Source organism: Oryctolagus cuniculus, chromosome 13, assembly GCF_051225735.1.
Source record: "Oryctolagus cuniculus isolate XC-2025 breed Fujian yellow rabbit chromosome 13, ASM5122573v1, whole genome shotgun sequence".
Taxonomy (NCBI): domain Eukaryota; kingdom Metazoa; phylum Chordata; class Mammalia; order Lagomorpha; family Leporidae; genus Oryctolagus; species Oryctolagus cuniculus.
The window spans coordinates 8,794,732-9,083,089 of record NC_142879.1 but is presented as its reverse complement, the minus strand read 5'-3'; the positions used below and the strand labels follow the sequence as shown (position 1 = coordinate 9,083,089).

General features: G+C 38.8%; 2 protein-coding genes, 1 long non-coding RNA gene and 1 pseudogene across 5 annotated transcripts; 2 read left to right on the top strand and 2 right to left on the bottom strand.

Annotated features, from left to right (window-relative positions):
* Positions 1-33,202: 33,202 nt before the first annotated feature.
* On the bottom strand, positions 33,203-52,191 carry RGS21 (regulator of G protein signaling 21). The gene is made up of 3 exons (XM_070056203.2): positions 52,136-52,191; positions 48,045-48,211; positions 33,203-35,482 (listed from the first exon to the last, which is right to left on the bottom strand). The coding sequence occupies exons 1-3, from the start codon at positions 52,185-52,187 to the stop codon at positions 35,279-35,281; spliced, it is 423 nt and encodes a 140-aa protein (XP_069912304.2). The 5' UTR covers positions 52,188-52,191; the 3' UTR covers positions 33,203-35,278.
* Positions 52,192-124,746: 72,555 nt separating this feature from the next.
* On the top strand, positions 124,747-246,390 carry LOC149122472 (uncharacterized). Its single transcript, XR_016219472.1, has 4 exons — positions 124,747-125,091; positions 129,081-129,156; positions 152,799-153,002; positions 246,005-246,390. It is a non-coding gene; the product is annotated as an uncharacterized LOC149122472 (long non-coding RNA).
* Positions 153,102-153,893, top strand: LOC127483484 (5-azacytidine-induced protein 2 pseudogene; annotated as a pseudogene).
* Positions 245,600-270,626, bottom strand: RGS18 (regulator of G protein signaling 18). Of its 3 annotated transcripts, XM_002717695.6 has the most exons (5): positions 270,277-270,607; positions 269,526-269,627; positions 268,511-268,572; positions 249,135-249,301; positions 245,600-247,436 (listed from the first exon to the last, which is right to left on the bottom strand). In XM_002717695.6, the coding sequence occupies exons 1-5, from the start codon at positions 270,393-270,395 to the stop codon at positions 247,179-247,181; spliced, it is 708 nt and encodes a 235-aa protein (XP_002717741.3). In that variant the 5' UTR covers positions 270,396-270,607; the 3' UTR covers positions 245,600-247,178. The 3 variants fall into 3 exon arrangements, with proteins under 3 accessions (XP_002717741.3, XP_008266955.3, XP_089168141.1); XM_008268733.5 differs by lacking the exon at positions 269,526-269,627 and having other exon boundaries at positions 270,277-270,605; XM_089312015.1 differs by lacking the exons at positions 268,511-268,572; positions 269,526-269,627 and having other exon boundaries at positions 270,277-270,626.
* Positions 270,627-288,358: the final 17,732 nt, after the last annotated feature.

Below are 288,358 nucleotides of genomic sequence, written 5' to 3'. Positions count from 1 at the left end.
AGCACCTAGACAGTGTCGGAAACACAGACACACAAATACATGTGTATCGGCTCTCCTAGACTGTACGCTCCGTGAAGGCAGCAGTCAGTGCCTGTTTCCGTCAGTGCTGATTCCTGTGACTCAGCGAAACCCAGAGAAACCTCAGTCATCACTAATGGAAAGATCCTTTCAGTTTCTCTGACACAGCACTTTTGCAAAGTTCTTTTATAGCTTTTACTTTCAGTAAAGAGACTGAATCTATCTTTTGTGAAATCTTGGCCATTTAAATTCTGAAATAGGTCAGGAACATATTAACTGTATTCTGTTGATTGATTTATAAGTTTGGCAGGGCAGTAATTTTTCCAAAGAAGTTAAGAGTTGGAAACTTCTGTTTGATGACAAAGCATTGCTGAAATTTCAAATAATTTAGGGGTTATATAGGCAGATTAATCTTTTGATCAAAGAAAGCAAGAAAAAATGACTTAATTCCTGGAAAACTAAGTGAATTTTCAATTTAAAATCAATTAAACTGTAGGACAGCACAATTAAAATCAGGGAAAACCTGGTGAATTACCTTCAGATAAAATCTACTATATGTTTGTTAATAAGCCAAAACATCCTCAACATAAATGAAAAAAGTAATAGGAAAATAGGCACACTGATAGATAGCTAAATATATAAATAAACACTTTTTAAAATGGATAAATGAAGGGCCAGGGTGTGTCCCAGTGGGTTAAGCCACTATCCGCAACTCTGCATCCCAAATGGGCTCCATTTTGAGTCCTGGCTGTTCCACTTCCAGTCCGGCTCCCTGATAATGCACCTGGGAAAGCAGCAGAACATGGTCCCAGTGCTTGGGCCACCCATGTGGGAGACCTGAAGGAAGCTCCTGACTCCTGGGTTTGGCCTGGCCAGCCCTGGCCATTGTGGCCATTTGGGAAGTGAATCAATTGGATGAAAGATATCTCTTTCTCTCTCTCTCCCTCTCTCTCTGTAACCCTGCCTTTCAAATAAATAATAAGTCTTTGTAAAACTGAATTCAGAATTTCCTTTGCTTTCCAGTCTAACCCTCAGGAGGTTACAAATGTAACTGAACTGAAACTAAACAATAGTTTTTTGATTTATTAAATATTGTGATATTAAGGCTGGTTATTTTTAGTTCTTAAACATTTAATTCATTCTGATTTAGTAGCTGTTATTACAAAGGCATTTAATATTGGCAGCTGTGCAGTTGTATGGTTGCCAACCTCCTGGTTGATGGCAACACTGTCACAGCCAGAGAAGGTGGCTCAGCCAGGTCTCACTGCCATCCAAGCCTTCTTAGCATTGAGCCTCCTGCTTTTACTAACTGAGGAAGGTAGAGAGCTGAAGGCTTTTCAGAGCAATCTGTTGCGAGGCAACCAGGCCTTCCCTCTTCAGAAACAGGTCAGGGAGAAAGACGAGATGAGGGGCAGTTAAATGTTTGCCATCTCTGATAAAGCAGAAACCCTCGGAATGGGAATCGTTCTGGACAGATATCTCCAACCCACAAGGAAGCAAATTAATCTCATTAGGCGAGGGGTTAGTGTGTGTTGGCTGGAAATACTGTTTGCCCATCACCTGGGGCAAAGTTTTGGTGGTTTTCAGCAGCATCTAAGGCCAGAGCATTATGTTTGGTAAGGTTAGATGTTTTCATATGGATTGGCCATCATCTCAAGGACAAGGACCCATTCTTGAATGGCAAGCAGATCTGTTATCTGTTTTATTTTATGTTGTACACCTACTGTTGAGGTATTCGGGGACACTTTAAATGTTATAACAAAATCTAGGTTTTTTTTTTTTTTTTTTTTTTTTTGACAGGCAGAGTGGACAGAGAGAGAGAGAAAGGTCTTCTTTTATCGTTAGTTCATCCTCCAATGGCCACTGCCGCTGGCATGCCACGGCCAGCGCACCATGCTGATCCGAAGCCAGGAGCCAGGTGCTTCTCCTGGTCTCCCATGTGGGCGCAGGGCCCAAGGACCTGGGCCATCCTCCACCGCACTTCCGGGCCACAGCAGAGAGCTGGACTGGAAGAGGAACAATCGGGACCGGCGCTGCAGGCGGAGGATTAGCCTAATGAGCCACGGCGCCGGGCCAAAATCTAGTTTTTAAAAATGGCATAAAAATTCACTGAACTGTCTTTTTATAGTGTTACTTGGGAATGCTGATTAATATTGTTTGTCAAGAAATATTCTCAATTAAAACTGCATTGCAGTATCTATTTCTAACTGAAAAAGTTTGAAATAGAAAAATGATTTTTGAACAAAATTTCCTTTCATGTATTAAATGATGTGAACTTGTGATAACTATATATCATTTTATGGATTGATGATTTAAAAATTTAAAACTTAGGACAACAAGCACATGGGGAAATAGAATCTATTTAGAAATAAGAAGCCATAATCCTTTAAAAATCTGCTCCTACATTCCTCTCAATTCAGATTTTCTTCATATATATATATATACACACACATCTTATCTGTTAGTATAATTAGCACAAAAAGTCAACATTTGACTCATTTTACTTGGTGTTCTATTTAAAAGGGACAAAATGCTGCATTGATTGTCTTTCAGTCAAGATCTTTTCTGTATTAGAAAAGTAGAGCTTTTCAATTTTAAAATGAACATGAAGTTTCGCTTAAGCTCTAGAGAGCTGATGTTTAATATTCTACCTATTGTCAACAATAATGTGTATACACTTAAACATACAGGAGGGTAGATCTTATGTTAAGTGCGAATGAATTAAGAAAAGGCAGAGTTACCTGAGGGGGAGACAGCCAAGTGTCTACCTGGGACATTGTGTATGCTTATGGATATGAGTTGGGCCCTTATGGATATGAGTTGGGCCCTCTGCCCGAGACCAGATCCGTGTGAACACCTCTGCGTGTGCCTGCTCACAGTTCAGGCATTCACTTATTTACTGTTCAGCTTTACAAGGCTATGGGAAATACAAGTAAAGTAACTTGACAGCGATTCTCTGACTTTATGTTTGCTTTCTCGGTAGACGGTCTATTGGCTTTGAGATTTGAAGACAACTGAACTTTTTCATACCCATAGGAAAAGTTGGAGAGAGTCAGTCATTTTATGAATTAATTGTATTACAGATCCCAAAGTCGGTGTCTACTTTGTCATCTATAAAATGTGGTTACATCTGTATTAAGGCTGGAATACTGTATGAGATTTTATGTTTTAAAGTATTTTTTAAAAGTTTTTTTATTTGTTTCTTGAAGTTCAGATTTACAGAGAGGCAGAGGCAGAGAGAGAGAGAGAGAGAGAGAGAGAGAGGTCTTCCATCCACTGGTTCACTCCCCAGATGGCTGCAATGGCCAGAGGTTGTGCCGATCTGAAGCCAGGAACCAGCAGCTTCTTCTGGGTCTCCCATGTGGGTGCAGGGGCCCAAGGACTTGGGTCATCTTACACTGCTTTTCCAGTCCATAGCAGAGAGCTGGATCAGAAGTGGAGCAGCCAGAACTAGAACTGGCTCCCATATGGGATGCTGGCACTGCAGGTGGTGGCTTTACCTGCTACATCACAGTGCTGGCCCCTTAAAGTATTTTAAATCATAGTGATAGCTAATTATGTTAAATTATGACTATTACTGTAGTAAAACCTGTAATAAATATTTTAATATCTATCCAGATATGATATACTCGTATTTTAATTTATATTTTTCTTATCTTTACATAGTTTTGAATTTGGTTCAACTAGTTGTGATTTTTGATTTTACATAATGGAAATTTTTTTATGAAAACACACTTACATATGTCTATATCACCATAGGCCTGTAGATCTAGCTCAACCATTTTTAACTTGGGTTAATATCTCAATCTCTGGATCTACTTTTACAACTGGAACATTTTCTTTTCTTTTTTTTAATTTATTTGACAGAGTTAGTGTGAGAGAGAGATAGACAGAGAGAAAGGTCTTCCTTCCTTTGGTTCACTCCCCAAATGGCCGCTACAGCCGGCATTGCGCTGATCCGAAGCCAGGAGCCAGGTGCTTCTTCCTGGTCTCCCATGGGGTGCAGGGCCCAAGCACTTGGGCCATCCTCCACTGCACTCCCTGGCCACAGCAGAGAGCTGGACTGGAAGAGGAGCGACCGGGACTAGAACCCAGCACCCATATGGGATGCCGGCGCCACAGGCGGAGGATTAACCAAGTGAGCTATGGCGCCGGCCCCACAACGGGAACATTTTCACTTCCATCATTCTCATTTCTACTTTTCAGCTCTCACACAGCCAGTAAAACCCCTGAAAATCAGTCTCCAAGAATCAGAGAGTGGAGGTGTTCCCCACTTCCAGAACCATTTTGCAGTTCTTTGTATTATTGCTCAGCTCCTGTCACTAAAATAGAGGGTGGGTACATTCTAGAATAGAGATTGCATGCCTCGAAAACTCACAAACCTTCAAACTAATTTCCCATAGATACCTACGTCTTGACATGACCTGGTTGAGCTTAGCTGGGGGAAAGAGTTGCAAAAAAATATTTGAGTATATGGACTTTTTTTTTCTTTAGTAGGAAAATATAACCAGCTCAGCTGATCTGCAGCTGTACCTGACCTGCGGAATCTCTTGCTTTATAAGATCCTCTTACATGTAAAAGACAAGCAGTGCATTGTACGGTTTGCATTGAAACGTGATCATCAGGAAAAAGAGATTCTTTAAAATATAAAGCTCAGATCAGGAATACATTGTATATGCAAATAAGCTGATTTAGATGCAGAGGATGAATTCTAACAGTGGGACAACTAAAGAAATTAAGGCTTATGCTTTTCCTGAGTGCCCAGTAATTCTGAATTACAATTGAGTACCTATAGAAAGAAGTGTGACATCCAAATGGGTACAAATGGATAGATTACGCTCCGTGATGCTTCACTGCACTCTAAATGAGTTCAGCAGGATGACACACCGAGAGATGCTGAAGTGCCTCAGAGACACGCAGTCAGAGGCGTGTGCTTAAATAAAACTCCCTGCAATCTTCTGCACATAAAGTGGGTTTTTCCTATTCAGTAGGAAAGTAGAGCAATGTGTTTTGTCCTTATATAGTCTCATTGCAAAATAAGAGTTTATTAAACTTGCTTTGGTTTTTAGAGAAACTCTTGCAATTTGAAAGTTACCTTGTAATGCTTTTGGACTCTACTTCGCCAAGCTTGCCATCTTGGTGAGCCCTAGAGCATTTCTCTGTTTACTATGAGAAGCAGTAGTGACCTATACGAGGAACTCAGGGTGCCATACTCTGGGCTAGCAATGGGCTTTCCAGGAAACTGGAGATTTGGTGTGTTCTGATTAGCATCTAATTTATTCCTAACATCTAATCAGATATTCTGGCTGATATTTTCCTCTCCGTATTTATATAAGAAATATTGAATGTTATATAGTTATACTACAATAAAATACACTCATGTTCAAAGATCCCACTCCTTTTGGACAAGTCTGAGTTCAAATTATGAGCAAATTAAAGAATAAACTGAAAAAATAGGCCCTCTGAGGATAATTTCCCTAGGGTAGAAGTTACTGTCTTCTCACTGTAGCTTGAAAGAGCAGACGCCTGAGCCAAGGGCTCCTGGTGAGTCACAACCCGACCTCTGCAGCTATAAAAGATGTGATAGAGCAGAGAGGCCTGGAAAGGGAGCTGATTCCTGAGGTCGGGTAATGGGCTCTCGAGGCACGTTCATGTCTGTATTTTCATTAAGGAATCAAATCCAATACATTCATAAAACACTAATTACGATTGTGGAAATCATTTGCTACGAAGCTTTGATGAAGTCACAACCTCTCTAAACCTCAGTTGTTGAGCTCTAAGATGGGTTTAGGGCAATTGAAGATTTAGTAAAACACTTAACAAAGTAGGTGGTACAAAAGTTACTTCGCCAGTTAATGGTTGTTGTTATTCGTCACCTGGGATTCCCGAGGGCCCAGCGCTCCCAGACCCAGCTCTCTAGACTTACTCCACATCAGATGCCTTAAATTGTGGCTCCTCCATGCTTCCCTACCACTCGCTTATCCTATATCCTCAACACATCAGCCTGCTGCTGTCCCCCTTCCTTCCATGATCAAATCCTCTGCCCCAGGATCTCTCTGCTCACTGCTCTCTTTTTCTCTGTTATTTGAGAGACATAGAGAGGGAGAGAGAGAAATGAACAGAGCTCCCATAACTCTGCAAATGCTTGCAAGGGCCAGGGCTGAGCCAGGTGAAAACCTGGCGCCAGGAACTCTAAATCTAATCTACCTACCATGTGGGTGGTAGAGACCCAGTCCACTTGAGCCTTGACCATTTCTGCCTCCCAAAGTCTTCCTTAGTCGGAAGCTAGGGTTGGGAGTGGAGCCAGGAGTGAGACCTGGCTACTCCAGTATGGGATACAGGCATCTTAACTGCATGACAAACACCTGAGCCTCACTTGTTCTTGATCTTCAAGTGGGTGACCATTTATACACTTTGCTCTTAAATACCTCCTCCTTTTACGCCTTTCCTAACTGATTATGAAATTACATGAACATTTTCTATCAAATCTCCCTATTTTAATTGTCTTTTAACTGCTATCATATCTCATATTTTCTTATTTGTTGTATTGATTGATTTTCTTCACCACTAGAGTGTAAACTCCATGACAGCAGGCCTTGGTCAGTCTTTTTCACTTCTGTGTTTTTTCTGCCTGCTCTGGTGACTGGACATGCTAGATGTGCAGTAAATATTTATTGGATGAATAGATTTGTGATGTAAGCTGGCCGTGGGTTACATGTACATTGTCTAATTGTGAGAAAGTCCCCTCTGTGCAGGCATCAATCCCTTACCCATTTATATTGTGGATTTCAGATTTCCAGGATTTTATGCGGATCTTATTCTCACAGTTGAAAGTTTACTTCCAAAATTCTCTTTTCCTCCTCCTCTTCCTTCTTTTTCTTCTTTTTGCTTAGTGACTATGACCAGATTGACTTTAGAATGTCAAGAGACCCAATTTAAGTTTTCCCACTTAGTGTTACTATAGAATATAGGCAGCTTGGGATTCTAGTCAACAAGGAATAAATTTAAAATACGACATTTGTGACTTCAGGTTTCTGTGCAAGGATCTTAACAAAAGTGTTCAACTATAAATTGCTTCAAGTCCACTGAAACAGGCAGCACCATTTAATATACAGAGAAAAACCATTTCAGCAGACCTCTGATGACGACTACTCAGAGAAACTAGGCTCCTTACCAACTCACTGACTACAATCTCTGACCGTGGTAGTAGGAATCTGGTGAAATTCCAAAACCAAATAAGGATTTACTTGCCTAGTGTTTTATTTTCTACATGTCAACTCTCGGCTTCTGAGAACTTCCAATTTAGATAAAGTCACATTGAATATAAATTAAGAAATATCCCATGTTTGTCAGTGAGGAAAAGCAATTTCTTTCCTACTCTTACCCTTGAGTAAAGTTGGGTCGTCTGCCCTGACATGCCCTCTGTTTTCAGCCTCTCTATAATCCCTGAGGAGTTGACCTTCAGGGTTGACCTTCAGGGTCAAAGACTGTTCCTTTCCTCTTCTATCCTCTTTCATCGCTCTTGACATTTAAATCCTTCTGCCTTTGATTGCGCTTCTACTGTGCAGTGTGGAGACACGGTAACTTTCAGAACTTTTATGGAGCTGGAACGTTTCAGTGACGTCTTCCCTGATGCCCCCCGCCCCCCCCCTTTTTTTTGTTCTGATGTGAAACTGCTGAAATCCAAGAGCAGAGAAGTTCCACTCTTTCCCAGAAGCGCTGTTTTGGGGCCCCTAATTCTCCAGCCCCATCAATACAGGGCAGAGATGCCGCTTTGCATTCCTCAAACTTCACCTGCTGAAGGAAAAAATTCTCACCAACTAGAGGAGCAGGTGAAAGCTGATTTTATTTGAATACCCTTGCCAGCAACAGGGGAGAGATCATGGACTAGTCAGGGTACCTGGGTTGTGGGTGGGCAGCCTCTGGGGAAGCCAGGGCTAGGAGGCACACAGGCTAATTTGTAACTAATTTGTGTTTGCTAATTGACCTCACCCCAGGAAAGTTACCCTTTATCCTGAAGGGAGATAGTTTTACAGGGGAAGCCAGGGGGACACCTAGAACAAGAGGTTACACTGGATGTTATAGTTTCTTGAAATTTAGAGAGTGAGATGACACAGCAATCGCCTCCCAAGGCAGAATGTTACATAGGCATTGCCTTGTTTTCTATCCCTTCCTGGAGAGAAGGTGCAGGTTGGGCTGTCCGCGCCTGTCACAAACTGTGCTAGGGGCTAGGCTGATATTGTCAGGAGCGTAGCCTTTCGCACCCATCTCCATGTGATTGGCGCTGGGTTTGCTATTGCCTGGGTATTGTGACTTGTTAAGCGGGTGTTTCTTTAGGACAGCAAGGTCTGAGGATTCCCATTCTACCATGTTTCTGAGGTTGCCTCCTCATACATGTTTTTTGTGTTTAAGATCAAATTGGTTCCAGTTAATAGGGTCTATAATCACGTCTCTGAAATCCTTGAGGCCAGATGTTTTTCATGATGTTAGATTTGAGAAAGGTAATATAGGGAATATGCGCAACATTATATGATTTCCCTCAGGAGGGTGAGGCAGAACCCTGAAATCAACTCAAATCAACTGAAATCAAATCAAATTTCTACAGGGATACATATGCATATTCAAGTAAATGGAAGGTATCAACTATAAATGTCCTCCTCATGTCAGACTTTTGTATTATATATTTTTCTTAGTGACAATCTGTCAGTTTGTGGAAAACTGAGTATAAAGAGTTGTGAGCAAGTTGTACTTTATTTTTGTTGGCAAATGACACAATAGAGTGTCTTTAATATATGAATGATGTGTACACCAAAGTGATGAAAATGATGTGGGGCTGGTGCTTTGGCGTAGCAGGTAAAGCTGCCACCTGCAGTGCCAGCATCCCATATGGGCATTGATTCGAGGCCCGGCTGCTCCACTTCCAGTTCAGCTCTCTTCTATGGCCTGGGAAAGCAGTAGAAGATGGCCCAAGTGCTTAGGCCCCTGCACCCACGTGGGAGATCTGGGAGAAGCTCCTGGCTCCTGGCTCCTGGCTCCTGGCTCCTGGCTCCTGGCTTCCGATCGGCACAGCTACAGGCGTTGCAGCCAACTGGGGAGTGAACCAACAGATTGAAGACCTCTCACTCTATGCCTCTCCTTCTCTCTCTATTTGACTTTCAAATAAATAGTAATTTTTTTTAAGAAAATAATGTGCATTATTTATTCTTCTACACTTAAAACTCACACTGTTTGACTTGTGAAAATGGACTTGAGCCGTTTACATATTTTTGTGTGGCTACTGCTCTCTAAAGATTTGCCGGTAGGGAGGTCCACAGCTTCCCTGGTACCAGCTCATTCAGTGGTAACAAGCAGATTCCCCTTGGTACAATGTTGGGCAACTTCACAGCATTGTTTCTGGTGAGACATTCCCCATGAATTGCTTTACCTTGCACTCCAAAAAACACTTTTCTAGCAAGTTCTATGGTTGCAGCAGTCTAGTAATGCCTTTAGCACAAAACGAGCCACAACTGTGGGCTCTGTAGGTCAGCCCCATGGGATCTTTTCCCTGCGTGCTATTTCAACCTAGAAGTCATGGCTGCTCTTCACATCTGCTAATTTGGGGATTTTTAAGTTCTTATGATCCCTAGCCAATATTTCATTATTCCAGTCCCTTGCAGTAGCTAATAATTCTCAGTGTGAAATACTTTCTGTACAAACTGCTTTCTGTCTCCTGATTGGACTCAGACTGATAGTGGATGCTCTCCATACAAAGGTTTAGCCGTACTTCAACTAGAGAAAGCTAGTGGAAAGACAGATACATCTGTGACACACACTGACATTAAAAAAAAATAACCTTGAGGCTGTCCAAGGTACCTATCCAAAGCACTTCACGTTCTGAACTGTGATTTGGCTGCAGTAAAATGACATTTTTCTATTACGATAAATTAGTGGTATTAATGGAAATGTATCTTGCTTGTATGTGATTTGGAATTTTGTGTTAGTATGATGTGAATTATGTAGCACCAAAATAAAAACTACCCCTCAGTGCTGCTTTCTCTTTAATATTTTTATTAAATATTTTAATATAGAATTAATTTAATCATTAATTAATTATTAAATATTTTTCTCTTTAATAGAGATACATTTCTGTCATGGGGTGAATTTTATCCCACCCAAAATTCACAGGTTGAAGTCAGAGCCCAGTATCTTGTACTTGACCTTATTTTGACACAGAATTGTTGCAGATGTAATCAGTTGAGATAAGGTGAGATTGGAGAAAGGGTAGGGGGAGTGAGGTGCTAATCCTGTATGGCTATGCCCTTTTAGAAGAGGGAAATTTGGACATGGGCATGCGTATCAGGAGAATATTATATGCATGTAAGGATGACCATCTAGTAGAGAGTGGCCCAGAACAGATCTTTTCTAGGTCCCCAGGAGTGTTATTAGAAGGGACTGAGGCCAGCATTGCAGATGGTAAAAAACATTTGCCAAAGCAGTCACAGGGAGAGAGTTAGATTCATTGAACGTGCTGTGAAAGAACAGTGGGCAGACAGGACAGTAGAAACTGCTTACTGCTGCCACACTGAGTATAATCCGAAGCGTATACTTGTAGTGGCAGTTTCTTCTTAGAATGGGTTTTCTTACAGTCCAACAGCTTTTCCTTGGTAGGTGATTTGCATTTTTGTGTGGAGCCATGGAGTTTGCACTGCCCTTAACTCAGGAACTTCCCAAGTTGGCCAAGTGCCCTGGGGTAACCCTCCACAAGAAGAAACCAACCCCAGCAACTGAATTCGGACTTCTGGCCTCGAGAACAGTGAGACAACACATTTCTGCTGTGGAAGTTACTCAGTTTGTGCTATGTCGTTCGAGCAGCCCTCGAGAACTAGCACAGGATCTGACGAGTTATGAAAGATATTTAGCTTTATTCTTTGTAAATTTGCTCAATATTCTTGAAGTTTTCTAACAGAGTTAACGCTGAGTAGAATACTTTATAATGCATCTGTTTTTCAACTTTTATTTCCTATCCAAATTGTTCCATTAGTTTACTCAGAATATGAATATCTATCAACTAGAGCTTGGAAAGATCTACTTTAAAACAGTCTATGATGTGACTTCTTTTTCTGCTCACAGTTCTTTTAGAATATTTGTGTAATTTTAGAAAATCGAAAATCTTATAACTACACAGACTATCGTGGAGAAACTTGTCAGGATATAGTATGTAAGAAAATGATATTAACAAGCTTGTAATGACACTATCAAAAACTGCAAATATACATTGCATTCTTTAAAATCATAATTGGTATAGTATTTAGATAATATGCCTTTCTCTTTCTTGTGATCTTGCTTTTTTCATCTTCCTGTCTAGAAATTGATGATGCTTTTTTGTTTTTTTTTCTGTATTTTTCTCATATACATATATTCTCCCTGTTGCAATTTACAAAAAACTCTTTCTTGAAAGATGATAATTATTAAATTACATGTTAGCAAATCTCTTCATTTGTGACTTAGTACTAAAGGAAAAAAGAAGGAAATGAAGAAACCAATGATACCAAAGGAAAAAAATAGCCTCTGGATTCAGTCATTTTCTATAAATCTTACTTGCTTGTTTCTATGATTAGTAAGTATAGTATGAAAATTATTCACACTCCAGCAGCAACCTGGATACAAACCCATAATCAGAAGCCCTTGAATGGGAATAAAATTCAGTATTAGTTCATCTTAAATGCAAATAGTGGAATCTGAGTAGGACAAGAGCATCCAGAGTGGAAGGACGTGTTTTCAGGTGTTCCAGGAAGCTCTTGTGTCTAGGAGGCGTAGCAACTTACTTACTCATGAAAATAAATCTGCGAGTGAGTCTGGTGCAGGTTTGGGTTTTTAACTCCTGTCCATTTTGATGGATAATACAACCTGAAATCCTGAATGTTAAAAAAAAAAAACATGAGAAGAATAGGGAAAGAGAAAAACTAATCTTTACAAAGGTAGAGGCATAAATAGATGCATCTGCAGATTACTTGATATTTCTGTATTTGAAGATTTCTTGAATTTTTCTAAATGAGAGGCAAGGAGTATTTTTTAGGTGTGAAATTAAATAAAATATTGGTGGTGTGTTCTGATTTTCATTAAAGTGTGCATCTTTGGTTTTATCATAACTGCACGCTCATCTTTCTCCTACAGATGTATTTTTCTCCACCACTTTTTGTGATTATCAGAAACTTAAATTTAAGTGGCAAGGTTGAGGTAAAATGCTGAAATTCAGAGAAGAACATAATTTGGAAATCAGTCCTAAAGAATATGGCATCATTCTAAAGAGAGAACATGCCTTCTCTCAGCTTGCGTGTATTAAAGTATCACTGAAATTAGTTTGAGAAGCAAGAGGTTGAAACCCTGCTCTAGGGGAAGAAGTCCCTGAAGCTACTGCTGTGAGTTCTGTTGGGGCCGGATCCCAAGGCCTTCAGCACAGCAATGAGGCTTAACTGGCCAGCCAGACCGCCTTGGGGATTGTGGAGGCGCCTAACTAGCAAGCAATTAATTTTCCACCAGGGCGTTCTTCCAGGTTCACCCATAATTTTACTTTGAACTGGATGAAAGTTTATAGGTGAATTACCCCGCCCTCCAAAATGGTTCAAGTTTTGAAATGGAAGGGTCAGGTGGAAGGCTACTCATTCCACCATGGAAGCGTTTTCTAACCTTCTAAAATACATACGTGGATCCCCCTGGGAATCTCCTCTGGAGCTTAGCTGGAGAGATTCATGTAAGTTTAGTCTGTGAAAGGATTTTTTTTGCTAGTTATTTCTCCACCCATGATTCCATTCTCTTATTGTATATTGGACCAAAGAAATAGGTGACAGGATAGTTAATAGTTGTAAGCAGTTGGTTACAGAACATTACTCAAACTTTGGCATACTTTTTTTTTAAAGATTTATTTATTTATTTGAAAGTCAGAGTTATACAGAGAGAGAAGAGGCATAGAGAGAGAGGGAGAGAGAGAGAGAGAGGTCCTCTATCTGCTGGTTCACTCCCCAATTGGCTGCAATGACCGGAGCTGTGCCGATCTGAAGCCAGGAGACAGGAGTTCTTCGGGGTCTCCCACGTGTGTGCATGGGACCAAGGACTTGGACCATCTCCTATAGCTTTCCCAGGCCATATCAGAGAGCTGGATTGGAAGTGGAGCAGCTGGAACTCAAACCAGTGCCCATGTGGGATGCTGGCACTGCAGCCAGTGGCTTTACCCGCTACGCCACAGCATAGGACCCAACATACATTTTAAAAATCAATGTCATATGGGGTATGAAAACCTTACAAAACCAAGCATGTTTGCAGCTACCTTTAGGTTTGTGAGCCACTTATGTATACTTTAAATAAGATAGACAATTCCAGCTTCAGTTTGTTATGTTTTCTGGTTGTGGATTAGCTATTAGAAGCTTATTTGAAATGTGTTTGCTGTGTATGAAGCACTACTCACTGCTCTGTGAAAGGGGAGTTTCCTGCTCTAAAGAGCATAAGCTTGTATATAGAAAGGAGGTGGAAGAAACAGAATATTTTGGTGGACATTCTTATATTTGTAAGACAACATATCAGAATTTCATGTGACATCTGGAAGCCGAGGTTTTGTTCATTCCTGAAGTATTTCAGTGCTACAGACATTTGTCTCCCAAAAAGACAAATTTGATCTTGTTACTCCACTGCTTCAAAACCTTTAGTGGGTTGTATCTTGCCCCAGCCTCACAGTCTTGGATGCTTTTTGGAAAGCTTTATCTGCACTCTCTGTCTCTGCTCTACCTCTCCTGATACAGTTTTTTTTTTTTTTTTTTTCTTGAACTTAGCCCTTTAATTTAGCAGAAACTATCTTTCTGGCTTATTTAATTTTGCAAAGAGGCAGGTATGCTGTCAACTCTGTTCATTTTGTATCCCTAAAAATTAGCTCACTGCATGACTAATAACAGTATTCAGTAAGTATTTCTATGATGTGTGAATATTAACACTCCTAACTGTTGCATATTAGCAGGCAGCAAAGCCAAGACAAAAAATGAAATTCAAATTCTCTTTTTTTTTTGTGGACTCCTATAACCTTAGCTTCCTGTGTGTTGTGGGGAGAGGAGTGATAGAATTTCTAGAGCTATCATATGCTGCACTTTTTTTAAAAAAAGTTTTTATTTAATAAATATAAATTTAATAGTTACAGTTTTCGGAATATAGTGGTTATTCCCCCCATACCCGCGCTCCCACCCCCACATGTGTCCCACCTCCTACTCCCTCTCGCATCCCATTCTTCATTAAGATTTGTTTTTAATCATCTTTATATACAGAAGTTCAACTCTATACTAAGTAAAGATTTCAACAGTTTGCAACCACACAGATACACAAAGTATAAAGTACTGTTTGAGGACAAGTATTACCATTAATTCTCATAGTACTACTCATTAAGGACAGAGGTTCTATATGTGGAGCAGGTGTACATTGACTTTTGCTTTGATTCAACAATTAACAAGCTTATTTATAGCATCAGTGTCATGAGCTGTCAAGGCTATGGAAGACTTTCGAGTCTACAAAATCTGACAAGGCCATAATCAAAGTGGAAGTTATCTCCTGCCTTCAGAGATGGTACCTCCTTCTTTGATGGCCCCTTCGTTCCACTGGGATCTCATTCAGAGATCTTTCATGTTGGCCATTTTTGTCACAGTGTCTTGGCTTTCCATGCCTGAAATGCTCTCATGGGCTTTTTAGCCAGTTCCTAATGCCTTACGGGCTGATTCTGAGGCCAGGGTGCTGTTTAGAGCATTTGTCATTCTATGAGTCTGCTGTGTGGTGTGCTTCAAATGTGGGATCATTCTCTCCTTTTTGATTCTAACTATTGCTATTAGCAGCACTTGGTCTTATTTATATGACTCCTTTGACACTTAATCCTATCTTTCTGATCAGTTATGCACTTCAGATAATCACTTTAACTAATACTATGGCATTAGTACCTGCCAACTTAATAGGATTTGGAGTCCCATGGCAAGTTTTTAGCTTTACCTTTAGGTGTAAGTCTGTGGGAATGTGTGCTGAACTGTACATCTCCTCCCTCTCTGATTCCCACTCTTATTTTTTACAGGGATCAATTTTCAATTGGATTTAAACACCTAAGAATAATTCTGTGTTAAGAGTTCAGCCAATGGTATTAAGTAGAAAAAAAATACTAAAAATAATAAAATAGTAAGCTGTTCTTTGACAGTCAGGACAAGGGCTGATCAAGTCATTGTTTCTCATACTGTCAGTTTCACTTCTACAGGTTTCCTTTTAGCTACTAAGTTGTCACAGATCAGGGAGAACATATGATATTTGGGACTGGCGTATTTCACTCAGCATGATATTTTCCAGATTCCTCCATTTTGTTGCAAATGACCAGATTGCATTTTTTTACCACTATGTAATATTCCATAGAGTGCATATTCCATAATTTCTTTATCCAGTCTCCTATTGACAGGCATTTAGGTTGATTCCATGTCTTAACTATTGTGAATTGAGTTGCAATAAACATGGAGGTGCAGATAGCTCTTTTATTTTCCAATTTAATTTCTCTTGGCTAAATTCTGAAGAATGGGATGGCTGGGTAGGGCTATATTCAGATTTCTGAGGTATCTCCAAGCTATCTTTTATAGTGGTTTTACCAGTTTGCATTCCCACCAACAGTGGATTAGTGTGCCTTTTTCTCCACATCCTCACCAGCATTTGTTGTTTGTTGGTTTCTGTATGAAAGCCATTCTAACTGGGGTGAAGTTTAATCTCATTGTGGTTTTGCTTTGCATTTCCCTGATGGCTGGTGATCCTGAATCTTTTTTCATGTGTCTGTTTGCCATTTGGATTTCCTCTTTTGAAAGTTCTTGACCCATCTCTTAAGTGGGTTATTTGTTTTGTTGTGGTGGAGTTTCTTGATCTTTTTGTATATTCTTGTTATTAATCCTTTATAATTTGCATAGTTTGCAATAATTTCTCCCATTCTGTCAGTTGCCTCTTCACTTTCATGACTTTTTCTTTCACTATACAGGAACTTCTCAATTTGATGTAATCCCTTTGGTTAATTTTGCTTTGGATGCCTGTGCCTCTGGGGTCTTTTCTAAGAAGTCTCTGCCTGTGCTAATATCTTGCAGGGTTTCTCTGATGTTCTCTCATAATTTGATGGTGACAGGTCATAGATTTAGATCTTTAATCCATGTTGAGTTGATTTTTGTGTAAGGTGTAGGGAAGTGGTCTTGCTTCATAATTCTGCATCTGGAAATCCAGTTTTCCCATCATTTGTTGAATAGACTTCCTTGCTCCAGGAATTGGTGTTAGTTCCTTGATTAAATATAAGTTGGCTATAGATGTTTGGATTGATTTCTGGTATTTCTATTCTGTTCCATTAGTTTATTCACCTGTTTTTGGACCAGTACCAGGCTGTTTTGATTATAACTGCCCTCTAGTATGTCTTGTAATTGGTATTGTGATGTCTCTGGCTTTGTTTTTGTTGTAAAAGATTGCTTTAGCTATTCAAAGTCTCTTGTGCTTTCATATGAATTTCAGCATCATTTTTTCTAGATCTGAGAAGAATGTCTTTGGTATTTTGATTGGTATTGCATTGAATCTGTGAATTGCTTTCAGAAGAATCAACATTTTGTTGATATTGATTCTTTCCATCCATGAATACAGAAGATTTTCCCATTTTTCATATCTTCTTCTATTTCTTTCTTTAAAGTTTTTTAATTCTCATTGCAGAGATCTTTGACATCCTTGGTTAAGTTTATTCCAAGGTATTTGATTATTTTTGGAGATACTGTGAATGGGATTGATCTTAGAAGTTCTTTCTCAGCCGTGGCATTGTCTGAGTGTACAAAGGCTGTTGATATTAGTGTATTGATTTTATATCCTGCTACTTTATCAAACTCTTCTATAAGAGTTCCAATTGTCTCTGAGTGGAGTTCTTTGGATCTCCTATATAAAGAATCATATCATCTGCAAATAGGGGTAATTTGAATTCCTCTTGCCCAATTTGTATCCCTTTGATTTCTTTTTCTTGCCTAATGGCTCTGGCTAAAACTTCCAGGACTATATTGAATAGCAATGGTAAGAGTGGGCATCCCTGTGTGGTACTGTATCTCAGTGGGAATGTTTCCAACTTTTCCCATTCAATATGATGCTGGCTGTGAGTTTGTCATGAATTGCCTTGAATGTGTTGAGGAATGTTCCTTCTATACCCAATTTGCTTGGAGTTTTCATGATGAAAGGGTGTTGTATTTTATCAAATGCTTTCTCTAAATCTATAGAGATAATCATATGGTTTTTGTTTAGCAGTTTGTTAATGTGTTGTACCACATTAATTAATTTGAAAATATTGAGCCGTCCCTGCATACAAGGGAGAAATCCCCCTTGGTCTGGGTGAAAGATCTTTCTTATGTGTTGTTGGATTCTATTGGCTAGAATTTTGTTGAGGATTTTTGCATCTATGTTCATCAGGGAAACTGGTCTGTAATTCTCTTTCTATGTTGCATCTTTTTCAGGTTTACGAATTAAGATGATGCTGGTATCATAGAAAGAATTAAGGAGGATGCCCTCTCTTTCAATTGTTTTGAATAACTTGAGAAAAATTGGAGTTAGTTCTTTAAATGTCTGGTAGAATACAGCAGTGAATACATCTGGTCCTGGGCTTTTTTTTGTTGGGAGGGGCTTTATTAGTGATTCAATTTCTATCTTGGTTATGTGTTTGTTTAGATTTTCTATGTCTTATTGGCTCAATTTAGGTAGATTGTATGTGTCCAGGAATCTATCCATTTCTGCTAGGTTTTGAAGGTTGTTGGCATACAACTCTTCATAGTCATTTCTGATGATTCCTTTTATTTCTGTGATGTCTGTTGTTACATTTACTTTTTCAAATCTAATTTTATTGATTTGGGTCTTTTAATTCCCTTTTTTTTAATTAGTTGGGCCAATGTTGTGTCAATTTTATTTATTTTTTTAAAAAACCAGCTCTTCATTGTTTTTCTAGGTCCTTAAGATGCATCGTTAGATCGTTTATTTGGTGACTTTCCAATTTCTTTCTTTTTTTAAATCCTTTATGGGTGTTCTTAGGGTCTGTGAAGAGTGTGTCCACATTTTCTTTTAAATTTATTTGACAGGTAGAATTATAGACAGTGTGAGAGAGAGACAGAGAGAAAGGTCTTCCTTCCGTTGGTTTACCCCTCAAATGGCTGCCACAGCTGGAGCTATGCCGCTCCGAAGCCAGGAGCCAGGTGCTTCCTCCTGGTCTCCCTTGCGGGTGCAGGGCCCAAGCACTTGGGCCATCCTCCACTGCCTTCCTGGGCCACAGCAGAGAGCTGGACTGGAAGAGGAGCAGCCAGGACTGGAACCCAGTGCCCATATGGGATGCCAGCACCGCAGGCGGAGGATTAACCAAGTGAGTCACGGCACTGGCCCCTCCAGTTTCTTGATGTGGGCACCTGTTGTTATAAACTTTCATCTTAATATTATTTTTGCTGTATCCCATAAGTTTTGATAGCTTCATTTTTTCTAGAAAATTTTTTATTTCTCTTTTGATTTCTTCTAAGACCCACTGTTCGTACAGGAGTATGTTGTTCAGTCTCCATGTATTTGCCTATGATCTAGAGATTCCTGAGTTGTTGATTTCCAGCTACATTCCATTGTGATCCAAGAAGATGAGTTTGGAAAACCTTAGAGCCTTACCAGCAACATGTTTCAATGGATGATTTAGTCTTAACCTATCTGTGTTAGCATTCATTGGTCTACTTATTACTAAAGCTGAATATGCTACTGCTGCCCACCCATCTGCCCTGAAAAAGATGCTTAAGGATGTGTTGCATACAGAAACACAGAAACATGGTATGATTTTGATTTTTTTAATTGCTGAGACTTGCTTTATGGCCTAATATGTGGTCAGTCTTAGAGAAAGTTCCATGCATTGCTGAGAGGAATGTGTATTGTTCAACTCTAGGATGAAAAGTTCTGTAGATATCTGTTAGATCCATTTGGTTTATAATGTCGATTAAATCTGCTATTATCCTGTTGATCTTCTGTCTGGTTGATCTGTCCATTGCTGAAAGTGGATTATTGAAGTTCCTCAATACTATTGTATTGGATTCTAAGTCTCCCTGAAAATCTTTTAACATTTCTCTTAAATAGCCAGGTGCCCTTTAATTAGGTGTGTATACGTTTATAATAGTTACATCTTCCTGTTGAATTAATCCTTTAATCATTATATAGTGCCCTTCTTTTTCTCTTTTAACAGTTTTTTGTGTTAAAATCTATTTTGTCTGGTAATAGGATGGCGACACCTGCGTTTTTTTTGTTTGTTTGTTTGTTTGTTTTGTTTTTTTTTTTGGCATGGAATATCTTTTTTCATTCTTTCACTTTCAGTCTGTGTGAGTCTTTGTTGGTGAGATGTGTTTCTTGTAGGCAGCAAACAGATTGGTTTAGTTTTTGAATCTATTTAGCTCGTCTGTATTTTTTAACTGGGGAGTTGAGACCATTTACATTCAAGGTGACTATTGATAAGTAATGACTTTACCCTGCCATCTTTCTAAAAATATTCCTAGTTTATACTTTGAACTTCCTTTGATCTTTTACTGAGAGATTTTCTTTTTTTAAAGATTTATTTGAGAGAGTTACACAGAGAGACAGGTGGGGGGGGCGGGGAGAAAGAGAGAGAGAGAGAAGTCTTCCATCTGATGGTTCACTCCCCAGATGGCCACAATGGTCGGAGCTGTGCTGATCCGAAGCCAGGAGCCAGGAGCTTCTTCCAGGTCTCCTACATGGGTGAAGGGGCCCAAGGACTTGGGTCATCTTCTACTGCTTTCCCAGTCCATAGCAGAGAGCTGGACAGGAAGTGGAGCAGCTGGGTCTTGAACTGGCGCCCGTGTGGGATGCCGGCCCTTCAGGCCAGGCGTTAACCCACTGTGCCACAGTGCTGGCCCCTTACTGAAAGATTTTCTTCCTCTACCTTCTTTTGTATTGATGATCATGTTTCTGTGTTTCTATGTGCAACACATCCTTAAGCATCTTTTTCAGGGCAGATGGGTGGGCGGCAGTAGCATATTCAGCTTTAGTAATAAGTAGACCAATGAATGCCAACACATATAGGTTAAGACTAAACCATCCATTGAAACATGTTGTTGGTAAGGCGTTAAGGTTTTCCGAATTCAAGTACTCTTTTCTCTTTTTCCCCTATACCTTTTTTTGCTTATTACCCTGTCTGTTAGATTTTTAGGATCAGGTTAAGCATAACTTTTCCAAGATTTCTTTTAAGGAACTCTGTCTCTGTTTCTCTCCTCACGCTTCTTTACCCATGTGTTAAACATTTTCACAGGGTCTTTTGTAATTCTGTTCTTGTAACAATTTCTCTATAGTATCATCAGTGAAAGTAGCGTTATTTAACCCATTGAAAGAAACTCCTCCTTTCTACTCACTTTTCTATCAGTTTTATGGAGTGACTCAGTAGTTAATTACTTGATGTATTGATAAATTTATGTTTAGAAGGATGAATGGGTCATTTTTGGACTGGAGCAGTAACTGTCTTTTTCTGTGATATTACCAACTTGTATTATTCTTTTGTTGCAGCAATAGAATAAGTAGATGAGAGGAAAAACTCCATAGGAAGGAAATTATAAGCAAAATGAAGTTCATTAAAAAACTATTGCCAGTACTGTAGTGACAATTCTTTAATGTTTATATTATGCAACAGTATCTCAAGTTACTCGAGAGATTCCTCTATTTTCTGGTGACTTTTGTTAGGGTTAGAGTTCAGATAGAATAAATTGTAAAAGTAAGTAAGAATAAAACTAAAAGAAAATTAAATGATTCCATTGTATATTTTGATTATGGTTTTTCTTAAAATGTCTTATAATAATGTATTAGTGCATGTATGAATTATATCTGTACTTTATGAATTAGTGTATTGTTAAGGTGGTGTCTTATGTCAATCCTAGGGGAAAATGTAGTTAATTGTTTTGAAAATTTGGGTCATACCTGAATTTTGTTATTATGCTCAACATACATAAACTTATCTAAGCAGAAATGGAATGATTACTTTGATCTCTCACTGCATGGAGCTCTTAGGAAAGTAGCAACACAGTAAGTGAGGCAGACTCTCAAGTGGGCAACCTTGCCCAGCTGCAAAATTGCATAACTACAATATGGAGCCCTGAGAGGTGTGATGTAACTGAAAGTATTCATGAGAAATTTAGGATTTAAAGTGATGACTTCTTTTTAAAAAAACAACACACAGTGGATTTGGGAGCAGTGAAAATTTAGTTGAGTCATTGCACTTGTAACATTTATCTTAAACGCAGTTTTTTTAACTTGAAAAATTACCATCTTTAGAAAATATATACCTCTTTCCAGGGCATTTTTTTATATCCATTTGTAGGCAGCTTGTTGAAGTGGTTCCAAGGAGAAAAATACCATTTCATACAAAATCATATACCTTGACGTATTTTTATGGAGAATATCTTCTGTAACAGAGGATGATTGTCTTTACTGTGATGACTGTTACATCCTGCTTCAAGGCATGGCTTCCTGCAAGGTAAAATGTAGCCCCATATTCACAGTTCACGGAGCAAATTGTCTGAGTATTATACCCACGTTCCTCGAAATAAAACAAGTGTTCTTCCACTCCTTGGGTGGTTGTTAGAAGACAGTTCTCCATGGATCCTTTACATTTCTGCCCATATTAAAAGCAGAGGTACACTGACTGTTTCGTTCTGTGCAGCTTTTCAAGGATGTTTATAAGGAAGACAGGACTTCTCCCTCCTGAGCAATGGAGAAGATATTTACTGCCTATTAAAAAAATCAGGTTCCCTAAGCTAAGTCTTTCTCTGTTAAGACACAACCATTGAGTATACAGGTATCTCCTGGCATCTACTTATTGCTCTATGGCAATTGGGACTCCAGGGTGCTGATGCTATGGCTAGTGTTATTAGTAAGACTTGTCACTACTGCTATGAGTTATAACATCTGTTGCCTGTCTTCTGCCAGTAACAGTGTACTTGCAATAGATTAACTTGCTATCTTGAAAATGAGGTAACATCCTGTATCTTTCACAGTGCGTGAGAATTGTAAGGTAAAATGCATTATTTTGAGCACTGTTATGTAGAAGTAACTAATCCATGCTTAGGTTTTAACACATACTTGTAACATATGTTACAAGCCATCTTTTGATGTCTGAGTTGTTGTGTGGTAGGTTTGTAACACTACTAAGAAAAAATGCTTCATTATGATGTGGTGTGTGCATTTATTCAGTGTTAGAAGAGGGTAAAATTACATTTGCATAATATATTGCCTCACTGTTGAAAGCTAGTACACTGCATCTTATTGTAAAGAAACTGCTACTTCTCTAATCTTAACATTTTAATCTTGACAGAAAGTAATCTTAAAAGTGTTTTGCATTTAAAAGTTCTCAAAACACTTTCTACAATAAGGTTCCTCAATTATTTTCTTATATTTCATGATCCAATGAGATCATTATTTCTCCCAAGATGTGTATCTGAAATACTCATGCTTACTAACAATCTTTATGTTTGTTCAATTCAAATGTGGTTATATAGTAAAACTTAGATAACTTGTATATACTTAGTTACTACCATATATTATTTTAATGTACGGGTTTTTGTTTATAAGTTTGAAATCATTATCTTAAAGTCATGATATATATATATATATATTTGAGATTTATTTGCTTGTTTTAAAGGCAGAATTAGAGAGGAGAAAGAGGGAAGGAAGGAGGGAAGGAGGGAGGGAGAGAGAGAGAGAAATAGGAGAATGAGAATGTATTCCATCCACTGGTTCGCTACCCAGATGGCCACAATGGCTAGGGCTGGCCAGGCCGAAGCCAGAAGCTTCTCCCAGGTCTCACACATGGGTTCAGGGGCCTAAGCACTTGGTCCATCTTTCAGTGCTTTCCCAAGCACATTAGAAGGGAGCTGGATCAGAAGTGGAGCAGCTGGGACTTGAATTGGTGATCATATGGGATGCCAGTATTGCAGGTGGTGGCTTAATCTGCTGCAGCAAAGTGCTGGCCATTGGATTTTATGTTTTTAGAGTGGTGGAAAAGAAGAAGAAGCAGATGAATATATGATGGAGACTTCATGTGGCCCACAAATACTAAAATATTTACTGTCCTCAGATGATTCCCTAAGGAATCATCCTTACTGAAACATTTCCAACTCCTGTTCTAGGGGAACTAACCACTGGTTGACTTACTGTGTCCTGTGCATCAGGATTCAGGCTCCATGAACAAGGTGATACCCTCTAGACTGAGGCGTTGCACTTGATTTTTGGCTATTGGAGAGACAATAGATTTTTATATGGAAAAAATAATGCTAAATTTTTTGGTTGTATTATTCTAAGACATTGTCTATTTCATGTATTGCTTTGTAATAATATTTTAGAATAATTTTAAGTAGCCATAAATACTTTAGTATCTCATTCACTTATGAAACAATTTTACTATTTTGCTGGTTCTTTGATTAATGAAGAGAATAATTTTGTTGACATGTACTTGACATGAATGAATAGTTACAATTTTTTTTTTTACAGGCAGAGTAGACAGTGAGAGAGAGAAAGACAGAAAGAAAGGTCTTCCTTTACCCTTGGTTCACCCTCCATTGGCAGCTGCGGCCAGCGCACTGCGCTATCCGAAGGCAGGAGCCAGGTGCTTCTCCTGGTCTCCCATTGGGTGCAGGGCCCAAGCACTTGGGCCATCCTCCACTGCCTTCCCGGGGCCACAGCAGAGAGCTGGACAGGAAGAGGAGCAACCGGGACAGAATCCAGCGCCCCAACCAGGACTAGAACCCGGTGTGCTGGCACCGCAGGCAGAGGATTAACCTAGTGAGTTGCAGCGCTGGCCAAATAGTTACAAATATAGTAGATACATTGATGACTCTTATTTGTTCTCAGTTTTTACAAGTTCATGACTTCTGCCTTAGTAGGAAATTTACATTATGATCAACTCTCATGGGACATTTGAGGTATTTTAATGTGTTGTCCTACAGGAATATAGCCTAAAGCCATCGGAGTTCCTTACGGGTATCAGAGTGTTGTCCTTCAAATTAATGGGTTTCGGGCCAGCTCTGTGGCATAGCGGGTAAAGTTGCCACCTGTAGTGCCAGCATCCCATATGGGTGCTGGTTCAAGTCGTGGCTGTTCCACTTCTGATCCAGCTCTCTGCTATGGGCTGGCAAAGCAGTGCTAGATGGCCCAAGTCCTTGGGCCCCTGCACCCTCGTGGGAGACCCAGAAGAAGTTCCTGGCTCCTGGCTTTGGATTGGCCTAGCTCCAGCCGTTGCAGCCATTTGTGGAGTGAACCAGTGGATGGAAAACTTCCCTCCCTAACACCCCCTCCCCTGACTCTCTGCCTCTGCCTCTCTGTAACTCTGCATTTCAAATAAATAAATAAATCTTTAAAAGAATTAATGGGTTCCTAAATATAAACATGGATAGTAATTGTAACACGTGATCCAAAACCCTAATAAAGTTCATTTAATGATTATTTCATCCAAGTTAGAAGGATGAAGAGTACAGATAATAGTCAGAGAAGGCTTTCTAAAATAAGTGCTGAAGAACCAGAGGAATTTAACTGATGAAGTTTCAGTCATAAGGGACCATGGATGTAAATACTTGAAATCGTCTGACCAAACATATGTAATATTTTAAATATTATTGGAATGTGGAAATGCATAGAGATAAGAATAGTTGTGGTTGAATAAGCAGGAGCTATATTAAAAACTGTTTTATGTGCTGGACTAAGAAGTGTGGAAGTTACCTTGAACATAATGGTTGCCTACATGGAGTTTAGGCAAAGGGGTAACTTTTTAGATTGTTGGTAGAGAAGGTTCTCTCTGGCAAAGTACAGAGTGAACCACAGAGCCGTATGACTGGCAGAGAGGGAGCAGGTTATGAAAGTTTGTTGGAAAGCAGAGGAAATGATGAGACTCTGAATTTCAGACACAGCTGTGTTGATGGAAATAAGCTAGATGGTCAGTAGCACCTGGCAGTTAGTTACAGATGAGCTTGAGGAAGAAGTGTTACAGTAACTCCTTAGGCTTATTTTATCTTTTATTTTATTTATGTGTTTATTTGAGAGTCAGGGCTATGGGGGGTGGAGAGAGAGGTAGAGAGAGAATGTTATCTTCTACCATTCGTTCACTCCCCAGATGCCCAGAACAGCTGGGGCTAGACCATGCTGAAGCTGGGAACTAGGAAATCCCACTCGGATGGCACGAACCCAGTCATTGAGCCACTACCATTGTCTCTCAGGGTCTGCATTAGCAGGAAGCCGGGGTCAGGAGCACAGCTGGGACTGAAACTCAGACACTATGATATGTGATGTGGGTGCCCTAATCTGTTTGTTTTTTAAGATTTATTTATGGGAGTGGCTCTGTGGCATAGCAGGTAAAGCCACCCCCTGCAGTGCCGGCATCACTTATGGGCACTGGTTTGAGATCCAGCTGCTCCACTTCCAATCCAATTCTCTGCTATAGCCTGGGAAAACAATAGAAGATGGCCCAAGTCCTTGAGCCCCTGCACCTGTGTGGGAGATCCAGAAGAAGCTCCTGTTTCCTGGCTTTGGATTGGCACAGCTCTGGCTATTGTGGCCAGTTGGGGAGTAAGCCAGTGAATGGAAGACCTCTCTCTCTCTCTCTCTCTGCCTCTCCTTCTCTTCTCTGTGTAACTCTGACTTTCAAATAAATAATAAATACATATTTTAAAAGTTTGGTTTATTTATTTGAAAGAGAGTTACAGGGAGGCAGAGGCAGAGAGAGAGAGAGAGAGAGAGAGAGAGAGAGAGTTCTAGCATCTGCTGGTTCACTCCCCAGATGGCTGCAATGGCTGGAGCTGTGCCGAACTGAAGCCAGGAGCCAGGAGCTTCTTCTGGGTCTCCCATGTGGGTGCAGGGGCCCAAGGACTTGGGCCATCTTCCACTGCTTTCCCAGGCCATAGCAGAGAGCTGGATCAAAAGTGGAGCAGCCAGGACTCAAACCAGTGCCCATAGGGGATGCTGGCACTGCAGGCGGTGGCTTTATCCACTGCACCACAGTGACAGCCCCCTAATCTTAACCTTTAGGCCAACTACCCATCGTTATGTTCATTTTTTTTCTTTTTAAAAAGTTTTATTTTATTTTATTTGAAAGGCAGAGTGCAGACAGAAAGACACACACACACACAGAAAGATAGAGAAACAGGAGAGGAGAGGGGAGGGGAGGGGAAGGTGAAGAAGGAAGAGGAGGGAGAAGGAGAGGAGAGGAATCTTCCATCTAATGGTCCATTCTCCAAGGGGCCACAAAGTTGTAGCTGGGCCATCCTGAAGCTAATGAGCCAGGAACTCCATCAGGGTCTTCCGTGTGAGTGGCAGAATCTCAATTACTGGGGCCATCATCTGTTGCTTCCCAGGCTCATTAGCAGGGAGCCTGGTTGGAGGAGGAGCAGAGGAGCTGGGACTGGAACTGGGACTATGATGTAGGATGCAGGAGTCCCAAGTGGCAGCTAAACCTACCTGAGACACAATGCCAACCCCTGTGTTCATTTTTTTTAAAGCTCATTTTGCATTCAGAATTTTCTTTTTAAAAATTTTATTCTTTTTAATTAAGAGGCAAAGAGGCACACAAAGAGCTCCCATATGCTAGTTTACTTCCCAAATGCTCACGGTGGCTGAAACTGAGAGCTGGGAGTTCAATCCAGGTCTCTCCCACATGGGTGGAAGGGAATCTAAGCCTCCGAAGGTGAGCATTAGCAGGACTCTGGATTTGGGAGAGGAGCCAGGACTTGAACGCAGGCACGCTGATATGGCATGTGGGCACCCTCTTCAATGTCTCAACCACTCTACCACAGCCCACTCATGTTTCTTCTCTTTAAGAACACCCTCCACCTTGCATAAGTTTCAGAATCCATAAGACCTCAATCACTCTAGTAGTCAAAACATACGTAGTGGAGAGACTGGGGTGTGTGGACCTTCAGGAGAGTTTTCTGAGATCCTTGAGAAAGAGAACAAGAATCGAAACCTTGGGAAACTAAGGAGCAGGCAGAGGGAGGGGAGGGAGCCCATGGAGCACATGGAAAAGGGAACGCGAAGTTCACGGAACAAAGGGATTTGCCGTGTTGAGTGCTGCAGACATTGTAATGGGAGACTTGACACTGGCCTCTGGAACTAACCCCAAGTAGCAGTGAAAAACGCAGATCCATGAGGAAAGCCCCACGTGAAGTACGTTAAGTGATGAATTTAAGTGAGCAAGTGGAGACAGTGCAGATGAAATGTGAATGACGCTTGGTTGAGTGCTGCATAAATTAAGAGAATAATAAATAGAACATCAGCTCCATGTGAGGGGTGTTTACGTTCAGAAAGAGGAGACTTGAACATGTTAAACTTCTGATGGACGCTCCAGAGAAGAGATTATATGTGCTTGAGGAGCAGCATGCCCTTCTTTTACATCCCTCAGAACCACAGGCTGAACCAACGCTTGCTGGCTTCCCTTGTTAAATCGTGTACCCTGTGCATGGGTTGAAGTCACAACTTTACAGTTCTAGCAGAGGTTTCTCTTGGTTCTAGCTTTCATTCTTCCCTTTATGCAGGGCAGAAATCTTGGAATCTACTTTGGTTTCTTTTTTTTTTTTTTTTTTGACAGGCAGAGTGGATAGTGAGAGAGAGAGAGAGAGAGAGAGAGAAAGGCCTTCCTTTTTGCCGTTGGTTCACCCTCCAATGGCTGCCGCAGCCGGTGCACCGTGCTGATCCAAAGGCAGGAGCCAGGTGCTTCTCCTGGTCTTCCATGTGGGTGCAGGGCCCAAGCACTTGGGCCATCCTCCACTGCACTCCCTGGCCACAGCAGAGAGCTGGCCTGGAAGAGGGGCAACCGGGACAGAATCCGGCGCCGCGCCCCGACCAGGACTAGAACCCGGGGTGCCGGTGCCACAAGGCGGAGGATTAGCCTATAGAGCCACGGCACCCGCTACTTTGGTTTCACTTGGCCAACTCCAACTCCAAGGTGATCTTTTGCATTGGCTCTTTCTTTCTGTTTTTTTTTTTTTTTTTTTTTTTAGATTTATTTATTTATTTTGAAAGAGAGTTGGGAGAAAAAGAGAAATAGAATCATTCAGAGAAATAGAATCATTCATCTGTTGGTTCACTCCCCAGATGGCCTGTATTGAGCCAAGTGGAAACCAGGAGCCAAGAGCTTCATCCAGGTCTCCATGTGGGTGGCAGGGTCCCAAACCACTGGGCCATCCTCTGTTTCTTTCCTCAGCTCATTAGCTGGGAGTTGGATTGGAAGTGGAGCAGCAGAGACATGAACTGGCACCCATGTAGCATGCCAGCATTGCAGGCAGTGGCTTTACCTGTTACACCACAAATGCCGGCTGCCGCAGTGCTTCTTTCCAAGTCGTAGTTTCCAGATGCGTTGGCATGCTTTGCCTGCGCTTTTCCCTGCTCTCCTCACTAATCTGTGGCCATTGCATTTTCACACTGACTCACAATTTCTCTGTCTCAGCCAGCCCGATTTTAACTAGTTTGTGTCCTTATAATTATATATTGATTTGCAGCAATACAAAATGTCAACTTTTATATGCATGAACATTATTCTCCAATTATTGTTCATGCTATGGTTATTTTGCATGTGTAATTTACACAGATTAAACTTTTCTGTTAAAATAATTTTGAACTATGAGCTACTGTACCAATGTGGTTGTTTGCAGCTTATTGTACATTTTGAAGACTTTAAAATATTTTGTATTTTCTACTCTACTTGCCTTAGAAGTATTAGTTCAGTGGGAAATTCATAAATTCAGCTAATAAGACAATAGTTATAATATTTTCATGAATCTATAGTTACTGCGTTTCAACAATGAAGAAATGGCCATTTATTGTAAGACTGTATTTTAATCATCAAATAAGAAAATAAATATATTTTATTTATATTTAGCCTCTTTTTTCAGTTACTCATCTAGAAATTAGATATTCTGATATGATAAACACTACTTTCATTTTTTGTTTTCCTGAGGCTTTACTCCTGTTTGAAGTGGAGATAGTATGAAAAACAATTCATGTAGACTACAAAATAGCTAGCTAACATAAGAGTTCATACATTTCCAAAAAATAGGAACTGAAATAGAAACAGAGTTCATTCAGTGGATCTATGTGTGTTTTCAGAGACACCTTAGATTTCTTAATAAATTCTATATTAATGTAAAGCTACTATGCAATGATACTGTTAACTCCCCACTGGCTTCTACCATGTAATAAAGAAAATACATTTGGGAAAATGACCTTTATCTAGCTTAGAACACAGAGCTCATGGTGTGTGGTTTCCAATCAATCTTTAAACTTCTAGTGATAGAGTTTATTGTACCTTTTTTTTTTTTTTTTTAAGACTGCTTCTAGCAGAAACAAAAGGCTGCAAAGGAATCTGTGGAATTGTTGGACAAGACATAATACTCTCAAAGCAGAATTTTAGTAGATCAATCATAAATTCACTAATTTATATCTCTTTTAAAGTGCTCTTGGTTTTCAACAATGTATTATGGTAGGTCCCAATAAAAGATTCATAGTTATATATTAAACAAGCACTGCTTTGAATGTTTAATTTTAAAATCATTTTATTCCTAATAAATAATAGACATTTTCCCTGTCTTTTGCATATGAGAAGCAACAAAAATCAGCCTTATGATTTTGAATTTGTGATAATGTCTGAGGCAAATATGACATATAGTGTTTTAAAGATTTATTTATTTGGGGGCTAGCACTGTGGTGCAGTGGGTTAAAAGCCCTGGCCTGGAGTGCCGGCATCCCCTATGGGTGCTGGTTCTAGTCCTGGCTGCTCCTCTTCTAATCCAGCTCTCGGCTGTGGCCTGGGAAGGCAGTAGAAGATAGCCCAAGTACTTGGGCCCCTGCACCCACGTGGGAGACCTGGAAGAAGCTCCTGGCTCCTGGCTTCAGATCAGCACAGCTCCAGCTGTTGCAGCCATCTGGGGAGTGAACCATCGATGGAAGACCTCTCTCTCTGTCTCTACCTCTCTCTGTAATTCTTTCAAATAAATAAAATAAATATTTAAAAAATAGAGATTTATTTATTTGAAAGTCAGAATTACAGAGGGGGAGAGAGAGAGAGAGAGAGAGAGAGAATTTCTATACTCTGGTTCACTCCCTAAATGGCTGCAACAACCAGGGCTGAGCCAGGCCAAAGCCAGGAGCCAGGAACTTTATCCAGGTCTCCTACAGGAGTGCAGGGGCCTGAGTACCTGGGCCATCCTCCACTGCTTTCCCAGGTCTTTGGCAGGGAGCTGGATTGGAAGATGAGCATGTGGGACTGATCCTGTGGAATGGCAGCAGCTTTAGTCTCTGTGCTGCTGTGCTAGCCTCAAATATGGCATATTTGGAAAGTTAAATAAAAATAATAATTCAAAGGTATCACACACAAAAAATATTTACTTTTTAAAGGCCAAAGAGGATAATATAAAACAAAGATATTTTAATTCAAATATAGAATAAATAAATATAAGGATATCCAATATTTCGAAATTATGAAGCATTCAAACTTTTTATTGTAAATTTTAAGGAGAAGCTATTTATTATATTTTCTAAAAGATTTATTTATTTATTTGAAAGTCAGAGTCATACAGAGAGAGAAGGAGAGGCAGAGAAAGAGAGGTCTCCTGTCTGCTGGTTCACTCCCCAATTGGCCGCAACAACTGAAGCTGTGCCAATCTGAAGCCAGGAGCCAGGAGCTTCTTCCAGGTCTCCCAGGTGTTGCAGGGGCCCAAGGACTTGGGCCATCTTCTACTGCTTTCCCGGGCCGTAGCAGAGAGCTGGATCAGAAGTGGAGCTGCCGGGACATGAACTGGCATCCATACAGGATGCCGGCACTGCAGGTGGTGGTTTACCCGCTGTGCCATAGCACCAGCCCCATATTTTGTCTTTTAAGTCATTGTTCACAACATTAATGATCCAAACATTATAACTCATTTTCTTAAATGCACAAAGAAAAAATACGAGAACAAAAGAACCTATACCATATTTATACAAAATTTATTGCTTTAAAATTCTTATGTGAAAAAATAGAAATAAATGAATTTGTTTTATGTGAGACATCCAAGAACAATTAATTAAGCAATTCTCACCCAAGGAAAAATAATTCAGTTGAAGAAGATAGTTTTTGTGTTTTAGAAATACTCGTAGTTGCCCTTAATTTAGATAAAACAGTAAGCTGGTGCTGTGCCATAATGGGTTAAGCCTGTGGCTCTGGCATCCCATATGGGCACCAGTTTGAGTCCCGGCTGCTTCTCTTCTGATTGAGTGGTCTGATGTGGTCTGGGAAAGTAATAGAGGATGGCCTAAGTACCTGGGCCCCTGCGCCTGCATGGGAGACCCAGAAGAAGCTCCTGGCGTGCAGCCATTTTGGGAATGCACCAGCAGATGGAAGACCTGTCTGTCTCTCCCTCTCTGTGACTCTACCTCTCAAATCAATAAAATATTTATTAAAAAAAGAATAACTGTTCAATGACTAAATAGTAACTTGATTGATTTATAACAAAAATTCCTCTAAAATGACAAAGCTAAAGTAAGTAGTTTCCCATTTGTGGGGAGCAACTGGGAGCAACTCGGACTAGACTAAGTTACTGGAATTAAGACTTATTCTATGCATCTGCTCTCCCACAATATGGCGCTGGGAGAGGAGGAAACAGCTTCTACTCAGCTGCCTCCAGTTCAACCAATAAACAGCAGGACCTGCTCCTGATTGGAGGAGAGCAGCGTACTCGGCGTGTGGGTAGCAGAGTTGGGATTGGTGGAAGAGGACTATAAAGGAGGAGAGAGACAACATGCACCAGGAACATCTATCTAAGAGGAACACCTGTGCAGCCCCCGAGAGAGCCGGCCGGCGGTGTGCCGCTCCCCCGCGGAAGTGGGGAAAGTGGCAGGGGGAACCGCCCTTCCACGGAGGTGGAAGGGACAGTAGCCAACCCGGGAAGAACCAGCAGCAAACCCGGGGAGGGCCGAGCAGACGAAAGAACAGCGCAGGGTCCTGTGTCGTTCCTCCACGAAGAAGGGGAGCGACATAATGGGGCCGTGACTTGGATAGGAAGCCTAGGCAGGGTTTAGTGTCGCTCCTCCACGAAGAGGGGGAGCGACACCATTGATTGTCATTCCTAATGGTTCCCCATTACAATGCAATGGTATATGTGAAAAAACCATGCGAGAAATATAGTTTGTGTGACTCTTTACTCATTTAATTATGTATTACTGAGTGACAACAGCCCATGTTTTTCACATGGATGTGAGAGGACTTCACTTTAATTGACGTTGTTATGAAATAAGTTACAGGAGTAAAGCGATCCCACATTAGATATAACCGGGGTGAACTGTTATGTAGGGATTGTGTGGATGAAAGCTAGGGATAGAGTTTTTACATTGGAAAATAAAATGTGTTGAAGACTGATGATGATGAGACCAAATTGTCTTTGTTTTTAGAGCCTCCCTCTAACCCCCCAAGGATTCTTTCTAGTTTTCCCATAATGTTCATTTTGATGGCTCCAGCTAGGCCATAGCCTACTGGATTGTGAAAATTGGCAGATCAGCTTCCATATAGACAAAAAGGAGAAAATTCAACCCAATTTTCAAATCTAGGATACTGGACTAGAACTGTTGTTGAAAGTCCAGGAAAAATACCCAGACTGTCCCTCAGAGTTATTCCCAGAATGCCACTGAGTTTCAAAGGCCAAGACGATGTTAAGCTTCATTAGAAAGGATGTTGAAAAAGAAACAGAAGACAGTGTTCTCTACTTTTATTAACATGTACTCTCAGCAAGAACACGACTGGTTACAAAGTCACTGTGCCATGCAAAAATAGAAAAACTAGAGAAAAGGATCTGAAATTTTAAAGGTAAGTGGAATGAATTGTACATATAGACAGACCAAAACTAAAACTCTAAAAATAAAGACACAAAGAAGTTTAGGAAGGCAAAATTTGAGACTAGATCATGTCTGTAATACCTAAAGATTTTAGATTTTTACAGCATAGTACCAGTATTAGAAAAGTCAGTTGATTATATCATGAGGCTGAAAAAAAAAAGATACTTTCTAGACAAGTACAAGAAACTATATTTCTATAAACTTGGAATGATTGATGAAACTATTACTATTTGAAATACAAGTAAATTCGAAAGGATTTTAGATAAATTCATAGATTATGTTTCCACAATGGATTGTTAAAGAAGCCAAGATTCTTTCAGAAATGTATCATTTAACTTTAGGTCTGACTTAGGAGATGGTAAGCGTAAATTCTATAGGAACTAGAAGCAAGTGGAAAACTCTGTTTGGAAGAACTCTTACCACCTGAGGGTCATTTCTACTTTAATCTTTTGTAATTAATGTTTTACCACTTAAGTATTTTGTAATTCATGTTTTATTGTAAACATCTCTTAAATCTGATGGAAACATTTTTAGAAAAAGACATTACAGAGTCCTTGAATCCTATGTTATCAGGAATTTCAGTGTTGTTATGCACTTTTTGGAAATTAATCTTTTTATTTAAAAATTTCATCCAGAAACACTCATCAGTGATAACCGGTGAAATAAAATAACATATGGAGTGAAAGAGACATAAATAGAATTGCATATGAAAGATATAAATCTGGTATTTTATTGGAGATTCTTACTTCCAAGAATTCCAAAATTGTTTTCTTTTTTGTCCAAGTCAGAAACAAGCATTGTCATTTGGGTGGGGAGGGAATTGAGGAGGCTCTGCTATTGAGGGTATTTTGTTGAGATCCTATTACAGGTCATTTAACATCCAATTTTCAACAAACCGTTTTGACACCTGCTGTACTGTTAGGCACCGTCAGGCACCTGCTGCTTCTGGGTGGTGAAAGTATGATTTGTGCCTTCCTTCACATCATTAGTGAAACTTTCAGAGGCAGTCATTGAACATGACGTCTGCCTCCATGAAAATGAGAGAGAAGCTGCACACTTACTATAAAGGGACAGTTCAACTATCTGAGGATAGGAATTACGCTTTGGTATTTAATTGTAGTAACTGGTTCGTGTATAAGTGTGTACTTGGTTCTGCCATGCACACGTTAAGGCTTACTAAATACTTCACAACCAGTTTGTATCCTGTCTGTGGCATCCCTTAAAGAATTCGCAAATGCACAGGAATATTCTATTTGCATATATTTAAATGTTTATTTTTCATGAGGAAGGGGAGACAAAATTTTGTCTATCAAATGAATAATTTGTGAAAATACAAAATAAAGCATGCCATTTTTTCAATCTTTAGTTGCTAAACTATCTCAAATATAAATATCCATAAAGATATGTGCAAATAAAATATGTGCAAATAAAAGGGAAGCATATATGCTGTGTTGACCATGGCTTATTATATTGACATGAAATTTTTCATACTTTTGACAGAATGTTTATATGAAAAAATAAATATAGGAACATGTAAAAATTAATGTATTTAAAAATTTTGAGTTTTATAAACAAGTCCCAGTGCTGAATCAGGGAGCAGATACCTAACTTCACGACTGAGTAGATCGTGAAGTTACAATATTTGCTGCTTATTTATGGGGCAGATCACTACCCTGTGGTACATTACACAATGACTTATCATGTTTTTCCTTTCCTTTATTTTCCTATTTATACAAGAAGCTCAATATTTACATTTTCAAGACCCTTTTCATACATAAGTCTATGTGATGCCAGTGATTGAACCAAATGATATATTTTGAAAAATTTGGTTTGTATAGCTATAAGACACACATGTAGGTATGCATACATGTCTTGCAATTAAAAAAATAATTTGAGAACCATAGTAGCTTGGAGAAACAAGACATTTTTAGTAATAATTAAAAAGAAACAGTTGAATGCACTAAATGGAAAGTTGTGTTTTGTTTTAAAAGTTCTCTTTTCACAGAAGTGAGCTTTTGAATAATTCCATTGATATTTAAAATCACGTACATGATGCTAAACAGTCTCACACTCTGCAACATGAAGATTTGTAGTTCCTTGAATTTATAAGAATACCCAATTATGGTTCAAGATATTATGTCTCTATAAAGTGTCTCTGTACTCTCAGTAGGAGATTTTTAAGTGCCTGATAAGATGAATAAATACTAAGTAAGATTAAAATTTCAGGCTTGATATTTTAAAAATGTACTCCTGTGTGAGGGTAAAAATATATTTTCTATGCCCTAAAACACCTCATATTTTATTCGTATATTTAAAACATTTTGGGCTTGAAGTTTAGTGATTATTAGTTTATCATTTACCTTCTTCACAAAAAAGGGAACCATTTTTTATGACTTCCAACCTGTTGGCTGTTTACCAGTTTCTTATAAATCTCTGACTTTAGAAATCGAGGAAAAGAATCCTTGGCCATGAGGCTGTAAATTAATTTTTGAGCCTCATCAAAGCATTTGAGAGTTGGTTCAGCAATATTTTTTGAGATGAGATCCCTGGTGCTGAAGTCAATGTTAATCTGTGGAAAATAAAGGTGTATATCATCAGATTAGTGTAATCAAAGGATACACAGTCTATTCAGTTGGCAGATACACATATTATTTGAATTTTTTCTAAGCACAAAAAGCAAATCTGATGCAAAACAACAGAAAGATCATGCACTGATTGTTCTGGGATGTAGAGCACATGCCTGGTTTCATTATTTTTCGTAACACAAGAGGGCTTGCATTGAGGTATAAAGTAATTAAGATGATACCTTACTTAGAGATATAGAAAGCAAAGTGGAATAGCAAGAAAGAGACTTTATGATTTTAAATTTCTTTTCCCACTTACCTTTTTTTTTTTCTGGTAATTTGACATGAATACCTAAAATGTGCTTTCCATAGGCAGAACTATAACCAGAATTTACAAGGTTGGCTTTCACCCATTCCCATTCTTTATAGCTCCTCTTTTTGCTCTCCACAAAATCGCACTTCTTTCTCTTTACCAAAACTTATCAAGTACACTCTCTCATCACTGACCCCCATACCTCCCACAGAATGTCTGTCTATCTGCCTGTCTGTGTGTCGTCTATCTTCTTGACTCCTTTACCACTGTCAAACATAGGTACCCCCGACATGGTATAATGGAGATCTGTTATATTGGCATATAATTTACTTGAAATATGTGAAATTCCCTAAGGCTTCTTATGGAGATATATGCCCAATTTTATATATATTCCAGGATATATTTTAAGAAGCAGAAATTTTCACATCTAAGATATACAACTTCAACTGAAAATATTCATGAAGTTTTTAATCTTAAAAACAAATGCTCACTGAGGGTAGTACTGTCTCTCTGTTACTCTTCATTCTATTGTCCAGCATTTAGTAGAATATCTACCACATAATAAGCAATCCATAAATAATTATTGAATACAAGTAAAATGTCTCTTGGTAAAATGGGAGACATTGTCAAAATGCCACAATTTTGGGATCTGATAGAAGAAAGACTGCAAATGAAAATTTGTGCTGCACAAAATTGAGGTTTTAACTGTGGGCAGATAGAACTATAGGCCATCAAATCCCCCCTCAGCTGCTTGCTGTTTGGATGAATGAACCAAGTTCTATAATTTCAATTTCCATGGAGTGAAAGAAAACAGTAATAACACCTACCTTAAAGTGTCTTAAGGATTAAATGAGATTAGAAATATCAAAATATTTTAATATTATTCTAGAAAGAAGACAACAAGAATTTAATCAGAAAAAAATCACTGGAAAGCCGCTATTTGCTCACAGATGTTTATTTCACTAGGGATTTCAGTTTCCCATTGATCACAGGATGCACCTGTGATTTTATTCCTTTCGTTCAAGATCAGATGCTGAAACTCCTTCAATGCCTCATAGCCTACAATTGATTATCCCTCCATAGGGAGAAAGATGGTGCAGGGCCTTAGAAAAACAATGTTATCATTTTCCAATATGCCTCCTAACACTTCTGACTTTGTAGCTTGAGTGTATTACCCTAACATTTATGAGCTCTGCTTGCTCGTTTTCCATCTCTGGGGAGTTTTTGAGTCATATGATAGAGGAATAAAGGGGACATGGGTCATTGCCTTATTGGTTCCACAAATATTTATGAGTGTCTGTTATGTGCCAAATCCTCTCTTTCTCTGGGGAAAGACGACTAACAACACAATTAGCAGTGTTATTTTAGAGCAAAAGCTGAAGGAAGAGAAACCATTCCTCTAAGAATGTTATGAATTGTTGAAGAAATGTTGGAGAAAATGTTATGGCAGGAAAAACAAAACCCGCCAACAAATGCAGAGTTTTGGTGCAAGAGAGTTTGTTAGCTTCTGAAGAGCCACTTATGTTCAGACGGCTGGAGCGAGGTGTGTGAAAAAGGATGAGGTTGAAAAAGGAGATCCGGGCCAGGTTTTTTTTTTTTTTTTTTTTTTTTTTTTTTTTTGCCAGGCAGAGTGGACAGTGAGAGAGAGAGACAGAGAGAAAGGTCTTCCTTTGCCGTTGGTTCACCCTCCAATGGCCGCCGCGGCCGGCGCGCTGCAGCCGGCGCACCATGCTGATCCGATGGCAGGAGCCAGGTGCTTCTCCTGGTCTCCCATGGGGTGCAGGGCCCAAGCACTTGGGCCATCCTCCACTGCACTCCCGGGCCACAGCAGAGAGCTGGCCTGGAAGAGGGGCAACTGGGACAGAATCCGGCGCCCCGACTGGGACTAGAACCCGGTGTGCCGGCGCCACAGGTGGAGGATTAGCCTAGTGAGTCGCAGCGCCGGCCGGGCCAGGTCTTGAAGAGCTTTGTGCTGCGATAAGGAGCTCTGGTTTTTCTACTAGAAGCCAAGGAAGACACTGAAGGGTTTGGAGCAGGGAACTGGCATCAGAATAACTTGTACAGCATCATGCCTCTTCATAGTGGGAATCAACAGCCATCAGTAATGATTGTTATCAAGCCTGTTTCTTGTGCTGTGGAGAGCATGTTCCTGCATTTGATTATGTTGCTGATTCTTTTTTAAAAAACAGATTTATTTGGGCTGGCACTGTGGCACAGAGGGTTAAGCCACTGCCTGCAGTGCTGGAATCCTTTATGGGTGCCAATTCAAGTCCCGGCTGCTCCACTTACAATCTGGCTCCCTGCTAATGTGCCTAGGAAGGCAGTGGAGGATGACCCAGGGGCTTGGACCTCTTCTATGCACATGGGAGACCCAGATGAAGTTCCTGGCTGCTGGTTTTGGCCTGGCCCAGCCCCAGCTGCTGTGCCATGTAGGGCCATGAGCTTCATCTGGGCCTACCATGTGGGTCCAGGGGCCCAAACACTTGGGCCATCCTCTCTGCTTTCTCAGGCACATTGATAGGGAACTGGATCAGAATTAGAGCAACTGGGGGCCGGCACTGTGGCGTGGTGGGTAAAACTGCTGCCTGCAGTGCCACCATCCCTTATGGATGCCAGTTCGAGTCCTAGCTGCTCCACTTCCGATCCAGCTTTCTGCTATGGTCTGGGAAAGCAGTAGAAGATGGCCCAAGTCCTTGGGCCCCTGAACCCACCTGGAAGACCCAGAAGAAGCTCCTGGCCCCGGCTTCCAATTGGTGCAGCTAAAGCCGTTGTGGTCATCTAAGGAGTGAAATAGCAGATGGAAGACCTCTCTCTCTCTCTCTCTCTCTCTCTCTCTCTCTCTCTCTCCCTCTCCTTTCTCTGTGTAACTCTTTCAAATAAATAAATAAATAAATCTTTAAAATAAAAAAAAAAAGAATTAGAGCAACTGGGACTCGAATCAGAGCCTATATGGGTTGGTGGCGCTGCAGGTGATGGCTTACCCACTACGCCACAGCATCAGCCTTCAGTATTTTTAAAGCACCATCCATTATTTGTTTAATATTACGTCCCCCATAATGGTGAGTATAGCTACTTAACCTGTTCAGGTACTCATCAGGGGCATTTTTACTGACAGTAGGACCAGTGTATGCCTGCCTCATGGTGTTGCCTTATTACTGTTATTAATATAACCAGAATGAATACTTACAGTAACCCTTCATCTTGTATAAAAGTCCATAGCTCTGATTTTGACACTCACAGACCTTACAATGTGTTCTCAACTTACACATTTCTTCTCTTCTTTGTTTTCTGCCAAGTGAGACAATTGCTTTCAACTTCCTTGCTTTTCCCACCTCTGAACATTTTTCATACCATCCTCACTCTAACTTAAGGTCATTTCTTTTCACCTAAGTCTTTCACTGTTCTTTTTGTGCCTAAGGTTAAATCCCAATGCCATCTACCACACAAAGTTATTTGTGAATTTTTTTCTCTTCTGACTTCTCAGAGAACTTTGTGTTACTGAGACAATATTTATATTTTATGCATTCTGCACTGAGTCTTGAACAGTGTAAGGACTTGATAAGTAGATGTTACCTCAGTCAAATGAGCACATGGTTGTATATTTGTTTTAAATCACATTTAAGTTTTAAAGAGATACATTTCACTTCAACATTTTGATAATTAGTTAATACATTTGTATTTTTGAATTATCACTCTTATTTTTCTGACTCCCTGTTTTCCTGCCAAGGAACTGCCAACATCAGCTACTGATAGCGAAGTGATGAGCAGAATTACTGTTCCCAGGAGATCATCAGTAGTCTTATGAAGATGTGTCTTGGCAATTCAGCTTAATGTCAGTGACAAAACATTACACCCACATGTTTATATAAATGTCATTATTTTTCTCCAACTTGTTCAAGCTAGAAACATAGGAATCATCTCTGACACCTCTTTTTTCTGTGTGATTTCTCATCTGGTGTGTGTGTGTGTGTGTGTGTCTGTATATATGTAAAAGTTTGATATTTTTCTGTAATATCACAGTGATCCCTTTTATTGTCACTCTTTTTCCAGGTTAAGCATTTATAACTAATCTTGTCCCTAAACACTTGCATTTTTTTCTTTATACTGGCTCACTTTCTAAAATCCCTTTGTATCCAAAAGTGTATCTTGTGCAAGTTTTCCACCTAATAAGTGATTTAGCTTAAGTTGAACTGCTTCCAATCGACAAATTTGATTTCTTAAACAGATTTTGACAAACAACTTCTGTTAATGTGAAGTATACAGTCTGATTTTCAGGAAGGTATATTTGTTACCACAAAGGGAATCCAGTAATTCTCAACATGGAATCAACCTTTTATTTACTATCTTTTCTATATTTCTTCAATGAATCCCCTGTCCTCCACATATACCTTAACAGGACAGAGCAGATCTGAATTCCATGGTCTGTACCTTGCATTTTCTTTTTCAAAGTAGTGTCTTATTTTCTGCCATGGCAAAATATTTTAAGCAATGGTATAAACTTTATAACTAAATTATTTTTATAAATATTTGTGCTTGGGGCTGGTGTTGTGGCACAGCAGGTTAAGCTGCTGCCTGTAATGTTGGTATCCCATAGTAGTTAGTGCCTGTTCAAGTCCCGTTGCTTCATTCTGATCCAACTCCCTGCGAATGCGTCTGGGAAAACAGTAGAAGATGGTCCTAGTGCTTGGGCACCTGTCACCCACATGGAAGACTTGAGTGGAGTTCTAGCATCCTGGCTTCAACTTGGCACAGACCTGGCCATTGTGACCATTTGGGGAGTGAACCAGTGGATGGAAGAGCACTCCCTTTCTGTCTCCCTCTCTTAGTCCCCCCCCCCCACCCTGTAACTCTGCCTTTCAAATAAATAGATAAAGCTTTTAAAAAAAATTAGTACTGATGATCTAGGTCTTCATTTGGCTGCTGAATGCTTAATGTACCAAAATAGGACTATATGATGGATAATGTATCCCCATTTGTTGGGGTAAGTAAAGGCTAATGTGTATCTGGAAATATCTCTTATTTCTGGAATTTATTCACTTGGAATATTTATTGAGTAGGTGCTTAGGGACTGTGATAAGAGCTGAAGGTAAAAAGATGATTAAAAAAAAAGTCAGCCAGGAAGGCATACTTTGGAAATCAATCCAAATTTTAAAATGCTTTGTGAAAGAAAAGCTATGTGAAGGGATTGAGACTTTAAGTTGATCTTTGAAGTATTATTTTGAGTATGAAGTGTGACAAAAAAGGGAATTGTACATGAGAGAGTAACTAGAAGAAGCCTAATAGGTTTGAGGTCAAGGACAGGGAGAGTTGGGAGGGAGATCCTTGAAGGTATCAAAGGATGTTGAACCTGCTAGGGTCATGTTAAGGAATTATCACTGGCCCCCACATAGTGCAATAGCTAGTTGTGGATAAAGGGAGAAAGTCAGGAAACCATTAGAAGTTAGAAGATCGACTGGATAGTTTTGAGTGGATCAGGTGGGTAGTGTCCCAGGAAATTAAGAAAGTGCATACATTTCAAAGATACTCAGAAAGTGGAATAGATGAGGCTTGCGATTGAGTCGTTACACACTAGGGTAAGGGAGGAAATCTTTACAAATGGCTGCATTCTAGAGATACCTTAAAGAATGACAGAATGTGTTAATGGATTGGATATGGAGTTTGAGAAAGAGAAGAGTCAAGGGATGACTATTGTCTATGTGGGTAGAAGAAAGTTTTGGACAGAAAATCAGGATTCAGATTTGAATTAAGTTTGAGATGCGTTTTTAAAGTTATAAGATTGGAAGAGTAAGTATGAGCAGAAAGTAGGAAAGGCAAAATGGAGTTAAGTTTGTGGCAAAGTGGAGTTAAAAGATAAACTTATTTTCATGCAAGAACAAGTTTGAAATCCGTGCACAGGTTTTTCATAACACACATTTCCATGCATTATTTGAAGAATCGTTGTGATTGAAAACTGTCTTCTCTCATTCTAATGCACGTGGGGTTATGAACACAAAATAGCAAAAGCAGTTTCTAAGGAGCATTCTGTAAGGGAGGAGGGAATCCAGTTCCAGAAGCCAATTGAAGTGATTTCCACTAAGAGGAAGTGATAAATTCTCCCTAGAAGTCAATTCTAGTGACATATGGGGATAGGCCAACACAAGGTCTTGTCTTTTCTTCTCAACTCCCTTGAAGATTCAGTAACACCAGAAAAAGAAAAACATTGGGAAATACATGGAGAGGGTCTTCAGAAAGTTCATGGAAAATGTGCATTGTTTTTGAAGTCCATCTTTCCAAGAATTTTTTGAAGTACCCTCCTGTGTGTGTGTGTGTGTGTGTGTGTGTTCCTTTACCATAGTCACTCCTAGCCAGGGGAAGTGTATGTGAACTGTATCCCAACCTTTGCATTCATCTCCAATGTGAGTTTTGGTTGCGATCTACCAGAGGTTTCTTGGATAAACTTGTACTTCCATAGACAAGACAGATGAGCCAGCGAGCTGCAGGTCTGTTGGAAACAGGCACCTGCTAGGAGGTGACCCTCCAGAACCACGTGATTCAAGGCACTCAGGAACTACTCGGGAGCTCTAAGGCAGCTGAGACCTTCTCAGCATCTGAGACTGTTAGGTTCAGAGTGTGGGCTGAACACTGTATCAGTTAATGAAGTAAACAAGGTTATGGCTATAGTATTTATTGATTTAAATAGGGACTTTGTTTGTATAAATACTCTTTAATTTCAAGAATTTTGAGAAACACAAGATCTTTTTTGATTATTTTTCAAAAAGTCATAAATTATTTTAGATATCTGAAATCATCCTGCTGCCAGTTTCAGAAAACGAGACACAGGGTTGTGATTCTTAGGCAATGGCAGCTGAGACGTCAGCACAACCGCTCAGGGGCTTCTAAGTCCTGTCGTTCTTGAAAAGGCCTTGACAGAGCTGACACTGACACAATCCACCGCCTCCAAAGCACTGCTTTCTGAATGGTGTTCAGGGTAGCTATTTAAAAACAATTCTATTATAAAGATCCAGTATATGTTAACACCCATTTGCTTTTGTTAACTGAAAGTTGTGCCAAAAATTAAAGGGGAAAAAGAAAGGAAGGAAGGAGGGGGGCTGCTGCGATAAGGAACTGTGATTATTTTAGAACTGTAGCTATGAGATACATGCACTCTGTTCTCTCTATATTAATAAAAATTTAAAAAAGCAAAGTCATGCAAGCCGAATTCCTTTGTTTACATCAGCAATTTTAAATTCGTTTGACTTTTGGAAAATTCTTTTAGCAAGGATACATTTTAAAGTGGATCTCTTGGCTCTCTTGTGACCCTGAACTGTGTTTTATATGCTTTTACATAATTTGAATGAAAAGTTTTCAATTGTGCTCTCACATTCAAATTGGATAGGCTTTCCTCATTCAGAATGTATAGTGTAGCAGGAGACTGCCATTATGCAAAGAGTGTGTGCATGGCTAAGTAAAACACCTTACAAAAAATGGGGCAGACATCTTAGACCTTAAAAATTACCATTCAAATTCAAGCCATCTATAATCATGTTTTTTGGTTACCTAATTCAATTTAATCACTTCTGACACCTCTGGTGTGACTTCACTTTTGGCATCATTAAAGGTGAACAAATATAAGGATGGCTATTAAAACTGAGAACACCAGAGTTTGCAACAGTTAGAAGAAATCTATTCATGCCATCCTTTGTTATCTTTGGCTTTGGAGACTGAAATAGATGACACAAGTTGGAAGATAGTACTAACACCTTAAATTGGGCAGGAAAAGTGAAAAAAAGATAGAATTTAAAACCATCTTGATTAATTAGACAAGAAGTCAAAGCAAAGATGGCACTGAACAGAAACCAGATGCCTCTGCAATGTCTGTGGTGCTGAAGGAGCTGACACATGTGAAATCCTAACGTATACAGATCGCTGAAAATAGATGCATACAAGCTACAGCAGTGCTGGCGTGGCTGGAAGGGACTTGGATTGACTGGTCCTTAGCAACCACAGCCTGCTACACCAAGGTTAGTGCAGTGGCACAGGACACGCGGAAGTTGGGAGAACACCTTAGCTTTTCGTCTTCGAGCTGAAGTGCAGAAATTGTTTTTTTTGAAGGCCAGAATGATACCGCAGATTTATAATAGAAATGCTGTTTTTTTGTAGAAGAAATACTCCTGACACTTTTTTTTCCCTTCTAATACCATATTTGAATCTGGGTTTCAAAGTCTAAGAAGTTATACAAATTAGACTATGAAAAGAGAAACTTATTTTAGAAAGAAAGATAGATGCTGTGTGACCAGAGAATTTTTATACTTCTACCTTTAGCATAAACATTAAGGTTCCCACGCTGTGTGACAAATGCCTAAATAATAGATCAAGGGAAATTTGGAAGCTGTTAAGTGTGACCTGAAGACCTTCCTTCCCATGGATCTTAATGATTGCAGGGCCCATCATTGTATCACAAAGACTCAGTTCATTTTTCACCTGTACCTTGTGGATGGCTGTAATGCCTCCCTAGAAAGTGAACATGAGATCAGAGATGATCCATACAAATGCACTGTGGAGGTGTTACTTGCAGTTCCTTTGGCCATGCTTTTCTCTCACTGTCACCTTCCCACTCTGTGTCTCTTTCTTCCTTTCTCAGACATATTTTTATTTTAAGAAAGAATAGATAATAATCCAGAAATCACTGGGATCAAGAAAGTACAGATGTCACCATGCACACTCAAAGCCAGACAGTACTGGTCTTGTTTCCCTCCTGGTGGAACAAGCACTTCTATGTGCTGGCTGGTTCTTTGTTAATCTTCTATCCTTTTCTCTTTCTGTCTTGCCTTGATTCCCTCTATCTATCCTGCAATATTTTCTCCTGAGCCAATCTGGGAACAATTTATGCAATGAGTAACTCTTTTTATTGAAGCCTGCTGATTTGGTAAGGTGCTTTTACAACAAGCATTCACATTTACAGTTTCATCAAGTCCTTTAAAGTGGTTTGTCATCAGATATTCTTGGAAGCTAGCTAACGATTGTTTTCCGATAGATTCGATAGCACTTATTTAAAACTACAAAGAGATTAAAATGTTTTCAAAACTGTCTGCATGATATAAACTTCAGACACGTCTATCACTGTCATCTACCCCATGTAGATGTATTCTACTTTTTCAGGTAAGGAAACCGAGACACAACTAGATGAACTAGCTTACCACAAGATTACCCATGTGACAGGTCAGGATTTGACTCTCCATATGTCTGGAAATCACTCAGCCTTAGGCTTCCAGCTATACCATATTATTCTCTATTGATGTAGGAACCAGAGAGAAAGGAGAGCTATGAATGCAGCTGGCGTTACTATTATCTCATAGATAACTGAAAGTTCACTTTCTATGAACAGTCTTTGCCTATTAGGGCAGGAAATTGACAACCATCATAAAATCAATATACAGAAAGAGATCATTTAGTAAGTTTAGTATAGCCTGTGAATTGTCTAATTGCATCAGTTAGTATTACTGTTTTTTATATATATATATATATATGGAGATATGAAGACATAAGATATGTATATCTTATGATACATATATCATATATATATGTCCATATATATATATATATGGAGATATGAAGACATAGGTATTACTGTTATATATATATATGGAGATATGAAGACATAAGAAATTGAAATTAAGTAAATGGGATTTAATGGATATCTGGTAAACATGACCTTGTCATTGTTTTTTATTTTAAGATTCTCTACCAAGGAAATTGGTGTAATTTGAATTCTTTGAAGAACCAGTTATACAACCACAGCTGAACAGGTAAAATAGTCTTTTATGAATCTCATTATCAAATTAATTTTCTATGTATGAAAATCATATTTTCCAACATACATCTCAGACATACTATCTAGTCTTGTCAAGTGTGCCTTCTAGATAAATCTGGAACATTACCAACCATTTCTTTATCTCTCCTTTGTTGCCTGTTTATTCGACCTCATTCCCTACCCTCTGCTCACATGAACAATATCCAAATACCTGCCATTTCCAGGACATAATGAGTTTTTTCCCTCAGCGCTGAACCAATGTACTCTCACACTGAAATACTTCCTTCATTTGCTCTCTTTACAAATATGACATTTTTTGTGATCTACACATCTTATATGTGAACCCCTTTGCAAATCTATCTCTTTACTGACAAAGTAGATTTAAACATTCGTTTCCACTGTGATAGTAATGAACTTTTAATTGTGGTTTTATTATTATACTTCCTATTGTGCATTTGACTGCTTTTAGTACATATCAGTCTCTACTCTGTGACATCATTGTGGGAACAAGCACTCAAAAAACTGGCTTAATGAATAAGCATACTAACAGCTGTATTAAATTTAACACAACTGACGGACTATAGAGAAATATGTTGAAGGCTACATTTGATATAAAATACAATAGGCAAATGCTCTTCAGTGACTTGGATTGGAAACAACAGTAAAAAATAGGAAAGGGACTTACTATTTCAAATATATATTAGATGTATACTTTATACTACATATTAACATATTTGTCATTAATAAATTTTGTCATATCCTGTGTAATGCTTTTATAAATACTTCAGAGTGATAATACTTGAAGAATAACCATAAATTTAATAATATAATACATAGTCAAAATTAACTAGCTGGGCAAGGTAAAAAAAGCTATAAGAGTTTCATATCCTAAAATAATAACCATACTATTTAGTAAACTTATTTCTATAACATTTATTTGAGAAGAATAGGCTAGGAGAAAAAAAAACTCATTAAAATTGATACTTTGTTATACATTTTAATTCTGCTATAATTAAAATATTATATTTCTTAGTAGGTTTTTCATATGCAACAACCATTATTAGCTAGATGGATTCATAAAGTCTGCCTTTTAGCTCAGTCTCACAATAAACAGAATATCTTTAAGGTTGTTTTCAGAGCCTTATAGGGAGTGGAGCATTAATCAAGTTGACAAATCTTAAATGCTGTATTTTCAAGTTTCCAGAATTATTTATTGATTTTTTTATTGTGACTTGGAAATGAATGTTAAAATAGCTCCATGGGAATTCAAGTTTCTCTCCCTTACTTATGAATTCTAGACCATCCTTCAGTAGTTTCTGTGTTGGCCAGTGTTATACTAGACTAATACCTGCTACTGCAGTTATTGTCCATCTAAAACTTGAACCATTGATATGATAACATTATGTCCTGGGTTTTATGAAAATGTTTTGCATTTCATCTAGTTCTGTTTTGTCTCCGTATGTACCACCACCACCATCTTTCTCCTACCATGAATCCTAATTTAGGATAAAAAAATATAGTAATTGTCACCAATAAGGATGTCAGTATTTCACCTCTGCAGAAAGATGGCTTCTAGTAGTACTTTATGTTTGGTAGTAGTAGTTTAGCAGAGCTTATGCATTAAAACTCCTTGCTAAAATATCCAGCAAGGAACCCAGAGCAGTTTTAAAATATAAATTGCTTAAACTTTACAGTTGAAACTGAAAGAGAATGTGAAGAAGATCATGGTTTTGGTCCTGAGATTTGCACAGATGGAATGCTCTTCAGAGATTCTCATTGTCATTCCTTGCTTCTCTGTAAAGCCCTTTGTGTTCCCCTGAGTTTTAGGAATTACAGGTAGGTCTGGAACACATGACACAGTGCCTCACACCTTTGGCACATTTTTCAGAAATGAAGGTGACCAAAAGAAATGAATAAATCAAAGAAATGAAGGTGGCTAAAACCTCCCTTTGGAAAGTAAAACATGACTATATGCCATAAAGTGGACTCCAAAATACTAAAAATGGATAATTTGTGTGGTTGCTTGGAAGATGCTTTGTCTTCTCACATATTGATTTTTTTTTTTCAAAAAACATTAAGGAATGCTGTCTCACGTTGACTTTGGTTAATTCCATGGTGAGCCAAAAGAAAAAGAAACTGCCCTGGAAATCTGTCAGCATTTTGAAGTAGAATTTCTCTTGGGTTCACTTTAGAGCTGTTTAATTTGTGGCATCACATACAATTTTCCTAGAGCCCACATGTTGTGCCAAGAAGAGAGAAATATTGGTCATATCTTGCCCATGGTATGTGTTGAAAATATTTAGTGAATTAGTGAAAGACAGAATCATCTTAAGGAATGTCTAATGGAGCCTACTGATGTTGTCTAGTGTCAAGCTCAGGGCCTTGTAGGTGGATTTAATGTCTTCCAATTGGGTCAGGTCTGACAGAGGACGGGACTCTGCTCCGCTTGACATGGGTCACTTACCTCTTTAGGTGCGTCAGCTTCAATGAATTCAGAATAAATCATTTGTGCTTTAGAAGCAATTTTTTCTGCACTTTCTGTTTTCTTGAAGTCCTCACAGGCAAGCCAGAACTCAACGTTTTCTTCACTAAATTCTGATTTTAGAAATGTTCGAAAAGCATCTAGACCAGCTATAAAATATATTTGAAAAAGTTTTGTATAATATCACATAGAGTAATAAAGTGTCCCAAAGGAACACACTATATACTGTAAGCATTTATTGAGTATCTAGTGTCAAATATTTATCACCCCCATAAATATAATCTATCTAACTTTATAAAACCTCATTGGGTCAATAATCATAAACACCAAATATTTAGCTATATATTTCTACAATTAGCTCCATTATCTATGGACTTTTTCTTTCTAGATCTGAAAAGTCTTGGCGTTGTGTTTAGGAGAATATTTTCATGATAGTTACTTCTTTGGGAACTTCCTAGACTTTCCTTTTTAGACTCTTTGCCCTGAGCTCAGGTTAGGTTCTTGGTGTTGTTGTGACTTTGGAGTAAAAATGTCTTTGTTGCTATGAATTGGTGAGAAATACAGCTTGACACTCAGTAATTAAACTGCATTGGTTTGAGCTTGGAGAAAAGAGGCAGGGCTGACATTATTGATTTTGGATGAATATAGTGGTCAATGGTAATACTTATACCAAAAAAGCTGCAGCAAAATGTTTCTCTTCTTTATGAAGAGATAGCAGTTTTAATCCCACCAGCAAATAAGTGGGCTTTGTTGCCTTAAGCAAAATGTCAGTGCCTCCCCTCCTTCTCTGTGGAAACTGTGTGTGGTATTTTCCTCCTACTCCTTTGAGTTTTCCAGAAACTTTAGACCAGGGAATGCAAATGAGTCCACTTGCTTACAGGTTCATTTCCTTTGGCCTGACTATGATATTCATTTAAGTAAATTTATTAACTTATTGAATCTGTAAAAATTAATAAAAATGAAACAAAGAAGTTTAGTAACCGCAGGCAGGGCTTGTAATATGGGATTCCCATAGTTATCATATCTGTTTATCTTACTTGAACCATGTTTACAACATTATTCTTTGCTCCTATAGAACTCATGAACAACTGTTTCAACCCTTCCTTCTCTGTTTTCTTCATCAAAATGTGTCCCCAAATATTGTCTTTTGAACACCCCAAGCTCAATTTTTTTAGATCATTCTTGTTAAATATTTCAGGCCTGAGTGTGCCTCTAGTTAGAATGCAAACTAGAAAGATGAGCATCAGATTCCCTCTGTGCCTTGAACTCCTGTCGCTCAGTCACAGCTCTTCCGCAGGCAGTATCTGTTTGCATCTGCGTGAGGAGGGACACAGCACTGTGTTTGGCGATCACAGAGATTTGCCTTCCAAAACATTGGTGGCTTTCTCCTGCAGCTGCCCGATGCATGTGCTTGGAGCAGTTATGCCCTGATTCCAGGCTGAATTTAATCCTTCAAGTTTAAAATTAGAGGAGAAACGAATGTATAGAAAATCACAGGGTAGCAAAGAGACTAGAGAAGAAGAAAATGTAAAAGTTGATGGGACTTAAATCAGTTTATATGTTGATGTGGGTAGGAAGCACAACTAAACGTTAGAGAGAGGATACAGAAAAGGCCTTTTGGAGCCAAGAGTAAAGTGTCTACAAACACTGGATTAAAACTCAATTAACATTCTTTACCATATAAAACAGTTGAAATAACAGATCACTGCAAAAGGTTATCAGGTACCAATTAAAATTATCAGAAATATTGGAGAGTATGGATGCCATTAATATCTGAGCACTGCATAAAATTCAATTCACTGCACATTTCTTGAATTTAAAAATACACTCAAGAAGCTTCCGCTACATAAGTTTAGGTTATAAAAATCCTGTTAGTAAAGTCAATTAAACACTTCCCTGAATGTGGTCCAAACAATGATGCATTTGAGATACCTAAACAGAATCTATGCTAAAATCTATTTCACATGGAGGATAAAGTATGCCTTAATAATACTGGAAGAATATTATAGATCTATACGTGCAATATTTCATGTATGTCATTAGGCATTTGAAACCTTCCCCCTTATTAGGATTGTCTAATTCATTCTAAAGAGACGAGAAGTTAGAGATCAAGAAACAATGGTTGCTTTCTCAGGTGCTCCAGTTCAATGAAGGACTATTCTGATTTACCAGTTAATGACTTCTTTCCTCCTTCCATCACTGGTTTAGGACAGAATGACTCAAAACAGACATCTAAAACTGAGGATGGTTATCTAATCTTGGATCCGATATTTTATTGGACTACTTTTCTGTTGTATACACATAATTTGAGAATGCAAATGCAATCTCATACATTTAAAATCGTTCATTGAGAGCACTCTCCATAGGATGGATTACTACTGGTTAGCTCCAACAGAAGATGTAAATGGAATAAGGCAGTAATAGGGGGTGAAAACTGTACTAATGACTGTGCTCAGTACGTGCAAAATAGTCTCAAGTTGAAAAAACAATTATGTAATTTGGTGAACTATTTAGCAGTATAAAGCATCAAAAAACATGTGTGATATTGCTGTTTCTCTAGTATTATAAAAAGCAAAACCAGAGGGCTATTTAGATAAATCTGTGGCTTTTTTATTTTATGTGGGCATGAAATACAAAATCCCAGGAGGTGTGCAGACGGAAGAATTTGCCTTCATCTCAACAACACCCCTGCCACCTCTGTTCTCCAGTGTTGCTGCACACTTGGAAGCCTGCCAAGTCGCAACCAGCAGAGGTGCTTTGTTAGACTCAGCTGACCTAATGTGTCCCCTTGGTTATACATTTAGGAAAAAATGCCACTCCAAACTTGGGAAAAATGCAGTTACATTTACCTTATGTCTTTAATATTTATCCTTAGATGGATTTTGGGAGTTACAGAATTATTTTATTTTCATGTTCAGGAATTAGTCATCTAGGAATAATAAATCCAGAGGGTCTAAAATTTATCTAATTCAACCGAATTTTATAAATAAATAAACAACTTTGAAGAGTTTTTCCAGCTTAATCATATTTTAAAATTTCCCATTTTTTAACCTTATCAGTTTGGAAGAGAAATTCTGCTGCATTAGTACAAACAATACTACTTTATAAACATATTCAATGTATATTATTTGTAACATAAGTGAAAGTTCTAGATATTCATGTGACTGTATTGGATATAATGCTTTTGTATAAAGACTGAGATTTTTTTTATTTAAAATTGGCAAAATGACATTATTGAGGCATCCCATTAAATATAGTGTTTTTACAAGTATATATATATTATTTATTTATTTATTTGACAGGTAGAGTTATAGACAGTGAGACAGAGACAGAGAGAAAGGTCTTCCTTCTGTTGGTTCACCCCCCAAATGGCCACAACAGCAGGAACTGTGCCGATCCGAGGACAGGAGCTAGGTACTTCCTCCTGGTCTCCCATGCAGATGCAGGGCCCAAGCACCTGGGCCATCCTCCACTGTCTTCCTGGGCCACAGCAGAGAGCTGGACTGGAAGAGGAGCAACTGGGACTAGAACCAGCGCCCATATGGGATGCTGGTGCCGCAGGCGGAGGATTAGCCTAGTGCGCCACGGTGCTGACCCCCACAAATGTATTTTAATATACACACGAGTGCTGTGTATTTAAGTAAGTTTTTGTTTTCACTAAAAGTGAGAATAGCTCAATTGAAATAAGTAGCGTAAAATACTTTTTATTTTAGCCTACAGAACACATAAAACAAGTGATCTACTTAAATTTTCAATTTTTAATAGCTTATAGGTGTCATTCATCTTGTATTAAAGGAAGTCATTATATACATTAAAGGATAGTCTAAGAAAATGGAAAATATCAGACTTACTGTTTGGAATTTTCCTTTGTTTTGCTGTATAGAATTTCTATAGAAGTACCTTATACTCAGGTTAGTTGCATTTAGACTCTGGAATTCTATACATTTATGTGACTGTAGGAATCTTATACTTCACATGTTGTTCAAACTCATACTTTATCATCTGAAACCTTTGGAATTTAACTGATTAGATTTAACTATTATATTTTTAAACCTATTGTAGTTGGCTCTTACCTTGGTTGGCTAAAAGAGTGTCCATATTTTCAGACCAGGCCATTGATTCCATGGTTGGTGACCTGTAGAAACAACATCTACCCTTGACAATAGCATTGTTATCTTTTTCTTTTATAACCTATAGTAATATTTGAATTATGTGTACTTTCTGAATTACATAGCTTAAAACAACTTTATGCCATTAATCAGACAGCAAAAGATCAGCAAAAAATATGTAATGCTTTCACAGAGTACAGCTAAAGCAACATGAAGTGGGATGTAATTTGATATTACCAAATTATTTATTGATTCAACAGCCAACACTGTGGATAATTTTTGCAAATTCTAAAAAAAAAGGCACAAAACGTATTTGTTCTGTGGAGTAAAAGTGAGTTTCTTCTTAACTGTGAATATATTGATAATTTATGTGATAATACCTTGTCTATTTCTGCATAATTATTGTAATAATAATGATTATGAGTGAATGAACTATTTTCTAAGTTTTCACGGTCTACAACATTATTTATTTCATTTGTGTGCATCTCAAAAAAGTTTAAAAAAGTTTTAAGGATTTCTGACAAGTGATGATCTTGAAAACATTTTTCATGGTATTTCAGGAAGTATTTGCCCTGCTCCATGTCAGGCTTAACTTCTTAGACTGGTATACTTTCTGTTCTGAACTGATTTATTTAAATTTAGGAGTCAGGATAGAGTAATATATTTTCCAAAGCAGCCAAAAATTTATAGACTTAAGTCTTCCGAAAAAGGTATACTTTTGGGAATGTGATATAGAAATAGTAAATCAGGTTTAAGATATAAACTTTCTGAGATGCGAATATATCATGTATTATTCCCCTTAATAAACCATATCATGATGAATTAAACCCCATCTATCTAAAGAATTGGCCTCTCTGAGAAAACATGTTGGGTTATGTAGCTGTGATGTGCAAATGACTTAGTTATAGGAAGTGTTGGTCTAATTTAAGATTTATATTAAAATTATTGGTAATAAAATGGAGATAGTCTCATATCTAGTTATTCTTATAAAATTTTGCATTTGCACATCAAAGTGACTAAAATATGCTAGTATGAGTGATCTCTCTGCTTTCACATTCTATTTCTTTTTGTAGTTTGCAGCAATTTTTAAAAATTTAAAAAAAGTTTTGAGAGGATGAGAGAATGAAAGAGACAGAAACAGAGAGAGATCACCATTTGCTGGATGGCAACCAAAATGCCTGCAACACCTGGATCTGGATCTGGCTGAAGCTATGATCCAGGAATGCAGTTTGGGTCACTCACATGGGTGCCAGGGATCCAACCACGTGCATCAGCTGCTGCCTCCCAGGGTGCACATTAGCAGGAAACTGGAACCGGAAGCTGGACTGGGAATCTAACCCAGACTCTGACATGGAATGCAGTTAACCCAAGTGATGTCTTTACTGCTGCAACAAATGCCGGCCACTGCTATGATTTTCACAGGTTTTGTTAGGGTTGATTGCGCTTCCTTCTTTATACAACAGTAGTTACATTTTCGAGTAATAATGGTTGCCCACCCAGGGGCACATACAGGGGTCTCTGTGACTGGGAATTTATTTAGTCATTTTTCATTTCTTTTACTTTCTGTCTTGAATTTCCTTCCCCAGTTCTGGACAACTGACTTTCCTTTCTCCCTTGGCTTACTACATTGTAGAGATACAAGATTGACTATGAAGCCATTTGAAATAGCAGCTGTTCATTCAAATGGACACTTAAAAATGTTTGAGTTGTTCACTTCCACTTTCATCAGTGGAGGATGGGACTCAATCCCAGATTTAATTTTACATTGAATAGTTAGTTTTTATGCTCTTTATAATCCCTTACTTGAATAATCCCATTGCTATTTTATATGACCCAAATATTAGGCCTGTTAGGAATTCCATAAAATTATATCGTTCTTAAAATGCAGGTTTTAAGAATATTTGTAGCCTGAAATTTAGTGGTTTGGATGTTCAAATGAGAAGACACTTAGCACCCATGGAATCCATGCTAATAAATACGGTAGAGAGGATTGTGACTATATAGTACACCTGATTTGAATGAAGAGTTGCCATCCAGAGAAAATACTAAGAAATAGAGTCTAGGCAAATTCATTCAAGGTTGAACATTTATTCTCCCATCTGTAAGTTCCCTGATGGCAGAATGAGAGTTATCATTGTGTAGCACTGAGGAAAGTGTAAGCAGAAATACTTGTTTGATATGTTAACAAATAGCTGATGGATGGCCAAACCTCAAATAATGGAAAGTATTGAAATCTTTGATGGAAAGGGGAGTGGTTTTCAAGATACTGGGAGAGTACAGTTGTGCAAGGCTTACTGAGGTTTTAAATTGCATTAGCTTCAAAGACCTAGGGTGTTCTGGGTAAGGGAAGGGGGAAAGGATGTGAAAGCATTCCTGGGGGGCACCAGACCAGGATGGGCTGCACCCTCAACCCTGGGGTATGTGGGCCTAGAGACAGTGGGCAGCATCCACTCTGGAAGGCATGGGAGCAGTCATGTCCTGCAGCAAGAGCCAGGTTTTAGCGAAGTCCAAGCAAAAGAAACATTCAGTACAAGCGTAGGGGAATAAAGGAATCTTTGTGCAATCAAAGTTTTCAAATAAATTTGTCATTAATATAGTTAAGAAGTGAATAAAGAAAGCAAAGTTGATTATGGAGTAGAACCAAGCAAGGATAAAAGAAAAATTCCTGATCTTTTGTCTTACATAAACATTAAAATGTTATAGATAGCCTATAGGTATATGGAATACCACAGACAATAGAATTGGAGATAGAATATTCTAGTACTGAAGTCACCAAAGTGTTGCATTACCATCAAAGCAAAAGTTGCCAGTCCGCTCTGAAGGAGTCTTCCTGCTGGTGTGGGGTATCTCCTGCACTGCCCTCTGCTCACTGTTCTCTCACCTGTTTCTCACCCAGAAGGTGCATTTTTGACAATTTGATTGCTGAAATGGCCGGAAGCACTGTAGTGTTTACTTTTCAGAAAGTAGGTAAAATGTAACTATTTTAAGGAATGGTGCTGATTCATTGCCATTTAAATTTTTAAAATTGTGATCTTACATATTTGTACTTCTGTGTAAGTGCAAATTATTGATGTTTAACAATAAACTGAGACAGTATTTATAATAACACTAACATGCACAACAATTGAATATTTATAATGCATACCACATCGTGTCAAGCATACTTTACCTTATTTAATCTTGAGAATAACATATCTGATTTTCCCTGTATTACCAATGAATAAAGAGGTTCAGACATGTTAATAATTTGTGCAATGGCCCGGCGCCATGGCTCACTAGGCTAATCCTCCACCTGTGGCGCTGGTACCCCAGGTTCTAGTCCCGGTTGGGGCGCCGGATTCTGTCCTGGTTGCTCCTCTTCCAGTCCAGCTCTCTGCTATGGCCCGGGAGGGCAGTGGAAGATGGCCCAAGTGCTTGGGCCCTGCACCTGCATGGGAGACCAGGAGGAAGCACCTGGTTCCTGGCTTTGGATCAGCGCAGCGCATCAGCCATAGTGGCCATTTGGGGGGTGACCTTTCTCTCCGTCTCTCTCTCTCACTGTCTAACTCTGCCTGTCAAAAAAAAAATTGGTGTAGTGTCCCACAGCCAGTAATGGGCAGAGTTACATTTCACAGATGTGTCTGCATGTGACCCAGACTCTTCTCACATTTCTCTAAATAGATGCATCAGTACCTATATCTAGCACTTTATTTGTGTTTTGGAACATATTTAATAAATACTCTGATTTTTCTCCAATACAGTTTTGCCACATTTCATACAAATATTTGCTTAACTAATAAATTATGGTAGTTGGCTACTCAATAAAAAGTTTACACAAGCCATTCTTGAAATGTATAAATTGTCAAATATGAGTAAAACATTTTTCATGCAAGATGCAAATGAGAAATATGATTTTATATCTTAAAAAATTATATAAATTTCAAGGAAGAAATCTCCTGATTAAAAATTGAGGGGAAAAAAGGTACCCAATTTAAACTGCACTGACTTGGTTGACTTATAGAATGTGCTTTGACTTAAATAAATGGACAGTGTGCCACTCCCTCATTGCTGTGTTTTTTTTTTTTTTTTCTTTTTCTTTGGGTTTTATTTACAACTTTAACATAGGCTTTGTCTGGCCTCTCTCATTTGTGTGTGTGTTTGTTGGCTGTAAAATTTTGGTGCCTAATCAGAGTAACTGTGTATGTATATGATTTGCCATGAAAATTCACTGTGTATCTGGAGCCAAAACTGCACTTAGTATTTCATGGGGGTTGGCTGATTTCCTTTCTATTTTCTTCATTAGGCAAGTGCCATCAAGGCCATCAGTTACCATATTACATGTCCAGAGAAGAGCCAGGCCAGATGGGAACTGCGTGAAAGCGACCAGTTATATTGCTAATTATGCCAGCTAGAACCAGTTGTATTGCATTAAAAAATGTGGGATCCAACAACTTAGCTGTTCACACTCAATTAGCAGCGTGCTGGAGAATGGAAAATTCAAGCAAGGAGCCCATGTGCTGCAGGAAGTGACAGCTGCTTCCTTATCCAGCATTAAGTACCCATACAAAAATTTCTCAATAAGTATTGTGATAATTAATAATTTTTGCAAGAATCATATATGTCTTATTCTGTAGCTTATTTTGTAACTTTGGAAAGCATTACATAAAGAGAGCTCAGTGGCCTTTGTCCAGTTTATAACTTGTTTATCTAGCAAATATCAAGAATTAACTGCAAAATAAGCCACACATTGCTGGCATATGTCAGAAAAGAAGAAGAAATCAATAGAGAAAGAAAAAAATAAATCAGGCAGAAAGACAACAATTAGCATATTTATCATAAATGAAGGAAACAAAACATCTAGAGTAATGAAGACTCAAGTGTTTCATTTGTACATCTTCTGAGATAAAAATAGCTTTAAACAGCAACTCACTTCACTGGCATTTTTCGTTCCACTGTCTGACTGTCACAGATGGTGCCGAATTTCTCTCTCTGACTGCTCTTCAAGCTGAAGGTAATGTGACAGCAGGAACATTACAATTAGTATGCAAATACCTACCCCTCCTTACAGTTGCCATTCTCTAAATCATGCTATCCTCAGCCTTTTTCATTTTGTTGTTAACTTTTCACCGGTCAAAACACTTAAACTTTTAAGTAACAAATAATTCTTTGAATAAATGTGACATTTCTCCAACCTAATGGCCTAATAGAAATAAATCCCATTTGAAACGCTGGTGCCTATAGTTTCTATACATTCATTTACAAGACAGCTATTGTTTACATATATATAGTACAACATATGCTAGATATATGTACATGTCAATATTCAACATTCAGTCTTCAATTTGTCTAAAAGATTGTTTCGTTCCCTTTGTTTGATTTTCAGAAAGTCTCAGAAAGGTTCTATTTTTAATATATTTATCTTAAACAATGATACATATCTAAGTATTTTGGCATTTTTATTTATGGACTAAAATGTTCTAGAATAGGCATCATACTTATCTTTGAAATTTATAGCTCTTATGGCTTAATAGCTTGTATTTATTACTTTTTATTATGAATCTCATGGTAGTTTACATCAATATTTTTATGTAACTTAAGTAATACATAATGTATTTATCAAAGGCCATACAATGGTGTGTTAGTATCATAACTCCAAGGTTTGTCAAGCTTTGATCTCTATATAATAGTTCTTTGGTACCAGAATTCTGCCAGTATATATTTATGACCATTCATGTAAATTAAACCCTCTAGAAAGACTGACAAGTTTGCAACTTCCTGCTTAGTTATGAACTATCCCCTTCAGCTGATCTAGAGCCATGCCTCATAGCAATAGAGGAGATGACATAAAAAGGCAGTTAACTCCGTTCATTTCTCCATTAAGTAATGTTCTTATGCAAAAACTGAATCCTTAAACATACGTTGATTTTGGTATGGCTGAGGGGGTGATAATGATGTAGTAACTTGATAATTGTGCTTGAAAATAGTGATTGGGAAAATAAACTGTGAAAATCTAAGACCCTTTTGGTAAAACCAGTGCAAATAATTTACATAATAAGAGTCAGGAATCAGTTCATTTAACATTGAAACTTAAAATAAAAACTGAAGGATTCTTTCGTATTCGGTGCAATTGCAATCATGCTGCTTCTCACAAGTTCTTCCATGAACCACAATTATCGGTTTAATGTTCACTTTCCATTTTTTTGAAGCTTGTTTTTCATTTTTTAGGAAAAAAGTAAGAGTTGGATTTTATTTATCAAAATGAAAGTTTATAATAAAATGAGCGAGTGAGGAGAAGAATGTTCTTCTTAGGCTGAATGATTCTTTCCAATGTTCAATTCATCTTACTATAAGATGCCATATGTAGATATTTTTAGGGTACTTAATTGTCCAAGGGGCTTCAGGTTGCATTTTCAGAGCCTTTGCCTAGTGTGGTAGACTGAATAATGGCTCTTCCCTATCACATATGGCTATGTCCCAATGCCTAAAATGCATACATAGTGAAAAGCATGTTGATCATCTTAGACTAATTTCATGAACCTGGTGTATTGAGAAGGGTCTTTTAAGAGGGGAGGCAGAGGGTTAAAGTAAGTTGAAGGATATAGGAGAATCAAAGGCAGAGATTGGAGGGTGTGAGGGGCCAAAGGCCAAGAAGTGCAGGTGACCACTAGAGACTGAATGAGGGAAGGAGACAGACTCTTCTCCCAAACTCCTGCAGGCAAACAACCCTGCTGACACCTTGATTCTAGGACAGTGAGCCTGACTTTGGACTTCCAGCCTTACGGACTCTAAGATAATATATTCATGTTGCTGTAAGGCACTAACTATGTGGTAGTTTGTTGCAGCAATGGTAGTGTTAGGGAGGAAAGTAGAAATTAACGTTTGCGTGTGAAAGGGGCCTAAGGAAAATAAAGCACCTGTGAAAAGGAGTGTAGCAGCCTTGGAAGCATCCTCGTAGTTTACGCTGCAAGCCTGTATATACCTCAGTAACTTCGTAGGTGCTCCTAGCCTTCCAACCCCCAGGGAAGCACCCAAGAGAATCCTCTCTGCCCAGTGCCAAGCAGGCTACCTTGTCTGATAACTTTGGGTAATAAAATCTGGGAAGGAATCTCACCTGTTTCACACCCAGCATCCCTTTGTCCAGTAGAAAAGGATGAGGGGAAGGAGAAGTGGCGGGAAGACCTGCCCCCATTACCCTGGTAAGCCCCAGTCTGAATGAAAACCGACCCCTTAGTTCTTGCTGAGATGCCTGCCTCGCCTGTGAGAAGCCCCTGCTTCTCTTTTCCCTTGCTTGTTCTCTCTTTTCCATTGCTTGTTCTCTCTTTTCCCTTGCTTGCTGCAGTTTGAACGACTGGGCACTCTCTCTGGTTCATGTGACGACAGCTCACTGTTTCTGGCGCATGCCCTGCCTCATCACACCTTACTGCCTTGCTTACCACCACTCTCTGTCTCACACCTGTAATTATTGCAGAAGTACAGGAAGCTCTATTGCAGCCATTTCCAATAACAAAGGAAACCAGCGCATCAGGGAATTCCAGTCTGTAACCCTCAGCTTAGAGGCAGTTGTTTGGCCTACCAGTGAATATGCTACTTGGGACTCTGCTCTCCATGTCAGAGCGCCTGGGTCTGAGTCTGGCTCCACTCCTGATTCTAGCTCCCCACTGGGCACACCCTGAGGGCAGCAGGGGCTTCCCACTGGGCACACCCTGAGGGCAGCAGGGGCCTCCCACTGGGCACACCCTGAGGGCAGCAGGGGCTTCCCACTGGGCACACCCTGAGGGCAGCAGGGGCCTCCCACTGGGCACACCCTGAGAGCAGCCTGTGCTTCCCACTGGGCACACCTGAGGGCAGCAGGGGCTTCCCACTGGGCACACCCTGAGGGCAGCCTGTGCCTCCCACTGGGCATACCCTGAAGGCAGCAGGGGCTTCCCACTGGGCACACCCTGAGGGCAGCCTGTGCCTCCCACTGGGCACACCCTGAGTGCAGCAGGGGCTTCTCACTGAACACACCCTGAGGGCAGCAGGGACCTCCCACTGGGCACACCCTATGAGCAGCAGGTGATTGAGTCCCTGCTACCTCCGTGGGAGACCTGGGTTGGATTTCTGGCTCCAGGCTTCAGCCTAGTCCAGCCTTGGTGCTTGGGCATTTGGCAAGTGAAACAGCACTTGGAAGATTTCTGTGTGTTTGTTTCTGCTTTTCAGCAGAATACAATTTTTTAAAAATCTCAGCTTAAAAGAAGATAGCAATGTAAACAATAGGCATAGCATTTGAGACCAGAGCAATGATTTCATGTGCAAGTGTGAACCCTCCATTCTGCCCAGTGGCCTTAGCCTCCCGGAGTTTCTTTGCTGCTGACAGTACCTGCTTCACAAGGTGATTGTGTGAGAGCAAAGAGAGATAGACAAGGCCAACGCACTTTACGTAGTGATTTAAACATCTTCATTTCCTTTCCTTTCCTTTTTTTTTTTTGTTTAAAGATTTATTTTATTTTATTTGAAAGACAGAGTTACATAGCGTGGTAGAGCCAGAGAGAGAGAGAGAGAGAGAGAGAGAGAATCTTCTATCCACTGGTTCACTCCCCAAATGGTCCCAGCGACCAGAGCTGAGCTGATCTGAAGCCAGGAGCCAAGAGCTTCCTCTGGGTCTTCCACGTGGGTGCAGGGGCCCAAGAACTTGGGCCAACTTTTTCCCAGGCCACAGCAGAGAGTGGGATCGGAAGTGGAGCAGCCAGGACTAGAACCAGTGTCCATATGGGATGCCGGCACTGCAGGCTGGGGCTTAACCCACTGGACTGTAGCACTGGGCCTGCTTTCTTTCTTTTCCTCTTAACCATGGTTAAGATAATAGTGTGGGAGATCTTATGGAATGGTAACTTGATGTGATCAGTAAGGGTTTCTGTACTAAAATAGATGTAGTCTACAAATTTTTTAAGTGCTTACATTGTTTAAAATATTATGATAGATGATACAGGAATTTTAGAAAAATAACATGTAAATGTATATGGACCAAATTGGAAGAATATGTTTATAAAGGCATCATGTTGTGCTTCAAACAGCTTTTATTCAGTTTTTATTTGTCAATTAAAATTATTTAATTAATTTAAAAAAGAAATTGGAAGGATTATAAAAGTTTATTTTTGGTCTAAGGATTAAGAAAATAGTATAAAGTATACTTAAGAATCTACTATTAGAGATATCATGCTTTTGGGATCTGAACTCTGTAGTCAGTGTCCTAGTTTAAAATAATACAGTTCTTTGTTCTTGAAATTCTGATACAAAGTTTCTAGAGATAGTTCAGTGGTGTCCCAGTGGTGGAGGTGATTGTAGAGGGGTGAAAATTAGAATCAATGTTGGGATGAGGAGATGGGGGAGGGTCCAAGGAACAGATGTTAAACCTGATACCATGAAAGAGTGGTTTACCTTTGTGGTCAGGGCAATATCAAAATAAAAGTTAAGGCAGAGAAATAAATATGCACACAAAGGCGAAGACATTCAAAATGATCAGACACAGTTTGATAAACTTTCCTGTCAGGGATGACATCATTATAAGAGAATTAAAAGCTTTCGAATTTGTATGACAACTCTCTGTTAACCTAAAAATGACTGCATACATCTCACTATGAAAGGTAGCAGAGCAAAGTTCTAAGAATTTGACTATGGTACTTGCATAATTTAATCTAAGCAAAGACATTTTATTTTGTTGCAAGCACTGGACAATGTTCATATTTTTAAAAATGTGCTGAATTGATGATATGACCTCCAAGTGAGGATTTCATGTAGGACGTGAGCAATAAGAAAAAATTAGTTCAAGTAATTGAGCACTTGAATAATAATAGCTAAAATAACTTGAGCGTTGGTATCAGAAACTTTCCAAGTAGTATCTCCTTGGTCATTTTTCTGTTTTTTATCTCCATTTCACGTACAAGTAAGAAGCTAGCTAAGAATTGGCAGGCATGGAGCGAAGCCGGTGGTGGGGCCTGGTGGGTGCGTGGTGGCTGTAGTCAATCAACCTTGAGGAATGTATCAGAGGACATGGAGCAGAAAAACAGAGCCGAGAACTCTGAGGGCTAAACCGTTGTCTCATGCAATAAAAATTAAACACTCTGGTAGCTGCTGAGTGGAGAGCAACACCTACATTACAGGAATGAAGAGGAGGAATGAACTGGGGAGAAAGACATAGAGAGAGGCAGGGTGCCCAAACACGTGAGTGCCCTATAGAATGCCATTCACATCAGTGTGCGGGAAAAGGGTGTTCAAGAGTCGGATGCCACAGAGGGGTTGAAGAAGGGAAGGAGGAGTGATAAAGTGCTCTAGGGTTTGCCAAGGTGGCCGCTGGGGAAACAAAGGAGACCAATAAGAGTGGGATCAGAGGGCAAGACATTGGCACAGTCAGTCTGCATTATTTTCCTATCAAATTACAAGGGGAAAGGAAGGCTCAATTTTTTTTTTTACAGTTGTCTTTGCAGATTTATATAACAAATACAAAGTTTATTTTGGGGCTAAATAATTTATAATTTATATCACTTTTTATACACAGAAGTGGAGAGAGCCTTGCATTTTCTAGATCCTGCTTCGCCCCAAGTCACTGCTCTAGAGGTGCAGTTTATAAAGCAAAGAGCCTGCGTACTGTGTGGTTCATAAATTATTTCTGAGAGCAAGTCTGAGAAGTTTGAAATAATCTGAGCAATAGAAACACCCCTGAAATGTGTGTGATCTCCTCAAGTGCGTGCTTGGAAATACAGTGTTCATTTGAGTGTGTAATTCTCAGTATGCTTGCTGACAAGTCAGTCGCATTACCCATGAGTCACACCTCAGGATTGGATTTCCTAAACGTACCGTCTTTGTGTTTTCTTAGAATACTAGTCACTGACAAAGAGACAGCTGCCTCAGGAAAGAGAAATACTTAGAAATTTAGTGAGATTTCTGATGTAAGAATGCTTTTTTAAAATAATGTATTAAATGTTAAATAACATTTTGTAATTTGGTGTATTCAGACCTCTCAATTGATCAGAATTAAGTTTGAAGGATTGATAGGAATTAGTAAAGCTAAAAGTGTTACCCAGATCTAACAATGGCGTCTTGGTGAAGGCAGTGGTGGAGGTACAGAATGTTTGCCCCACATTATCATCTCACCTTCTGTAAATATCTGATAGTGATGGAGCCCTTGCATTTCCCTTTACTGCAGCCGAATATTCTAAAGGCACAGATACAAATAACCACTTAATTACCCTCGCCCTGTATTTCAAATTTCTGCATTATCATTTTGTATGCACAGCATCTGTTTAAACTCTTCTGTTGAGCTAAATGACCCTTTCTTTACTATTTGCTAAAGAGTTCAGTATTCAATGAAAAAATATACCAGACAGGGGAGCAGTCATGGGGAATATTAATAAAGCCAAGTAATACAATTTTTTTTTTTTTTTTTTTTTTTTTTTTTTTTTTTTTTTTTTTTTTTTTTTTTTTTGACAGGGAGAGTGGACAGTGAGAGAGAGAGACAGAGAGAGAAAGGTCTTCCTTTGCCGCTGGTTCACCCTCCAATGGCCGCCGCTGCAGCCGGCGCACCGCGCTGATCCTGGCAGGAGCCAGGAGCCAGGTGCTTTTCCTGGTCTCCCATGGGGTGCAGGGCCCAAGCACCTGGGCCATCCTCCACTGCACTCCCTGGCCATAGCAGAGAGCTGGCCTGGAAGAGGGGCAACCGGGACAGAATCCGGCGCCCCAACCGGGACTAGAACCCGGTGTGCCGGCGCCGCAAGGTGGAGGATTAGCCTATTGAGCCACGGCGCCGGCTCCAAGTAATACAATTTTTAAAAGGATAAATCAATTGGAATCTATGCACACCTTTGGACAAATATTTTGTCAACTATTTTTAGCACAATGGAGTACCACAGTCTGGATAATGAACTTTTGACATATTGGCAAGAATGATTCTCTTTAAATTGAAGACATTTAAAAATACATACTAGAAAATGCTAAATTTTCCAAGTTTTTGAGGTCACTGATCCCTAAAATTTAAAGAACAAAAAATATCCAGGCTATTTAAGTCTAAATTGAAATTCTCTATTAAGTCCAAATTCATTTTAAGCATTTCATTATTTTATGTTATAGGGGAATGGTTTTATTTCGTTTATTGTATATTACTAGAATGGTTGACCAAGGCCATGAGATAAAGTTTATTTAATAATTCTATAATTCAAATCATAACTGTGGATAACTTGCTGTTCCTGCTTATTAATTATCCTGAATAGAAAAAGAAAAGGAAGGCCTGGCGCCGTGGCTCACTTGGTTAATCCTCTGCCTGCGGCACCGGCATCCCATATGGGCACCGGGTTCTAGTCCCAGTTGCTCCTCTTACAGTCCAGCTCTCTGCTGTGGTCCAGGAGGGCAGTGGAGGATGGCTCAGGTGCTTGGGCTCCTGCACCCGCATGGGAGACCGGGAGGAAGCGCCTGGCTCCTGGCTTCAGATCGGCACAGTGCGCTGGCCCTGGTGGCCATTTTGGGGGTGAACCAACGGAAGGTAGACCTTTCTCTCTGTCTCTCTCTCTCACTGTCTGTAACTCTACCTGTCAAATAAATAAATAAATAAACCTTAAAAAAAAAAAAAAAAGAAAAGGAAAAGGAAAGTTCTCAGCAAACCAGTCACCTTCTACACTCAAAGCTTAACAAGGTTATTTTCTTCCTAAGCAGGTTTCTCCCATTCCATGAAAATTTTGCTTTCCTATCTTTGTTTTAACTTTTGAACTTGTGAAATTTATTTTTCTACAATGGAGAAGTAAAAAGACAATTAAAAGTGATTTATCCTTTGAAATGAGTATTAGAGAAATATCTGGCTTGATACTTAAGGATATACAGCCGTTTAATTTTTTGACAGGCTGAGTGGATTTCTCTTAATTTGTGGATCAGTGCTGAAAGAAATCTCTTCAACATTATAAAGAAGGGAGGAAGTCATCCAGTAAGTGCACTGCCGGGAATCAGACAGCAGCACTGTCTCCCTTGAATTTATCATTCTTTGACGACGTGAGCCTCTTAATCTTCTGATTAGTGGTGCTTAGGCTTGACTTATAGACTGGCTACAGGAAATTCAGAAATGCCACGCATACATTAATTTTCAATCAACTGATTTTTAGGTAATAGGCTTTCCACAGAAGGATATTACACAAGTTGTTAACCCAGACACCATTATAGTGACTATATGAGGGTACTTTAAAAAGTTTGTGGGAAAATGGAATGAAAAGATGTTTATTTTAATGCAAAAGGATTTTGAAACCTATGCATAGTTTTTTAATAGTATGCATTCCCATGAAATTATGAAGATCCCTTTCTTGGACAACAAACAAAAGAAAAATCATTAGTTCCTTTTGCTTAACTCTTAAGTCCAAAATCCTTAGCAAGCAGTATGTAAACCATGTCTCTAAAATATAAATCTTGTTCTTTCCCCCTCAGACACACTGACTTCCTGGTATTCTCTAGTGGTGCCCTTAAGAGGGTTCTTCAAAAAATTCATGGAAAATGGAATTAAAAGAAGCAGCACCTGAAATCCATGCACAGTTTTTTTCATAAGATACATTTCCACAAATATTCAGGTATCCTGATGTTCTTTTTCATGACTTTCTTCCACTTGGATTTCTCTGCCCATTTTGTTTTCAGAAAATTTTCCAAAGCGCACCTTGAAAGTCACCTCTTCCTAAGAACCTTTAGTGATTCCTATAGGACCATCGTCCCTTACCTTCAGTTGACAGTGCTGGGGCACCACAGATCTCCTGGTTCCTCCCGCTGCACTCTGTGTTCCTGTCTGAGGTGGAGACATGGGCTTGTGCATCTCACAGCATATGGCATAGAGCCTTGTGCCACGAGAATGGAGATTTGTGAAAAGAGTAAATGAAATGGATACGGTAGGAAACCAATATGTGAAACTAAAGGACATAGTGGAAGGATGAAAGTAACACACAGAACAGTTAGTTAGGAGGTTATTTTGTGCCAGACACTGCCTGTAATTCAGTGCACCTTGGGGCTGGTGTTGTGGCATAGCGGGTTGGGCCTCTGCCTGTGATGCTGGCATTCCATGTGAGCGCTGGTTCAAGACCCAGCTGCTCCACTTCCATCTGATCCAGCTCCCTGCTGATTTGCCAGGGAGAGCAGCAGAGGAGGGCCTGGCTGCTTGGGCCCCTGCCACCCACATAGGAGACCCAGAAGGAGCTCCAGGCTCCTGGCTTCCACCTGGCACTACACTAGCCATTGTGGCCATTTGTGGAGTGAACCAGCAGACAGAGATTCTCTCTCTCCCTCTCCCTCTCTCTCTGTTACTCTGCCTTTCAAATTAAACAAAAAATAGTGCTCTTTTTTTTGGTGGAAGTATTTGTCATAGGTTTAAGAGACCATTATTCTGATTGTCCTAGAAATTAATATTTTTTAGGAAAGACTTGTCTCTCTGAGAATGAAACAATGAATAGGTTTATTCAGGGTCATACCTTAATACTGTTGTTTGTAGGTATAGATATCGTCATATATAATTTTTTTAAGGGAAAGTGTTTATTGAGGGAAACCCGACAGACTGGAGGGAAGGGGCGAAGAAGGAAAAGAGAGAGAGGGAGATCATAAGAGAGAGACAGAGAGAGAGAGAGAGAGAGAGAGAGGGGGCCATGTGTTCAGGAGCAGGTCCTTTTAAAACTTTGCGGAGTGGGGTCAGGCAGGGAAGTAGGAGCAGTGAATCCCAGTAGGAAGGGGGGGGGCTAACACCGGTGGTTGGGCCATGTGGCCACCTGGCTTCCAGCAATGGCGGTGGGGGCTTGAATGTAGGATGGTGTCAGGGTGTAGATTGTGCCATAGATAAGACTGCACCATTGCCATTTTCCTAACATTCCCCCCTTTCGTTTTTTAGAAAGCAGGAGTTGTATGGGATCACAATAGTCCCAAAAGTCCAGGAGGGGTAGAGGGACGATGATTTGTCTTTAAAGCTACTTCCTGCTAACAGTCATATATGATTAATTGGAAGAGTATATGAAATACAAGTTAAAAGGGTTCGTGCAAACTAATTAGGCAGGTGTCAACACAGTCTTGGTGGAGCAGGGGGAAAGGAAAGGAAGTGGAAAGAGAAGGGAGGAGTGGTGAATAGGGAGAAAGGGAGAGGGAGGGGGAGGGGGAGGGAGAGAGGGAGAGAGGGAGAGAGGGAGAGAGGGAGAGAGGGAGAGAGGGAGAGAAGGATTGAGAATGTACCCAGCTGGCACCGCAGCTCACTAGGCTAATCCTCTGCCTGCGGCACTGGCACCCAGGGTTCTAATCCCGGTTTTGGATTCTGTCCCGGTTGCCCCTCTTCCAGGCCAGCTCTCTGCTGTGGCCAGGGAGTGCAGTGGAGGATGACTCAAGTGCTTGGGCCCTGCACCCGCATGGGAGACCAGGAGGAAGCACCTGGCTCCTGGCTTCGATCTGCGCAGCGCACTGGCCGTAGCAGCCATTTGGGGGGTGAACCAACGAAAGGAAGACTTTTCTCTCTCTCTCTCTCTCACTGCCTAACTCTGCCTGTGAAATAAAAAAAAAAAAAAAAAGAGAGAGAATGTACCCTATGATTTTAACACCATGCTTTCACATTCTTCATGCCCTTCATTGTATAAAATTGTTCTCTGAATAAGTTAAACATGCCTACATGTAAGTAATTTTTAACTCATTTCATATCTCAACATCTTTTCCTTCTTCAGCATCTGCCTTGTCCTTTTTTTTTTTTTTTGGTTATAAGCCTTCTACATATTTTACAACAAAGATCAGAGGCCTTTGTCTCTGTATTTAATGCAGTTTCTAAATTAGAAATAAGGGAATGTTAGGAGGCCTTTCATAATAAAATCTTTTCTTTTTTTTTCTTTCTTTTTTTTTTTTTTTTTTGACAGGCAGAGTGGACAGTGAGAGGGAGAGACAGAGAGAAAGGTCTTCCTTTTGCTGTTGGTTCACCCTCCAATGGCCGCCGTGGCTGGCGCGCTGCGGCCGGCGCACCGCGCTGATCCGAAGGCAGGAGCCAGGTACTTATCCTGGTCTCCCATGGGGTGCAGGGCCCAAGGACTTGGGCCATCCTCCACTGCCTTCCTGGACCACAGCAGAGAGCAGGCCTGGAAGAGGGGAAACCGGGACAGAATCCGGCACCCCGACCGGGACTAGAACCTAGTGTGCCGGTGCCGCTAGGTGGAGAATTAGCCTATTGAGCCGCGGCGCTGGACATGATAAAATCTTAATACACTCTTTGTCCTATGAAGAGATATGAATTCTTCCCAATACTAACAGATATTATTATGAAACAAAACTGAAAGAATGATGGTAGAAATCACTTTATCAATTATGCTTGATGTTGACCATAATATTTTAAATCAAATTTAAAGGATAAATTGAACCTCAGAAAATACATTAAAGGATTTTTACTAATATATAACTGGTAAACTTCTTAAATGACTAACTACTGAATGTGGCCTTGGTGCTCAGTCCTCTTTAGGTCCAAATATGCTTTCTACTCCATTCTGTTGAGAAGTTCATGCTCTAAAAATGTAATGTGAACTAGCGAAGACATGCAGACACAAAGACAATGCTATATCTTTTGTATACCATGTGTTTAGAGAACTACATTAAAGCTGTTTATTTTTTCTGCAGAATTAATAATATAATTTTGAGTTATATTTTATGTCATATTTTGCACTATCTGTAGAACTGTAGTCACAGGAAGATGCAAAGCAGAGAGGACTCAGGTCCCCTCACTCTGCCTTTCCCGGTGGCTTCTATCTTACATAATTATATACAGTAACCATCTTAGCAAACTTACTCTGATATGTGTGTGTTGGTTCTTTGTCCTTTGTTTGAATGTGTAGGCTTACGTGGCCACCACTGCCTGAGAGGTCGCCTTCTTGTTATGCTTTTACAGTCACCCCTTATCATCATCTCTGAGTCTTCGAAACCACTAACATGTTTTCACCTCTATTTTTTGTAATATCAGGCATGTCAAAGAGTTCATGGAAAATGTATTTTATGACAACACTATGACACATGGATTTCAATTTTTTTGAACCAAAGTAAACCTGTGTTTTAATTCCATTTTTCTATGAACTTTTTGAAGTCCTTGCATTTGAATAGAGTCACATGTCATATGACCTAGCAAATCTCCTTGAGATCATCCATACACAGGTGTCTTAGCCAGCTGCTTAGCTGCAAGGGTAAATGCCCACCCCAGTAGGATCATTTTAATGTTAAAAATATTTATTCACTTTGTACAATGGGGCATAGTTCACATCCACAGTTTACTTGTCAAGGTGAAGTCAACCTTATTCTCCATCTTGATTAGGCAGCATGACTTAAAACTCCCAGAGGATGTGGACAGTATGGAGGAAGGAGAAGATGGGAAAGGTTGTTTAACTGGTACTAAGTTAGATAGCATAGGAGGGTGTATTAATATACACGTTAAATATTGTTATATGTCATTAATATATAGTATTAAGGATATATATTATATTTCTTTTCAAAAATCAGAATAAAGGATCTTGAATGTTTTTAATCTTAAAGAAACATTAAACATTTGAAAAGATACATGTGTTTACCCTGATTGAACTTTATGCAACATCTACATGTATTGAATCATACATGATGCTCCCCAAATATATATAATTTTTATTTGTCAGTTAGAAAATTACTAAAAGCATAAACATCTCATGAGGAATTGTGAATTTCTACTTACTTATGCTGAAGTTGGAGTCTCAGCTTTTTGTGATGAGGAGTTTTTCTTTGTATCACTATTTCAGGCATAGAACAGAGGTGGTAACAGACTTCTTGTATTTTGCAAGTACTCAGGTAATTGTTGATAGGACTTTACTTCCCAAGTGGCAAATCCTTTTGAGGATGATTTCTATTTCCCTTTACAAATGTATTTTTTCAATCATTCATTTTTGGGACTCAGCATTTTTGGGGTTTCTTTTTAAGTTTTAATAGAGTTTTTATTTATTTCTTTTAAAGAAATAAATCTTTTTTTATTTGTTTGAAAGGCAGAGTTAGAAAGAGGAAGAGACAGAGAGATAGAGTGTGAGATATTCCATCTGCTGGTTCATTCCCCAGATGGCCAAAATGGCCAGGGCTGAGCCAGGCCAAAGCCAGAAGTCAGGAGCTTCATCTGGTATCCCAAGTGGGTGGCAGGGGTCCAAGCACCTGGACTATCTTCTAGTGTCTTTCCCAAGCCATTTTCAGGGAGCTGGATTGGAACTGGAGCAGCTAAGACATGACCCAGTGCCCACATGGATGCTGAATCACAGGTGGTGGCTTTATATGTTACTGCACAATCTGGGCCCTAAAAACAGATTTATTTTATTGATATTAGACTATTCAGATTTTTTAAATATTGCTTTAAAAGTTTTAGCACTTTATAAGAGGTTGGTAACTTCATCAGGATGCTGAAATTATGAATGTAGAACTTTTCATGTTAGTTTTCTATATTCAGTGTATACAGTGGTCAACTTTTTATTTTCTTTTATTGTGGTTGATTTTAAATAAACAATGCAAAAATCATGAGGTAATATTACAAATGGTTCCTGTGTGTTTTTCACCTGGTTTCCCCTATGAGTATCTCATATTAGTATGTTGCCACAATTGCAGTCTGTTTTCTGAATTTTCTGCTTTCTGCATTTGCGTGAGTGTGCGTTGTGTATCTTGCTTGTGCTGGAGTGTTTTGTTGCCAGAATTCTCCTTCTAACCTTTTCTAGGAGGCTACTGGCATTTTCTGATCCACTTGTTTTATACTCTTCTTATCTCATTTCACTCACTGCTCTTTGCCACTTGATAACACCCTTCCCTACCTCTTTATAAAACCTGTAAGCTGTTTGGCTTGACTTTTAACAGCTTCTTAGTTCAGCTAATTTAAGAAAGTTTGACAGTTTATCCATTAGTTCATACACATCGAAAGGTTTTATGTATTTCTGTTTTGAAGGGAGTGATTGACTTCTGTGAACTCACTGTAAAGCCATTTCATCTGAAAACAGCTGGCTTTTTGGTGTTCTGAAATATGTCCAAAGGAAACTGCAGCCTGTGCATGCTGGAACATTGCAGTGCCTGGGTTCAATTCCCAGCTCCGTTTTCTACTCCAGCTTCCTATCAGGGTAGACTTTTGGAGGCCGCAGTAATGGTTCAAGTACTTGGGTCCCTGCCACTGTCTTGGAAGACAGGAATCGAGCTCCTGGCTCCTCTGGCCCTCGGCCCTGGCTCGTGTGGGCATTTGGAAATGCAACCAACAGATGAAAGATCTGTCTTCCTTTCTCTGTCTCTCTGACTCTCAAATTACAAAACAAACAACAAAAACAAAAAACTAAAGTAGGAAGATATTTATGGTAGGTCACCGTCATTCTCAGGCATAGTGTAATGACAGAGAAATGAGGCCAAATGTTATCCCTGCCACCACCAGATGATTTATCATAGCTTAAAACATTTCACTTTCTCAGTCTATTTTTAGGCATATTTTCTGAATGATTACCTTGTGGTTAAGACATTGGCTGGCATGGGATGAACTTTATAGGTTCATCTTTGTCAAGATTCAGAATAACATGCTTTTCAATGTTAAAGTTAGAAAAAATAAGTGGTATTAGATATGAATGGAGCTAATATAATTTTTTATGGATTAGAAGTTGTTTGTGTCAAAATTTTACCAAATATATATATGCAATGTATATGTATTCTATATTCCCTTAAGAATACTTTCAGTATTTGATGTGCAGATTTCCAAGTGCAATGCAATCATTATTTCCATTTTTCCAAAGTGAAATTCACATTGAGATGAAATACTATTCCTAAGGGAACAACAAGTCATGTTCTTGACTCTTGTTCAATTTCATAACTAGTACAACACAAAATCTCTGTTAAGTGCATCTATGCATGCCATATTGTTCCATGAAATAGATTTTTTTCATAGAGAAACCTAAGTAAAGAAGAAACTATTGGCAAATGTATACCAGTAGTCCAACTGTAGTCAAAAGTCTCCTACTAGGGCTGGTGCTGTGGCGTAGGCAGGTAAAGCTGCTGCCTGCAGTGCCAGCATCCCAAGTGGATGTCAGTTCGAGTCCTGGCTGCACCACTTCCAATCCAGCTCCCTGCTAGTGTGCCTGGGAAAGCAATGGAAGATGGCCCAAGTGCTTGGGCTGTTGCACACACGTCTGAGATCAGGAAGAAGTTCCTGGCTCCTGGCTCCGGATTGGCACATCCCAGCCCTTGCAGCCCTTTGGGGAGTGAACAGTGGATGGATGGCATCTCTCTCTCTCTCTCTGTAACTCTGCCTCTCAAATAAATAAATAATCCTGTTTGTTTTTTTTAAAAGAGGTCTCCTACTAAAAAAGTGACTGATGGATTTTGTAGAATTTGCCATCATTCTAGAACTTCCCCATAGAAACCAAAATAGAAAAACAAGTTGCATTTATCCCAAGATGACAAAAATATAATATTTTCATGTTAAGGAAAAACTCTCTATGCTAATTTTTGACACTATAACTGAAGTGAAATATGCCTGTGTCTGTGGAAGCAGTCAGTAACTGTTAGTATGTGTGGTTCTATCTGTATTTAGTTTTTCATCTGTTTTTCTTGATCAATTGAGGTATTTATTAGGGATGAATAATGAGGCACTATAAAACATTTCTATAAGGCAAAATTAGTTTTCAGCAGTCAGTTTTTCATTTATAAGCTACTGTTTTTAGATAAATTCCTTAACATAGTGCTGTAAGGATCTCTAATAAGCAAGCTGGTAAAAAGTGAATTCTAGGCTATTCACTGTTGAAAACAGTATGAAGATTTCTTAAAAAAACAAAATAGATTTGTCATATGACTTAGCAATCCCACTGGTGGGTATATAACCAAAAGATAAGAACGTATAAGCACTACCATGCATATGGCATATAGCAGCAGTGTTCATAGCTAAAACATGGGATCAACCAAAGTGTCCATCTTCAGATGAATGGATAAAGAAAATATGGTAAAAATGCATATTTATAAAAAAGTGAAATGCTACCATTTGTATCAAAATTGATGCAACTTTAGGACATGATGTTGTATGAAATAAGCCAGACCTGGGAAGACAAATACTGCATGTTCTCCCTTATATGTTGGAGCTAAAATTAAAAAAAGAAAAAAGAAAGAAACCAAAAAAACCTATGTGTAGCAGTATTGCTGCAAATACAGTTCTCTGGATCTTTGTTTTAGACCTGTGTGACCAATGGCTAAGAATGTCACACCTCTATGGTTTTAATGTCTGTGATTACTTTAAAATCTACTGTATGTGGGTGAAATGTTCATCTTTTCATGTGACTGTGGTTTTTAGTTCTTGCCTATATTCCTGCTAAGCTGTAATCTTTTTGCTGGTTTTTTGATTGTTTGTCTGTTGTTGTTGTTGAACTGTTTATTGGGTAGAGAATTAAGCCCTTGATTGTAATGTGAATTAAAAACATGTTATCTCAAAAACAAAACAAAACAAAAAAACAAAAGAAAGAAAGGAGAGAAGTAAGGGGGAAGGAGGAGGGCAAGGGAGCGTGGGAGGAAGGAAAAATCACTGTATTCTTTGAGTTGTATACATGAACTATATTGAATCTGTTAAAAACAAAAAAAACAAAAACAAATGTTGTTATTAAATTCTATGATAAAATAATTTTGGAGCTATGATTATTTATTTATTTTCGTCTTATTTGAAAGATAGTAAGAGAAACAGAGAGTCTTCTAACCACTGATTCACTTCCCAGATACTCACAACAGCTAGGGCTGGGCTAGACATAAGCCGGGAGTCCGGAACCCAGTCCTTTCTCCCATATGAGTTTCGGTGACAAAAGTGCTTGACCCATAACTTGCTGCCTCCCAGGGTTCTTGTCAGGAAGCTGGATAAGAAGCAGAGTAGCCAGGACTGGAACCAGGCATTCTGGTGTGGAGTGTGGGCAGGCATCCCTGGCACTGATTTAACTGCTATACCCCACACCTGCCCCTTGTCTGTGCATTTTTATGTCTTGGTATTCTATCTGTTTCTCTTCTGAATCTATGCATTCTATCATTTGCATAGTTTCTTTAATTCCATCTATTCCACATAGGTTGATGATTCCCATGTGTGGGTCAAACCCTTCTCTTGAGCAATTCTTACATCAGTCTTTAAAATTTTTACAAGCATCTGAGTATAAACAACGCATGCTCATCATCCTTGCCCTCTATGCAAATGACTCCTCCTTCTGTTACTTCTTTTTCAGTTAATTTTTTCCTGCCATCTTCTCAGGGACTTGAGCAAAACAATCTGAAGTCATTGTTGACTCTACTCTCCCTCCACAGCTTGCCTAGTTGCCTCTCTCCTGATTTGTTCATTTTGTTTTTGCTTTACTTTCACGAGTCTAGTACAGCTCCTGCCTGACATTTCTGCAAGAACCGCTCACTGTTCACCTGGCGTCTCTCTTGCTTTGCTAAGGGCCACACTCCATAATGCAACAAGGTTAGTTTTTCTGAAAAGCAAATCTGGGATTCACTCACTCCCTGACCAGATGTCATGCAAATGAATGCAGTTTCCGTCCCAGTCAACTTTTATGCAAAAGCAGTAAGAGGCAGCTGCCTCTGGGAGGTAAATGAGGAGTGACTCAGTTTCTCAAACTTCTCTTTTTACATCACTGCCATTGTAGTTCAAATTTGCATCTTCTTCCGTCTTTGTGTTCATAAACTGAAATATCTTTTGAATACACAATATATTTTTAAATAGACTTCTGAAATTGTTTTAGTTTGCAGAGAAGTTGCAAAGGTAATACAGAATATACATAGACCCCCTGGTCTCTTTTCCCTTTTACCATTTTATATGATCATGGTACATTTGCGCAAACGAAGCAGCTAACAGAGGTGTATTACTGTTTTTTTAACTCCAAAATTTATTCAAATTTCATCTGGCTGACCAGTGATTTCCCTTTTCTGTCCTAGGATCTATTTGAGAATGCCACAGCGCATTAAAATGATGCTTATTTGGACAGAGAAAGTTGTTTGCAGTTACTGAAATCTCAGTTTAAGATGCCCTTTAGAGGATTGAGCAAATAGGATGAAAAGAGTGAGATTTGGAGAGAGCACATTAGAGTGTCTGAGTGCTGTGTTCTGATGTGGGACCTTGGGCTTGGAGGAGACCCTGGGAATTCAGAGAATTCCCGTAGGACACTTGATTTAGGTGATGTACGGTGTGAGGGCCTTGAGAACATAAAATAGGTTACAGGAAACAAGCATTTTGTTTACAAGTATGATTGAGAATAACGTTTATTGATTACATGGAGACTGAACCTTGGAATGTGAAAATAATTTGAGAGAAACACAGTAAACATATGTGATGTTGTCTAGAACTGTGAGTTTACAACTTCTCTCCTAAGAGAGAAGGCTTGCGTCATGGCACAGTGGGTGAAACCTCCATCAGAAGGCTGGCATCCATATGGGCACCATTTCAGGTCATGGCTGCTCCCTGCTAATGCACCTGGGAGTCACTGGCTGACTGGGCTTCTGGCTTCGGCCTTTTGCAGCCATTTGGAGAGTGAACCAGCGGATGGAAGGACTCTCTCTGTCTTTGTCCTTGTCTCTGTCTCTCTCTCTCCCTCTCTCTGTAACTCTGCCTTTCAAATAAATAAGTAAATCTTAAAAAAAGAGAGAGAAAGAGCGAAAGAGAGTGAGAGAGATCCCTTGTGAGGCATTTGAAAGGCCCATTGGTCTGGGGATGAGGAAAGATTTTGTGAAATTTGGAGCAAATACTTTGATTACTGCCTTGCCATGATAGGGTTTTGTTCTGATGATACAAAAGTTATAATCAACTGTGTGTCTTAGAGTGCTGTGCTTCTACAGAGTCTTCAAATGAAGCCTGTGAGGTTCTAAAGGGGTCAATAAAACTTTCTGGCTAAGTCAACTATTCAGGAAGCTGAAGGGCATGAGTGTAGTTGTTGACTTCCCTGGAAGTGTCAGCTGGTGTCCCCTGCAAGGGGCAGGATATTGGATTAGCTGTTCCACGTTTAATTTCCTAGGGACAGATTGTAGAGTTACAAGAATATTACCAAGAAAACCTGAGTTAAATTCCTCTATATGGGATTTATAAAAGATTTAATTGCTATACTTCTCTGTGTGTGTGTGTGTGTGTGTGTGTGTTCGCATGCTTTTGGGCTTTTTATTCCATAGTCAAATTTCCCATTTTGATATAATGTGCTACACAAAATGAAGAATCTGTTAAATATTGAAAATGGAAAACTTAACACTCAAAAACATCATCTCCAGTTTAAGGCTCTTGCTGTATATCAAAGTATGTGTATATAAGATTCAGAAGAAAGTGGTTTGGTTTATACTAATTGCACATCTAGGTAGTACACATTTTAACATATCATCATGCTCACATTATATGCAAATAATTTATATAAAATCAGCAAACAAGTATAAAAACAAATCATTTAATATTTGCTTTTTTATAAAATGTCAATAACTTTATATATTTTTTAATGTTTAGTTACTTGAAGTTATATTTAGAAAACAGCAAAGATCAGGATCGTTTTATATTAGAGTTACATTTGTCAATATGCCTGGCGATTAGAAAATCCCCAAGTCATAAACCTTGTTATTAGTTCCAATGAAAATTCAGCTCTAATGTCAAATCATTATAAGTTTACTAGGCAGTTGTCATAACACTAATTATATATTAGATTTGTATTTATATTCTTGAGAATGGGGAAAGTAATTAAATTTGTGGTTTTATTAGTTGACAGACACTGTTAAAGAAATTATTTCTTTTGGAAAATCAAGGTGTAATGTTCTCTTCTAAAGAAGTGTTTAGTAGAAAGATGGGATTGAATAGACATCTAAATGTAATAAAGTAATTTTATTATGAATATTGATTTGCTATGAGTAATATACTTTATATATTTTAAAGATGTGAAGGTTTAGCATTAGAGTTTAAATACTAGAATGTTTCTACATTAATATGAGACTTCAACTTTGAAGTAATTAGGTGAATGAAAGACAGAAACATGACAATATTACCTATTGTACAGTTTATTTTTGAAAATATGCTAATTATAGCATTTGTAAATGGCATAGAGATTAAAATTTTATTAATTCTTAAGAATTGTGTTATTATAATTAGCCTTCCTTTGTGATTTTTTTTGCTGGATAGACTTAAAAGCATACAAATGATTAATTTAAAGTCAGTCAAGAGGAAAAAGAATATTTCAGTATTTTTAGTAAATGAGCTAATTCTAAATATGCTTTGTTTCCTATCATGTTATTTCCTATTCTTATTTTTCCCCTGAAACTGCAAATGGAACAGTTGAAAATTAAATTAATAATATATAGAATCATAAAAGTCTGTTTCAATGAGGTTTTAACCCATTGAAAGTGTTTTCTTCCATGAAAGTCTGGTGAACTTTAGAAAAAAATCTCACACATACATTTTCCTTTACACTTTTTATGGTCTGAGCTAGAGAATTAGCAGTTATGGAGTTTATACTGTACTGGTTACTCTGAATTGCACCTTTGGTGCAGTCATTGTAATGTGGACTATCTTATGAAATGTGTATTGCTATTTTGAAAGCATATTTTAATTTAAATAAATGCCATTGTGTTGTAGAGTTCATTCCTGCTTCTTAGTGTCTTCCCCCCTGCAGTGTGCATGTGAAGTGGCTCATCCATGTTGTCCCATGTTCTTTGCTTCTAACAGCTGTAATAGTCTTCATTGTGTGCATCTACCATGTTTCCCTTTGCCCACATGCTTCTTTCTCTCAGCAGCTACAAGCACAGCTCTCAGCTGGACATCCTCCTTTAGTGCCCCTTTATCACTTTTATTTTATGTGAGGAATCTGAGGCATGAAGAGTTGAATAATTCCAACAAGATTGAGCAACAGGGATTAAACCATTGGTGTTCTGCTACCAGATACCACCAGCAGCCATAATTTCTATAGTATGTTGCCCTAGCTGAGTGGATTGCTTACTTATGTTATATTGCAAATGGTTTTATCCATTAGCCTCAACTTTGATATCAATATGTAGTTTAAGCAGAATAATTCAGTGAGGGATACATGAATCTAAACCCTATTAGCATTATAATCTGGCACAGGGTGGTTAATGAAGAGCTGAAACTGCTACTTTATGTAGCGCTGGTCAAAACCGCAGTGGAAAGGAAATGATAGCTCATAGATGTCTGTGATGCACCATGCATTGTTGCAAGTTTTATGTCCAGAAATTGACTTTGCTCAATTAGGTGCCCTATGAAGTGGCTACAATGACTCGCTTCTATCAACTCAGAAAAGTAACTTGAATGGTCATGACTGACAACTGGAACAATCTAAACTTTCTTTAATATTAGTCATCTCTCAAAGCTCATTCTTTTCCTAATAAAATACAGTGTCTCATATTAATGAATCTATTACTTTTAAAAGATAGAGGTAAGGTAGATTGCTCACTTTGGGAAACTGCATGTGTAGCTTTAGGAAAAAGTTCATATGAAAGTCTTCTGAAACACCAGTTTCTATATGATTGTTTTTTTATTTTGGAGTAATCTAGCATGGCAAAAGTAGAAAACACACATGTTTTATATGTTATGTAATCATAGGCTTCATATGTGAACCAAAGGATTGATTTTCATAGGAAACAAGTTTGAAACTAAAATTGGTACAAGATTAAAATGGATTTTCATGTTAAAAAGCTTGTCACACTTGTAAAGTGGTCTGAATTCTGCTCTCCTTTCTGTGTCTTGGTTTTCAAACAGACATCATGATTATTTTAGAACATTATTTCTGTCTTTCATTGGCTTAGTGAAAATGACTGGCACATCTTTCTGGTGATTATAATGTGCGATTACTAAGGATTTGAATAGTTCTTGGAAGGATTTCTTTTCCAAAAAAATTGTTGAATGAAAAAATTCTTTTTTCAATAGATAAATTTTCCCCTAAGCTTAAGTAGTGGTGAGTATGATGAATCATTATCACTTTAGGTACTACACTGGTTCCTAAATTATAAAACCCATCAATAAAGACAGACTGATGTAGTGAAAATTGGGAAGTAATGATGTTTAACCTATATATATAGGATATATATGTATACACACACACACACACACACACACACTGTCTCCCTGTGTTTCTGCTAGCAGATCAATCTTGGAGAGGACAACACCTACAGAGAGGCAAGAAGTGAGAGTTGAACTGTGTGTAAAAGTTCTGACAGATTTGCTGTTTGGGTAAGGTCAAAGTCTGGTTGCAAGGAGAGGGAGTTAGAGGTAAGCCGATGCAGTGAGCTCTGGTGATGTCCCTCGAATCAAACCACACAGGAGACAGCTTTACTTCTTTCCCACTTGCTCAGAGGCAATTAGCAGAAGTAATTAATAGTGTTACTTGGAGAATGCTGTGGATGGTTGATTCATTTTCAAATCAAATGTAAAATTGTAGTGTCCCCTCAATGAACCCATAGGCATACTTGACATTTCTAGGTTTAATGACTAGGTTTCTTAGATAATGCAATATTTTGACATTGTCTGAAAGTAATAATGGATTGATTTCTCTACAAGTCAGCTATATGGTGGTGATGTTAATATTTAAGCTTATGATAAAAATTAGGGAAAAAGTTGTCTGCATTTGGTGTCATAAATGATACAAGCCATTTAGATGTAATTGTAAGCGTATATTTATGTGTATATTTATATACACACTAGTATGATAGTTGTACTGCTGAGTGCACACATAAGATAACTCCGTATCATCTCGAGCTGGGAATCCACATACTGAGTACCGAAACCTTACTAAATTGCATATTAAAAATGCATGAACTATTTTTAAGATAATTCACTATTTTATAGTATCTACAGTTTTATTTAGGGTGGTATGAAGATGCCTTCTTCTAGATCATTTTAAAATAAAATGTGAAAAATAGTGAACATGCTAACTGAAGTATATCTGTAAGACTTAAAGTATTATAGAAATTCAAAGTTATTTGAAGTACTTATAAGTATAGATTTAAAAGATAATTTTACATTAAATACGTTCTATATACTATAGATAACATTTCTCTCACATTTGCTTTACTTCTATAATCCATTACGTCAGGTGCAGTCACTGGCCACCTACTGTGTCCTTGAGTAAGGTCTTATTATTACTTGCTCTAGTTGCTTCTCTAAAAAGATATCAGAAAAGGAAGAGGGAATTTTTTTATATTCTTTCCAGTTCTAAAATTCTATGGGTTCTATGATCCTATGTCTTGTCTTTTTTCCCTCCTTTGCTGCCTGATGTCCTTTGTTCATCGGTTTTACAAATTTCAATCAGACAACTTGGCAGAGTGTCAGTTCTCCAGCAATCTGTGACAATATATTATTTTGTGCAAATGTTACCAAATGAATAGCTAGTAAAAGTTTCTCTTTTTATGATTCTAAACTTGCTGAGTGTGATGAATAGGATCTAATATTTGGCATTTTTATCTTTAAATGTCATCATTTTAATCTTTGTAGCAAGTTCATTTATATAACAAACTTTAAATCTCTTTATACTCACACAGATGCCGTGCAGGGGAAGTCACTCTTCTTGCCCGCCTGCCTCTTCCTTCTTTGTTGACAGGATGGGCTGGAGAATCTGTGCTGTACAGGATTTTTTTTTTTTTTTTCTGAGCAGTAACTTCTATATTAGCATGCTTCCTACCATATATGTTTCTTTTCTACACAATCTTCATATAACTGCATTATTTTTGAGATCAAGTTTAATATCTGAACACCATTGAATCCATTCCATACTAAAAGATACTTAGATTTTAGTTTTAATATGAAGGATTTTGATGGTGTTTCTGTCAAGTGTATAATAAATCAAATTCAACTTTAACTGCTACTGTCTAAGTCTCTTTTTTTAATGATGCTGTACCTGTATGTGTTAGTTTCCTGAATCTTCACTGTGAAGTCACATAATCATGTGATATTAAAATTACTTTTCAGTCAAAAATATGTAAAACCTTGCTTTGCAATTGTACTTTGATGAAAGAACTCAATTTGAGAAAAAAATATCAAGCCATTTTCTTTCTTCTGAAAGCAATATTTGCATGGCTTTCATATGGTATGAATGTTTGCATGGGAAATTTATGTTTTATTTCACATCTGCCTGGCTCATAGTCTTTAGTTTCAATGATTAAAAGCTTATCTGGAGGACACTGAAATGCTACATACTATTACTTATACAATTTTATTTAATCAGTAAACAATTTTTAATACATAAACAGCATCCTTAGCAAGTCAAGTAGACACTGAATGGAAATTATCAACTATGGTGTGTGTGTATGAGATATATATATATATATATATATATCTTTGCATATATATATATATATGCAAAGAATTGAGGCTAAATTTGGAACAATGTATTTGAAATGGTGAAAGAGGAAACATAACCACTTAAACTGCTTGAATTGTTTGAATGGTTCTTTTATTACAAAAACATTAACTGTTGCTCTGAGGTCATCTTTAATGCCTAACCTCTTTAAGAATCTATAAAACAACCAAACCAAATGGGGGCTGGATTTCTCAGGGCTAATGTTGTACTATGTGAATTAACGGTATAACTAGTACTAAAACAGTACTTTATACTTTGTGTTTCTGTGTGGGTGCAAACTGTTGAAATCTTTACTTAGTATATACTAAAGTGATCTTCTGTATATAAAGATAATTGAAAATGAATCTTGATGAAGAATGGGATGGGAGAAGGAGTGGGAGATGGGATGGTTGCGAGTGGGAGGGTGGTTTTGGGGGGAAAAAGGTGCTATAATCCAAAAGTTGTACTTTGGAAATTTGTATTTATTAAATAAAAGTTAAAAAAAAAAGAAAACAAGTGCTCCAAGGGAGGGAAGTATCATTATGCTCTTAGAATTCTATCTATGCAATTCATGAAATCTGTTCTTTATAGTGATAAAAATTTAAAAAAAATCATTACAAAAAAAGAAAATAAATACTCTGTACAATAGCAACTCTGAAGTTCTAATGATTTTAGTTTCATTTTAAAATGTATTTTGAAGATAATAACTCTTATTAAAGATAATGACTTGATGTCTATAAAATAAAGGCCTTTTACATTTGAGTCCTGGTAATCTGGTCAAAGTGGTCAGATTTTAGACTAATTTTCTGAACTGTTAAAATCTGGAATTCAGCCCACCAAAGACAGTGTGGTATTTTTATAGACAATTGAATTTTGAGAAAAAAAAGTAATGTTGCTTTTTTCCTTTCTAAGGTAATTGCTTTGAGAAAGTGTCGAGGATAAATGAGAATGTACTTTGCCTACTTCAGTCTCTGTACTTACTCTGAATGTCTAAGTCCTTGAGTGAGTTACTTAGCCTTTGAATGTTCATTCTTCTACCAGTTCTTTTGAGTTCTTTTGCTTATAGAAAAGACTACATAAGGCAGTGTACCTGAGCAATGATCCAAGTGATTACTGCTTGAGAGATATTAATAAGTGCTAGCGGTTACTGCTTAAGGGAAGATTGTTTTATGACATAAATTTGATATGAACATAAAAAGCAGATAAAATTTAGAATATAATTTTAAAATTATTAATGAGAAGAGAAAAAGCTGCAAGGGATGGACACAAATGTAATTCGGTGCAGACATGTGACGTGGTTGGAAAAAGAATGTTCTCTCAGTATGTTGTCAAGCCAGACATGCACTATTGTGAAGGAGAAAAGTTCCAGAGGGAAGCAGCAACACCTCTCCAGTATGACACCTGCTGTGGAGACAATGGCGAAGCTTTGAAATACAGACGGTGAATTCTGATCACAGGGTTACAAAGAAAGGTCACTGGAGTGATAGAATATGCACATTTTCTACAGATGCAGGATTCTGAAAATGTGATTTGCAGAGTTTATAGGAGAGGCAGTCAAGGAAGGAAGAACTAAAGATACAGATTGGGGTTTCAATGCAGGCCTGGTGTAGCTAGGGCTATGGGTGTTGTGAGAGAAATTTTAAGGATGAATGTGGTAATATATATGAAACACTCTCTGTTCCCTGCGAGAAAGGCTCTATAAAAACATAATGTATTGCTGATTCTTAAAATGAATGGTGAGGGTTGATAGATTCTCAGACGTCGGGGAAGGGCACATTCACAATCCAGTGAGAGGCGAAGGAGATTGAAAATGGAAAGTCAGAAATAAGAAAGGAAAAACAGGAAAACTGTGAAGCTCTTTACAGGACCGTACACACATGCTCCAGTTTTAAATAGAACTGCCCTCATCTGAGTTGCTCTGTGAAATAAAGGCATATTTTTAAAGGGGTTTTATTTCTAAGATAACTGCACTTGAATAGTTTAAGTGCATAATGTTTAACAAAATAGTGTTCAAGAAGAGCAAAGAGTGAATTTGGGATAAATGTCTAAGGAAACAATGGCACAAAAGAAAAGATATAATAGAAACAGTAAAGAAGTAGGTATTCAAATAATAATTTTGCCAAAAAATTAAGGGAAATGTATTAAAGGATAGAATGCTTTTCGAACTGATCTAGAAAGGACTTCAAAAAGCACATAGAATGAGAGCTTGCAAGAAGACTTATGGACAATTTCAGAAATCTGTAGAGTTGGAGGAAAAACAAGGAAATTAGAGTGTGCCACCCAGAGTGTGGCATGTGGAGCTGCTGAGTACATATTTGGATCTCATAATTGACTCGGAGGTGGCTCTCAGGGGCTTTGGCCAACAGAAGGCCTTTGAAACACATCAGGTATCCAAATTACAAACACTGCTGAGATGTATCGCCCCTGAGGGCCTGTACTTTTGTTATGGACAAACCGTGGACATAGTGTTGATGCTCTGACTAATTAGGCAGCCAGAGCGGGATCTTCAAAAAGTTCATGGAAAATACCTATTATGAAAAAATTGTGCATTCTTTTGCACTAAAATAGTCATTCTTTTGCACTAAAATAGCATCCTTAATTCTATTTTGCAGGAACACTTTGAAGCCCCCTTTTATTGTATTTTTACTGTGTATTGTTATCAATTTGAATTTTGTGGTTGAGTGATTGAATGAGGATCTAATAATTTATGTCTTGTGACATGAGGAAGGGCTTTGGAAAGCAGGTTTAATAAATGCTCACAGGGAACGTTTCAATATTGTGGTGTTATGACAAATTGATATCATGTGTTTTGTTATGTGTCTGAAGTATACTTGGAAAGATAATAATAGATCTTTCATTTGTAACTACCATGGCCATGGAAATCCTATGAAAGGGGGAACTCAATGTCCTTGAATTCAGAATGTTATCAGAAAGTTTTATTATAGCAATTTATCACGTTTCTAGGTAAAAAAAAAAAAAAAATGATCTCTAGCTATTCCGTTAGGTTTTCTTCCTGTAGTCGTAGAAAATGAGTAACTTTGACTTTGTTGATAGATTTTCCCCAGCTAGCCCCATGACCTACTACTTCATCGGATTTGCCCATGTCAGGCAAGGCCTTACCTGGCCAGCACACTTAGCAAGGCTAACACACCACAGATGCTCCTACCTTATTGTCTTTGTCCCCCTTCCTAGCTTTATTTTATCAATAACCTAAAGTAGCACATATTATTACCTGGCTGGTTGTACCATTTGTCTCATTTATTTCTTTATTTTCTCTATCTCCACTTGAATGGAAACTCCAGATAAATTATATTGTTGTCTGTGTTGTATCACTGCACCTAGCATGGTATGCAAAGACATTGAAAACATGTTTATCACGTGTATGAAAGAGTAGCATTTAACCAAGAAGCTTGCTGGTGTAATGGTGTCCTGATGATGCAGCTTCGTCTTGAAGGATGACAAGTGGGAGAAGGAAGACTAAGAGAGGAGGTTAGAATGCAGGGTGGAGTGGAGGGTGCAAAGCCCAAGAATGCATATGAAAGCAATGAAGCCCTCTATGATCTAATTTGCTTAACAATTTAAGACTTTTTTTCTTTTCTTAAGAGTTAAAAATAAATATTTACTGACCTAACTTTTTGGTGAATAAAACTTCTTACATTTGAAAGTTATTGTAAAACCAGATGTTTAATCTATTTATAAGAGCAAAATTGGCTTTCTAATTTGCAAAATTCTTATCATAGGAAAAAGATAATTATTTAGGCCACTTCAAACACTTCATTATTTACATTATTTGGGGATCTGTATTTTAAATAGTCAGATCCTTGTGTAAGTTAACCAAAACTGTAACTAAACATTGATTTTTAAATAAACTTGTAATATTTGGACTAAAATCATTTAAAAATTCTGTTTTAACAAATCTTTTCTACTTATTTTTGCCAATAGATGTCAGTGGTTGACCATATTAGTGAAATTATTACAGATGTACTTGTTCTATACCTTTGTTAGAAGGCTGGTCTTTCAAGGAGTGTCGCAGTCCTTAAATGGTCCTTTTTATTATTTTACTTTGAGAAAATATATAATAAAACTTGATAGAGTTGACTACTGGAAATGTCAGTGGATTCCTTAATTTATTGAAACTGTTTAAATATTTAAGAGCTATAGAAAGTCTTAAAAAATCAAATGAGTTAAAAAAGTTTGCATGGTTTATATAGACTTAAATGTATTCATCCAACCATGCAATTTAAAAGTACAAGAGAAACTATTCATATACATTCATATATAATGTTTTATTTACATTTATTTCTGCTACAGAGATTTTTAAGTAACAGACTTAAAAAACAAACTTGGGAACCGACCAAGGTAATGTCAAAAATTTTTAAAAAATATTTCTAAATGGTTGTGTGAAGATTGAGTAGTGATCATTTTTATCCATTAAAGACGATAATGAACAGTGCCTTTAACACAGGCTTTTTTCATTCTAAAGTCTTCAATGCTTCCAATGAGATGCAACTGATTGTTCCCCCATTTTTGTTTTATTATTTAATATTTCTCTCAATGTGCCTTTGCTTAATTGTATTTTCTTGAGCTATAGTTAAATTAAATTTATTTAAAACAGGTCAGGTGTTTAGCGTAGCAGTTAGGACATCAATTAGAATACTCACATCAGAATATTTGGTGCCTAGTTCATGGTTCCAGCTTCCTGCTAACGTAGAACCTGGAGGGCAGCAGGGACTGCTTTAGTGATTAGGTTCCTGCCACCTACTTGGGAGACCCAGATTGAGTTCCTGACTCTTGGCTTCAACCCCAGTCCTCAGGGGCATTTGAGAAGTCAATCAGCAGATGAGAGAGTTCTCTCTCTCTCTCTCTCTATATATATATATATATACACACACACACACACATATACACACATACATTTAAAATTACAAAAGGTTGTATCATAATTGAGAACTAATCATTTTTACTTATCTATTTTTTTTTTTGACAGGCAGAGTAGACAGTGAAAGAGAGAGAGAGACATAGAGAAAGGTCTTCCTTTTGCCGTTGGTTCACCCTCCAATGGCCACCGCAGCCAGTGCGCTGCGCTGATCTGAAGGCAGGAGCCAGGTGCTTCTCCTGGTCTCCCATGGGGTGCAGGGCCCAAGCACTTGGGCCATCCTCCACTGCACTCCCTGGCCACAGCAGAGAGCTGGCCTGGAAGAGGGGCAACCGGGACAGAATCTGGCACCCCGACCGGGGCTAGAACCCAGTGTGCCGGCGCCGCAAGGTGGAGGATTAGCCTAGTGAGCCGCGGCGCCGGCTCATTTTTACTTATTAAAGATGATTATGAACATTGTATTTTACGTGAAATGTTCTCATCCTAAAGACTTTAGTATTTCTTGTGAGATACAATTGTTTTTCCATTTTTTGTTCTATAGAATAGTTCTCTCAATGCTTCTTTTCTACTTGTACTTTCTATGTATCTTCTCTCAAATAAACGTACAAAATAGTAAAACAGTTTTATTTACCTGGATTAATAGTTTCAAGAAATCACAAACTAAGAGGCATTATGGCACGGTGGGTTGAACCATCATTAGGGGTCCTCCCATCTCCCATCAGTGTGCTGGTTCCAGTCCTGGCTGCTCTGCACTTCAGACCCAGCTTTTTGCTAATTTGCCGGGGAGGTCAAGTTCTTGGGTTCCTGTCATCGATGTGGCAGACCCAGATAGAATTTCTGGATCTGGACTTTCACCTGACCCCAACCTGGCTGTTGAGGGCATTTGGGTAGTGAACCAGTGTATAGAAGATATCTTTCTCTCTGTCTCTCTCTGTCACTCTGCCTTTCAAGTAGATAAATAAATCTTAGAAACATTTTACTAAAAAATGCACAAGTAGGCCGGCACCGCGACTCAATAGGCTAATCCTCCGCCTTGCGGCGCCGGCACACCGGGTTCTTGTCCCGGTCGGGGCGCCGCATTCTGTCCCGGTTGCTCCCCTTCCAGGCCAGCTCTCTGCTTGGCCCGGGAGTACAGTGGAAGATGGCCCAAGTGCTTGGGCCCTGCACCCCATGGGAGACCAGGAGAAGTACCTGGTTCCTGCCTTCGGATCAGCGCGGTACACCGGCCGCAGCACGCCAGCCGCAGCGGCCATTGGAGGGTGAACCAACGGCAAAAGGAAGACCTTTCTCTCTGTCTCTCTCTCTCACTGTCCACTCTGTCAAAAAAAAAAAAAAAAAGAAAGAAAGAAAGAAAGAAATAACCTAATTAAATGAAAGAAAACAAGCTAGGGAATGAGGAAAATATTTGCAATATTTAATCTGACAAAAATGTTCATACAGAATATATAAGGCAGTCTTACAAATTAGGAAAATACATATATATTAGCTGAAAAAAACTGACAAAGATTTAAGGAGGCACACTGCTTAATGGAGTACATTAAATGGTCAATTAACATCTGAAAATATACTCCCAATGTTTCCAGGTAAATACAAATTAAAACCACTAAACCCCACCACAAAATCCCGAATTTAAAAATGGCAAATGTAGTTCCAACAGAAACCCTCATGTGATCTTGATAGGTGTGATCAATTTACAGGCATTTTTGAAAACTGCTTGGAAGAATTCTTTAAAGCTGAATGGGCCATCCTATGCTTTAAAGCAAATCCTATGCTTTGGTAATTCTGTTCCTGGGTATATACTTAAAAGAATCCCATACACATAAATACTAAAAGATGCATTTGAATGTCATCAGCCACATTGTGAATACCTCAAATGTCTAGTTACAATAGAAAAGTTAATTGTGGAATGTCTATAAAAATATGGTAACAAAAAAATGTTGCTCCACGCAACAGCGTGGATACAGCTCACATCATTTATATAAAGCACAAAGCAGTCAAAACTAATCATGGAAGCAGGAACAACCACACCTTCAGGAGGGGTAATGAGTGAAAGGGGTCCTGAGGGAAGCTTCTAGAAATTTGGCAGTCTTCTCTTTCTTGATGTGTGAATGGTTTTACACAGGGATGGGCAATTTATAAAATAATTGTGACTGTGTACTTTCCTGTGCATATGCTTTGCTCTAGTGAAACATTTACTTGGAAATAGAACTGATTACTCTTTTAATAAGTATTAACAGAGTGACACTGACACAATTTCTGTCATTTCATGAAAACATTTTACAAGTTCAGATAAAGATTTTTTTGTGACTCCATAAGGGAGGCAGATGTGCTCTATATTACTTCATTTACTTTTATAACAAGTATCTCTACCGTGATAAGTGGGTGAAAGAGGGCTGCAGGGATACAGGGAGAAGTGAAATAATTATATCACAGTTCCTGAACTAAAGAAAGGTTTTTAAAGCACAAAACGTAGTTTTGCAATTCTTTGAAGCTAATGCCATAATGGAAACACAGAGAAAAACAAGATTTTTTTTTGTTTAGTTTAGCTTTTGCCTGACATGGTAAAGTATGTAACAAGAAGCAACAGACTTCTTGCTAGCTCTTAATTCTGAAGGAATGCTATATTTCTTATTTTTCTCTTTTAAGTGTATGTGTCATTAAATGACATAATGTCCGTGATTCATAGCTGTCTTGTATTACACACAAATACAACCAGAAAAATTAAAGTACGAAATCATTTTTCCTTTTTATTTAATGCTTCCTGGCAGCAATTTACTTTTAATTTCCTTTAGGTACCTGAATCCTGCCAGAATCACAACTGAAATAGACAAACTCTCTGGAGAGGAAAATTTATCTAAGGTTTGTGCAAAAGATATCCCAAAGAGCAATCATATCTCTTTTTCATTTGATTGTTTTGCAAAGTTGAATAAATGTAGAACAGTTTCAGTCCCTTCCTGTAGTTCTGTAAGTGGTCAGAAAGCAAGTTAGGCTGTCCCTCCTCACCTATGATCATCGGTGAGGAGCTTGGACGCCAGTGATAAACCTTTCTCAATGCTGTAGGTAACACCATAGCAATATATACATGCAAAATTTATGTATTGTGGGAACTGGAAAGCTAAGGTGATTCTCTCAAATTTTAATATTGTAGTCTGCAAACATTTAGAGGAACATTCTGAGTTGATGAATATATAAAAAGAAAAAGGTGAATTCTGAAAAGGTTATTGCTATTGGGACCAGAGAGTCTGAGCTCACATTCATTTTCTTGGTTTTCTCCACTCAAATGCTGAAAATTCAATTATGTAGGTGTTGGGCTTTGTTCATGATGATATAAAATGTCATAAATGCAATAAAGGGGGTATATGTATGTATCACATATGTAACTTAATTATACACAATGAAATACAGAAATTTTTATATATATATATATCATAAAATGTCCTTGCATGGATATCATTATGTCATCATAAAAACATTAACACCATTATAATTGATGTACATTGTATATACGTTTTTATATAGAGATTTTACATATGCTTTGTACACATATGTGTGTGCTTATGTATACACAGATATAGATATATGTATATATACACAGAACAAAAATAAAAATAGGGAGAATTGTTAGGCAAATTAATAGTTTATTTTTAATATCATTTCCTTGTTCTGTAGGCTTATATGATGTTTATCCTGAGGTTTCTTAAACAGTGAAAGAGAAATAACTGTTTATTAGCATAATTGTTCCAGAATTAGTAATAGCCCTTGTGCAGCATCCTGAAACTTAATAAACCTGAATTTTGTTAGAAGAAAAGCAATTTAATTGTCAAAATCCTGTCATAGATAGTGTTTTTCTTGGAGCTCTATGAAATTTGAGTTGGTGAGCTTGTCAGTGGCAAAAAGCAGTTGAGAAACTAAAGAGAAGAGACACTCTTGAACGAGTGAAGGCAGAAGCTGTAAAACCATGAGCAGGTGAGGAGTACTGCTTTTATCTTAGATCAATGTCTATAGAGAGACTCAACATAGTGGGAAAACGTACTCTGGTTCCACCACCTCTAGCTGAATGATGTTGAAGGGAAATGCCATTTTTGGACCCCAGTTTACCCGTTAGAAAAGCTAAGCATTGAGAAAATGATTAGAAAGTTCCTTAAGATTCCAAAGTACTATTAAATGTTCCAGGAAATTCAAATGTAAGCCATTAAAATGAACAAGTAACTTCTGTCTTCTGTGAGTCTTCTAGTTGCTGAGCCTCCCAACCCTCCCAAAGAGAACACAGGAGAAACAAGTCTCATGCGGAATCACTCCTGTCTGCTCCCAGAGCTCATTGTCTGGAGGAGCAAACTCCCAAGTCTAACAAGAAAGAGAGGGAATTTTAAATGAAACTTCAATTTATATAATTATTTTTTCTGCCTTTTTCCCACTTGCATGGATTTATATCAAAAGTTCAGCCCTATCACTTAATTCTAGGGCAAGCTGAGTTTCTGTTCCCTCAGTTATTAGATAGGAACAACAGTACATGTACTTTGGTAAGATTTAATGGAACAAAAAAGATCAATTACATATGTAAAACACTGTGTCTGCACGCTATTCAAAATCACTAGTTTCCTACCTGATCTGCCAGTACTGTTTTGAACAAATCATGGTCATTTATTAATTTATAATTAACAGGTCAACTATAAGAATACGAGATTACTGGAGAGATGGCACTAATATAGGGTCATTGACTTTGCCAAAAGAAAACTTTTCCTCACTCAGGGATTTTTTTTTTTTTTTTGACAGGCAGAGTGGACAGTGAGAGAGAGAGACAGAGAGAAAGGTCTTCCTTTTGCCGTTGGTTCACCCTCCAATGGCCGCTGCGGCCGGCGCACCATGCCGATCTGATGGCAGGAGCCAGGTGCTTCTCCTGGTCTCCCATGGGGTGCAGGGCCTAAGCACTTGGGCCATCCTCCACTGCACTCCCTGGCCACAGCAGAGAGCTGGCCTGGAAGAGGGGCAACCAGGACAGAATCCGGCGCCCCAACCAGGACTAGAACCCGGTGTGCCGGCGCCGCAAGACAGAGGATTAGCCTATTGAGCCGCGGCGCCGGCCCCAGGGATTTTTTTGTCTCACTATCTCATGGCCATCTGGAAATGCACATCGCTGATCACAAGGCATAGGACATTCCAGAACTTCTCGGAGGAAACGCCTCGATCCCCTGGGTTAATTAAGTTAAGGGTAACAGCGATGGACAGTGAGGCAGGTGTTCTTCATTATTTCTAAACCATAGTGACTTTGTATTGGCCTAGGGAGGTTGAACAGCAATGGAAAATATGACTTCTTGGTAGCAAAACTTCATCCTTGAACTTCACTGGAGAACTTTACCTGAAATATGTAAAAATTAATATTTCATATATTTTCCTTACCACTGAAGTTTAGTTCTTAAAATATCCGTGTAATAATAACTCAGTTTGATTAATATTCTTTAACTCTTACAGAGGTAGTATCTTTCTAACAGAACATTTAGACTAATAAATTAGGTTGAAAATGAAAAAAATAAAATTTTAATTTCTAATTATATTCTTTAGCTTATATCCATTTGTCTGCTAAATACTGATTGCAAAAATATTATTGATATAGGTGTTTACCCAAAGGGACTATGATTTACACATATAATCTTTAGTGATAGCTTTAAAAAGTAAAATTAGATTTTCGGCTCATTAAATCCAACATTTGTCTCTGACATGATTCTAAAGGAATAATTTTGAAAGTTAATAGTGTTTCTGAGCAAGTCACCAATGATATTATCAAAAGCTAGCTATATTTTTTCTAAATATTTTAATGTTCCTTTAATATAGTATGTCACATGCGTATTACCCATTAAAATGTAAAGATAATAGAATCTAATTTCTCAGTTTGGAAATAACACATGCCATCAATTTTTTTCTCTCTCATGTAAGATACTTCTTTTGTTTTTTCCTGTGTTCTCCCTTTAAATATTTTAAGATGTATCTCTATTTATTATACATAATTTTTGGTTTAAGCTGTTTTCTTTTAAGGGTAAAATTAAATTATGTTTCTCATTGCTTATGCTATTAGAAGTCATTTTAGCCAGAGGGCCATTCTGCGTCGATATATTCAGAGTGCATGCTACAGCGACTTCTTGTTCGAGATTGTTTTCCCCTTGAATTTCCAATGCATTAATGTTCACCATCTGAAGAGCTTTGCTCTGTCTTCCTAAAGTTCAGGTTTTTTGAGAAGACTCTGTGTGGTACAGTCTTCAAATTGCCTCCCACTTCCTCTCTTCCCTTTATTAGTGGAGTCCCTGCGCTTTGGCTAAGCAGATTTCCATGTTGTCTTTGCAACGAGGTGCAGCCTTGTGACTGGGACTTGTAAACTGAAGTCAGGGTACAAATTCTAAAGCATCATTTTTATGAGAAGATTGCTTACCCCTCAAATCCTTCCTTTTCTCCTGATCAGTAGATGTGTCAACAGCAAGGAACAGAGGAAAGCTAACAGAATCTTTCCTGGATGTTGCGATGGGTTGCCCATCTCTGGACTGGTGTGTGAAAAACAAGTGAATCTCTGAGTTGTCTGAGCCGTGGACTTTGGGAATATCTTTGTTAGAGTAGCCTTGCTTGACAACTGCTTCATGATTTGTATAAAACTGAAATTTCGTTGCAGACCCTTCCAGATGATTTATGAAATGCCATAGGTACCCATATTCTTGCTGCATCTTCAGATCCATTTCATTTTTAGTCTTTTAAACTTTCTCTAAAGCAGTAAGAACTACTCATTGAAAGACAATGGAGGGTACAGCTATAATATATCTTATGGGAACAATTAATTATTTTGGAAGAAAGAAATTTACACCAATAAATCAAACCACTTGGATGTTCTCAGAAAATTTGCATACCTACATTGCTTGATGCCACTGCTTCTCAAAAGGTAGTACTGAATTTTGTTTATAAAATAGCAATGCTTCTATCTGTGTATATGTCAGAATATTATGATAATTAATCATATTTCTTTTTAAAAATAAATTATTATCTAATCTTTTTTTAAAGATTTATTTTGTTTATTTGAAAGGCAAAGTGACAGAGAAAGAAGATAGACAGAGAGACAAAGAGGTCTTCCATCCACTGGCTCACTCCCCAAATGAGTACAATGTCTGAGGCTAGGTCAAGCTGAAGTCAAGAGTGTAAAACTCCCTCTGGATCTCCAATATGGGTGGAAGAGGCCCAGGTACTTGGCCCATCTTCTCCTGCTTTCCCAGGCACATTAGCAGGGAGCTGGATTAGAAACAGAACAGTCAGGACTCAACTGGCCCTTAGATATGGGATGCTGGCATCTCAGGTGGTGGCTTAACCCACTGTGCCACAATGCCAGCTCCCACTTCTATATCAAAAAGGAGATATCTTGTATGTTTTGATTTAAACTGTATTGTTAGATATTATTTTGTATTTATGAGCATATCTGAGGAGATAAGTGCTTTGATTTCTGAAATAAACTGGTTTTCTTTCATAATTATAAGTGACAACTTACTGGGCTTTCCTTCCTTTTTTTTGTTGTTTTTTTTTTGTTTGTTTGTTTTTCTTTCTAGACTCTTTGAGGCAAGTATCTGTATTGTTTAGTCCTCAGTCCTCAAAACTTGCAAAATCAATGAATGAGTGGAAGAAAATCTACATTTGCTAATCATTGTGATGAGGATTTGCAAGGGGATTGGTTTGGCTGTGTTTACCTAATTATGATGTAACAGGTGTTTATTTAAAGAAGTTTAACCAAGATTTATGTGATTTCTATGTAGTAAGTGGTCCTATTTTGGGTACTATAGAAGATTTAAAAGTGAATTAGCTAAAGTATTTCAGAGAATTTCTAATTCCGTGGGGAATAAGAAATGCATAAACAATTACAGTAAAAGGCTGAAAGCAGTATGTTCCATAAATAAGAGACAGGGAACTCAGAGGTACAAGCCCATGAGACTAGGGGAGCCATCAGTAAGTAGATGTGATTCTCAGTGTGTGTGTGTGTTTTTTTTAAAGATTTATTTATTTATTTGAAACGCAGAGTTACAGAGAGCCAGAGAGAGAGAGCCAGAGACAGAGACAGAGACAGAGACAGAGAAATCTTCCATCCACTGGTTTACTCTTCATATGGCCACAATGGCTGGAGTTGGGTTGATCCGAAGACAGGAGCCTGGAGCTTCTTCTGGGTCTCTCACGTGGGTGCAAGGGCCCAAGGACTTGGGCCGACTTCTGCTGCTTTCCTGGGCCATGGCAGGGAGCTGGATCTAAAGTGGAGCAGTCTCTAAACGGTGCCCACAAGGGATGCTGACACTGCAAGTTGAGGCTGGCCCCCGCAATGTGTCTTAAAATGGGAAAATAATAGACTAGGAGAAGAAGGTCACAAGAGAAACAAGAGTAGCATGAGATAAACAGGTAGCTAGGTTAGAATCTTGGAGCTGGAGGTGTTGGCAAGCCTTAAGCCCCCACCCCATGTGTTTCAACATGCACCTACTAGTTAATCGGAACTGTCACCTCCCAGTGTGTCTCCTTTACCTGGGACTGGGGTGTGGAAGGTGCCCTCTGAATAGCCACTCCCCTCTGACCTCATAAGGACACTGGCAGTTGGGAGGGGCCCTTCTTTCTTCAGAGCCCAGGAGGAGAGGAATCACTTAAGGTGCCTTCCCAACCCTTTTATTCTGTTCAGCTCCACTCCTAAACTATGCCCATTCCTGCATACACTTGTTTTCTCACCTTTTAAATAAACTCTATCATTTTGTACACCAAATGTGTGCCTGTACTTAGATTCTTCTCTTAGTAGAAGGCAAAGACCTGGAGTAATTAAACCCCAATTTCAAGAGAAGTTAATTCTGTGAGAAAATATAAAGCATTTTAAAAATGTGGGTAAAACATCATCATGGTAAATGGGAGAACAGTGAGAAATGTGATGGGAAAGTTAGGCTTTCCAAGTATAAACTTTAAATGCAAACCTGCAATTGCACATCTTGCTCATCTTTTTTTTTTTTTTTTTTGACAATGGAAAATTGCTCAAGGTTTTTGAATATGGACATGACATAATTGTATCCCATAAAGAAAATGAGGCAGCAATTTATAAAATGGATCAGAGGTGAGATAGCCCTAGTGCAAAGCAAGTGAAAATGCTAGACAGTAAGCTGTGAGGGAATATGAATCAGGGTAGTGGCTTTGGGAATAACGAAATATGATGCAGATGATTTAACATACTGTTTGTGGGAAAGAACAAGTGAGAGGCTTAGTTGAGTCTGTTTTAAACTTTTATGGCTGGGGAAAGGTATAATTTATGTAAGAACATGATCCTCCAAGATAAGATTGGATCCAATACAGACCAGGAAGTATTACATTTTGAAAAGAGAAGCAGGAATATGTCATTCTTGAGGATATAAAGGATAGATAAGGACATTTGTAGATACAGAAAGATTTAGAAGAATAAAAATGACACTTTAAGTTAAAGTAGAAAATTTCTTATTTTATTTTTCAGAGTGTGAGAAAGCATCAGTTCTTGACAAAATTACAAAATTAGCTCATGATGCTTGTATTTGCCTGTGGGTTGTGTTTTTTTTTTTTTTTTTCCCTACAACCTTGTCACCTGCTGTCTCTTGGATCAGATACTTGGTCTGGACTCGATCCTGGACAGGCCTAGAAGCTGGCTCTGTCCTCTCGGCATGCTGCTGAAGGTCTCCAGTACCTCCACATCAACCTGCAGGGCTCCTGTCTCAGTATTCCAAGGTATTAGATGACTGCGTGAGCCGGCGTGTGTTGGTGTTGTTAAGGCAGACACGAGCCTGTATGTGTACAAGGTACCAAAGGAAGATGGGAGTTCCTGTACAGCGCAATGAGGAAAAATGTAGAAGCCAGCCAGCAATTCCGTGTCTGGAGTACTGCTCCTTAATGATAACCTTGTGAGCCAATTGCGTGGCTGGAGGAGGGAAGAGACGTGGCATTTAGTTGGCTGGGTGGGTCCCAGATGTCTTTGTGGGGGAAAGTTTAGGGGAAATCTCATCTGCCCTTCACCAAGTGGGTTATTGTGAAGTTCTGGTGTGGGGTGGGGATTCTAGGAATTCTGCACCTGGAAAGCCCTCCACCCAGTGAGACGTCCCTGACCGGGAGGGGCCAGGACCCATATCTAACACCATAAAAACGCCAGTCTGAATGCAGCCTGGCTCTCAGTTCTTTCCTGAGGTGCCCACCTGGTCTATCAGATGTGCTTCTCTCTATTACTCCACTGTTCCCTTGCTCTTCTGGGTCCATCCTTCATACTTCACCATCCACAAGACAACAAACTTGTGCAGCTGGTACAACTGCCTGTTAGGTTTTAGGATTTCTAGCATTTAAAGGAGGTGCGGAGGAGGCATCCAATTCAAGTAGAAAATGCTTTATTTTAGAGGGGAGAGGTGCAGGAGGCCACATGGACACTGATGAAGTGGGCAGGGGGTGTGCAGAAAGGCACTCTGGTACAGTTTGCAAGGGAAGAAGAGCTGGACAAAGAAGAGGCAAGGCACAAACACAGCCAGAACAGTTTTATTTAGAGAATGAATCTGAGAGGTGACTCACTACCAGGGTGCACACAGGGCAAACATGTGACAAAGAGCCCAACCCTCTTACAAGTCGAGGCTTATATTGTCAAGGCAGCTGAGGGTTGTGAGGGGGGAGGGCATCAGGTGTGGCTGAGCAGTTTCCTTTTTTGGGTGCTTTTTGGGGGCTAAATATCTGAGGTGGGCTGGCGCTGGTTTCGGGAAGAATGCAGGAGCTGGAAGTCCCTCCGGGGATTGGATCTGCTTTCAGTCACTGGGCAAGGAATTAACATGGCTCTAAGGCTTAGGCCTGCTCCAGCCAAGTTTATAATGCATCGGCTTAATAGTTTGGAATGTCTGAGATGCGAGTTTTCCAAGCAATGAATATTCCACTAGCCTTTAGATCGTCTGTCTGTGCCTGGTGTAATCTGGTTTAGGGGTTCAGGCCCCAGTGGCTCAGCTGGTTCCAGCGCTGCCCACTCCTGCTTCAGTAACATTAAAGATCCGGTGAGGGCTGGCCTTAATGGTTGGTTGTTCCTGGTTGGGGGGGGGGGCACACATGATGGTAGTTTTAGAGCTGTTGAGACGGGGAGATAAGGAAGGAAGTCGGGTGATTGTGTTTGCAGCATCTTCATCTTCAACTTTGGACTGTTCTTTGCTCTAGTTTACAAATGGTAGGGTATTCTGCGTGGATTAGGAGGCTGGACCTACGGCCCTGACTAACTCTGTAAGTTTAACTGCATCCTTTCATGGGAGAATCGATTTTCATTCTGCAGAGAGCACAAGGAAATGTGTCTCTCAGCTGATGTTTGAGAGGTTTCGTGCCAGTTTCCTCATGAGTGAAATAGTGACAGTGTGCTCACAAGACCTGCGTTCTGCGGCTGGGAGGTGGTCGTAACGAACAAGTAGTGACTTGCGAATCAGAGCACTATATAAAATGTCTAAAACTGTTGTCTGTGGTTATACGTACTCAGATTGCAGTTTTCCATGAAGACTCTGGCATGACTTTTTTCTGATAATTGCCAATATATTCTATTACACAATCTCACTCTTTGTTTAATGGTTACTACAGAGGATATAAATGAATGATATAAATTCTCAAATCCATTGTCATTATATTGAAACAAAACATATTATAAATGAAATAAAAACCCCAAATTACATGTAGAATACTTTACAGCTGCCATCTAACTGAAAAACCCCCAATACATGTGCTAATTGGAGTTTTAAATGAATTATTAAAATAAAAGTAGTGAATATTCAGATATATTACAATTGATAGTTTAGTAAACTATTGTTAATATAATCTGTAAATCATAAATGAGTAATAATGGAAAACTTAAAAATATGTCAAAACATTTAAGAATTCTTTATATCAATATTAATTCTAAAAATAAGCTAATAATTTGTACATTTCTTCATGTGTGTGTATGTGTGTGTGTATTGATAAGGAAGATTATGTTGGAATTGAATCTCTAATCCAAAAATAAATGCAATAAGTTACATGGAATTTATTTCACTAGACAGGTTTTGTATACTCCTGTTATTTTATAGGCTTGCATAGGCAAGGGACTATTTCTCTCCTCACGTGATCTCTCTAGGCAGTGTGATTCTCTAGAAATCAAACAGTGTGGTGCACAGAAGGGCTGAGATGAGGGTAAAGTAACTCCAAGGTGTAACAGTTTAAGGGTACAGGGCCAGCACTATCGCATAGCAGGTAAAGAAGCCTCCTGCAGTGCTGGCATCACGTATGGGTGCCAGTTCGAGTCCAGGCTGCTCCTTTTCCAATCCAGCTCTCTGCTATGGCCTGGGAAAGCAAGAGAAGGTGGCCCAATCTTTGAGCCCCTGCACCTGCATGGGATATTGGAAAGACGCTCCAGGCTCCTGGCTTTAGATTGGCCCAACTCCGACCGTTGCAGCCACTGGGGAGTGAACCAGCGGATGGAAGACCTCTCTCTCTCTGCTTCTGCCTCTGCCTTTCAAATAAATAAATAAATAACTCTTAAAAGAAAAAAGAGTTACACAGAGAGAGAAGGAAAGGCAGAGAGAGAGAGAGAGAGAGAGAGAGAGAGATCTTCCATCCACTGGTTCACTCCAGAACTGGCCTCAACAGCCAGAGCTGCACCAATCTGAAGCCAGGAGCCAGGAGATTCCTCTTGATCTCCCACGTGGGTGCAGGGCCCAAGGACTTGGGCCATCTTCTACTGCTTTCCCAGGCCATAGCAGAGAGCTGGATCAGAAGTGGAGCAGCGGGGACTCAAACTGGTGTCCCCATGGGATGCCAGCACTGCGTAGCGGTGGCTTTACCCACTAAGCCACAATGCTGACCCCCCATAAGTAAATCTTAAAAAAAATTAAGGGTGCACCAAAAAAAAATCCCCTCAGCAATCAAAATAATGTTTCAGTATAATATTTAAAAAATTAAAATTAGTGTAAAAATCAATGATGGAAGAAATATCAGTTTTTAATACAAACAAGATCAGTGTTACAGATTTTTACCTTTGCCTCAGGCTATAAGGTGTCTCAGCATAGCAGCCATGTATGGATATCTTCTGGTATCTGAGCTGTGTTTCCATTTAGATTTCTTCTAAATTATTCCCAAGATTGGAGTATACACTTACTATCCAAACAAATAAAATGGTTTAATATATTATTAATTATCTGCATTATTTTTCAAATATTTTATAAAGATTTATAATAGTATTTTGGTGGGGTTTATACATGAAACTTCACCAATAAGAGATGCTTTCCAAACAGTGTTATTTACCATTCAAAGTAACAGTGAAATACATATACACCAGTGATGGAGTCCCATTTAATTTTTTTTTTTAAGTTTTATTTATTTGAAAGGTAGTTACAGAGAGCCAGATGCAGAGAGAGAGATAGAGAGAGAGAGAGAGGTTTTCCATCTACTGGTTCACTCCCCAATGGCTGCAAGAGAGCTGGGCTGATCTGAAACCAGGAGCCAGGAGCTTCTTTCTAATCTCCCATGTGGGTACTGGGACACAAGGACTTGGGCCATCTTCTACTGCTTTCCCAGGCATAGCAGAGAGCTGGATTGGAAGAGGAGCAGCCGGGACTCAAATGGGTTCCCATATGGGATGCCTGACTGCAGGCAGTGAGTTTACCTGCTATGTCACAGTGCTGCTCCCCTCTTTAATTTTTTTATGACTTAAAATATATAAAGATTGGCCAGTGTCGCGGCTCACTAGGCTAATCCTCCGCCTGTGGCACCAGCACCCCGGGTTCTAGTCCCAGTTGGGGTGCCGGTTTCTGTCCTGGTTGCTCCTCTTCCAGTCCCGCTCTCTGATGTGGCCCGGGAAGGCAGTGGAGGATGGCCCAAGTGCTTGGGCCCTGCACCTGCGTGGGAGACCAGGAGGAAGCACCTGGCTCCTGGCTTCGGATCAGTGCAGTGCACTGGCCACAGTGCACTGGCCGTAGCGGCCATTTGAGGGGTGAACCAGTGGAAAAAGGAAGACCTTTCTCTCTGTCTCTCTCTCACTGTCCACTCTACCTGTAAAAAAAAAATAATAATGATTGAGAACAATCTTTAAATATGCCTGATTACACATACATGAATATTGATTATTCAATCAAGAGGTTATTTTAAACATAGATATGGAATAATACAGAAAAGTTTAAAGATTGTTTTCTTCTATTTGAAAGGCAGAGTCACAGAGAGAGGGAGAGACAGAGAGACAGATGTCCTCCATTCACAGGCTCACCTCCCAAATGGCTGCAATGGCTGGGGCTGTGCCAGGCCGAAGCCAGGAACCAATGGTTTCTTTCTGGCCCTTCACGTGGTGTGGGATCCAAGCACTTGCTCCATCTTCTGCTGCTGTCCCAGGTGCAGTAGCAGGGAGCAGGACTGGAAGTGGAGCAGCCAGGCTTGAACTGGTGCCCATGTGGGACTCTGGAGTTGCAGGCCACAGTTTAACCTGCTATTGGCCCCTAGAAATTTTTATAACACATGAAGAAAATGTGGACCTAGTATTCAAAGGTTTGTATGCAGTTATATTAATACTTCTTTTTAAAAGAAGCAGTTCTCAGCAGGTCATCATTTAGCTCAGGTTTGGGAAAATTTATCAGTCACACTCTGGTTGCATCATTCTAAGAAATGTCTTCATGGGAATATCTGCACCTCTCTATTATTAACTGTACATCTATAATTCACCTTTTTCTCAGTTTGCCTTCATCCTTGTGACAGGCGTTTGAAGAACGTGTGGCTATAAACAGTGGGGCAGGGTGATGATGCAATTCCTGGTTGCATGATCAGGATGGCCTCTTAAACTGTCCAAGATCTGGGACTGGCTCTGTGGCACAGCGGCCCAGTGGGTTAAGCCACTGCCAGCATCCTCTATGGGTGTCAGCTCATGTCCTGGCTGCTCCCTTTCAGATCCAGCTCCCTGCTAATGAGCTTGGGAAAGCAGCAGAGGATGGCCCAAGTCCCTGTGCCCCTGTACTCACATGGAAGATCCAGAAGAAGCTACTGGCCCCTGGCTTTGGCCTTGCAAGGCTCAGGCCAGTGGGGCCATTTAGGGAGTAAACCAGTGGACGGAAGCTCTCTCTGTCTCTCCTTCTCTCTCCTGTAACTCTACTTATCAAATAAATAAATAAATTTTAAAAAATTGTCAGAGGTTAATGTTATGGATGAATGTGTTGTGTTAGAAATTTAGTCCCCAAATTCCTATCTTGGAGGTGGGTTCTTTGGGAAGTAATTAGGATTGATGGGGTTGTGGGGGGGGGGGCTATGATGGCAATGGTGGGTTTATGAGACTAAGAAGAGAGACCTGGCAGCCTGCTCTGTCTCACCATGGGTGCCCTTTGCCATGCTGTAGTACAGGGAGAAGACCCTCAACATGCTGCTGCCGTGCTCTTGGAACCCTCTTTCCCAGACCCCAAGATAAAGAGATCTTTATTCTCTGTAAATTACCTTGTCTCATGTTTTCTCATAGCAGCAGAAAACAGATGAAGAGGGCATCAGGCGTTGTATCTGAAAACTGAAAACAAAACCTCCTGGGCCGTGAATAGCAGTCCTCACAAACCACCTCAGTTGTGTCACAGCCATCCTGTTTGCTCCTTTTCCTTAATTTACATTTGATAATGGGGACCTCAGTCCACAGAGCTGTTGGGCAGTTGATTTGATTCATATTTAAGTTCTCTCAATTTGCACCTGCACGCATCAAGAGTGGAGGAAGTTAGAGGAACTTAAATTGAATAATATAGTTAGCAAATGGTTAAATCCTGCTAATAACCAGAATATTAACAAATCCAGGATCCTTCGAAAGAAAGCGGTAGATCAGTAGTCAGACGCTCTGAAGCTCTTGAGAAAGTGACTGAATTCTGACTTTCACGAAGGTGATGGACATGAGCGCAAGAGCAGAGTGAGGGAAGGTAGTACTGGACATGTCGGGGGCTTGAGCATTGTGGAAAGCTGCAGAGTCTTAACCCAAAAGGATAAGTTAAAATTTAAAATTTACGAAAAGCAGAAATACTGTTCAAAAAATAACAGTAGAAGGCTTCATAAAGCCATAATTGGCAGCATGCTATAATATTTGTTTTCCTTTTCTGCTTGTCCATGAGCAGGGAAAGATGAAAACAGACATTTCATGCAAATTTTACAGGGGAATTAGAGGTTTCTTCTCATGGAAAGAGACATGTACTTTTTGGTGTGTGTGTGTTGTTTTGCCTTTCTCTCTATGAATGACCGTATAGATGCATGTTAATGTTTTATTGTCAGATAGCAGATTCAAATGAGACACAATTCAGTGAGTGATTAGCAGAAGACATTGGTAACTAGTTGAAAAATGTCTCAAAATTATACCCAAACTTTGTGTCATTTTCTATTGATATTGAGATCCAGAAATACTTATTGGGTATGTTTAAGTGATTCAGTCATTTGAAAAAAAGGCCACAGCTTGCTAGGCTAATCCTCCGCCTGCGGCGCCGGCACCCTGGGTTCTGTCCTGGTTGCCTCTCTTCCTGTCCAGCTCTCTGCTGTGGCCAGGGAGTGCAGTGGAGGATGGCCCAAATGCTTGGGCCCTGCACCTGCATGGGAGACCAGGAGAAGCACCTGGCTCCTGGCTTCGGATTGGCGCAGTGCACCGGCCGCAGCAGTCATTGGGGGATGCACCAATGGAAAAGGAAGACCTTTCTCTCTGTCTGTCTCACTGTCCACTCTGCCTGTCAAAAAAAAAAAAAAAAAAAAAAAAAGAAGGGACTATCTTATTTATGCTCAAGTATTCTAAATTGCTTTACACTGCAGAATGGAATTATTAAGGTAAGATTTGGGCGTCACCTCATGTCTCATGCTAATGTATTTAAAATTCAGTCAAGAGTGTCTGCAGAAAGATGTGGACATTCCAAGTCTTTTAAAGTCAGAATACCTAAGATATTCAGAAGAATTTTTTGAACCAAAATCTGATTACACTACTTTTCAACTTAGATTCTTTTTTTAGTTCTTCATTTTCCATAAGATAAAGATAATTTGCCCTGGAACTCTGTGATCAATTCAATTCTTTCCTCTCTTTCACGATAACTGTAAGTTCTGTGTGGTATGCAAGATCCTTAAAAAGTTCATGGGAGAAGTGTGTTCTGAAACGATCTGCACTTGGATTTCAGAATTTTTGGAGCCAAAATAAACTTATCTCTTAATTTCATTTTTCCAGGAACTTTTTGAAGCACCCTCATAGATGCTATTAGGTACCTAACCAGCCCTTCTCTCTTCCTAATGCTCATTTTTCTTTCAATTTTCATGACAAACAAGAGTGACCTCATTCTTGGTGTCTGGACCAGATCTTAAATTATTTAAATTGTTTTAGGTCTAAGTAAGTTCTTGCCAGCGGTTGTTTTGGGTCTGGGCTTCTCCCCCAACAGCCAGTGCGTGTTCACTGCATCCTAAGACAGAGGCGCCTTTCCTCCTTCTGGATTCGCACTGCTTCTTCTCGCTCCCAGCTGCTGCCCAGCTGGCATTCAGGAGAGGGGAGACCCGGACAATAGCCAAGGAGACAGAGCGCTGGCACCTGGATCCCATCCCACTTCCTGACGTCTTTTTGTATGAGATGACATTCCGGCATTTCTGATACTTTGAATCATTTTGGGTCGATGTTTTCTGCAGAAAACATCTTAACTACTGCCTTCAGGGTGTGATGATTGGGATAATAGAGGTGAGACCGAGCATCCTCTGATCATCCTGAAGCTACTGTTTGAACAATGCCAAAGCTTTCTCTTTGCTTTGACTCCTGGTATTAGCCACAGGAGGCAATGTTTACTCATGGCATAGGACAAAAGCTAGGAGAGTATTTAGGGGTTTCTCCAGTTACCTATTTTGTGAACTGAATGGTGAAATCTTTGAAGATTAATATTTTGAATATACATCTGGAAAAATTCTTGGTGTATAGTAATTTCACAAGAAATTCTTGTGCTTGCGATACACAATCAATGCTTGTTATGTGGCATCAAAGTAAATATTTTAAGCAATATCACTAGTTTATATAATTCAACTTTGCTTTGTCTATGGAATTGTACCAAGATTTAACTCAGAAGGAAAGGTAGAAATTGCAGGATTATTTTCTGTCCCATGAGGCAGTGCCGAACTGCTACCTCTGATTTTCCCAATGTACCTTATCTGTAGAGCAAGACAGCAACCGGCATGATCTACTTTTTTCTTTCCTAATCAGATCAATAACAAAGTAAATGGCAATGGAAACACTAGCACCATCATAACCTCTGGTTATATTTTTGCAAAAAAAAAGAAAAAAGATTTCCTGTGTGTCCTTTGGCATGATATAACAGTAACCTTTCAAATGTCCTTTTCCTTTTCTTTGGCATTCTATATGACTCTTTGACATGTATTGGCCAGTGGGTAATCGGGCAATGCTGACATTGCCGCTGGTTGACCCATTGCTAGCTTTAAAAGCAGTAGTGTTTACTTTTAGATGGCAGACAAGTTCACGTAATCAGCATGAAACTTTAAAAGTGTGATTATAAAGCTCTCATATCTAAAAATGATCTGTATATAAAACATCTTGCCGGGGTTATAGATCTCTATTTCTTATCACTTTTGTTACATTTTATCATTAAATTGGACACTTCTCAAATTTAAGTCTAATTTGTGATATTGGGAGATAAACAAATGATGGAAAGAAAAATTGCTTGTAAATACTTATTGTATAATTTTAAATTTTATTTTTAATGTTTTATTCTAAATTGCCATGTGGTTAAAAGTATTCACTAGTTATGATTAAATAAATGTGAAGCAAACCGTTCTGTTTTGGGGACTTATTTTTTTATAAAATTTTCCTAAATTATTCACTTCTGTAAATTCCATCAACTTGACTTTTTTTTTCCCTTCTCTGTTTAGTGAAGACACACAGAGCAAGTCATTTCCCATTTCCAGTTCTGCTCTTCTATCCAGCATTACCTATGGAATTTGTTAAAGCTCACTCCCGGGTCCTCTCTGTTTTTACTGTGTGCTTCTTGTCTTTTGGAAATTCCTGGTTTCCATTTCTGTGAGCAAAGGATACCAAGTTTCTGTAACTTCTGCATTCTTGATGTGTAGATTCATCTGCTTAGTTGACAGTTTCATAAGCATTTCAAACTCAGTATGCTCAAAGCTTAATTCATGACATCCCTATCCAAAGCAAGGACTCATTTCAGTGAATGGCACTAAAATCCACCTGCTGTAGCAAAGAAGATATTTAGTTATCATCATTGCCTCTCTCCTTCCCTCATGCTAAACACTTTTTTTGAGAGATTTATTTATTTATTTGATAGGCAGAGTTGGTGAGAGAGAGAGAGAGAGAGAGAGAGAGAGAGATCTTCCATCTACTGGTTTACTTCCCTAATGATCACAAGGGCTAAAGCTGGTTCGATCTGAAGCCAGGAACCAGGAGCTTCTTCTGGGTCTCCCACATTAGTGGGAGTGGCCCAAGTACTTGGGACATCTTCAGGTGCTTTCCCGATCACATTAGCAGGGATCTGGATTGGAAGTGGAGCATCTAAAACTGGAACCAGCACCCATATGGGATGCCGGTACTGCAGGCGGCAACTTTACCTTCTGTGCCAGGGTTTCAGCCCCCATACTTCACACTTTAAATTTCAAGCCATTTTCAAGTGGTTGAAATTTTTAAAATAAGTTTCTCTATACAATTTATATGCCATGCAATTCACTCATTTCGTGCCCATGATTCAGTGTTTCTTAGTATACTCACAGGATTGTCCAGTTGTCACTACAATGCAATTTTAGAACATTTTTTGGGACAAAAGTAATTTTACTTACTACTTTTTTTTTAAAAAAAGATTTATTTGAAAGTCAGAGTTACACAGAGAGAGGAGAGGCAGAGAGAGAGAGAAGTCTTCTGTCCGCTGGTTCCCTCCCCAGATGGCTGCCACAGCCAGAGCTGTGCTGATCTGAAGCCAGGAGCCAGGAACTTCTTTCAGGTCTCCCATGTGGGTGTAGGGGCTCAAGGACCTGGGCCTTCTTCTACTGCTTTCCCAGGCCATAGCAGAGAGCTGGATTGGAAGAGGAGCAGCCAGGACTAGAACCGGCACCTGTATGGGATGCCGGCGCTTCAGGCCAGGGTGTTAACCTGCTGGGCCACAGCACCGGCCCCACTTGCTACTTCTTTATCAGTTAACAGTCATCCACCATTCTCCTGTCTCTTCTCCCTACCACTGGAAAGCCACTGGGATACCTTCTGTATCTATATTTTTGTCTCTTCTGGACAGCTTATATAAATTAAATCACATGATATATGGTCTTTTGTGATTTTCAGTTAGCATATTTTCAAAGTTCACCCATGTTTTAGCTTCATCTCTTTATTGCTCAAAATATATCATTGAATGGATATATCACATTTATTTATCCATCAATCAGTTGGTGGCCATTTGAATTGTTTCTACTTTGGGGGAGTTATTAACAAGGCTTCAAAGATCATTCAGGTTCAAGTGTTTGTTTACATCTGTTTTCATTTTTGTTGGTGGCCATCGGAGGGTGAACCAACGGCAAAGGAAGACCTTTGTCTCTCTCTCTCTCACTGTCCATTCTGCCTGTCAAAAAAAAAAAAAAAAAATAAAATGTATGTGAGTTACATAAATCCATCTATTCCATTGTCTTCATTTTCATGATGGTATCACTTGTGACCTCAAATTAATTTTGTTGAAGTCCAATTCTTTAGTTTTTTTCTTTTCCTCTTATATGTTGGTCTCATATCTTTTTTTTTTTTTTTTTTTTTTTGACAGGCAGATTTAGAAAGCGAGCAAGAGAGAGAGAGAGACAGAGAGTCAGAGAGAAAGGTCTTCCTTCCGTTGGTTCACTCCCCAAATGGCCACCATGGCCGACGCTGCGCCGATCCGAAGCCAGGAGCCAGGTGCTTCTCCTGGTCTCCCATGCAGGTGCAGGGCCCAAGCACTTGGGCCATCCTCCACTGCCTTCCCAGGCCACAGCAGAGAGCTGGACTGGAAGAGGAGCAGCCGGGACAGAATCCGGCCCCCCAACTGGGACTAGAATCTGGGGTGCCAGCGCAGTAGGCAGAGGATTAGCCGAGTGAGCCGCGGTGCCAGCCGGTCTCATATCTTAAAAAAAAATGACAGTGTGACACATTCACTTCTACTCCTATTTTTTTCTAAACATTTTATAGTTCTTACACTTTGGTTATTTTTGTGTATGGTGTGAGCTAGGGTATATATTTTCATTAATTTATGTGCTTTTACAGTTGTCTCGTTTGTTAAAAGACCATTTCCCCCTTTATATCAGTGTGTCAACCTTGTCACAAGTCAACTGACCAGAATTATTTTATTTCTGGACTTTCAATCCTATTTCTTTGATCTATACATCTTCCGTTATGCAAATAACACAGTATCTTGATTACTGTAGTTTTGTAATACGTTTTAGAATTTGGAAGCTTGATTTTTCTGGCTTTATTTTTTGCAAGAATGCTCTGACCATTCCAAGTTCTCTATATTTGGTATCAGCTTGTCAGTTTCCTAAAATAGCTGGGATTTTGATAAAATTTCTTTGAATCTATCATCAGTTTGAGACTACTGCTATCTATCTTAATAATCTTATTTCTCTTAATCCATGAATATGGAATATTTTTCTATTTATTTTAATTCCTTTCAGCAATGTTTTACAGGGTTATCTGTACAAGTCTTAGATTGCTTTTGCTTATATCTATGTGTTTTATGTTTTTGATGCTATTTTAAATGTAATTACTTTACTTTCAGAATATTTATTACCAGTGACTACAAACATAATTGCTTCTTTTTAAAAAAATGTATTTATTTACTTTAACGTCAAAGTTACACAGAGAGAGAAGGAGAGGCAGAGAGAGAGAGAGAGAGAGAGAGAGGTGTCTTTCGTCCGCTGGTTCACTCCCCAGTTGGCTGCAGCTGTCAGAACTGTGTGGATCAAAAGCCAGGAGCCAGGAGCCTTCTCTGGGTCTTCCATGCAGGTGCAGGGGCCCAAGCACTTGGGCCATCTTCTACTGCCTTCCCAGGCCATAGCAGAGAGCTGGATCAGAAGTGGAGCAGCCAGGGCTCGAACTGGCACCCATATGGGATGCCAGCACTGCAGGCGGCAGCTTTACCTGCTGTGCCACAGCGCCAGCCCCCATAATTGCTTTTTGAATATTGATCTTGTACCTTGAAACCCTGCGAATGCTGAGGTCTTAAGCCCTCTCTGCATATCTCTGCAGTCTCCCTCCAGTGATCTTTGAGTCTTAACTATGCCCTTCCACTTTTAAAGGAAGCTGTAGGTTATTCTGTTCTTTTTCTGCTGCATTCTTATTGTTCATCTTTTCTCTTTATGACATAAATCAAGCCTTTCCTCACGTGGATATTCTGCCACAATAAAGGATTCTCATTTCTACCTCCATGTGTCCTTACGTCACCATCCTCAGTTCACCTTTGCACCCTTCAGTTCTATGCAATTTGACTACTGTGATGTTTTCCAAATTTATATATACTTTAATTAATTTTAAATACATAAATGCTCACCCACATGCACACACAGATGTACAGGACACAGAGATCTTCCGTCTGCTGGTTCACTCCAAATGCCTGCACAAGCCAGGGCTGGACCAGATCAAAGCTAAGAGCCCAGAACTCCATCCAGGTATCCCAAGTGATGACAGGAAATCAACTACTTGAGCCACAGTCATCACATTCCCAGGAAGACAATGAGAAGCAGAACTGGAACTCTCTACCCCGGTACTCCAGTATGGGATGTAGGCATTCCAAGAGGCATTTTTTAGCCTATGCACCAAATGTCTGCCCTTCTGAATGAGTTTTGATCACATCATCTTCTACCTGAAATCCTTAACAATGTCTTATTCTCAGTAAAACAGAGAGCAGAATTGCATTAATATTCTGGGGGTCCTACATGGTTTGGTTCTATCTGCAACTCCAGACTTGAACTTCACACAGAGTACTCAGCCTTTGCCCTCCAGTTACACTTGCCTCCCATCAGTCAGGTCATGCTATACTCCCTCTATTTGCAGGCCCTGAGTGGATGGTGCGCCTTGTCCAGAAAGATAATTTCAAATCCCTGCAGATTCTGAAGAGACCTCTTACAACTTCTGTTATCAGTCTTAGTTTTCACCAACATAATAGTGCATTCCTTTCCATAACAATTACTTCGGTTGATAATTAGCACTTTTTCCTTTTAGTGCTTAGTTATATTGTCTTTTTTAAAGACAATCACATAATATTAGAGATTGTGTCGATTTTGCTCCAATGAACCCTTGGTTCCTGACACATAGAAATGCCTCAAATAAAAATGTATTGAATATGTGAATCCTTATTGTAGTTTCTGCCAAGAAGCTTATACCTGGAGTACATCGTTTCCTTGTGATTGTTCAGAGTCCTGTTGGGGAGTAGAGACTATGGCTAGCTAAGCCCCTGAAGGTAACAGCATTGTTCTCTCTGATCAAAAGAAATTAATCAGGAGTTTTAAGGTTCAGGGATTTTCAATTGTGACTATCAAATGTGCTTTTAAAAACATTTCTCTTTTGCCTCAAGGAAGAGACTTTATTATTCCTATCAGTTTGGCGTTTAGAAATCTCCATCTTCTTTTAAACAAAGAGTCACTGATGGGGCTTGGTACCTGGGAGAAGCCTGGTCTCCAGAGTCTGACTGCCTGGGGCTCTTTGAAAGTTGTGCAGCGTCTTTGAGCCTCAGGTTCCCTAAGCAGTGAAACAGCGGACTCCATGATGGGAAGTGAAATGTCTCATCCAGAAAGACCTTCGCTTCTTTCTCTTCTCTGCCCTTCCTTCATCTCTCCCCTAAGGCTTTTCAACCTGATGTACATATTACACCAAATTAACAACTGGCCGAGCTCGTGGTCTTCAGAGCGGAATACATGCATACAGGAACCATGAAGCTAATCCACTGAAGCCCAAGAAGGAACTATTTCATAAGTACTTTATTCAAAAGTGAAGGTTTATTATTTACATACTATAGATGCTAGTGACCTCTGTATTAAATAAACTGAAAACTGTGCTACTCATTTTCAACAAAACTTAGCTTCATGGAATGGACTAGCTGCTTAAAAAGATTCCTGGCAAGAAATCTGAGGTTGAAGATAATCGCCAGAGCTAATACCGTAGCTTTTTGGCAGGCGTATATTGGGCATTCCAGTAAAAATGAAAGCATTCAATCTCATCCGACCATTGCATACCACCTGAAATTTGTTTTTTAAAATATCATGTTTAATTGGCCCTTCTTGGTAAATACAACATTCTCTTTTTTTTTACAGTGAGAAAGAAACTCATGGCAAGGAGAGAGCATTTTGAAAATAGATATTGGGAAATGTTACAATATTGTTATCCTTTAAAACTCTATTGCTATTCACATTAAAAAAAATCTAGTGATAATTAAAACCAGTCCCTAAGAAGGTAGCTTATGACCTACAAAAATTTAACATAACATAATCTTAGACTAATTACACGTGGGTTGAAAAATGCATGTCATTATTATTAATATAGCCAATGATGCATTTTCCATTTGTATTTAAGTGCTTTCTGGGTGTTTTTATATACTTAACTAAAATGGTAATGACAAGCTCTTGTAGCAGGTACTGAAATATACTCAGAGAAAACTTCAGATGCTGCAACCAAAATATTGAAGCATTGACAGTAGAAAATTTTTGTACGATTAGCAAATTATTTTTAAAATATTTGTATCATTTTTGAAAACGTATGTGTCAGCACAATACCACTATGGATATAATTTTAAATAAGTAATTCAGTGTACACTGAGGTTGGTACATTCTCAGTTTAGTTATTTCTGAGAGGAATACATGTTCAGAAAAGTTTGGAAGCTTCTAGAAACAACCTCTGTAAAGACAATCTAGTTATACAGCCCTGGGAATGCAAATGTGTCCACTTTCTTCTTGTCTACCAGATGCTGTTGCACTCCTCAGCACCCTCCGGTGTTATTCTCCTCCGTTCTTTGAGAATCATTTTTCTTTCTTCTCGAAAACTTCCTTACTGGGTTGTTCCTTCCATCTTTTTAGAAACATCTCATTATCACTTAATTTTGAAAGTGTTCTTTATACACTTTTATCTTCTATTCTAGCTGGAGACCTGCTTATAGTTAGGGAATATAATTGGCAAATCCCTCAGGCAATGAGACAAACATAGCACGTACCTGCAGGTCACTGAAACTGGTCCCTTGTCATCCGTCACCCCCCAGAGAATCTAGTTGAACTATTTTTTTCCTCACCTTCTGTGAGGGCTGCTCTTAAACTGCTCCCATTGATTTTCCTCCTCCTCATCTGATAATCCCTACGTAGGTAAATAATACTGATTCACTCAAATGTACCAAATGCAGTCCTGTTCGCTGACTGCCGCAAATTCACTGAGATACCAGGGTTATGTCAGAACCTCTCATTTAATGCTCTTATTTTGAGAGGTTTGCTTGCAAAACCCCTAAGAAACTCAGGATTTTAAAAATAAGTTTTACCAATCAGTTTTAATGAGAAAAATATGGTCTCTACATGTCACCTTTCTATTTATGGTTTAAAAAGATTTAGAGGATGGGAGTTTGGCCTAGTGGTTAAGCCTCTGGATGGGGCACCCGCATCCCACATCCGCCTGGGTTCCAACCACTCTGGCTCCTGACTCCAGTTTCCTACCAATGCAGGCCCTAGAAGGCAGCAGAGATGGCTTAAATAATTGAGTCCCTGCCACTTATGTAGGGTACTTGGATTCTATTCCCGGATCCTGGCTTTGGCCCAGCCCTGCCCTGGCCATTGTGGGCCTTTGGGAAATTAAGTAGTGAATGGGAGTTCTCTCTGTCTCTGTCACTCTGCCTCTCAAGTAAAAAACAACCAAAAACCAAAAAAGAACAAACTCAAAGGTTCATATTGAAGTATGAAGTAAGACAAAGCTAGTGAATGAAAAAGCAACAGAGTAAAATAAATGCCTTTACACACACACACACACACACACACACACAATGCCCTAACTGAAATAGTTTATGTTTACAAAAGGAAGTATTAGGAAGGGCTCTTCCTTTGCTTTTTTTCTCTCTCAGGGCGACATAGCACTTAGCAGAAACAAGAACCAGCTGTTCAAGACGTTGCAGGGAAGGTCCTACCTGTAAGTCATGCAGAAGAGGTTACCATCCGCACTGGTGGGAGGTCACTGGCCACGCCCTAGCGAACAGTCCTAAAGGGAGTGGAAATATGGCCAATGTCCTGTTGGAGAGGAAGGGGATGAAGGTTACAAGACTGGTTTGATGACTTATGCTACATAGCTTTCTTAACCCTTTACAGGTATTTTTTTTCCATATGTGTTGTTCCTTCTAAAGGGCTGCTAGCTTTGTGACATACCTTGTATCTGCTGCAAAACTGTGTGAAATGAAAAGTTACAGGATCAGTTGGCTTCCTTATTCTTTCTTAAGAATTATTTTTGAGGGAGGGAGGGAGGAGGGGAGTAGAAAGAGTGAGGGGGAGAGAGAGAGAGAAAGAGAGAGAGAGAGAGAGAATGTGGTTCACTGATTGGCTCTTCAAATACTCTCAACTTGGTGAGAGCCAGGAGCCAGGCGCTCAGTCCAGGTCTCCGACATGGGTGGCAGGAGTACAATTACCTGAGCATCAGCACAGCCTCCCAGGGTCGTCATCAGCACGCAGCTGGGGTCAGGGCTGGAGCTGGGAATTGAACCGAGGCACTCTGATGTTGAATGCAGGCAAACTAACAAGTGGATTAATCACTAGACCAAACGCCTGCCCTGGCTTCTTTATCCTTATAGTGCCAAAATCCATTGTTACCTTTTTTTTTTTTTAAATCCATGTTCTAGTGGAGTTTTCTTTGTTAGTATGTCTATGGATGATTGCTGTCATGTTCTCATTGCTTTCTATTAGCACTTTCCTATAAATATTTATCCCAAAATTTATTTCCATGTAATACACTCCAAACTCATCAAGGTACAGAGAAAGGACATTCTCGTTCATCAGATAATGGCCACTGCCAGAGGTAAGATTTTGGCACGGAGCAACTGAAAGTGTGATCTCATAAAACAGTCTCCCTTTTCCTAAATTTTCCATTCAGCTACTAACTTAAAAAATATGTTCAGGTTGTTGGCAGTTTTTATATCCAGAAGGAAACTTGACTTATTTTTTGGAGGTGAAAAAATTGTAAAGTGCAGACAACTCAAAATAGCACTTACCTTTTAGATAAGTGAAATATATTCAAATTTAAAGCATAGTTACCCTTTTGATTAGTAACTTACAGTCTATAAAACATGTGGGACTGCTTAAAGAAAAGGTGCCACATAAGAGACATCTATAGCTATGAGGAAGTGTGGTGTGAAAATTATAACATAGTTTTAAATGTCTTTTAATGCCAATTTAACCATTTGAGGAAAAACATCATGATATTTTCCATATAAAAGTTTCCAAAATAACTAGAAAATTTCTTTTTCTTTTCTCTTAGTCTCTTCTTACCAGCACTACAGAATTTAAACAAGATTATTTTAAATCAGTGGACTGGTCCACATACATATGAAGACAGAGTGTAAACTGGAATTTTCAGTGTTATTTTCTCAACATAATCCCATATGTCATCAAGTTAAGTAAATGAAAATATAAAATTATTCTGTAGTCAGTGATGTTCTAAGTTTTTAAGACGGAGAACCATGATTAGCTGCTTTTTCCCATGAGATGACAACAAAGGTAGGTTTGGGAGGGAGTGGGGCTGCCTTTAGATGTGTGTCTCTTTTCCAACCTAAAATACTGTCTCCAAATATCATTTGACTCTGAAGAACTATTTCAGATGAAATGAGGAGAGAAAGGGCTTAGCTAAGAGGGGCCCGGGGGATGCATAACCAGGCTCCAAACAGAGCCATGACCCAGTTAGAACCAGAGATAAATTCCAGGAAGAGTCAAAGACACTAGAGAACCTGCTGGACGGAGGCTGGATGGAGAAGCCATAGGACTATGCATGGAAGTCACAGAGGTCACATGCATGTCCACACCCTTATCCCTTCCTGTTGAATTTATAAATTTAAGTGGCTGGACATTATTGAGTGAACAGGAACATGTGCATTCACGATGTGACATAGCTGTTCCACCGGGTAAGTCGTGTTTCATGCGGCTGAGTGGTTTTTAGGGCTAATCAGCCCTCTGACTCAGTCAATCGCCTGTGTCAGCAAGGCCTCCCCTACTGGCCGAATGCAGCCAAGTGGTGGGTGAGGTTTCTCTGGTACTTCCAGAAGAGGCTGTAATTGTCCAGACAGGGTAGGATTCTCTTCCTTAATACAATATAATTAATCTCAGTTTAGATTATAGAGTATATCACATTCTTTCCAACTTACGGCAATTGGTATAACTATAATGTGAACTACTTTTATTCTGTGGAGAAAAAATTATTTAAGTAAATTAAATAGCATTTGAGTTCAAGCTGGTTTAAGTTCTTCAGAAAGTGTCTGATGAAGAGTAGCCACTGGGGGAGTGCCTAAGAAGATCTTCGGATTAGTGGGAATGCATTAAGACGACAACATAGGGAAGGATTTTTATGTGAAGAGATGCAGCACAGCCAGCTGGAAGCTGGTTTTCCCAGCAGAGGATCTTGGGGAGTTCAGCCTCTTTTTCTAGTATTTTAGATACCCAGTGTCCAGGATGTGTGCCTCTTAGCGAGACACTGGGACTTGTGTTCATCCTTCATCTGTGAGACTTGCTGCCTTCTATGGGGAGGTTGTTCCCACTAGTGAACGTGGCTAACGTCCACTTTTCTACTGACTTTCAGTAGTCTTTTTCTTTACACCTACGTTTTCATACGTCATTCTTTTGTGCCATAGTTTGGGTTCTGAATGCTGTTTGGGATTTTTTTAAACTGACATTTAATTTTCTTTTTGATTTTCCTGTAGAAAGATAAAGTCAAGTGTTCCTGTATTTTGTAAATAATTTTAATATTTGGGAACATAGGCAAAGGTTTTTTTGTTGTTGTTGTTTAGACAGGCAGAGTTAGACAGTGAGAGAGAGACAGAGAGAAAGGTCTTCCTTCTGTTGGTTCACCCTGCAAATGGCTGCTCCGGCCTGGCGCACTGCACCGATCTGAAGCCAGGAGCCAGGTGCTTCCTCCTGGTCTCCCATGCGGGTGCAGGGACCCAAGCACTTGGGCCATCCTCCACTGCCCTCAGAGAGCTGGACTGGAAGAGGAGCAACCGGGACAGAATCCAGTGCCCTGACCGGGACTAGAACCCGGGGTGCTGGTGCCACAGGTGGAGGATTAGCCAAGTGAGCCACGGCGCCGGCCAAAGGTTTTTTAATGTCAAGTCACGGCATCAGATTGGATGGCCTACAGGATAAAATTCAAGTAAAGCAACCTGATGTGATTCAGGGGATGGGAAGGGCAGGTGAAGACATTGGTAATGAAGATCAATGAGTACTCCTAGGGCAAATGAGAGGCACTCATTTTCTGAAACAGGCAGTGTTGTCCATAGATTAGTTACTATGTTTTAAGTTTATATATGATTTTAAATATTTTTTAAAAATGACAACTTTGCTTTCACTTCAGAACCTGGCATTTTTATGGATGAGACTGGAAATAGTACAACAAACACAGTTACAGTGGTGCAGGAGAAAGATTCTGAGAGCAGGAGTTAAGGTAGTGGGTGTGGAGAAAAGAGGCTAGATTCTAGAAATAATTAAAGGAGATAGCAGGTGGAGTGGTGATATTTGGATATAAGGACGAGAAGAGGAGATGGATTATGCTATGTTGTCTTAAGAGACCATCAGCTATTTATAAGAGCTAAAATAAAATGTTGGACATTTTTACAGTAAGTGAAGTTAAAAACTGTGCACACACTATTATTGAAATATATATGTATATGCATGTAGGAAAAAGACACATAATGAATACAAATAAGGAATGTTTTTTTAAAATTCTTTGCCTGATACCTTTAAGAACTCCTTTATTGCATATGTACAAAATAGCAATAATAGGCAGTTATCAACCACTATATGTACAAAATAGTGATAACAGGCTGTTATCAAGCACTTTTTGCTAAACTTAAACTATTTGAATTCAAATACTGTTTTATCTACTTGAATTTTGAAAGTTAAATAAAGAAAATTTTAAAAATTGACAAATAAATGCAATAATACATGGTAGGAAATATAAAATATGTGAGCCCAAAGACCTTGTTTTGTATCTTTGACAGCTCTCATAAGATAATATTACTGTATGTGCAGCAATATTGAACTGTGGTGTTTGTTATTCGAGCATCTGCTTGTCACCTGGGACAAGAAAATTAAACCCTATGCCCAGGATATCTGTATATGTAACATGGAGATAAGAAATCACATGTCTCGATGGTTTGGGAAGGATTAAATAAAGTAGTATGTGCAAAGTAACCTGCAAAGGATCTGCAGAATGTTGGTTGCCCAACATCGCACTTTCCACGTCCCTCCCTTTCTTGTTAAAAGGCAAGTCTTTATGAAGTAAAGAGCTGTTTACAGAGCATGACCTTGCATGCAATGCTTACACCCACAAAGCTTCACATTTGTCCTAGGATTTACAAAGAAAGCTTCTTTGGGGCTTGTGACAAAGAGAGTGTACAGCCGTCCAGCCAGTGTCACTTGGCGAATACTGCATCTACGTGGAGCTCTGTGCCAGTGTACACAGTGTAATTCCCATTCCCGGGGAGGTTCCCGTCTTCGGAGCCTTCATTTCACCTTTGTGCATCTCCATCATAAAACTGATCACTGAACGGGAACTAAGGTACAAGTAGATTGGTGGATATGCTGCTCAGGGACAAACTAAGGAACTTAGGGACTTTCACTGACTCCTACAGGCATTATATGAAGGAGAACAATTCCTCTGGCCATTGGCCATTTGTCCACATAGGTCACCCCCGAGAGCACCATGGACGTTTGCTCTTGAGTGGCTTTCTGTTTGAGTGCCTGAAGTGTTAGGATGCTTGTGGCTTAACGTCCTGCGGCATATATTCAGCAATTCACGTTGGCGTTTTGCTCTTCTGGCTGGTATTGCTGTGTGGGGGCTGGTTTCAGTCTTTCTATTTCAAGAACACACCTTGTCATTGTCTTTGGTGTCCAGTGTTGGTGGACGTGCTGGGCGTGGAGGGGGAGGTGAATGGAAAGCAGAGCGCCCTTACCCCGCTCTGGTCAAGATGCCTTTGTCGTCCTGACACTTTTCTGTCTTGCAGCAGTAAGCCTGTAAGCAGGAAATGGAACGAACACAAAGCAAACTGGATGAGAGCTGAGAATACTCCAAGAGATCTGACTGTCTTTGAGAAGAAAGTATTTTTATTTTAAATTTTCTTTCCAATTCCAGCCTGTAGAATAATATAAAAACATAGTGCTGCTACATAGCAATCTTGTTTTCTGAAAAATTAAGTGAAGTCCTCCTTCCAAGAGTCTTAGGAAAATATCATCTTTAATTAAGTCCTTAAAAATTTGTTATACTGCATGTTTTGAAAAAAAAAAATGTTCAGTTTAACAAAAAAGTTAGCCAAAAACTATTCTAATCAATGCTGGTTTGGGATACATAGAGGTATATCATCTAACATAAAAACTAGAAAATAAGACAAATAAATTTAGCAAGTTTAATATCTGAGTATATGATCTCAGGATTGCAAGTGTGGAATGTCATTGCAGTCATTAAGGAAAAGGAATTCTGTTTGTTAGATTTTGGAGTTTATAATTATAAAAAAAAGAGGGATTAAAAAAACCCTCAAACTCTAGTGTTGTAAAGTTTGGTACTTGTGATCAAATTTCCTATGAGAAATAAACATGGCATATTAGTCAGCTACTACTGTGATAATGCTTTATAAAAATAGACACCGCAGTGGTGAACCACATTAAGTGTTTATTTTCCCTGTTCTCAGTCCTGTGGGTTGCTGGGTGCCTTTGCCTCACATTTTAGCTCGAGTTCATATCTGCTGTGCCAGACCGCTCCTCCTGGGGCCAGCAGCTTTGTGGGGAGAAATCACAGCACAAACCAATCCCTACCGGCAGATCTCACTTCAGTTCCACTAATACCCCATTGATCAGGGCAGGTTGTATTTGGAGCACAGAGCTGATGGAATGATGGAATTTTATTCCTGGAGAGAGAGGGCTTCCATGATTGGGAAGGGCGAGGGAGGGGGCAATCATGAGCAGATGACTTTTAATTTATGAAAACCAGTAGTAGTTTATTTTAGGGGACTGTGAGAAAGGGAGAGCAAGAGGTAGAGGTAGAGGTAGAGGTAGAGGTAGAGGTAGAGGTAGAGGAAGAGGTAGAGGTAGAGGTAGAGAGAGAGAGAGAGAGGTAGAGAGAGAGAAAGAGAGAGAGAGGTAGAGAGAGAGAGAGAGAGAGGAGGATTTTCCATCTGCTCCTTCACTCCCTAAATGGCCTCTACAGCCAGGGCTGGGCCAGGACAAGCCAGGAGCTAGGAATGCCTTTCAGGTCTCCCACAGGGGTGATAGGAGCCCAGGTACTTGGACTTAGTATCCACTGCCTCCCCGGGCATCAGCAGGGTGGCTGAAGCAGAGCAGTGCTGACTCAAACCCGTATCCCAACACGGGATGCTAGTTGAAAGCCGCGCTTTAATCTGCTGTACCACCATTCTGGCACTTACGTGAGTACTATGACTATGTTGGTGGCCTTATTTTTCATAAAATCTGAGAAGTTTATACTGTTTGTTTTGTGTAGTTTGGACTTTGTTGCAATATGATATTTAGTATTGATAAGCTTTTGAATATAGTTTTAAATTAATTCAAGAAGTTTTTATATCAAAAATACACTTCAAAATTTGTGTCCGGATTTTATCTGACAAAGATAAAGCTGTATGTTTTCTAAACATTTGTTATAACTTAGCTCAAACTCCTAGTCATAGTGAAGGAGCAATGTTTAAGTCTCAAATAAAGGACAAACTTTTTTTTTCCAAGTTAGTTACTTTAATTTCACTTTGCACTAACAAAGTTTATAACTATTTTTTCCCAAATCTAGCCATTCTAAAATATTCAGTGTTAGCTATGCTACTTCTCTATTTTAAAATATTGCCACATGTAAATTCTTTCAGAAAAGGAAAGCCACCCAAAGAGGCAAAAAAGAGCAAAATGAGTCTTGTTTTATATCCAAAGATTACAAATTTATTTTAAACTTTAAATGTGAAGTTGATATAGAAACATAATTATGTATATAAGCATTTTACTCATATATCCTATTTGAAATTGATTTCAAATGAACTTTAAAACTATTAAGTAGGAACTGAGCATGAAGGTTTTTAAAACAACAAATATACCAGCGTACTTAAATGTTCTCAAACATATGGATAATTATTTTCAGACACCTTTTGTTTTGTGGACAGTTCATTTCTCATGTATGTTTTATCTAGTGGTAGGGCAAGAGGCGTCATCTAGAGCTGTGAGCTGATTATCTGGAAGTACAGCACACTCCTGGAAAACTGACATAACAGAATCAAAAACCTAGCAAATCCCTGATTGCCACCCACCTTCCCCCTTGCCCTAAATGAGTCATCTCAAATGTCTCTTCATGGCACTGTGTATTTCTTCTTTCTTGAACCATTACCAGACAACTCATGCTGAGTCATCGCAAAATATCTAAGTTTATAATAACACTACGATGCATTAGTATATTCCAGTATATAATTGACTTTTAATAACCTTAATCAGTCATGCAATGCAATAATTTAAGATAGCAGATCAAACTTCGTACCCAGTATTGGACATTATTCACTTCACAGCAATTGTTAGGCATTTTCTAATCCCCTTTGTATATGCTTATCATACTCTGTTGGACATTTCACCTACCTGTGTCCTCAACACGCTGGGCCTGCCTGGGAACAACACCACGTGCGCACATGCGCCTGTCTTGTTCTTCATATCTCCAACACGGAAACTCTCCCGTAGCCTCATCCTACTCCTCTGTGAAATGAAACCGAGGCCATTGACCTCAGGATTAATGTGCGGATTAGGTGAATCCACAAGTGTGGTTACCTGTGGCACATAGAGCTCTGGAGAATATTACTGATGGAAGAGCTTCTTGTTTTATTTGTTCCGAGACAGCCCCTGAGCATCTCCTACCTAATGACGGTAAGTAAGGAACGGTCAGGAACACAAGGCTGAGGACCACAGGATTCCTGCCCTTGAGGAGACTTAAATTTGAGCAGTGGATTCTTCAGTTATTTGTGGTTGCAGAATAAACCATCCCTAGGGTAATGAGGAGATTGGGTCATTCAGTCCTAAAACGGAGACAGTCAGAAGTAAGTAGCGCTACTAGGTCGTTGTAAATCCAGTCCAAATCCTGGTGGCTTCAAGAAAAGCTGGCGATTGCCTCTCAGGGGCCTGGGAACTCTCCTTGTGGACGGAGCTGGCCTTGCTGCTCCATTCATCTGGGCTGAGGCTGAGTTTAACACATTGGCTTTTTTTTTTTTTTTCTTTTTTGATAGGCAGAGTTAGACAGTGAGAGAGAGAGAGAGAGAGAGAGAGAGAGAAAGGTCTTCCTTCCACTGGTTCACCCCCTAAATGGTCGCTACGGCAAGAGCTACGCCGATCTGAAGCCAGGAGCAGGGTCTCCCATGTGGGTGCAGGGCCCAGGCACTTGGGCCATCCTCCACTGCACTCCCGGGCCACAGCAGAGAGCTGGCCTGGAAGAGGGGCAACCGGGACAGAACCAGCGCCCCAACCGGGACTAGAACCCGGGGTGCCGGCGCCACAGGTGGAGGATTAACCCAGTGAGCCGCAGCGCTGGCCAATACATTGGCTCTTATCTACCCAGGATGTTTCATGACAAGTTGGTCTAGGTTCCAGGAGGGCAAGTCCCAGTGCTAAAAACAAAACAACAAAAATTAAAACCCCTAAAACAAAACAAAAACCCTCATTAAACCTTTGCTTTCTTCCCACTTGCTCCTGTCCCATTGCCCAAAGCAAGTGTGCACTGGGGTAAGGATTGTTGGAGACTTCATTCTCCTCGAGTCCTCACTGTGAGGATCTACAGTTCTCACGGTGGCATCCCACGGCCTCCTGCAAATGCTGCTGTAGACATGGCTTTCAGAAACAAAAGGGCAAGGAAAGGACAGTGACCCTGGGTTCAAAATACAGGGCCAGAAATTGAACTGTGCAGAGTTTGTTTCAGTTACCTACCTCCTGGAGGCCCGTTTGGTCATCAGTGCACCCATTGCAATGCACAGCGTCATCATACTGCATAAATGGAAGTGTGATAATGTAAATACAAACATGTTTAATTGGCCAAATATCTTATGCTATGTCTATACCATAGATATTCACCTATTTGATGCTTTGACTTACTCTTTTTTTTTTTTTTTTTTTTTTTTTCTACTTTATGATGGTGCAAAAGCCTTAGGCATTCAGTGGAAACCACACCTTGAGCTTGAGTCTTGAGTCTTGAGTTTTGATCTTTTCCGGAACTAGGGTGACGTGTGGTAGATTCTTTCTGGTGATGCTGTGCTGCAGCAGCTAACACAGCTCTCAGCCAGCTCTGCCATCACCAGGGAAATCCACTGACGCTCTGACAGCATGCAGTAGGTTAGGCGAATTAACTGCATGTTCAACTCAAGATGTTTTCAACTTTTGATAGCCATATACTTAAGGAGTCTCAGACTTAAATCTTTCAACAAGGGTAAAAAATCCTGGCAAACTAGGACTTTATAATACTCTTTTTAGAAATTAATCTAGTTTATATACATTTATTTGCTTATTTTACCTTTCTTATGCTCTTAAAAATTTAATTTTCCTCATGCTTCCAACGTTCTAGTTGTTTTATAGATCAAAAATGGAAAACTTTGCTTTAGCATATGATTTAATTGGAAATCAATATCTGTCCAAACTTGGAATCAAAACTAATATCAAGGACATTACATACTACTGTTTGAATTCCATATTCTTTAGTGCATTCTAACATCTGACAGACTTTCAATATTGTAATTTTTATATTATTCATTCATGTGAAATTCTATATTGATTTCTCTTAATAAAAAAACAAATTTTCTACTCTGAACTTAGTAGATCATCTTTATGCAATCATTTTAGATCTATCCACTTGCCTTTTCCATATGAATTGGGCCATCTCATAGTTTGTGCCATACAAATTTTTGTGTTTTTTTCCTTTTCTTAAAAATAAGTCCATTATACAATAATTTTCCTTAGAAAAAAGTAGTGAGAGATAATCTGGGCTGTAAAGTTTGTCTGGGTTCCTACGTCAGATCCACCACTTCATAAGTGTACATTCTTGAACAAGTTACCTACATTCTGTATCTTTTCTGTTGAATGGTGATGATCATAGTATATGTCCTGTGGTATTGTGATTTAATTATGTAAACACTTGTAACAAGAGCTGGTTGAAAAATTAACGGCTAAAACAAGCATTACCTTCCTTTCAATGACCAAATTACTAATATAAAGAAATTGTTTAAAAAGCACAAATGTCTTTTTGTAATTCTATCATCTATTTACAGAGTTTGGAATTCCAATATGGTTTTCCAGATTGGGAATAGCTCGTTTTATCTTCAGTCATTGTGAATCATGACCTGTGCATATGGAAACCAAATTGCAGATGATCACCCTCTTGCTAAAAGCATTGGTGTCATTTCTTCAGCAAACATTTATTGACATGCTGGTCCTCCTCCCTCGTTTATGAATGATGTGAGACTGGAGTTCTTGTCATCCCCTAACTGACCAGCACCAGCCTTGTTCTTCGTGTTTCCAGTGACCTTCAGCCTATTAATACCAGCTTCAGCTGCTTACTTCCATGATCACACTGTGGAGTTTCCCCTTGCTTTTCTTTTTTTTTAACTTTCATTTAATAAATATGTTTCCAAAGTACAACTTTTGGATTATAGCGACTTTTCCCCCCATAACCTCCCTCCCACCCGCAACCATCCCATCTTCTGCTCCCTCTCCCATCCCATTCACATCAAGATTCATTTTCAATTATATACAGAAGATCAATTTAGTATATACTAAGTAAAGCTTTCAACAGTTTGCACCCACACAGAAACACAAAGTATAAAGTACTGTTTGAGTACTAGTTATAGCATTAATTCACATTGTACAACATATTCAGGTCAGAAATCCTACATGGGGAGTAAGTGCACAGTGACTCCTGTTGTTGGCTTAACAATTGACACTCTTGTTTATGGCATCAGTAATCACCCGAGGCTCTTGTCATGAGCTGCCAAGGCTCTGGAAGCCTCTTGAGTTCGCCAACCCCGATCTTACTTAGACAAGGACACAGTCAAAGTGGAAGTTCTCTCCCCCCTTCAGAGAAAGGTACCTCATTCTTTGATGGCCTTTGATCCCCTTGCTTTTACTGCCTATCTGGTTTGGAATGCATAGGCTTCAGCCAGCCTTGTAAGTACCCTTACCTCTCTTTTCCCTCATTCTATCACAATGGCCAGGAAAACTCCCAACTCTAGGAATTGGTACTTAGCCTTCTCCATGTTTATTCCCCTCACTTGTGCCCCACTTGCTAAACATTTCTTAATCTCCAGTGTCACTGGAAGAATCTCTTACAACTGTCAGTTAAGTCTCTTAATATTACCTATCTTGCCTCTCTCTACCTCATGCTTCTTGTCAGTAGTTACATATCTTAGATTTTTTCCCAACTTCAAAAAGGTCATCCAAGATCTTTTTTTTTTATGAAGATCTTTCTAGAAAAATTATTTTCTCTGACAGAGATTCTCTTCTTGAGCAAGCTAGGCCCCTCTGAGCTCTCTTGACTGCGCCTCAACCTTGGCCTATAAAGGCTTGCACTGGCACTAACAAGGTTCCTAAGTTTCTGACATCCCCAGGGTAACTCCATCCCCAAGTCTCCAAAGTGCTTATGTGAGAAAACTCACAGCTGCACAAAGAACCTCTGCTTGTTGCAGCCAGCACCTGAACGAGGGCCCCCACTCCCAGTCTCTGAGGAAGGCTGGGAGCCTAGTTTCCATAACTGCCAGTTAGTGGGCTCAGATGTGTTTCACATGGAGCACCTTGGCTTCCTGCTTTTTACAGTTTTTCACTTCCCCCAGCTCTGCTCAAGCTCCTGGTATCCTGCCTCCCTGATTCTACCCTTAAAACACTAAGTCACCCCCACACAAATGGAATCCGAGCTCAGATCACGCCTTCGCTGAGTAAAATCTATCCTCATAGCTTGAAGTAATGTCTGGCTGTGCTTATCGTTGACATTTCCCTCACTCACTCCATTAAAAATTAAAGATTTGAGGAAAGGTCTTCATTATTGAGTTTTTGTTTGCACTTCATCATAAAACAAACTTGAGTTTTTCTTTCCCACTTCTTTATTTTTGTATTCAGCAAATATTTGCAAATGCTTTCTCTGTGTCAGCACATTCTAACAGAAGTCGGAGGGCCAGGATGGAGTGACAGGAGCAAGTTGCAAGACTGAAGGGAGTTCTCTTTGACACTGGGCAGGGGTCTGAAGGAGGAGCTGAGAGGAGCAGTGATGACACCTGGGAGAGTCGTGGTCCAGGGCAGCTGTGGTCCCCGCGTGGGAGCAGGTGGGAGTCTGCCTGGCGTGCTGAAAGCTCCAGAGACTAGAGGAACTGGAGTGGAGGGAAGGGGAGGAGGAGTCGTGGGGAGTGAAGACAGATGGAGCAAGGGCTGCAGGCTGTGGAGGCTCCTCGACCAGTGTGAGGACCTGCTCCTCGTGCTGAGGGCAATGAGGAGTCATTGTTGGGCTTTGACTCAGTGTCTGCCCTGCGAGCGAGCAGGAGAAAGGACCAGAGGCCAGCCTGTATCAGTGATGCTGGAGAAGCCACCAGGTACGCCCTTGCTGCTGAAACCTGCAGGTGTTTTTCACTGCTGCGCTACCCACGCTCCCAGCAGTTGGTGTCACCGTGGACAACTCATTCCTTGTTGTTGGGCTCTTGTTCCCTGCCTGCTCTGAGAGCACACTTGTTCCTGTGCTTCGTACAACCCTGCGTTTTCTCCTTGGCCTCACTTACTAGCTGTGCTTCCAGTTTCCCTTAAATATTGGTATTTCTCAGGGTCCTTATCCTGTCTACTCCATACAGTCGTTTAAATGGTAGGCAGAGGCAGACATTCGGTGCCATCTATCAAGCTGCTGTTTGAAACTCCTGCATCCCATATCGGAGTGTTGGTTTGAGTCTTGGGTATAGTTTCTGATCAGCTTCCCGCTCTTATGCCTGGGAAGGCAGTGAATGATAGCCCAAGTACTTGAGTCCCTGCCCTCTATGTGGGAAATCGAAATGCAATTCCAGGCTCCTAATTCAGCCTGACTCTTGCTGTCTTCCGTGGAGTTAATCAACACAAGGAAGATCTCTTTGTCTCCCCTTTCTCTGTCACTCTAACTTTCAAAATAATAAGTAAATAATTCTTTAAACAATAAAGAGTAGGCAAATGGTTAAATGCAAAGGCACTTTATAGAATTAGTTTAACATGATTCACCTGCCTCAAATAATTACTATTTGTATGTCCTTGTCTCCATTAGCAAACCTAGGTTTCTGTAAAATGGGAAAATAAGATAACATATGCATGCTGTTGTTATGGGAATCAAACCATGTATTGCTGGGTGGACTGAGCTAGATAACCTAGGGCACAGAGCATATTATGTGCTTATAAATGATCGTATTTCAGCACCTGACCTATGCAAATCTTTCCCAAGCCTTCTGTTTGAATTAAGTAACTGATGACTTCAAAAATATAAATCGGCTGGCGCCGTGGCTCGCTTGGCTAATCCTCCGCCTGTGGTGCCAGCACCCCGGGTTCTAGTTCCTGTCAGGGTGTCAGATTCTGTCCTGGTTGCTCCTCTTCCAGTCCAGCTCTCTGCTGTGGCCCAGGAGTACAGTGGAGGATGGCCCAGGTACTTGGGTCCCTGCACTGGCATGGGAGACCAGGAGGAAGCACCCAGCTCCTGGCTTCAGATTGGCACAGCGCTGGCCATAGCGGCCATTAGGGGAGTGAACCAACAGAAGAAAGACCTTTCTCTCGGTCTCTCTCTCACTGTCTATAACTCTCTCTCTGTCTTTCTTTCTCACTGTCTAACTCTGCCTGTCAAAAAAAAAAAAAAGTAAATCTTAAAGCTACATACACAGGGACTTCAAAATGTTCGTGGAAAATGAAACTTAACTATTAATTTGGGGGCCAGTATTGTGGTAGTGATTGAGTTGCTACTTGCAACACTGCCATTCCATATCAGAGTGCCTGCTCTAGCTTCAGCTGCTCCAGCTCCTTGCTAAATACACCTGGGAAAGCAGCAGAAGATGGCCCACGTGCTTGGGCCCGTGCACCCATGGGGGAGACCCAGATGGAGTTCCAGGCTCCCGACATTGGCCCGACTCAGCCTGGGCCCCCGTGGTATTCAGGGAAGATTTCTCTCTCTCTCTCTTTCTCTGTTCCTCTCTTTTTCCCTCCCTCTCTCCCTTTCTTTCTCTCAGGTTGCCTTTCAAATAAACAAGTAAATCTTGAAAAAATGAAGTATAAGCTTATTTTGGTATGTAATTATTTTTCAAATCACATTTAGTGTTTTCTTGATATGCATTTTCCATAATCTTTTTGAAAACTCTGTAAAGATCACACACATTTTGTCAACACCAGACACGCAAGTACAACTCCCCACTGGACATTTTCAGCTAAATTATTCATAAGTGATTTACACTCTGTATTCAGAAAGAACTTCTCATTTGCTGTGGTTGGGTGTTGTTTCTCCTCTCAGGCTTCCTGTGTTGGAAGCGTGATCCCGATGTGACAGCGCTGAAAATGGAGAGACCTGTAAGAGGTGGTGCCACAAGGGTGTTGGTTAGGTCGCTGGGGGTGCTACCCTTAGAAAGGATTAATGTGTGTAGTTCTCCTGAGAGTGAGTTGTTACAAGGACTGAGCATAACCCTGCGCGATTCTCCGGCTTTCTGTGGTGCCTGTGCTCTTTGTCTACCCTTGCTCCCATGATGCCATCTGCCCTGATGTGGCACAGTCGGAGGCGGGGTGGGGGTGGAGAGTTCTTCATCCTAGCCAGGTCAGCGCTGTTTGGACTGTCAGCTCCAACACTATGAGCTAAATGAACTTCATTTCTTTGTAAAGTACCCAGCCTCAGGTATTTGTCCCTTTCTCCTCAAAGAGCTCTCAGTCCTTTGTTGTTAAACAAGGTGAAATCGTGTCACCAGGTCTCCGTGACAGCAGCTTTAAACACTATCAACTGCCAGCGCTCATCTGTTCTATTCCATTTGTGTCTTTTCAAGCGTTCCGCATTTTGCTATTCGTAGAGCAAATGTTCCAGTCCAGGACATAGTACCTTCTCTCCCTTAGAATATTGTAGACATCGCCTAAGTTTTCTCGCTGTATCTAGAATTGCCCACTCTCATTTATTTTCCACTTGTAAGCCATTTGTCAAATGCAGATACCACATATAGTAGTACTCTGTCAATAGTCTTAGTTTTGCCATAGAATAATGCTCTTTAACAAGGCAGTAAGAATTTACATCTTTTCCTATTATCTACCTTGTACCCCGTGTTCCTGCCATGCTGAAGTACTTTAAAATGTTAGCTAGCTCTTCCTTCTGCCCGGAACATCTGCTGTGCCAACTCTCTGCATCTGGAAGGATCGCTTCACCCTTCCCTCTGAAGTCTATTTTGGGCACTTTTCATGAGTCTTAACAGCACTTGGTACCTCTTCCATTGTCCCTCTCATACTGAGTTAAATTCTTGGTATCTCTGTTTACACTTTAAACTTCGTAAGGGTTGACTGTATCTCTCTTGATCATGTTAAATCTCAAGACTGGCATATTCTTCAAACAAAGTGAAAATAAAACCATAAATGTTTTTATGCTTTTTAGGTTGTCTGCTGATATTAATAATATAGACATTTAATTAGTGAAATTTTTTTCAGATTTCATAAAAACCACGCTTATTTTATTTTCTTGTTTGTAATGCTGTAATTAAAATAACAATGCATGCCATATTTTGCATACTTTGAGGTCAGAATTAGGTTTATAAAGAAACAAACTTTTTTAAGGGAGAATTTTCTGTTCTTGATCGCAGTGGACCTAATCAGAACAGGGCTTGTGGTCCACTGGGATATGATATGGTAAGGTTAGTGGACTTTTGGAAAATGACTTGGCAAAATATATTTTCAGCTTCTCAACCTTATTTTTATCTCTGCAAGTGCCTCTTTAGTGTCACCAGTTATAACTGTGCTATACTTCAGTCCTTCTCTTGTCTCCCCTCCCTTTTCTCTGGGCTTATAGCAGAGAATTCAGGGAGCCTACTGATCTGTAACTTTTTAAAGGGAACTCTTGTGAACAATGTAGCTGTAAACTGTTTCAAAGGCCGAACCCATGATCCAGGCATTCTTTTCCAAAATTCTGTGGATCCTGCTTCATGGAAGTTTGAGTTTAACCGTTGGCATGTAGGGAAATGTTTCAGTTAAAATTCCATTGGGAAGACTTCAGTGGGGGTTGTTTAAGTTTTAGTCAAGGACACTCGGCTCAGCCTGTCCTTGTCGCATTTCCTGTATGTTCATTTATGATGTAGTGGTGGAGTATCTGTTTACTTAGAAGGGACACATGGGGGCGGGGAGGAAGGGCAAATGAATATACCGAAGTCACAGAGGAAGGAAAAACTGCTTGATCATGGTTGGGAATGGACATAAGTTCTAATTGAATCCTTCAGATATTTGAGTGCCTATTATGTGAAAAGCCTTTTGTTACCTTTCATAAAATACTTTTTAACTTGTTAATTATAACATATTACTCTCTAGCCTACAAGCTCTTCTAATTACCTTATCCTCCTACTCACAGTGTCTCGGTGGATGAGGAAGCAGTTTCTTCGTTGTCACTAGCTGTCTCAGGAATGATGCGCCCTGCCTGCCTCCTTGTGAGTCTCCGTTGTCGTCTCACTGAGTCCTGAACAAGCAGCACCCTCTTCCTATCTCGTCTCATCCCTTGCCCGTCTCTGGCTTCGCCATCTCTAGCCCAACCCCACACAGCTGTGCATTCTAAGACTCAAAACTTCCAACCTCCAAACGCTTTCATTTTCTGAATAGTCTCTCAAACTCTTGACTACGAATTATCTATGCTCGACATAAGCTTTATCAGCTCTTAGGCCGTTCCTGACTTTTATGAGGACCCAGATGTTGAAGGATCTGCGTTATACAAAGCACATTAAAGAAGTCCTTGGATCCTGAAGCTAGGTTGCCTTGGTTTCTCTGCTCGCTCCAGCACTTCTCAGTTGTGATGACTTGTTAACCTGTGAGCACTTCTATCTCCTTATGTGGAAATAAGGGGTCGTACTCGTAACACCCAGGCTGGCCGCTTTGAGGAATAAATGAGATTGTTCCATAGCGTTTGAAATAGTCCCTGGCAGAATGCAGTGAGGCTGTGGTAATTTATCTACAATGATCTGCTCTCCTCAGCGAATTTGGAGAACCCTGATTTTTGCCACAGTGTGTTCCTCTTCTCGCAATCTCTGTGGCTGAGAAAGGCTTTATTATAACTGGAAATTCAAATATTTTTTGGAGGCTATAATAAAATAGAGCATATAATCAGCATAGTTGAGGTATAAAAAGATGCCATGGGATGAAATGAAATGAAATGAAACATCTTCATAAAGAGAAAGTATTTTTATGCAGGCTTTAAACAATGCCATCAGGATAAGGAAATCCAAGAAAAGAGATTACTGTGATCGGTGGCAAAACTGGGTAAGATGTATAGCAGGATGCTTGAGGCACCTAAAATACTTTGAAACATGTTTCATATGTTATGAAGACATTGACTATGATATAAAGATCTTGAATGGGGGATGTTCATTTCACTGCAATTAAAAGACTTTGATGTGTGGGTGTTTTGCATAGCAGTTAAGTTGCCACTCGGGACACTGGCATCTCTGTCAGAGTACCTGGGTTTGAGATCAGCTCCACTCCCAATTCTAGCTTCTTGCTGATGTGTACCCCATGAGGTACTTGGGTGCCTGCCACTCCCATCAGAGACCCGGACTAAGTTTCTGGCTCCTGGCTCTTTGCGCTTCCCTGGCATAGCCGAGGGGAGTGAATCAGTGGATGGGGGAGGTACCCGTCTGTCTCTCTGACTTTGCAATAAGTAACCGAGATAAACTTAAGAACAGATTTTCAGTAGGAAGAAAAATGTTTGTGAATTAAAGCTAACTAGACAATAGATTTGAATGGAAAGAGCCTGGAACAAATAATTGAAGGTGGCTTGACGTTTAGAGCCTGAGGCGTTAATGCTACGTACTGCGAGGTAAAGATGTTGGTTTTCGGGAAAGAGAGAAGCTAAACTGTGGACGAGTTCTCTTTGTGCAACGTATCAGTGGTAGTGTGAGCACATTGGCAGTTGGAAATATGTGGGGTTGAGTGGAAAAATGTGTGGGGTTGAATGTTTAGTGACGGGCTCCTAGCCCCCTGTGATACACAGGAGAATGTGAAAGGTTAAGACTGGAGTCAGAACAGATATGTAAAGGACTGGCACACTGGGTAGCGTTTCTAGAGTGAACATGAAGAGAAGGGCTTGGCTTCTCTATACCTTATTTTTATATCTCATAAGAGAGCTTATCTGAATTGTTCTTTTTCAAATTTGTTTGTTAGTGGAGTTCAGAGTAGAGGGAGAGGGAAGTGGGGGAGGGGAAAGAGAGGGAGAGGGAGAGCAAGCGAGCCAGTGAGCAAGCAAGAGCACTCCCAATCTTCTAGTTCACTCCTCAAATGGCTGTCATGATCATGTCGGGCTGGGGCTTGGCAACTCAGTCTAGGTCTCCCACGTGGGTGGCAGAAGCCCGCTTCCTTGAGCCGTCTCAGCTGGCTCCCAGTGTCTGTATGAGTCAGAAGCTGGGGACAGGACCAGAGCTGAGAATTAAACCAGGGAACTACTAGGCTAAACATCCATTCCTCCATCATTTTGTTGTATTACATTCCTAAGGCATTGTACCTGGGGAATTTATCCAGCAGTCACCATAGGGGAAGCATTTTTCCTTCCAATTTATAAAAAAATCTGTCAATCTTAAAATTTTTTAACTGCTAAAAACATGCTCTTAGACCACAAAGTTCTACAAATTACAATTAGATAGTCATTGACATGCACTTTTTTTCCTCATAATCTTTGGGCCCTAGTTCAATCGACTGTTACTAATAAGGTGTATTTAAATTACTTAACAGAGTCAACTGAAAAAAAAAAAACAATATCTTGGAAACAAAATTTATATATGCAACAGAGCTGGGGAAATTCTACCTAAAAGTTACATTTGTACATTGTAGGCATTTTTAAGACACTTTTGACAACACATGCAGGGCAACTGTCATTTCATTTCTCATTCATACGCAGTCAATTTTAGATACCACTTTGTGTATGCCCCTGCAATTCACCATGCCTGATACAGCCAGGGTGTGTTTCAGCTGGGATCACATTTTTTTAGTGCAAACTATTCATAATCTACAAGAACAGATATGTCTTGTTTGAGGAAGGTTTTTAAAAGATTTAAAAAAATTATTTCCAGGGCTGGCACTGTGGCTTAGTGGTTAAAGCCGCTGCCTACAGTGCCAGCATCCCATATGGGCGTTGGTTCGAGCCTCTGCTGCTCCACTTCTGATCCAGCTCTCTGCTGTGGCCTGGAAGAGCAGTAGAAGAAGGCCCAAGTCCTTGGGCTCCTGCACCAGTGTGGGAGACCCAGAAGAAGCTCCTGCCTCCTGGCTTCAGGTCGTTGCAACTCTGGCTGTTGCGGTCAACTGGGGAGTGGACCAGTGGATGGAACACCTCTCTCTCTCTCTCTCTGCTTCTCCTTCTCTCTCTGTGTAACTCTGAAATGAAATAAATAAATAAATCTGTAGAAAACAAAAGAAAAATTCACAACTATTATTTCCTAACATTGCATCCATGGCAACTGTTCAAGAATACAGGTTGTTCAAGAACACAGATATTTTAATTTTTGCTCCTATTTGTTGTCTGGGTACATTGCAGATACAGAAATATTGTCATAAAGGAATTGTCATCGCTAAAAAAAAATGCACCCAAAAATGGACTGAAATGTTCTGGTTTCAGATCTATTGCACGAAAGAGCTACTTGGTGCAGTTCTTCTGGGTTTGCATGGAGAATGCCACTGTGACAGAGAAATTAAGTCATCATTTAGCACAGGATGAGCCAACGAAAAATGAACAGTGCATCTCTGGAAACTCAGGTTGATGTAGGAAAGGTTGACGGAATCAATGAATCACCTCTCTAATACATTTTTGCCACCTCAGCATAGATCATTAACTTAATGGACTGTGTTTTGTAGTTGATGCATTTTTTTTTGTCTGTGTACTGGAATGACATATGGAACCTTACCATTTTAATGGTCACTTAACCTTCACCATGTGAAAGGCTTAAGTGAATTTAAACATTTGTATTAAAATTCATACCATCTATCTCAGACACTAAGTAGCCAGAAGCTGCAGTTGGCTCCTCAACCAATACAGAGAGCAACCATTGTTGGCTGTGAATGTTGGAAATTATTTCTGTCCCCCATTTACAAATAAAATGATAATACAACAAATCATTAATATTATGATTTTATGTGGTAAACACATTATTTTGGAGAAACAAGTAATTTATTCATTAATTCAAGAAACATTTATTGTGCATTTATTTCCTACTATACATTGTTCTGGGTTTAGGAACCACAAATAAAACTACAAAAGGATCCTCACCTCTCAGAGTTAAGAATAATGAAGAAATCTTCAGGTAAATCATCATACAATTGACAACTTCCATGATAGATGAAAATGTAGAGAATGGAGAATGACGAGTCCTATTTGAAAACCATTCTTGTTCCAAATGAGTCTGAAAGGAAGCATGTGCGGCGCTGTCAGCATTAAGAGGGAGTCAGAAATGGCGACTAGCATGGGAGTGCCTTGTGGAGGAGGATGAGGTGCTGAGTGTTGTGTTGAGATGCGAGGTAACTGGGTTCATGTCTTCTATGACATTACAGAGCTGTCTCTAACATGTGATGCAATCAGGCTGCTTCTAAGCCCTATTGGAATATGTGGCTGATGGCAGAAAACCTGGAGTTGTGAGTGGAAAAGAGAAGAGAAAGAAAAGTAAGTTGTGTTGAAGAGACCTCTGCCGGCACAGCGGGGTTCCTGGAACGTGCTGATCCTGAATTCCACCCAGCACCAAGATGGCTTTTAGAGTCCACTCCATTCCCGGGGCAGGAGAACAGACGGGGTGGAGGTCAGGGCAGCAGAAGAGCCCGAAAGTTAAATCTTGCAGAGAACTGTCTACGTAAGACAGACCCGTCCCCGAGAGACTTGGCAGCTCTAGATGGCAGGATTTTCAGTGAGGAAGCTGTGCATTCCTTCTGTTGAATTCACAAGCCTTTTTGCGTTGGATTCTATATCTGCATGTGATAAATGTATGCTCGTGAACAGCAAGAGAGTGGGTCATAGCTAGCCCAGAAAATGGCAGTACTGAAGTCATTTCCTGGTTGATGAAGCCCGTTGTGCACGGAGAGCCCCAGCGAGATTTCTAAGTGTGCTGAAGTTCGAAGTAAGTTAGCACTCCCACCAGAAGCCTGTTTCCAAGGATCTCTTAACTAACAAAAGTGTCTGCAACTCGGCCAGAAATGTGTCGGCTTGACTCAGAGACGTTGTTAATTCCTTCCTAATGGTAGCATTTTAATACAGAAAAATAGGAAAAGTGAGCCGAGGAAAGTGAGACAATGATTTTCAACCAATTTCTCATCTGCTTTAATATCACTGTTTCAAAGAAAATGAAAGCATTAATCAAATTCAGGTGTTTATTTTTAAGCATGCTTTCCATGCTGAGATTACAGGATATTTTTTGAGTGTCTCATGTGCTTTCAAAGTTTTGGATCCTTTTATTCCATCCTTTAAGCCTCTTGGTGTCTATATACCTACCTAGCATTCATTTATCTGGTGTCTTTTGGAAACTTACATGTCAGTGTTCAAATGAAGTGGCCCTCATTCATTTGGACTTCTCTGGGACCATTTATCTGGGAAGATTTAAATGTGCTGTAACATATTGCTAAAAAATTTATAATGCCTCATTTTTATTCTTACAACAATTTTAATTAGATCTTTGAATGACACTTTCCTTTTTAAGGTTAGACTACTTCAATACTATCTTCCACTTATGATCTCTCACCAGATACACATTCTGTTTAATCCTTAGGAGACTCCCATCAGGTAGACGGTATTGTTATCCTTGCTTTACAGCTGACAAAGACTGAGACATGGAGGGACTTCCTAAAGATCAGTCTAGCCAGTTGTTGAACGAGATTCTAAACCCAAGAAATCTAATTCTGGAACTATCATAACCATTAAGCTCTAAATTACAGATTTTATATGAACGAAAATTACATCTCTATTGAAGGACACAAAGGCAAAAGATCACATTTTTATATGCATTGTGGTAAAAGGGGTGGCAATGCACATATGCCCAAATGTGATCATGCATTTTCTCTGTTACCAAGATGCAGTGGCTTCTTCAGCTAGCTGTCTATGTAGAAGTGGCACTTAGAGAACACACTTCATGGTAATTCTTCTTCTGCACTAGCTTCTTGTCTCTTTCCTTGGAATTAGGTCATAAACACACTTTAAAGGCAGTCTCAAAGCAAGAGACATAACTTTCTGAAAATTACATTATTTTAGGGGAATTTATTTTAAATTCAAGGCACATTCAGTTAAAGAAATCTCTCACTATATATCTTCCTAGACCTCCAATCTGATATATTTTCTTCTCCTAGTCCCCTCTGTGATGGGAAGGAAGTTTATTTTCAGTTATTTTTAATTGCACAACTTCATGGATTTTTAATGTATGCATTGTACAGCAAAGATTTCTACTGTGTTTATGTTCTTTCTGAAGAATGTATTTATTCTATTTCATTTATTTTTAAATTGTGCTCCTGGAAGAAATAAGACTCAGAAAAATGCTAGATATTTTACAAGACATTTAAAGTGGATATGAATGTTAGTACTGAAAATTAGGGAAGATTAAAGACAAAAATCTGTTTAATTCCATGGCAGAAGCATCTGCTCTCATTTGTGAGAGGAACATTTCCCTCACAAGCAGGAGCTACTTGTCACATGATGTCACCCTTGGTTAGTGCCTGATGTGCTGTTTCCTGTTCACTTTTATCTTGGCATTGGCTAAAGTTTTTCCCATGGCATTAGGTTATCATGTTCACAATTTTGTTTAGCAATTGCCTTTTAGAAACACACATGAATTGGGGCAGGGGCAGTGTTTGGCCTTATTTTTAAAAAGCTGGTTAGGATGCTGGGGTTCCATGGCCGACTCTGGCTCCTCATCCCAGCTTTCTGCTAATGTAGACCCTGCAAACAGTGGTGATGGCTCAAGTAGTTTGGTTCCTGCCACCCATATGGAGGACCTGGACTGAGTTCAAGCTCGTGTTTTGGACTCCCCCTACTCCTGGAAATTGTGGACATTTGGGAGGTGAACAAGGAAACTAGGCTCACTCTCTTCTTTCTACTCTCTCTCTCTCTCTCACTTCTCTTTCTCTCTCTATATATATATACACACACACATACACACAAATCATTACAGAATTTATGTATTTTTCATTTATTTGAGAGTCAAAGTTACACAGAGAGGGGAAAGGCGGGGCGGGGGGAGGTCTTCCATCCGATGGTTCACTCCCCAATTGGCCACGACAGCCAGAACTGTGCCAATCCAAAGCCAGGAGCCAGGAGCTTCCTCCAGGTCTGCCACATGGGTGCAGGAGCCCAACGACTTTGCATCTTCTACTGCTCTCCCAGGCCATAGCAGAGAGCTAGGCCGGAAGTCGAGCAACCAGGTCTTGAACTGGCATCCATATGGGATGCTGACACTGCAGGTCAGGGCATTAACCCGCTGCGCCACAGTGCCAGCCCTACTTTATGTATTTTTAAAATAATTCTATCATTAATCTTCTACATAAGAAAATATATAAAACTTCTAAAGATAAGATTTTTATAAAGAATATCCTGAACCAATATTTTCATTTGTTTTAAGTCTACTGGAGCACACTTCTGTGTGTTCAAGTCTCTAATTTAGTTATTTTCTTGTCTACCATTATTGGTGCTACAGATCAATTACTTTTCAGAAGAAATAAATGTAGAAAAAATGTTTAATGATACATTCAAATATCTAGAGGCTATTGTTTAGAAAGGATGAGAAAAGTATTGATTGAAATGAAGATAAAATAAGATTTGATAGCAGATGGGAATATATTAGGTGGATATAGGTTTGGTTCCAGAATTCTGACACTGAGTTAGAGGCTGTCTGTTTCGATTTAATGTTAAACAAGCCATAGTAAGTAAGTTCCTTTATAGAAAAAGATGAATCAGGGTGATATTGTCATTAGTGTATTGCTTATAGAGAAGCGGTGAAAGACAAGTTAAAGAAAAGCAGATTACTAATGTACTATTGAATACTGCAAAAGGCAATTCAAGATGTGAAATGATAATTGCAGAGTTTATATTTCAAGTCAAATTTCTATATTACCTGCTTTATCTTAACTATAGAATCTATTCTGTCTTTATAACAACTGAAGATTTTTGGTGACACCATAAGTTCTCTTCTGTTTTGTAACTAAAACTTTCATTGTGTATTACTAATAGCTCTATCTATTCTTTCATTCCTTAGTGAATGTTGCATTTTTATTTTGGGAAAAAAATGTGCCCTGTTACATGTTAGACTTGGGTTTCTCTTGAATGTGTTCTTCTCTTTTTCTTATTTCACATCAAATTGACTGGCAGTGTCCTGTGAAATAGAAGCCGCCTGCGAACATTCATCCAAGCAGCCACTGTAGGAACTGCCGCCCACGTTCACTTTTCCAGACACTCTGCACTAGAAAAGGCCACTGTTCCTCTCCAGAGTTGTAGATTTTTCCTCTAGTCCACTGATCTCCTAGGTGCCGGTCACATGAAGTATAAATCCATTCCACTAAGATCCTTTTTGTTTTCTTGATGTTGGTTCAATCCACATTTTTCTGAGTGCAGCTGGCACAATATATCAGACCTCATCTAGCACTTTGTTCCTGGAGAAACGGTTCATTAATAGACACCCACACACAAATCACTTTTATCCAGGCAGCCGGCATGGCTGTATGCTCTAGGTTCATCTAAGTAATTTCTTCCTGTCTTTGTGTGTGGAATTGTTAGTAAATGATAGAGGTGTTAACATCTATCTGTATGCTTTACAGCCATATAGTAAGATTGCAAAGTCATAGCTCATGTTATTTTTACATTTTTATTGTGAATATCTGTCATCCCTAACAACAAACATAGGATCTATCTTCTATTAGGATAGGTGACCCAGTGTTTAAGGAATGACTAAAATAGGCAGACAGAATTGAAAAAGGAAAAGAAGTAATTAAATAAACTCTGAGACTGGACATAGAAAACTTTCTTTGCAGTGCATAGGTAAGTTTGAGATGTCTACAAACAAAAAAAAAAATGCATAGTGAGCCATGCATGGACTTCGAAATTCATGCATATAAATTATTCGAACATCTGCATCAAACTGGTTTGCCTATAACTATTACAGCATAGTCATATTCACATAGCATATTTTTATTTGTATGTATTAGATGGCTGATATCAATCATTAAAACTAGTCAAAAACAGGGGGCGGAGCCAAGATGGCAGAATAGTGAGGGCGCGCACCGATAGTCCGGGAAAATTTAGTTTAATAAAAGGGGAGTTACGGTAGCCTCAGAAAAAAGAACCAGGAAAATATTGCAGAGGAAACCCTTCTGGATTGAGTGGTCGTGAATCGGAGGACCTACTGGGAGAACAAGGTCGCCCACCGCGCAGAAGCCGAGCTGCGGGACTGAGCCGCGGAAGCCGAGCCGCGGGACCGAGCTGCGCAAGCCGAGCCGCGGGACCGAGCCGCTGGAACGCGAGGTGAGCCGAACCTCAATAGCCCGAGACACCGGCAGGCAAGCGGAGAGAGGAGATTAGAGCGAACGACCCCCGGGGGTGGGGGGGAACTTCACCAGGCTAACTGGAAGAGAGAGAGAGGAAAAAAAAAAAAAAGGTGACTGGTACGGACACGGGTTTCTCTCTCTCCGCTCACCTCTCAAGGGCGAGCAAGACAAAGAGCAGGCGCCATCTTGGACATACGTCATAAGCAGAGCGACCTCAGGTCTGCACCGGCCCTGAGCCTAGCAGAAAAACCTGACTCTGGGTGGGGCGAATTAACAGGAGATTAGGACCTAGTAAATTTGTGGTGCTACTGAACTGAGACTGTGAAAAAAGAGACGGTGGGGGAGAGAACTCACGGAATTCACCTGAGCACTCTCCAGAGACGCTACAATTCCATAACTTTGGCAACCCAGTGGGAGACTGAAGGAGAATTTGAGCCCACTCTGAGGCCGAACAGATTCCCTGTGTGGTCCTTGGGAAAGAGCTTCTGATCTCTGGCTCCTGTGGGTATATCATTTGCCTGCTAACTACCTCCAACTTCGTTCAGCTGTGCAGAATAACTTCCCTTTTGAATCAAAAAAAAAAAAGAAAGAGAGAGAGAGAGGTTTACCACGCCTAACCTGGGAGTGTCACCTTTGGCACACCAAACAGAGCTCTCAGGCCACACCCATCTCAAGCCCTAAGGCTCCATCAAAAACAGATAGTCCACTTAATCTAGAGTCATAGTATAACAAGAAAAAGCACCACAGTGAAGAAACCAAATATCTCCAATATGACAAATAACAAACGCAAAAACCAAGGTAATAAAAACAAGGAAGTCACCATGAAGCCCTCAAATGAAAAAGACACCCCAATTCAAGATTATGAGGATGATGATATAGAAGAAATGCAAGAAGCAGATCTCAAAAAATTGATAAGAACATTAAGAAGTTCTCAAAAACAAATTCTTGAACTACAGAAATCCTTAATGGACAAGATAGAAAATCTCTCTCGTGAAAATGAAATATTAAGGAGGAATCAAAATGAAACGAAACAACTAGTACAACAGGAAACTGGGATAGTGACTGAAGTGAAGAATTCAATAGATCAAATGAAAAACACAATAGAGAGCCTTACGAACAGAATGGGTGAAGCAGAAGAGAGAATATCGGACTTAGAAGACAGAGAACAGGAAAGGATACAGTCAGACCAAAGAAAAGAAGAGGAAATTAGGAATCTAAAACATATTGTCGGGAATCTTCAGGATACTATTAAAAACCCAACATTCGGGTTCTAGGAGTTCCTGAAGGCATGGAGAGGGAGAAAGGATTAGAAGGCCTTTTTAGTGAGATATTAGCAGAAAATTTCCCAGGTTTGGAGAAGGACAGAGAAATCCTAGTACAGGAAGCTCACAGAACCCCTAATAAACACGACCAAAAGAGATCCTCACCACGACACGTTGTAATTAAACTCTCCACAGTGAAACATAAAGAAAAGATCCTAAAATGTGCAAGAGAGAAACGTCAGATTACTCTCAGAGGATCTCCAATCAGACTCACAGCTGACTTCTCATCAGAAACTCTACAAGCTAGGAGGGAATGGCGAGATATAGCTCAGGTACTAAGAGAGAAAAACTGGCAGCCCAGAATATTATATCCTGCAAAGCTATCATTTTTGAATGAAGGTGAAATAAAGACTTTTCATAGCAAACAGAAATTGAAAGAATTTGTTGCCACTCGTCCAGCCCTGCAACAGATGCTTAAAGATGTGTTACACACAGAAACACAGAAACACGGTCATCAATATGAAAGAAGGTAAAGGAAGGAAAGCAAGGAAGGAAAGCTCACAGCAAAAGATCACAGGGAATTCAAAGCATATATTAGAACTTATCTTTGGCAAATGGCAGGGCAAAGTTACCACTTATCATTAGTCACATTGAACGTGAATGGCCTGAACTGTCCAGTTAAAAGACACTGATTGGCTGATTGGGTTACGGAACAAAACCCATCTATTTGCTGCTTACAAGAAACTCATCTTTCCAACAAAGATCCATACAGACTGAAAGTGAAAGGCTGGAAAAAGATATACCATGCCAACAGAAATGAAAAAAGAGCAGGTGTAGCCATCTTAATTTCAGACAACATAAACTTTACCACAAAAACCATTAAGAGAGACAAAGAGGGACACTACATAATGATTAAGGGATCAATTCAACAGGAAGATATAACAATTATCAATGTATATGCACCTAACTACAGGGCACCGGTTTATCTAAAAGATTTGTTAACGGACTTAAAGGGAGACTTAGACCCCAATACAATAGTACAGGGGGACTTCAATACTCCACTCTCAGAAATAGACAGATCAATAGGACAGAAGATCAACAAGGATACAGTAGATTTAAACGACACTATAGCCCAAATGGATCTAACAGTTATATACAGAACTTTCAATCCTACAGCTAAAAACTTTACATTCTTCTCAGCAGTACATGGAACCTTCTCTAGCATTGACCACATACTAGGCCATAAAGCAAGTCTCAGCAAATTCAAAAGAATTAGAATCATACCATGCAGCTTCTCAGACCATAAAAGAATGAAGTTGGAAATTAGCAACTCAGGAATCCCTAGAGCATATTCAAACACATGGAGATTGAACAACATGCTCCTGAATGAACAATGGGTCATAGAAGAAATCAAAAGAGAAATCAAAAACTTTCTGGAAGTAAATGAGGATAACAGCACAACATACCAAAACTTATGGGACTCAGCAAAAGCAGTGTTAAGAGGAAAGTTTATATCAATAGGTGCCTACATCAAGAAATTGGAAAGGCACCAAATAGATGAGCTTTCACTGCATCTCAAGGATCTAGAAAACCTACAGCAAACCAGACCCAAATCTAGTAGGAGAAGAGAAATAATTAAAATCAGAGAAGAAATCAACAGGATTGAATCAAGAAAAACATTACAAAAAATCAGCCAAACGAGGAGCTGGTTTTTTGAAAAAATAAACAAAATTGACACCCCATTGGCCCAACTAACTAAAAAAAGAAGAGAAAAGACCCAAATCAATAAAATCAGAGATGAAAAAGGAAACGTAACAACAGACACCACAGAAATAAAAAGAAGAATCATCAGAAATTACTACAAGGACTTGTATGCCAGCAAACAGGGAAACCTATCAGAAATGGATAGATTCCTGGACACATGCAACCTACCCAAATTGAACCAGGAAGACATCGAAAACCTAAACAGACCCATAACTGAGACAGAAATTGAAACAGTAATAAAGGCCCTCCCAACAAAGAAAAGCCCAGGACCAGATGGATTCACTGCTGAATTCTACCAGACATTTAAAGAAGAACTAACTCCAATTCTTCTCAAACTATTCAGAACAATAGAAGAAGAGGGAATCCTCCCAAATTCTTTCTATGAAGCCAGCATCACCTTAATTCCTAAGCCGGAAAAAGATGCAGCACTGAAAGAGAATTACAGACCAATATCCCTGATGAACATAGATGCAAAAATCCTCAATAAAATTCTGGCCAATAGAATGCAACATCACATCAGAAAGATCATCCACCCAGACCAAGTGGGATTTATCCCTGGTATGCAGGGATGGTTTAATGTGCGCAAGACAATCAATGTGATACACCACATTAACGGACTGCAGAAGAAAAACCATATGATTATCTCAATAGATGCCGAGAAAGCATTTGATAAAATACAACACCCGTTCATGATGAAAACTCTAAGCAAACTGGGTTTGGAAGGAATATTCCTCAATACAATCAAAGCAATCTATGAAAAACCCACAGCCAACATCCTATTGAATGGGGAAAAGTTGGAAGCATTTCCACTGAGATCTGGTACCAGACAGGGATGTCCACTCTCACCACTGTTATTCAATATAGTTCTGGAGGTTCTAGCCAGAGCTATTAGGCAAGAAAAAGAAATTAAAGGGATACAAATTGGGAAGGAAGAACTCAAACTATCCCTCTTTGCAGATGATATGATTCTTTATTTAGGGGATCCCAAGAACTCTACTAAGAGACTATTGGAACTCATAGAAGATTTTGGCAAAGTAGCAGGGTATAAAATCAATGCACAAAAATCAACAGCCTTTGTATACACAGGCAATGCCATGGCTGAGGAAGAACTTCTAAGATCAATCCCATTCACAATAGCTACAAAAACAATCAAATACCTTGGAATAAACTTAACCAAGGACGTTAAAGATCTCTACGATGAAAATTACAAAACCTTAAAGAAAGAAGTAGAAGAGGATACCAAGAAATGGAAAAATCTTCCATGCTCATGGATTGGAAGAATCAATATCATCAAAATGTCCATTCTCCCAAAAGCAATTTATAAATTCAATGCAATACCAATCAAGATACCGAAGACCTTCTTCTCAGATCTGGAAAAATTGGTGCTGAAATTTATATGGAGGCACAAGAGACCTCGAATAGCTAAAGCAATCTTGTACAACAAAAACAAAGCCGGAGGCATCACAATACCAGATTTCATAACATACTACAGGGCAGTTGTAATCAAAACAGCATGGTACTGGTACAGAAACAGATGGATAGACCAATGGAACAGAATTGAAACACCAGAAATCAACCCAAACATCTACAGCCAACTTATATTTGATCAAGGATCTAAAACCAATTCCTGGAGCAAGGACAGTCTATTCAATAAATGGTGCTGGGAAAATTGGATTTCCACGTGCAGAATCATGAAGCAAGACCCCTACCTTACACCTTACACAAAAATCCACTCAACATGGATTAAAGACCTAAATCTACGACCTGACACCATCAAGTTACTAGAGAACACTGGAGAAACCCTTCAAGATATTGGCACAGGAAAAGAGTTTCTGGAAAAGACCCGGGAGGCACAGGCAGTCAAAGCCAAAATTAACTATTCGGATTGCATCAAATTGAGAAGTTTCTGTACTGCAAAAGAAACAGTCAGGAGAGTGAAGAGACAACTGACAGAATGGGAAAAAATATTTGCAAACTATGCAACAGATAAAGGGTTAATAACCAGAATCTACAAAGAGATCAAGAAACTCCACAAAAACAAAACCAACAACCCAATTAAGAGATGGGCCAAGGACCTCAATAGACATTTTTCAAAAGAGGAAATCCAAATGGCCAACAGGCACAGGAAAAAATGTTCAAGGTCATTAGCAATCAGGGAAATGCAAATGAAAACCACAATGAGGTTTCACCTCACCCCGGTTAGAATGGCTCACATGCAGAAATCTACCAACAACAGATGCTGGCGAGGATGTGGGGAAAAAGGGACACTAACCCACTGTTGGTGGGAATGCAAACTGGTCAAGCCACTATGGAAGTCAGTCTGGAGATTCCTCAGAAACCTGAAGATAACCCTACCGTTCGACCCAGCCATCCCACTCCTTGGAATTTACCCAAAGGAATTTAAATTGGCAAACAAAAAAGCGGTCTGCAGCCTAATGTTTATTGCAGCACAATTCACAATAGCTAAGATCTGGAACCGACCTAAATGCCCATCAACGGTAGATTGGATAAAGAAATTATGGGATATGTACTCTTTAGAATACTATACCGCAGTAAGAAACAACGAAATCCAGTCATTTGCAACAAAATGGAGGAATCTGGAACACATCATGCTGAGTGAAATAAGCCAGTCCCAAAGGGACAAATACCATATGTTCTCCCTGATCGGTGACAACTGACTGAACACCGAAAAGGAAACCTTCTGAAGTGAAACGGACTCTATGGGAAACGGTGACTTGATCAGCATAGCCCTGACTGTTAATGAACAACTTAATACATTATCCCTCTTAGTAGTTTTTTTGTCTGTTCTACTTAATATGACTGGTTTAATTCTGTAATTAATACACAGTTATTCTTAAGTGTTAAAAATTAACTGAAATGTGATCCCTGTTAAACATAAGAGTGGGAATAAGAGAGGGAAGAGATGTATAATTTGGGACATGCTCAAGCTGACTTGCCCCAAATGGTAGAGTTAAAAACATACCAGGGGATTCCAATTCAATCCCATCAAGGTGGCATGTACCAATGCCATCTCACTAGTCCAAGTGATCAATTTCAGTTCACAATTGATCATAATGAAAGGACTAAGAGTCAAAGGGAGCACATAAACAAGTCTAGTACCTGCTAACACTAACCGATGGAATAAATAAAGGGGAGAGTGATCCAACATGGGAAGTGAGATACTCAGCAGACTCATAGAATGGCAGATGTCCTAAATAGCACTCTGGCCTCAGAATCAGCCCTAAAGGCACTCGGATCTGGCTGAAAAGCCCATGAGAGTATTTCAGGCATGGAAAGCCAAGACACTCTGGCAAAAGATCTCTGCGAGGGAGATCCCAGTGGAAAGAACAGGTCTTCAAAGAAGGAGGTGCCTTTCTCTGAAGGGAGGAGAGAACCTCCACTTTGACTATGACCTTGTCTAAACAAGATAAGAATCGGAGAACTCAGAGGGCTTCCATAGCCTTGGAAACTCATGACCGGAGCATAGGGAGACTACTGATGCCATAGACAGGAGTGTCAATTGGTAAAGTCAACAACAGGAGTCACTGTGCACTTACTCCTCATGTAGGATCTCTGTCCTTAATGTGCTGTGTATTGAGATTTAATGCTATAACGAGTACTCAAACAATATATTTCACTTTGTGTTTTTATGGGGGTGCAAACTGTTGAAATCTTTACTTAATGTACACTAAACTGATCTTCTGTAAAAAAAAAAAAAAAAAAAAAGAAATTATCAACTCCCAACTTGACTCTCACTGGGATTAAACATGACAATAGGTCTGATCTAATTCATCATCATTTAAAAAAAATCATCTATTATTTTTCACTTTATGTTTCTGTGTGAGAGCAAACTGTTGAAATCCTTACTTAATGTATACTAAGCTGATCTTCTGTATATTAAGATAATCGAAAATGAATCTTGATGTGAATGGAAGGGGAGAGGGAGTGGGAAAGGGGAGGGTAGTGGGTGGGAGGTACGGTATGTGGGGGAAGCCATTGTAATCCATAAATCGTACTTTGGAAATTTATATTCATTAAATAAAAGTTAAAAAAAAAACTAGTCAAAAACAGTAAGTGAAAACAATATTTTCCTGTTGATTTTGATAGAATAAATAGTTCTTAATTTGTAGTCAGCATTTGAACTATATTTTTTTATCTGTTCTACCTGTTTATCTTTTCTTATTCCCATTCTTGACTCCATTCTATGTCCACTACAACAGAGAACTATTTTAATACACTTATTATATACTTATTATTTAACTGTGCTCTTTCTCAAATGATCATTTTGTCTGCTGACATTTAGCATACATAAATGGGATTACTTTACAGTATAGTTTTCTTTATAAAAATAATTAACACTGGGATGGGCCTGCTTAGGATGTTTACTTCCCATACCGGAGTGCTCTGCTTCTGACCCAGCTGCCTGCTAACACACGCCCTGAGAGGCAGCAGATGAAGGCTCAAGTCCTTGGGTTTCTGCCACTCATGGGGGATCCCTGTGTGGGATTCCTGGCTCATGGCTTCAGTCTGGCCCCGTGCTGGCTATTGTGGGTATTTGGGGAGTGAACAAGAGGATGGGAGACATTTCTCTCTCACACTATTTCTCTCTCCTTCTGTTGTTTTGCCTTTCAAATGGATAAGAATAAACTTAAACGGTGTATTTCCAATTTCGTTCATATGCCTAGATTTTCCTCTAGTGCATTGCTTCCAATGAACCCCACGTACTCCATGGCCTCCACAAGAGTTTATCTGTATATTCTTCACATGTCCGTAACAGTGCTCAGTAAACATCTATTTGCATGTTCTCCAGGTTATGTTTGTGTAATCAGGAGCAGGTTAGTGTGTATTTTAACTAAGTCAAGGCTGCTATGCGGGAGGGCTCAGCCAGAGCAGCAGAGAATGACAGCTTCTACATCTCCAGTACTTAGTCACACAATGGGGAGAAAGTGGTGTTCCATTGTTTTTTTAATCTATATTTGACAACAACAGTCTTCAGTATTTCATTTCCTGCTTGTCAACATATTTGGTTTTCTCTGCTGGAAAGTGCCTCATAGGTCCTTTGTTTTGTGTTCAGGTGACGGGTTTATTTCTGGTCTGTTTCCAGATTTATTTGTATACTTTTTGCTTCTTGAGTTGTGTGTTGAAAGTTTTAATTAAGAAGGTTTTTTTGTTGGTCATAATAATTTTATAACTTTTGTTTTCTACAGAAACTATTTTATATGCGTACCTTTGTGTCACCTTAAGTAGGGATCTAGTTTTATAGTCATCTATGTAGGGGATCAGTTTTCCTATTTTAAGCAGTTCTTCCGTGTTGACTTGTGATGTACTCTATTCATCGACTATTTGTATATACCCATATGCCTCCACTTCATTCTATTGGTCCACTTGTCTTTTTTGCACTAACAAGTTTTGAATCAGAACAGCCTGTAATATTCTGTGATACTAAACAACTTGAAAACATTAGTGACATAAACAGTGGAAGCTTATTTCTCAGTCATGCTAAAAAACAACTGTAGATCTTCCAGAAGCTCCACTTGTCTTGGTTACTCAGGAACACTGGGTTTTGTCGAAGCCCACGACTTGTGCATTGCTCTGCCTGGGCCAGAGGGAAGGAGAGATTCGAGATTTCCATGCTGAGAATTAAGTCAGTCCTCAAGTCCTCAAGTCCAGAAGTGCCATACTGAACTCTGCTTACATTTCATCACCAAAAATAAGGGTCCAAGAACCAATAATTTTGGATCTTTTCATGAAGCAAAAGGCAAGATTCTTCTGTGTGATCATGAAATAGAAATCCAGAAAATGTTCAGTGAATAGCACTAACTGCTGCTGTAACTCAGTTATAATATCTAAATCAGTAACTATGTGAATGCTCATGCATGCTTGTGTGTTTGATATTTGAAGCTTATGCCATGAATGTTTTAGAGTAAATCATTCCAAAACACAACTGAAATTTTAATGAGATTGCTTGGAACTTATGGATTGATTTACTGGAACACTATAGTTTGCCTGAAATTCACCATATTGCTGGATATGGCTATAGTTCTCTATTTTCATAGTTCCATATTACCCCATTTTATGAAGAATTTCTATTACAGTTAGCACCCAACTCTTTTTTCAGGTTTATTTTTAAATTTTTATTAATATAAGGAGAACAGATTTTATGTATTTTACAGGTACAATTCTAAGATAATCATATTTCCCTTCCTCCCTCCTCTCCCTCAATTCCCCTCCCCTCTTCCTTCCTTCCATACTTTTTTTTTTATTTTTGCAAAAACATAATTTCAATCTACTCTATGATCACAGGCTTGATGTACCACTAACCATAGTATTCAACAAGTAAAAAGTAGAAAGACCACAGTTCTATGGGAGTAAAAATGGACATCTTCTCATTTGACTGTTGTTTTCATCACTTAAATCTTATTGAATATTCAGTAGTTGTTTCTTGCTTGGGGCTATTACAACTAATTCCATAATTAACAATATTGCATGCCTTTTGGTGTACATGTGTCTGCATTTCTCTTAGGGACATATTTAGGATAAATTTTCTTCATGTTCAGTTTAATTAACCAAGGTAGTTGTTTATTTTACACTTTCAGGAAAATGGTTTTGATTGAACTGTCTTGGGTCAATGTTGTATCTTTTGCCCAATCAACTATAGTTAGGATGTGAGGTTATGAGATGCATTGCCTATTTCATAAGGATTATAGAAATTTACACCTTAATTAATAGAGTTATAAATATGGAAAGGAAATTGAATTATTTTTCCACTATACTGACCACAAGTTAACCTAATAATGTTTTCTAGATATGAATTTATTATTCCACTTCATTACATAACCATTTAACCATAACCTAGGCTTCATTCAATAGGACACCTTTAACCAATACCAATCAGTGACACTCCCCATATATCATTGGTTCCCCTTTGCTCCGTCTCTATTTTCTCCCTCCCCTAATCAGATTTTTAGTTCAGATGCTTGTCTAGGAATTGTAGAGGCTTCAATGCCATGCTCGCCTTCCAGTCATCCTGAGATTCCATGCTTTATAATTCCGGCAAAATAAGTTTTAAACATTTTTAAAGGATTTATTTTATTTGAAAGGCAGAGTCACAGAGGGGCAGAGGCAGAGAGAGAGAGAGAGAGAGAGAGAGAGAGAGAGAAAGAGGTCTTCCATCTGCTGGTTCACTCCCCAGATGGCTGCAACAGCCGGAGCTGCGCCGATCTGAAGCCAGGAGCCAGGGGCTTTTTCTGGTTTTCCCTTGTGGGCGCAGGGGCCCAAGGACTTGGGCCATCTTCTACTGCTTTCCCAGGCCACAGCAGAGAGCTGGATGGGAAGTAGGGCAGCCGGGACTCGAACTGGCGCCCATATGGGATGCTAGCACTGCAGGCATCCCTCACTCTGCCACAGCACCGGCCCCTACACATTCTTTCTAATGTTCATGTTCTGCTCTGCTTAAAATCTTCAGTGGATTTGTACTTACAGGCTAGAGTAAAAACTTTTAACATCGGCATATGAGACTTTAAACCTCTCTTGTACTTTATCTCTCTCTTCATTTCCTGTCTGCTCATCTCTGCCGCTCGGAAGCAGCCTTCCCTTTCTTGTTTTCTTTCCCTCTCTGTGATTGTCCTGTATGATGAGACTATCTAATCAAAATACTTATCACGCAGTATTCCATTTTATTCATATTTATTTCACATTTTATATTCTGTTCTTTATTATTTTGCTCTGACATGCTTATTCACCTTTATATCTCCAACACCTAGCACATACTTGAAAATAAAAGCCTGCATTGATTTAATGAATTAATATAACCGAAGAACAATATTTAACTCTTATATGTTATTCACCAAATAATCCAACTGCTTGTCAAATTCTTCAATCACTTATTCTTAATTCACCTCCTCGTCATTCTGTTCTCTCTAAACACTGGCCTGTTTAATCTGTTTTTTTTTTTTTTTTTTTTTAATTTTTTAAGGTTACTTAATTGTCTCCATTTATCTTTTAATTGCTCTCCAAATTGATTTCCCTGAATATAGTCTTACTTTAACTCCTTCTATCTCCAATTGCAATTCATTACATATATAACTACTAATGTAATTGTTCTAATTTGAACATAAATAGTTTCAATGGTCAGCTCAAAGTTGATCACTGGGACTCATTGCTACTAGGCCTGGCATGAGACCTTACCTCTCCTATTGTTCCCTCTTAAATTCTCCAACCACAATGTAACTCTGTGTTTACATAAAATTGTTTTATACCTCTGGATCCTGTTCAGTGGTTTTTTCTCCATCTTTGTCCTCTGTTTTGTAGCCTCCTAGTTGCTTTAAGATTCTTTTTATACTCAAACACCTTAATTATAATTTTATCAAAGCAGTTACAGTACATTTTACCCTTCATAGTTTATAAATTTATACAAGCTAATTTAAATGTCTTGAAGAAATTAAATGGCATTAGTCATTGTATTCCATCTAGTATGTAATTAGCATTCAGTAAATCTTTTATGGAATTCATAAAGGCATGAAAGAATAGGAAGGTAAAATATATTAGTAGTCTTTACTTCTGGATTCCCATAAAGCTCAATTTTGGGGAATTAGAACTTCTAGGACTTAACCACAATTATTCTGTATTTTGAAGCCCTCTGAAATTTTAGGACATGCCGAGAATTGTGTCGTCTTAACTTAAACTGCTTTGACTAGTAATTTGCTCTAACTGAGTAAGAAAGGGTCCAGAAGATGGAGGAAAGCTTCCTAACCATTCCACAAGAATGTTTAGGTAGAACCCCTCTATTAAATCAGTGAAATTTATTTTGTTCTTTGTGAAAATTATTTGGAAGTTGATATGCAGATGTCAGAAATTTTGCATCTAGGATAAATGCACATGTAAAATAGTGTGATCTATATATGTACACACAAACATAAACACATTGTATTTTGCATAATGTAGTTGGCAGAGCAAACGTTCATAAGATGCATTTCAAATGAGTTTAATTAGATGACCTCAACCAGGTGTTCTAGCAGCACTGTAGATATTTTGCATGTAGGAAAATACATCACAAGCAAACTGTTAAATATAGCTTTTTCCGAAGCCACAATATCTGAAAGAGCCATTGATTTGCACATTGCTTAGCAACATAATCAAAATATTTCTAAAATTTAGAAACTGAGGATGCAAAAGATATACCCCTATAGTTGTTTCCATGTCTTGTTGTGAGATAAGAAAATACTTCTGTCATATGCAACTAACAACTTTAAAAAAATACAGTCTAAGCAACCATTAGCATATGGTATTGTTAAAGACCATATTTTAGAATGCTTTTGAGAACTTTTCTGCACTCTGTACCACTTATTAGACTTTTAATAACCCTATTGTGAGAAGAATGGCTAAAATGTGGAAAGAAAGAATTAGAATTTAAAGTGCCTTTGACGTATTTGAGAAATAGTTTGTCATGATGCTTTGTGTTACTTTCATTCTGAAATATAGAGCTTGATCTGACTACTAAATACAGAACAAAGAAAATTCATTTAAATTTGAGCAAGAGTAATTTGTATCAAGCATAAGAAAAGTCTTCCTGGTTCAAAGAGAAGTTAAACATGAAAGTGGATTGTGATGAAAGCTGTATTTTCTCATTCGATGAAAATAATTAAATATGTACACCACAGACCATGGTTTGGACCAAAAAGTTAAGATACAGATAATAGAGTAAAACAGATGACCAAACTCTAAATGACGGTTGCTTCTTTCTCCTGCTTTCCGTATCAGTGTTTTCTTCATTGTATGCATAAAAGAATGGGTCATAGGCAAATAAATAATACGTATGCCTACATGGGATGATTGCTTTAATATAGACATTGTGGATTGTTGTTCAAAGTAAACCAGAAGTGTCTGATGAATTGACTTAGTGAAATCTCCACACTACGCATATGGTAGTAGCAAATGGAACAGTCTTCTCTATTGGGAAGTTTGAATGTAAAACACAGAATTATTTTAGGGGAAGAAGTCGATATATATACATACACATACACAAACATATACATATACATACACATATACATATGTGTGTGTATGTGTGTGTATGTGTGTGTGTGCAATCTGCAATCTCTTGCTAATGATACTGTAAAGAATTTGGTGTTGTTAAAGAGAAGTTTGATATCTTAGAAGTCTCTTTTCCCTTTGGCGTCTAGGAGATTGATGTCATACCTGAGAGAATTACCTTTGTTTAGGGTGAGGGCTGACTATACCCAATGGTCATAAAGAAGGGGCTGGCCTGACGAGCAAGGCCAGCGACTTGATTTTATACGGGAGCTTTCAGTCATTCAGTATCCATGGACTTAGGAACTGAATTCTGGCTGGGGCCATGGCTCACTAGGCTAATCCTCTTGCCTGCGGCGCCGGCAAACCGGGTTCTAGTCCCGGTTGGGGTGCCGGATTCTGTCCTGGTTGCTCCTCTTCCTGTCCAGCTCTCTGCTGTGGCCTGGGAGGGCAGTGGAGGATGGCCCAGGTGCTTGGCCCTGCACCTGCATGGGAGACCAGGAGAAGCACCTGGCTCCTGGCTTCAGATTGTGGCCATAGTGGCCATTTGGGGGGTGAACCAACGGAAGCAAGACCTTTCTCATTGACTCTCTCTCACTGTCTAACTCTGCCTGCCCAAAAAAAAAAAAAAAAAAAAAAAAACTAAATTCAACCATGGCAATCAGTCAATTAATAAAGCATGCCTACATAATTAATCTCCAATGAAAACTCTGGACACTGAGGCTTAGGTGAGCCTCCGGCATTGCCAATACTCTGTGAATTGTCCCACAGTGATGCCAGAAGGGGTACAGGTTAGGAACATCCTTTCTCTGCCGATGTCCCTCCCCCTTTGGTGGAGTCTTACTTGTATTCTTTCCCTGAATTGAACTATAAACTCCGGTATAATAGTTTTCAGCAGGTTCTGTGAGCCTGGTAAACTACTGAAGCTGAGTATGTTCATTGAAAACCGGAAACTTGCAGTTGATGTCACAGATGAGGAGAGACTGAGTACTCTTTTCCCTTAAACTTGGCAGCTTGGCTAATCATGGGTGCACACACACAAGATTCTGTGAACCTGACACCCAGAGGCCAGAACATTCCGGAGAACATGGAGTACACGTATGGAAGAGAGAACACATACCGTTCACCTGCCGTAATCACAAAGGGCTCAAAGCCTCAGCGTGGAATGAGAACATTTTTGGCAGTGTCCTACCTGAAAATAAGATTCCTAGTCACTAGCAGTGTCCTTGTAAGTGGCCAGGATAGTGGACAATGTAAGGCAAGTACTGGCGTTTCCTCTTCTACAGCCCACTACGAGAGCAAGGTTGAATTACTCAGGAAGGGCGCTGGCGCGGTCGGCCCCGTGCTGAGCCTGCGGCCCGGCAAGCCTATTTCCAGCAGTGAGCTGCTCGCCCAGCCCACCGCTCTTCCGACTGCGTGGCCCTCCGCTGTGCCCAAGCCAGTCTTTGCAGGTCCTGATTAGGGACCGTGGGGCTGGGCAATGGCCTTACGTGCTGGTGGTCAGCCGCTGGGGCTTTGGCTTCTCCTTCCAGAATCTGCAGAGAGGCCCTCATGGTGCTCACACAAGCAAGCTACCTTGGCTGGGGCGCAGGGGTGTTTTGTTCAAAACTAGAAGTCTGTGCTGACCTCCAGTGACCCGCTGCCATGGATGCCCCCGAAGACGACGCCGTCTGCAGTCTGAGTCATGAAAAACACATGGGAGAGATGCAGGACTCCAGTCTCCATTTATTAAGGAGGTAAGTCTGTTGCTTCACATTTTGCCCTATCACTGTGTATGAAGATATCAAAAAATGACTCAGCGATTCGGGGGGGGGGGCTCTTTCTTAAGGAAAAGCATGGGAGTTTTGGAACAAAAGCTTATGGGAGTTGGATTAGATGAGGAAACCCGTCTTGTGGGACTAGCACAAGTAAATAAGGCCTGCCATGTCTATGGAGAGGTTTGCATTGGTAATTTGAAGAGCAGATGAAGGTGTGCAGAGAGAATTCGAAGAGCAAACTGGCTACAGTGAGGAAGACAACTGGAAGCATTCAGGGAATAACCAGACTCTGAAGAAGTGGAATGCCTCCAGCTAAGAACAGAGGTGGGACTCAGCAGGTGACGAGGACTTTAAATACATCTTTGTCAAAATGGGAGGTGGAAGAGTTGAGATGTGACCCGAAGACATATGGTTTGGAACATGAGTTGAAACTGCAGAGGAAAGAAGGTAGTGATTTCAAGAGAGAGCTACGAAAGGCAGAGCAAACAGATCCATCTGACACAGACAAGCGAAGAACAGACATTTCCAAAGACTTAGCATCCCAAGTGATACTATGCAGTGGAGGGGACTGAAGAGAGACGTGCCTCATTTACATCTGGTGACTTAAGTACATGCTGAACTATTAAGAAAACAGAAAACTGCAATCAAGAAAGCCTATTATACTCCATCTTGCCTTTTACCAAGAATACAACAGTTTTATCAGAGAAAGCAATTCTGTACTCGTGGAAAGATGAGACAGCCCTTCCTGATGATGGTACAGAGTTTCAGAAACAAAGTTCTTATGTCAGAAACTTTCTAGAAGAAAGTTCTTAGCTATTCCTAAGCTCGACTAGATTAAGTGAGGCAGCATTTGGGGGAAATTATAAGTAACCTTTGCTTGTATCCAGCCTGTCAGCACTGCATTGCTTAGAGCAACATAATAACAATGCCTTTATAAAAATTAATTCTGAAGAGATTCCTGGTTTGATCATGAGGGTACTGTATCTTTCTTAGTGGCTCTCCCAAGAAATTAGTTAACAAATTGAAAGTGGATTTTGATGAAAACTTCACACAGTTCTCCTGTGTATACATATGAACACAGTGTATGATATTATGATTTTCCAGTATGAAAGAGTACCCTCAACTCCATATTCTAAGAATAAGATCTATGCTACTACAATAGTTAATAAACTTAAGAAACAGAAATAGAGCATTACCCACTAAATTGGAATATGATGTTTCCATAATTAAAAAAGCTCACCAAACATTAGGTGCTACTTTAAATAGTAGACTGAAAAAAATGGCAGAAATACCTCACTTAAAATGGATATCCCATTATATCCAGACTGCACTGTGACAGACTAATGAAATCTTGTGGCATTTTTTTTTATCCCCACTGTCACCATTATACATATCTGAATAAGGCCTCTAGGTGATCACATTATCCTCATGGAATAGCTCAGCATAATGTTCTGTGGGTTGGTGAAGGTCTGTCTAGACTATATTATGATAAAGAAAATGAAAATTGATGCAGGTTTGAAACAAAACAGTTCGGGTCTGCTGCTATTCCTGCCCTGATGTGGCAGGCTGCATGCCCTAGATTTTATGCTGATGAATATGAAACAAGAAGTCCAGCTTAACTGATCACCATGTGAATGGCTGTGTTGTTTTCGTCTGTGAGTCTGGAACCAGGATTGCATCAGTTCTTGACTATATTTCGATGAACTATAGTCATTCTCTGCAATTCATCTCACGTTTGTATCAGCCAAAAACGTTTTATAGGAATATGTTGTAAAGAAAGGAAAGAAAATGGATGTAGCATCTTTGAACTCCTTAGTGGTATTGCTGGTCCCTGCAATGCCCCAGGGGCATCGTCCTGCTTCTGGTGAACTCTCGGTATGGAGAAGAGAGTGTGCCACAGACTCTGTCTGGTTCTTTCTACTTTCACAGTCCTCGCTCTGTGGATCAAGGAGTTGATGGGAAGAGAATCTACTCAGACGACACATTCTGTAGGCCCTTGTGAGGAGATTCAGGTCAGAGCTCCCATTTATCACAGGGTTTTCATAAATACGATGCTGTTTTAGGTCTCTGCAGATACTCACAAATGTAGAGCACATAGCCACGAATGTATTTTCATGCTGTTAATCCAAAGAACTGTAATTCTTTCTGCAGGCAGAGATTGTGCTACAGACTTGAAACTATATTTTGTGATTCTTCTGCAAGGTACTCATACATTTCAGTTTGGCAAAAAAATATTGTATTCCTTTTTAACTGGGTATCCTATCAGATGGTGCCTCTTGATTTCAAGAATATTTTCGTTTTCAGTTGTATTCTCAGTCATATTCAGATAAGTCTGGGCTATCCCTCAGCTGGGAGTGTGCATTGCTTTGGGCCTGGGGACTTGATAGCAACCTGTGAATCGCCATAGCAGTCCTCATCCATCCAAAACACCCAGAATGTTTCTGCTTTAGCACTTAGTCACACTAAGTATGTTGATATTCATTTAATTTACAGAGACTCTGTGATCAGTTAGCCATTGCCACATACCCCTATGCAAAGTTTAAAACAAAAATATTTTAGATTCTGATAGAGGACTGTGGAACTTCTTTAATCATGTAAAAGTAACTGTACAATGAAAACATATTTTGTTCATAAAATGAGCATTGAGATCATTGAACAAATTCTTAGGAAGAGAACTATAGTAAAGGACTTTACTAAGATTTAAGTACATTAAGAATTCTTAAATTATTTAATAATATAGTTATATCAGACTTGGTGCCAGGAGACCATGAAATTCACCAAGGAACATAAGCAAAATCTGGACATCTTAAAAAAAGAAGTTAGCACTGTTCAAGAATGAAGTCTTCTCTTAGTCATTTGTTTTAGAACTGCCACTTATGATTTATACATAGCCTTAAAATTGCATTTTTGTTTGCTCTTTATGCATTTTACATGGATTTTACTTCATCATTTGTTTATATCAGAACAAATGGGAAACAAAATGAAGAAAAATAATACACAGGAAGGAGTGAGGATAAATCATGCCTTTGGGGTCTATCTGGGGACCTCTGAGCTGGTCAGATATCTAAAACTGACTTTGATTTTGCTCCACAAATAGTAAGATTAGGGTTCTGCAAACTAATGTCCCTTGTTCACCTGACAGGATATAGTCAAAATTTTAAAAACGGTAGATTTCCAGGATTTAAGGTTATGATAGATTTTTCATAGCACACAGTTTTTGGTGGGAAGTAATTACATCCATCTTCTCTTGTATTTATTATTGGCCTATGATTATGTTTTGTTTTAAAAGATTTATTTACTTATTTGAAAGGCAGAGTTACAGAAAGGCAGAGGCAGAGAGAGAGAGAGAGAGAATTGGTCTTCCATCTGATGGTTCACTCTCCAGATGGCTGCAATGGCCAAAACCGTGCCAGTCCAAAGCCAGGAGCCAGGAGCTCCTTCCAGGTCTCCCATGTTGATGCAAGGGCACAAGGACTTGAGCCATCTGCTGCTGCTTTTCCAGGCCACAGCAGAAAGCTGGATGGAAAGTGGAGCAGCTGGGACATGAACTGGTGCCCATATGGGATGCTGGCAGACAGCGGCTTTACCTGCTAGGCCACAGTGCTGGCCCCAGTCTATGACTTTGCAGTGAAACTTTTCAACTCAGGATCAAAGACAAGGTCAAGGTTAGGTTTTCTCCACTTCTACTGGCTTGATGTTGACAAGCTTAACCTTGGGAATCCTATGTTGAGCATAGAACCATCAGAAGGAAGGATTCTGCATCTCTGACTGAATCAACACTTGGGTTATAGTTAAGAACATTTGTTTTGCAATCATTGTGTACAGAAAGTAAATTTCTAAGTACAATTATGTGTTACAAAGTACCAATAGCCTGAATAGTATATATTGTTAAATATATTTCTCAATTTATAGTCCATAGAACATTATTACTTTATTAATTTACTCATTTATTTGTTCCTTTATTGGTATTTATTAGTTGTCTTATTACTTCTGTTGGGAATGAGATAAAAATATAAAATTGAAAACTATGTAACTATGTGGGAACTGGTTCATGTCCTGGGTGCTCCACTTCCCATCTACCTCACTCCTAGTGTGCCTCGGTTGGCAGTGGAGGATGGCCCGGGTGTTTGGGCCCCTGACCTACATGGGAGACATGGAGTAACCTCCTGGCTCCTGGCTTCATCTTGGCTCTTCCCAGGCTATTGTGGCCAATTAGGGGAGTGAACCGGCAGATGGTAGATTGATCTCTCCCTGACTCTTCCATAACTCTTTCAAATAAATAAGTAAAAATCTTAACAAAATTATTATTTTATATAGATTTATGTGTTAGAGGGGAATATAATTATATGAAGTAATTTTTGCCCAGGTATAACTAGTATTAGGAGTTACATTACTGTTATTAATATCATTAGACCTATGGCAGGAGATGAAGATTAGAATAAGAACTTAGAAAGAGTCAATCAAGCAGGCTAGTCCAGAGTTTTCCAGGAAAAGGGACCAATATGTGATACAGCCCTGTGAATGTTATAAACTTTATACATTTGAAAACACAATGGTAGGTAGGAAAACCACGCAGAAATTGGTAAAAAATTGAAAGATAAAGACTAGAGAGTGAGAATCTTTATAGGCTGAGAAAGGGAATTTCTATTTTTTTTAAGATTTTATTTTTATTTATTTGAAAGAGAGTTATAGAGAGAGGTAGAGACAGAGAGAGAGGTCTTCCATCTGCTGGTTCACTCCCCAGATGGCTGCAACGGCCGGAGCTGCACCGATTCTAAGCCAGGAGCCAGGAGCTTCTTCTAGGTCTCCCATGTGGGTGCAGGGACCCAAGGACTTGGGCCATCTTCCACTGCTATCTTAGGCCATAGCAGAGAGCTGGATGGGAAGTGGAGCAGCTGGGACTAGAACCAGCACCCAAATGGAATGCCGGCACTTTAGGCCAGAGTGTTAACCCGCTGTGCCACAGTGCCAGCCCAGAATTTTGATTTTCTATAAATGTATTAGTATGCCATTTGAGGGCATTACATTACAGATTATTCCTTTAAGATATCCAACTACTATACTGTGTAAATATAACCAGTGTGTTCAGAAGATTGGACAGAGTAAACTTGTTAGGAGGCCATTCCAGTGTTGGTATGTAGAGATGATACTTGGTTGGGGATTTGTTGGTGAAGAACTAGAGAAGTGAGTGGATTGTAGATGCACTTTGCAATTAACAGTTCTATATGGCTTGGTTAAGAATTGAGATGTAAGGGGTAAAAAGAAAGGATGAATAAAAATGATCGCTATTGCATGACTTGTAAAACCTAGGAGGTCAGTGACAGCATTTATTAATATGAAAAAACTGGAATAGAAACAGCGAAAGCAGTGTTCAATAATTAGATTTTGGGCATGATAAATTTGAGACATCCATTAGATATACAAGTAAAGCGCTTGTATAGTGAATGGATAAATGAGTATTCCCAGCAAACTCCTTCTCAGCAAAAGATGAATATATATTACTCCAAAAAATCAATCTTAAAGAATTGTAAGTTACCTAGAGATATCTCTCATCTTAATAGTTGTGATTTCTAGTACCTGTGCTGACACAAAGATGGTATTAAATCATCTATTCCAGTAAATGGATGCTAAGAAAATGGAGCAGCATTAGTCTTCTTTTATAAAGGGAACACACACACCTGCACATTCAGTGTAGAATGCTTAGATTCCTACCCCGGTTTTGCTGTTCATGGGGAGTGAACACAGGAAATTATGAAACACACAGTTTCTATATCTTTAAATAGAAATGAAAATAGTACATTTGGTTCTGCTTCCTGAATGACAATTTGGGGAGATCCATGGACCTACTCTCTAACAAAGCTAGAAAAATTTATTTGAGATAATGTACTAAAATTCAGTAAGTACAAAACAAGTATGTGGCTTTGAGGAAAAAAAAAAAAAAAAACAAAATTCTTCCTTCTATCCACTTGATTCAGTGGAGCTCCATTCTGAGAGACTGGCTCAAAAGGTGGAGCTTGCTCTCCATTTGTCTCCCAACCAAAGGTTACCATTCCTTACTGGGAGGAACACTCCACCAGTATTTTTCACCTCCTTCCATCCTTGATAAACAATGTAAATTCCTGGTGTTGTCAAGAGGTCGGGGGAATCCCTTGTTCCATTCATTTCACAACCTTAGACTGGAGGTTCTGTCTTGGGCATGGCAGGCTGAGAATTCTGGGACCCTAATTGTATTTTTCCCAGCTTGCCCTTGGAGCAGAAGTACCAAGAAGGACATAGAAATATTCAGTAGGGACAACAAGGAAGACAGCAAAGAAATACCCAGGATGAGAGAAACAAGCCATGCCCCATCCAGTGGTTAGAGCAGTGGCTCAGAATTGTGATCAGGGAGTGAGATAAGCCATCAGAATAGGTATCTCTGAAGCTTTCCCCAGAGCAAACAAATTTGTTTGAAGTAAAATGTGTGTGGAAGTGCAAGTGTAAGGTGTTCTACAGAACTGTAGCCTTTCTTCATTAAGATTAACAAAAAAAACCCCATAGGTTGGCTAGTTCAACAGAGAAAGAGGAAATGAGTTGCTAAGAGAAGCTCTCCTGAGGTCAGAAAAAAAGCTGAGACTGACCTCAAAACTAGCCCTGCCTGAATGTGATAGAGTTAGGTGACTAAGAAATCTATGTATTTACTGTTGAAAGCACAGAAATTTTTCTGTGATTAGTGGAGTCTGAATTGTAGTTGTCATCCTAAATGAGGGAGACGAGTTATCAGAGAGATCAGGGAAGGAATGAGGAAAAGACAGCCCTGCTACTGCTGCTGTCTTCTCAGAAGACCGGAAACATGTCTCTCGGTGCTGCCTCAGGAGTGACGACAATGCCTCCCCATAGCAGAGGGGATCAGCTCCACTCAAGGAACAAAGCTAAGTCACAAAACACACACACGTGAACAGCATCAAACCCGAGAGGAGAGAAACCATATCCAGAGCTGTAAAATCTGTTTCCTGAGCCATCCAGTTTTCAACAAAAAATTACGAGCCATGCAAAGAGATAGGAATATGTGACCCAAATACAAAAATAAAAGCTGGCTATGGGAAGTTTGAGAAGGATCAGATGTCAGATTTCACAGAAAAAGTCTTCTAAATAGTTAGCTGCTGAAAATATGTGTGAAGGATAAATGGAAATCATGCCTAAGTAATGAAGGTTTGAAGACAATGTTTTGCTGAATAGACAGTATCAGTAAGAACCTAAAAATGATGAAAAAACAAGAGCCAAATTGAAATTCTGAGTTGAAATGTACAATAAGTTAAATGAAAAAATTGTTAGTTTTTAGGCAATAGATTTGAACCAGTAAGAGAAAGAAGTAGTGAACTTGAAGATAGATGAATAAAAATTATTCAACCCAAAGAACAGAGCAAAAACAAAATGGACAGACTCTAAAATTAAATATGGGAGACATTAAATAGAATATATAAAAATATATAAATAGAATATATATATGTATTCTGGAAGGAGAATAAAATAGGAGGGAAAAATACTTGAGCAAATAACATCCCAACATTTCTTAGTTTTTTAAGAGGAAAAGGTGCTTTCCAATTTTTTATTATTCATTTCTTTCTTTTTTATGTATTTGATATTATTCCCCCACCAAAAGAAACCTTTTATTTAAGGAATAAAAACTTCATGCATTTTGTAAGTACAACTTTAGAAATATAGTGATTCTTCTCAACATACCCTCCCTCCTACCCACTCTCCCACCCATTCTCCTCCTCCCTCCTCCATTCCCAGTCCCATTCTCCACTAAGATCCATTTTTAAAGAATTCAACAATTTGCATGAAAAATAACCACAAACAACTGTTCCTCAACAATCAAGACAAGGGTTGTTCAAAGTCCTTGCATATTGAAGTTAATTTCACTTCTTTTTATTTATTTATTTATTTTTTTTTTAGAAACTTAATTTAAAGAAGCACCCAAGAATGATACATCTTTTGTGAGCACTTAGACATAATCATAATACAACTCTTTGAGGACAGAGGTCCTGCATGGGAAATTAGTGCCCAGTGACTCCTGTTGTTAATTTAACAATTAACACACTTATGTATGACATCAGTGATCACCTGAGGCGCTTGACATGAGGTGCTTAGGCTATGGAAACCTTTTGAAAAAATTTCTTAATTTTACTGAAAAACATTTAGCTAAAAATCCAAGAAGCTTAAAAAACTCTGTGTAGGGTACATGCAGAGATTCACAGGCCAACCTGTTAGTAACATGCTGAAAGTCAAAGATGAGGATGAATGAAAACATCATCAAAGTCAAAGAGAAAATCTTGAGTACCTTAAGAGAAAAACAACTTACTGTAAATAATGGACCCACAAGAAGATTTATGGTTGATTTAAATAAGAAACATTGCAGATTGGCATGGCATAATAAACAGCTGAAAATATCTCAACCATTCTCCTATGTCTAGAAAACCACTGAACTTACCAAAACCATAGCAAAATAAAGGCATTCCCAGGTAAATAAAACTAGGAGAATTTATCTCTAGCAGATGCAATTTAAAAGAACTTCTAAAGGGTTTTTGGATACTGAAAGCAAGTAAGCTCAAATGGAGATTCCAGTCCTCTAACATAACAGAGCATCAGTGTAGATACTTAGGTTATTACAAATATATATTCTTTCTTCTCTTAGTAGCTTTAAAAAGCAATTGTATAAAGTAATGTGCATATAAATTTTTGTTGGGGCTATAATATGTAGGAATGTATTTCATAATAATGGCAGAAAGCAAGTGGATAGGAACAAAATTGTGTTGTGGTAGAAAAAATAGCACTATATCATACCATGAATCAACAAAATAAAGAGAACAGACATGTCTTAGTCCATTTTTTGCTACTGCGACAGAATACCACACACTAGGAAATTTATAAAGACAGAAATATTTTGGCTCATGGTTCTGGAAGCTGGAATGTCAAGAGCATTGAAGCAGCATTTGTTTGGCTTCCGGTGAGGGCCTTCCTTCTGCTTCATAGTGTGATAACAGGGCAAGAGGACAGGAAGAAGAGAAGGCTGCAGAAGTTGGACTTGCTTTTATAAAAAACCCACTCCTGTGAGAAAAATGTTAATCCATTCACGAGAGAAGAGCCCTCATGACTTAAACACCTTCCGTTAGGCCTCATTTTCCTACACTGCCACATTGGGAATTAATACAACACGTGAACATTTGGGATGCACATTCGAACCAGAACACTTCACACTAACCCTCACAATTCATGTCCTTTTTGCAGTGTAAAATACATTAATCTCATCCTAATAGTCCTGTAAATATTTACTTGTTCCAATCTTACTTCAAAGTCCAAAGGCTCATATGAATCTGATATTGTAAAGACAATATACATCCCAAGTCTAATGGCTCTCTAGCTGTGAGCCTTTGAAGTTGAAACAGCTTATTTAATTTCTGGAATATAATGATGGGAGAGGGATAAGGTAGATATCCCATTCCAAAAAAGAGACACAGGCAAAAAGAGCAATAAGTCTGAAACTTGACAGAGCAGACATTGAATCTTTCACTCTGTGAACCACCTCCTGGACACACGTGGGCTGCAGTTGGACCCTCCAAGTCCTTGGGCAGCTCCATCTGCTGGCTTTTGCTGGCTCAGCCTGTTTCAGCTCTCATGGCGGAGTGGCGTGCCTGCAGCTTTTCCTGGCAGGTGCTGCACCTCGGTAACTCCACAGCTATCAGGTGGTGGTGGCAGTGCCGCTGCCATAGCTCCACAGGGCATTTCACTGTGGGAAATCCGTGAAACAGCTCTGCTCCTGTGGCTGGCTTCTATCTGGGCCCCCAGTTTGTTTGTGGTCCTTGAAATCCAGGCAGAGGAGGCCAAGTCCCCAAAACTCTTATATTCTGTGTTGCTATAGATGGTTGCGGGTGGGAGGGAGGTTATGGGGGGAAAAAGCCACTATAATTCAAAAGTTGTACCTTGTTGGCTTTAACCTCTCAGCTCTTGGTTTGTCCTCTTAGTCATTCTTCCTTTCCAATTAAAAAAGGGCCTATTCTGTTCAAACTGATTCTTACCCTTAAATTTCTGGGAGTCAAAGACTTATTTTCACTTAATTTCTCTTAATTTCTTTTTTATCCAAGCTGATAACAGTTCTATAATAACAATTCTCTCATTAGATGAAAGTTATACTCACAAATATTTAGTGTAACTACTTAATATAACCCAGTATTACCTTTAACTTGGGCTTCCTAAGAGATTGTCTGAAGCCTCATTGTTGAATAGAGATAATCGTCAAGGAATGTCTTTAAGATTTTAAGAAATCCTTTGTCTGAAGTGTCCTAAAAAGCACCACAGATTTTAAAAGGCTCCTAAAACACTCCCCTTCCACCAGATTTGATGTTTTCCCAGAATGCATTTTTTAATTTGATAATTGCTTGCTATCCGAGATGGCTAAAAGTAAGTTTTATTTTTTAAACCATAAACTCAGTTCCACTATATTTCACAATTTGTTGTTTAGCTCATCCTTGCCACTTAACATTTTATGCTAAGCAGTGAGAATTCAATTTGCATTTTCAGTGTTCTTCCTAGAAATTTACTTTACTGATACCAAATTTTATCTATAACCTATTGCTATTTAACAAACCACCCTAAACCAAAGTGGGTTAAGACAATGAAAATTTTTTCATCCTTAATTTTCAATTGGGGAGGGCTTACTGTAGATACTGTCTTCTGATGTCAAGTGGGGTGAGTCGGTAGAGGGTAGCAGGTTTCACAAACTGGCTCACTCACATGATCCCACACTAGTGCCGACTGACAGCTGCAACCTTAACTGGGACTGTGGAACAGAGATCGCTGGTCCCCTGGTGTGGACTTCCATGTAATATACTTGGGCTCTTCCTGCTTTCTTTCTTGTAGTTCTTAGGAAGAATATATAATATGCTGGAAATGAAACATCTTGGGCCAAGGGGTGACTGGCTAGGACATATGAGCTCAATTCTAGTGCCTCCTAGACATAGGGTGTCCTTCATTGCTTTGTATCTGTGTCATTTAGCCCTTGGGGTATAAATCCAGGGTGTGTTTCTCTCTGGGATTCCTCAGCTGTAGTGCAGATTGCTCCACTCTTACTGTAGATGGGACTCCCCTTCCTCTGTGCAGCTGTCTGATGTCTGATCCTTGGGGCACAGCTGACAATGAATCCTAGGCTTCTCTTGTCCCTTGCTGTCTACTTGTGAGTAATCAGCCCACTTCATGTGCCTTGATTGTGTGAGTATCTTCGTGGAGTCAGGCAAGTTGCTAAGCAGTACACAGTGTTCCTGATTCACATACAACATCATGGGTGCATTTGAAGGGTGAGCATTCCAATAAACAAGATGGCAGCGCATGACAATCTGATGACCTGCCTCAGAAATAATTGAGCATCTTTACTACCTTTCTATTGCTGGATATTGTCAGAAATGGCTTTCCAGACTCAATATTGGAAGGTGAGGGATAGATCCCAGCATTTCAGGATGAGTGTCAGTGTTAAAGTCGCATTGTACAAAGAAGGTTTAAATTGGAAGATACTGTTATGGTTAAGTGTTAATTTCTTTAGTATTTTTCCTGCAGCTGATTGTATTTTCAAAGATGTAGTCCTGAGAAATGTAGCTCCATCTTAACAGATATATCACTACTTATACCACATCCCACACTGGTGATTTCCTGAATAAAATATTATACAGGTGAAACTGTTAGTTCCAAATATGCCTCTGAGAAGGCTTTCTTCTCATGCCATCCTAACTAAGCAGGACTGCGTAGATCTGAGGATATTGAGACAGGAGAATTTAAAATTGCTGATGAAAATTACATATGAGTTTTCTCCAGAGATGACACAATAACTTCATAAATATTGGCTTTAAGCTTATAATTTTTGTTACGAGGGTTGTGGAGCATCTTTCCTTTCTTTAGTGTTGATAAATACGCTTACATGAAATTTTGAATTTTTTTTGAGTTTCATTATTATTATTATAGTTATAGAGTAAACAAAAAGATTTCCTGATACATTTTCTGAAAGCCAGCATTTACCATACATCCCTGGACAATCCCAGGTAGATGCCTTATCCAACTTGCCCACACTTCAGAATCTGTAGATTGTGCCCAAGGAACCCTTTGGGGCCAGCAGCCCAGATCAGAGAGCCTGGTTCAAGTGCTGGCTGCTCTGGGTCTGCTCTATTTGAGAGGTTCTCCAAGGTCTCTGATGGCAGGGGTCTGCGTGGGGGCCAAGAATTTGCATTTTTTTTAGTTCCAGGTGACATTGGGGTCCACCTTTAAGAACCACTACTCTAGGACAACCTAAAGGGAAATGCACTGTCCTTTGAAAAATGTAAATCCCTGGACCACTTTTGTTTGCATAACATAGAAAGGATTCTCATTCAGATATCAAAAATCTGGTTGATGGGAGTTCCTATCGCATTCAAGTTTGGTAAATGAGGTTTTATTTTCAACAAAAATTTTAGCTTAATCTTAGAGTCCTTGAGAATGTGGATGAGCATTAAATCATTAGAAAGAGATCACACATTAATATTTGTACGTAAATATTCTCAGATCATTATTTAGTTTAAAGATGTCTTCAATTTTATATTAATGAAGTTTTAATGCTTATTAATGTAATATAATACATTTTTATCAATATATCAATTATACATCAATTATTATATCAATTATAACTATATATCAATTATATCAGTATAATTATAATTATCACATATATAGTTATAACCATATGTGACCTTAAGTCTTTTTTTGCATGTGTAGCTTTCAGATTTCAGAGTATTAAAATTTTAACCTGGTGTTTTTTGCTTGCTTATTCCCTTAAAAGGAAAAATCTCTCATTTTCCAAAAAGCAAACATATCCTTTTTGATCCCTATTCTAAATTCAAAATGCATGAAAATACACAGAGAGAGAGGTCATGACATTTGACAAATGAGTGAATCAGATAATGATATCTTATGTGTCTGAGAGGGTGCAAACTGTTGAAATCTTTACTTAGTATATACTAAGTGGATCTTCTGTATATAAAGATAATTGAAAATGAATCTTCATGAAGAATGGGATGGGAGAGGGAGTGGGAGATGGGATGGTTGCTGGTGGGAGGGAGGTTATGGGGGAAAAGCCGCTATATTCTGAAAGTTGTAGTTTGGAAATTTATATTTATTAAATAAAAGTTAAAAAAGATAATGATAAATAGGTCAATATTAAATGCTAATCTATATGGTACAGATAATGCAGTGAAATATTTCAAGAATGGATTTGTTGACGATAAGAGAAGGCTCCCTACAAGAGATATAGACCTGTGTTCCGTGTTTTTAAGAGTGTAACAGATATTGTACATGGCTTGTTTAGTTCCCAGAAGCAGAGCTGGAGTAAATGAACGTGCTTATGATTGATAATTTATAGACAAATTTATGTGATTAAATTTTTAATGGTCTTTTTCTAAGCTGTGTACACAAACCCAAATTTTAATCTGCAGGGAGATAATTGAAGTTTTTGATTTATCTTAGTGAATATAAGTTCACAATTTTCTATAGCATCACAATAGTTTCAGCCTTGCTTCATCATACTAAGCCTGAGCGTTTAGAGTACTTTACATAATGTGATTTTACTACACCACAAATTAATGGTTAAAAGTCTTTTCCAACAAGTATATAAAATGTATAAGGATGCAGTACCATTTAGGAATAGCACGGCTAATGTAACCATCAAGACTCATTCCTTTTAATATTCTGGTTCTCCTTAAATATCGTCTACTCACTATGTGAATTACCTTGGTTGTTTTCCTGAGTTACCTGAACTAGTAAACCATTAAACAAATTTTCTTTTATTCAAAAAGAAGCACTTCTTTCTAATTTCTGGCTGAGGTTTCCAGGTTTTTTTTACATTCCTCTTCTTTGGGCTTGTCATAAGCAGTATATTAAGTTAATCATGACGGTGTTAATGGTTTGTTCTTGCTTCTCCTTTTCAGAGATGTGGCAGGCTAGTTAATCTTTAGTGGAATATGCAAATGCTTTTGCAAGGAAAGAGTGAAAGTTAACTTTACCAGCAAAATCAATCCTGCAGAAACTTTCATATTTTGTGGTGTGTGCGCTGAATCTATATTGCATTTAAGTAAGATACATTATGAAATTTAAGACAGTGTACTTAATGCTATTTAATGACAAGACATTTACATTTAAGAAGCATTTGTTCAAATTGTTCATTTGTTTATTCATTCACATTTAATGCTTAAATGTTTATCTTGAATCTGGATTTCTCAAAAGATACGGTATTTTCATAGATTCTTCAATATGCCTCCAATAGTAATATAGGTAAATCTATGAGTTTTTTATTTTTACTAAAAGATGTTTAGAGAAGTGAGGAGGGCTTAATGAAAATAAAAATAATTTTGAATTTGCATTTTTCATTTGTCTAACTTTACAAGAAAATAACTCTTTTTAGGGCTTTAATCCCAATCATTAAAATATTTTAATGCAATTTATTTGCAAAGCAAAATAGATATTTGAAAATATTTCAGTGGATTTGCTATCATAGTCATTAAAATGAAAAAAATATTGTCTTATACTATTTATAATATTGTCTGATATTTAAAATTTTTTTTTTAGAAGTTAGTTTTATAGTAAGCTTTAAAATAATTTTTTTCTATTACTGGAATGCAATTATACTCAATGCAAATAAATATTTCTGACTTTATAGAGATAAAACTGAGCGTGGCATAAAGCTGTGAAGACATATCAAATGGATTTTGCAAAAACCATTTTTTTTAAAGATTTTTTATTTATTTGAAAGTCAGAGTTACACAGAGAGAGAAGGAGAGGCAGAGAGAGAGAGAGAGGTCTTCCATCTGCTGGTTCATTCCCCAGTTGGCCACAATGGCTGGAGCTGCCCCGATCCGAAGCCAGGAGCCAGGAGCTTCCTCTGGATCTTCCACGTGGGTGCAGGGGCCAAGGAGTTCGGCCATCTATTACTGCTTTCCCAGGCCATCATAGAGAGCTGGATAGGAAGTGGGGCAGCCAGGACTCAAACCCGTGCCTATATGGGATGCTGGCACTGCAGGTGTTGGCCTCACCTGCTGTGCCATTGTGCTGGACCCACAAAAACCATTTTTATTGACTATATACCTGGTATTATAGGTTGGATTTCCTGGGAAGCATATTCTGAGATAGAGATTAATATGTAAAACATTCCTTAAGAACTGTCACGATAATGGGCTCAGGGATGCAGGGAGAATGACTTCTGGTGTTTTGTAGCACAGTACGGTAACTATAGAAGATGATAATTAATTGTATGAGTAAATTTCAAAATAGCTAGTAGAGAAGATTTTGAATGCTTTCAGCACAAAGAAATCATAAATATTTGAGTTGCGAGATATTCCAGTTACTCTAATCTGATTGTTACACACTGCATGCATGTATTGAAATGTCACAATATACCCTATAAACATGTACAGTTATTATGTATCAATGAAAACTTTAAAAAAAGGAAGTGTCCTTAGTATTAATATTTACAGAAAGGCTAAAAGGAGGCAGAAATAGAGAGATGGTAGCTTGAATTTAACCAGTGAAAGCCTGCACTGACCCCCATAAGGATTGAAAAACTGTGGTTCATACTTAATTTGTATTGGGGTGAGGTACCTGGGACTTTCCCGCTTCCATGTTAATCAGCCACTGAATGTAGAGTGTCTTGGATGGAGAATAACCTTCATCTCTGGCAATCCCCATGGAGGCTTGGCCGTGAGGACACACTTGTGGCAGGAATCTAGCATTTGCTTCATTCTGTTGGATCTGCAGTGTGTGTTAACTTCCTCAGTCTCCATTCTTACTGAGATCTTCCAAGCTCTCATGGCCTATCTTCTGGGGAACGCTTGTAGAAAAAGGAATGTAGGAGAAGCCACAGATCCCACTAAAGCTAGACTTGGGGCTACAGTTGGTTCCAATCCCACCCTATTCCAAATCCACCCCCACGGAACTATCCATTTAGACTCCCCTCTCACTCAGCGAGAAGCCAGCTAATCACTGTAGCCCATTTGGTGTCATCACACAGACTTCCATCCTTGAGGAATCTGAGATCCTGGTCTCCATGTTGTTCTCGCATGGGGGATGTTGCGCCTGACCATTTACCAGCTCAGCTGGGCAAGGGAGTAGTTCCCAGGTATCAAGGACCTCGTCTGATTGCTGAAGGATTCTTCCCTGTGCTGTCAGTTATCATAGCTCCACCACCTTTGGGCAGTCAGGATCAGTTATACATGCAAGACGACAACCTTCCTTTCCTGCTGGACCTGTAGCATAAGGAGACTAAAGTGGCAAGGTGGTGAACGTTTATTCAATGGAATTTTTTAATGGAATTCTTACTGTGTCTCCTGGGGAAATGCTTTTCTCTTTAATGAGCTGTGACCTCTAAACTGACACAGTCTAGACTGTTGAGTACGGGTAGCACAAATTCCCCACATAAGTCAGTGGGATTGATAGTAATTGGAGCCCCTTGTGTTTTCACCCCGTTGGGTTCCTGTTCTGTGTGCCCTATTTAAACACCAAATGAAGGTCCTTTATCTAAAGCGTGCGTTACGTCCCTGAGGATGATCCTGCGTTCTGTGTGCGCCGACTCCGAGCCGGTACTTTGGCTGTTCCAGGGCGTCGTCAGGCTGCGAGCTTCAGTGTTACATGGTCTGTGATATGAGCAGTGGACACCACAGTCATTGGCTCACTTTCTGTATCTTTACTGTAATGCAAGTCTTTTGATCTGACGTGGTTGTTATGTGTGAAACTCTGACAGGAAATTAAATAGTTTCTAAGATATACTGGTAGGGGTGAGGCTTTGTGGGCAAAAATGGTAAATCCATACCAGGACTATGTACCTATTTCTTTTAAAGTAAATAGCTTCCCTTTTATGAAAAAGCATAGAGTGTATCCAGTTTGCCACCAAATTGTCAGTCAGTCCTCTCAAAATACGGTGCCACATCAGGGATTCTGTTATTCTCAGATCTGTGTCCATCAGCAGAAGCTTGGTTACTGTTGATTTGGATTCAAATATAGCTTCCTTCCCTACCACCATGACTACTTGCTGCACACACCCGTTGTGCCAGCTGTGGGGTACTTAATGATAGGTTAGATGAAATCATTTGGCCAAGTCGTATCAGATTAATTGGTACCTCTAACTTGGTGCATGCCCTCTGATGGGCATTCATGTGCAATATAAAGGCCTTCATTCTTTGTGCCCACTCAGGTATTCCCATTCCCATACTGTACTTTAGAACTCCTTGATCCCTGTATTCTAGCTTTGATCTTAGAATGCTGGACCAGTCAGGTGAACTTTTCACTGCTGCTCTGAGTCTTGATAAATGCTTCTATCTTTAGCCACTTCTCCTTTTACATAAATATTTCCTTTAGTCACCTTCGAGTTATTCTGGGCTGCAGCATCAGTCCATCTGGGGCCTTTGCACACATGCCAAGGTGAACCATCCCTGAACCAAACTCTAATGTTTTCCTGTCTTACAACTGCTCAGAAAGAAGTCCTTCAAAGCAGCAAAAAACATGAGATGGGTCATGGGCTGGGCAACAGTGGAAGATCATGTGGAGGAATAGGCTGAATGCTGTTGGCACTCACCTAAGGTGTTTCTTATGTTTAACCAAAGATGTATTATTTCCATGAAGCTATGGATTATTGCTGGACCGGCCTAAGTTGAGAGTCTGATAGAGGCTGTGACATGGGCTTCTGCAGCCTCATGGTCACTGAGTTCTTCATATCAGCAACTCTTTCTCTCTTAGGGTCCACACACTAGCAGGTGCAAATCTATTTTTTTCCAAAGATATGTAAGTCACCATTATGGTTTGTAAGGACTTGCTCCTGAACTCTAGAGATTTGCATTATGATTCTACCATCAGTCCTTACATAAACCCCACAAAACATTTTTTTTCCCCACTAATGATACCCTTTAAAAATAAAATGTGCTTGGCCACATGGCCTCATCCTATGGGTGTCTGCACCACAGCCTGGACCTGTGGGAAAGTTCTTTCTTTCCCTGGGTTTTGTGCACATCTGAGAGCCTTTCATGTGACTTAGTAGTAGGACTTAGCAGTCTTCCTATGGAGGAATACACTTACGCGCTGCATAATGGCATTTCAGTCCATAGCCATTCACATATAGGACAGTGGTCCCACAAGATTATAATGGAGCTGAAACATTCTGATTCCAGTTACATTTTAATTTTAATACAGCACAGTGCATCACTCTTATGTTTGTGTTAATGCTGGTAGATACAATTTTATACAGATATAATACTAGATAATGGTAATAAATGCCTCTGTAATTGGTTTATGTATTTTATATACTGTTATCCTTATTTTTTAAAAATTGTTTACTTATAGGGACTGGTGTGGTGGGTAGGGCTGCTGCCTGCAGTGCCAGCATCCCATATTGGTGCTGGTGCAAGTCCCAGTTGCAGATGCAAGACCTCTCTCTCTCTCTGTGCCTCTCCTTCTCTGTGTAACTCTGACTTTCAAATAAATAAAATAAATATTTTAAAAATAGTTTACTTATTTATTTGAAAGGCAGAGTTATAGAGAAGCAGAGGCAAAGAGAGAGAGAGAGAGGTCTTCCATCCGCTGATTCACTCCGTAGATGGCCACAGTAGCTGGAGATGCACTGATCTGAAGCCAGGAGCCAGGAGTTTCTTCCATGTCACCCATGTGGGTGCATATATATATATATATATATACACATTACATGTATATATTGTTCCGTGTCACCCATGTGGGTGCATGTGTGTGTATATATATATACACATTACATGTATATATTGTGTAATGTCCAATGAGGCAAATATATTTATGTTCTCAAGAAGGAAGGGGAGAGGGAGTGGGAAAGGGGAGGGTTGTGGGTGGGAGGGACGTTATGGGGGGGGGGAGCCATTGTAATCCATAAGCTGTACTTTGGAAATTTATATTCATTAAATAAAAGTTTAAAAAAAAGAATTTAACATTTCTTCACAGTGAAAACATCCGAAACATATAACTTTTTATAGAGGAATATACAGTAAATTGACACTATCTTCACCTTACTATGCAACAGAACCCCAACTACTCCTATCTAGCTATAATGCACTACCCAACAATCAGTCTTTACCCACCCCTTCCTTTCCATATCCCTTCCAGCCTCTGTAATCACCATATATTTTAACTTCTGTGAGATCACCTATCTGTTCAGACTCCACGTATGAATAAGGTTCTGTGTTATTTGTGTTCCTATGCTTGGTTTATTTCACTTAACACAGTGATCTCTAATTTTATATATGTTCTTGCACATTGCAAGATTTCATCCTCTTTGTGGCTGAATAATATTTCATGATATGTATGTACCACATTTCCTTTCCATTCATCAGTTGATGGACAATTAGTTTAATTCTGTTTCTAGGCTATTGTTAGTAGTGCTACAAGATACACGAGAATGCACATGTCTGCTTGACAGATGGATTTCATTTCCCAAGGATAAATAGGCAGAAATGGTATTGCTGGACCATAGGGTAGTTCTGTTTTTTTTTTTTTTTTTTTGACAAACTTGTATACTGTTTTCCACAGTGACTGTACTAATTTATATTCCCATGAGCAGTGTACAGGTTTCTCTTTTTGCCACATCCTCAGCACTCCTTGTTATCTCTTGTCCTCTTGATAATAATCAATCTTATTGGAATGAGGTGATATGTCATTGTAGTTTTCACTTGCATTTTCCTAATGACTAGTGATGTTGAACATCTTTTTATGTACCTATTGGCCATTTCTATGTCTTTCTTTGAGGATCCTTTTTTGATCTACTGCCTATTTTAAAAATTTGATCGCTTTTTCTAATTGAGTTGTTATATTCTAGATATTAATCCCTTGTTAGATATATATTTGTCAGATATTGTCTCTCATTCCCTAGGTTGTTTCTTCACTCTGTTGATTGTTCCTATTGTTGTGAAAAAGCTGTTTAGTTTGATGAAATATAATTTTCCATTTTTGCTTTTATTTTCTATGCTTCTTTGGTCTGATCCAGAAAATGCTCTCTTATTTAAATGTCTTGAAATGTTTTCCCCTAAAAGTCTAGAAGTTTCATGTCTCATTTGGTTTGAGCTTATTTTTATAAATCATTAGAGAGATGAGGGGGTCTAGTTTCATTTTTCTGTAAGTAGATATTCATTTTTTACCCAGCACCATTTATTAAAAAGACTGTATTTTTTTCCAATGCATGTTCTTAACTCCTTACAAGAATTAGTTAGTGTAGATATGTGGGTTTATGTTTTGGGTCTCTATTCTTTTCCATTGAACCCTGGATCTATATTTGTAACAAGAGCATGATGTTTTAATTCTGTAGTTTCATAATATATTTTAAAATCAGGTATATAATGCTTCTTTCTTTGATCATTTTGCTAAAGATCATTTTGGCTATCCGGGGCCTTTTTCTGGTTTCATAAAAATTTTAGTTGTGACATTTCAGTTCTATGAAGAATGTCATTTGTATTTTGATAAGGGATTGCATTGAATCTGTAAATAGTTTTGGGTAGTATGTACTTTTTAATGATATTGATCCTTCCAATCCATAAAATGGGATGTCTTTATAGTTTTCGTTGTAGAGATTGGTTGAATTTTTTACTGTGTATTTTTTGTAGCTACTGGATTGCTTTCTGGTTCTCTTTTTTCAGATGATTCACTATTTTGTTTGTACATTGACTTTGTTTCCTGCAACTTTGGTGAGTATGCTTATTAGTACTAACATTTTACGGTCATTGGAATTTTCTATATATAAGATCTTGTTATCTGCAAACAGCTTGACCCCCTGTTTTCCAAGTTGGATGCCCTTACTTTCTTTTGTCCAATTGTTGTAGCTAGGACTTCCAGTACTATGTTGAATGTAAGCGATAAAAAATGTGCATTCTTGTCTTGGTACAGATCTTACAGAGCTATTGGCTTGTTAAATATAATTTCTATTATGTTGATATTTGTTCCTTCTGTACCTAATTTGGTACATGAAAGGATGTTAGATTTTAGCAAATGCTTTCCTGTATCTAGTAAGATGATCATATGATTTTTAAAAATTGACAGACAATACACAGTTATTTCTCTTAGTTATGGAGAGTGAGTAGCCCATGATCAGAACACCAGCAGGTTCAGGGTCTGGTTATTACTGTTCTTGGTATCTAAGATGGAATCTTATTCCTGCATCCTTCAGAGAAGACAAATGTTGTATCCTCATGTGCCCAATGTGATGGAAAGGCAAATGAGAAGCATTTAAACGAATTCCCTCTACTTTTTATAAAGCACTATCTCATGCAAGCAGAGCCCTCGTAATTTAGTCACCTCTCCAGATGCCCCACCTGTTAATACCACCACAATAGGCATTACATTTCAACACATGAATTTTGTGGAACACTCAGACCATGACAGCATTTAAAATAATGAACAATATTAATCAGTTAAAAATAATTGGATAGATCTTAACATCTACTTTTTTTAACCTAGAAACATTTTATTTAAGGTATACAAACTTCATGCATTTCATATATACAAATTTAGGAACATAGTATTTCTTCCCCCCACCATCCTTTTCTCCCATACTCCCACCCTTCTTCTTCATCCCTCTTCTATTCTCATTCTTATTTTTTTTTAGAAAGATCTATTTTCAATTAACTTTATACACATAAGATTAACCCTACACTAAGTAAAGAATTCAACAGGTAATATTAAAAAACTGTTCCTCAGCAGTCGAGACAAGGGTTGTTCAAAGTTGTTACATCTCAAAGTGTCAATTTCACTTCTATAGATTACATTTTAGGTACGATCATATGATTTTTGTTCTTCACTCTTGAAGATGTGATGTGATGTATCACATTTATTGATTTGCATGCATTGAACCATTCTTGCATCTCTGAGTTGAATCCCATTGGATCATGGCAAATGATTTGCTAGTATTTTGTTGAGTATTTTTACATCTGTGTTCAACAAGAATACTGGTCTGTAGCTTTCTTGTTTTGTGTGTCCTTATTGTTATTTTATTTAAAAGGGAGAGTTACAGAGAGGCACAGAAAGAGAGTGAGAGCGAGAGCGAGAGCGAGACAGAGAGGGAGAGAGAATTTCCCATCTGCTGGTTCACTCCCCAAATGGCCAAAACGGCTGAAGCTGAACAGATCTGAAGCCAGGAGTCAGGAGCTTCTTCCAGGTCTCCCATGCAGGTGCAGGGGCCTAAGAACTTGGGCCATCTTTCACTTTTTAATGTACTTTTCCCAGGGCCATAGCAGTGAGCTGGATTGGAAGTGGAGCAGCCAGGTCTTGAACATTCTCCCATGTGGGCTGTCGGGACCATAGGTGGCAGCTTCACCTACTATGCCATGCACCAACCCCTTATTTTGTTGTGTCTTTGGCTGATTTTGTTATCAAGGTAATGCTTATATCATGGAGTAGTTTGGAAGAATTCCTTCCTATTCTCTTTTTTGAAATAATTTCAGAAGAATTGGTTTTAAGTCTTCTTTAAGTATTTAGTAGAATTTGAGTGAAGCCGTCTGCTCCTGGTCTTTTCTTCAACGGGAGAAATTTTATTACAGATTTTTGTCTCACTGCTTATTATTGCCCGTTTAGGTATTGTATTTCCTCAATATTTAAACTGGATAAGGTTTATGTGTGCAATAACTTGCACATTTCTTTTAGGTTCTTGAATTTGATGCCATATAGTTGTTCATATTAGTCTTGACTAATCCTTTGTATTCCTGTGTTGTTGGTGATACTGTCTCCTTTTCAATTTCTAATTCTATATACTTGAAATCTTTATCTTTGTCCATCTAGTTTTGATAATATTTGTTTATCTTTCAGAAAACAGCTTTTTGTTTCATTACTTTGCAGTCTTTTGGTCTTTATGTCATTTTTTGTTCTCTGAGATTTATTATTTTTTCCTTCTAAGGATTTTGGATTTGATTTTTTTCTAGTTCTATGAAGTGTAGAGGTAAGTTGTTTATTTGAGTCCTTTTTTTTTTTTTTTGATGGAGGCACTGATTGCTATAAACTTCCCTCTTAGTGCTAATGCTGCAATATCCTTTAGGTTTTGGTATGTTTTGTTTCCATTTTCACTCATTTTTAAAGTTTTCTCGTTGATTTCTTCATTGGTTCACTGGTTGTTAAAGACCAAGTTGTTTAATTTCTATGTGTTTATGTCTTTTACAATATTTTTTGTTGGTTTCCATAGTTCTTGGAGACGAGGTGGACGTTCCAAGGTCAATTTGTGGACCCAGTGTATCTTTTCTAAACAAGAGCCAAATTAGGACTCTATGAAGTTCTCGTATCTGTGGAAATGCTCCCATTTGTACTGCGTGATTCCAGTGAAAATTCAGGTCTGAGGGTAGCCTATCAATTCAGATCCTGCATTGGTAAGTCTTTGAGATGTTTAGCTTCCTCACTCCCTCACCCCCACCGCTTTCAATGTAAAATTCCAAGTAAATGGCCATATGTCTCTTTAGGGGAGGGTTGGAGTCATTGTTACCACACAGTGTACATTTGCATCCGATCTCCATGTCTGGCACTTGTTTCCTCTTTTTTGCTTCCTTTTTCTTCACTTAGTGCGATAAGGAACTCTGTGATCCTAGAGAATTCCATGAAATTTCATAGAGAAAAAAGGAATGGGCTTCAGCATTCACCTGAAAGAAACCTTACAATTTTAGGATTCTTTGAATGATCCCATCACATAGAGGACCATTGGCCTGTAGCTACCATGTTACATAGTAGTGTTAGAAAACCTTCAGTCACCTGCTCAGACTTCACTCATAAAGAGTCTTCTCAGATATGATCTTCCAAGAATAGTCTTATTTGCTTATTTCTCTCAAATTAGAATATATTCATGTGCATGCATTATTTTTATAAATATAAAAGATTGGATGAAACAGTTACCACTTAACACTTCTGGACTGACTCTACACAGTCCTATTGAGGAATAGATCTGAGAACTTGGGCTTTGTTTTGTTCTTTGTCAAGGTTAATTTACTTTGGACAGGCTACTTATTACTTTCTCTTGGTGGTCAGAAAGGTGTAAGTCATTTTCCTGATTAGTTGAGAGGTCACCAGGAATGTACAAGTAGTCTGCTGGGGTGACAAAGGGTACTTCAAAGAAGGTTTCCAGAAGAGAGGTGATGAACAACGATATTGCCTCTTACTACCCCTCTCACCCTGTCTACACTGTAGTTTGTTAGATCCATGCAGTTCCAGGGTAGGGACATGATATATCCAAGACAGTCAAGTATATCACTTCCTTTTCTTTGATTTGTTCTGAAACAGGCAGTTATTAGCTATTTCGGGTCAACAGAGATTGATTCAAAAATAAGCATGGGATGTGATGTTGCCAATAGGGTGTGGAGACGGGCTTGGGAGGGGCTTTTTGGCAATATTCTCTGCTCTCACGAGAGAGCTTTCAGAAGTGAGTCTATTCTCTTTCTTGGGGCATTGAACTTGAAAGTATTAAAGGCTAAATGTCAAGTTTTTATACTACTTGAGAAAGACTGTTTTGTATTTACTGTAACAGGAATCCATTAGAATGATTTTTAATCTTGTTGAAGACACTGTTCTTCAGTAACTAAACTTCTCCAAGCAACCAGTCGGTCACTGATCAGTCCCAGGCCTCTGAAAACCAGATCTCCGCGGTAGTCACCGTGGAGACTGCGCCTCCGAGGCCAGCTGTCCCTACTCACTCCCAGCAATGAAAGTCCACCAACACTTGGATGCTGCGCTTTCTCACACCCTAAATAGCATCAGACTTCTTCCTGGTGAGTCTGCTTAAAAGACAGCTCACGTTGCCTACTTCCAAAGTAATTTTTCTGTTTGAGACATTGAATGCTGATTTTCTTCCTTCAGTAGAAACTAGGACATTCCACAGTCATTTTTGCATCTATGTAGACTGAGGATTCAAACAACACACAGAGAAAATTACAACCAACAGAAATAAGGAGAAATTGAACTCAACCCAGGGGGGTGGTATTCATCTAGAGACACTTCCTTCTCTGGGCTTTCAGGTACATGAGCTAATACATTCTGTCGTTATTAAGTAGTGAAGTAGTGTTTGCTGACGTATGAATGCAAACACAAGCTAATTGATAAAAGAAGTGGTATTTATCTAGGTCTTGAAAGACATTTTGGAGCTAACAATTGAAGACTAGTAGACAGAACCTTAGAAGCGGAAGAATAAACTGGAAGGGTAAAAAAATGAGAGAAAACAACTATGTTAAAGACCTGTAAGCACTGCTACACATGCAATTGGAATGTTAAGTGTACGTGGATAGCTGAGCAGGAGAGATTCCTGAAAACTTAGGAAATTGAAAAGGTTATCTAAAGGAAAAAAGAGAATCTACGGCTCTCTTTTGTGCGTTGTAGCCTCATATCAATTCTGCTTCCTTGACCGTCCAGTTGAATAGCTCATGCTACTGGGTTTGCTTGAACTGCTTTTCTTTCTTGTAGTTGCTAAGGATATTGTCACATTCCTTTCTGAACAAACACCATCTTATGTCCCCTGTTATACAGGGAAGTCTTCTTTTTACTCCATTTTATTCCTCTTTCCCTCCTGCCCTCCCTTTCCTTTCTAACTTGTTCTCCTCACCAGGCAGGGATGTATTTTTTAAAATGGTAGTTTGTCCTCTTTTTACTACAGTGTAGTAATTATGGCCATTTTGTGTTCCTGTAACACACTTCCTGTATTCTACTTTTGGTTTTTAAACTTGCTGTGGTGCTCCCATCTTCATACCATTGCGTGAGGATTTGCTGCTTTTTCTAGTCCCATCTCATATCCATAATTTCACTTTCTAGAGGCTTTTCTGGATGTCACTAAAAGAGTACCCAACATCTAGTCATTTTCAGTTATATTACACTTTATATTTTCTTCCTAAGAGTGACTGCTATCTGAAATGAATTTTCATTCATTTATTTCCTTATTGCCGTAGAATACAAGGTCTATGGCAGAACAGTGATGCTATTTGTAGGACTAACAACGTTATCTGCCACTTAGTGGGTAGGCCTTTAGCTTTTGTTAAAACAGCAAAAGAATTACAATCTGAGATGAATGTCCTTTTTCTCTTTTCCCAATCAGTTTTATCTGGCACGGAGGTGAAAGAGAAGAAACAAAAGGTAAAATGAATTTTTTGTAGTGTGAAGAGTAGAAAGTTGTATTAATATAGTCAGCTATCTCAATGACATGAAGAAGGCAGTTAATCTTGATAGATAACCCAGAAGTGGATTTGATGTTGCATGTTATTACATGTGTCTTGGTCAATAACTGAATCTAGGGTGGGTGTTGTGGCGTGGTGGTGTCAGCTGCCACTCGGGACACCCACATCCTGTGTTGGAGTGCTGGTTCAAGCCCCGGCTGTTCTGCTCCGAATGCAGCTTCCAGTTAATGCATCCTGGGTGATGGCTCTCATGCTGGGGCCCCTGCCACCTACGTGGAGAACTGTGATGGAGTTCTGGGGTCCTGGCTTGAGGCTAACCGAAGACTGATCTCTCTCTCTCCCACTCTGACTTTCCAGTAGATAGAAATAAATTAAGAAATATTTTAAGAAATAACCAGAAGCTTAAAGTTCCATTTTCCTTTGGCAGTTAGAAGAGCTAGGTGTGGATATGCTTTTCTGTTATTACAGGGATGGAAGGAGGGAGAGCACAGTAGCTCTCTGAGCCAGATTCCTCTGGAGTTTTGTCCTTAAGCACTGATTTTAATTGATTGTCCGTTCCCTGTACTACTTAGTCAGCAAAGTTTCAGATCACTTCTCCACTGAAGTTTGTGGTAGTGAGGCACTAACACAGGGTCTCCAACACCTAAGACAATGGAGGAGGGAAGTAAAGCTATTGCACAGGGCTGGCGCAAGGGTTTTGGTTACGATGTATTTTAGTTACCGTTTTTCAAAGGTATCATTAAGTAATAGTGTATTACTTATTGGTAGAGTTTCTGCCTTATTTATAAAACTGGATTATGATAGCCATGATTTTGCTCAGTGACTTTGTGTTCCTGAATGCACCTGATGTTTTCAGTTATACAGAAGCCTCAGCAAGACCAAGGAAAATGTTTTTCCTGGATTTCAAAGCTGTGGTTTTGAAATTATACTCTGCCTGGTTGGCTGTTTGACTCTTTAGAATATCAGCTTGGAAGGTAAGGGAAAGACAATGGGTAGGATGGAGACTCAGCATCAGATTTGCAGAAAGAAAACAAAATAAGAATGGAATGGATTTTCAGAGAGATAGATATCAAGGAACAAGGCTGGAGTAAGCAAGAATGAGAGAAACAGGATTTCTAGTGGTTTTGCAGTTTGCATTTCCGTTTTCTGGGAAAACCTGGCTGTGTTCTCTGCCCCTTGTTTCCATGAAATATTCATGTGTGTTATTTAAAAATGACTCTGTTTTCTTTGGTCTGTTTGACAAGTATAATTACATGATTAATGTAATGGGGATATTATTGTCATTTATTATATTAGTTGTTCTTTATCTTCATAAACATGATTCACAAATAAATAAACTTCTACCAATTTAGCCCCAAAAGAGACCCAGATCAGACAAAAAGTAGATGTGTAGTGATCAGTCTTTGCAGGAACAGCCAGTTGTAAGGAAAAGAGTCTGACAACAGAAGAAGAATCACAATACATATATGTCTTAACTTCTGTCTCCAGACTTAAGTCCCAGAAGTAGGAAGTACATTACATGTTGTGAAATAAAACAAAAACCAAGGAACTTTTTGTCCCTTCACATTGGAGACTCTGGGAAGGGACTATCCTGCAGAATAACGATACCATGTCATAGAAGGCCGTGTTGGAGGAAAAACAGTGGTGTGGAGTGTTTACGTATGTACAATCTCTCATAGATCCCCGATAGTTTGAAACAGCAAATTCAGTGGTGCTGCCTGTCAAGTTTGAGAGAGGAGAGGACAGAGAGGTCGTCCTCCCTGAGGTAGGATGTTCTTAAGGTGAAGGTTGCTGGGAGACTACGCGGGGCCTTTATCAGGCTTGTGTCCTGACCTTAGGGACTACAGACGAAGGCCTGAGGGAGCGGGCCAAGCTCACTAGACTCTGTTGCTCCCAAGATATTGCCCCTTGTGGGTCACCTGGATGGCAGCTGGTGCTGAACAGGCACACGAAAGGTCCTCTCTGCAGGATCTAGCAAGATCCAAAGGGCACACGGGCAAGACGTCAGGAGTGGAGTTAAGGCTAACACCTCCACATTTCCATGATGCTACAATTAATTTCCCAGTTGGAAGTTACCTGGAAGAAACAGAAGAGGGAAACAAAATGATTAAGCACAAAGGAGCTAGATACCGTTAGCTAGCATTAGCTTTTTTCTCTCTCTCCCACCACCTAGTACTGTAGGGCACTGAGGAAGATCAAATAATTTGTGGACGCTGGTCACATCTGTTTTGCATATTAGCATAGTTATAGCGAGTGGAGTCACAGTAATTTATTTTTGCTGTGATAATGAAGTATTCCAAAATACCAATCATTTAAAACAAAATAGGTTACTTTTTTTTTTTTTTACTTATATATGAGCACTTCTACGAATGGGCAGTGTAACCCCAAGTTTCTATGAAAGCACTCAGACACGTGGAGTAGAACAGCATCATACATGCTGCTGGTGGCCTGCTGGAGGGAAGAGAGAGGGCCTCACACTGACATGAAGTGTTCTTGCCCGGAAGAGATCTTCACGGCTCACGGCTAACTGCCCAGAACCGCTCATACTGTTCCACGGAATCACAGAGGGTTCAGGGCACACAGCCTTGCGGTGTGCCCAGAGGAGGAGGATTCGGAAATGTGGCAGACTGCGCTAATGACTGCCTTTTAAGGAGTACTAATACTATCAGTGAGAAAATAAGCGATCATGTTGCTGCTTTTCATTTAGGAGACGGAAATGGATGAAAGTCCTAGATGGCTGTTTTCTTGCAGGGCACATTAGACAGAGGAAACCCCAGAGCAAAGTGGGAAGGGCTGAGCTCGGCGCTGCTTCACGGAGGAAGAGAAATCCAGAGGAGAGAGCGTCTTGAGGGGCAGCTGGGCTGTGCCCGTGTGGCTTAGGGGCCTGTATGTTGAGAGGCAAATGCAGATTTGGCTTTTTTAAAGCTTTATTTATTTATTTATTTGAAAGTCAGAGTTACAGAGGGATGGAGGAGTGAAGGGTTAAAAAGTTAAAAGCCGCTCCCCCCCCCCCCCCAACCTCCTCTGGTGAACTCTCCTGACCTCGTTAGACTTGCTCTGCATAGCCATTCTCTATAAAGTTAATTAGTCAGTAAATTACCCCAATGTGAGTGTAACCTTAGTTTCACCTAAGTAAGAAAGAAGAAGTCACCATATATCTCTTTGCCTCCTGGACCCCTGACCCCACCATGTGTCCCTTATCGCCATTCAGCTGCATTCCTAGGTATCATCAAGGCAGTTCCTGCAACCTTGTTATGTTTGTTGTGTGGCCCTCCCTTTTGGCAATAGGAGGCTTTTTGATACTCCCTGTATAGGCCATATGGTTCTCTGAGGTCTAATCAGGCCCTTACTCGATATCCTGTACTCCCTGTATTCATAAATCAACTGGTTGTAAAATCACTTAACTTGTATCAATTGTTTACTCTATACCTCTGTCTGATCTATGCAATGATTGATTTTCTTTGTTTAAACGTGTATAAAAACCCTAACCCAAGACTATTTGGGGCCGCTCACCTGTACTGGGACGGGGGCCCTGACATGTCAGATCATCAATAAACCTTACCCTTTGTTAATTGCATGAGAGAAGGTCTCTTGGAGAGTTTTTGGGGTGGCAAGAGCAATCCAACTCTAACAGGAGGAAGGGAAGGAGAGTGAGTGAGAGAAGAGAGAAGAGATAGATCTTCCATCTGCTGGTTCACTCCCCAGATGGCTGCAATGGCTAGAGCTGGGCCAGGCTGAAGCCTGGGGTTTCAACTAGGGTGCAGGGGCCCACACACCTGGGCCATCTTCCACTGCTCTTCCCAGGCTATTAGCAAGGAACTGGGTTGGAAGTGCAGCAGCCGGCACTTGAACCAGCAACAATATGGGATTCCTGCATTGCTGGCACTGGCTTTGTCCACTCTGCCACAACAGCTCCCCCTAGAGGTAGTGTTTGTAAGTGTCAGTATAATTGAAAGGTTCCTCCCCCTCTCCCTCCAGGGTAACCCAAAGTTTCTATGAAGTCTGTCATACCACAAAATGCCTTTCATGTTTCTTTTGAGAAAATTAAAGGGATACAGTTTAGCATATACGTGGGCCCATGGAGTAAGGTAGGAAGAGAGAAGGGGAGAGAAAGAGACTGTCTACTAAATGGATGCAGGGGATAAAGGAGCTGTGAGCCCTGAGAATTGTGATACTTGTTGGAGAGGAGGTTGCATTGCCCATGGAATATGGTGTAGATTACTGAGAACAATTTTCTTTAAAATTCCAAGGTCTGAATGACTCCTACTGAGAATGCAGTAGTCCAATCTAATTTCTTTGTGCAAAGAAATGTCTGTTACCAAAATGAATGTGATTGAGCCAGTTTCTAGAATACTTATCAAGAGAAACTACATAGATTCATAACATATTCGTAACAAAAAGAAGCATGAAAATTTTGTGAGAAAAATTTAAAGTATATTTTATGCACTTATGTTTTTCCATACTATTGTTACTGTATAACCAAGGTAGTATTTGTGACCTATGGCTTACCTTTATTTGGGTTGAGAGGAAACTGGACTATTTTAGCTTCAGATACCTCCTGTTTCTTGACATGGGCCTTTAAATTACAATACTCTGAGCTATGAAGGAAAGGGACTATCAGCCAGAACACTGTGGTATAGACAGGGATGATACTGTTTAGCTAAATCTTACACTCACTGAAAATCTGAATCCTTCTGTTTATCAAAAGTATTGCACAAAGCTTAAAGGAGATGTTTTTAGGAACGTCAAGATGTATTATTTAATTTTCCAGATGACTTACAATAGGAAATAAACTCAACACTAACTTTGAAGAGAATAAATAAATGTGGCTGTTTTGAAAACGTTCCACGAGAAATGCAATTCCTTTAGCCGAGACATCTGCTTCCACAAATGGAGGCCTCAGCCAGCCTGCCCTTAGGACGCTGGCACAGGTCCACATGTGGCCGCTGTGTGGCTCAGGCCCCTGCCTACGCGCAGTTCGTCTGCTTTCACAAGTTGGGCCGTCTCCCTTTTCCTGAGCGTGCAGCCCAGGGAGAGAGCCCCTTCGCTGCTGTCGGCACAGTGCACTCAGACTTCACACTGCAGACAGTGAGCACTGTGATGTCTAAATCAGTGCACTAAGTAGGCAATTTCAGCAAATTGAATGGCAGTCAATGGACCTTCCAAACACTCCCTATCCTTCACCCACTCCCGTGTAGGAGGCTTTAGCCCGGGGCAGATGTTCCTGTGGAGCTCACGAATGACAGACATTTTGGACTCTCCTTCCGCAGCGCCATACGTTGCAAAGATCACACTCTCCACAAAGCACTGAACAAGGAAACCATGTGTTACCAAGTGCAACTTTAATGATATTTGAGGTTTTAAGACAGTTTGAAAGTCGCTTGTACATGTTGCTTTATAAATAGGGATGGAATGTTATATCTAACATTGCACTAAATCTTTCTATAGGCAAAGATATTTAAATCCTATGATGTTTTAGTGGATGTGTAGGTCATGTGATCATGCTAAAATCTGAAGATGTGAATGAAAAATATGTGGACTTCTAAGCACTGGGAAGCTAATTACTTATTTTTATTCCTAACCCAGGGCCTTCCTACTTTATATTTAATTGAAGTCATAAGTATTCTTATTTTTTCTAGCTGTTTATCAAGTAATTTATATCTCAAAGTTATTTCACCATGACGATTTGATGAAATATATAGTTTTGAGAGAAATTCATGGAAAATAGCACAGTTTTAAGAAACAAAGTAATTTATTTCATATTGTTAGTGACTTTTTTCTCCCTAAAAGAACCATAAATAAATGTAATAAGCTTCTAAGAAAGATAATTTGGTATCTTACATTGTAATTGTTTTATGTGTATTTTTTTTATTTCTCTGCTTTGCAAAGTCTAAGAACATTGCTATGTTTTACGCTGCAACTTCATATAAGACCTGAAATTTTGATATAGCAGTATGCTTACATAATTGAACCAGCATTCTATATAGTTCAATGTTTGCTTAAGAAGAGTTGACAGCCTTTTGCATTTATTGTAAATGTACATATATATTTACAAATATGACAAAATTCAGTTACATCTGGCATTGTTTGGTTTCAGCCAAAATGATGAAGTTGGGAAAATATATTTTTCTTCCTAAAATCTCTTCTACTTTTGTATTGTATGCACATGTATACTAGGGTACTTTATAAAGTAATGGTTTATTTTGTGTACAAATTTTGAAATCCATGCATGGTTGTTTCCTGATACACATTTGCTTGTACCTTTTGAAGATCTCTCATATGCATGTATTTAAAAAACTTCACCAAAATAAGCTTATTCTTTAATGCCATTTCCTATGAACCATTTGAAATATCCTTGTATACACACACACACACACACACACGTACACATACTACAGTTACATACATCTACAGATTAACAGGTGAAAATAGGAGATAGCTTAGTCATTTTTTTGATGCCCTGTTGCTTGTAATTCCATGGTTTCTTGGCACTGTATGTATGCTATGTATTTTTTTTAAAATGAAGGATGTCAAAAAGCAAAAATAATACTGTTTCTTGGTTTATTTTTGATTGTGGTTTAAAAAATACAAAAATGATTTTCTTCCAGTTGCTAGGTAGAAAGTAAAGATTCTTTTCTAGTTTTACCTATCTGCTACTTCTACTAAGGAAATATCCACATTCTTAGAAGAGCGATGGAGTTGGCTTGTCTACTACTTGCGGTAGAGACACTGCTAGGGAAGCATATGTGAAGCCAGGGCTTGAGAATGAAGTAGAGGAGGCCACATCAGCAGGTGTGCTGCTCTTAGAGCCCCTGCTTTGTAATGACCTTTACAGGGACCAGGAAAAGAGAGGCAGGAGTTGGGCAAAACATTGTTTTCTTTTTAAAAAAATTACCTAAGTTTAGATCTAGAATGAGAGTCTTAAGTAAAACTGACGTTATTCCTCTGAGAAACTTAGGGTTTGCAGATAACAGCGATTTTTGTGGCACCCGGGACAGCAGCTGCCCCACCTTTTCTAGATAGTATTGTATGCAGAACCAGGATATGTTCCTCCATCAGATATCAACTTCTGGGAGAAATAAATACTGGAACAAGTTAAGACCAAGTGGTTGAAAATGTGAAGCTAAAATGTTCCACAATGTGGATGATAAATAATACCTCATGTGGGTTTGCTCTTCTACACACTACTGATTCTCACTTTTAGACCCTCAGCCTATGAAGGAGCCAGAGTTTACCAAGCTGGTGATGTTGCTTCCTGTCTCCATGGTTAACTTTCATTATCTTCATCATCTTTAATGTTTTTTTTCCATAGATTGCTTTTAGACTTATTTAAAAATCACATTTAGGAAAACAGAATAATTTATGGTTGTTTCTCCAATCTGGATGGGTCTGGGGCTTTGGAGCATTCTTCCTGGAAAAGAGAGCGTTTCCTGTACCTTAAACCTGATTGCTTCCTGTTCCGTCAAAGCTGCTTTCTTTTTTTTTTTTTTCTTTTTTTTTTTTTTTTTTTCTTTTTTGACAGGCAGAGTGGACAGTGAGAGAGAGAGACAGAGAGAAAGGTCTTCCTTTGCCTTTGATTCATCCTCCAATGGCCGCTGCGGCCAGCGCGCTGCGGCCGGCGCACCGTGCTGATCCGAAGGCAGGAGCCAGGTGCTTCTCCTGGTCTCCCATGGGGTGCAGGGCCCAAGCACTTGGGCCATCTTATCTGTCTGGGATCAGAAGCTAGTACGATACACAGACTGTGATCCTTCCTCGCATAGAAGGCAACAAGGTAGAAACGACTGGGAATGCCTCTTCTAGTACTCACGTTTCTGACACTTGGGATTGTCATAACGAATCTATATACTCAGGTTTCCTCATTTGTAAAAAGAGGAAGTGAATCAGAGCATCTCTGGGGTATTTCATTTATGTTATAATTTCTTGTGAATGAGATTGTGTCACTTAAAGACACATTTCTTTTTATTAATAGAAAATTTTTAAATCTTTATAAAATTTAATATTCAGCAATAATTCTGTAATCCTCTTCTGAGGTTGCCTAATCTCTCTCTAATATGAAACATTAAATTATATGAATAACATATTTATAGAGATGGATATTAGCTAAAAATTCAACTCTGGATGGCAGTTTAAAGTAAAATCCTCATAACTTAAAAGTTTTCTTATTCTGTAAGAGAGAATTTTGTTTCTTTAAAATTAGTTTACTTAGTGCAAGTTACTGGGTTTTATTAAAAATATACATTGTACTTCTAATTGTTTTGAGATTGCAAATGTAATTATTATATTAGAAGCTTATGCTTTTATTATAACTAATGTGATTTTCTAAATTTTTATGGAATATAAATTAAAGACTAGGTCAGGATAAGTCATCCTTGGTGTTTCATTCTCTCCCCCACTTTTTTTTTAACTATGGCATTTTCAGCTAAAAAAGCTATTCATCTAAATCACTTTTCTGCTCCCATCCTCAAATGCTCCACACCTACTGCCAAATGAAAATGTTTGGAGGAAAAACAAAAATTATTTTTTTAAAATTTAAAAATTTATAAGAAACTTAACCTAAAAATAGTATTTTTTTAAAAAAGATTTGTGTATTTATTTGAAAGTCAGGATTATACACAGGAGGAGAGAGAGGAGAGGAGAGGAGAGAGAAAGAGAGAGGAGGGAGAGAGAGAGAGAGAGAGAGAGAGATCTTCTATGCTATAGTACTTCCCGGGGCTGAACGAGGCTGAAGCCGGGATTCAGGAGCTGCTTCTGTGCCTCCCTCGTGGCTACAGGGACCCAAGCACTTGGGACATGTTCTCCTGCTTTGACAGGCACATGAGCGGGGAGCTGGATTGGAAGTGGTGCAGTGGAGACAAAAACTGGTACCCATATTGGGTGGGGGTGTCACAGGAAGTGGCTTCATCCTCTATGCCACACACTTGCCCCTGCACCAGTTTTTTAGTTGTTTGAAACACATGTAAATAAACAAGAGAGGAACTTTGAATGAGTAAAGTAAAATAGTTAAATAAGTTTCAAATAAGATTGAACTAAAAGAACTTGAAAATATTACATACTTAGACCATTTTACTCGATTCTTTTAAATTCTTCATTTCTATTCTTTATTTTATCCCTTTTGGGATATAATAGTTTTTATTACTAATTTTTGGTAATTAATTTAAAAATATTGAAAGTTGAGAACCAAAAATTTTCAGACTTTAGATGTCATCTTTCACATATATGAATAAAAAACCAAATTTTAAGGTATGAGGTCTTTGTTTCCACAAAGTATAGAAAAAAATCCTTTCATTGATTATTTTAGTTCATGTGCTTATGTAGAGACATTTAGCTAATTCCTGATTTCTAACAAACCCTGCATATACAGTCATATGCCACATAATGACATTTCAGTCAACAATGGACTGTGTGTGACAGTGGTCGCATAAGATCTTATTGCCTTGTGATGTTGTAGGTGTCTTTGTTCCTGTGAGTGTACTCTATGTTGTTTGCACATAACACAATTTCCTCATACTACGTCCTTCAGACTACATCTTTATTGTTCATGAATACATACATGACTTTACAAGTTAAATATCAGTCCTTAAAATTAAAAAAAAAATCATTATTTTCCTGTTTAGTAGGAGCCAGTCTTCTAGTGTTTAGTTTTGTAGTTTCAAATCCTTTCTCTGAGAGCCCTTCCAAGCACCTGTTGGGGACGGGATACTGGTCAGCAGTCAGGCCATTTGCCCTTCTCTCTCCTGGCACTCTTGCAATGCAAATGCTGAGCAGAATCAGCTTCTCAGCGTGAATAATGGGAACCATTTTAATTGTCTTCCATTTGGATCTTAAATTCTCTGCTTGATTTGCTGATCTAATTATATTATGTCTATACTCATTATGGGTTGGAAGGGTTTTAATATGTTTCCCATTGTTAGGATCAAAAAAAGACTTAAATATGCCCTGTATTGACTGCTGGGCAAGATTTGGCTGTGAGAAAAGGCAATGAATTCAATATCCATATAAAGTTTTATATAACAGATTTTGTTATATTGACATATACACCTTTATTCCTATGTGCAAATAACTTATATGCTACATATATTGAGATATTCTGTGGCTTATATTAGGTTTTACCAAGGATAGTTTTTGAAACAAATACTGGGTATAGATAGCTCATTAAGAAGATAATCTTGAGAAGTTTAAAAAGGAAAAGAGGAAACATAGACGTGAGTACAAGATAAAAGTCAATAAAATGTACATTAATGAATAGTTTACCTCTGGAACTAACTATGGCTATGTGCATTTGGAGGAGTTTCTGAGAAATTATGTGAAACATGCCTCCAAATCATCTTATCCGGTGTGGGCCATTTATGCAAAGACTTCCAACCTTGATGGAAACTTTTTTCTGGGCCCATCTTTTTTATCCTTGACGCTTCCAGGTTCTATCTGCTTTCTGTGAAACAAATGTGACAGAAAGAATATTTCTGTGTCAGAAACTACAACTTCCAGTGAACTCTCAGGTACATCAAGGGCTCATGAAGTGGGGAATCAGCAGGACTGCTAACACTTGAATCCCTTAGATTTACTCATAACCCATAATGAAATATATAATGAATATAGCATTGTTGCTATATTTCATGCTGATAAGTTACAATGTGCAAAAATCTTACAATAGAAGGGTGGAGGAATAAGCTACAATTCTGTTACTTCCACAAATCTGGAGGAGATAACCAGTTTTCTTTGTCTTCATCTTTTACCTGCACTAGAGATCAGCATCTTAGGAACATTATTTGTAGTCTAGGTTGCTTTTCTGATGAGGTGATCCAGAGTTGTTGTTTTTTTTTCTTCACACATAAATGAATGTTGGTAACTTTGCCTTTATCAGGCCATGATGGATTAGATGGCTTTCTTCTTCTTTTTTTTTAAAGAGTTATTTATTTTGGCATGTTGGGGGGGGCAAGATAGTGGTATAGCAGCAGGTTGTTCCAAGTCACATGGGACAAAATAGTTAATAGGGAAAGGGGATACAAGCCAGCAACAGAGCCATGAGAATTTTATGCAGAGAAGCCCAAGTCCAACAGAGACTGGGCAGGTCCATGCTGAGGGAGCAAAAAAGAAAAGAAAGTGGTGGAGGCATGCCAGAGGCATGGTGGAGAAGCTGGATGGGGAGACTGACACCATCCCTCTCCTGCGAGAGAGTTGTGACATGAGGTTGCAAGTCCACAGAGCTGTGGATAGCAGTGGGTGGGGAGCCTGGTGAACTATGTTTGAAATTCCAGGCGTGAAGAACAGAGGAACAACCCCTGTCCATCTGTGTCTCCCCCCTCCCCGCAACTGTACCTGCAACAGGCTGGGAGAAGCCATATTGTTTGTTTACATCTTTGAATGTAAGCGGGGGGCTGCTGTATTTGCCTCCTGTGCACATATCCATTGATTGTGGGGCCACTTCACAACACCCCCACCCGGGAATGAGGATCACATTTCAGAGTAATTTCCCTCCCCACCACGCAAGCTGTACAACAGGAGAAATCCTAAATATAGAAATCTTGAGCTTGTTTCACACAGTGAGAAGTGAGCCTGACCCCAGTAGGTGGGGCTTAGTGCACCAGAGCTCTAGTATCCAATCCCATCATGATCAAGAAGTGAGCTGGACTCCCGGAGGTGTGGCTGCATGCTTCCACTTGCAATGCACAGACGCATAGCAGCTCATAGCAGAAGGAAATCTCATCACGAGCACCAAGGCACATATTAAGGAGAAACGCAACTGGAAATGCCAATAAACAAAGGAAAAAATCCTGAATAAGAATAAGGAAGACACAATGAGCCCCACAAAGAACACTGCAACTCTTCAGTAACAGAAGCTGAAGAAGAGATCGAGGATACGCTAGAAAAGGAATTCAGAAAATTAATCATCAAATTACCTAGAAGCAATCAGAAACAAATTCATGATCTAAATGATAAGTGGTCCCAAGAAATTGAGATATTAGAAGTCAGAATGAAATACTAAAAATGAAGAATTCACTAGATCAAATAAAAATATAGTGGAAAGCCTTAACGATAGAATAAGTGAGACAAAAGAAAGAACATCAAAACTAGAAGACAAATTTCTGGAAATAATACAGTCATACCAAACACAAGAAGAAATTAGGAAATTAAAAAAACACAGTTGGAGATCTGCAAGATTCTATCAAATGACCCAACATACGGATCCTAGGAATTCTGGAAGGTGTGGGAAGAGAAGAGAGAAAGGATTGGAAGGCCTTCTTAATGAAATATAACAGAGAAGTTCCCCAATCTGGAGAAAGGAGGAGGCAATCAGATACAGGAAGTACACCGAACTTCCAATAGACAGGACCAGAAAAGATCTTCACCTCAACACGTAGTAGCAAAGCTCTCCTCGGTAACACATAAAGAAAAGCTCTTAAAATTTGCAGGAGAGAAATGACAAATTACATTCAGAGGAAACCCAATTAGACTCACTCCAGACTTCTCATCACAAACCCTGCAGGCACGGAGAGAATGGCAAGACGTACTCCAAGTCCTAAGAGAAAAATCGGTCAACTAAGATTACAGTACCCTGCAAAACTCATTCATGAATGAAGGAGAAATAAGGATCTTTCACAACAGAGATTGAAAGAATTTGTAACTACTCACCCAGACCTACAAAGGATGCTCAAGGATTGGCTACACACAGAAACACAGAAACAGGAACATCACTAAAAAAGTTCATGAATGAAGAAAATGACCCAGCAAAAGTAAAAATGAATTTCAAATTACATAAACAACTATCTGTGGAAACATGGCAAGGCCAAGTCATTGCTGAACAACACTCACATTGAATGTAAATGCTCTCAACTCCCCAGTTAAGACACAGAGCGACTGAATGGATTAAAGAAGAAAATCCATCTATTTGCTGCCTACAAGAAACACATTGTACCAACAGAGATGCACACAGACTGAAAGTGAAAGGATGGAAAAAGATTATCCATGCTACAGAAACCAAAAAGAGCTGGTGTGGCCATCCTAATATCAGATAAAATAGACTTCAACTCAAAAACTATTAAAAGAGACAAGGATAAGGGCTGATCAAGTCACTGTTTCTCATTTCACTTCAACAAGTTTCCTTTTAGGTGCTCAGTTACTTGTCACTGATCAGGGACACTATGAGAAACAATGACTTGATCAGCCCTTGTCCTGACTGTTGAGGAACAATTTACTATTTTATTCCCTTTAGTATTTTTTTTTTTTTTGTTCTACTTAGTACCATTGGTTGAACTCTTTAATTAACATACAATTATTCTTAGGCATTTAAATTTAACTGAAAAGTGATCCCTGTTAAATTTAAGAGTGGGAATAAGAGAGGGAGGAGATGTACAGTTATTCAAAACAATTGAAAAGGAAGGAATCCTCCAAAATTCTTTCTATGAAGCCAGCATCACCTTAATTCCTAAATCCAGAAAAGATGCAGCAGAGAAAGAAAATTACAGACCAATTTCCCTGATCAACATAGATGCAAAAATTCTCAACAAAATTCTGGCCAAATCCAACCCAACAACACATCAGGAAGATCATTCACCTGACCAAGTGGGATTTATCCCTGATATTCAGGGGTTGTTCAACATTTACAAAATGTGATACATCCCATTAACAAATGGAGGGAAAAAGCCATATCATTATCTCAATAGATGCAGAGAAAGCATTTGAAAAAAGTGCAACACCCTTTCATGATGAAAACTCTAAGCAAATTGGGTTTTAGAAGGAACATTTCTCAACACCATCAAGGCAATTTATGACAAACCCATGGCCAGCGTTCTATTGAATGAGGCAAAGTTGGAAGCATTTCCACTGAGATCCAGAACCAGACAAGGATGCCCACTGTTATCATTGCTAATCAATATAATCCTGGAAGTTCTAGCTAGAGCTATCAGGCAAGAAAAAGAAATCAAAGGGATTTAAACTGGTAAAGATGAAGTCAAACTGTCCTTATTTGCAGATGATATGATTCTACAAATAGGGGACACAAACGACTCCACTAAGAGACTACTGGAACTCATAGAAGAGTTTGGTTAATTAGCAGGACTTAAAATCAACACACAAAAAATAGCCTTTGTATTCACAGACAATGCCATAGCTGAGAAAGAATGTCTAAGATCAATCTCATTCACAATAGCTACAAAAATTCAAATACCTTGGAATAAATTTAACCAAGGATGTCAAAGATCTCTATGACAAGAATTACAAAACTTTTAAGAAAGAGCTAGAACAAGACACCAGATAATGGAAGAAACTTCCATGTTCATGGATCAGAAGAATCAATATCATGAAAATACCCATTCTTCTGAAAATAATTTACAGATTCAGTGCTACACCAATTAGATTACCAAAGACATTCTTCTCAGATCTAGAAAAAATGATGCTGAATTTGGAAACATAGGAGACCTCAAATATCTAAAGCAATCTTATTCAATAAAACAAAGTTGGAGTCATCACCGTAGCAGATATTAAGACATACTAGAAGGCACTTATAATCAAAACAGCCTTGTACTGGTATAAAACAGATGGATAGACCAATGGAACAGAATAGAAACACTGAAATCAGTCCAAGCATCTACAACCAAGTTATATTCAACCAAGGAGCTGGAACCATTCCCTGGAGCAAGGACAGTCTCTTCCTCAAACGGTGCCAGGAAAACTGGGTTTCCACATGCAGAAGTATTAAGCAGGGCCCTTACCTTACACCTTACAAAAATCCATTTAAAATGGACTAAAGAGCTAAATCTATGACCCGATACCATAACTTAGTAGAGAGCATTGGGGAAATCCTGCAAGACATTGGCACAGGCGAAGAGTTCATGGAACAGACCCAAGAGCACATGCAATAAAAGCCAAAGTTAACAAATGGGATTACATCTAATTGAGAAGCTTCTTTATGGCAAAAGAAATAGGAAAGTAAAGAGGCAACTGATAGACTGGGAGAAATTAGTTGTAAACCATGCAAATGATAAAGGATTAATAACCAGAATCTACAAAGAGATTAAGAAATTCCGCAACAACAAAGCAAACAACCCAGTTAAGAAATGGGCCAAGGCCTTAAACAGAGCTTTCTCAAAAGAGGAAATCCAAATGTTTAACAGACACATGAAAAAATCCTTAGGATCACTAGCCAACAGGGAAATGCAAATCAAAACCACATGAGGTTTCTCCGTACCACAGTTAGAATGGCTTTCATACAGAAATCAACAAACAACAAATGCTGGTGAGGATGTGGGGAGAAAGGTACCCTAATCCACTACTGGTGGGAATGCTAACTGTTAAAACCACTACGGAAGACAGTTTGGAGATAGCTCAGAAATCTGAATATAGTCCTACCATATGAGCCAGCCATCCCACTCCTCAGAATTTACTCAAGGGAAATGAAATCAGCCAGTGAAAGAGTAGTCTGCACTTCCATGTTTATTGCAGCTCATACTTAGTGAAATAAGCCTATCCCAAAGGGACAAATACCTTATGTTCACCCTGATGTGTAGAAATGAAATTGACACTATGAGAAGCAATGACTTGAAGACTCCTTGTCTTGACTGTTGAGGAACAATTTATTATTTTATTTATTTTATATTTTTTGTACTTAATATCATTGATTGAACTCTTTACTTAACATAGAATTGATCATAGGTGTATAAAATCAATTGAAAATAGATCCCAGTAAAAAATAAGAGTGGGGATGAGAGAGGGAAGAGCTGTATAGTTCTATATACATTCCCACGACCTTATCTCTAAGGGTAAAGTTAAAAGCTTGCTGTGGGACTCCAAATTCCATTTAGCTGGGTGGAATTAATGCCATATTTTGTGTTAAAATGATCATATTAAGTGTGTAATCACATAGATAAAACCAAGTGTCTGGTAATAACAATAGATAGAATTAAAAAGGAGAAAAAAATGTTTCAACATGAGAAGAAGGCCACACAGAAGACTCATAGAATGACAAACACCTTAAATAGCACTCTGACCTCAGAATCTGCCCGTATGGCATTCAGATCTGGCTGAAAAGCCAATGAGAGCATTTCAGGCATGGAAAGCTAAGACATTGTGACATAAAATGTTCTACATGAAGGAGCTCTTTGAGAGAGAACCCAGTGGAAAGAAGTGGCCATCAAAGAAGGAATTTCTTTTCTCTGAAGGGAGGAAAGAACTTCCACTTTGCTCGTGGCCTGAGTACTGATGGAGTTTGTGGACCTAAAATGCTTCCATAGCCTTGGCAGCTCATGTCAAGAGCTTGGGCGTTCCTTCATGTCAAAGTTAAGAGTGTTAACTGTTAAATCAACAATAGGAGTCACTGTGTACTTAATTCCCCATTTAAGACCTCTATCCTTAGTGAGTTATACTAGGATAATTAACTATAAAACTTGTTCTCAAACAGTACTTTATTCTCTGTGTTTGTGGGTGGGTGCAAATTGTTGAAATCTTTACTTAGCATAGAGTTAATCTTATGTATATAAAGTTAATGAAACATGAATATTAATAAAGAGTGGAATGGGAGAGGGAGTAGGAGGTGGAAGGAGAGTGGGGATGGGAAGGTGGAGATGGGGAGAAGAACCACCATATTCCAAAAGCTGTACCTATGAAATTTGTATTCATTAAATAAAAGATTTCTTATTTTTATTTGACAGACAGAGTTAGACAGTGAGAAAGAGAGACAGAGAGAAAGGTCTTCCTTCTGTTGGTTCACTCCCCAAATGGCTACCACAGTCCGAGCTACGCTGATCCGAAGCCAGCAGCCATGTGCTTCCTCCTGGTCTCCCACGCAGGGGCAGGGGCCCAAGCACCTGGGCCATCCTCCACCGCCCTCCCATGCCACAGCAGAGAGCTGGACTGGAAGAGGAGCAACTGGGACTAGAACCTGGCGCCCATATGGGATTCCAGCACCACAGGCGGAGGATTAACCAAGTGAGCCGTGGTGCCAGCCACTAAGTAAAAGCTTTCTTAAAAATTTATTTATTTATTTGAATGGCATAATTACAGAGAAGCAGAGACAGAGGCAGAGAGATATTCCATCTGCTGGTTCACTCTCCAAATAGTTTCAGTGACCGGAGCTGGGCTGATCTGAAGTCGGGAGCCAGGAGCTTCCTCCAGGTCTCTGGTGGGGATGCTGGGACCCAAGGACTTGGGACATTCTCCACTGCTTTCCTAGGCCATAGCAGAGAGCTGAATCAGAAGTGGAGCAGCCGCACCTTGAATTTGTACCCATATGGGATGCTGGCACTACAGGTGTTGACTTTACCCACTATGCCGCAGTGCCGGCCCCTAGCTTGCTTTCTTACCATTATTACTGGTCAATAAAGCACTGAGAGTTGCCATAGTTTATCCCTCATGTTTCAAGACACATTTCTGCTTGCTCCCATTTTGAAGTGTCAATCCTTCCTACTAAAAATAGCAAATCTTTTTTTTTTTATCTGCTTGTTTATTGTCCTGAAGGACCAAAAATGATTTAGCATTTTGAACTTAGCGTTGTAGTTCAAGGGGACTCTCTATGTCTTTTGTTTGAATGACCAGTGGTCCCCTCATTGTGGAGCCCTAGTTTCAATTACCTTTAGAACCCAGAGTTGCATGGGGAGGAAACAAACTTTCCCTTAGTGCATCACCGGCAGTGAAGATCACAGCAGTCTCTGTCTGAGCCATGGCTCTTGATTTCATGTGTTCTTATCCACCTAATAACCATACCAGTGTGTTCTTAACCATCAAATGAGACTCAGTATTTACACCACATCCTGGAGGAGATTTCTCTAACCCTGGAGGATGTCTGTTCCAAGTTCTCATATGAGATCCATCTACAAGTTTTCATTCTAAACCTCAGATTGTAAATTTTTTGAGTGATATATGATAAAACTAGTCAATCTCATAGGCAAATGTTCATTATTACATACATTTGCTGTAAAATTGCTTCCTACTTCTTAGGCAGGAGTGGAAAACATTCTGCCAAGGGCCATTTGGATGCTTATAACATCAATCAAAATTATCAATTTAAAAATTAGCCTGCTATAAATTTATTGAATTTTGATTCCCACCTGTGGTTGCATTGGCAGGGCCAGACCTAATGATTTTTGCAGGCCTTCTATGGCCTGTGCACAGGATGCTCCTCACCGTTAGTCTAAGGCAATATTATTTTATATGCCACATCAGAACACCTGTTAGAACTTAAATAGTAGTAATTCTGGGGCAAGGAAAACAGCATCATTCTAAAATAAGATCCAGTTACAGTAAGCATGAAATACTGATCCCCTCATAATAGAAGAGGTTGCTACCAAGGGTTGTCTGCTATTGAAAGTTCAGACATTTATGCAGTATTTCTTTTATTTAATGTTTGTTTATTTATTTGACAGGCAGAGAGACAGATCCATCTGCTGGCTCAACAAATGCCCACAACAGATAGGACAGGGCCCTGTGCAAGGCAGGGGCCAGGGACTCCATCTGGGTGTCCCACATGTGTGGCAGGGACTCAAATACTCCAGCAATCTCTGTCTCCCAGGTGCATTAGAAGGAAGTTGGCTGAGGTGGAACTCAATCTTGAACACTTATGGGATATGGGCATCCCAAATAGTGGCATAACCCTTTGCGTCATAATACCTGCTCCTTATTCAGTAACTTCCATAACCACCAAGGCCTTGGTAAAAGACAGTCTGCACCTTTGTGCCCATGTCTAAGCCTCAGCACTGCTGCCATGATGTCCATTGGTTAATTGTGCAAACAACAGGATGGCTGAAGTCAGAGGATGGCTGACATCCACTGGGTAACTCATCTGATCTATTTATTTTCTTATTATCTGCTCTTCAGTTGGTGTTCACTGTGGGCATTGGTGTGATATATGATGTATAAAAGTCTTCATCCTTCAGGTCCCTTTGCATAACCCCATCTACATTCTTCTTCACCATAACTCCTTTATAAAATCTTCCAGTCTTATCCCTTCTAGTATTCTAACCAATCAAGTCATGCTCAAAGACTTGTAAGTATGTTGATTTGAATTATCTCTCCCTCCATAAGAGGAGATCAAGAATATTGCTTAGAGTTCTTAACACTGAGATTATTTATTTTCACCATATCCTTAGGGCCACTCCTGAGTGGAGCTGTGAGTCATAATATTGATTCCTGGCCTCCACTCGGCTACCAAAGTAACCCATATATAGATGAAGCATCGGATCTTCTTTTTCCTTTCTTTTATATGAATAAGGAACATCAATAAGACCATTGATTGAGCTAACAGAGAAGCAATTGTATAATAAAGATAGGTGATGTGTTAAAAAATATGTTCTTTGTATAATTTATTTGTATCTCCTGGAAACTCCTTGATTTCAATCCCAACTATACCATTTCTGTCATAATAGATATGGCAATATATATAGCTTTTATTCGCAGGGTGTAGTCTATATTGACAGCTCCAGTTTCATTATCATATGGTGTCCTGTAGTCAGGCACTGAATCTCTACTAGGCATACCAGGATTTCCTTTTCATTTGTTAAGTAGTTTCTCCTTGGAAGCTGAACATCAACTTCTTTTGGAGCATACCAGGCACCTCACATAGTGATCTTGTCTGTCACAGAAAGATCTAGAACCCTTGTTTTTTCTCAATCATATTGTCCCAGTGTTTTTGTGTCCCAGTCATATTGTCCCAGAGTGTTTGTACTTCATCCCAAACTTGAAAAACATTCTGTTACCTATAGAGTCACCTGACAAGTGACTTGAAGAATTAGCTAAAATGTTGTATCCTGTGTCCAAAACTCAAAAAAGATGAACAAGTACTTATTTCTTTATGAAAGGCTGTTTAGGGTGTAATAACCTGTTTTTATTCTGTAGCATATGTCTCCTTGTTTCTGAAATTATTATAATTCTAAAATTTTCACTGATGGGACAATACCCTGGTTATTGTAGGGTTAATCCCCTACCTCTGATATATATGTGTCTTTCCAGGTGATGCAGTGTATCTTTATGTTTCATATTTACTAGGTCATTAAGTAATAGACCAATGAGATGTTCTACAAAGTATAAAGAATATATGTATACACACACAAACACACACACATATACATACATACAGATATGGGGTGGGGGAGAGAGAGAGAGCGAGAGAGAGAGAGAGAGAAACACAAGCAGGAGGGTTAAAATAACCCTGGCAAAGATAGTGAATGAATATGGTGCTATAGTGCATTTTCTTTCTTAGTTGTGTCCTTTATGATGGTTAATATCATTTGTAGGCATCAGTTGTTAACAACAGTTCCCTTATGGAAACTGAAAAACCACATTCTCTATATCAGTTTGTCTAACTGTGGGCCCATGGGAAAAATAGTTTATTTTTATAAATAAAATTTTATAGGTATACAAGCACATCCATGTTACAGAGGCACATTGCCTAGGTCTGATTTTTATACTATAATGACAGAGTTGAGTAGTTGTGAACAGACCATATGGCTTGCAAATCCTAAAATATTTACTAAATGGCCTTTTATAGGAGATGATTGTTGATTTCAGCTGTAGACCAAGGGATATATAGCAAGTGCCAGAAGCAGTGTTGATAAGTTCTGCAAAAGATACCATCAGTTGCAACTTGCTTACTGTTTGCTTAAGTTAATGGTAATTTATCACCATGGTCATCTCTTTTTTAGTAACCGTATTGGTATAATGAATGGGAATTGGTGATAATCATCACTCATAACACTTTTAAGAATTTGAGGGTTACATTGTCATTTTTAATTCTACCCACGATGCATTATTTTTATAATTTAAAAAACTTAGTTGATGTAAGTATTTGTACATATTTATATGGTACAGAATGGAAGCTAGTGTTGTGGTGTAGCTGGTCATGCTGCAGCTTGTGACACTGGCATCGCATAACCAAATGATGGTTCAAGTCCTGACCGCTTTGCTTCCCATCCAACTCCCTGCTAATGTGTCTGGGAAAGTGGCAGGAAATGGCTCAAGTACAGGGAACCCAGACATTGATGTGGGAGACCTGGATGGAGTTCCAGACTCCTGGCTTCCACCTGACTCAGCTCTGGCTGTTATAGCAATTTGGGGAGTGAACCCAATGGATGGAAGATCTCTTTCTCTACCTCTTCATCTCTCTCTATCATTCTGTGTTTCAAATAAATAAGATAACTCATTTAAAAATTATGTGATACAGTATGATCAAATAGATATACAATGTGTAATGATCACATTTTTATAATTAGTTTTACTCTCTTCAGTTGATCATTTCTATGTGTTGGAGCCTTTGGACACTTCTCTTCTGATTATGTTGAAATATATCATAAATTGTTGCAGACAATAGTTACTCTTCTGTGCTTTAGAACATTGGACCTAGTTCCTCTTCCTATGATGCAATGTTTTTTCTGATTTACATTATGGCCAGTAGTGGTAACTTCAGGAATTTTGATGTGACCTTTGTTCTATAATAACTCCTTCTCCATTAACCAAGGAGGTATTGCTAGCTGAGAATACATGCATATCTATTGTATGTTATAACAGAGGAACAAGCACAGCATGAAAACACAGACTCATAGGACTTCCCATCTGATGGACAGGAGCCAGGGCTGTCCTTTTGCAATACTCTCTAAGCCTCCACACTACTAAGAGAACAATGATGAACCAGTATGTGACCAGTGACTTTCATAAAACTAGATAATTCCTTTTCCCCACTGTTCGGTTACTCTTGGGAAGAGCCAGAGTTGGGGATGTATGTACTGAATATGTAGTACTTATGGTGGAACGTCATTTGCCTCTCTCACTAGAACTCGGTTTCTGATGTAACTGTGGACTTTAGGTCAGAGAATTTGCTCAATCCTGGAAACTGGTGGTAGTGGGGTTTTCTATTGTGGGGTCTGACCTCAGCCAGCTGCTCACGAGTATTGATTTATTTTTTATGTTAAACCAAACAGTAACCTCACTGAATGCCCATCTGTGTTTCCCCAAGAAAGCATCAAGGTTTATGACACTAGTGTGGACCCTTCCAGTTTTGGATCATGGTTGCCATTTAGTCATTGTTGCTTATGATGATAGGAATGTCTTCCATATATCTGACACACCTGGTCCCTGCTATTCTGGAATATTGCCTTCATTGGAAATACAGTGGAGCGCATTTCAAGGACCACATTCTGTAACATTAGCCTCCCTCAGAGAGCAGCCACCACTTTCTCCTTAGCTAGCACTTCCTCTTCTGTTCCAACTCACTCAATGCTGCAGCCATGAAAGGTTTAATAATTGTGATGTTATGGCCGCCACCACGGCTCACTAGGCTAATCCTCCGCCTTGAGGCGCAGGCATACTGGGTTCTAGTCCTGGTCGGGGCACTGGATTCTGTCCTGGTTGCGTCTCTTCCAGGCCAGCTCTCTGCTGTGGCCCGGGAGTGCAGTGGAGGATGGCCCAAGTGCTTGGGCCCTGCACCCCATGGGAGACCAGGATAAGCACCTGGCTCCTGCCTTCGGATAGGCGCGGTGCGCCGGCCGTGGCGGCCATTGGAGGGTGAACCAACGGCAAAGGAAGACCTTTCTCTCTATCTCTCTCTCTCACTGCCCACTCTGCCTGTCAAAAAAAAAAAAATTGTGATGTTATAACATGCCTGTCTTTAACATATACTCGGCAATGTAGTCTACATTGTCGTCTACCTAACAAGTGGACAAATTCCAGAATCTTACCTTCGGGGTCCACTTATGTTGCCAATTCTTGATTTGTTACCCTCAAAAGCAGACTCTGAAAAAAGACTTCCTTGCAGGTGTTTATATGGCAAGTGATCCCAGGAAGCAGTGAAAAAAGGAGGGCAGAGAGCCAAGGCCGTGTGAGAAGTCACCAGTAGGTGTATCATTAGCTGAGTGAGTGTCGTGGGCAGCTCAGTCTCACTGGGAACCTTCTGAGAAACATGCATCACACATGTCTCACCAGAAGATGGAGAGGCTGGAACACTTATCCATCAACTTCATCTTTAATTGATCGAACAGTGACCCCCCCAGGTGATCCGCTGCTTCTCACTGTACCTACCTTCAATCTTCGGTGGTGCCAGAAGAAGTCTTAAAGGAGAGAAGGAGGCAGACCCTTGAGGTGCAGAGTTGTCACTGTCCTGGGAGTTACAGCAGCAGACAAACCTAGAGGGTGTGGTGTAACATGAGGTGCTGTGTAAACAGTGTCTGTTCTATGCGTTTAGTGGAATGATGCTTCTATTCAAAGCTTTTGGCAAATCTTGCTTGTCAGTTGCCCTTAGCATATGCAGTATTTATAATGAGCTGTGCTCAAAAGACCAGAAGGTACCTTGCTCCACATAGCAAGGAATGGATTTCACTATACCAGGGTGAAAAACTAATGATACCAATTAATAACACTCTTACTTGTGTGCAGATTTGCCCCAATGGCTTTGTTAAGTCCATCTGTTTAAAGTGATGAATTTACTAGCATTATCATTTATTGGTTGCAAAATTAGTTGTCACTTTTGCCCTAGAGTGCAATTGTGCTTTTCATTCTGAACTTTATAAGTTGACAATTTGTGTTGTCTCTGTTTACTGTGTTTTTTTTATTTGAGGTGAGTCTTGAAGATGCATTGTAAAATTTTTTTAAAAAATTGGAACCCTGAAGTCTGTGAAACATTTCCTGCTTTGGGTTGAATGAGAGAATTAGAAAGAAGGACAAATGGCATGTAATGATAAATATTCTGTACAAAGACAGCTACAAGATCTAACAAGCCAATTTAAATAATTTTGAAAAATGGAATTTTGTTGAAGTATTCAGCTATTATCAGGAATATTGGCTTGTATTTTAATTTTTCTTGTAGTGTCTTTATATGGTTTGGGTAGAAGGTAAAACTAACCTTGTAAAACGAGTTTGGAAGTGCTGCCTCCTCTTCTGTTTTTTGGAATAGTTTGAGAAGGATTGGGCATCTCGTCTTCCATTTCTTTGTTGAGAGGTTTTTGTTAATGCTAATTCATTCTTCACGCTCATTATTAGCATGTTCAGATTTTCCTGACTCTTGATTCTGTCTTGGTAGGTTGTATGTTTCCAAGATTCTATTCACTTCCTCTAGGTTATCCTATTTGTTGGTATATAACTGTACATAATAAATCTCTCTCCTTCGCTTTTTCAAAGATTTATTAGGAAGGCAGAGTTTCAGAAAGGCAGAGGCAGAGAGAGAGAGAGAGAGAGAGAATCTTCCATCTGCTGATTCATTCCCCAGATGGCCATAATGGCCAGAGCTGCGCTGATCCAAAGCCAGGAGCCAGGAGCTTCATCTGGGTCTCCCATGTGGGTACAGGGGCCTGAGGACTGGGTTATTTTCTATTGCTTTCCCAGTCACAGCAAGGAGCTGGATGGGATATGAAGCAGCCAGGCCTCTAACTGGTGCCTATATGGGAAGCTGGCACTGCAGGCAGCCACTTTACTCCCTATGGCACGGCGCCGGCCCATCATAATAGTCTCTCTCTCTCTTTTTTTTTTTTTTTTTTTTTTTTAACAGGCAGAGTGGACAGTGAGAGAGAGAGAGACAGAGAGAAAGGTCTTCCTTTTCTGTTGGTTCACCCCCCAATGACCGCTGCGGCTGGCACGCTGCAGCCAACACACTGTGCTGATCCAAAGCCAGGAGCCAGGTGCTTCTCCTGGTCTCCCATGGGGTGCAGAGCCCAAGCACTTGGGCCATCCTCCACTGCACTCCTGGGCCACAGCAGAGAGCTGGCCTGAAAGAGGGGCAACCGGGACAGAATCTGGCACCCCGACCGGGACTAGAACCTGGTGTGCCAGCGCTGCAGGCGGAGGATTAGCCTATTGAGCGACGGTGCAGCCCCATAAATAGTCTCTTATGATTCTTTGTATTACTGACAATGTATCACCTTTTATTTATAATTTTATTTGAGTTCTGTCTGTTTTGTTTTTGGTAAATCTAGCTAAAGGTCTGTCAACTTTGATTATCTTCTGAAGAAAGCAATTTGTTTTTTAAAAAAATATGTATTTTATTTTTTGAAAGGTAGAGTTACAGAGAGAGAGAAATTCCATCTGATGGTTCACCCCCTAAATGGCTGCAGCAACTGAGGCTGGGCCAGGCTGAAGCCAGGAGCCAGGAGCTTCATCTGGGTCTCATATGGGTACAGGGGACCAAAGTACTAGGGTCATCCTTCGCTGCTTTCCCAGGCGCATTAACAGGGATCTGGAATGGAAGTGGAGCAGCCAGGACTTGAACTAGCGCCCATATGGGATGTGGGTACTGGAGGCTGGGCTTTGACCCACTGTGCCACAGTGCCGGCCCCTGAAGAAAGCAATTCTATTTTGTTGATTATTTCTGGTATCATAGTTTTTTCTAATTTTTTTAAAAAAACTTATTTATTTTTTTGAAAGAGTTACAGGGAGAGAAGAAGAGGAAGGTGGGGGGAGAGAGAGAGAGAGAGAGAGAGGGAGGGAGGGAATATCTTTATTCCTCTGGTTCATTCCCTAGATGGGTGCAATGGTCAGGGCTGGGCCAGACCAAAGCAAGGGTCCAGGAGCTTCTTCTAGGGCTCCCACATGGGTGGCAAGTACCCAAACATTTAGGCTATCTCTCATTGCTTTTCCCAGGCCATTAGCAGGGAGCTGGAACAGAAGTGAAGCAGCTAGGACTCAAACTGGCACCCATAGGCTTTACTGGCTGTGTTACAATGCCAGACCTATGTTCTTCTAGTTTTTGTTTCATTGCTTTCTGCTCTAATCTTTATTATTTCTTTCCTTCTGCTAATTTGGAGCTTAATTTCTTTTCTAATTCCTTGAGGTGTGAAATTAGATTGTGGGTATTTTGTGCCATAATTTTCTCTCCTAGAACTTCTTTTGCTGAATTCCACAAGTTTTGCTATGTTGTGTTTGCATTTTTAAAAATGGTATATATACTCTTTGGAATACTGCTCAGATATAAAAAGGAATGGAAACCTGTCTTTTGTAACAAAATGAATGCAATTGGAGACCACTATGCTTACTAAAATAAGCCAGTTTCCAAAAAACAAATATTATGTTTTATCTGATATGTTGTCGTTAATGTAGAATACAAAAATAACCCAATGTATAAGAATAAAACTTACATATTATGATTTGAATATTATTTATTATTGTTTTTGTTTATGGCCCATATGGAACAGTGGTCTTTCTAATTTTTAACCGGTTGAACATTATAGTTAGTGGTATATTACATTAAATTACATTACATTTAATCACATTAGCCTGTGACTATAAATTGTAAGTGTGCTATTGCAAAAATTCAAGCAAAAGAAAGAAAGGGATGAAGGATGGAGGTAGAGTGGGAGCAAAATATGATTATCTTCTCAGAAATGTATCTATGAAATCTGTTCTTTATAAATAAAAATAATTATTATCCATGAAAACACCAAAAACAGTATCAAGAAATGCTTAGGAATAAATTCTGCTAAGGAAGTAAAATATTTGAATGCTGAAATCATGAAAAATTAAAAAATGCTGAAAATGAGACATGTAAGTGGAAACAGTGAATGTTGATGGATTGGAAAAATTCATGTCAAAATGTTCTATTCAAGGCAATCTACATCTTAACTGCTGTGCCAATCACCTGCCTACCCTCCTTCATTTTTGCTATTAGTAATTTGGGCCTTATAAACCTGCTCCCCTATCTGCTTGGTTAGCCTGGCTAGGAGTTACCAATTTTATTATTCCTGTCAAATAACCATTTTAAATTTGCTTTCTCTAATGCTTTACTATTTTCAATTTCATTTACCCCTGCCTTGATTTATATTGTTTTTGTTACTACTACTTTCTATGGATTTAATTCATATTTTTCCCCTTCTAGCTTCTGGAGGTGGAAGTTTAGTATATTGATTTTACATCTTGCTTCTTTTCTAACTAATGCATTCAATGCCATGAATTTCCCTCTGGGCATTATTTGTCTGACATCTCAAATATTTTGATAGGTTATATCACATCTTCACTTAATTCAAATATTTCTTAGTTTTTCTTGAAGCAGCTTTTTGACCATATGTGTGATTTAGAAGCATGTTTAATCTTCAAATAGAATTTTTCAAGTACTTTTGTGTTTTTGACTTCCAGTTTAATTCTACTGCAGTCTGAGAATATACCTTGCATAACATTTATACTTGCAAATTATATGTGATTTATGGCCCAGAATATGGTCTATCTTAGTGGACACTCCATGTGAGTTTGTGAAGAATTCCACTGAATGTCTTCAATATGGTAAGGAATTGTAGTATACAAATCAATTAAATTGAGAGATTGGTGCTGCTACTTATTTTCATGATGTTGTGACGGATATAACACCTGCTGGATCTGTCAGTTACTATCAGGTGAGTGTTGAAATCACCAATCATACTAGTGATCTTATTTATTTCTCTTAATGTTTGTTGTAGTTTGAATATGATTTTATTTCTTAGTTCATGGGGTACTTTAAACCCCAAAGGGAAAAGTTAATGGCAGTGAGATTAGAAATTGAACTGAGTTGTGGTATATGGTAGATCAGCTTTGTGAGAGATACTTAGGTCACTAGGAACATGCCATCAGTAGTTTTTTTTTAACTTTTATTTAATAAATGTAAATTTCAAAAGTACAACTTTTGGATTATAGTGGCCTTCCCCCCATAACCACCCTCCCACCCGCAACCATCCCATTTCCCACTCCCTCTCCCATCCCATCTCCTACTCCCTCTCCTATCCCATCTCCTACTCCCTCTCCTATCCCGTTCTTCATTAAGATTCATTTTTAATTATCTTTATATACAGGAGATCAACTTAGTACATACTAAGTAAAGATTTCAACAGTTTGCACCCACACAGAAACACAAAGTATAAAGTACTGTTTGAGTACTAGTTTTACCATTAATTCGCATAGTACAACACATTAAGGATAAAGATCCTACATGGGGAGTAAGTGCACAGTGACTCCTGTTGTTGATTTAACAATTGAAACTCTTATTTATGGCCTCAGTGATCACCCAAGGCTCTTGTTACGAGCTGCCAAGGCTATGGAAGCCTCTTGAGCTCACAAACTCTGATGTTATTTAGACAAGGCCATAATCAGTAGTTCTAACAAAAAGGTTGGTCACATATGCCCGAATCAGGTTCAGTCTTTCTCTGCATCATGGCTTTTGTGTCATCCTGCTTCTACCTGTGCTTCATGTTCCACCACTGTACCTTGGTCAGAGGCCAAACCATGGGGCTGCCCACTTTTGGAGTGGGAACTGCCAAAACATTGAGCCAAAAGAGACTTTTTTCTTCCATAAGTAATCTCTGCCGGGTGTGTCACTGTGATAATGAGAAGTTGATTCATACAGTTCTACCAGCTTTTGTCTTTTGACAGGTACACACCTGTTAAGAGTTTTCTTAGCAACTGGACCCCTTTTTCATCATATAATGCTCCTCTCGAGCTCTGGTGATTTTCCTTGTTCTTTTTTGCCACACTCTGATGCTTTCCATTTCTATTGTTAGTATTGTACACTTTCTTCATCCCTTTACTACTCATTTCTCTTTGTCTTTATATTCAACTCAAGGTTCTTGAACATAAGATGTAATTCAGTCTTGTGTTCTAATGCTGTTAGACTGTAACTTAATTGGTATGTTAGGTCATTCACATTTCTAGTGATCATTGATACAGTTAGGTTACTGTCTATAACACTTTTAATTGCTTTGAAGTCTTTGCTCATGTTCTGCATTTTCTCCTCTTCATTAGACTGGCTTTCCTGGCTTTTTCAATTGAGTGCTTTATATTTATTTAATTTTATTTTGCTTTTTAGGGTATAATTTATACTTATTTTGAATTTTTTTCAGTGATTGCCCAAGAGCTTGTAAAATATATATTCACAGATAATCCAAACATTAAAACAACAATATGTTATTTCATGGATAGGTCAGATGTCTTCCTTCATGTCAATTTTCAATTATTTCATCATGTCTCTTATGATTGTTGTGATTAATCTTACTGATCTATTTTTTGACTTTTTAATTTTATTTTAAAATAGTTAATATAGAAATGTATAAAGTTCAGTGATCACATATGGATTTAACAACATAACATTTCACCATATTTGCTTCATATATATTATATATTTACACATATAAACTATTTTCCTGAGGGTAGTGGTGTATATGTTCATACTACATAATGTGGGATTTATGACAAAGATCATAAAGTAAGGGAAGAGGTGTAAATTGGTGAAGACAACATTTATATGTATCTATGACAAAAAATGTAGCATTCACACATTTTTAAACTAAACATGTATTAATTTACATGTATGAGAGAAAATATGTGGTATCTGTCTTCCTGTGCCTGGCTTATTGCACTGATACAATGATCTTCAGTTTCATCCATTTTGCTGCAAATATCAGGATTTCATTCCTTTTATGGCTGGGTAATATTCCATAGTGTTATATACCTCATTTTCATTATCAATTCAGGCATTGTTGAGCATCTAGGTTCCACAACTTAACATTTTAAGTAGAGCTGCAATAAATATGAGAGTGCATGCATTTCTTTCATATGCTGACTTCATTTCCTTTGGGTATATTCCCAGAGGTAAATCAACTTTCAGTTTTCTGAGGAATCTCCATACTGTTTTCCATAATGATTTTACCTAATTTACGTTCCCACCAACAGTGTATTAGAGTACTCTTTTCATCATATCCTCACCAGCCTTTGTTGTTATAAATGCATTTTTTATATTTTTAGAATAGCCATTCTAACAGCTGAAATAGTAATATTTTTCCTAATTTGAGAATATATGCCCAAGAGAATAGATTTCATGCAGTTCTTAAATACAGTTCTAAGAATCTAACATTTCTACCCCTCCTCCATCCCCTTTCCTTTCTTGGTTTCTGCACTACTATAATTTTAAAAGAATTTATTTATTTGGAGGCAGAGTAACAGAGTAAATGGCTGCTATGGATGAAGCTGGGATGATGTGAAGCCAGGAGTCAGAGAATTCTTCCAGGTCTCTCACATGGGTACAGGGGCCCAAGCACTTGGACCATCTTCCACTCTTTCCCAGGCTGTGAGCATGGAGCTGGATCAGAAGAGGAGCTGCTGGGATATGAACCGCTATCCCTATGGATTGCCAGCACTGCAGGCAGAGGCTCTGCCTGCTACACTACATATCTGGCCCTGCAATAATATATTTTTAATTTACTTTATAGTCACAGGCTTATTGCACTAAATAAGGAATTCAGCAGCTTAAAAGCAGAAAGACCACTGTCTAGGAAGAGTATGGGCTATGAACAAAAATCAAATCCCAAGATGTCAGTTTCACATTAAATGTTTTTGTACTTTATCTGTTAACTACCATAAAGAAGAGAAAATATGTGATATTTGTCTTTTTGAGGATGGCTTCTTCTTCTTTTTTTTTTTTTTTTTTTTTTGGACAGGCAGAGTTAGTGAGAGAGAGAGAGAGAGAGAGAGAGAGAGAGAGAGAAAGGTCTTCTTTTTTTCCATTGGCACCCCCCCAAGTGGCCACTATGGTCAGGCACGTTGCAGCCGGCATGCTGCACTGACCCGAAGCCCGGAGCCAGGTGCTTCCTCCTGGTCTCCCATGCGAGTGCAGGGTCCAAGGACCTGGGCCATCCTCCACTGCACTCCCGGGCCACAGCAGAGAGCTGGACTGGAAGAGGAGCAACTGGGACAGAATCCGGTGTCCCAACTGGGACTAGAACCCGGGATGCCAGCACCGCAGGCAGAGGATTAGCCTAGTGAGCTATGGCGCTGGCCAAGGATGGCTTCTTTCACTTGGCTTAATCGTCTCCAGTTGCATCCATTTTGTTGCAAAATATGGGATTACTTTTTTATGCCTGAGTAGTATTTCATTGTGTATATATACTACATTTTCTTTATCAAGTCATCAAGTCATCATTTATCAGATCATCAGTTTATGGACATCTAGGTTTATTCCATATTGGATGTTGTGAATTGAGTTGCTATTAATATAGTTGTACAGATAACTCTTTCATATGCTGATTTAATTTTCTTTGTGTATATTCCCAGCAGTGGGGTAGCTGGGTCTTTTGGTAGACAAATATTTTTTAGTTTTCTGAGGAATCTTGATGCTTTATTCTTTAATGGCTTTACTAGTTTACATTCCTACCAACAGTGTATTAGGATACCATTTTACCCACATCCCCACGAGCATTTATTATTTTTCTTACGTTTGGATAAATAGCCATTCTAACTGGAATGAGGTGATACCTTGTGGTTTTTCTTTGCTTTCCCTGGAGGCTAGTGATTTTGGACATCTTTCATGTGTTTGTTGGTCATTTGGATTTTTTCATTTGCAAAGTGCCTGTTCATGTCCTTTGCCCATTTTTAACTGGGTTATTTGTGTTTTGTTGTTGTTGTTGTTGTTGAATTTTTGAGCTCCTTATATATTCTAGAAATCAATCCTTTATCAGATGTTTATCCTCTATATTTTCTCCCATTCTGTTAGTTTCCTCTTTACTTTGTTCAGTTTTGCCTTTGCTGTGCAGAAGTTTCTTAGCTTGATATAATCCCATGTGTCTACTTTGGCTTTTATGGCCTGTATTTCTGGGGTCTTATCTAAGCAGTCTTTGCCTATGCTGATATTTTGCAATGTTTCCCCTATGTCTCCACTAGTGATTTAGTGGCTTCAGGTTATAGGTTAAGATCCTTGATTCATTATGAGTTGATATTTGTTTAGGGTGTAAGGTAGAAGTCTTATTTACTTTGCATGCAGAGTTCCAATTTTCCCAACACCATTTATTGAAGAGATTGTCCTTTCTCTAGGGAGTGAATTTAGCTCATTTGTGAAAGATTCATTGGTTGTAAATGTATAGAGTAATTTCTTGGGTTTCTAATCTTCCATGTTGGTTCTTTTATAAAAAGTCTATTTTAAAGATTTTATTTATTCTCTGCATCTATTGAAATAATAACATGGTTTTTATCCTTCATTTTGTTAATATGATGTATCACTTTTATTGATTTGTGTATGGTAATCCATTCTGCATCTCTGTGAAAAATCCATCTTGGTCAATGTAGATGATCTTTCAGATGTATTGTTGAATTCCATTAGTTATATTGTGAGGACTTCTTCAGCTGTGTTTGTCCGAGATACTGGTCTACATTTCTCTTTTTTTTGTATCTTTTTTTTCTGGTTTTGGTATTAAGGTAATAGTGACCTCATAGAAAAAGTTTGGGAGGATTCCCTATCTTTTAATTATTCTAAATAATTTTAGGATTATTGGGATAAGTTCTTTAAAATTTTGATAAAATTCAGCAGTGAAGCCATCTAGTCCTGGATTTTTCTCTGTGGGAGGCTTTTAATTACTGTTCAATAAAAGCCTTGGTAACTGATCTTTTCAAGTTTACCATGTTTTGTGATTCAATTTTGATAAATTCTGTGTGTCTGGGAATCTATCCATTTCTTCTTGATTTATGAAATTGTTGACATAGTTTGTAATAATTCCTGATGACACTTTTTATTTATGGAATATCATCAGTTCTGGCATCTTTTCCTCATGAATTAATTTCATTAATTAGTCTTACTAATTTAGGTCATCTCTCTATTGTGTTATTTAGGCCAGTGGTTTATCAATTTTGTTTGCTTTTCAAAAAACCCAGATCTTCATTTCACTGACTTTTGTATAGTTCTTAAAATTTTTATTTTTTGTTTCATCTCTAATTTTAATTATTTCTTTCATCCTACTAATTTGAGTTTGATTTGTTTTTTTTTTGTCTAGGTCCTTGAGATGCATTGTTAGATCATTTATTTGGTACCCCTACAGTTTCTTGATGTAGATACTAATTGATTTAAATTTTTTTCATATGCTACTTTTACCTTATCCCTTAGATTTTTATATGTTGTGCTGTAATTTTTTTCATTTCCAGGATTTTTTTCCCCTTTTGATTTTTTCTATGACATACATTTCATTCAGGAACATGTCACTCAATCTCCGTTTCTTTCCTAGTTTCTTAAGTTGTTTATTTCCAGCTTCATTCCATTGTTTTCAGAAAAAATACATGGTACAATTTCAATTTTTTTAATTTGTTGAGACTTGTTTTATGATCCAGTAGATGGTGTATCCTCAAGGATGTTCCATGCAATGATGATTCTTCAGCTGTGTGATCAAATGTGTATTCTTCAGCTGTGTGATCAAATGTTCTCCAGATACTAATTACACCCTTATGATTGATATTGTAGATTATCTCTCCTGTTTGTTCCTTTTTATGTCTGGTTGATCTGTCCATTGATTACAGTGGGGTGTCAAAGGCCCCCATTATTATTGTATTGGAGCATATGTCTCTGCTAGATCCATTAACATTTGTTTAAATGGTTGAATGCCCTATCATTATGTACATAAATATTTACTATAGTCACCTCTTCCTGTTGAATTGATCCATTAATCATTGTATTATGCTCTCCTTTGTCTCTTATAACAATTTTTGTCTTAAAGTCTATTTTGTCTGGCATTAGGATGGTTACTGCTGCTCATTTTTAATTTCTATTTGCATGGAATGTCTCTTTTCATCCTTTCACTTTCATTTTTTATATCCTTATTGGTAAATTGTGTTTCTTATAGGCAGTTTATGGATGGGTCTTGTTTTTTTAATCCTTTTGGCCAGTCTGTATCTTTTATTTGGAGAATTTCGTCATTTTACATTCAAGATTATTATTGATAGGTAATGACTTGTTCTTGCTATTTTCGTGTGAATATTCCTACTGTTTGTTTTGGATATCCTTTGTACTTTTACTAGAAGATTTTCTGCCTTCACATTCTGTCAGGTTTCTATGTGTACTACATCCTTAACATCATTTGTAAGTGGTGACAAATTCTTTCAAATTTTGCTTGTCTTGGAAGTTATTTATTTCACCTTTTATAATTTATTTTATTTTTAAATATTTATTTATTTATTTGAAAGTCAGAGTTATACAGAGAGAGGAGGAGAGGCAGAGAAAGAGAGAGGGAGAGAGAGGTCTTCCATCCACTGGTTCACTCCCCAAATGGCTGCAACGACCAGGACTGGAGCTGTACTGATCTAGAGCCAGGACCCAGGAGCCAGGGGCCAGAAGAGCTTCGTCCAGGTACCTCTGGAGGTGCAGGGGCCCAAGGATGTGTGCCATCCTCCACTAATCTCCCAGGCCATAGCAGAGATCTGGATCAGAAGTGGAGCAGCTGGGACTCAAAATGGCACCCATATGGGATGTGGGCTCTGCAGGCAGCAACTTTACCTTCTACGCCACAGTGCCGGCCCCCATCATTTACAATTTATAAATGAGTTCTTTGATGAGTAAAATATTCTATGCTGGCAGTATTTTCTTTTAAGACTTGGGCTATATTTCTTCATTTTCTAATAACCTGCCAAGGTATTTGATTTTTTTGTAGCTATTGTGAATGGGATTGATCTTAGAGTGGGCATCATTGTCTGGTTCCAGATCTCAGTGGGAATGCTTCCAACTTTTCCCATTCAATAGGATGCTAATCATTGGTTTCTCAGAAATTGCCTTGATTATGTTGAGGAATGTTCCTTCTATACCCAATTTGCTTAAAGTTTTTATCATGAAAGGTTTTGTAATTTATCAAATGTTTTCTCTGCATCTATTGAGGTAATCATATGGTTTTTGTTTTTCAGTTTGTTAATGTGATGTGTAATATTGATTGTGAATGCTGAACCATCCCTGCATCCCTAGGATAATCCCACTTTTTTCTTGTGAATGATATTTCTGATGTGTTGTTGGATTCAATTGGCTAGTATCTTGTTGAGGATTTTTGCATCTATATTCATCAGGGAAATTGGTCCATAGTTTTCTTTCTCTTTTGTATCTTTTTAAGGCTTATGAATTAAGGTGATTGTGGCTTCATAGAAGGATTTTCTTTTAATTTTGAATAACTTGATAAGAATTGAGTTAATTGTTTAAATGTCTGGTAGAATTCAGCAACAAAGCCATCTATTTCTGGGCTTTTCCTTGCTGGGAGAGTCTTTATTGCTGATTCAATTTCTGTCTTTGTTAAGCCAGTTGTAGTTTAAACTGTTCCTATTGATATTAGCCCCAGATTTGGACTTCTGCTCTGTGGTAGCTGTGATTCTCTACATCCTTTTGCACAGGACAGTGGCTTCCTTATGAAGTCAGTAATTTGATAGAAATAAGAGTTGCTTATTTTCAGTTTGTTTATATTTTTCTTGTTGCAATAATGGAAGTGATAGATTCCAAATTCTATATAGGTCAGACCAGACACAGGATGGATTGAGGATGTTTTAGCCAAGTTACTAGGTCATTGCTTTCTCAATCTCCTGCTATATCTCTAGATTAACTGAAAATTAAATACATAAATATCAGTTTCAAAAAATTGAATTTTTGTTAACTATAAGGGACACATGCATCTGATATCAGAGGGCATAGGATTGAGTCCTGCCTCTGCTTCTAATTCACCTTCTTGCTAATACACACCCTAGAAGGCAGCGGTTGATCACTTAAATATTTGTGACCCTGCCATGCATATGAGAGATCCAGTGGAGTCCCTGGCTCCTTAGCTTCAGGTTGGCCAAGCCTGGGCTGTTGGGGGCACTGGAGGAATAAAACAGCAGATGGAAGAGAACTAAAATAAACATGTGCTGTCTCTTTCTCATCTTCCTCCTTTCCTCTTCCCTCTTTCCTCTTTCCCTCCCATCCTGTCACTCTGTGTTGCTCTGACATTCATGTAAATAAAATAAATAAACTTTAATAAAATAGTAAGCTGATGATTTAACATCTGATGTCTTCACCCATTTTTTTCTAGTATAAAAAAAAAAATAGGAGGCCCTAATCCTAACAATTCTGTTTAAAAATGAAAAGGTGGATACTCCGCAGCACAGGGGATGGAGGCAATGCACTGTTTTTGTGTGTCATAATGTCATATACTTTAGTTAATTATAAAATTATGCCCATAAAATTATCAGTGTATTGCTTTCTTCATATCTTTGATATATATTTTCTTATAGCAACTAGATTAAATATATTATGAGAAATTATTTATGAGAGAAATATATGTTTTGATTATCAATTTCCTTGATGGAAAAGACAATGTCTAAACAACTGGAAAAAATGCTACCTGCTTTACTCTAGTGTGTCCCCTGTGTCCATCACCTTCAGGAGTGACAGTCTGCTTCTGACAAATTCCCCTTGGTGTCTGTAGACATGATCACCGTGTTTGAACATGAAAGGATAAAATCACCCAGAGGAATGAAATGTAACTTTCCACTAGGGAGAATTTAACAATTGTATGTGAAACTCTGATCTTCAAAAAAATTACAATAATTACAATAAGAGATGATTCATACAACTATAAATTTGATTAAAAATAAGCTTAGCATAATAAAAAGAAACATATGTAAGATATCTGGATGAAAAAAAGGAAATTATTCAGCCTAGTGAGTTTGGAGAGTTTTGTGAACCAATTTTAAGTATCTTATAAGCAGTTAAGTCTGTTTCATCACATATGCCTTATGCCAGAGCACTGCTGTTCACACTCTAAAAACACACCCTGCCTCCATTCTTATGTGTTAACGCCTTCCATTGTATCTGCAGTGTTTGACACTGTGAACGTTTTCTCCTTGTTGCCTTTCTCCCTTGAGGACCAGACACTCCTGAATTTCTACATATCATTTGCTCTTCATCCCCATGTGACAACTGAGTTTTGTTCCACATATGTCCTACCAAATGGCAAGGTCAATAGAGTTATGTAATTGCAATTTTATTTTAAAGTGTATTTCTAAAATATATAAAAAAAAACTTCCTACTTATTTTTCAAACTGAGCTTTCCATTTATCACTATTTTTCTTACTTGGATAGAATTTAAATCTCTTTAAAAGAATTTAACACACTGTTCTCCAAAGAATAATTATTTTAACCTGTGAAAAGGAGCATGTGCTGTTATGTATCAGTATCAATTCCTCTACCTAATGAGAAACAATTTAGAGTAAAATATAACTAGCTAATTATGCTTATCTAATAGAGTGATTAGTAATCACAGTCATTATTTTGATGGGGTCAGAGCTTTGTAAAAATTTAAGCAGCTTCTCAACAATTGAGAGAAGGTAGCGTGGGTAATGTATGAAATATCTGTACACTCTATGATGAAAAGAAATGTATACTGAAGATGTTTCCTGCCCATAAATGTTTCATTAATTTCAGGGAAGATAAATATAACAGTGTGGACTGCATGTTTATTTCCTCCTAAAATTCATATGTCAAAACCTCCCAATGGGATACTATCAGAAGGTGCGTCTTGAGACATTTTGGATGCTAAATGAGGTCAAGAAGGTAGAGCCCCCATTATAAGATTAGTGTTCTAAGAAGAGGAAGAGACTAGAATTCTCTCTTTTCACCGTGTAAAAAATAGTTGTGTAGTCGTCCCTCACTATGGGATCTTCAATGCTTTGATCTTGGAACTTCGAGCTTCTAGAACTGTGAGAAATTAATGTTTATTGTTTAAGTCACTCAACCCGCAGAACCTGTGGTAGCCCAAGTGACTAATGCAGAAATGGGTACTGAGAAGGGAGAAGCTGCTTGACAAATACCTGAAAAGTATGGGAGTGGCTTTGGATGTGGGCAATGAGCAGAGGCAGCAAGGCTCTGAAATACGTATGAGAAATGCTTCTATTTCCACATGAGGAATATGACAGACAATTCTGGTGAGTGTTAGAACACATAAATACACAAGGTAGAGAGTATAATCTTATACAGAATCTTGATAGGTACATGGATATTAAGGCAATTTTGATAAAGTATCATATGGAAATAGAAACCTCATTGAACAATGATCAAGAAAAGGTCTTTGTTTTAAAGTGGCAAAGAACTTAGATAAACTGTGTTCATGTTCTTGGTTTTATTTTTGTTTGTTTCGTTTTTTGGCAAGCAAGAACTTGCAAGTGATGAAATTGGATATTTATCTGAGAACGTTTCTAAGCAAAATGTTGAGGGACTGTTTCAATTTATACTGCCTGCATCTAATAAAATGCTAAGAAGTGGGAAATTATAGGAAAGATAATTGTCAACCAAAAAGGAACCGGAATTTAAAGATTTGGAAAACCCTCAGCCTACCCATGTTGCAAAATAACAAGAAACTTTTTTGATAAAAAGAAAACACAAGGCTGTGGCTGAGCAGATATTTGATAAAATTGATAAGAGCAGAACCATGGACTTAATTAGCTACACCACAGGAAAAGTACCCCTTTGAACTGACGGGCAAGGAGGTGCAATGAGGTAAAGGAAGGGTGTTGGATTTCTTAGAGTGTATGGGGCAGTAGGATGAAACTCTTCAATCAGAACAGTGCTACCCTTTAAGAAAAAGAAAGAATGGCTCGGGAAGGTGATTTAGAGATGCTTGGGGCCACTGACTACCTTCTAGCAGGATGAATAGCTTTCAATAGCAACCGAGGAGGGGGCATGATTTCCATAGCATTTAGGTATAATCCTCACCAGGCAGAGTCTTGGAGGTGGGCTCCCTGCCTTGGAGCGTTGTGAATGGACAGAGCCCCCACAGAGGGCCCCAGGATATGTAGCACCCCACTGAGGCATGAGGGTGACACTGGGACTCCAGGATGTTGGAGGACAGAGCGTCAAGGCCAGGAGATAATTCACAAGTCTTTTTATTGCTAGGATTTCCCTTGGTAGGTGTTTAACTTGTGCGAATTCAGCTCTAAATCTACACATCGATATTTTTCTGCCCATATACTTTTAAAAATCTTTTAGAGCAGGTTAAAAATAATCATTAAAGTTTGTGTCCTCTTATCATCTATTTGGGTCATCTGTTCTACTTCCATTGTCTTTTTGGCTATTAATTAATCATCAGTGTTTGCTTCTTTTTAATTGGGTAGTGGAAATTTCATATTCAAATTTACCAACATATGAAGGTTGAGATGATGTTATCCACTTCTAGGGAGGGCATAGTTTTTGTTCTGAAGTACGGGTGAACACTGAGTAATTTCAGATGTTCTTAACTCTTTTCTGGGATCGAGACACAGGAAGCCACTCTTCACATTACTCCTGGCTACTGGACCCCTTACAGCTGGGTACAGGGCTCAGGAGCAAACTGCGTGAGACTGGGTTTTTAACCACTACTCCTTGCTCTGCTAGGTTTCATTTTTGTCCCTGTAGCTCCTTATGAATATGAAAAATGCAACTAGGTATTTGAATATCACACCTTAACTGAAATTTATACAGGAAAAGAACTGACAATGTCAAATTAATCACTCTAAGATTTCTTCTTTTCATGTATTTTAATCATATAATTAAAAAAAAAATCCTTGTTAAGCTTTTCCATGTCTTTTCACAGGCATGTTTAAAACATTTTCTCTTTTTTAAATGTTAACTTCAGAAGTTAACTGGATTACATAGTTCATCATTCCTTTTTTTAAGATTTTATCTACTTAATTGAAAGAGTGAGAGTGAGAGCAAGAGAGGGAGAGAGAGAGAGAAAAAGAGAGAGAAGGAATCCACTGGTTCACTCCTTAAGTGGTCACAGTGGCTGGGGCTGGGCCAGGCCGAAGCCAGAGCCTAGAACTCTACCCTGTCTCCCACATGGGTGGCAAGAGCCCAAGTACTTGAGCCATTTTCTGCTGCCTTCATGAGCAGGGAGTTGGATCAGAAGCAGAGCAGCCAGGACCAGAAAATAAACTCATGTGGAAGCCTGCATCCCAGGTAGCTCCATGGTGCCAGCCCCTCGTCATTACTTTTTAAATAATTTAAAAAGATTTACTTATTTATTTGAAAAACAGAGTTATACAGAGAGACAGGGCGAGGGAGAGAGAGACTAAATCTTCCATCTGCTCATTCACTGCCCAAATGGCCACAACAGCCAGGACTAGGCCATCTGAACCAGGAGCCAGGAGCTTCTTCTGGATCTCCCACAAGGGTGCAGGGGCCCAAGGACCTGAGCTGTCTTTTGCTGCCTTCCCAGGCACATTAGCAGGGAACTAGGTCAGGGCTGGAGCAGCTGGGAAATGAATCGGCTCCCACATGGGATGCTGGCATTCAGGTGGCGGATTAGCCTGCTGCTCCATAATGCTGGTCTGACATAATTATTTTTAATGGACATATTTTGCTCTCTAGGAGTTAGAAAGAAATTCTATAAGTGAAAAAATATATGAGAAAAATATTCAAAAATTCCAAAAGGTTACAATAAGATGCACCTCAGATTTGTCATCCATGATGTCAAGAATCCAATAGATAGAGAAGCAACACAGGCAAAGACTTGAATAAATGTTAAGTAAATGTAAATATAATTATATAATTTCACAAGATAACACTAGAAAATGCTTAGAATAATTTTTGAGAGAATAGAAATTAAGTGATATCTACCATATTGACTATTTTTACATGAAATTGTGTGCTGTTTTTCTAATTTTGGTAAATCCCTGTTCAAGTTAGACAACCAAAAAAAAAAAGCTCTCCATGTCTATGGGCTCTGCAGCTGCAGATTCAGCCGAACACCACAATAAAATATTTTCAAGGAGGAAAAAAATGTCTCTACTGAAAATGTTCAGACTTTTTCCTTGCCTTTATTCTCTGAACAATGCAGTGTAACACCTATTTACATGGTATTTGCATTTTATCAAGTATTAGAAGTCATCTAGAGATGTGCATAGGGTATATGCAAATACAGCAACATTTATGGAAAGGATTTGAGAATCTCCGGATTTGGGTATTCACGAGTAGCCTGGAACTAATCCCCCAATAGACAACTGTATTATAATTTGAATTTATTCAGTGATGCTTAGTTTTCACATTTGAATTCCAGACTTTTATTAAACCCAATGTATATTTATCAATAGTTTATTGGCTAAAATGCTTTTGTATTTTTTGGAGGGGTATGTTTCATGTAAACAAGAGATGGTTTTCTATTCAAATCAGTCTTAGGAATTTTGCCATATAATAGTGACATATGCATCGTTTGTCTTTATCTTGATTACTGTTTGGATCAGTCAGATTTTCAATTCTACTGTAATCATTCCTCAGCATACTTTTTTTTTTAAAAAAAGATTTATTTATTTGAAAGTCAGAGTTACTCATAGAGAGAGAAGGAGAGGCAGAGAGAGAGAAGTCTTCCATCCACTGGTTTACTCCCCAGTTGGCTGCAATGGCCAGAGCTGTGCTGATCTGAAGCCGGGAGCCAGGAACTTCTTCTGGGTCTCCTATGTGGGTGCGGGGGCCAAGGACTTGGGCCATCTTCTGCTGCTCTCCCAGGCCACAGCAGAGAGCTGGATCGGAAGAGGAGCAGCCGGGAATTGAAATGGCACCTCTATGGGATGCTGGCACTGCAAGCGGTGACTCTACCTGCTAGACCACAGCGCCAGCCCCCTCAGCATATTTTAACCCTGTAGAAGACTCTGGATTGAGGAGACGTGATTTTAGCTGATATTAAGTAGATTTACCTTTGGAGATATTACAGTGCTCACTCTTTCTGCATTAAGGAAAAAAATCCACTCCAAAGTTTGCTACAGGCGTTTCCATGCAATGTAAGAGGAACGTTTGTTTTCTAGAATTCAGAGATGTTGCTGTTGTAACACAGTTAGCGTCCTAGTTTCCTAATTCTTCTCCTGTGCTGCTCCCTCCTCATTTTCCTCAGCTATAAAATGTACCCTGCAATCTCGGCTCTTGTAAGGACCATGAATACACACACACCATATCTAGTTTAATGCATAGAACATGGCGGATATTTAAGTTATGCTGTTACTATTCTCATTATACATATAATTAATTTGTTATACTCATTTGGTAGTTAAGTTCTGTTGCCTTAATTTTGGCAAGTACAGCTATCTAACACAAATAATATTGCTTTTGAAATTATAATTATTTTTATAGTTTCATTTGAATGTCATTAATTTAATAGAAGAAACTGAGCGTGAGAAGAAGAGTTTTATTCAAAGATTCTTTTTTTTTTGCTAAGGTACTGGGTCACATACTGAGTATCCATGCTTGCCAAAGTGTGGAATCAATACATTTAATATCAAATGCATTGCCTCAGAGATAATTTTGAATTTAATGTTTTTAACCCAAAAATAGAATATATTTTCCACCATTAATTTTTATTGATGAAATTGACCAAGATCTTAATGGGAGAATTTTATCAGAGGACCTCAGTGAGTCTCATTTATATTTTGTTTAAATAAATGTTAATTGAGTTCTTACATGGTTTCAGATTATTAAAGACTTTTATAGATACATGAAGAATCTTCAACAGATTCATGGATAAGTCATATTATTAAATTAAAAAGTGAACCAGCAAATGGAAGATCTCTCCCTCTCTCTGTAACTCTGCCTTTCAAATAAATAAATAAATCTTAAAAAAAAAAAGCACTGTTAAATAAGCCAGAAAGATAAGAACCATGTTCTCACTCAAATGTAGAATCTAAAAAAGTTAGTCACAGAGAAGTTGAGGGTGAAATAGTACTTAAAAAGTATATTTACACCAAAATAAACTTATCTCTTAAAGATTATTTATTTGAAAGGCAGAGTTACAGAGAGAGGAGAGTAGTGATATCTTTGATCTGCTGGTTTGCTCCCCAGATGGCCACAGAGCCAAAGCCAGGAGCCGCGAGCTTTGTCCAGGTCTCACACATGGATGTCAGGAACCCGAGCACTTGAGTCATCCTCTGCTGCCCTCTCAGGCACATTATCAGTGAGCTGGATAGGAAGTAGAGCAGCCAGGGCACAAATAGGTGCCCTATGGGATGCCGATGTTGCAGGTGGCAGAGTAACCCACTATGCCACAAAGCCAACTCCTAAACTTATCTTTTAATTTCAGATTTCCATGAACGTTTTGGAGTCTTCCATGTTCTATAGAAAATAAACAGTATCAAAATGCAGATGAGCGGCACCATCGTGTTGTTCAAACCTTGGCTTGAAGTGCTGGCATCTCATATGGGCGCTGGTTCTAATCTTGGCTGCTCCTCTTCCGATCCAGATCTCTGCTGTGTACTGAGATAGCAGTGGAAGATGACCCAAGTCCTTGGGCCCCTGCATCCACGTGGGAGACCCAGAAGAAGCTCCTGGCTCCTGGCTTCGGATGGGCCCAGCTCTGGCCATTGCAGCCATCTGGGGAGTGCACCAGCAGATGGAAGACCTCTCTCTCTGTCTCTACCTCTCTTTGTAACTCTGTCTTTCAAATAAATAAAATAAATCTTCAAAATGCAGATGAGCTTCAAATATCAAACACTCATATTCATTACCTTGATTATACATGCTGATATTAACTTTGGATGATTTACAGAGTATTAAGTGTCCATCAAAAATCATTAAAATTTATATTTATAATATTCTAAATAAAAGAAAAAAATTCAATGTCAATAAGTTATATTTGCAATGGTACTTAAAAAATAAAAACCACAAATGCTATTGATAAATATGAAAATGAACCTAATACATGATAAGACATACTACACACTACATGTGTTCTTCAGAAGAATGAAATTTGTGAAAATGTGATTCATTATAAATGTACTACAGGTTTAATGCATTTCTAATCACTATGCTCTAGAGCCACAGAGCCAATTCCCTGCTTCAACTTTGCACTTGACTGTTTAATGGATGCTTGAAAGGTCATGTGTGTAATATTGTGGCCTCCTTTTAGTGAGCCTCACATCACCTTCATGTCCTCAATTCCTTGTTTCAGTGAGTTACATCCCTATCCAAGCATTATCTGTAATTGTTTTTCTACATCACCATGCATTGTAAGGAATCACCAAGTCTCATGTGCGTCTGATTGTAAATTGTTCTCTAATCCATCAGTTTCTTTTTGTCTTCACTGCCAATTCACTATCACTTTTCCTGCACTGCCACTACACTATTTAAATGATTTCTTTATGTCCTAGGCCGGCGCCGCGGCTCACTAGGCTAATCCTCCGCCTAGCGGCGCCAGCACACCGGGTTCTAGTCCTGGTCGGGGCGCCGGATTCTGTCCCGGTTGCCCCTCTTCCAAGCCAGCTCTCTGCTGTGGCCAGGGAGTGCAGTGGAGGATGGCCCAGGTGCTTGGGCCCTGCACCCCATGGGAGACCAGGAAAAGCACCTGGCTCCTGGCTCCTGCCATCGGATCAGCGCGGTGCGCCGGCCGCGGCGGCCATTGGAGGGTGAACCAACGGCAAAGGAAGACCTTTCTCTCTGTCTCTCTCTCTCACTGTCCACTCTGCCTGTCAAAAAAAAAAAAACAAAAATGATTTCTTTATGTCCTGTCTTATTTTTTCCACTCTGTTTTTTTTTTTTTTTTTTTTAATACCATCCCTGTTGAGCTTTCTGGAAAAAGTTTCAATGATGCTGTTATCCTCCTGGTTCATAAAAATTTACTATGTTCTTTGAAATGTGAGAATAAAATCCAAAGTTTGTTTATTTAAAGCAAACAAATGTAAATTTTAAGTCTACTATAACATAAGACAACTGTTTATTAATTGTTGTTTTCCCCTGTGTTTTATTTGAAAATATTTCAAATGATACAGGAAAGTACAAAATCCACTGATCACAGAGATCTAACAATTTTTAACATTTTGCCATATCTACTTCATATGTAAAAAAAAAGCAGGGGTGGATATATTAATATCACATAATGTGGGATTCACTACAAAATCATGAAATGAGGGAATAAAGGTATATTATAATGGAAGGGATATAATTCAGTGCAGACAACATTTATAAATATGTATATGCTATGTAATATGGCATTCACATATATATGTAAATGTATTTTATGTATTTATATGGACTTTCACATATGAGAGAAAGCATGAAGTATTTATCTTCATCTGGCTTTATTTACTCAACATAATCATTTCCACTTCCACCCATTTTTTGTACAAATATGGATTTCATTTTTTTGTGGCTGTGTAACAGACCATTATGTATAAATATTATATTTTCTTTATCCACTTATCCATTGATGGAAACCTAAATTTATTCCATATCTTTGCTACTATGAATTGGATTGCAATAAACATGGGAGTGCAGGTATCTCTTTCAAATGCTGTCATTATCTCCTTTGAGTATATTTCCAGAAGTGGGATAACTGGGTCATATGGTAGTTCCATTTTAAACTTTTAGGTGTTCATTTTCCATAATGAATGTGCTAATTTGAATTCTCATCAGCAGTGTATTAGGGTTGTCTTTCCTCCATATCCTTGCCAGCATCTGTTTTTTACTTTTTTGAGAATAGCCAATCTAATCAGAGTGAGAAGAGAAAGAAATAAAAGGCATACAAATAGGAAAGGAACAAGTCAAGCTATCCCTGTTTGTCAATGACATGATTCTATACACTTCTATGTATAGAATCTACTAAGAGACTATTAGAACTAACACATAAATTAAACAAACTTTCAGAATACAAAATCAAAATGGAAACTTCAGTAGCATTTTTATTTACTAACAATGATCTTGCTATGAAAGAATTTAGAAAAATAATCCCAATCACAATAGCAACAAAAGTATTAAATAACTCGGGATGCATTTAACCAAGGATGTGAAAGACCTTTAGTATGAAAATTGAAAAATATCAGTGCAAGAAGTTGGAGAAGACACACACACACACAAACACACACACTGAAAGACCTCCCATTTTCATGGATTAGAAGAATTACTGTTACCAAAATGTGCATACCACTCCAAACAAATTACAGACTCAAAGCAACCTCCATCAAACTACCAGTGACAGTCTTCAAGTAATTAGAAAAAGCCTACAGTTCATATAGCAACGCAAAAGACCCCAAACAGCCAAAGCCATCTTGAACAATAAAAACAAAGCCATATACATTGCAAGATTTCAAGACATACTAGAGGGCTGTTGTAACCCAAATAGCAAGGTGCTGGCATAAAAGTAGACCAATGGAACAGATAGAAACATCAGAAATAAATCCATCCATAACCAACTTATTTTTGACAAAGTGGCTAATAACACTTCCTGGAGAAAGGACAGTCTCTTCAAAACCATGTTGGGAAAATTGGATTTGCACATATCAAATCTTGAAACAGATATTTGCCTTATGCCTTAAAACAATATATCAATTCAAAATAGATCAAAGATCCAAATATGGTAACTGAAACTGTGAAACTAGTAGATGAAAACATTGTTGTTGTTGTTATTTTCCTCCCTGGAACACGATTGACTTTCATGCTAGCCCACTTCCTTCTCTGGAGGAAGTGATTCATCCTTCAAATATCTGGTTAAATGTATCTTCCCCAGAAATTTGTCCCTGACATCCTCTAAGGTTAGATGACTGATTGGCATGGTGCTATACATTTATCACAATTTATTGTAGCTGAGAGTCTAACGCTTTATCATTCCAGTCATGCCGCAACCTCTGTGCAGCTCTGAGACTGTTTTTTACTGCTGAATCCAAGCCTATGGAATAGTACCTCTTACATAACAGATACCAAAAAATGTTTGCTAAGTGACTGATTGAAATTTGATTCCAAAATCCTTTCTTTTTATAAACCCCCACGAGGATTGAATTCCCTTTACAATCCACCCATGATGTTTATTTCTAGCTTTATCTCCTCACATTCTGCTGACAAAATGCCATCCTCGTCTTACGCTTCACCCGTATTTGTGCTCTGCGGTGCCTGGCCATTCTCATAACCTGACAATGGCTTTCAGATGTGTCGATTTGGGCTCTTTTCCCTTGAATGTCTGAAATGCCCTATTTCCATCTTTCTCTCTTTTCCCTTTTTGTTATTCTAACTCATTAAGGAAGATCACTCTCAATGCCACCTTGATTTTGAAAGTCTTGAAAGAAAATGTCATATATCCCTGTTCTTCAAGCAATGATGTTGATGTGTGCATTATAACATCCAAGGACTATTTAAGGCAAATTTCAAAATATTTTGGATAAGGGTATTAGAGAGGATTTTCATGTTACTATGTCAAGGGATTAATTGAGATTATTGTGGTAAAGATAGATTCAGTGAACAGATATCATAAACCTTGAATAAAGAAGTCACATGCTTCACAAAGGTCTACATCTGCTTTATGATAAACTGCATCTTTATTTCTTATCGTTGTTTCAAAGCCTTCTCTCTATAATGAATATTTAAAAACCAAAGGCAGAATCCCGTTTTCATCAGTTTTCCTTGGTGCTTCTTTGTTTTGAATCCTTGCTATCCTCTTGGTAGATTTAATTTCTAATAGCTATTCATCTTCACCTTATACTTGAAATATTGAAGCTTTTATGGTAAAATGGAATTTAATTGCCTCTGAATGTATGTATTAAGGGGGTAAGGACAGAGAAATGATACATAATGTCTTATGGACAGAAGAAGCCAAAACAAAGTACTTAGCACCATCTGCTAACTTGTGAAATCAGGTGTTGCTCTAGCCTTTGTGACATGTGTGACCCAGTACCTTGAGGATGCTTAGTGTATTTTAGTAATAACAGTAGCTCATAAATACACATGGCCTGTTTTTATTCATTCTTCGTGTAGTCATTCTTATATTTTATGGGTAACATAACAAGCTCTTATATTAAAAAGTAATCATTTCTTTTTGATAAAAATGTATTAAGTGTTTTTTCAGCAATTTGTGCCTACTAGCCTACTTGAAATGAAAGAAAACAATGTCTTACTTTGATATTATAAAAGGTAATTAGATTATTTGCTAAGGAATTACTTTTCAAAATTAGCTCCCTGTGTGGTTATCATTTTTCCCTTCAGCAGGACTTAACTGGTTCAATGTGCTCCTAATTCACTTGGAAACTGTATAAAAATTCCATGGTGGGATGAGCCAATATTTACACAAGTAGAGCTTTAAAAATTGTAAGACAGATAAAAGTATCTCTAAAAATTGAAATTGTAGAGACAATCCTCATCTCAAATTATCCTCATTATTGAGAGGTTGCTACAATTTTTTGATGACAAAACATGTTGGCCAGCGCCGCAGCTCACTAGGTTAATCTTCCACCTGCGGCACAGGTATTCCGGGTTCTAGTACTGGTTGGGGCGCCGGTTGGTTCTGTCCTAGTTGCTCCTCTTCCAGTCTGGCTCTCTGCCATGAAGGCAGTGGAGGGCAGTGGAGGATGGCCCAGGTGTTTGGGCCCTGCACCCCTGTGGGAGACCAGGAGGAAGCACCTGGCTCCTGGCTTCGGATTGGCGCAGCGCTGGCTGTGGTAGCCATTTGGGGGGTGAACCAACGGAAGGAACACCTTTCTCTCTCTCTCTCTCTCTCACTGTCTAACTCTGCCTGTCAAAAAACAAACAAACAAACAAACACAAAACTCAGAGAAATCAACATGTGGTCAAAGACTTGACCACTTTTCACCTGCCTTTGTCTTGCAGCCCCATGCAGTTCTTCTGAGAGGGGCCAGTGTCCTGACCATGACAGGGTAAGGGTCCTTTTGTTTCCTAAGGACATGCATACTCCTTGGGATGGAGTAGGCAGACTGAACCCAGGACTTGCCACCCTAGGGCTACTCTCACGTTGAGATACTGATGGGAGCTGTCTTGGTTGTCCCTGAGCAGCTGATGCCACAGAAGTGTCCAGAGCTTAAATTAATATAAGAATAAGCTTAACTTTAGTCATATAAGCCTTGAGAAGCTAACAGAACCAGGGTTTCTTCCTCTGAGCTGGCATCAGTCCCAAAACAGTAGTCATGTCTTCCTTCATGGATTCACAAAACTTTCTTTCCAGGTAGATGTGGCTGTAAAAATGCAGGTATCTTTCTGAATACTTTTTTCCTTCTGTACCCATTTCCTCTCCAACTTTGCAGCATGATTCAAAATATATGATGCTAGCAAATGAAAGATTTTCTGGGTTTGTGTGGGTGTAAGAAATAAAGCTTAATGTTATTTACCTTCTCACTTTGATACTTTTTTTTTACTGCCAGGCAAAGGTGTGGGTGACATTTGAAGTATGGTTAACTGATTTGGAAGAAGCTTTTTTTTTGCATGTTCTGGAAGCTTTTAAGAGTATGAGTGGGCTTTGCATAGCGGGTGGTAAATGACAGCTGTTTGGGTAGAATACAAATGAGAATATCAGACACGTTCACATTCTAAGTTTCAAAAACAAAATATGTTGGTTCTGATATATTTCATGACAATGCATAGGAAATGACCTACTACATCTTTCTTTCTCTTTTTAAGTTCTAGTTATATTTTTCCATAGTTTTAATATTATATAAAACTAAAATTTCAATAAGATTAATCGATTGAATTAAAAACCCTAAAGAATCTTTTTTTCAATGTTATAATAATAGTTGCCCATGTTTTAATGCATTATTTCAAAATAGCTAGAAGAGAGTATGTTGAATGTTTTTACCACAGAGAAATGATAAACAAGTATGCTAATTACCCTGACTTGCTCATTACCTAATGAATACATGTATCAAAATGTGGCCTATCTCCTGTAAATATGTGCAATTATTATGCATAAATCCAACATAAAACTAAAACAACAAAATATCAAGTAGAAAAATTTTTGAAGTTCAACCTTTGTTCTTCTCATTTGTGATTTTGATAGCAAATTAGAAGGTGGGAACATCCTAATCGGAGAATCTCTGAATTTGAAATTCAGAGCTGACTTCTGATCATTTCACTTCTCACTGTATCATGGGAAATGGAGAGAGGGTCACTCAGAAAGCTTTTAGTATAATGTCTTGAAAAATTTCATTTGTCACTTCAGGCAAAATGTTCATTCATCTGATATTTTATTTTCAAGTTCTTCTGTTTATGAGATGCTAGGTTAGATAACAATGATTAATCATATTAGAATCTCCAGTGAGCCTTTCACCTTGGGAAATTAGTAGGGCATAACAGAAATAACTATAAATACAGATGGAGGGTGATTGCATCAGAAGGGGACCTCTATGTTTTTAGAATTTATAGCATTTCCAGCTGTCAGTAGTTGAGGTATCAGTAGGGGGAGATCCCTGTTTTGTTTCTGGAGGAGTAGTTACTATTTATAGGAAAGAAAACAAGGAAGGGATTTTCAGAGAATTATTGGAGCATACATTTAGAGAATGGGAAATATTGAGTATGTGCAGAGTAGTGAGCAGCATTAAGTTCAGTAGCAGCAGGTAGTTAGCAGAGAGCAGTATTGAGGCAGGGCTAGGATGGGAAATTCAACCACTACTTTGCAAGGAAGAAACCAAGAAATTGGGAATAGTTCAAACAGTTAAAAAATTATTTTGATAAAAATTTTAAAGATCTTTGCTTTGATAAATACTTTGAACCTTGAACATAGTGGGTATCAAATATATCTACATATATATGTATATATATTCAAAATGTATTATTTAATTCCCAAACTATAAGACAGAGTAGGAGTAATTTATTTTCATTTTACAGATGAGAAAAATTACAAGTAAAAACTAATTGCAATTTAAGAAAATCCTTACAACTGTCAAAATTTAGAACTGAGATTTAGTCACCTTCGTTGCATTCCAGTTTCTGTGCAGGCATTTGGGAAGTGAGTGAGTGAAGGGGAGATCTCTTGTCTGTTTCTCTGACTCTCAAACAAAAATTTTAAAAACTCACACAATATTCATTAAGTGAGTTAATTTAAATAGAAATAAAAAAATCAATTCATAGATCCAAATTGGCTTCTTCTTTTCTGGTCTATTCAATCTACCCTTAACCAATCTCAGAATCCATCTAGTCTAAGTATAAATATACTAATTTATCATGACTCATGTCTCTCAAAAGGCAATAAGATGATAAACTGAGGATAATAGTATTCATATTTTGAATAAAAATCTAGATATTATTATTAAACAGTTAACTACACAAAAGCACAAATGATTGGAAACATGGGCAAGCTGCAGCGTATACAAACAGGGACACTTCCCTCACTGTCTGGATAAGGGACACTGTCCCTTAGTGAACAGGGAGTAGTGTACACGATTATACTGGCAAGTTCAACTGCATGTTAAATAGAAGCTTATGTATTTTATTTTTATAGGCTACTCAGGAAACTTTATGATTCAAAAAGTCTAAACACTCAGCACAAATGAGCTGTGGCTAAACCAACACATCTTATCCTGATCTCGCACCTTCACCATATAAAAATACAATATTTAAGCAAATATTTTTATTTCTATGTAAATACATTTATCTATTCATTCCTTTCACCAATAATTGTTTATTGTCACTATGAATTGGGCACTATTATAGGCTTTGCATATACAGTCAGTTTCTACATAAAGATGATTCAGTCGGCCGGCGCCGCAGCTCACTAGGCTAATCCTCCGCCTTGCGGCGCCGGCACACCGGGTTCTAGTCCTGGTGGGGGCACCGGATTCTGTCCCGGTTGCCCCTCTCCAGGCCAGCTCTCTGCTGTGGCCAGGGAGTGCAGTGGAGAATGGTCCAAGTATTTGGGCCCTGCACCCCATGGGAGACCAGGAGAAGCTCCTGGCTCCTGCCTTTGGATCAGCGCGGTGCACCGGCCGCAGCGCGCCAGCCGCGGCGGCCATTGGAGGGTGAACCAACGGCAAAGGAAGACCTTTCTCTCTGTCTCTCTCTCTCTCACTGTCCACTCTGCCTGTAAAAAAAAAAAAAAAAAAAAAAAATTCAGTCAACCACAGTGGTTTCATAAGATTGCATTGCTCAGTGACATTGCAGTTTTCTTAAAGTTCATTCTACGATGTGTGTGTGGTGACAAAGTTGCCTAGTGATACGGCTCTCTGATGGTATCCTCCTCATGGAAGAATGCATGCCTGTATCTTAGATAATTGTCAACCATTTTGGAAGTGTGATATTGAGAGTGTAGCGTCCATGGAAACGCATGGAGGGGCTGGCTGTGGGACACAGTTCTGGCAGATGTGCAGTGGAAGTCCTTTAAGGAGATGTGATTCGGAAAGAAGGGTGATGTGCCCCTGCACACTTCTCCATTCACCCTTCCCTTCTCTCTGTCAGGCACACAGATACTCTGCCGATTGTTGCTGTAGCGTATTGCATTCATGAGGACAAAAGTCATCCATGAAGCAAAATAAAGCAAAAAGATCAGATGACCCTCATTCACAGATGTTGTATGAGCCCCCTGATGGTCTTTGTGAGAAAAAGGAGCTGCTATTTAAGCCATTGTTAGTTGTGTTGTGTGTTTTGTTTTGCTTTTTAAAAAGATGTGCTTATTTGAAAGAGTTACAGAGAGAAAGACAGACAGGAAGAGGAAAAAAGTTAAAGAGCTATTCCAGCCTCTGGTTCACTCTCCAAATGGCTGCAAGGATCAGAGGCGGATCACTGTGAAGCCAGTACCCTGAACTCCACGCAGGTCACCCACTGAGTGGCAGGGGCCCCTGTGGGCCGTCTTCTGCTGCCTCCCAGGGGCCTTCACAGGGAACTGCATAGGAAGTGGAGCAGCTGGGACTCAAACAAGTGCCCATATGGGCTGCTGGTGCAGGTGCGCCTTACACCACTGTGCCACAACACTGGCTCCAAGTCATGGTTTGTTTTTGATTAATAAAATTGTCATACAGAAAGATGCTGAAGTATAAGCAAGTACAGAGCATGTGCTTTTTCTATTTTGCCAAAGGAATTCATAGATTTCATGCAAAGACAGGCAGGGAAACTGTTGGACTAACTTTTAGTAACTTATTACAGGCAGTTTCATGAGGACTTTTTTCACGTGATTCTTTTTGGCAGACTCCTGAATTCTGGAGAGCTATCTTAAGCATTGTTCACTCACCCTGCTGCTGACTTTCAGCCTCTCTCTACTCATTCTCTTGTAACATGTCTCCCAGTAGATGGAAGAAAATATAGTCACAAGATGAAGGAGAAAAAAAGATTAGAGATAGTATAGGTTTTTCCATGAGAGGTATTTGCTTCCTAAATTAATATCTGTTTGTTTTCAGAGGCCATAGAACCATTTAAAAAGTTAATTTTAAAACACATTGAGGGGCTGGCGCTGTGGCATAGCGGATAAATCTGTTGCCTTGCAGTGCCAGCATCCCATATGGGTGCTGGTTTGAATCCCGGCTGCTCCACTTTCGATCCAGCTCTCTGATATGGCCTGGGAAAGCAGTAGAGGATGGCCCAAGTGGTTGGGCCCTTGCACCCATGTGGGAAACCCGGAAGAAGCTCCTGGCTCCTGGCTTTGGATTGGCACAGCTCCAGCTATTGTGGCCATCTTGGGAGTGAGCCAGCCAATGGAAGACTGATTCTCTCTCTCTCTCTCTCTGATTCTGCCTCTCTGTAACTCTGCCTTTCAAATAAATAAATAAATCTTTAAAAAAATTTTAAAAAAACACATTGAAAAGCTATTCAGAAGATCAAATATGTAGTGTAATTTAAGTTGCTTATAAAACAATTTTTACTTTTCATCAGTCTATGAATAAAAGTTGCAATGGATGTATCCAGAAATGTCAAATACTTTCTTGTTCAGATTTACTGCTTAACACCAATTTTTGTGTCTAATTGACATTTTACGATTATGCTTCAAGCTAAAGACAGATGGCTATGTATGTATGTGATATGAAAAACAAGTGTTCTACTTATGTTTTTTTTTTTTATTTTTTGACAGGCAGAGTGGATAGTGAGAGAGAGAGACAGAGAGAAAGGTCTTCCTTTGCCGTTGGTTCACCCTCCAATGGCCGCCGCGGCTGGCGCACTGTGGCCGGCGCACTGCGCTGATCCGATGGCAGGAGCCAGGTACTTATCGTGGTCTCCCATGGGGTGCAGGGCCCAAGGACTTGGGCCATCCTCCACTGCACTCCCTGGCCACAGCAGAGAGCTGGCCTGGAAGAGGGGCAACCGGGACAGAATCCGGCGCCCCGACCGGGACTAGAACCCGGTGTGCCGGCGCCGCAAGGTGGAGGATTAGCCTAGTGAGCCGCAGCGCCATGTTCTTTTTAAAAGCAAGTCATAGTCAGGTTTCATTGGACTTTTTGAAAGTCCTTTGCAATTATTTTGTTCCATACGTAATTGCAGTTCCACTCAAAGGTTTGCTTCTCAAAATCCTAAAGTGTGACAGAGGACAAGTCGAAATATAATTTTTTTTAAAAAAGATGTATTTATTAATTTAAAAGGCTGAGTTACAATGAGAGGGTGGGTGGAGACAGAGAGAACCTTCCATTCGTTGGTTTACTCCCCAGAGGGCCACAATGCTAGGACTGGGCCAGGCCAAATCCAGGAGCCTGTACTCTATCCTGGGCCCTGTGAGTTATCTTGTGCCACTTTTCCCAGGTGCATTAGCAGGGGGCGATTGTAAGCGGAGAAGCTAAGACTCCACGGAACACTCATATAGGATATTCTGGTATCACAGGTGATGGCTTAACCTGCTGTGCCACAGTGATAGCTCCTGGAAATACAAATTTCAAAATAATAATTGGCCTAAGGAACTGACAATGAAGTAACAATAAAGTTATTAGGTTAGACAATACTCTTGTCTGACATCTGTGTCTAAGAATTCTAAATCTAGATATTAAAGTTAGCACAAAACTTAAGATTGTTTTCTAAGTTACTATTCCACTTGAAATTACGAAACCATAATCAAATATGAGACTGACACCTGCAGATTATTATTCAACTTCAAGCACTAACCCTTGCCTAGCATGCTTAAAAACAAAGAAGAAAGATACTCAATCTGATGAACTAACTAAAATTCAAGTCAGTTTTAAAACAAATAAGCCGTAAGGGTGTTATAGTTGGAGAGCGGTGATTCTGTAATTAAGGTTATTATAATGGCTTTGTTGGTAGTGAACCTCTTCTGCATTTGCAAAGTGTGCTTCCTCCAAGAGGCTTAAAAGGCTTTTTCAATCTTTGCACTGCTTCACAGTAACTGGGGAAAATGAAACAAATCTCCCCTTTACAAATGCAGTTGCAAAAAGGATCTTCTCTCTGGGAATAAATGACCTACCATTGGATAACCAGCAAAAAAAAAAAAAAAAAAAAATCTATTACTGCCCATGTCTGCCTCAAAGTAAATAATCAGACCATTCAGCTTGTTGAACTTCGTGCTGGTCTAAAAACCATAATGCATTTGATCAACTTTGAGTGTAACATTTTAAAAAGGAGTTGTCAGTCATATCCAGTTTATCACTTCATGTTCTCTCAGCGCTCCTTACATGTATATTACATACAAGAATTGTTCAATAAATATTCAATATCTAAAATAACAAAGGGGCCAGCGCTGTGAAAGCCCTGGCTTGCAGCACAGGCATCCCATATGGGCACCGTTTTGAGTCCTGGCTGCTCCATTTCCGATCCAGTTCCCTGCTAATGTGCCTGGGAAAGCCATGGAGGAAGGCTCAAACCCTTGGGCCCCTGCACTTATGTGGGAGATCTGCAAGAAGCTCCTGGCTCCTGGCTTCAGATGGGCTTAGCTCCTGCCTTTGAGGCCATTTGAGGAGTGAACCAGCAGATGGAAGACCTCTTTCTATATATCTCTACATCTCTCTGTAACTCTGCCTTTCAAATAAACAAAATAAATCTCAAAAAAGTCAGATAATGATGATGTTATAAAGGCCATATATGTTACTGATTTGGAGATGTAAAAATTAATGTTATTATTGCATAACAAATTACCACAAACTTAGAAATGAATCAGTTTTCTGGACAGAGCTCAACTGTGTTCTCTGCTCAGTTTCTCTCTAGGCTAAAATCAAGGTGTTGGCTGGGACTGTGTAACTAAGGGAGACTATCCCATCAGAGTTTGCTGTTTGTTATGACCTAACAAAGAAAATGGCCACCTGATATTTGTATGGGTTAAATCTGTACTGAAAGGTATGTAGTCAAACAAGGTAGGTAAGCTTGGGAGGGAGAAGCTTCAGAGACTTAGAGGTAATCTTAGAATGCTATCTAACACATGAAGTAATCACACACACACACACACACACACAGGCAGAATTAAGGAAAAGACCTTATATGAATATTGCTATTCTTCGCTGTTCTCTCCCAGTAGGAAAAGATGAGGAAGAGAACAGAAAACCTTTGTATACCTGATATTCAGCTATCTGGAAGCTTACCTGTTCAGTGGAATAATTGCCAACACATATTGATTGCATATGAAGTGCCATTCTTTTTTAGTTTTTAGTTACGTTAACTCAATCCTGCTGGAACTGTTAGAGAGGCTTGTTATAGCCTTTTTCATAGTTGAAGAGGTGAGACATAAAGAAGGGAAGTAATTTTTCAGTGTCAAAATGCTAGTAAGTGGCAATGAGAGGATAATATGCTTTAACATACAATGCACCCTCAATAAATCTAGTTATTTTATCATTACTTGAAAATTATTATAAAAGAGAATAGTATACAAAACCAAAGCATTGTGAATATATAGTTGTCTAGCTATCACTGTTTCTGTTTTATGTCAGAACTTCTTTAGGACAGTACTTATCCCAGAGAAGTGTAAAATTAAAGTGAGAAAAAAACCTTCTAATTTAAAGTAACTTCTGTTGAATAATGTCCCTTGTAGCGCTGTTCAACTTCTCAGCATTTTGACTGAGGAAGTACAGATGAAAAAGGAGACAGAATCTGACACTGATCATGAAATCTAAAACAGAGTGGACAACCACCACTGGATAACATCTTAATAAAGATGTTGTATGAGGAACATTAATCCAGATTTTATTTAGTGCCGTAAAGTATCTTTGACCTCATGGAAAAGTAGCCAACAAAAATCATGCAAGAAGATGCTTTGTGGGGCTGGCTCTGTGGCATAGTAGGGTAAGCCTTCCTCTGGAACCTGCATCCCACGTGGGCGCAAGTTCTAGTCCCGGCTGCTCCTCTTCCGATCCAGCTCTCTGTTTATGGCCTATGATGGCAATGGAAGATAGCCCAACTGTTTGGATCCCTGTACCCACATGGGAGACCCCAAAGAAGGTCCTGGCTCCTGGCTTCTGATTGGCCCAGCTCCAGTATTGCAGCCACTTGGGGAGTGAACTGGCAGATGGAAGGCCTCTCTCTCTGTCTTGCCCTCTCTCTGTTTGTATCTCTGCCTGTCAAATAAATAAGTACAATCTTTAAAATAAAAGAAGATGCTTTGCTTCTCTCTCAGCCTGACTGTGGCTCTGACAACAGAAATCTAGACAATGTCTTCTCCATTTCCTGAGGGTTGATTGTGACGTAGCCACAAAGCTATTCCTCTTCCCCAACTCAGTATCCTGTCCTCCTCCTACAAGGTGGAGATTGCAAAACCCAATAAAGAGCTCAGAATTGGAAGATAAGTTGAGGCAGCTGTGGGGGGTGGTTTCGGCAGCAAAGAGTCCATATAAGAAGTATGATGTCTGAGTTCCGAGTGCGTTAGGAGGAAATCTAGAAGTGCAGTCCTGCAGCAATTGAGACATGCAGAGAACAGGATCATGTCTCTGACTGAATATTTTGTGGAACTTACCATGAAATGTTCAACTATTTTATATGTTCAGTAGGGTTCAAAAAAAAATGACTTCTTTATCCGGAAGTATAAAGAATAGTTAGTGATTTTGACCTGAAGAGAAAAGGATATGATTCGATTGGGTGGTACTGCGGACAGATTATAATGCTGTGATACTTTTATTAAAATACTTAATTTTAAGATAAAGAAGAAATATCAACAGATGTCTGTTGTTATTGTGAATAAGATGCAATTTCAGTCTTGTTCAAATAAGGAAATATTTGACATTGGGACATGGCCAATAAAGAAATGTCTGTTGGTTGCCATGGTTAAAAAACACTAGTAGAAATGTGATGAGATGAAGAGGTAACCAACACAAATATAAAATTGCTTTGGAGTTACATGATTAGTAGTATTGGGTAAAGAAATGTGTTAGCAGTTTACAAACTTGGCATTGATAAACATTTTTATTAAATCTAGGTATTAATGAGGTCATCAGTGGATTGCTGATTCTTAGCGTTTGTTATTTTCCTGCAGAATTGTTTCTTTGTGTCCCTCAAAATGAGACTGTATTAGTTGACACCATAAAAAAAGTCTGCTGTAATTGTTGAGCCATTTCCTATAATAATTGCCTTTTTTTTAGCCCTGAGGTTGGTTTAAGAGCTTGAATTATGAATATTTCATATTATATTATTTTCATATTCCATGTACATACCTCATGCAAATTAACTTTCTTATAGCTTTATACTGACCTTTACTTCATTGAAGGAAATTACATTGTAAAATGAATCTGCTTAGGAAAATCTTTCTCAGAAAAATATCACTTCCTCTACATTGTTGAGGTTTAAAGGAAACCTTCAGCTGTCCACATTATCAATGCTAGTATATAATAAAATAAAAATTTAGGAAAATTGGTAAAAATTGAAATAGCTTGTTTTTCAAAGGCTAAAAATGAAATACTGATGTGTAAACTACTGGAGTATATCAGAAATGAAAACAAGACCTGCTCCAATTACTACTTAATATTTTCAGGGTATGATGATGTTTTTCACACCATATATTGCCTGGTGTCTTTGACAGCTTTCCTAAGGCTATTTGAAATTGCCAGACAATGAATTACGGTATAGATATGTATTTCTTTTATTTGACAGGTAGAGTTGTACACAGTGAAAGAGAGAGAGACAGAGACAAAGAGAAAGGTCTTCCTTCCGTTGGTTCACTCCCAAAATGGCTGCCATGGCCAGCGCCACACCGATCCGAAGCCAGGAGCCAGGTGCTTCCTCCCAGTCTCCCATGGGGGTGCGGGGGCCCAAGCACTTGGGCCATCTTCCACTGCCCTCCTGGGCCACAGCAGAGAGCTGGACTGGAAGAGGAGCAACTGGACTAGAATCGGCTCCCATATGGGATGCCAGCGCCGCAGGCAGAGGACCAACCTAGTGCACCAGGGTGCTGGCCCCAAAGTATAGACATTTTGATTCTGTAAATATCTGAAAATCCTCAACTTGTACTTTCAATAATGTATTCACATATTAAGAAATAAAATATGGCTTAAATGCATAGAAATAAAACATCACTTGTATGTAAGTTCAAGCAATAAATTATTTCCTGTTTTAATTTGAGGATATTTTCAGAAGCTTTAAAATTTCTGATAATTTTTGAGGGAAACAAATTTGCAAGTTGTGTATTATCTCTTCCTAAAATCTCAGCTGCCCACTAAAAAACAGAAATGTAACCTTATAATGGTTAGCAAAGAAAGTTGAGGTTTCCTATGCATAATTTATTTAAATTCACATTGTATCTTATTTTCAAAACCCTGAAATCATGGTACATGGACTTCATTTATCTAAACAGCCTGACTTAATTTTCATACTAAAGTGTTTTTGAATGTATTGTCATGCTGGAATCAGGAATAAAAGTTTGGTGTTTATTCTTACATCCGGAAATAGTTTTGTTTGTAAGCCAGGTTTAAAGGGAACACATTTCTAAAGAAAGAGTCTACAGATTTCAGAATAATCTATAAATGTTTTACTTAGTTGGGGAAGATGAAGTCAGACAGATTAAAATAACCAAGTGTATAAAATGACATGAGTATGAACAGACTTGTTCATACTTGTTTACAAGGATTCAATTGGTCCTTTCAGAAACTTTAGTTATAAAAGAAGCAAAATTAAGGATAATATATGGAATAGGCAAAGTCTCAGCTTGTTGACTTGAGGGATTGTAAAACAGTTCTGGCAGTCCACTACTGACCCAGTTACCTGCTAATGCACCTGGGAAAAGCAGCAGGAGGTGGCCCACATTCGTGGGCTCCTGGCACCCATGTGGGAGACCAGGATTAAGCTCCTGAATCCTGGCTATGGCATGACCCAGCCCTGACCATTGTGGCCATTTGGGGAGTGAGCCAGTGGATGGAAAATCTCTGTCTCTATCCCCCCTTCCTCTCTTGCTCTCTCCCTCGCTCTCTCTTTCCAACTCTTTCAAATAAATACATCTTTTTTTTTTTTAAAGATTTATTAATTTATTTGAAAGTCAGAGTTACAAAGAGAGAGAGAGGAGAGGCAGAGAGAGAGAGAGGTCTTCCATCCACTGGTCCACTCCCCAATTAGCTGCAACAGCCAGATCCAGAGCTAGGAGCCAGGTGCTTCTTCCAGTCTCCCATGTGGGTGCATGGGACCAATGACTTGAGCCATCTTCTACTGCTTTCCCAGGCCATAGCAGAGAGCTGGATTGAAAGTGGAGCAGCCAGAACTCGAACCGGTGCTCATATGGGATGTTGACACTGTAAATGGTGGCTTTACCTGCTATGCCACAGCACCGGCTCCTAAATAAATAAATCTTTTTAAAAATTCTAATTTCTGAATTGAAGGTATATATTTTTTAAAATTTATGCTCCTCATATGTTATTTTTATTTGTCTTTAATTCACCTGTAGAATCACTCATGATTTTTCTTTGCTGTATCTAGTATATAGTACCCATGATTTGATATCAAAATAGAGCTCATGATTCAGTTTATCATAATTTTCACTTTTCTGTAATGCATAAGTGTCTTTCTTAATTCAGAAGCTATGCGTGGTTTTTATTGTCATTATATGCCCTGGAAATTAAGGCATTTTCCTTCCTGTGACTTTAAAGACCACTTGGCCTGCCATAATCATTTGCTGGAAGGTTAGCTGTGAATTATTATATGTGCTTTTAGGATTGCTTAACTGCGCCTTTGTTATTATTATTATTATTTTTTTTTTTTTATTTTTTTGACAGACAGAGTGGACAGTGAGAGAGAGAGACAGAGAGAAAGGTCTTCCTTTTGCCATTGGTTCACCCTCCAATGGCCGCCACGGCCGGCGCGCTGCGGCCGGCGCACCGCGCTGATCCGATGGCAGGAGCCAGGAGCCAGGTGCTTCTCCTGGTCTCCCATGGGGTGCAGGGCCCAAGCACCTGGGCCATCCTCCACTGCACTCCCTGGCCACAGCAGAGGGCTGGCCTGGAAGAGGGGCAACCGGGACAGAATCCGGCGCCCCGACCGGGACTAGAACCCGGTGTGCCGGCGCCGCTAGGCGGAGGATTAGCCTAGTGAGCCGCGGCGCCGGCCCTTAACTGCGCCTTTGGATACCCTAACTCATTCAAGAAAATGAATTACTTCCAGATCTGTTGTGTTCAGAGGTTCTTTATGGAAAATAAAGATTAAATTTTACCTTTTCTTTAATCTAAGGAAGATACTGGCAGATTCTGAACTAAACACAGGAACCTGTGCCGTGTCTACAGATTGGAGTGATGCCCTTGCAAGTGCTGCAAGGCCTTGGGATGTAGAAATGTTGTCTTACTAGTTGCCCCAAATGTTTGCCCAAGGGTTTTCCTAAATGGGAGAGAAATAGTGACAGAATTGTGTGACAGAAAATAGAGTGCACAGAATAATGTTCAGAATTTCTATTTATCCTCTTTCAAAAAATCCTATATAGTGTGTGTTCATGTAAACTTTTTACGCACACATATATATACACACATATACACTGAAAACTTCTTTTACTTATAATTCTTGTCAAAAATAACTACCTGGGAAAGACAAAACACCTCGAGATGGTTAACAAACAGAAATACATGAGACCAGACTGCCCTTCATGATCATGTGATTTTTAAGGAAATGTTTTTATTATATTTCACACTAAATATGCTTATGGGGTATATGTATAAATATGATTTTTATGGGTTGAAACGCAATTTGCAGTGAATTTATTTTCATTTCTCATGGTTTTTCTTTCAGTTTATACTCATTTTTTTTGTCTCCTCACATTCTGACTTTCATCTTTCTATCAAAACTTTGCTTCTACAGTCTCTCTGTATTCCTTTCTTGTGAATAAACGTGAAATATGTTTCTGGGAGGTTTTATGAGTGATGCCTATTTACTCTTTTTGTCAGATCAGTTCAGCTTTCTAGAGATTGCCTTTTGAAAGCGTCATACTACAGAATATACTCAACATATTGTGACGATATAAAGGTACGGCTGCTGTGTTGCAGCATTGTTTGAAACTATCTTGCCTATTAAAACATAAGTAAGGCAAAATATATGTGAGTTTTTGCATGTTGTCTTCAATTTTTTTTTTTGTATTTGCTTACCTAAGAGTAACATTGAGTGTAATATCCTCAGTGATAGATTCTGCACCATTTTATTCGCATTTACATTTCTAGAAAGAGGACAAATGTGTTTATTAAACTACAAGTACCATGTGTTATTAAGTAAGAATATATTAGGTATAATACATTACATTATTAGAACCCATATTCTTTGAGTTATTAAATAGATTCCTGGTATAATTGATACTGATCTTATTTCATTTGGGCTCATGTTTGAATATTCTACTTTCTTACATGCAACAACTGTTCAGTGTTAATATAAATAATTATATTTTATTTATTTATTTTTAAAATATTTATTTATTTGAAAGTCAGAGTTACACAGAGAAAAAGGGGAGGCAGAAAGAGATAGAGAAAGTCTTCCATCCACTGGTTCACTCCCCAGATGACCACAACGGCTAGAGCTGAGCCGATCCGAAGCCAAGAGCTAGGAGCTTCTTCTGGGTCTCCCATGAGGGTCCAAGGATTTGGGCCATCTTCTACTGCTTTCCCAGGCCATAGCAGAGAGTTGGATAGGAAGTGGAGCAGCCAGGACTCGAACCTACACCAATATGGGATGCCGGCACTGCAGGTGGCAGCTTTACCTGCTACGCCACAGCGCTGGTCCCAATAATTGTATTTTTAACTATCATTCTTATTTTAGATCATTTGGATTTTTTAAGAGTCTCTTATTTATTTTAAAGGAAGAATTACAGAGAGGGAGAGATAGGCAATGAGAGATGGAGAGAGATTTTCCATATACTAGTTTACTCCCCAAATGGCCACAATATCCAGGGCTGTGCCATGGTGAAGCCAGGAGTCAGTAGCTTCTTCTGGGGTTCCTAGGGGGTGGTATGATCCTAAGCTCTCACGCTGTCTTCTGCTGCTCTCCCAGGCACATTAGCAGGGAGCTAGATCGAAAGTGGAGCAGCCAGGAATTGAACTGGTACTCACATGGAACGCCAGTAAGCAACAGCTTAATACCATGTGCCACAGTGGCCCTGTAATTATTGTATTTCACAAATCTATGAAATCTCCAAATGTATTTCATCCATTTTCTCTTGCCAGTAAATATAATCAAATAAACAGAATTTTGAAATTTTTGGCAGGTAGAAATTTAACAGTTTTTCACTTTTTATTTTCTCTATAATTATTATTTATTTACTACTTACAGGTAAGGAAGAGACTGAAAAAACTATCTGAATGTTAATACTGTTGTTTTTTAGTAAATCTTTGCTATTTAAAATATTTTTTGAATTATTTCTAAAATATTATTTCTACTCTAGAAAATTCAATTAGTAGGCAAATTTCCAGCAAATATGTATATTTATTATAAAATCATTATATCTATTAAAATCACATTTCATACTGATAGTTTTGTTTTTCAAATGCAATATTTTACTATCGGGTTTCTGTTCATTTGTATTCTTAAATGAGTGGGCGCCGGTTCTAATCTTGGCTGCTCCTCTTCCGATCCAGATCTCTGCTCTGTACTGAGATAGCAGTGGAAGATGACCCAAGTCCTTGGGCCCCTGCACCCACGTGGGAGACCCAGAAGAAGCTCCTGGCTCCTGGCTTTGAATTGGTGCAGCTCTGGCATTTGTGGCCATTTGGGGAGTGAACCAGAGCATAGAAGACCTCTCTCTCTCTCTCTCACTCTCTCTCTCTCTCTCTCCCTCTCTGCTTCTGCTTCTCTATAAATCTGCTTTTCAAATAAATAAATAAATAAATATTAAAAAAAGGTAGAGCTACAGACAGAGAGAGGTAGAGACACAGAGAGAGAGGTCTTCTATTCTCTGGTTCACTCCCCAGATGGCCGCAAATGGCCACAACTGAGCCAATCTGAAGCCAGGAGCCAGGAGCTTCTTCCAGGTCTCCCTTGTGGGTGCAAGGGCCCAAGCACTTGGTCCATCTTCCACTGCTCTACCAGGCCACAGCAGAGAGCTGGATCGGAAGAGGAGCAGCTGGGCATGAACTGGTGCCCATATGGGATGCCGGCACTACAGGCGAACCCTTCCTGTGCCACAGCACTGGCCGCTTATTTTCACTTTTAAATAGAACGAAGGTAATGTAGCTAAACAAGCTTATGGTTAAATTTTTAAATATTTTCTTTTTCTTCTTAGATAGATGATAATTAAGTAGGAAAGAAATTAAATATAAGACCAGTTAATATAACACAATAAGAATAAATTTAATGTGTTTAGATAAAGTCAGTGCCTGGCTATAAGTTTGAGAATTTGGGGGTAGGGAGCTAACTATCTTGAAAATGCTTTGTCTTTTTTTTCCCTAAAGAAGGGCAACACTGAATATAGCTAAAAAAAATTGTCATTTTTTAAAAGATCTATCTCTTTTTTTAATTAAAGATTTATTTATTCACTTGAAGGTCAGAGTTACACAGAAAGAGGAGAGGCAGAGAGAGAAAGAGGTTGGTCTTCCATCTGATGGTTCACTCCCCAATTGGCTGCAATGGCCAAAGCTGTGCTGATCAGGAGCCAGGAGCCAGGAGCCAGGGGTCAGGAGCAAGGAGTTGGATTGGAAGTGGAGCAGCCGGTTCTTGAATCGGCTTCTATATGGGATGCCAGCGCTTCAGGCCAGGGTGTTAACCTGCTGTGCCACAGCACCGGCCCCAATGTTGTTGTTTTTAACTTTGTCTTCAGAAGAATTTTTCAGCTTATAATGTTCCTATATTTTTCATTTAGTTAAAATATCATTATTTACTTTTCTATGCAGTGTAAAAATACAAAAGATTTGATGAGAGCAATAGTTGTCCCCATATTTTATTCAAGAAAACTTCATTGTTCTCAAGGGCATTTGTTTAATTTCTCACCAAGTCATTATTAGAGAAAGTTTATGTTATAATTAAAATGTGATATTTAAATAGAGAAATAATTTCCATAATCTCATTCATATGGTAAAGTCAATTAATGTATACTTGGCACTTTACAAATATTTAAAAATTTAATCATCATAAGAAGATTGTAAAAGCTTTTCAATATTGTGTATGAAAAATTGAAGTACAGATTATTTAAGTAACTTCCTTAAATGATAAGTAGCAGAGGCAGGTTTCAAATATAAATGTATTACATTTAAAATCTTTTTACTGATACAGTGCAGTGGCTTCATACTGCTTCGTTTTTATTCCATTTGACTCCACATCACTTACTGAGTTTCTATTATGTAAAAACTTGACAGCCGAGGTTCAGCCTAGGTCATTATGGACTTCAAGATGTCCCAAATTGTTTAATTCATGCAATTCTATTTCTCTTCTAGTATATTAAATATATTCCAATACATTACTGTACTTTGGACTGGTCAAAAAAAATTCCTGTGGCTTTTTTCCTTTTATGCATTTCTAAATTTTCTCTAAAAGTGCTTATTATTCTCAGAGCAACATATTATCCCTTACTACTTTTTAGTCTGAAGTTTTCCTTTGTTAACCATACTTACTAAACTTTTTCCCTTGCCAGAGCACCAAAGATGTTTTGGAGAATATAAAGTTGGTCTACTGTTTAATCAATGGGTATGGGGAACCTTGAAAAGAATTAGAAGTTTGAAACCCTGAGTTTTAATTTTTAAAAGAATGTTGAGAATGAATATCCTTAAAAGTATCCTTAACATTTCTGAAGCTCTGACATCCAATAGGGAACCCAGGCATTGAGACTGTTGATGTATTTTTTTCCTTCATGCAGCCAGAACTCAGTGCCATCTGCACATTTTTGTTTGGCATCTGTCCCTTGTCAAATTATTAGTTTTGTTTTCTTCAGTTGCCCACATTGTCTCTTCCAAAGAGCGCAAACCCTTGAAGTCAGGCATCAACTTTGTCACAAAGCCCTGTAGTGTCTTCGTGGTGTCTCGCTGAATATTTCATAATTTAACCAAGAGATTGAATACTTTTGAAAAGTTTTAACAGTGTAGAGGCTATATCACACATATTATGGGTTCTAAAACAATGTAATTTTTCCATTTGATTGTTATTTGTAGCCTTTGCCTATATTACTGCTGAGCTAGGGTCTATTTACATTTTATTTGTTGATCTCTTTATTTAGTGAAACATTAACCTTGACTTTAATATTAAATAAAAATATTTTATCTCAAAAATGAAAAAAGAAGGAAGGAGGGAAAGAAGAAGAAGGAAGGAGGAAAGGAAGGAAGGAGGGAAGGAGAGAGGGAGAGAAAGAGAAGAAGAGAGAGAAAGAGAGAGAGAAGGAGGGAGAGAGGGAGAGAAGGAGAGGGAAGGATAGTGGGAGGTGAGAGAGTGGAAAGGAATATCATTATATACTTAGAATTGCATGTATGAATTACATTGAATCTGTTCTTCTTGTACTAATATTACATTAACATGAAAAAGTATCAGAGAAAAAAGCAGCTCATGATATTTCTGATGAAATCAGAAAGCTTGAATCAAGTCTTAACTCTTTATATGAAGCAATAAAATTCTATATACATATAGAGGCTTCCACAGATAAAATACAAATCAGTCAAGGAAAATTAAAAACCACTTTCTTAGTTGATATTTTAAATGCACGATACTTGTTTTGATATTTATAAAGAGTATAAGTAGTTGTCAGTGATACCATATCTGAATTAATACTTGGCATCCCAATATTATTTGAACATAAGAAAGTATGTTTATTTCTTATTTGACGATAGGAAGGACAGTCAACAAATAGAGGATCAAATAAACTGTATGAATGGATAAATTAAAAGCATTTATTACTATAAACTATCTAAAATTTTTACATTTATATTTCACTAAAACATTTATGAGTCAAAGATATGACATCTTTACAGATGTTTGCAGTACATGTAATATAATTTAAAATTAAACATTTTCCACATATTTATATATACTTATTAGTATGAACATTTTTGAGTAATAGAGTATTAAATGAGACATGTAATAAGCATAATCAATGAAAAACACTTTCTGAGTATGTAAATACTTACTGAGCCTGTAAAATTTTCCTTCCTCACCTCTTCTCATGTCTGTTTCTACCCCGATTCCACAAGACCTAATTACTCCGGAGAAAAGGCTCATCTGGTCATCACTCAGACACTGGATGCCTACTGTTCCAGCAGAGATTCTCTGAGCAGGGAAGAAATCCCACCCTGGAGGTATACATGATGTGCTTCATGTTCTGGGCCAGAAGTGCTCCACGAAACTGGGTAAGTCTACACTTGGCAATGGGACTAAGTGTGAATGAATGCCATCCGCACTCACCAACCTACTTCATGTTTAACCTGAAAATGTTTTCTTTTTGTTTAATACAAAGATTTATTATTTATTTATTTATTTATTTACTTGAAAGGCAGAATTAGGGAGGGGGTAGGGAGAGAGTGAGAGATCTTCCATCTGGTGGTTTAGTCCCTCAAGTGGCCACAGTGTTCCGGGCTCGGCCAGGCTGTAGCCAGGAGCCTGATATTCCTTCCACGTCTCTTTGTTGGGTGCCAGCAGCCCAAGCACTTGGACCGTTTCTGCTTTTTCGCAGGTACAGTAGCAGGGAGCTGGATCTGGGTAGCTGGGACTGGGACCAGTGCTCTTATGGGAAGCATCACAGGCCGTGACCTAACCCACAATGTGGACACAAACCTGAAAGTTATGTAGAGACAAACGTGTCTGCACTAAAGTTCCCATGACTGACTTCTAATTAGAAGTGATAAGCAGATATTCTTGATTCAGGTTTAGTAACCGAAGCGCAAACGTTCACCCTCTTCCATTATAAAAACTGGATCACACCTATCGTCTCTGCTACTGAGAAAGAAAGTGAGTGCTTTCCTTTTTGGAAAATGCAGCCTGAACATGTGGACATTTGAATATTGTGTTGTTTACACTGAGAGAAAAAAAATCCAAAGTAAAGATATAATAAAATTTTGAAATTTCGTGAAAGCTTAGTCTTTTCTTAACTTTACAACTTTACAAAATGTTATTTCTTCTTTACTGACTTTTAGATAAGAAATATTTTTATGATAATGAAAGGAATGACATCAAATGAAAGGTTATATAGAAAATATTGACAGACTGTTTTGTTAGTATCAAAAGTATCAAAGTTTTGATTTACGTTTTTTAAATCCTTTCACATAAGTATTTTATCTTAGGCGATGTAACTATTTCTTAACATAAACATGTTACATCTTTGAATCAGATGTATAAATTTGTCATCAAAGTGAGCGAAATCAATTTTCTTTATAACCAAATGGCAACGTCTGATTTTACGTCTTGGAATTCACTGCATGTAAATGAGCGTGATCGTCTCCTAAGATTTGTTGGTCTCCGAGGTCTTCCTTCCAGCAAATCTAAATAGATGTCAGATTTCAGAAAGCGTGTGTAGCTGTCTTGTTCCATGAGCTGATATACTCTGCTCTGTGCAGCATCAAAACTGTGGAGGGTGGGGTGGGTGATGCTCTTAGTAATGACTTCTTTGGTATGAAAATCAAGGTTAACCTGGATGGACAGGAGAAAACTTTAGTTAATATCAATCTGTCAAATAAACAGTACAAGACTGACAAAATTTTGAAGTGGGCACAGTTGCGTTTGGTTGATGGGGAGCTTTTCTTCTTTTGGGTCCAGAGAGCCAGTGATTTAGTTTTTTCTGTGCTGCATCTCTTCTATGCTTCCCTCCGCAGGCTCCTGCATTTTCACTCTCTACTAATTTAGAAATGTGGAATATAGCAGTGGTAGATTTCACAGAGGTCATTAGATTAATCTACTTATTTTCAAAGTGGAGGGCTAAACCTCCCAGAGCTGAAGTAACTGGAGTAATAAGAAACAGGGAGCTCAGATCATATTTGAGATTTCAAGATGGGGCTTCTGGTTTGTCCCAACACTCATTTTGTGATGTTATGATACTTTCCTACAGGCAACCATGAACTCAAGCATGTGTGTTTTCTGATGATGTAGCAGCCAGCAATGTCTTTCATCAGAGTGCTGCTGTAGAGCTAGTTCTGACAGTGTTGGATTTTCAGGGAGGGACCCTTTCCTGTCCCTTGTGGGTAACATCATAAGACTAGCTACCTCTTTTTCTTTCTTACCCTATGCATAAAATTGGCCTTGGAGAAGACAGAGTAACACATCTAAGTATAAAACATTAAAAACATATTGAAGCAAGGAATATAACCTTCATTTCTTGTGGAACTATATCCAGATGGGCAGTGCTGTTACGTAGACAGTACTAACTGTAGCCAAACCGAGTTCCTCTCACTGACAGACTACCAGTTCTGTCACCTGAGAGAAGAGGATCTATTTATTGAACACAGAGCAGGAACACAGAAACGCTATTTTGTTTATATATGAGAGCAATCAAGGAATATTTGCTAGTTTCATACCCTTTTAGCAATTGGATCACATAATTACCTCGTGTTGAATTTATAGAAAACCAGTTTTTATTTTTCACATGCACCATTGCCAACTTTGGTTTACCTAAAAGTAGAGGAATAACCCTGTGGACAAATAAAACATTGTATCGCTGGATGAGCTAATATTAAAATGGAGCATGATACAAATGTCTTGATTTCTCTTGTCTTTATCACTTATATCTTTAGTTTCCACGTGAGAGATCGCTAATGGTAAGGTGATTAATGTGGACAAGTAATTGAATTAAATGTTGTAATTAGGCCGGTGCCATGGCTCACTAGACTAATCCTCCGCCTGCGGCACCAGTACTCCTGGTTCTAGTCCCAGTTGGGGCGCCAGTTCTGTCCCAGTTGTTCCTCTTCCAGTCCAGCTCTCTGCTGTGGCCCGGGGGGGTAGTGGAGGATGGCCCAAGTGCTTGGGCCCTGCACCCGCATGGGAGACCAGGAGAAGCACCTGGCTCCTGGCTTCGGATCCGCACAGCGCCAGCTGTAGCGGCCATTTAGGGGGTGAACCAATGGAAGGAAGACCTTTCTTTCTGTCTCTTTCTCTCACTGTCTAACTCTGCCTGTCAAAAAAAATGTTGTAATTAGTTGTATTCATTCTTAGTTTGTACCTTTCTTTTTGTGGTAATATCCTGCAGTGTACACTGTGTGCAGAAATCTGTAGAGTAACCATGTTTGTTTTAAGTAAATCCTGAACTTTCTGGTAGAATGTATAGGAACCCGGATTTGTTGAAGGTATAGTCCCTCATTATACATGTATAAATGTTTCCAGTTATCTTCACTGTACCTCCTGTGGCGCATCATTCTGTATAAATTTCTCAAATATGGCTCTTGCTTGACAAGTAATTTGTTGAGGTTCCTTGATTTTCTTGAAATCTTCACAGGCTTTCCAAAACTCAATGTTTTCCTCACTGAATTCAGTTTTAAGAAATCTGGTAAAAGCTTCTAGTCCATCTACCAAAAAGAGAAATAATATATTTAGCTATATCATATTAATGGTGGGAAAATATACTATAACTAAAAATTGACAAAACTGTCTCTTTTCTCTAATGCAGCACATCAGCTCACTTCACACATAGTAGATAAGAGGGACTGCATATAAATTAGCTCTAGTTGTCACAACCATGAATAGTTTCTGAATTGACACACTTAGAATTGTTCTTACTGACACACGTAGACCTATGTCCTTAGTCCTAAGAGCAAATGGGACCCCTGCTGTGTACCTCATTTTGTAACTCACTTGCTCTGCCCTCCCGGAATATGAGGCTCATTCCATGTGGCCAAGAAGCCATTGCAGGTGGACTCTTTCCCAGCCACTTCTAGACCTGCCTCTTTAATCAGAATCCTGAATCCCCTGTCCAAAGACTGTTTCCTGATTTGTACATCCTCCTTTTCTCAATCCACCCAATAAAATGGCCTAAAAGTTCTATATATAGTTGTTAGCTTGAAGTGTAACCCACAACCATGTAGACGTATAATGGGATCCCCTCTTTTATGAAACTTTTGCCCTGAACCCCATAAATCTTAGGGGTGATGATGATGGTACTGATCATTACTAGGTGTGTAAAGCTCCAACAGATAAGGCTTACATCAGCCCTAACATAAATTGACTTCAAATTGGTGTATTTTTAAAACAAGCATTTTTGACATTTACCTTTTTTTTTGGTTCATAGGCATACCTACAATAAAACTTTATTTTGAGAAAATTATAGATTTGCATATATTTACTTTGTGAATAATGGAGCAATCCTATCTACTCTTTATCCAGTTACCACTAATGTTACAATTGAAAAACTACAGTACAGTATCACAATTAAGGTACTTGCATTACCTGGTGTAATCATGATATGGAACATTGCAGGGGTACTTCATTTTACCCTTTTATAATCACACTCATGTCTCTCCCATACCCACCTGTCGCTCCCCCTCTTCGCGGAGGAACGACACTAAACCCTGCCTAGGCTTCATATCCGAGTCACGGCACCATTATGTCGCTCCCCCTCTTCGCGGAGGAACGACACAGGACCCTGCGCTGTTCTTTCGTCTGCTCGGCCCTCCCCGGGTTTGCTGCTGGTTCTTCCCGGGTTGGCTACTATCCCTTCCACCTCTGTGGAAGGGCAGTTCCCCCTGGCCACATTCCCCACTTCCTCAGGGGAGCGGCACACCACCGGCCGGCTCTCTGGGGGGCTGCACGGGTGTTCCTTCAGCTAGATGTTCCCCATAGATGTTCCCGGTGCATGCCGTCTCTCTCCTCCTTTATAGTCCTCCTCCGCCAATCCCAACTCGGCTGCCCACACGCCGAGTACGCTGCTCTCCAATCAGGAGCAAGTCCTACAGTTTATTAGTTGAACTGGAGGCAGCTGTGCGGAAGCTGTTTACTTCTCTCCCAGCGCCATATTGTGGGAGAGCAGATGCATAGAATAAGTCTTAATTCCAGTAACTCAGTCCAGTCCGGATTGCTCCCCACACCCACCTGCCCGTAACTCACAGGAAGCACTACGCTATCCTCCACTGCTATTATTGTGTCATTTCAATACTTTTATATGGCTTTTCTCATGCAGCTTAATTCTCTGGCGATGCATTCAGGTTGATACATGTTTAATAGTTTGTTTCCTTTCATTGCTGTGTTGTATTCCATGATATGGATATACAGTGATTTGTTTAACCTTTTACCTATTGAGGAACATATGAGTTATTTCTGTGACATTTTTGTTACTACAAATAAATCCGCTGAAACAATCTAAGTATGGCTGTTAGTCTTCATTTACGGGGATAAATCCCAAGCAGAGAAATTGCTTGACTGGCTGGGTCTTACACTACAGCAGCATGGAGGGGAGGAGAGTATGTTCTGTTTGGGTATTTCAGCTAAACGTTCTTAGAAGAAACCATATTCAAGTTGAATTTACATGACTATCATTAGATTTGTTTTTTTTTCTTCTTTTTTTTTTTTTTTTTTTTTTTTTTTTTTTTTTTTGTGGTAACAAGATTGAATTTATTTTGAAAGCATATAGGAGGGGCCGGGGCCGTGGTGCAGTCGGTTAATGCCCTGGCCTGAAGCGCCGGCATCCCATATGGGCACCGGTTTGAGTCCTGGCTGCTCCACTTCCAATCCCGCTCTCTGCTGTGGCCTGGGAGAGCAATAGAAGATGGCCCAAGTGCTTGGGCCCCTGCACCCATGTGAGAGACCTGGAAGAAGCTCCTGGCTCCTGGCTTCGGATCAGCACAGCTCCAGCTGTTGTGGCCATCTGGAAAGTGAACCATCGGATAGAAGACATCTCTCTCTCTCTCTCTCCCTCTCTCTCTCTTTCTCTCTCTGCCTCTCCTCTCTCTGTGTAACTCTGACTTGCAAATAAATAAATAAATCTTTAAAAAAGATAGCATATAGTCAAAACAAAAAAATTACAATATAGCTGAAAAACAATACCAACACTCATTTATCATGTATATCAGAAGACAAGCTGCTATATCTTTATCTCAAATCATAAATTATCTGATTGTATATGAAAGAAATAGAAATGTTCTACCATAGGTACAAATGTTTTCCTAAGTATTATGGGTCCTCAGAAATATATTTTATTATCAGAACCAATTACATTTTATTATATTTCTGAAAACATTTATTTAGGTTAGTATACTTTCTACCATTTCCAGGTTTTACTTACAAATAGAGACTCAGTAGTTGCCATGAGCTAAATTATATCCTCCAAAGATTTCATATGCTGAATCCCTAACCACCACTGTAACTGATTTGGGGATGAGTCCTTCAGAGGGTAATTAAGATTAATCAGCGTTGTAAGGTTCGAGTCCTCATTCAGTTGGGCCAGTAACCTGACAAAAAGAGGTGAGGTGAGGGCCCTTTCTCTCCACCACATGAAAACATACCAAGAGGATGCTACCTAGGAACCAGTAAGGTAGCCCTCATAGAAACCGAGCACTGCAAAGCCTTGAGCTCAGACTTCGCACCCTCTAGAACTGTTATTTGAGACACTTAGTTTTGATCCAAATTAGACCTTTGCTCCTACTCTCAGTCAGTTAGTTTATGATGAAATCATAAAAAGTAGACGTTTAAAAATGAGTGAGAAAATTGACATTTTATGTTATATATGCATGTATGTTCTACTGTTAAGTATGTATCTTGAACTTAAGGTCGACATAGTGACGTTAAAAGATAGTATTTATGGTGCTATTTGGGAAGATGTGTTCTTACACTGGTTATGGCCTATTCCTCTTTCTGCCCTCATGGACTGCTTTTACCCAGGAAAATCTCGAGAGTCCACTGGGACTTGCACTTGGCGGCATGAGACAGTGCTGACCACCTTCTCGTGGAAATCTTCCTTAGAAGGAGATTCTGGAATACTCTGCCTCCTGGTTCATATGTCTGGTCACCTCCCTGTGCAGTTACCTCTGTTGATTTAATTTCCTCAGTACTCCATGGGTTGGGATGACCTCTAGGATTCTGTTCTTTGTGTTCTTTTCTATTCTCTTTGCTTCTATTCCCCTTTGCTTCTCTAGCTCCCTATTTTCTTCTCTCTCTATTTTTCCTGAAACTCCTTTACCTTGACATTGTGCTGTACTTTGCCCACGTTGTCGGCACCTACAGGCAACATGAAGCATTAAAACAATTTTAATTTTGGAAAACTTTTAATTCATTTCCTTGAATTAAACGTTGATTTCATTAAAAAGATTTCATTTTCAAATATGCAATCATTAAAAGAAAAGCCTCATGATTTCAAATACTCCTGTGGTTACTGAGTTATATTTTCCCCTTAAAAAGATAAGCTCTTTAAGTTTCCTACACTTGGTCTGTTAATCCCCTCTGCCTCATTTACTTCCCAACACACTGAAATGGGGTTGCTATTCTACACTTTACTTAAATTAGTTTTGCCAAATTGACTTAATGTTGTATTCAGTGAACATTTTGCTTCAGTCCATATGTTAGGTCATCCCTCTCGGCGGCAGGCACGGTAGAGACTTGCCTGCTGTTTCTCTGTGTGGCACCTCCTCTCCTGGGTTTCCTCTGCGTCTCCGACATTGCTTTTCCAGATTCTTCTCAGTTTACCCCTTCTCTTCCTTCCATTCCACTGCATTTCCTTGGAAGTCACATTCATGCTCACGTGCAGTCAACACACCGATTAACTCAGAATTCCTCCCCAGAATCTTCCCTGAGCTGCAAGTGCTCACACCAGCTAATATGCGGGAAGCATCTCCTTTGACTTTCCTACCCCGTCATGTCATGGCTGAATCCAGCGTTTTCACCCAACATCTTCCCTGCCTGTTTTGTCCTTTCGATGAGTATATCCACTCTGTGACTTAAACTGGAAGCCTGCCCCTTATCTTCAGGGAAGCCCAGTTTCTCCTTAACCTCACATGGAGTTCATTATCAAATTTTGTGCCTTTTGCTTCTTATATGTGTCCTAAATTTGTCTTTTATTTTTATGAAATCTGTACTTACTTTCTCTCACATTGATTGTTGTAAGTACTCCCTAATTGGTAGCTCTGGTTCCAGGTTTTCTTGACTTTTCCTCTGCCCTTTCAGTTTATTTCCCACACAGTAGTCAGTGACATTTTTCTATAGTATGGATTTCTTGATTCTTCACTGTTTAGAACTTTCCCTGTCTTCTTTCATTTTCTGACCCTCAGTTCCAGTCACAAGAGAAGCGCTATGTGTTTGCTGCATGTTCCAGCCTCTCTTAGCGTTTACTTTTTTTTTTTTTTTAATGTTTACTTCGTATTTATTTGAAAGGCATAATAACAGAGAGGGAGAGGGAAGGAGAAGAAATAGAGGGAGAGGGAGAAGAAAGGCAGAGGGAAAGTGAACCATCTGCTGGTTCACTCCCCAAATGACTGCAATGGCCAGGGCAGGACAAGGCTGACCAAGAGCCTGGAACCCTGTCCAGGTCTCCCATATGGGTGGCTGGGGCCCAAGTACTTGGGCCATCTTCTGCTACCTTCCCAGACGTGTAGGAGACCTGGACAGGGTTCCAGGCTCTTGACAGCCTGGTCCTGCCCTGGCCATTGCAGTCATCTGGGGAGTGAACAGAAATGGAACAGCCAGAGCAACAGTCTGTTCTCATATGGGATACTGGAATTGCGTGCTGTGGTATCATTACCCACTATACCACAATGCCGGCCCCCTCTTTTCTTTCTGAAATGCTCACTGACATCTTTCTCTAATTTTAACAATCCAGTTCCACACGCTACTCCATTCCATCTATTTGAGTTTAAGTTAGAGGTCATCTTGTCTGAGATAACTTCAGAAATCTCTCAAGAAATTTGGTGTTTCTCATGTATTGGGCTCTTAAGATGCTGGCTGGCACATCAAAGTCTCTGTGGCAGGTGCCTGTCATTTCTCCTGGGATATTGTGAGATTCATGAGGTAAAGACCCTTGCCTAGTTTTCTGCCACCAACTTTCTAGTACTTGGCTTGAAGAAATCACCCAATGATTACTTACTAAAGGAATTAATAAATTCATCAGTGATTCAAAATAAAACATTCATTAAAAACACAAAGCAGTTCTAGGACTTTTTGCATTTAAAAGGAAATGACAGACTATAATATTTATAAGATAAGTTAACAGAGTCAGTAAGTATTAAAATAAAAACAACCCCCCCCAAGATTTGTCCTATTTAACCATGAGAAAAAATATATATGTAATTAAAAATATGCCAGCCTGTTTAAGAAGTCAATCCTTATCTTAGTCTGAGCCATTAAATGTTTCATTAAGATCCTAATTTCATGCTCGGCAAGCAAAATTTTTTATTATGATTTGGCTGTTTCTTTTGGTCTAGGAAAAGGTAGAGGAATGGCTATCGGTGACAGTTTTATTTGTGAATCTATATTATTAAGTTGGAACTCAGCCTCATGAGTTTGCCAGTGTGAGCCTTCTACTGAGAATTGGATTCTTCCTGGCATGCTCACACGATGACATCAATTTTGAGGACCTGGAAGGTTGGATGCCAGCCTGTGTGGCTGATAAACCTTCCAGGAGGGGCAGTCTTTCCTCTTGGCTATCACTGTGGGCTATTCAAGCTTACTCCTAATTCCATGCTGTATTCCTACCTTCCATCAACTATGTTATTAATTACGTTTGTTAGTACACTGAATTTCTCATTGAACATCTCATCCATCGATTGAATACATATTTATCACATGCTAGCTGTGTTCCAGACATTGGTCCAGGTATTACAGACCATCTCTTTTGAAGGTAAACAAAGTCCTTAATTGGATGTTTAATCTGTAGCATCCGTCCTTAAATAGATGAAAGTAATACTATTAAGCTCTAAAAAAGAGGAGGGGCCTGACAGTATAACAGAAATTGAACCTTTTTTTTGGTGATAAGTAGCTAAAAATCTGTACAAAAACAAAATAGTAAGGTGCTAGATGGAATTTTCTATAACAATGATGACATTACATTTAAGTGGACTATGCAATTGAAGTTCAGAGATTGTCAGTCTGGGGTAAACATTCAGCTACAATAGACTTTTTAAAGAAAAAAGATGAAAATGATGCACAATTCAGAAGTTATATTTAAGAAATCTAAATAAAAAATTTTTGTAGCTTGACAACAAAATTTCGAAATAGAGAGTAGTCTCATTTCATAATTATAAACTGGTCAATCCTTACTAGGACAGAATGACCATAAATACAGAGACTCATGACCCAGAGCTTCCAAATATATGGAGCACTGAAATAAGTAGAAAAAACCCGCAGATATAGTTGAGATTTTACTTTGGTTCACTTATTAATTGACAGAAAAAGTAGAATATCAATGACAATATATAAAACTTAAAAAGTGTTGTAGGCTAAATAGACCTAACTCCCAATTTTTAAACACACGGATCCACAGGTCTTTTCAGGCTCACAACAAAGATCTTCCAAGATAGACTGTATGCTGGGATGTTAAATGAATCTAAGTCAAGAGATTTATATCTTGCACGGTATGTCCAGTGCTCAGAAGTGGTTTGAGTAAAAATTTACACTGATAACACAGCTATAAAAGTCCCTCAATGTTTGTTAATAAAAAACGCACACACACATCATTCCCAGGTCAAAGAAGAATAAGGAATAAGAAAATTCAGTAGAACTATAGTGAAAGTACATCACATCCAAATTTGTGATAAGCAGCTGAAATAATGATTAAAGGAAAATTTATCGCACAAAAAGGGTATACTAGTTAAAGTATAAAGGTACAAAATCAAAATCTAAGTTTTAGCTTTAATATCTAAAAAGAACAATGAGCGAATAGAACTCACAGTAAGTAGAGGGAAAACAATAAAAGCAGGAGCAAAAAACTACATAACAGAAAAAAAACCATGATAAAAACCCCTAAAGTTGGCTTTTGAAAATGTTAATAAAATAGAACATTTAGCAAGACCTTTCCTACTATAAATAAAACCATCTTTTCACCACAGGTATAACAGATATTATAAAGAAAGTAGGTGAAGAGTTTGAGTTCATGTCAATAAAGGTAATTTATAATAATTGATGAACCTACCTATACCTACCTAAACTGACAATGAAGAAATGGAAAACGTGATAGCTCTAATTTAATTAATAAATAGATTTGATAGTAAGATCACTTTCCCCCACCAAAACTTTTGGGCTAGATTTAGTGAGTTACTTTAGAAATTTGAAAAAAAAAAAAAACTATCAATTTGGCACAATTTCTTTCAGAAAATAGAGAAGGAATGAATATTTTTCATCTCATTCTGTGAGGGTAATATAATCTTAACATCAAAACCTAACAAATATGTTATATTTCTCCTGTACCTCTCCAAAGTAAAGATCAATATAATAATAAAAGGGACAGAAATTTAAACACCAATATGTCTCATGATTACACATGCAAATATTCTGATAAAAAGATTTTTAAAATTTCAATACAGTAATTTATAAGACCAGAAGCAAACATTCTGGTATTGTGGTTTTTTTTTTTTTAATTTTTATTTTTTGACAGGCAGAGTGGACAGTAAGAGAGAGAGACAGAGAGAAAGGTCTTCCTTTGCCATTGGTTCACCCTCCAATGGCCGCCGTGACCGGTACACTGCGGCCGGCGCACCGTGCTGATCCGAAGGAAGGAGCCAGGTGCTTCTGGTCTCCCATGGGGTGCACGGCCCAAGCACTTGGGCCATCCTCCACTGCACTCCCCGGGCCACAGCAGAGAGCTGGACTGGAAGAGGGGCAACCAGGACAGAATCCGGCACCCCAACCGGGACTAGAACCCGGTGTGCCGGCGCCGCAAGGCGGAGGATTAGCCTAGTGAGCCGCGGCGCCGGCCCTGGTATTGTGTTTAAAAAAGTCTGAAATAAAAAAGTTACAGCTTTCTTTGTTTAGATAATTTTCACTTATATACCATTTCTTATATTCACTGTTTCCTGAACTGTTTCTAATATTAAAATTTCCATGGCAAATGTGGCAAGAAAAAGGACTCTCTCCTGGGGGAGTGATGGCAGTAACCAAGGGGTTCTCTGTTTATAACACATTTAAAGGTTTTAAGGGCTAAATGTTGCCTGTGTGCTTTTCCTTATTTAGTTTTCTCAACAGATGCCTGGAATATGTTCAATATTCATTTTAATAGGCAAGGAAACCCAGTTTCAGGTAAATTCAGTTGCCCTAGATCTCACTTTAAGAAAAAATACAAAGTGTATCTTTCACAGGAAGCCAGTATTTCTCGTAGTAGGTGGCGTAACGGCCCACGAAGATGTGCATGATGAATCCCCGGGATGTATGCAGATGTTATTTCCCGGGGGACAAGGCGTGTGCAGATGCGGCTGTGGCTAAGGCCTTGAAAGGGGGAGATGATCCTGGTAGCTCTAGTCTGATCATGTCAGTCCTTAACACTGAAAGGGAAGAAGGGTGAATCAGATACGCATGAGGACTTGACTCCTTGCTGCTGGTTCTGGAGATGTGCGATGACCGCGAGCCAAGGATGCAGTGGATCCTGGAAAGCTAAGTCACCCAGAGAACAGGGACCTTGATTTAAAACTGAGAAGAACCTAATTCTCCAAAATCCAAGTGATCAGGATAGGGATTCTCCCTCAGACAATCAAGAAGACGGACAGCGTGCTGACGTATTCATTTTATTCCAGTGACACACTTACTGGACTTCTAACTACAGGACTGTAAAATAGTTCATTGGTGTTTTTCTAATCACTAAAGTTATGATAAGTTGCTACAGCAGCCAATAGGAAACTGACACAACCTTTATATAACACTTTATATGCCACCATTTATTTCTTCTATCTATAGAACTTGTCTTATCTCGAGGCACCTTTTTTTAAATGTTGTTAGCAATCTTTTTAGTATACTAAAGTTCTTGGACCTTATAGTGTAAGAAATCCATAGTCAGAAGAAGATATGATGGCTTACAGACATCCCTAAGCTTAGAGTATGGATGACTGCAACCCCTACTGTGACAAAAGGGTGACAAAGGTCTCTTCTACTCTACAGTATTGGAGGCTTCAGTGGGATTAGAACTTCAGCCGTTTTTTTCCCTCAGTTGACCAACCCTGAGCACCGAATGCGATGGTTAGATGTTAGTAAAGACATTGAGGAGACAAAGGTAGGTCAGGCTCAGCAAGAGCTCAAGAAGGCATTGTAAGACCGAGGAGCCACTTCATAGCTTGTCTGCAGCCATGGAGTGCTAGTAAGGTGATCCCTAGGCAGTCAGCTGTCTTAGGAAGCCTGAAGGCCAAGTGATCCCTGAATGAGTGAGCAAACTGAGTGCTGGGAAGAAGCAAGAAGGATCAGTACGTCTGATATTTTACTCTTATTTCTGTTGTTTTTCTTCTTACTGCTCAGTTAGTATGTTACTTTGAAGATCTATTTCTCCCACCAAGCAGTGAGCTTTTCTCAGAATGTAAAAAGGGAAACATAAATGGAGGAGGGTTCTTTGAAGCATTTTGATAACATAGAAAAATTTCCGCAAATACCTAAATATATGTGTTCTCAGAGTAAAATTAATGGTCTATCCCTGATTTCAATGCTTTTAAAACAAAATACCTGCCGGAGTGATGTTAAACAACCAGGAGTCAGAAGTGCTGCTTGCCCGGTGTTTATTGGTACACAAGTGCCCATAAGGACTGTTGTTTTCCAGGGTGTTCCTGTTTGAGTTTCCTGCCCGGAATTTGGTTCATCAGCTGTACTTCAGTAACTGGACATGTCCAAAACCAGTTTGTGTTACTACTATTTTACAACAGCACATTTCTTTAGATCTTGAAGACCAAATCACACCGTTGTCTTAGGCTTGAGGGGAAACTGGAGCTTTAGGCTGATGACTTTCTGGAATGGACTGAATAACTGACATTTGGCTGCTGTCTGGCAACAGCCTAGAGGTTGTACTTTCTCATTCTCTTATGTGGCTGGAAACATGGATTTAGTGCTAAGTTCCTGGTTTTACTTTCCTTTTGTTTTCCCTCCATTTTCTTCTATAATGATCCTGGAAGGAAATAAGGAGAATAAAGTAAAATTTGCCTTCAATCCCTAAATTGAAATTGAAGTAAATTTGAAATGTGGGGCAATGTTGAGGTTTGTGAAAACAAAACTACAGAAAACCTCTCCATAATAATCTGTGTGGCAACTGTCTTGAACCAAACTTTAAGCAGTTAGCCGGACCCTCCACTATAATGGCTAAAAAATTCTTTAGGACTTCCGCCTTGATGAATATTTAGGACAGTGGAAAAACAACAGCTGCCTAGCATTCATACTTCCTTCCTCTTTCAATTTTTAAAAATATTTGTCCCTCATCCCCTCAGATTAATATCTATTTTTATTGGATTGGATTTTAAAAACATGCTCTTAATTTGTCTCTCATAATTATCTGCAGAACTGATAGATTCTTTATATTTATTGTAGAATTTGAAAATTTCTCATCTCTCTTTGCAGGGTTAATATCTTGGTATGTTTTACTTGGAAGTTGTTATAAAGTTGATTTCAGGGGGAGCAAGACAGTACGATTGTGAGACTATCTTCAGGCAACGCTAATTAAACAAATACCGGAACGAATGGAAATGTGCCCTCTGCTGATGTTAAAAAGCATAGCATGGGGTGCTATTGCTCTGCTTATGAGACAGGTCCTGGCTTTCCCACTTTCACAAGAGGCTTTTCAGTTTGGCCAATAGTTGTTTCTTTTAGTATCATTTAAGTGGGAATTGGAGCAAATTTGCGCAAATGAACTGTCTGCCGTATTACACTGAGAGACAGTTTGTTCTAGGTCTGATCGAGTTTGGAAAAAGCCAACTGTTTTATTTGGTTTATGAATAGTAATAGTTCTACTGACCCTAGTAAAGTGAACAGACTTAATTTTAATTGATTCTATCCATATTTCACATGTAAGCATGGATTGGTCAAGGTTAAAATTATTCCTAAACTGAGTTAATGAATGTCCTGATTTCAGAAAGATCTGCCATTACTTGTCTTATTAAGAGATCTCAGTTACAATAAAATGCTTTGTGTTGACACCTCAAAGGAATCATCCATATGCCAGTAACTGTAATCGTTGCTTGCTTATTCAAGTAACTTTCTTTGTTTTTAAATTATTTTGAAACACCTTGTATGAGCCTGAGGCTTATGCTATATATTTCAGTGAAATAAGGCCAATTACAATAATTAGGGTTTTGAGAGTTTGCTAAGGTCTTGGAACATTTGTTATTTGCCCTTTGTTGGCATGATTCCATTTAATTTTCCTTTTAATCCTGTGGAGTAAGTCCCATTAAACTCAGGTTTACAGATGACATTGACATTCCAAGGGTTAAGTTGAAGTAACAAGGCAGCACAAGGGGTTGAGCCCAGTTTTCTCTTGTTTAGAATCACAAGGCTTTACCACTGAACTGCCAGGAAGAAGCAGATCCCTACAGTTGAGGAATGTGGAAACCAAAGGGGCAAGACAGGTGTGTGCCAAGCACTGTGGATGGACAGTTGCAGGGACAACGTCTGAAGCAGCGGAAGCAAATGAGCTTGCATGAAATTCAAATAGAAATCTCTTGGAAAATAACAGAAACATTCTTTCAAATAGGCCCTTTCACTGCCTCTCAAGGCATGTGTGTCCGCTCCGCCAGCTGCTGTGACCTGAATATCACGCCAAAGCCCTTTGTTACCACAGTTAATCTTGAGCTTGAGGCAGACATTCACAGTGAAGTCAGAGTGAGCCTACCAAGAAAAGTGCTGAGTAGGCTTGGAGAGCTCACGAAACATGAGCCAGAGTGAACGGATTTTGTTGGCATAATATGAATATAACAGTGAAGGATAAATATTAATTCAAGAAATGAACGAATGGTGACTAAGAAAGGAGTTTACTTATTTAAATTTTAAGTAAATGACTTCTAAAAAAGTAACACGCAATGTTGTATGCGATTATCCCAGCACATTAGTTACTTCCTGTCTCTGTAGCTCACTTTAGACAGCTGCATTAAGCAAGGTCACAATGGAGCCATTCCTCACACAGGGCAGTAACTTGCGGAACAGTCCTTTGAAGGCAGCAGTAGGAAAGTAGCTGCCAAAAGTGCTTGATAGAACCTGGGATTAGAATTCACACTGGAAGAAGCTGGCTCAATGTGTCATACAAATATGAAATGCTCGTAATTGCATGTTGCTAAATTGAAATGCTGGCATCTGTTGGAACATTTTTCTGATGCCAAGAAGCCAAATGAAACAAAGAATTAAGAAAACTCTGAAGTTGAAACCCTAGTACAGTATAATAAACTGAGTGCTGGGTTGCACTGTTGATGCTTTAACATTTGGCATTCATAGTTCTGACCTGCCAGAGAAGGTTGTGGTTTCTTTTGCAAGAATTTCTTACTTATGTGGTACATTCATAATTTAAACATTCATAATTTTTGGTTGTTCTTTAGATGGATTAAGAAAGGGAGTGTTTGTTGTGGGTCAACTTCAGTCAGAAGTTTAACTTTGTAGAACACTGGAGTCTCTTACCTTGCAGATAATTGGTAACTGAAAATTAAGCAGGCTAACTTGAAGTCACAGGGTAGAATGTAAGAACTACTTATTTCCTTCCCTAAAGTAATGCACGCATTTCCTTCCAGCCTTACTCAAGTCAGTCATAGGTATTTTTCACAGTATAGTCAGTTCATATTTTCAAATCAAGGGAGTACAGTGGTTTGCATACCCTACTTCTATTCTTGCATGTTATGCATTGTTATCAGAAATGTACTTTGAAGAATTGCAGTTCAGAATGTAAAAAGTCCAAGTAAACAGTCATTAATAAGAAGGTTAAAAATATTGCAATTCTTTGCAATGACTAGAAACACATATGGAAAAGAAACAATTATTTTGTATTATTTTAAAGTATTTTTTATTGATAGAGGAAGTAATATTTGCTTTCAGATCCTCAGTTATCAACTGTGTAATATAAGTAGAAATTCTCTATGAATTGCTTACTCTTCCATATTCTAGGCGTATATCTAAAAACCCTGCAAACCTTCTGATGAAATTTACGACTAAGTTCAAACTCTAACCCATTATCTCGTCACGAGTTTTATTCAGCTGTCTCTATAAATAACAGGCTTCATTATCTTCCTATTAGTAGGGAAATAAATTTAAGGGATCTTTGGTTTAGGTTTGCCATTATCTCCTATTCCTTCATCTCCTCACTCTACAATATACTCACACATCAGTAAGTCAGAAGGTCTTCTGTTTTCCTTACAAAATGGTCCTTGTCTTGAGGTTAGCTTTTGTATCTGTAACAGCTTTGAAGGTAATGTATCTGTAGAATTTTCTGAATCAGAGTTAGCTTTCTAACACACAGTCTTCAGATGTTTGCCCCCAATTTGACTCTCTGATGTTTTTGTTCATTGCACTTTCCCTCAGTAAAAGCAAACTGTTTTTCCAGATTAGTCAAAAAGTCTTCTTTCTCTAAACCTTGCCTACCTTTTTTTTTCTGCTCAAGAATGACCCTTTGTTCTCATTGTTGAATTCTTTCATTCTTTGTAAACTCTTTATGCTTTTGTAATGGTGCGTTGCAAGTTCTGTGGTATTAAAAATATTGAACCACCTATGTGTTCATAATGTACAATCATGGTATTTTATTTGCATTTGCTTTATTTTTATAAGTTCAAAGCCATAACATTTACTTTTATAAGGAAAACCATTGAGAAAACCAATGAATACTAAATTTGAAATTGATGATCATTACTGACAGGTATAGTCTGATATTGTTTTTTAATTAGCTAGTATTTTTTATTTTTTAAGTTAACATTTAGAAATTACTAATTTATATGTACATATATAGATTTTCATTATAGCTTTTTATGATTAGTTTTGCAACTTTAGACAAATTTGCCAGTAAATAGCAATAGCAGAAATAATACCCTAATCACTGCATATAAACAAATGAAGAACAGAAATTGAATTATTGATATAGTTTGTTGTGTTAGAATTTTCTGTGTAATATGTTTGAGTTCATTTTTAAATGAATATTTTAGAATGAATTTAGATTTACCAGAGGTTGTGAAGTTATCCCAGTCTTAGCATATATGCAACACTAATTTCCTTGTTATTAAGTTCTTAGATTGCTGTGATACATTTGTAACAATGAACCAACACTGATACATCATTATCAACTAAAGTCCATATTATATTCAGATTTTCTTAGATTTTACCTTCAGTTCATTTTTGTAATTTTTTAAAAGAGTTAAAATGCATGAATAAAATTTGAATGCCATCGCTGGCAGAATTATCACAACTCTTCCTGGATCCTTTGGTTTTTGTGTGATGTAACAAAAATCCCTGGCCAGTCATCTGCCACTGTAGCCACCCTCTCTTTTTCAAATGAAGTTTCTCCATAAATATTTACTTTGTCTTTAATATCCTAGATAAACTTCTCTGTTTAATGTCTCATGCCTATATTGACTCTCTGCTTGAATGGTCTCTCTTGTTCCTTGCCCAGCTTCAGAATTTTGATTAATCCCCTAAATCCAATATAAGAACCATCTGATCTGTGGTTGCACTCCTAAAGTTGGTATAATCAGTCTACAATTGTTTTACTGTCATCTGTTTTTGTCATACTGAGTACTCAGATTTCCATTGTATTTTGTTTGACTTATCCCTTTATTTCCCATTTGGCTAAATTTAATATAATTTTCATTTATTTTACATTGACGTGACATACAGAATATGTGAAACTTACACATTTAACCACAGGGAGATTGCATAAAATTTGATAGATTAAAATCTTTCTTGCAAAATGTGTGTACTGTGTGTGTTTAAGTAGGCCTTCATATATATATAAAAATAAAACTTTTAGGTCAATAGAGTGAGGTGAATTTCACCATTGCATCCAATATACTGTTTGTTGTGATAATTTTAAGCTTCATAATTTAACATTTCAGTAAGCATTGTGATAAGAATTATTTTTTGATTTCATAAAATAATGCTGGCAACATGATTTTTTGTGAATTCAGTATAATGAAGTCAGCACTTTGATCATAAAACATGGTAATAGTGTCTAGGTGGGTCAAGTGCAGATTTTGTGTGCGTGTGTTATCTCCTTGGGATTTAAACTGCTGCTGTGTCACAGCTCCTTACTGTTTCCACCAGTGGAGTGTTGTCAGCTCGGTGTTGACTGATCACTTGTAAAGAAGATGAGTTACAAAATACCAGGTGAGGGTTTTCCATAGAACTAATTGCCCTGCTAAATTTTTCTTTAGCTATGAATGGGTAGCGTATTTTAGAATTAATATGTAGCTATATATTAAGATAAATAATAAATCTACTTCATATATTACTTCCAATTGAAATTTTAACTCTCTAACTGAAAGATATCATTGGGAGTAGAATGGAAACAGAAAAAGATTATTAAACTTGTTGATTATTATTTTTCATTATAGCAATAGTCACTGACATGTGTGTAGTGTCCAACTTTATTGATTTCCTATTCATCATCTCATTTAATCCTGACAGAAATCTATTTTTATTGGTGACAATGCCATTAGCTCCATTTACATTGAGGAAGCTGAAAGTCACAGTGATTATGGAGCTTAACTAAGCTTATACAAACATTTATGCTGTAGAAGAAAACAACAACTCAAATGTCAGAGGAACTCTGGTCTAATTTTTCTCCTAGCAATAAGCTCAGTTATATTATTTGACCATTTAATATTTTTGAGGTGACAAGTTGGGTTTGGAAATTTACAAATAAAAACATCTAGTTCCTTCTAAGAAACAATCAAATTGTAAAACATTGATTTCCATTTCTCTTTTTTATTTCCCTTCCTCTGAGCAGTTGAAGAGATTAAAGAGCAATAATGTACCAAAAATGTTGGATATGTGGAGAGATTTTTAAAAAAAGCAAATTTAGGCATCAACATTTTATGTAGGTTGTTGTAATTAATCTATTATGACAGACCTGGACCTGAACAAGGTGGTGGTAGCAACACAGTGAGGACAGCACATTCACAATAACCCAGACACTGGATCAATCTGGTGGATGAATGGGTGAAGAGAAAGTGACATAAATGCACAATGGAGAATTATTCAGGCATTAAAAAGAAGGGAATCTTGTCACTAGCAGCCACAGGGATGGAACTAGAGGACATTATGTTAAATGAAATAAGCCGGACACAGGAAGACCAATATTGTGTGTTTCTATTTATATGTGAAGGCCAAATGTGTTCATCTCATAGAAGTTCACAGTATAGTAGTGGTGGTTAGTAAGCTGGAAACAGATTGGGAAGAGAGGATAGTGAGAGGATGGTATTGGGTACAAAGAATACAGCTAAACAGGAGGAATAAGGTCTGGTGTTCTGTGGCACAGTAGGGTGGCTACACTTAGCAATCATTTATTATATTTTTCAAAATACCTAGAAGGATTTTCAATGTTCTCAACACAAAGCAATGGTAAATATTTGGAATGATAAGTATACTACTTACCATGATTTGATCATAACACATGATACAAATATTTTGAAATATCATGCCATCTCTCATAAATTTGGACAATTTTATGGGTCCATTAAAATAACAAAAAAGATACATAGGACAAGTTTGGGATGTATTTGGCAAGAATTTTAACAATAGTCAATACATTATTTGATACTGCAAATGAGGAAAGTGAGCAAAATTAGGGAGTGATGATTGCCTTAGAGTGAAATAAGAATTCAGGAGTAGCAAGTTACATTTTTGTCAGTACAAATTTCTTTTCTTACACAACTCGCCATTGGTTATATCTTCCCCTGAATCTGAGCCTGATTCATCTACCTATGTTTTCTTTCTGTGAATCAATATTACATTCAGAACCAGGCATCTGTTTCCATGGGAAGAGGGAAGGTTTTCAGGGATAGTCTGCAGAAATAGAATTTTTCTCAGTAAATTCAAGGGGACATGATCAAGTGACAGCTGGACAGTTAAGGGGGGGAGAAATACAGACGATGAGGGCAGGTTAGAAAGTTTGTATTTCAGTAAGTGGAACATGGCGAAATTGTAAGTGACCACAGCATGCTGCTCTGGCAACAGGAACTACCTTTTCCAAAAGGAGCCTGAGTCTTTTTGGGATTGGCCTGTTTCACTAAGCATAATGATGTCCAGTTGCAACCATTTTATTAAAAAATGTAATGAACATGAGCAAAATTGACATTTTGAGATTTTATTATTGTTAATAGCCCTTGTCTACACTCTTGAGGGACAGTGGTTTTTCTACTTATTACTTACTGAATTCTTTATTTAGGGGAAGGTTAATCCTTTGATTATAAAGAAAATTGAAAGTATGTCATTGTAAACATTAAAAGAAAAATAGGAAAAGGAGAGAGAAAGGGTGAGAGGGTAGGGTGGGAAGTATCATTATGCTCTTAAAACCGTATATATGAAATTTGTTCCCTTTTTATGAATTAAAAATCTTAAAATTTTAAGTATAATATGGGGCCGGCGCCATGGCGCACTAGGTTATTCCTCTGCCTGTGGTGCCTGCATCCCATATAAGCGTTGCTTCTAGTCCCAGCTGCTCCTCTTCCCATCCAGCTCTCTACTATATGCCTGGGACAGCAGTAGAAGATGGCCCAAGTGCTTGGGCCCCTGCACCCACAAGGGAGACAAGGAAGAAGCTCCTGGCTCCTGGCTTCAGGTCAGCGTAGCTTCAGCCATTGCAGTCATTTGGGGAGTGAACCAGAGGAAGGAAGACCTTTCTCTCTGTCTCTCTCTTTCACTGTCTGTAACTCTACCTGCCGATAAATAAAGTCTTAAAATAAAGTAAAAAAAAAAAAAAAAATGCCTGAGAAGGTAAAACTCACTGGCAAGGCCATCAGCAGTCGTTAGAATTGGCTGGCTGGCTTCATCTTGGAATGATCTGGGGGTAAGCTGAGAATTTTGTGTGTTTCAGACAAAAACGGTAAGGGACAGGAAACATTTGAGGTATAAACTGAAGCTGTGGGGCTGAGGGAATGTGTGAAGCATTGCCTGGTGAACTCTGGTTCAGACTGGAGAACAGCAAACGTGGGGTTGCCTAGCCTCATCACCCACTCAGTTCAACTTGTCCGTTTCGCTACACGAAAGAAGTCCTGCACTGAATAGAACAAAATCTGCTCACCTGCCTCTTTATATGTCAGCTAACCCTGGAGATTGGCAGTCCAGACGCTGACCCTGCCCCACATGGCACCATAGAGTTAGAGGGCCCAAAGGGGTGCTCTGCTCTGTCCTCCTCCTTAAGCTGGACTTTAATTACATTCTCAATTGCCAACTTTTCTACAAAGTTCTGCTTTAAAAATATATGATTGATATTAAACACACAAAAATTAACTAATAAATTTTTTTGAAAAAAAAAAGTATTTAACAAGGGCTTCTTAAATATCCATGAAAAAAATCACTTTAAATTTTTGATCACGGAAAAATGAAAATACCATGAATAACTTATTAATCATAGATTTAATAAAATTAGGGCCTCCTTCAATAGTCAGAAAAATTAAAAAATTTGAAATTGTCCACTACAGTACAAATAAATAGTATTTCACCTATAATAAATAATTCTTTACAAATTGAGAATATTAAGAAGTTTTCCATTTGTCAACTATTTCATTATTTAGTTACCTCTGTTGGTTACAAACCAAGGTTATCATAAATTTCCAATCATGCAAAGTGTTTATGATATCTTGTTTTGCATAATTTCATGTATACTTTGTATACTTTTCCATTAAGGAAAAATATTTAGTGAAAATATCACTAACCTCTATGGGAAAGCAGTTTGTCAAATGATTCACCCCATCTCTTTGCTTCTTCAAGGAGAACTCTGTTCAAGAAACAAAATACTTTAAAATGTAGTATGTTGAAGTCTGTTTATGAATCTGTTCTAACATATGCTGTATTACTGCTCTTTTCAGTTGTATTTCACAAGGTTTCTCCTTTGATTATTCTGTAATGAAAGTTGAATTTAAATTAGAAATGTCAGAAACATCGGTTAATTTTCTTTTGGATCTCATAGATGTGTAAATTATTTTAGTTTTTCAGGAGAAATAAATCACTTATTAGTTTAAAAACACAAGAAAACAAATACAAATAAGTTCGGTCAGCTCTCTGTATGTATTTCAGCAAATAGAAGTTAAACTGAGAGTATCTTTCTGTCAAACTTTAACTGCAATTTCCTTGAAGCTCTAACCACAATATGCTGCAATTATTTTTTTGAACAGATACAGGAAGTTTGACAAATGATAAGAAATATGACATTCTCAATACAATGAATATTTCAGAGAAGTTAATATATTCTTGGATCTTTCCTTGGCGGTGTTCAAATTTGGAATAACTGTTGTTAAACTAATATAAGAGGCTATTCCATATTCTGTTTAATTGTAGAAATGTTAAAAATTGCAATTGCCTGCCTTTGTAGTTTACTTGCTGTTATACATAGAACACTTCTGAAGAAATAGTAGTTCATTGTGAAAACTCTTAAATTAATTACATTTCATCAATTTAACAGTAAATATATTATAATGTAGTTTTATATTTATATTTTAAATATAGTAAGTAGTTTTTAAAAAGTCCCTTTAATTGTTTGTGATTATTTAATTAAAGCTAGTAAGCTGGTTTAATTTTATTAAATATTCCTAGTTTCTAGGAATGAAGCTTCTAACTTGTTAATTGTATAACTACAAGTTTTAATAAAATTGAAATCCCTAATTTCCTCTTTATTAAGTATTTATTGATAGAATCAGCAAAATCTTCCCCCAAATAATGAAAGCTGTTCACCGTGATTCTTTGCCCGAGTGCCCTGGTCTATTGGAGTGGGTGTCGGTGTGAAACTCGGCTTTCTGCACGAGAAGACTCAACCTATTTCTTTTTTCCTTAGCTCTAGAAAGAAAGACATTAGTTTCAGACAATTTAGGTGACACCGATATTCTCTTCTTATGATTACCAACAAACTTTGAAATTGGTATACCCACCTCCTACTCACACATACACACACATGTATGATTTAAATATTAGGTTTGTGGAGGATATGGGATAACATATGTGAAATATGTTTCTCTTTTTCCTGAGGGGCATTCAACTCTTTGAGACCATATTCCAGTAAAGATTGTGTGAGGGTTCTTGGAAAAGTTCATGGAAAATGGAATTTAAAACAAATTTATTTTTGTGCAAAAAAAATTGGATTCCATGCAAAAAGGAGTCTTCAGAAAGTTGATGGAACATTTATATTCTGAAAGCACTATCCATGGATTAGAAAGTATCTTTGCACCAAAATAAGCTAATATTTTAATCACATTTTCTACAAAGTTTTTGAATTGCCGTTGGGCTCATTCTGTGTGGCTTCTATACTTTTTCTTTAATAAAACACTCTAGATTTAACAGTTGTTAACTCCTAACACTAAAATACTTTTTTTCAGTTGCAACATTTAATCAATACATTTCAAAATAGATATTTGAAAAATAATAGCAAATATTCAACATAAATTATGCATTTAAAAATAACAAGTCAGTTTAAAGTTTATACTTTTACCTCGTTTTGGCTTCTTTGCTTGTTTCTTCTTTTCCTGAACCATGCATTAATCTGAAAAAAGTTTTCTCTTTGGATTCACACATATTTAATTGAGAAAATAAAACTAATGATGTTTCCATGTTCTCTCTCCAGAATGAAGAGAGTTTTAATTTATTACATTCTTTCAAGTTCACTTGTTAATATTGTTCCATAGTTCTACATGGTAGAATAAAAAGTTCTCTCAATTCCTTCAGAAATGCTTAAAAAAAAGAAAGAAATATCAAGAGCTGTGTTCCTGCCTCTGCTAAAATGTGGAACTGAGGAACTGAAGTACGGTTTAGCACTGCGCAGTGAAAGGAAATGATGCCACAAAACTGCAAAGTGACTCTTGGGCTCCAAGATAAGGACTAGGGCTACCACACGGCAGCTTCTCTTTCGTGTTTGTGGAAGTCCAAGGATACTTTACTACGCTCAAAGGACACTGTCACTTCCCACAGGAACTTTTTTAAAGTTTCTTTAGTGTGTGTAGTGTCTGTTAGAATGTGTGGTGGTGAAGTTTTGCATCAGACATGAGGAGACATTTTCCCTTGTTCTTGAAAAATCATTTTCACTAGTTTTTGTTATTACTATTTGTGTTCAAGTTAAGTAAGTAAATTGCACTTAACTCTGTCATATTGGTATGAACGTTAATTATGTTTACTTGACTTGTATTAAAATTAGACAATAGGTAAGAGTTTTAAGGTTGTAAGGGGCAGTAGGAAGATTTAATCCAATAATTTGTTAGCATAGGTCCATGGAAATAGCTAATCAAATAATCAAATCAATTAGTTAATAAATTAATTAGATAAAGATTTTTATCATTAGGTGATGAAGTGGAAGCAAATACTATAGAATTTGTTCTTAAAGCTACTTTTATGTTTTTCAATATAAAGGACTTTCCTCTTGAATTTCCTATCCTGATTATTTTGTTATTAAAATCTTCCTTTTAGTGAAATTTTAAACTAGAAAGCTTGTGTGTTATTCAAAATGAAATGTTGTCAACACTAAATTGATTCAGCCCTCACTTCTTTTACTGTTTTATGAGACCCAAAACCCTGAGAAATACTGATCTGGCCCATAAGTCACATTTGTTGGAAAAAGAAACCAAAGATCACAGATACTAAATGATTTATTCCTGCCATGTCCCAGAGAGAGGTCAGTGGAAGATATCAGGGACTTTGCTCACCGTAGTATGCACTTTAGTCTTTCCAAGAGCCTTTGATCTTCAGTAGGAAATGCTTTAATTCATGTAAAATCATATGTAGTAATTCTAGGTTATACAAATCCAAAAGAGTTGTATCCTCAGCCTTTGAATTATTGATTTCGAAAGGCAGTAGTTATCAGCAATACCAGTTAGGGGCTCAAAGCACTCACTGATTTGAAGTGAAGGAATTTTAGTATATATTTATACATATTCCCTCCTGCTTCCGTGACTTGCACTCTGAACTAATTTTAAAATTCCTCACCTTGGCTAAAAGTTGACTGTTGGGAATATTATATGGGATGACATTTTATGGCAAGCTGGACTGTAACCGGATGACAGTATTGCACATTGTGCTCCCACCATGGTGTCCCCTAGGATTTATCACATACATATATATGAAGTTTATTTTTGTAGAGGTGAATGAGGACAAGGGAAATTCATAGCAATCTGAATGTTGCCCAGTCTGAGCAGCTCTCATCCAGGGGCATGAGAGACATAAATTTATTGAGCTGTTTTTTATAAGATTTGTTGAAATTGTGTGCCAGGTGTGCTATCCACAAGCTGACAGAATTACAGAGAGAAAAATAGTGAAAATACATGCACAAGTAATCAACTTAAAAAACCTGTGAAAGTTTTGCAGCAGACTTGAGATGTGAGAAACTACCCCGTCCATCTGTGGACAGCTGGAAGTTGGGGCAGGTAAGGGGGGAGGAGGTGGATATAAAAGGTGACTTCAGCTAATAACCATTCTTTTGGAAACAGTAGATTATCCCTTAAATTTTTCATAGTCTCATATCTACTCACATGTTTATGTATAAAACTGACTTTCAAACTGGCATTGTTTTCAGTTTAGCCTAAAGAAAGCTTCTTCACTATGGAGCATTTCTATTGTGAAAGTCTGCTGGCAACACATTTGCTTCACTTTGGACATTCTGAAATGTTTGTGTGTGTATGTGCGTTGTGGGTTAGGTATGACAAGCTACTTAATGTGTACAATCTCATACCGTTGTCATTTTTTCTATTGGGAGAACATAAAATCGGTGCAGCTTCGGCCATTGTGGCCCTCTGGGGAGTGAACCATAGGATGGAAGACCTCTCACTCTCTTCCTCTCTTCCTCTCCTTTCTCTGTGTAACTCAGACTTTCAAGTAAATAAATAAATCTTAAAAAATAGCATTTTAGGTTGACAGTTCTTTTTTTCGTTAGCACTTCTAAGGATATTGCATTTTGTATTCTGTCCTCGATTATTTCTGATGAGAAGTCAATGCCAAATTGTGTAATAGCTCCTGTGATCTCAGTTGTCTCTATATCATCTATATCATGTCTGTATCTGTGTCTCCATCCCATCAGCTGGTTTATTCCCCAAACGCCCACAGTGTCCGGGGCTGGGCTGAATCAGAAGCTGAGAGCCAGGAATGCAATCCAGGTCCCCTTCTTGGGTGGCAGATACCCCATGACTTGAGCCACCACCACTGTCTCCCAAAGTTTATATTAGCAGGAAGCTGGGGTCAGGAGCTGGAGTGAGGAATCGAATGCAAGCACTCCAGTGTTGCATTGAGCATCTTCACCACCAGGCTAAATGTTGGCTCCTGGAGTAGGCTTACTTATACCAGCATGAGCACAAACCCTTGAGTAAATACATCGCGCTATGATGTTATGATGGTTATGACACTGCTAGGCAATACGAATTTTTCAGCTCCTTTATCTATGTGGTGTCTTATTGACTGAAACATTGTTATGTGGCACATGATTTGTGTATGTGTATACACTCATGTAAATATATGAGTATACATTTCACCCACACAATATACATATGTTGGGATCTTTGAAAAGTTCACAGGAGATATGTATAATGTAAAAAACTATGCATGGATTTCAAATATTTTTGCATTAAAATAAACAAATTTAATTTCATTTTCATGGATTTTTAAAATTCCTTCTGTGTGTATGTGATATGTTTTCTGTATATGAGTATTATACCCTACTGCTTTGCTGAATTATATCTATTCTCGTTCATAGAATTGCTTATAGTTTTTAAATTCATTTTCCTATATTTCTTAACAGATAATCAGATTCTTTATAAATATTACTAGCTTCAATAACTCTTTTCTAATGGTTATAACTATTTTATTTCCTAACCTAATACTGTTGGTTTATAACTTCATTACAGTAAGCTGATTGTTGGAATCCTTGTCTTCTTTTCGTTGAATAAATTAACTCCTACTAAAATGAGGCCAGGTTTCAGATTTATTTTTATGCATGAATTTATTTGTTAGTTTTCTCATTCTCTTCTAATAACTTTGGATAGAATGTGACCTTGTTACACTTCTATTATTTTTCATGTGACAATAGCTTTCTTGTACTTCAAGAATGAGGGAGGATTAAAAAAAACTTTTTTTTTTTCAGTATTAGTTTATTTCATTTGAGCCCTAACATTTGTGTTGGTACTGGTATTCTGATAATAATTTAAAGATGAATAACTAGAAACTCTTCTACTAATACATTACCCTTTATGTCCTTGGGAAGTAAAAATCTTACTATGCATAAAGATACATAATGGATGCAAGGGAGTAGTTCAGTTGCAAGCTCTTCCGCCATAAAGACCTAGCAACAGTGACTAGTGCAGTAGCAATGAGACCAAGGTCATGGTTTTGATCTGTCCATTCTCACTACTGGTGACCCACGTGTAGAGGAGACATTACAGACTCGAGGTCTCAGACAGGAATCATGCAACGTAAGCCTGGCAAACGTCATGTCAGTTAGCAACTAAGTTATTTGGGGATGAATATAATTTAAAATGATTCAAAAGTCAGACCATTGATTCTTCCACTACCAAAATGAAACCCTGATTTTATCTTTTTAAAAACAAAATCTTTTAACAAAAGAATCATCTCTAATTTTGTTTGAGTTTTTTCTCTTTTTTTCTTTGTTGCTTTGGCTAGAGGTTTATCTATTTTATTTGTCTTCTCAATACCAGCATTTTTTGGTTGATTTTTAAAAATCTTTTTAGTTTCAATTTCATTTATTTCTATTCTAATCCTTATTATTTCTTTCCTCCTGCTGCTTTTGGGTTTGTATTGTTCTTGTTTTTTTAAGTTTTTAGCATGCATCATTAGGTCTTTAATTTGAGGTCTTTTTTTTTTAATGTAAGCACTGAATGCTCTAAACTACCGTCTTAATACTGCTTTGCTGTATCCCACAGGTTTGGATATATTATATTTTCATCTGTATTTATTTCAGGTTTTTGATTCCTTGTTTTTAATTTCTTCAGTGACTGTGCTGTCTAATTTTAAAGTATTTATGAGTGTTCTAGTGCTTTTCTTGTTGTTGATTTCTAGTTTTATTCCTTTATGGTCTGAGAAGATACATGATTTCAGTCTTTTTAAGTTTGCTGAGAGTTGATTAGTGGCCTAATATGTGGTCTCTACTAGAAAATGTTGCATCCACTATGAGAAGAATGTGTATTCTGTAGCTGTTGGGTGAAATGTCCTGTAAAATTTACTGTATATGAGTGAAATGGTTATTTTTCCATTCAATTATTACTTATAGACATTGTCTATATTCTCACTAAACTAGGATCTCTTTTTGCTTTTTACTGGTTAAGCTTCTTATTTGGTGAAGCATTAAGCCTTTTTATGGTAATGTAATTTTAAAATGTTATCTCAAAAAAAAAAAAGAGGGAAGGAAAGAGAACGGAAGAAAGGAAGGAAGCGGATATCATTATGTTCTTAGAATTTATCCACAAATCACATTTAATCTGTTAAAAACTGTTAACAAATTAAAATAAGTACAAAAATCCAAAGAATCAGCCCCCTTTATTCTAGACTTATCTATGCTCTTGCCTATTTGGAAACATGATTAAATACTAAGTTTAAGCATTGCATTCTCTTCTGAGGAGCCATTTATGACCAAGTTTAGCCAAACTGATTGAACCATCTATTGGACTCCATTGTATTCAATTTGTAATTATTTTTTAACTTTTATTTAATGAATATAAATTTCCAAAGTACAGCTTATGGATTACAATGGCTTCCCCCCCATAACATCCCTCCCACCCGCAACCCTCCCCTTTCCTACTCCCTCTCCCCTTCCATTCACATCAAGATTCATTTTCGATTCTCTTTATCTACAGAAGATCAGTTTAGCATACATTAAGTAAAGATTTCATCAGTTTGCTCCCACACAGAAACAGAAAGTGAAAAATACTGTTTGAGTACCAGTTATAGCATTAAATCTCAATGTACAGCACACTAAGGACAAAGATTTTCTTCTCTCACCAGGGGTCTAACCTGCAACTGTGTAGAAGATACCCACAGCGTATGCCTCCCTGGAATCCAGGTCCCCTCATCAATCCTCCACTTTCTGTGACCTGCTGAGCCACACTTTGAGGCTGTCTCTCCTCAGGGGTAGTCCTGTGAAGGGCTTCTTTTATGATACATGATTGACAATTTTGCTAGATCCAAAATAATTTGTTTTAAAATCTGATCGTAAATTAAATTATTTTTAATAAGCTTTTAAAATAGGAAGCATCAGGCTGCTTTAACAAAATGCCATGAACTTGGTGATTCATAAACAACAAGTCATATCTCTAGGGTTCTGGAGGCTCTGAAATCTATGAGAAAGGCACTGGCTTATTGGTATTATTTCTCCTATTGTCTTTTTTGTGTGTCCTCCTGGGACAGAAGGGATGAGGGAGCGGCTGGATCCTGTGCAGAGGGAAACCACTCCCATTCATGAGCACCCCACCCTCATCACCCCATCACCTATGAGGGCCCCACCTCTAAATATCATCACTGTGGGAGTTAGGCTTCAATACATGAATTTGGGATGACATAAACATTCAGTCTATAGCAGCTTGTAATTTTTGGAAGAATTATAGATTAGAGATGTTACAAACATGGCATAGCAGGCTTCCACATATACTTTTCCCAGTTTCCACTATTGCTGACATGTTATGCAATCATGACACATGTCAAAACAAAGAAACCAACAATGAAACATTACTATTAACTAAACTAGACATCATTTAGATTTCGCTGGTTTTCCCACTAATGTCATTTTTTTTCCTGTTCCAAGAGTGAATTCTGAATTCCCCGATGCATTTGGTAGTCATGTCTTGTTAGTTTCCTGTGTCTCTGACAGTGTTTCCTTGTTTTCCGTGACCTTAGCAATTTTGAGAACAACTCATTAGGTACTGTGTAGAGTATCTGTCAGTTTGGATTTGTCTGATGTTTTTATCATAATTAGACTGGGGTTATGGGTTGGGGGGAAATAGCAGAGAAGGAAGTAGGTATATGCCATCAACCATCAACATGACTCAATGGTGATGCTAACCTGCATCACATGATGTAGTGTTTGACAGATTTTTCCATTGAAAAGGTACTTTTCTGGCATTGTCATACTCTATTCATAGGAACCATGTCACTAAGTTCAGCTCCCGCTTGAGGAGGTATGGGGTGGGGAAGAATTAGAATCTACCTCCTGGGGGAGAGAGCATCTACACAAATTATTTTTGTAAGGAAGATTTATGCTTTCTCTATTTATTCAATATATATTTTAGATTTCGAGTTATATTCCAGTGCCACATTACTTATTTTGGTGTTCTGCAGTTCCAGCTTTGGTCATTTTAGCTCATTCAAATTGGTGGCTAATTTTCTAGTTTTTAAAAAGTAAAATTCATTTAATTTCTCAGCTATCAAACCATGGCAAGCAACAATATTGTTATATATCGATAAATCCTACAAATAACCTTTAGTTTATTGTGATAGATTTTGCTGAAGCAAAAGTAGGGGAAAATAATACAGGTTTCACTCAGTTTTTTTTTTAAAGATTTATTTACTTGAAAGGCAAAGTTACAGAGAGACAGAGGCAGAGAGAGAGAGAGAGAGAGAGAGAAAGAAAAAGATCTTCCATCTGCTGGTTTACTCTCCAGATGGCTGAACTGGCCTAAGTTAGGCCGATCTGAAGCCAGGAGCCCGGAGCGTCCTCCAGGTCTCCCACTCAGGTGCAGTCTTTGGGCCCCTACACCCGCATGGAAAACCCTGAGGAAGCTCCTGGTTCCTGGCTTCAGATCAGCCCAGCTTTGTTTTGGCCATCTGGGGAGTGAACCAGTGGATGGAAGAACTCTCTCTCTCTCTCCTTGCCTCTGTCTCTCTGTAACTGCCTTTCAAATAAATAAATACATCTTTAAAAAAACAGCAAAGTCTTACAACACTTTTTTATTTAAAAAATGATTTATTTATTTCGAAAGAGTTACAGAGAGGGACAAACAGAGATCTATCTGCTGGTTCACTTCCCAGATGGTCACAGTGACGAGGCCAAAGCCTGGAGATTCATCTGAGTCTCCCAGGGAGTGTCAGGGACCCAAGCACTTAGGCCGTCCTCTGATGCTTTTCTCAGGCCATTATCAGGGAGCTGGATAAGAAGTGGAGCAGCCAGAACAGAGACAAGTGCTCAGAAGAGGGGCCAGCGTTACAGGCAGTGGCTTTACCCAGTATTTCACAATGCCTACCCCATACACTACACTTTATCTGTTAATAATTTTTAATCTTTATTTTGTATTTGATGAAATATTTCAAATAAATATATCTTTTCAAAATACTTTACCATGTATTTAAAAAAGATTTTCATTAGATAACTACAATGTCAATAACATACCAAAAAACTCCATATTCTTATGCTCATATTAAAATTTCTTTGATTATTCAAAAATATCATCATATATTTTGTTTAACATGGAATTAAAGATAAATATGTCGGCTGGTGCCGCGGCTCAATAGGCTAATCCTCCGCATGCGGCGCCAGCACCCTGGGTTCTAGTCCTGGTTGGGGTACCGGGTTCTAGTCCTGGTCTCTTCCAGTCCAGCTCTCTGCTGTGGGCCAGGAAGGCAGCAGAGGATGGCCCAAGTGCTTGGGCCCTGCACCTGCATGGGAGACCAGGAAGATGCACCTGGCTCCTGGCTTCGGATTGACGCAGCACTGGCCATAGCGGCCATTTTGGGGGTGAACCAATGGAAGGAAGACCTTTTTCTCTGTCTCTCTCTCTCTCTCTCTAACTACCTGTCAAAAAAAAAAAAAAAGCGGTTTAGGAAGGCTAACAGTGGCAACATGTGGACATATTTGTTTGTTTGTTTTTTGTGGGATGCCGGAGCCCCAGGTGGAGGATTAACCTAGTGAGCCATGGTGCTGGCCCCCTTAAACCACTTTTAATATGCGGCATACCTCCCAACTTTTTTATGTCATTATGAAATTGAAATAACTTGTTATGTATGGATTTGTGTCTGTCACCAAGGTTTCTTTACATTGAAAATTAGAACTATTGACTTGATTCAGTTCAGTTCAATTTTTTTGGATAAGACTTCTTCATGGATGGTATTGTTTGCCCAGTAATGCATTACTGCAGGAAGAAGGTAATGACTGGAGACCATAACGGTTCAGTGAGTTCAGCTGGTAACAGCATGGCTCCCTCATTCTAATGAAGTGTGTTCTCCCAAGTGATCCGCTTCCGATGCTTTGGTACCTTCTACTGCTCCCCAAGCATCTTTATAATATATGGATGATCAGGGTCCAAATCTAATACGTAAACAGTAACTGAAAAATTACATGTTTTAATTCCATAATTCCTTTCACTTGACTTACATGGATTTATCTGCAAAGAACAACTTTTTCTCTCTCCAGGACTTTTGGATATTCTGAAACATAATTATTTTAAGAAACTGGGCAAACATTTAATTTATCCCCGTAATTACTGATTTTTATGGTAATGAGTTATTTACCTAAAACTCAAGATATTTTGTCTGGAATTGACTTTATTTGCTCTCTCTTTTTAAAAATCATTATGGATTTTTATAGGTTCAGTGTCTTAGGAGTCAATTTCAGCTGTTTCTCCTCTTGAGGCCTGAATTGTCTTATCCTGGCCTTTGGCAGCAAACTCAAAGTGAGGGTCAAACCTGTGAGTTGTCTTAACTGATTCCTTGATTTTTGGCACAGGCAGATGCACGTGTTTATCTGTGTGCTTCCAGCTTCGGTCCTAGAGTCAGCACATCTCCAAGGAGCTCTTAATTCATTTTTTCTTGGAAATGGTATTTAGAGCCCCAAATGTGAGGCGCCACAGACCTTCTTTGTTATAGGTTCACTGTCACTGATTCTATCACAAAATAGATCTTTTGTAAAGAAAAAATAATTTTACACTTTAGCTTTCGAAAAAGTTCATTATTTGACAATATACATAAAATAGTACGACCACTAAGATCAATCTACTAGCATCTACATTTTCTGGTGTTCACTTTTTTCTTTATAATATGTCACGCTAAGAATGTATATTCATTCCAAATATAGGGTTCTTGATTCTTCCTCCAGATTCTTATGTTACTAACTTAGTATTATTCAAAATTATACATCAAGACGAGAGAAGAATAGCTTCTGTCCCTGTCACCCTCTCCTTCCCTTTCATTCCATACAGGTCAATAGATTTTTTTTATTACTCTTTGGTTTAGTTTCCCAGTGTTTTGTCTTTCTGAAAGAAGACAGAAGAGAGAGAGTCAGTCCTGCACTCATTGGTTTATTCTCCAAATGCCTGCAACAGCCAGAGCTGTACCGGCCAAAGGAGCCCAGAACACCGTTCAGGTCTTCCACATGCATGGTAGGGACTCAGGTACTTGAGGCATCACTGATTCTCAGGTGCTCATTAGCAGGAAGCAAGACTCTGAAACTGAGCAGGGACCCAAACCAAAGTACTCTGGTATGGGGTTGGCATCTTAACTCCTGGTTCAAATGCGCATCCCCTTCTCTTTTGCATATTTAAACATATATGTAGGCCGGTGCCGCGGCTCACTTGGCTAATCCTCTGCCTGTGGCGTTGGCACCCTGGGTTCTAGTCCCGGTTGGGGCACCAGATTCTGTCTCGGTTGCTCCTCTTCCAGTCCAGGTCTCTGCTGTGGCCCAGGAAGGCAGTGGAGGATGGCCCAAGTGCTTGGGCCCCTGCACCCACATGGGAGACCAGGAGGAAGCACCTGTCTCCTGGCTTCGGATCGGCGCAGCGTGCCAGCCGCAGAGGCCATTTTGGGGGTGAACCAATGGAAGGGAGACCTTTTTCTCTGTCTCTCTCTCACTGTCTAACTCTACCTGTCAAAAAAAGCATATATGTATATAAAATGTCTTACATATTATCTTTATACCCCACTTTATCATTCAACATATTAACATATTCTACAAACAAAATTTTCTATAAACATTTTTCTATACCTTGCTACTTGTACTTGACAGATATGTACAAATTACTGCATATCAAAAAATAGTTTTACCTCATTTCTTTATCTACTATACTGTGTGGGTATTTCAGTGTCTGATCATTCAGATAATTTCCAGTTCCTTGACCAAATAAAAAGAGCTATAGTCAATATCCCTGTGTTTTTGTAACCTCGGATTTGTGCCAGTGTATTTATTTGGGGGGTAGCTGGGGGACTGTTAAATCTAATGGGAAGTGCTGTGTTGATGCTGGCCCTCGTGATGGATCCACCATTTTGTGATCTCACCAACAGTGCAGGAAAGTGCCTGCTACCTTACAGCTCATCAACAAAACCAGAAACCTCTCCTGATGTTTTATGGTAGAAATCCAGGGAAATTCTTCTCTTGAGGAACAGGGAAGGGTCACCATTAGATAACATGGCCAGAGCCATCTCCATACTAAATGGCTGATTTTCAGGGGGAATGGATGTTGGCAGAGCCTGATTCTGAAACTTTGTCCCAGCCAGAGAAAGGTAATTCCCTCAGCCCCCAGGGGTTTCAGGAATGAGTGCTTCAGGGAAACAAGTCGTAGATGCTGCAGGCAGAGAAAGGAGTAGAGGAGGCTAACAGGTTCAAGAGCCGCAGCACTTGTGGGAAACTGGAGAACCTGCGCTCATGGCCCAAGATCCATGTGTACCCAAGGGTCAAGGTTTAATCTGAGCATCACAAATGTCCTTCCCCCACCACACCCACAGGGAATAGCATAACAGTCACCGTGGACTACAGCTTGGAAGAGCTGCATAATCCAGCCCGTTTGTGAACAGAAGTCCATGTGGAAAACCAGCGTCAAGGGATTATTGGAAAACAAGGATTCTGGCAAAGTTGAAGTCAGAATCTCCCACGGTGCCTCACCACATGTGGTGCACAGAACTTTCTTCTCTACAGAATGAAAGCTGCTTGTGGGCACAGACAATATTATATCATCTTGGCTCTTCTGTTCTGAAAAAAGAGTAGGCAGCCAGCAAAGCTTTTTAGAACGAGGACATGTGCAAATAAAACACTGATGACTGTGTAGTAGAAGAACTTATACACGAATATCAGAAAGACCAGAGACTTAGAATCCTGAATCCCATTTCTTATTTCATTCATAGTATCTGTTTATCAAGGTTGGCATTTATTCCTGCATACATGGTTTCCCTTTACCATAGGTGATCGGATAAATCAGAGCAGTCCAGGAATGACTCAGTACATCTTGTGGTTGTAAGCATCTCTGCTGGACGCTTATGCATGATTTTGTTGTTTTGTAAGTTTATGAGCACTTCACACAGAGTCCTGGGGTGTTTTATCATGAAATCCTGTCCCGACTACACAGGCGCATATTCCCTCTCACCACTCACCTGTTAAAGGTAAAGATGGCTGCTGTTTGACATGTCTGACATTTCATTGTGGTCTTATTTGAACCTGCTAACCATTCCTGACAGTTACCTGTGCCTCCAAGTTTCCTTCTGTGATGCGTATCTGATTATTCTTAGGAAGTATGTGAAAGATGACTTTTCAGAAAAGCCTTCGTAAATGTTGGTTGGTCATAGCTTTTACCCTATTTTTTGATCTGTCAGCTTTCCTACCCATATTCTTAAAAAGTCATCAAACGAGTTTCTTCATTTGCATTTCCTAAGGTATTGTAATATGGATAGCTAAAATGCATGTGCTTATGCTGTAGTGCTCATGACCGTATCGAGAATAATGCCAGTGATAATGATCAAATTGTGCACACAAGAGAATCTTCAGAATTCCTCAACTTAAAATACTCTGAACAAATGGATTGTTAATGAAAAGAAACCCACATATTCTAGGTAATTGAATTTGATGCTAAGTATACAATTAAAACTAAATGTAATACATACAGTGATTATATATTTTGTATTTCATTTTATTAATTTTTTAAAAAAATAAGAATAATTTTTTATTTAGTAAATATAAATTTCCAAAGTACAGTTTATGGATTACATTGGCTTCCCCCCCCATAATTTCCCTCCCACTCGCACCCCTCCCATCTCCCACTCCCTCTCCCATTCCATTCACATCAAGATTCATTTTCAATTATCTTTATATACAGAAGATCGATTCAGTATATATTAAGTAAAGATTTCATCAGTTTGCACCCACACAGAAACACAAAGTGTAAAATACTGTTTCAGTACTAGTTATAGCATTAATTCACATTGGACAACACATTAAGGACAGATCCCACATGAGAAGTAAGTGCACAGTGACTCCTGTTGTTGACGTAACAATTTGACACTCTTGTTTATGGTGTCAGTAATCTCCCTAGGCTCTAGTCATGAGAATAATTTTATGAATTTCAGAGATGTAGAGATCAACAGACAGGTAGCGAGCTCCCATCCACTAGTTTGTTTGCCAAATACCTACAACAGCCAAGGCTGAGACAGGCTGATACCAGGAGCCAGGACCTCAATATGACCCTTCCTTGTGGGTAACAGGGATGCAACTAGCTGAGCTATCATCTACTGCCTCTCAGGATATCTGTTATCAAGAAGTTAGGGCCAGCGCTGTGGCTCACTAGGCTAATCCTCCGCCTTGCGGCGCCGGCACACCGGGTTCTAGTCCCGGTTGGGGCACCGGATTCTGTCCCGGTTGCCCCTCTTCCAGGCCAGCTCTCTGCTGTGGCCAGGGAGTGCAGTGGAGGATGGCCCAAGAGCTTGGGCCCTGCACCCCATGGGAGACCAGGAGAAGCACCTGGCTCCTGCCTTCGGATCAGCGTGGTGCGCCGGCCGTGGCAACCACTGGAGGGTGAACCAACGGCAAAAGGAAGACCTTTCTCTCTCTCTCTCTCTCTCTCTCTCTCACTGTCCACTCTGCCTGTCAAAAAAAAAAAAAAAAAAAAAAAAGAAGAAGAAGCTAGAATTGGGAACAGAGCCAGGACTGGAACCCAGACACTAACACAGGATGGTGGTATCTCAAGTGGCAACTTAAATGCCATACCAAATGCTCACCCTGTTTTCTGTACTTTAAACCTTTTCCCATAACTTTGTATTTAAATATTTCACATGAAGTTCATAATAATGATTTAAATACTAAAATGTGACATTTTCCTTCCAGCTTAGTCCAAAAATTGAGAGGGATAGTATTTCAAATGACATTAGTGTTCTGCTCACTGGGAAGTTAGATTTGGAGCAGTGACAGTTCATCGAGCTTTTTCATGACCTGCATAAAGTATTCTTTAGGGCTGCTGTGATGTCAATGTCCCTGAAATTTGTGTGTAGAAACTTGGATCCTACTGTAGCGGCACTGAGGCGGGGGCCTCTCGAGAGTGATTAAGTTATGAGAACTCTGCCCTCACCGATGCGCCAGTGCCTTTGAAAGGGCAGGAAGGGATCAGCTTCTGCCTTTTCTGCCCTCTGGTCCCTTCCTCCACATAAGGACACCTGGACAGCCCCATCTATGAGGAAGCAGCCTCTACCAGATGCACAGCTTGTTTGTGCCTTATCTTGAACTTCACAGCCATTAAAACTGAGGAATAAAATGCAATTGTTTATAGGTTGCCCCATCTGTGGTATTTTGTTAGAGCAGCACAGGCTGAGGGAAAGCCCTCTGACTGGTTTCACGTCTTTCTCCACCCATCAAGCAAACCTGGGCATTCGAGTGGCCTCAGCTGCCTTAGCACTGGGAAGAATGTGCCCTTGACAGAGATACTGGGGCAAGATGTCCTTGCTTTGAACACATGGATTGCTGGTTTAAGCTCTCCTGGAGGAGTCAGTCTTCTATCACCTTAACAACTCCAGAGTGGATTCCACACGCAAGTACCAAAGTATGAGTCAACCCTGGTGCTAAAGTTACTCGGCCCCCGGTGAGACGGTGTTCAAGCTACCTGCTAGCTTCCCTGTGAACCTTCTTGTGTAGAGCAAGAATTCCTTTTAATGTCCCGCCTTCAATCATCTCATCATCAATCCATCAGAGAGACAAATTCAAACATAAGTCAAATGATTAACCCTTTCTACAGTTGAGTATATGAATCTTTTAATAACAAAATTATAGCTTCTTAGAGCTCCTACTGCCTTTCCCAGTGCAAATTAACAATTTTCTTTCTACTGTTACTCCTCTCCAAGGATTTCTTCTCCCTCAAGGAATTTCTTCTCCCCCAAGGAATCCTAACATCTCCCATAGATTCATCACATCTGCCTATAAGTCGTGTGCTCTCATGAGTAGTAGTTAATCTACCTCTGTGCAAAATCAGCACTGGGATGACGGTGTTGAAGGCCAGGGGTCCTGAGATGGTTCTTAGCAGTCTTTCTTGTAAGAGTCCTTTTGTCACCATCATCTGCCTGATGATGCTGGCTGGTGCTGATTTCTGACTCCTTCCTACCAACTAACTGTTCTTTTTTGAGGAGAAGCGTGGCATCCTCAGCCATATTGTGCCCAGCTCTGCAAGAAAAATCCTTGTGTCTAGGGAGAATCCAACCTAATTTCTTGTATTTTATTTGAATTCTTTCCTGCTTAATAAAAAATGTGTTTATCAAATGCATGTACCTTGCACACTGTATTAGTTTCATTTTGGTACTATACTAAGTTACTGCAAATTTAGTGTCCCAATCACATGATTTCTTCTTTTTAATTTTGGAAGTCAGAAGTACCTCACTGGGTTAAAATTAGAGGGTCAGCAGGGTTGTGTTCCTTTCTGGAGTATGTAGGGGAGAATCTTTTTACCTATTCCAGTTTCTAGAGGTTGTCTGCATTCTTTGGCTCTTTGTTCCCTACCAAAGCCAGCCATGGTTGTGTGAAGCCCTTCCCTCCCCATCCCGCCATGACATTGATTTAGCCTGACTTTTCCATCCTTTCCATGTTGAGGGGCCCTGGAATTACACTGGTACCCGGGTAATTCCTGCAAATCCACCTCTGGTAAGTTCAACTGACTAGAATTCATCTCCCTGAACTCTCTCTGTAACAAACACCCACAAATTCTGGGGATTGGCAGCTGGACATCTTTGGAGGGTCATTATTCTTCCTTTTGCATGTGTATTCATAATAAAAAAAGTCCTAGAGAACTAGATTAAACTCAAATCATTCTGAAAGTTGAACAGTCTGGTTCACAGACACTGTCTCGTGCCCAAGGTAAGAGTGATTTTAAGTCCATATATATTTTGTAGCTCAGATAGATTTCTGCTATGGTCTCTGTGATCAATGCCTAAATTTTGGAATTCAAATCTCTTTTTCTTTCTTTCTCTCCACAATCAATTCATGTTCTTTGACTCCTCACATTCCTGGAAAAAAAGTTTTTTCTTTTTATAATGATATATTAAAACTATTCTCTAAGTCACAGTCAAAGGAGTAAGAAATACTCTGAGATGGAAGATACAAATGATTTTATCATCAGTGGCAAGCCTTCTGGAGCAGTATTTCCCAAGTATTTTGAACACAAATATGTTCTATATTACCAGTGTAATTTTTTTTGACAGGCAGAATTAGTGAGAGAGAAAGAGAAAGGAAAGAGAGAAAGGTCTTCCTTCCATTGGTTCACTCCCCAAATGGCCACTAGGCCAGTGCTGCACCAATCTGAAGCCAGGAGTCAGGTGCCTCTCCTGGTCTCCCATAGGGTGCAGGGCCCAAGGACTTGGGCCATCCTCCGCTGCCCTCCTGGGCCACAGCAGAGAGCTGGCCTGGAAGGGTAATTTTACACTATGCTAGAGGTGAAGCTTTTAGCATCTGCTGATGGAGACAAACACCACGTCAAAAACCAGAGGTTCCGCTAATGCTCTGAAGTATGCACATTATTCACCATGACACATACATGTTACAGGCACTGTGACAGGTAAGCGTTTGCTACAGTCCTACATATTCATTTTATATACAGTTTCGTAAACAAAATATTCAGGTTCATAGAGCTGATAGTTCTAACAATTTGGCACTCATCCATGGTTACCAGATTTGCCAGATTGTAAACTACTACATAAAAGTCAAAAGTATCTCATATCTGACCTTATAATTCCAATCAACAATAACATTTTTATTAATGAATGCTATTGCCTCATTTTTAAGACTTAAACAGAAAAAGGAAGAACCTAAAATCTGTGGGAAAGAGGTTGAAAATTCTAAAGAAGAAATATTCAAGTAAATAGATTTTTCCTCCTCATTTCTAGCAATTATATGGTGTAATATAAAAATAAATAATAAAATAATATAAAAAAACAAAGATATAATTGAAAAGTTAATTTACACAATTAGGTAAAATATCATCATTAAATACTATTGGGTAATGCAAATCCACATCTCTTAGAACAAATCCTTACAAACTGTTGAATCAAATGCATTATGATTTTGCCACTGAATTCAGCCTTTGAAGGACAGGTTGCTCCCTTCTGCGAGATCCGGCTTTGGTTGGATGTGAGTGAAGGGTGTTTTGTGGCACTTATCATAGGATTAAACTCTCCAGCTGGAACCTGAAGTGTGTTGTTTCATTGCATTCTCTGCTGGAGAGAGCACTGTGGTTTATGGAGGTCCAAGTGGGAAATAATGTTCACAAAGAATGCATTTATTGAGATCCATAAGCACTACTATTAATGGGCAAAATTATACTCTCAATATTATAATAGGTTTTTATTTTATTTTCCCACTTCCTCTGCTTTTCTTTTCTTTTTTTTTGGGGGGGTGGGTAAAACTATTTAAAAAGATGTTTACTAGAAAAAAGAAAGTTAGAATTTTAAATAACTGTCATAGTAAAAAGAATATTTGTTTAACTGAGATTCACTTAGAATAATATGGAGAGCACATCATCTAATGAAAATAGTGGTTTAAATGAGATTGTTAAAAATTTAAATTAATAGAAAGTAAAGATCTGTATTCAGTTATGTGGTTTGGCTAACAAAATTAATCTCTTCACCTGTTCCATTCATTTTATTTAGATTTATTATCTTAGAAGCCTTATCACAATAGAGATTTTGCCTGAAGTGTCTATTTTTTTGGAATAGTTTACTTATATGATGCATTTAAAGTTGTTTTTACTTAACTATATCTGGGATATGTACCACAGGCTTTTTTTTTATGAGATGATGGTGGTGTGATTTTATCTTGAAATAACTTTATCCATATTTAAAATTATTGTGAGCCTACCAGGACAGAAATGACTTTTAACAATTTATAGTTGAAATTTCTCAAGTTTGAATGAGAATAGGGATTATAGAAGAGAAAGATGCTGGCTTATTTCCCTTGCTAGGGGCTAGGACACAGAACATTTACAGATTAAATAGTGCGTAAATTTTGTTTTATGTGCCTGTTATAGCCACTGTCGACAGGAAACAGGATGCACAGTGTGAAACATGGCTCGCAGCACCACTGGAGGCCTATTCTCCAGAAATTCACCAAGTCTGCTGCCATTAAGAGCAGGGATATTAGGAGCCTAACATTTGGGTTCTGTTTACACAGCAATGATGAAGTATTGAAAATTGACCATTTGTCATGCACCTATATTATGAATAGAGTTGCATCTTTGCTCAAAGGAGTATTAATCTATAAGCATCAGTAATATTTAAGTAGAGCATACTTTTTGTATTCCATATTAAATTAAAAAGTTAGGTCAATTTTTAGTGTACCATGAAGTTTACATTACGAGTTTAAAAATCAA

Excerpts from the sequence above, each read along its gene's own strand:
- RGS18 (XM_002717695.6), bottom strand. The coding sequence starts at position 270,395 with ATGGAAACATCATTAGTTTTATTTTCTCAATTAAATATGTGTGAATCC. Across the intron at positions 268,573-269,525 it reads CACTCGGGCAAAGAATCACG|AGTTCTCCTTGAAGAAGCAA; the intron begins GTGAACAGCTTT and ends TTTCTTGAACAG. Across the intron at positions 249,302-268,510 it reads CAAACTGCTTTCCCATAGAG|ATGGACTAGAAGCTTTTACC; the intron begins GTTAGTGATATT and ends TCTTTTTGGTAG.
- RGS21 (XM_070056203.2), bottom strand. The coding sequence starts at position 52,187 with ATGGAATCAATGGCCTGGTCTGAAAATATGGACACTCTTTTAGCCAAC. Across the intron at positions 48,212-52,135 it reads CACTCTTTTAGCCAACCAAG|CTGGTCTAGATGCTTTTCGA; the intron begins GTAAGAGCCAAC and ends TATATTTTATAG. Across the intron at positions 35,483-48,044 it reads AAGCTGACGCACCTAAAGAG|ATTAACATTGACTTCAGCAC; the intron begins GTAAGTGACCCA and ends TATTTTCCACAG.